Source organism: Hemibagrus wyckioides, linkage group LG22, assembly GCF_019097595.1.
Source record: "Hemibagrus wyckioides isolate EC202008001 linkage group LG22, SWU_Hwy_1.0, whole genome shotgun sequence".
NCBI lineage: Eukaryota > Metazoa > Chordata > Actinopteri > Siluriformes > Bagridae > Hemibagrus > Hemibagrus wyckioides.
This window is the reverse complement of record NC_080731.1, coordinates 6,190,403-6,478,760: the sequence shown is the minus strand read 5'-3', so window position 1 is coordinate 6,478,760 and position 288,358 is coordinate 6,190,403. Positions and strand designations below refer to the sequence as shown.

Sequence of the window (288,358 nt, the reverse complement as noted above, 5' to 3'; positions counted from 1 at the left end):
AAATTTTTACATTAAATGAGTGTGCATGTTATCATCCGACTCGCAGGAAAACCACACAGCAATTTTCAAGAGTTACTTCATTTGGGAAAGACAAGCCTCATAAGAAAACATCATAAGAGTCAATCCATCACTGCAAATCCACAGTCGGTTAGTTGACATAAACAGTGACATTTACATTGCACCAATAACTGATGGCACCAGAAGGGTTGCTAATCATAAACGTCCTGTCTTTCCATGGAGACCGCCTTCAAATCTTCCTCTGACGTCTCAGACTGTTAATCCCGAGCCCAGACAGACTCAGGAGTTCCAACCACAGCACAACATCATTTCAAAGTGTTCACTGTGGACATTTCATACATCTTGTAATATATTTGGTCATTTACTTGGATGATTCCATAACTGGGGTGTCATTTGTTTCCCACGGAAATGGCATTACCGTTATTTGAATTGAATATGTACTGTATGTGAAGTTTAATGATATTTCAAACACAGGTTCTTCACAACAATATTATAAATTCAGATAAATGTCTAAAAAAAAACATTAATAAAACATATTTAGACGTGTATAACTTTGCTTTATCCTCATATATAAGCAGCGAAATGTCAAGTAGGTTAAAAATATGAAATGGGTTCACATTATATTGCAATTTATTTATTAGTTTATTTATATATATTTTTTAAAAAATTAAGTGCTTTAAACATCCGAGTCATTTATTATACAGCTATTTATAAATATTATATAATATTATTAGTCTTATAACAGTATTTAGAAGTCACATTTTCAACAGAAAGGGGCATCATCCACACTTCCTGAAGATCATGGGAAGAGGTTCTATAAAAATCCTCTTTTCTATCAATGATAATGTGATATGGATGCGTAATTAGCATATTTACTAATTCTATGCTTAGAAAAAATATCAAATTTTTAACTCTCCTTTAGGAACAGGATGTTGTTGCATCATTTAAGATTTCAGAAGATCAGAGGAATAAAAAGATTTTATTTTTTTTTTTTCAGTGATCTTAATTTCCAAGCTACTCACATTATAGATGGAAACTATATTATATAAACTATATTATTTAAAAAATAAATAAATAAATACATTTCAGAATATTTTTGTGGATGTTATTTAACGAATAGCTACAAATTTTTCTGTATCTGAAAATTCTATGTAAAAGTTTGACCCTGTAACTTAATACATAATAATATGTACATAATAATCCAGTTTAAGTGTTGCAAAGGCACTAAGTGGTTCGAACGTTACCTTTCCCGAAATATGCAACTTATTTCTTTGAACAAATTACTTTTTTTCGAAGATATCCTTGGCACGAAATCCAAAAAGAGACCATTTATTCTCATCAGTATGTGCAAATGAGTATGTCTGTGTATGCTGGACTCATTACTCGCAGTTAAGAGGACATCTGGAAGCTGTGGGCTTTCAGTGACCCCTCCAGAGCAACGGATCTCAAAAAGTCCCACCCTCTCACTGAGCCTCTTTCTGTTTGCACGGAATACCAAAGCACCTTGTTCGATTGCACTCCATCTACCTCAATCCCTCGTCCTCAGCTCCTCGTCCTCATTCTCTCAGGCTGGCTTAAATCTATACTACAATGTCTTTGTTTGCTGTAGATGTTTATTTATAGGAGACTCAAAGATTCTATATCACATACATGCATGCCTTGAATTGTTATGAGAAGCTCTTCTTGCTATTGTCCCTGCCATTTTCTATCTCATCTTCTTTATATTCATGGCCTTCACCAGACACACTGCTCTGTACTTTCCTGTCATCGGCAGTTGTAACGTGGCTTCACTATTCCTAACTGTCATGTATTGTTGATATGAGGCTGTCAACACACTACACAAGTATCCCAACATCTTCAAAATATTCCCATTGCACTTTCGGGAGCATTGGTGATTAAAAGAGTTTTTGTTTTTTTTTTGTTTTTCTAAATCTGATTATCCAGGTCAAGAAGGGGGAGGGTGCAAACAACTGCTCCATGATGACGGAGTATAGGTCAGTCTTTAAATTTAGGCAGGAAAATATCTTTATTTTTTCTATTTAAAAAAAAAAGAAAAAGATATTTCTCTGCTTAGTTATATTTCATGACAAAGGAAAATTTGATGACTAAATTCATTTCCCTATCTCCACACTGATAAATGCTTAATTTAACAGCGTGACACAGATAAGAAATTGTATTGCACAGTTTAATGTTGAAAAGCATACGGGATGTCAAAAGCCCGTAATTTCAGCAGCATTACATAAAACAAGCTCATTCAAATTTCAGGAAAAGGTTCAGGAAAATTATACAATAGAGATAAAAATGTGAAAAATGCTCGGTCATCAGAATGCCTGGTGCTTTATCATGAAAAGCAATTTCCCTTTAAAAACAATGAAAATGTACCTTTTTGTATGCAGATAGACTCCACAAAGCGTGCCGTCTATTGTGAGGATTTTGCTGCTCGCTGATGATGATGATGAAAATTGACGCAGATGTCAGTGAGGACACCTGCTCAGGATAAAACCCGGTCTTGTCTTTTTAGTAGCTGTAGGCCGACAGGGTTGGCTTCCTGTCTCTGAAAATCAAGCCCAAACCTCAACCATGCATACGTGTATGAATAATAATATGCATGGATTCTATAATGTCAAGTCATAAATGTCTTTGCTATCCTAAATGTCAAAAGAAGTACCCTGAAGCAACAGCTTGGTTTACCTGGTCTAATATCTAAGAATCTGTCTGTCTGCACAGATTAGGAGCACAAGCAAATGTTCTGTACACATTCATCATACTGGGTGGCTGAGGAGAAAGACTTCTACGCAAATCTAAGGGGCTTACAGCATCCATCCAATGGTTTATTCTTGTCTGGATTGGTGCTGGGGGAGGGTGAGGAGGTTTCGTTCTCAAGATACCATGGCAAGCCATCTGTTTGGATGTTTCATCTTCACATCCTGGTTTGATTGACAGTTTTGTAATCCAGTCCTGGCTGCTTCTTCTCTGGGGTCCAGACATCCTGTTGACGCACAGTTCTTCACTTTAACATCTGATTCAATAAAACAAGGATAAAACCAGAAGATTGTCAATTTTGGTAATGATTTGTGATCTCTGTTGATTAGTATTTCATACTGGGTTACAGTCTTTCTGCCTATTTTTGCTTTTATGATTATCATTTTCTACCTAACGTAAAAAAAAATAAAAAATTCAGATAGGTGTTAATGCAAATTGATTCATTTTATCACTCGCAATGTGTTTTATTTTAGACTAGATGCCACATTAGGAACAGTGATTGCATGTGTAAATGAAGACAACTAATGGGCAGGTGCTGAAATCCTGTTTAAAGCCTGTTTAATTTATCTCTATATAAAAAATAATAATAAGTTTCTCCAGGTTATGGCTATGTTTTTCACAGCCTTTGTATCACAAACACACACACACACAATTAAAAATGCCCTTTGTAAAAGGGAGGAAGTCTCTTGAAGCCAATAGTGTGCTTATATTTGATCACATGACCTTTTCCCACCATTTCCCCCCACAAAATCTCAAAGAGCATTTGTGGCAGCCATATTTTTGGTCTCCTAAAACATTGTCCAGTTTCTTGTAGATAGTCTTAGGTAAGTTCTGAATTCATTTTTATCCATTATTAATGTTTTCATCAAATATTTATTTTGTTAATTGATAAAATACCTATGATGCTTCAAAGCAACAACAGGCAGCAGTGGGCTAAGGATGTTGTCCATGTTGTCATGCTTGTTTGTAACATGACACTGAGAGGTCAGTAAATCGACAATTATTGAGATTTCTGAGATTAACAATAATAACATTTTATGATATCTTTGTTGAACTGGATTTAATCAGTCACCCGGTCGTGATAGAAATACATCCATGTGAGCTTTAGACTAGAAAGCCGATGAAATGGTGGAAGATGTATGTCCCAATATTGTACTCATATCCAAACCTTCTCGATTCCCTTCTAGCACTGTCTCATACAAAATTACAGCTAAAGAAGTGGTATCGCTGACTGTTCTTTCATATGATGGATGTCATAATGGTGGAAGCTTGGCTGCTCTGCAGAACGGATTCCACTGGTGGCGGTGTCACAAAGAAGGAGCAACCCAGTTTATTAGATTTCACAACTGATCTCTGCAAAAAAAAGTTTACAACAAGAGGGTTGTGAGTTTGTGATAGGAAATTAAAATGGAATGGGGGAGATTTTTTTTTTAAATCAAAAAGGTGAAACTTTAATAAAATGTATTTTTCTACTACCACTATTGCAGGTTGTTGTCCCAAAGTAACATTTATCACGTGTCCAAAAAACTCCAAAACAAACAAACAAACAAAAAAACAGTTTATTCTGCAATATGATTACTAAAAAAAAAAAAAAAAAAGTGTGGCCACACCCACACTCAGTAAATCTTATGAACATGCTACACACTCTAAATACTTTTGTCTAAACTCTTTATTCCACATTTTATATTTTTGGACCGTTTTTGATTTTTGATTCCTGTCTTTAAACTGCATTATTCTTGACTGTATATTTATGCATACAGCACAGAATGTCTGGCCAATTTTACTTCATGCTTCTGAGCTTGCCACAGCTATTTAGAACTATCATCATATGGCAAACCTCACTGAAATAATAATTTCATCTAATTTACACAATCGCCACCAACAGGCCCACTAGCACATCGTGGTGTGTAGCTGACGGAACGAGTAAAACGGTGGTGTTTGTCTGTAATTGTAGTAAATCGGTGTCTATGTGCAGAGGCTATAATAACATTGGTGGTTGTCAGCATACATTTTCCTCATCCACCCATATTCATTATTTATTTCTTTAACAGCGGGTAGCATTGCCACTTCACAGCGCAAGGCTTTCAAATTCGATCCTAAAAGCTCGGGTTACTGTCTGAGTGGAGTTTGACATGTTCTCTGCTCTTTTTGCATGGGTTTCCTGTGAGTTCTCCAGTTTTCTTCCACAGTCCAGGAACATGATATCGGTTCGTTGGCTGATATAAATTTCCTCAATGTGAATATCTCATGCATTGAAATGAACTGGTATCCATTATTGCACAGGCTAGAAAAAAGAATGAATGGATTTATTCATTTCCTTACCAGTACCATTGTCTGTCCCTTGTCAATTATTATACAGTCGAACTTCAGCATATGAGTTTAATTCGTTCTGGAGGTGAGTTCTTAAGGTGGAAATATGTATTCCAAACGAATTTTTCCATAAGAAATAAGGTAAATGCAGATAATCTGTTCCAGTCACCCAAAAATATTACCAATATTACCAATATGAAGTGTGTGTAAACTGTATGGCTGCTTAAAAAGAACTGACCCAAGCCAAGCATTCCATGTCAAGGGTCCTCATAGTTAGTTGCCACCTAACTGGCAAAAAACACGCAAAACGCGCAAAAATCACGTTGCTTTTGAAAGCATAACGTTGGTATCATGGGTTGACTCTTTTGAAACAGCTTTTACTGACTGAAAAAAATGTGTAAAATTCTCGTAAACTCACTTCATTTGGATTTGCTTGGCTTTCCACTAACACAAACAACTTAGCAACTTAACCTGTGTTTGGTTCAGTTCTTTCGTACGACTAAAATTCTTCGTATTTCTATGAAAATTTCTAGCAAAATTTAAATACTTAAGGTGAAAATTCATAGGGAAGGGCATTCATATGCTGAGGTTCCACTGTACTGTACTGTCTTGCACTGTTTGCACTTTATGTAGTATATATAGTACTAGCTCTATGTGATGGTTTTGTTATAAAGCGCCACAGTCCTGGAGGAAATCTGGATGAAAATGACACTAAAAGCTTCTTGACTTCTTGACTCGAAGCTGCAGCGCCTCTCATCAGGCCTGAGTAATAGACGTCCAGTCTGCAATCTGCTACAGAGGACACAGCAGGTTTGGCATGGTTCCTCTCCAGCACACCTGTGGCTCCTCGCTGCAAGTAAAGGTCATGGTTCAGAGCTAATTCACCCGCTACCTGCTGCTCTCTCTGTCTTTCTGCCACTCCCTCTGGACTCACCAAACAACAGATGGGTACTCTGGGAGTTGGGAGGGTCATCATTTGCATTTGTCGAACTATACGGAGTGGAAATATGCCATAGCTGTGACTTCAAGGACGTTATTTACAGGTTCCATCTAAATCACATCTCTGGAGCTGTTCTGTGAAGTTGCGATAGGGGAAGTAGACAGGCTGTGGGGCTGTGTTCCAAGAGACGATAAACTAAATTATTTCTTTCACAGGGTTTTTTAGTTCTGCTTTTCTGAGATAAACCTGGAGCACACTAAACCTTTAGCAATGTGACAAAATAAAATATTTACACTTATTTTTTAGTTAAAGCTGAAGGCAAATATCAACGCATTACTCAATGTCTTACCCCCCAGATTTGCACGTCTTACTTTAATAATAATAAAACCTAAAGAGCTCACTGCCTCCATGCGCAGTTTTACTAGGCTAGGTTCCCAAGGTTCAGGTCAGGTAGGTTATTTAGCAAGCAGCCATCTGACAATCTGCCACAACAGATGGCTATTTGTAAAAATAAATAACCTGCTGTGTCCCCTCATCATGCTAGGGAGGAAAGTGGGAGGAAATGGCCACATGAAAATGTTATGCAATTTCCACCTTGCCCTATAAAAGCAAGTGAAGATTTAACTCAAGGTTTGGTATAGGTTTCTCGAAACGTACGCCCTAGTGTGACGGATAGCCCCAGTTTTATCTCTCAAACCCACACTCTCTCAGGATGAAGAAGGGAAATGGAGCTGTAAACACAAGTCAAAGTAAAGTCAAGAAAAGATACTTACAAGGCTTTGTGCATCTGCCATGTCTTCTATACGAATCATGACTCTTTTTCGTGTGTGTTCTTTATTTTGATCGATTTCAATTTTAGGTGGAATTCTGGAGTTTTTGATGGATTGGTTTTATAACAGCAAAGAAAATCAGCATAAAAATCTTATCACAAATATGTCGAAATCTTGAAAAATTCTTTTGTCAAATAAATATTGGAGGAAGGGACCCCAGACCTTGAAAAACATTTTAAGAGGCTTTGCTTTGTTAAACTGTATTTTCACAAGATGTAATACAGAGGGGATTTTTTTATGGATTTCCAAGCTATCATGTCTACATCTGAGCAGTCATAAGGGCACAAAGAGGAAGACCAGCCTATCTCTGAGGAAGTCTAGATTGCCAATTTAATGGTATGTTGCTTAGTAATAGATTTGGGACACAACCCTTCAGACAACCCTTCAGCTGTTATGTGGATAATTGACAGTTGAAGGATTTGGGGTTAGAGGCCAGAAATCTCCCAAACAGCTTTGATTTATAGTAACATTAATGTTATGAAATTCAGAGAAAAACAATTTCTCAGCAAGTGAAACTATCCTGAAATCGAATATAATATTATTCATTCAATTGTTCAATGCTTTTGCACATTATCTTATTCTATTATTCTTTTTACTAGAAATACATTGTGTCCCAAAAGTCTACATAGAGTAATTTACACTTTTTTAGCACTTTTTAATACTTAGTTATGTTATATACGTTATATACATTTTGTCAGATTTTAAGAATATCTTTGACAAAAGACAAACGTATTGAAATCATTGTAATGGCCGGATCAGGGACATGCTTGCGATGGACATGTGCAACTATGTGAAAAAAAACACCAGATGTGTTAACACACAGAGTTCATCATGAGTGGGAGAGATGACTCCATGTGTGTTTACATCATGAAGAGGATGTTTTGTAAATAAAGTTAGTTGCTAAAAAAATCTTTTGAGAGACGTTTTGAGAGAATCATTTAAGAGATCTTTTGAGAGAAAAATCTTAAAATTGAAACATTTTCTATAAACAAAATAAGACAATTTTAAGCCTGAAACTAGTAAAAAATGTCTAAAAGTTGGTTTAATAATTATATATTTGGTCTAACGTAAACTCATCATAGAAATGTATAGGTGAATTTCTACAATTTTTGAGTAAAGTAAAAAAGAAAATTTCAAAATAAATGTTTAAAATGTCATTTTATTTTTGCAAAAAAGACAGTTTTAGGCTTAAAACTATTAAAAATAAAAAAAACATATTTCATTATAAAAATAAAATGTATTAATGTATTATAAACTTGTTTGCTTGTTTGCAGACAGTGAGAAAACATGAAAAACTCAAACCCAGCAACACACTGCACCACAATAGATATCAGTACATAGTGGAAGCTTTGCCTTCACCCTTGGACCTGGAAACACTGTCACTGGTAGAAAAATAATGTTGTACTGTATCACGTTTTTTGAAGAAACTAGTCTTATTAGCAATGTAAATTGCTTAAAAATCAGTTGAAAGCTTACTGATGTTATTCAGCTGTTTGGAAATCCTTCGCTGTTTGATTGCATCCTGTAAGAATTAGTCAAATGAGCTAATGACATTCATTCATTCATTCACTCGTTTATAATAATAATAATAATAATACATTTTATTTATAGGCGCCTTTCTCAACACCCAAGGACACCTAACAATGTTTATCCATCCCAAATGAGCTAATGTGTTTCATTCATTCATTCATTCATCTATCCATCCCAAATGAGCGTCATCCATTCATCCCAAATAAGCGCCATTTATTCAATCATTTATTCCAAATGAGCTAATATGTGTCATTCATTGTCACATATACATTACAGCACAGTGAAATTCTTTCTTCACATATCCCAGCCTTGGAGGTTGGGGTCAGAGCAATTTGGCAGTGCTGGGGCAGGAACCCACGATCTTCTGGTCAACGACCCAGAGCCTTAACCACTTAAGCCACCACCACCCCAGTATGTTTGTTCATTCATTCATTCATTCATTCATTCATTCATTCATTCATTCATTCATTCATTCATTCATTCATTCATCCATCCATCCATCCATCCATCCATCCATCCCAAATGACTTAATGAGTGTCATTCATTCATTCCAAATAAGATAATATGTGCCATTCATTCATCTATCCCAACTGAGCTAATGTGTGTCATTCATTCATTCACTCATTCATTCATTCAGTCAAATGTTTTCAGTAAATGCTTCTGGTCAGGGTTGCAGTAGAAATGTATAGTATATGTATTTCGCATGAGCCCTGCAGCGGTATATTGTAGTGTATTTGCATTTTAATATCAACATTTACTGATATCATCTTTAATGAAAACACAAAAGTCAGAATGAAATCAAATCGACCCAGGTCACCTTTTTCTTCTTTTTTTCTTTTTAAAGCATGACGGTGGTCTTGGGATGGTGCCGATTCCTAGTTTCTGATCCGGCTTCTTTAATTAACAGCGATGACACGATGATAATAATTAATTCTATATATGTTTCCCAGTCTCTGCTATCAGTCTTCAATCAGTCCTTTATTCATTTACCCAAAGCCTATCAGCTCAGAGGAGCAGGGATGAAGTCTAATAACCTGCTATCAGTAATCCCCAGAGCGAGCTCCTTATCTGAGCCAGACCAGCTCATATTAACACATGGCCAAAAAAAAAAAAAAATCATTCAAAAAATGTATTGTATTTTGTTCTTGAAGTGTGCATCTACTCAAAACTCCTAATGTGCAGCACAGTGTATGTTTCTTCAATCAGTCACATATTTGTCTCGTTCTAAAGGTTCGACTTTTGTCCTATTCTGTAAACCGAGAAAAGCCGGGTATCGAATGAGAAGTCCGTGTCCTATATCGCTGCTGGAGTGTCTGGAAGTGAATGAATCAAGAGTGACAGGTGGAGTGAGCAAAGCCTACTTCATGAACATGAACCAACACCTAGAACGTGTTTATCTGCTGCGTGGTGGACTTGTAAATTGATTGAGGGTCATTAAGACCTGAAAGCTGACAGACAGAATGAGACAAAGAGACACTTTGTATTGGACCGTCCTCCTCCACAAGTCAAACATGCAGCCTGTTCTTCTTCCTACTCATGTTTTATCGTGATGAAAAGGAGGACAGGGAGTTCGATCGAGTCTCATTTCAGGCTTTCATTAAGATTCTGCCAGATCTAATTCTACAACTGTGTTGCAGGAAGGATAGCATAAACCTCGGCTTTATTATCCTGCTCTTTGTGAATGGCTTTTCTTTGTCTGAGGCTGAGGTTGACTTGGATCAGGCAAAAGCCTTTGTCTGAATTATGACACCTCGTATTTATTCATACTCATCTTATATTCAGGCTACCGTATTTCAACAGTAACTATCATTTCAGATGCGGCATTTTTTTTTTTAAATATATATTTTATCTGTTTTATTTCCACCGTGCAGCTAATGCCACTTTATTTCATTTGCTACTCTACTTTGCACAGTTATTTTCTATTTTTATTTGAAAGTGGAAATTTTTTATCACTTTATTTTATTTTATCTCTTTATTTTTTATCTTATTCTATATTCATTTTATTTCTTTGCATGGTTCTATTTTACATTTTTTAAACCCCCTTTTTTGACCTTATTTTATTTTATTTTTATTTTTATTTTTTAATAAAACACAAAAGGCATTTCACTGCATGTCGTACCATATATGATTATGTGACTAATAAAATTGAAATTTTATTAGAATTTTACTCCTTTATAACACCGCTGACATTTCTCTCCCTTTCTCTCTCTCTCCCTCTCTCCCTCCCCCCCCCTCTCTCTCTCTTCCCCTCTCTCTCCCTCTCTCTCTCTCTTCCCCTCTCTCTCCCTCTCCCTCCCCCCCCCCTCTCTCTCTCTTCCCCTCTCTCTCCCTCTCTCTCTCTTCCCCTCTCTCTCTTCCCCCCCTCTCTCTCTTTCTCTCTCTCTCTTCCCCCTCTCTCTCTCTCTTCCCCTCTCTCTCTCTCTTCCCCTCTCTCTCTCTCACTCCCCTGCTCTCTCTTCCCCTCTCTCTCTCTCTCTCTCTCTCTCTCTCTCTCTATCTCTCTCTTTCTCTCTTTTAATGGAGAATATGCGGTTATCATCTATTCCAGACACCTATTTTCTTTTTCTTTAATGCAGAACATATTTATGGGCTATAGTTATATGGTTCATGTTGTTAACACTGATTTATGTTTCTTTGCACATGGTGTAAATCAATATGAACAATTGATTACACTGTCAATTTATTAGGAACTCATTCATGTAGTTATCCAATCATGTGGCAGCAGCAAAACTGCTAAATGAATGAATGAATGAATAAATAAATAAATAAATCAGATACAGGTCCAGAGCTAATCAAACATCAGAATTGGTAATTTTGTGATCCCAGACTGGTTGATTTTAGTATTTCAGAAATACTGAAAAAATTTGTAGAGATTACACAAAGTGATGCCCAAATCTATCCAGCAAGCCTTGATGTTGATGTTGAACATTGATGTTGATCCTCTTAATGAGGTCAGAGGAAAATGGCCATACTGTTTTGAGCTGAGAGGCAGGTTGCTATGGTAACTCGAGTAACCACTCTTTACAACCGTGGTGAGCAGAAAAGCCTCTCAGAATGCTCACAATTCACTGCAATTAGGATGCTCACCTAATTTATGCCTAACAATAAACAGATATTTTTAAAGTGTTACAAAAAAGTAAAATCGTATAATTGAAGATTTCTTTAAGGAGAAGCATTTACGTCAGTAACACTCAAAAAGAAAGCAGTTCCTTTAGTTATTCCAAACCAGAGGATTTTAAAAGTAATTTTGTCTCATTAACTTTAACGGAGAAAGAGGTAAAAAAAAAAGTGAGCCTTTTTTTTTTTTTTTTATCACTGCTACAACATAAGGGATAATATGAACTGACTTCAGTTGTTCCACAATATTATATTTGTTGTTCTTTAATAAATAAAATGTGTAATTACGGGCTTCACAACACACCAACCTGTTGTTGATTAGTTTCCTATTATTCCTTACTTTTAAAAGCTTCTACGATTTTTCAGAACTGCTTTAACGTCCTTCGGTTAGTATTTTTCCTGGCAGCTTTTTTTAATGCGGTGGTAAAACTTTTGCGTACGATTCCACTCCAGTAATTTTTCACCAATGCAATGCCGATGGCATTTAACAGAGCAGAGCAGAGCAGATCTTAACAGGACGGCCTATTTCGCAGTCTCGATGGTGGATCCATGGCAATTTCATCTGTCTTTCATCTCGTAACAATTAATGTACTGTATCCATAGTAGTCAGTGAGACAGATAGAGAGACAGAGAGAGAGAGAAAGAGAACAAGAGAGAGACCAAGGTTCTTGTTGTTAACACTGATTTATGTTTCTCTGCACATGGTGTAAATCAATAAGAATAATTGATTATACTGTCACTTTATTAGGACCTTTTGCTCATTACGTAGCAAAATAGCAAGAAAAAAATTCATACAGATTCAGGTTTAGAGCTTCAGTTAATGTTCAAATCAAACATCTGAATAGGGAAAAACTGTGATCTCAGTCACTTTGACCATGGTATTGTTCTTGATTGTATTGGTATTGTTGGTTTTAGTATTTCAGAATTACACAAAAGTCTCTAGAGATTACACAAAATGATGCCCAGATCTATCTTGATGTTGATCCTGTTGATGAAGCCAGAGGAAAATGGCTATACTGTTTTGAGCTGAGAGGCAGGTTGCTATGGTAACTCAAATAATCACTCTCTTCAACCGTGGTGAGCAAAAAAGCATCTCAGAATGAGAACCATGAAAAGAGAGAAAGAAAAAAGGAAAGAGAGGGGACCAGGGTGTGAGGGATAGAAAGGTAATGCTCAGTTATAATGCCTCTGTTACGTGTCAGGTAACCTGTTCCATATGGAAGGCAGCCATGCTGAAAAGGACTCGACGGCATGTGGCATGTGTTTGGGATTGCTCAGGAAGCATGTAGACAGAATCCATTATTATTCAGTAGACTCCATTTATCATGGCAGGAAATGACCCTTATGTAAGGGTCCGGATGTCTGAACGTCTCTGCACATCCAGTCATGGAACACTTACTTTATTCCATGTGAATTTGTTCCATTTAATGTTTTCTGAAAATAATAATAAAGTTCAGGAAACCTCAGTCACTCTCAATCAAACAATTAATCAAAATATGACTGAAGAGCGACACATTTGAAATGCCACGATAAATAATCATTCGCTGATGACGTGAAAGCTTGTCCAACATCTGTTAAACTTCCTTCACCACTGCTTAGAAGTCAGATGGTTTTCTCATCAGCAGACAAGCAGAGAGAGAACAAACAAAGAGATTTTAGCCACCGAACTGAGAGCAGATTTCCCTAGAGGGATAGATCCTTTATCTGGGATTTCCTCTATGCAGAAGATAAATAGAAATATACCACAACCCTTTTTCCCAAGCTATTTTTCCCTTTCGTCCACCTGAAGAAGAGGATACCACATTTTCCTTTGATACAAATCACTCTTTCACTAGATCCTTTCCAAATAAAAGCAACAGGTGCTTACGTGGATGTCTGAAGAAATACTCTAAAACGTTTGCCATATGCATTATGACGTAAGCTGGAATCGAATCGTTTTTTACAGACGTGTATAAAAGATTGCATACAGTTAGAAGAACATGATGACATTTAATACCTTTTACTTCATGATTACACAATTCTGTTAGTTCATTGCTTGTTCTATTGTTGTTGTTTTTTTTTGTTTATTTGCTTGTTTTTTCACCACGTAACCAATAGGGGCACAAATTTTCACACTGTAACCACAATTAATATTTATTATATTGCTACCAGGATTAACCTTTTCTACCAGCACACTGGTATGAAATTGACCTTTCAGTCATTTTCAATCAGTATAAGCAAATGAATGGTTTTACATCAGCAAGTCTGATATAAAATGAGTCAGGACCCTGTTGGCCTTCAGTGTGAGGCGTGTGTTTTTACGCTCGGATGGATAATCTTGCACAGAAATTTTACTGGTTGATGATAAACACCTTCAAATTTTAGATTCTTATGAACAAACATTGAGAGCAGGAATGGGTTTGATGTCAGCATTTGCTTGGAAGATTGAACTTTTTGGGACTTTTCTATGAACTTATTGCCCCTAATTGTTAAATTGTTAAACCCCTGAATGTCTACCATCATATAAGCCATTAACCGCCACTGTGTAATGTGACCTGACAAAGAAATTCAATGCTGAACATGGACACAACAAAACAAGCTCAAATTCCATTTTTGGCCTCTGAAAAAAGAGCTAAATTCATTATGGTTTGTTTATTCATTCACTCATCTTCAGTAGCTGGTCAGGATCCTGGTGGATCCGAAACCTATCCTGGAAACACTGAGCATGACTTGGGAATACACCCTGAATGGGATTATCATAGAGTCTCATGCACCCACACACATTCAACCTAGAGATCATTTCCAATTCCAGTTTCCGCTCTAGGGACATTTCCAATCCATCTACCTGCATTTTGTAGGAGATATGAGGAAACCCAGAGAAACCCTGGACCAAACCCAAGCAGACATGAGCAGAACGTGTGAAACTCAGAGAGTGACCTGATCTTAGGATTGAACCAGACACCTTAAGGACTGTTTCAATCCAAAACTAGCCCTAAAATAAATCCAGATTATCCAGTCTGCCCACTCTTTCAAGTGCATCAACAATTTATAATCCACATCATATTTTCTTTCCACTTTTCTCCTACCATAAGGTCATTTAGACCGTGCAACATCTTGATCCGTCTAATCAGCACCCTTCTAAACTGCAGCCTGCTGTCAGGAGCTGTAGGCTTGAGGTAAGTGGAGATGTTAAGGCTCAATGGGGCCACTGTACTCTTAACCAGCAGCACACACACATGTGGAAACTGAAGCTCCCAGAGGACCACCACGCTGTGCTCACTTCCAGACTTCACACCTCGCTCTCTGCAAAGATCTTATCATTGTGTGACTTGGAAGCACCATGACACATTATAGAAGGTTTGTAATGACCACAAATGCCCTACGCATCTCTTATAAGACTTGTGTTGTGTAAATAGCTAAAGCTCTCCAATCACATTGATACAGGCTTTGTGTTCATTCCACTGAATTCAATTTAGAGGATTTTGGATGGAGCCCCCGTGCTGGACTGGTGACCTGTCCATGGTGTACCCTTGCCTTTCGCCCAATGTGCACTGGGATAGGCTCCAGCAGACCCCCGTGACCCTAAATAGGAATAAAGCGGGTATAGACAATGGATGGATGGATGGATTTTGGATGGTGAATGTTAGCTAGCTAGCCAGACTGCTCAAAATCTGGTTTTGACTGCTACTTAATAATTTGCAGCTCCTTTGTTTAGTGTTTTTTAGGAATAAAGTTATTAAAGCGCATCTTTTTCTTTTCTATTAGTTCATGCTTTCAGTCTTTGAAGTTCCAAGAATTAAAATTGACAGCGATTTTGTGAGAAATCTCATACCAGAAGTAGGAACAATATGTTACAGCACTTTTCTGTATCTTTAAGTATCTTTAACACAGGAATAAAAAAATACTACATATTCAAACACCATAAGGAGACTTTTAGCTTCAGACAGCTTCACGTCTAAACTAATCTAAACCTAACAGCTTACCTACCACTGTGACCTCTCTGTTGCTATGTACACTTTGTTTTTTACCAAAGAGGATTGTTCCGTGTCAGCTAGCTTTTAGCGTTATTCTGAGTCATCATGCTAGCTAAGATTTGAGAGGAATAAAGCTGTTGTTAGTTAGCCTTGGCTAATGTTTATATACATTCCTTGGTTCTTTCGTAAAACTAAACTCAGTGTGTTATTTAAAGCAGACATTTTCTTCTTCTGGGAATCTCTCGTACTTTTATTTTGAATAAATTGAAATTGAAATCCTTTACTAAATCAAGGGAATTTAAGGCTTTATACTTTTTATACTGCTTTAAACTGAGTGAAGAAGTTGGAGCTATACTTTAAAATTGTAGTCTAAAGATTTCTTTAAACAAGTGCATTTAAATACTTGAAAGTTTTACTGCTTTTCACACATCTGTTAAATAATATATTGCGTCTCCTTTTGGAATAATTGCATAATTGGGAAAATATTCTGTGGCTGCTTGCTAACTCATCTCTTATAACCAAGAAAAACACCAGTGTTAAGTAAAGCATCTAATCCAGCCTACCTTTTTTTAAGGAATGATGGTGTAGTTGGTAACATGTCTGCCTGCCACCTCCGTGGTTATAGGTTTGATTCTTGCCCTGTGTGGTGAATGTTCTTCCTGTGCTATCCAGGTTTCCTCCCAGTTTTCCAGTTTCCTTCCTCAGTCCAAAGACATGTGTTGTAGGCTGATTGGCATCTCCAAATTATCTGTAGTATGTGACTGTGTCCCTCTCACCTTGTGCCCCACCTTGGCAATGTATATAAACATTAGCCAAGGCTAGTTAACAACAGATTCATTCCTCTCAAATGTTAGCTAGCATGATGACTCGGAATAACGCTAATAGCTAGCTGACACTGAACAAACCACTTTGGTAAAAAACAAAGTGTACATAGCAACAGAGAGTTAACAGTGGTAGGTAGGCTGATAGGTGTTAAGGTTAGGATTTGTTTACACCTGAAGCTGTCCTATGCTAAAAGTCTCCTTATGGGTTTAGAAATGTATGATTCTAGAGAAATGTGTTTGAAAATGTAGTGAATGGGGGGTAGAGAATTTTTTTATTCCTTTTGAAATAAGTTAAAGAATACAGGAGTCTCCACTAGGATAGACTCCAGGTTGGCTGCAACCATGTGGAGGATAAGTCCTACAGATATCTGGATATTCTACACTGAAATAGGAAGGACTGTCTAATACTACTACTACTACTAGCACTGCTCGATTCGTCCCAACATCTCTCAGAGTAAGAGGTGAGTTCTCTGTTCCGGCACTGAGGTGGTGGAATGAACTTCCAAACAGCTGTCACTGACTTTCTTCAAACAATGAATGAAGACCTACCTCTTCCTGAAGCACTTCTACTAGCTCTTACATTCCTGTTTGTTTTATGTATTGTTGTATGTTGTACTACCAACACGGTTTGTAGGCTGATGGTATCCTAAGTCTGTGACCTATTGAGCTAGTGTTAATGTATTCATTGATAGAGACTTCAAAGCACTCTTGGATAAGAGCGTCTGCCAAATGCCAGAAATGTGAATGTAAATTTGTGTTCAGAGAGAAAAATAGCCAAAGCAGTTGTGCTATTTCTCATGGATGTGAATTAGCGTGTCAAACTTCTCTGAAGATTTGCTCACAAGATTTATTATTCTCTGTTCTGGAACCTAGGTGGTGGAATGAACTTCCTCTAGATGTCCAAACAGCCGAGACCCTGGCTGGGTTTTTGACTGATGGTATTCTTATTCCATGACTTAGTGAACTGGTATTACTGTATTGAAAAACTTCAAAGGCTCTTGTGTAAGTGGATAAGACCATTTGCCAAATGCCATAAATATAAAAATTCATTATCAATGGAAATCAATTGTCTTGACTGGAGCAAACACTCCTGAGTAATTTAGTTGTAATGTAGCAGAGCCATGAGACTACATTCAAATGAAAGCTAATTCCTTTCGACTCTTTCATAAACGAATATTCTTGCCAGCAAAATTTGAATTCGGTCCAATTTTATTTAAATACACATACACCGTGACAGAGCAGCTTTACAGAGATCTGGATGTAGAATTAATTCTCTAATGAGCCAACCAGAGGCAACGTGGAAAGGAAAATCTCTCTGAGACGACAAGGAGAAGAAACCTTGAGAGGAAACAGACCCAAAAGATCCACTTCTGGGTGACACCAGATTATAAATAATCAAACAACCGTATGATGTAGAAAGATGACCAGGACTAAGAGTGCTGGAACATGTCCTGGGATGAACTCAAAACAGTCTTTATGGGAACAGCAGTAGTTCTCAGGTCACAAATTACAGTCTGTATGTGATGATTTGCTGAAACAAGCGTGAGATTTCTTTCTTTTTTCTGGGGGGTAGGGTGTATAGTGCAAATCATTAGGAACCAGTACAGGCACTCGTTCATCAAGAATTTGAATGCTTCATGCCTAGACTTGGTATTCTACTCAGTATAATGTCCTTCATAAACACAGAAATGTTAATTTAGGCATCTATATGCACGGGATGAAGTCTTACATTTTTCAAGCTGTGCAAAAAAAAACAGTTTCGTTTGACATTTCCATTCAGCGATAAAACATAACATTCAGAAGCCTTGCACACTACAGGAGAACACTTTGTATTATTGGGTATTAAGATAAGCATCCCCGGAGGCACATGTGCGTCAGATAAACGTTTGCAGCCTCTGACATGAGCGATCTTGCCACCTAATTTAAAAAAAGCGGCGAATGGAGAGGGAATTTTGGTCACTCAACATGAAGTGTTACATGTATGCTGCCGTAAAAGCTTTTTTAAAGCTTTTTAATGTTTGTTTTTTTATAGTAAATTGAAGTGGAAGAGGGTTTAAGTGCTTCATAATGCCAGCCTCCAGATTGCAATAAAGCTCAAAGTACAAAGAAACCCTCAAACCAGATGGACCGACATGTCTCACACTTTCCAGGTGGAAAATATTATCAGGAGGTCTGTCCGTGTAACACTGCCAAGGACGAGCTGCGGCAAACGTGTTCGTTCCCACTGACAAGAAAAAGTTCTGAGTATATTTTACTAAGAAACATGACGTCAAGAAGATCTATTTAAGCAGTAGGTAGCTCGGCAGTTACAAAAAAATACCCTCTCCTACCTGCTGCGTGATAAAGGAAATGGGACTAAATTGGTGAGAACTGTGAAACGTGACCACTTTGATCTTCCAGAAGTGCACTAACATTAACAGTAACAGTAATGGAGTTTATGGCTCCTAATCAAGAAAATATTTAAAAATAGGGTTGTTATAACCGAAGCTCCACCTTCTTCCTCGTTAAATAAGGAATAAAACTTGACAGAGGGATGTAATCAACAACAGGTTACGCGGAAGGCAGAACGTCTCTTCCATCCTGAAGACTTTCTTGTGGCAGAAAACGCTGACTCTGGAGGCTCCTTAAATAAATCATTCACTTACAGAAATCACTGATTATACTCTTTGTTGTTATTATTAAATTAAGGCACATTTTTTTAACAGATATATTATTAGTCTTAGATCAGTCTTAGATTTTTACACTATGGAAACAATAACATATTAGAAAGAGCTAATAAATGTAAAGCTGTGAGTCAAACTACGTACATCTGACACTGTCACTGTCTGCTGCTATAGAAAACAAATCAACACCTTCTGACCAATCAGAATTGAGCGCTGTGGTATTGGTATAACTTCCCATCTTTCTCCTTCTCCACTAGTGATGTCTTCTATTTACATATTTGATTTATATCCCCATTCATTGCTAAACTAGCTTCATTGCTAGATTAGCAAAGCCTGCTAATTGTACCGACTGCATATGCTAACCTAGCTCATCCAATGAGTTCTTACTTACTTACTTACTTCCAAGCTTTATTTTTCGTTGTAATATCTCTATAAGCATTTACCGAGAGATCCTAGAATATAACACTAAATTTCATTTGTACATGTACTTTACACAATGACAGTAAAGTCCATCTAATCTAATCTAATCTATATAACAGGATAATATTAACAAAAGCTATAAGGTGTATATTTGTTTCCATATTTGCAGGTCAAACAAGCAATGGGAACTAATTTCAGGTAGGAATTAAAGTTGTAATTGGGGAACACTGAGTAAAAGTACAACTTCTAATCGGTTTCTTTCTCCACTAGTGATCTCAGATCCAGTCGTCTACCTGTGAATTCTCCAGACTTTGGCACTTCCACAATCACTCTCCAGTTAGCCGAGGGAATGGTCCGGACTCACGAACTAGACTTTGTGTTAAGTGTCCAATACAGAATGTGCAGAACACACAGAGAGGACAGTAACCAGACGAAGCCGTTTCTGCATAATTATGTATTGAACAAGCTCCAGGGAACGACCCAGTTTCAGTACGCTTCTCTGGTTCTCTGTAAGGCCCCCTATCTCAGAGCCTGACCTGTTCCCTAATCACCTCCAGCTCTGTGTTTAAAGGCACAACCTGCAGTAACTACTGCTGACGGCCATAAATCAGGAGTACAGCCTGATTCGTATGAAATACTGGAGCGGTTAAGCATGACCTGCTTAGAAAAAGAGACACAAAGACCCGTTTTTCATCTGATATTTCCAACTGAATCTAGTTTATAGTCAAGTCAGTGTGCATCCTATGCACTTTTGGTAATAAATTAATAATTGAGAACGTTTCAAAGCCATAAAGATTGCTCAAGAAGCATTTATTAGTGCTGAAGAGCCAGACCAGAGACTTCTACATAATTAGTCCTGCTTCTAATTCAGGCAGCGTGAATGGGACACAGGTGGAGTTCTTTCACTGATTGAGTCTCAGTCTGGATATAAAGACCGTGGCCACCTGTTTAGGAGACTTAAAAGCTTCAGTTGTTTTTTTGTTCCTCAACTCAAGCTAGCTCTCTGTGTCCCAGATGACTTACTGTACACTTGCACTATGCACTCTACTGTGTAGTGTATGAATTTTTAGAAGGGTACTATCGTCTCAAGTGGAACACTAACGAGTTTTTATTTAGCGGAAGTATAAGCCGTTTCCTGGTCGATGGCGAATGACATTTGAACACACCGAATTCAGCACCTCATCCAGCGTCACTGTCTGGTAGCTCCGCCCCTCTTTCATAGCATAAGCATATCTATGAGCATTGTATTCTACACCTCGAGAACACACTACTCACATTATTTATACTACACAGAGGCATAGAATAGTGCATAGGTATGCAATATGGAATGCACTTTATATCGTTCATGAGTCTACAGACTGTGCCATTCACGTTAGCGCGTTTGCGTGTGTTACTTGTAGTTTGCTGCTTATTGGAGTGTTTTTGGACAGCCACTAAGTACAACAAGCAGCCCACTACATGATTTCACATTTGTTGTTGGTTAATATACTTATTTTACATACAGGGCATATAACTAGCTTTATTGCCAGAATAGCAAAACATGCTAAGTGTAGCCCAGTGTTTGGATTTCACTCATAACTAGTTTCCAAAGAAGTGAGGAGAAAAAATCTCGCCGGTCATGCTTTTGTTGTCTCTGTCTCTTTGTTGATGTAATTCTAGTTCTGTTTTACACACGCATACACAGTAAACGAATAATCATCTGTCATTCCGTCACTTGATAGAGTGATGGAGGTTAAATATCTGTCGTTAGTTTAGACAATTCCTGGATTGTTGATTTTATACGTTGACTAACATCATGTGTAGTTTGACATGCTGTATAAACAACAAAAAAGCCCATTTTTGAGATAATAGATCACAGTGGTGGAAAACCGAACACTTCAACAACAGGAAAAGTCTTCACGGAAAGGTTGGTTGCTTGCTCATTGTTATCAGATGTGATATATACGATGCTACATTCCTGTTACAAGCTTCGCTTTCTTTACTCAGGATGGATCTGTGGATCGTGATGGTTCACAATCATATCCTTCTGTCTTTAATGTGAATGCCTCGTTTCTGGAAAGGTGCCACATGCACACAATTTCTAACCCAGTTCTTTTTCCAGTTGAGCTTGAATTGGTCAATTCTCCAAATATCACAGAAATCATCCATTTTCTCGCTCTCCTTCACTGACTTGTTTCAGGAAAAAGAAACATGAATTTCATTCCGAACGCCCTCATGCATGCACATGGCCACTTATTGGATATGTATCCGGATCAGATTTCTGTGTCCACACAGGATTGGAAAAAATCAGATCTGTGTCACATTAAGGCAGAAAATCTGATTTTTCTTTTGTAATGTTAATATAGTCAAAAATATGTGAGTTCATGTGAGTTGAGCAGAATTCTTATTACAAACCATTTGAAAGTGGCTCATATCTGATTTGAAAAGATCTTCATTTTTGTGTTCACACAGCTAAAAAAATCAATTGAGCACCGAAGCAAAAAAAAAAAAAAAAAATCCAATTTGGGTGACTGCAATATAAACAGGGTTTATTTATTTTTTTTAAGCTCTTTACCCTTTAAAGCAGAGTTATTCCTGCAAATGAAAGCCAATAATCTCCCAAGCCATCAAGATGCATTGCTGCTAATGTAATACTCTTACTTCTTATTGAAAGCAATTTGCAGTCATCACATCGTAATGAAAAAGTATGTCTCCATTTCCATTTACAAAGAAAGTTTTTGTTGGGGTAGAAAAACAGGAAGGGAAGTGAACGGCGTGGGCACACCATGGCTTGTTAGCAAGGGCAAAGATATCAGTAAGCGATGGAGGCAATCACAGACCACATGCTGAGCAGGGCATATGGAAAGCTTCAGACTCCAGGCTTTCGTCAAAATTAATCCATCATATGAATGGATTAGTGTGTGGGAGAGAATTGCGTGCGTGGGATCTGGATGTGAGGCGATGAGGGGGTTGGTGTAGCAGTTTGCTGTCTTTTCACAGCAGGCATCAACCGTGTTTAGATTCATCACAGCTCCCTTGGTGAGCAGCTTTAGCAGCGAGAGCATAACACACACATGCATACTTCATCATTTAATAAGGCAATTCATCATTGTTATCCAATAAAACAGCACATTGAGCCTCTTGTTTGATTAGACAAGTCTCTTGCTTCTTCATTTCAACACGTTTATCCATGGCCAGTTTCCCACCAGCGAACGCCTGGAAAACTGCTACAGTGTGTTCAGGAAAAGTGCGTGTAGTAGGAACGAGGGGGATATTTAATGGACAAAGCAGAAAAGACATTCATTACACACTGAGAGTGCGATTATAAATGGGAGACTTGGATAGTTCAAATCCTATTAGACACGGGTCGATAGACTGATAATTAGAGGGGTCATGTTTTTTTTTCCCCTCCCACGCCTGATGGGGCTTTGTGTCTGTCCTTGTCATTGTTCTGCAGATCTTACTGCCCTCTGCTGCACTGGCTGTGACATTAACCACTTTCTGGTCAAGGGTGTTGAAATACCCCCTTACCCCAAGTAAATATGTCTCAGCATTAGCTCATGTATAAAATAATCTGCTATATTTTGTTCAGTGCTGAAAGCTGTATCATATGTTAAACAATGCCAAAGGTTCCTTTGTTGGCACCAGATTTCAGAAACATAATTCATTCATCAATACATCAATATCCTTCTCAGTGGATCCTGCGCTTATCCCGGGAAAGTGTGCGGCAGGAATACAGCCTGGGTGACCATCACATGGTACCATAGACACTCACACATTCATGCAATTTATCTTATATGCTTTGGAAGGCAAGAGGAAACCAGACAAACTGTGGAGAAAATCCATTCCCATCCCATCCATTCTCTACACCACTTATCCTACGGAGACGTGAGGAACCTGGAGCCTATCCCAGGAGACTCAGGGCACAAAGAAGGGTACATTCTAAACAGAATGCCAGTCTATAACACTACAGAAAATTTAGAGATGCCAATCAGCCTACAATGCATGTCATTGAGCTGGGGGAGAAACCTGGAGAAAGCCTCTTGGAAAATCCAGAACATCACCCATTCTCTATACTGCTTATTCTACTGGGTGTGAAAAACAGAGAATCCAGAGAAAGCCCTTGATGCATAGGGAGAACATGCAAACTATACGTTCAAAGTGGAGGTGGAATTCGAACACCCAACTCTGGAGGCAAATCCAAAACTTTACACAGGCAATAACTCAAGCTGAGGATCGAACCATGGGGCAGTAATGATGTGCCAACATGTCATCTCTTTACAAACATTATCTCCAGATATTTTTCAATGACTCAGAGGAATGATTTATTTTTGGTGCACTTGTAAGGCATGTGCTGTGACCTTACTACATTTTAATCATCACAATGCCAAAGCTGTCCATGGCTGGCAGTCTGAGAGAGCATAATTGGTTCTCATTATTGGCATTACTCTCTCTTCCCTGTGGACCAGACTGACACTAGCCAGCAACAAGTATCTGTGTAGCTTATGTTTACAGAAAAAGGCATTTAATGCTCTCCTCCAGTCCTGTTTAGCATCCTATAACTTTGGATGAGGACCAATTTGAAATGATGGAGTGGTTTTTGGTTTCATGAAATAAAAGAAAGAATTGTTTCAGATACAAAATATGTTGATCTGGTAATATGTTTGTTTTAGATACAAAATATGTTGATCTGGTAATATGTTTGTTTTAGATACAAAATATGTTGATCTCCATAACTGGGTGCTGTTTGTGTCCCACTACTGCAAATATATATATACACATACATTTTAAACACAAATCCTTCACCACAACATTAATGCAAAAAATTGATCTACAGCACTTACATACATTGCCAATCCTGCTATAACTTCACTTTCACTTCACAAATCATATGATTTTTGCATTACTGTGTGAATCCGTTTAAAATCTAATACCTGAAACATCCTTTTCCATGAGACATCCATTACAGGTTATGAAAAACTGTACAATTTAGTGTCTTGCTACGTTCACTCATCCCCGAACACATTCACTTCACTTTTATGAAATATTTGGAATAGTAACAACAGGAAGTTGCATCACCCAAATTTTCTGAAGATCATGAGAAGTAAAAAAAAAAGTTCTCTCATTCTTCTTTACTTTGTTTTAAAGCAAAATGCAGTCAGAAATCTTGTAAAAAAAAAAACGATCAATTTTTGATCTCTGGAGAATAATATTGAAGAAACCAAATTATTCTCTACATTAAGTGTGGTTTATGCTGCAGTCCGGATGCACGTATGCAGGAGGGTAGTGTTGACAGTGTGGTTATGAGATTCAGCAGCAGGGAGGATGATTTATAAGGAGCTGGACATCCTGCTTTATACATCCGGCACTGATTGCAGTAGCAGAACTCACGAGGGAGACGATCCAGTCCCTGCTGAAGGTAGGAAGACACTCAGAGGTATATTTCAAGGCTTTTTTTTTTGTAGCTCTGTCTCTGTCATTCTGCCTGTGATTGGAAAATCAATTTGCACTCATTTGATTTCTTTAGATCCTATTGAGAAATGGAGCTGTCAGATACAATAGCCTTTAAAATGAGGTAAAATACTGTTGAAACTATACTTCTATTCTGTTTCATTTATGTGGTTCTGAAGACTTCAAATGAAATATAGATAAGCTTTATGTAATAAAAACTACCCTAATATCAGACAACTTCACTGCATGAAAGCTAGCTTCTTTTCTACTTATGATTGTTAGTTAATAGATGTTTGGCCATGAATATCTCACTCGAATCTTATTTTATTTAATTGGGAATCTGTTTAGCAAGTATATAGCTAGCTATGTATCCAGCCAGGTTGCTAGTTGTGTGTATGTTTGTGTCTATGACAAATACATTCACCTTAAATTGGCCTACTGTAGGAAGCCTTGAAACAACTTTGTATAATAAAAGTACAAAAAAGAAGCTAGCTCACACCGATCAGGCATAACATTATGACCACCTGCCTAATATTGTGTTGGTCCCCCTTTCACTACCAAAATAGCCCTGACCCATCATGCACGGTGTGTATTCTGAGACGTTTCTATCAGAACCAGAATTAACAACTTCATCACAGATCACACGGGCCAGCCTTCGACTTTGCCTTTCCATTAAGACTTAGCGCTGGAGCTCTGGTAAATTTAACATACACAGTTAACTGCCAAATTATCAGGCAATTAAATTCTCTCACCAGCACAAAAAGTAACATAAGTTTTCATTGAGTTTTGAAATTAAGTGAAATGAAAGGTTTTTATTTGCAAAATGGTCAATGCATAGACACTATTCCACTACAGCATGCTGACCGTGTTGCTATTTCAACCTCTGGGGTTTTATCCTGTGATTACAGAGGCAGTGGTGGGTATTATTGCTGAATAGTATACAGAGTCAGAATAAAAACGAAAACCAAAATGAAATTTAAAAAAGTCTTCAGGTTTAGGCCACGCCCACTTTAGGTTCTGAATACAGATACAGATATGGATAAGTGTATTAAACCAAGATAGCAAAAAAAGGTCTGGCCCAGATCTGGCCCACACAATGCACTTGCACCTGGCCCACATACCACAAAGAATGACGTCCTTTTGGTGGCCCATATCTGGTTTGCCAGAGGTGGGCCAAACATGGGCCGGCACAAGGCCAGGACTGGGCTACACCATATAAACCAAACCATAACCGGGCCACATCTGGCATGCCATCATATAAACAGTGCCATCACTGCCAGACCTGGTCCGCATCTGCTTGACATACCACTTGCCATGCCAGAACTCAGCCAGCAGTGCCAGATCTTAATGCCAGATCTGGCCCAGACCTGTCTGCAATGTGGGAAAGTTACAGTGGCAGTCATATGACCGTTGCACCACAGTACACTAAAGTCACAGGAAGATCAACTACACAGCAAAGTGAATGAAGTGAGTTTAAAAATCCTTATTGTTGACACACGGTAAAAATCGTTCATTCAGTCCCATGCAAGAGATTTGCAATGGGGAGTGCTTCTTAAAAAATACTGTGCTTTTTCCCTGCTTGATAATAAAGTGTGTGCATGGTGTGTGTGTGTGTGTGTGTTAAGGATCAACACCTGGGACACCAGTATACTCTGTTTGCAGCTGCTGCACTTATTCCAGCTTGGCTTTGTTCATATGGCTGAGGTCAGGGCTTCTCTAATGACATCACTGATCAGCTGATTGTCCATTTTCCATTATTCCAAATCAGGGACAAAGGATTCCCCCTCCACCGCTTCACTCACTTCGTTTTGTAGGATTTTCAGCAGGTGCTGTCCGAGGCGGGGGTCATTTTAGACCATAAATGGAACTTAAATGGATTACACCAAGTAAATGTACTACCCACCAATATAGAGTATCATTTTAGTACGTGAAGAAATATTTGTGGAGTTTATTCTAAAATAGATATGTACTTGAAATTCTATCCTTTTCTTTGCTACTTGTATTTTCAAGATATTATATTCTATCTGAAAATAATTTTATGCAAGTGTTTTTTTTTTTCCTTAAACCCACATTGATCTTATTAAAGTAGTTAAGACGTTCCTGTTTGCAGATATTATACTCTCTGGCATTTCCTTCTTTCAGCTTGTTTTTTTCTTATAAACAGCAACAAACGATAGAAGCAATGAATCCTCACACATTTTCAGAGTAAAACTTGCAGTCAGTACATTTGCTTTGGCTTTGGCTTGTTACTCGAGCCTGGAGAAATGCAACAATTCGGTACACTGTACACCTAGGGCTTGTTTTTTTCCATTCTTTAAAAATTACTTTTCCTTTTTTTTTTAAATCAGGATTATTTCTGTTCAGTAATTATCCATTTTATTGCAGCTTTCACATTTAACTTTATTCGTCTAGAGAGGAGCTAGGGCTTAGAGTAGCAGCACCGTAATAAATAGGGCAAGTTTGTTCTAGTCCATATTAAAAGTAATGCTATTAAGGTATTAGGGTGGTTTTTCTCACATCATCCTGCTCTTGAAGAAACCATGCATTAGTGAGTGTGCTGGAAAATGCATGCAGTGCCAAATGTATTCTTTGCTTCGAAGAATATCAGTAGTGTTCGATCACAGCTGCTGTATTTCTCTCTGTTGCAAGTCAGGGTGCAGAGAAAAAGATCCTGCAGGGAAGAAAAATGACATAACAGACAGAGGATATTGCTTTCACAGTCATTCATGCTATCAAAATAAATGTTACAATATGACAGTGTGTATATGATATGTTATTGAACAATCGAACTTGGGACATATAGGATATGCATTAATTTCTCTCCTCCACACACACATATTCTGACCAAATTGCTTTTCAGTCCTAGCTTTGATTGATTCTGTCCAATCAGCAGGCTGCTTATAAGTGAGCATTGAATTACACCGATCAGGCATAATATTATGAGCACTGACAGGTGAAGTGAATAACCCTGATGATCTCCTCATCATGTCACCTGTTAGTGGGTGGGATATATTAGGCAGCAAGTGAACATTTTGTCCTCAAAGTTGATGTGTTAGAAGCAGGAAAATGGACAAGCGTAAGGATTTGAGAGAGTTTGACGAAGGGCCAAATTGTGATGGCTAGACCACTGGATCAGAGCATCTCCAAAACTGCAGCTCTTGTGGGGTTACTGCAGTGGTCACTATCTATCAAAAGAATCCTTTAAGTCCTGTAAGGACCCCACTTTGCATCTTACAGGACTTTAAAGATCTGCTGCTAAAATCTTGGTGCCAGATATCCCTGCACACCTTCAGGGATCTAGTGGAGTCCATGCCTCGACAGGTCAGGGCTGTTTTGGCAGCAACAGGGGACTAACACAATATTAGGCAGGTGGTCATAATGTTATGCCTGATCTGATCGGTGTAAGTGCCAACTTTACTGGACCAGTGTTACACTTGTTCCTGAGTAGGGATTGTTTTTGTGTCATCTGGGTGCGAGAACTGTGCTCTAGCCGCAAACCCTAATTTACTTTGGTATCTCGAGGCCACAAAATAATTCACGGGTTCCACTCATGAGACAGCTACTTAGCCTGTGGCCTTAAATGTTTAAATCATTATTTTAATTTGTGGTCATGTTTTATTCAACGATAACCACCTTGTGACCTTAGCGGCTCTGTAGAAATCACCGTAGAGGCCAGGATTGAAAATATACCTTTAGGAATATTTCAAATTAACCGGCAAAGTAATATAATTGGTAAATGGAGGTAAAAAAAAAAATGGTCTGAAATTTACAAATAGCAGAGAGAAAACCAGGCAAAGGTAACAGAACTCCAAGATTTGGTGACACAAAACACACAACTTAATAAGTAAAGACAGGGAGGTGTGTTTGATTAACAAGACACAAGTGAACAGAGTGGCTCTGTCTTATGGCAGGCAAAGGCATCAAGCCAAATCTCAACAATGCCACAGTCACCCATGACCAAGAAATGTCCAACAGCACAAAACTGTCCATGGGCTTACTTGCTCTCTCCCTCACCTGTCAGTCACAGGGACACTATTCAACTGTGTGTGTCTTCCTCTAAGTGTGTTTAGTTGCCCTGTGAAATAGAAATGATGTTGCTTTATGTATCTTAGAAGAAGTAAGTATTAACCCTATTGGCAGCTGTCGTGATCGCTTTAAGCAAGCTAATGGGTGATAATGAAATCTGGAAAAAATGGGTTGAAAAAGGGATGGGAAGGTGCTAGGGATAATTATGGCACAAAAGGCTAAATTTTGGAAAGAAAATATATCCATTAATTGTTAGTCCAGGTGTTATTGTTGGTTTTGTATTGTATTGTATCATATTGTATTGTATTTGTCCTGTTCAGAGAGACTATTAACAAGTGAGCACATAAAATGGCACCAACTTGCTTGACAGGACAGGTTTGCAGCTCAGCAGTAACGCTAGATTTATCCAGGATCTGTGGGGAAAAATTTGTTAGAAAGTTCAGATATCGATCCTGTTTCTCCACTCAGCTACTAGCAGTGTCTCAAACCCCACAGAACCATTCCAACTGGAGCTAGAGTACTTTTTATTTAGTATGAGCGGCATGGTGTGGTACAACAGGTAATGCTTATGCCTTACAGCTTCAGGGTTATTAATATATACATATATAAAAATAAAAAAGGTTTCTGACACTGAATAACGGTTCAGTGTGAGCTGTAAGGTACTGACCGGCTCAGGATTAAGCCTCTAAAATCTGTTTAAATTGAATTATTGCAGGTCAGCTCTCCAGGAGGTTTGGAGGAGACTGTAATAAATGGTGATTAGGTTTTGAATAATAGCTCCAAGATGACTGCTTCCTTAAGGCTCCAAGCAAACCAGCCTTCAAACTTGGTAAGTGTTAAAAATGTTTTACGATTCCCGTCACCAAAGCCGCCTTTGCTGCTATTTCACAAAAAAAAGGAGGGGGGGGGGGCGACAGTAAAATGATTTCATCTGGAGAAGTCTTGCTTCGGATTTGACACAGTATAAAAGCACAGCACTCTGGGACTGTTAACAAAAGGTATCGAGGGACTGTGAATGTGACAAAGTGATGCCGTTGCATGATGGGATGCAGTGAAGGAATTGGGTGAAGGTTAATCAATAGTGTTTTCTGCTAGGGCTTAGGACTTGGCTTTCTGGGAGCAAATACAGATGGCAAACACGGTCTAATGAGGTCTCCTGCAGACGAACAATAACTCTACACTGAGCCACATTATATCCCAGACCAGAGTAATGTAGAGTTTTGAAAGCCAAAGCAATGAAAGAAGACACTGTTTGATGAACAGGCTTTAGACATGGGGGTACAGTAGAAGATATTAATTGGCAAAAAATAATTTTGTTAGCAGAAAAAAAGAAAGAAAATCACAGACATTAACACGTTCAACCTTCAAAAATGAAAGTTAAGGAAAAACAACCCAAAACATCCAAGCAATTGCACTCTGAAGAAGAAATTGGAGAAAGCCATTGTACCTAATGCATGATTTGCATCACCGTCTTTTGTTTTTATCACAGTCTGTTGGTGGTCATACAGCATCTGGTAGTAATCAAAAAGCATTTCAGTCTCTGGATTTCTGGGGAAAAATGGAAACTATTTCCACTGACTAAAGTAATGGGACCTCATGTAAGGTAATGGGACTCAGGTGTGCATCGCAGACAGTCAGAACATAACACGGTTTCATGAAACATGTCCTAGTCAACGTTAGATAAAATGATTTAACCTGAAAATCCATTTGCGGAAATATACTGGCGCCTATGCATTAATGGTCTGAGTGGTAATTAAGACGTTTAGTCTGCTGTCTGTGACGGAGCCTGGACCTGTTTTCATGGTTTACATTTATGGTTCATTTTATTATCAATTTTAAATACCATTATACCAAAATCTGATGGATATCTCGACTTGGACCTCTGTTTCCACATAGATTTGGAAACTCTGTGGCTTCAGCCGAGATTTAAAAAGAAATCTTCTTGCATATGGAAAGTGTTTGCTAACCACTGGCACACAATTTTGGGTTACAACATAAACAATATTTCCAAATGGTTTGAAAGTTGGTTTAGAGAAAAGAGCAATGAGTAATGTGCAGGTCTAGTGTAACAGTCTCAGGTTCAGGACATAGAAATGAGTTTAGGAATGTATAAATTTTGCTAACTAAATGAGCTTAATTCAATTTAATTTTATTTGTATAGCACTTTTACCAAAGGGCAGTCACACAGGAGCTTAACAGGAATAGATAAATTCAGCATAAAAATAATAAAGTTTAACATTTCAATTTATCCCAGAGGTAACGGTGGTGAGGACAAACTCAATGAGACGATGTGAAGAAGTAATTTGAGGAGAAACCAGAATGAAAAGGAAACCCATCCTCATCTGGGTCACACCTCAGAGTGAGATTATAAATCATTTCCTTATATAACTGAATATAGTCAAATGCAATTGTGTAACCAGGAGCTTTTTGAGTATGAGCATCAGCGTAATTTCTGAAGTTGTTATAGATTCATGATAAATTTAAAGCCATTAAATATTCTATGAGGGAGACCAGAGCGCAAAAGTGACTGCAGCAACAGCAGCCCAAAGCCACCACCATGGTCTCCACTGGCATTAGACTGGTGTTAATCTTTAATTCTGCAAGATTTAAAATTTCACTAGTGACTTTTCACAGCTAAAGAAGTCTTCTTTCACGGCAGGAGGTTGTTGCTATTACACCACGTTTACAACGTAGTTGTTGATATTAAACCGCATTTACTCACCCCTAGCTGTTTTAAACAAAATTCACCTTACAAAAGTAAGGAATAAAACACTTGGGAGTCTGCGGTGAAAATAATCTGCAGCAAGGTGGTGTGATGGAGTCTGCCTGAAGCACTTACATTTTTTTGTATTAAAGAAGTACATATTGTACGTTTCTGTGTGTTCATGGTTTTTACTATGTCTTGAAGTTTGAATGTGTCATTACTATAGAAACCATAACGTGTGGTTTGCATAGCTTATCATGTTACCAAGAAACCGCTCCATCCTGAAAACTTTCCCCATGTCTGAAGCTTTACAGCTCAGACACTGGAGATGAGATGTTAGATTCATCACCAGCATCTTCTGACCAATCCGAACTACGTTTTACATCCCTGGCACTTGGCAGACACTCTTATCCAGAGTGACTTACAATTTTTCCTCATTTTATACAACTGAGCATTTGAGGGTTAAGGGTCAGAGGCCCAGCTTGGTGGACCTGGGATTCAAACTCACAACCATCCAATCAGTAGTCCACTACCTTAACCGCTAAGCTACCACACCCCCCCTGAATGGGGCCTTCAACAATGATGTGGTTTAATTTTAAACTTTTAACTTTTTTAAAGACCTGATGGTTTGAATTTGATCGAATCCATGGATACTATCTTGCTCTGGAAATCTTGTTTTGTCTAAAAATGTTTGCTTTCCCATCAGAAAGCCCAGATCCCTAATCAGACATGCAACATTTATGAGTCATTCTGAAAACATTTAGAGAGACTAATTTTCTGTAACGGTGACCGAAAGTCCAAATCTCATGACTGCCGGAGAGGCGCTAGTGAGCAAAGCCCTTAACTTAGAACTGCCCCTCTTTGTGCTTGGACCCCTAATGGACTCAGAAATAAGATCTTCAGAATAAGTGACTTCTTAAGAATCATTATTCCATTTCCAAATCTCATCCACGAGAACATGTGAGAGATGACATCAGTGACTTATGTGTATTTATAAAGCTGTATCAAATCCATCATGCAAGTATTCAGAAGGAATTGCGTGACATAAACACCTCATTTTGTGATTGTCCAAAATAGGCAAAGTAATTCTCCAGGAGTATGTGGTTAATCATTCGGTTGCAATGTGCTTTCCATTTGTATACGACTCTGAGAAGTACACCATTAGCAGTGAGGGCTACAGACCCGAGTGAGGTCATTCCTTTCGTCACTCTCGGTGGAGCAGATACATTCATTCCCTTTAGAGTTCTCCGGCTACTGGAAGAAATGTGAGGGGGAAATCCATCACATCGCTCTGTGTTTGTCTTTCTGTGGAGTGTCATTCCAGCTTTAAAAAAAGACCAAGCATATGGCATGGGTCAGTGAACATGGTGTCAGTTATGAGGTCAGCAGGATGACTGAACACAGCAGGTTTTTTTTTTTAATTTCTTGGAATTACAACAACTAATACAGTAAACTAGCATCTTATTGTTCCCTAAAAAATCTATTATTATTATTATTATTATTATTATTATTATTATTATTATTATTATTATTATATTAAGTAAATACTGTATTTGTTATTCCATCACTTTTTTTTTACTTTTTCTTTCATGAATAATAAAAGTTTTGTTCTTGTTTTATCCCTTTCTACTATATGAATATAGATTTCCTTTGGTGTTTTTTGTTCATACCACAAATAAGTTAGAGTTTCACAGTGATGAAACTTTGATTCTACAAAGATTTAAGATGAAATTTCAAGAATTTTAAATAAAAAAAAAAACTCTTAAGTCATGATCCAGAACTTTGGAAGCAGGACCAACTGGTAGCCTAAAAAATAAATTAATTAAAAATAAATAAATAAATAAATAAATAATAATAATAAAAATAATAATAATAATAATAAAAATAATACAGTAAATATTTTTGCTTTCCACATTATTATTGTTGTAACTGTTTATTTATTTATTTATTTATTTATTTATTTTATTCATTCATTTATTTTTATTTTATTTTATTTTATTTTATTTTATTTATTTTAAAAATAATACAGTAAATATTTTTGCTTTCCACATTATTATTGTTGTAACTGTTTTTTTATTTATTTTATTTTATTTTATTTTATTTTATTTTATTTTATTTTATTTTATTTTATTTTATTTTATTCATTCATTTTTAATTTTATTCATTCATTTATTTTTATTTTATTCATTCATTTATTTTTATTTTATTTTATTTTTTTAAAACATATGTGGAACCAGGAACTACAGCACCACCAGCAATCATACGCAAAAAAAAAAAAAAAAACACATATAAATTGGAGGGTGGGGCTGATTTCTTTCTAGCCCAGAGTGTAGATTTACCCACTCTATTAGTAACAGTCATGTCAAGTGATTAAACAGATTGAAATGCCCAGTGAGGGCAATTTACTTGCGCTCACTTCATTGACATAGCCATAACACTTCATTAGTATTGATTGAGAAGGTAGATGTGAAATACAGTCCTGGGTGTAATAAACATATAAATGAGGTGGATTATTTTCTAAATCATTCTTTTTTTTCCCTTTTATTTTCTAAAAACCTCTTGAGGAAAAGCTAGAAATAAATAGAGCAAACGATGTACAAATGACATGAAGGAATAAACAGAGTTGTTAGATTTAGTGTTATTGGAATGAAAGTTACATGTTTACTGTTTAGCAGACTTGATTTAAGGGGAAAAAAGAAAAGAGGAATGATGTTGCTGATCTGACTTTTTATAACTGTGTGTGTGTGTGTGTGTGTGTAATAGTTTTATGCCTACTATATGCTATACGGCGCCCTAATCAGTCCCTCCAGGAGTTTTTTGTGATTGTTGCTTGATTTTGCTGTGTATATATATTTTTTTTCAATTTGTGATTCAACTTGGCGAGGTTTATTTTGCAAGCACAGGATTCTTACCAGTAAAGACACGAACATTATTATTTTCTATGATAGCTGCATTCATGTTTGATGCATGTGAAAGAGTGGGCTTTGGCTGAATGTGTGCTGTGATGACGACAACACCTCTTGGCCCAAATCTGCTGAAAATCTGGGATAATTAAAAAAATTGAAAGCTCCTTTGAATATCAGGGAGTTTACTCGATTTTGCATTCATTTCTGTGATCGCAAAATCTTGTAGGAACTGCATAATGGTTTTCTAACAGTATCAATGGTTACTGCTTTAGTCCTTCTATTCTACATCCTGACCAGCTGTCATGTCGCTGACCCATGTTCCCTAATGTGTATTTGTACAAAGCAACGCACCATGCCATTAGGTCTTAACGACACCTTTAGGTATGCTGCATTCTTCACCACTCTCCTACACTCTGTGCATCCCGGGGCCTGTGAATACATCAGCACTGCACAGATCAGTGACTGAACTGTCAATACTTCTCCACTTATGTCTTGGAAACAGCCACCGATTTGCTTTAATGTTATGCTTTCCACTCTTCAGGCAAACATGTCAAAAAAAAAGGCAAATAGTAGCATTGCACGAGTCATAACATGGCCAAACACTAGAAGAAACAGTATAGCCTTATGCCCAAGAATTCTCTGGGTTATTACAGCATGCTCCAGGAGGGCATGTTGAGTTCACCACATGTCAGAAATGTCCAGTTCTTTGCCTTTCTCTGTCTCTCTCTCTCTCTGCAGGATCATCACAAGACCTGTAGCATTTTTTCCTTCTCTGGATCCATCTGTTATAAAATAGTGTAACTGCCCAAATACTTCCACACCCACTGCTGTGCAGAAGTGCATCCTGCCAATAACTGTCATTATCTCTGCACTGAATGCTCACCCATGCAAAAGTACAGAAGAAATCTAGATTCCTGTGTTTTCCAAGCTGTAAATCTCTCTGCCGATGAGTAAAGAGGTATAATTATCTCACAGAAATGTGGTGGATGTACTACAACTACTGCCCATCTCGATTTGGAGTACTTATTTATCCCTCTTGTAAAACTGGCATATCCATTTGACATAAATTACCATGTTTATAATCAATTTTGCAAATATTTCTGAGGATTAAACAAATAAGTGGGCATATCAGAAAAGTTCACCATGCCAAAAAAAAGTTGCGTAGTAGATAGTTAACAGCTCTCATTCTCAGTCATATGAGAATCATCTTAGAGTCGTCTTAGAATCAAATAAGAGTTGTTTTAGAGTCATCTTAGGGTCATCTTGGCATCATCTTAGAGTCATCCTAGAATCATATGAGTCATTTTAGAGTTTTCCCAGAATCATCTTAGAGTCATCTTAGAATCATCTCAGAGTTGTCTTAAATTCATCTTACAGTCGTCTTAGAATCATCTTAGAGTTATCTTAGAATCGTCTTAGAGTCGTCTTAGAATCAAATAAGAGTCGTCTTAGAATCAAATAAGAGTCGTCTTAGAATCATCTTAGATTAATCTACAAATCATCTGAGTCATCCTAGAATCATATGAGTCATTTTAGAGTTTTCGCAGAATCATCTTAGAACTATCTTCTTAGAGTCATCTAAAAAGAGGAGTCTAAGATGGCTCTAAGAGTAAAAGATAGTAAAAGAGTAAAAAGACAACTCTGAAGACTCTAAGATGACTTAAAGATAACGCAAATGACAAAAAGATGACTCTAAAATGTCTCTAAGATAACTCTATGTCGTCTCTAAGACTCACTGGAGAGCAGCGTGCACAGTAATGGTCGAAACATTCACAAAACATGCTAATGGATGAAATGAAAATACCCTTATTACCTCCAGATTACTTTAAAGAATGCTTCTGTTTATGCGAGCCCATCTTCGGCATGAGACCAGTTCACGCTGATTTATGATGTGTGCAGGACATAATAATTTTCTTTAATTGCAGGTCTATTGTTAGAGGTTTTTCGTCATATAATCTGACATGGAGAACACGTTATCCCAGAGTTTATTGTAGCACCTGGTTTTATTCAGATCATGCCGTACAGTGTGACACCTAATAATGTTAACAGACTGCTGTAATCACACAGATAAAAGCCAGACACTAAACAATGTCATGCTTTCCATTCATCCTGTGGGTCATGTTTCTCCATTTTTGCCCTTACCCATCTCCTGAGACAAGGACCTTTCTGTACTTTTCTTTATTATATCTTCAGACCCATAGCAGAACCTATACTTTTTCTTTCTTCAAGGTGTGCTTGTTATTCCTGAGCTAACCCACTTTGTTACTTTGTCATGTTTTTCATTATCTTGTCAAGTGCCTCTGAAGCCAAGACATATGCCAGGCTTTAACTGTAAGCTTTATTTTTTTCCCTGACGAAGGACGGCCATTGAGACGGCACATGCTATTCTGTGATTTCACCCATAAAAGATCACAAACGCCAAACCGTGTCTCAGTCGACCGGCTGTGATTTGCGACAAAGCAGCAACATCTGTGTGGCAGTCTGCTCTTTGCAGCGTGAGCATCAAGCGGGCCCGCCATAAACCCAACCTTTAAGACATTTCCTAATGAAAGGCAAACTTGAACCCTTCCTCGGCTGATGGTTTCCTCACATCTACCAGGGCGCACGTGTGAAGTCGTCTGCAAATGTGGAAGACAGAAGCTTAGCACCATGTGTGTCCAAATGCTCGATCAGCGAGAATGTAGAGCCTTGAACGAAAACAGTAGCCTCTGACAAGAAAAACACGGCTGGTTACTACCTCAAAACCCATAGGAACCGCCGCCTCAGGAAAGGAAAATAAAGCCTGTGTGTCGAGGCAGCTGAAAGACATACACTCCTCCACATCTAAAGGATGCAAACCTTTCGAAAAGAGACTAATGTTCTTGAGGTTACAAAACCATGTTAGAACCACAGAATAATGGGTTTATTATAGATGCAGTAGAGTATGAGAACCTATTCCAAGCAGGATCTGATTCAGAGTTGATTACTTCAACACTCAAGAAGCGAAATCAGATGTTGGTTAAGCAACACTCGAGTCGTTGGATGGTTTTATTTCAGGCGTTTAACTTATCAAAAGAAAATAAATTGTCCTATAGATGGATCTCTGAAAGGCTGTAAAGGGCACATCTATAAAGCTCTGAGTGGCCTGGGTGAACTTTTCACGGTTCTGGAGAATGTCTGAGGAATGATTTGTGGTCCAACAGGCAGAATATTCTTTTTAGTCGTTTTCATGCTAACAAAGTGAAACATCGAAATGATATTTAAAGTGCTTTGTCAACATCACTGGAATAAACAAATCTCATAACCAAAACGCAAGACACATCAATAACTTGGAAAGTTTCAACAAGTTAGTTCTTGTGAAAATTCTTGTTTACATATTTGTTTTGCGTGTGCATGTAATGATTCCTGGAATATGGAACCTTCTTTGAAATCCTGCTGCAAAGAACCACCTTGAAAAACAAACCTAAGAACATTAAAGGTCCTGAATGTATCTTTTTTTTCCTCTTGTATAGTCTGTAATCTACCATCGTTGTAGCCAGACCTACTTATATGGAAATATTACATGCATTTCCTATGTTATAAAGTTTTCTTTCCACATATAACAACAGGAATAATATAATACATGCTCAACAAAGTGGGAACACACAACATCATTATGCAATCACACAACAACCAATTCTTCATGTGAGCAAATAAATAATGAATAAATCACATGTAACGGTCACGTATGAAAGTAAAAACACATGCACTACATGTGAAAGGTCTGCTACATGTGAGAAATGTGTGAAACACACCAAGTGACATGCCCATAAACCACTGGTGTAAACTTTACCAGTGAAGTACGTGTCACTTTTGTGTAAGGGGGCTGTAGTACATTAAAAAACCCCTTCTTTTGCAGAAGCACTTTTTTTGGTTAGCCATAAATCGTTTATGAAGCACCATACATCATGTTAAGTGCTTTTAGACAAGTGTGGGTTATCTGATACTCTTTAAAAAATGGTTAAGTTCTTATCTCTTTAACCCTTTTCACTAGTACACGGGCAGAATGGAAATCGACTTATGGGACATTTTCAATCAATATAAACAAATGAATTATTTCATCATCATAAGTCTGATATAAAATGAGTCAGGAGTCTCAGTGTGAGACGTGTGTTTTTCCCTCTGTTGGATAACCTTACACTGACATTTAGTGGTTGAAGATAACAGCATCAGATTTTAGATGCTTATGAACAAACACTCAGAGAACAGAAATGGCCTTGATGGCAACATTTGTGTGAAAAAATGAATACTTTTTGTCTTTTTGGAACTTCTTTTATGAAAATATTGCTTCTAGTAGGCTAGGGAAAAACAGCCCTGAGTGTCTACTTTCATATGAGCTTCATATTAAGCACCACTGTGGAGTGTGACATGACATAGAGATTCAATGCTGAACATTAACAGGGTCAGGGACAAAACAGGGTCACATTCCATTTTTGGCCTCATGGTAAAAAAAAAGAGTTAATGGGATTCAGTGAAAGCTGAGAGACTTTAACTATCTACAAAACATTTGAAGTTGTTTTGAACACAGTAGGGTTCAAAAGACAGTTTGAGGTCTTAGTGGTTAGCAGGTTTTGCCTCGTACCTCTAAGGATGAGGGTGACTCCATCCTATTTCTCCACCTCTGGTTTACTACCCCACTCCAAATACATGTATGTATGGTTGTGTGAGTGTATATGCAATTGTCCCCTGCAATGTACCGTTGTACCCCAAGTCCCATGGGATTGGCTCCTATGCTTGTAGGTAGTACAAGCAGTACAGAAAAGCTGTGGATGGATGGTATGTTAGGATGTAACTCAAAACGAATACATTGTCAGGATTAAACGGGTGTGCTTCAAGACCAGTTGGATAGAAATCACATGACATGAGCAGGAGTTTAAGCTTGCAGGACAAGCAAACTTTATGACCATGACCTTGTGGTGCTGTGTGATGTGTTTACTTAGTAAGCTCCTGGTCAGAGTCACAGTGGTATAAAGATTTTTAGCAGGGATTTTTGGAATTAGACTCAATTAAATGTATTACAAAATGATCATAGACAGGTATAAAAAAAACAGGCCTGACAAAATGTCTAGTTGATTTATTACTAAGCTGTAATTCACAGGCTATGCTGCCATTTTTACCTCCAGGTTTCTGTTGTTACTTTAAGCCATGCCCATTTCAGGGTTAAATCTAAATAGACATCCCTTTACAGCACCTTATTTTATATAAAGAAGTTAGATCCAGCTTACAAACGTAGTGTCTAAGAGTCATCCAGACACAAAGCAGAGAAAGCAGAGAAGCAAGACTTCCAAATTATTTTCTTGCAAATGTCCAAGCCACACATCCTCAATGATGACTTCAAATACACCACAGTCCTATTTGACTTTTCCACCATGTAAGCATACAATGTTTTTTTCTCTTTCAAATTATGCCTTTCCTTGAGCAAATCATATGAGATTTGTTGTAGCGTTTGGCACATCACGCTGTAGGTGACGCCAGATGGGAGTAAATGTCAAAAATGAGCTTTTTCCTCCCCTTTCAGTGGAAGAATTACTATAAACACATGCAGATTCTATACTTAGCTATATTCTGGACCAATCGTTTTAATAGATGCACCTTTGTGAAAGAAGAAAGGTATCTTTTTTTAAAACAAAATGAGTCATAAAATGATGTATCCCCATGACTCAGATCCAGTCATGGGGATACAGAATAAGGAAGGAATGCAAGGTTCTGCTTGAAGTTGAATAAAGTCACCAGTGTCAGCGAGGTCTGGACATGCAGTGGGTGTTTTATTGATGAGTAGCACTGTAGCAGCTCCAGGGTCTGAGGTTCGATCCTGAGATCCTTGAGCTTACTGTCTGTGATGAGTTTTGCATATTCTGCCAGTGTTCATGTGGGTTTCCTGTATCATCCAGGCTTTCCAGTTTCCTGCAGTGGACTACTGCCGCATTCTAGGGTGTTTCCAATTCATGTCCAGTGTTTTTAATAAAGGGTGAAATGATATATCTATAGTACCCTATAAGTGCTACAACCCAGAGTGCCTTAAAACCACCTGAGCAGTTAATTCACCTCAAGCCTTACTGAGCAATCCCATCAGACCCTGCTCTCTCCAAGAGCAATTTCCCCATCCACCAGTATCATTTAATGAGCCACTACCAGTTGGAACTCCTCTGCCTCCTTTGGTTTGTTTAAATATGTTGGGTAATTTGTTTGTGACCTATATGACCATGCTGGGGAACTGCAGCTTCTGATTAATCACATTTAGCACCTATGCTGTAGAAAAGTCTAGAAGGTTCTTCGGTTTGTTCCTTTACCCTAGAGAACTTCTTTAAAATAAATATCCTCCAACAGTGGTTCTCAGAGTGGGGTCTACCCCCGAGATCCATAAAGAACCGCTTGGGGGATTGCATGAAGCAATGTGTTTGAAAAGCTACGGTGGTGGAAAATACAACCCACCATTATCCAAGTTATTATATGTAATATTGAGTTCTTATAGTTATTAGAATCTTTGCCTGGCCCCTTGAATTGAATGGGTTTAATCCAAACCTCAAAAAAAAAAATACCTCACAGTAACTTAGTGGAAATTTAAGAAATAAAAAATATTATTCTACACATTTAGATAATGAGCCTTGTATTGAAGAGTTGAGTTGTTTTCATAAAATTAATCTGGGTCCATGAAATGTATTTTACAGTTTGCTGGCTAATGTTTAAGAACACCAGAGGAACCTTTTTTTGTGTTTGTACCAATGCTGTGTACTGTTTGTTCATTTTTTTATTCATTCATTTATTAATTTATTCATTCATTCATTCACACAGGCAGGCCTCTGGAACATCGGTATTGCCTGAGATTGGCTACTAGTTTTTATTCACAAATAGTCTGAAGACTAGACAGTCATGGAGCCAGAAACCAGATCTAAGTGGAACAAAATCTTAATATTTAAAAAAGAAATCAGAATGCAGGTGGGAAAATAACACAGTTATGCTTCCCGACTTTTGCTCCGGTTGCTACAGTGACATGTTAGATATCTATCATATTTGAGATATATAATTTCCCAAAACTACCTGAAAAAAAAAAAACAGCTTTTGATAGTTGATGTTGGCCCTTACTGCTGAGACAAACTGCACTCAGAAGAAGAGACATTCCACTCACTAGGACTGTGTGACTCACTGAAAGGTTCAAACCATGCTATTGGTTCCTATGTTTAACATTTTTTCCATCCTTTCCAGTTAGGCTCGTTCTGTGGGAGCCTGTTTTAATGGAACATGTGGATCCATAAAAGTGGACCCACATGAGACAGCAGAAAATGCAGCCAAAGTTACTTTCGGAGGATCCAAGACGTATTGCTTCTTAATGATTCTTACAGGAACGGATGTAATATAATCCCATAAAAGCTAAATCTCTAGTGTCAGTACTATGAGTGATGAGTACTATGAGTACTATATGAGATATTTGACCGTATCTGTTTGTCGTTATGGTTGTATTTACAGTCCAGTTTAATCTTATATTAGTTGAAATAGAAGTTTTTGATCATCGATGTTGCGAATGGTGACTATGTCTGATCGCATTGCTTTGTTTGCTTAGGGTGAATAATGCTGCCAGATCGCAAAGTCTGTCGTCCGTTAATTGCTGAGGATTTACCAGTAACCTAGACCACCGTGATGTAACTGATCCATTGGAAGCTGCAATACAACAAATTTCAACAGTACCAATGGGTTTGTGTCTCAGAGCCTCGCCATATATACCACAGGATAGCCCATGGGACCTGAGGGTGACCATAGAAATGAAATCAGTTCAGTGGAATGTGACGGATTTTGAGGGACACCACATGAAAGAGTTTCAGTTCTTTCCTCAAGAGTCAGCCTCCTACACTAATTACACTATTTCAGAAGCAAACCAAGAAACCATGACTACTAACCTACTTGTCTTCTTGGAACAAAACCAGCCTTAATGTCCAGCATTTATTTATATTAGTTAAACAGTGCAAAAGTTTGCACTCCCCTCAGTTTCTTTGGGGAAAATGGAGGACATTTACTTTTACCAAAGTTTACAGTTAATCTACCATTGAAATGAAATTCCAAAAAAACAGAAACAACAGAAGAATGGTTTTGAGGAAAAACACATTTTGCCAAGATTCTTTGGGTCTTGATTTGAAAAAGAAAGTCTTAAAATCTGCCCAGAAAATATGAAGACAGGATACATATAGAGAGCTCCATTAATATTTGGACATTGACAAATGTATTATTTCAGCTGTTTATCACAGAATGGTGCAGCTTTGAATTAAAAATGATCATGCATTTCTCTTGCTGAAACCAGACAACAAAATACCCCGAGATTAATCAGGAACTGCTGTATTAAAGTCACCTGGGGAAAATCCCAGCTTCTAATGTCTGTGAGGTTCCAGACTTCAGTGAGTCATCGACTGCAAAGGATTTGCAACCAAATATTTAAAAATCTCCATTAAATTTGGGGTGGTTTTAGTTTGCCCAATTATCCTCAGAATAGATGATTAAACTCAAATTAAAGTGTGCACTTTGAGCTCATTAATTCGATTAATTTATTGCGACAATAATATATAGTGGAATACAGGCTAAAATAAATAAAGAAAGATCATAACTTCTGCTCCAGTGTGTGATTGGTTCCACCAGGTTCTTTTCATTATTTCTTTCACATTAAATGTTCTTATTTATAACTTTTCTAATTGATTTTTCAAATGCTTTTTCATGATGTATAATGTAGTAAACATGACTATACTCAGTACAGCTATTATTAGATCTATTCAAATCCACTACGCATGAGATTTATGGCTAAATTGTTCAAAATGGCTAAAAAGCAACTTTCTTTTTTTGCCATTCCATTAGCCGATAGTTCATAAAGACCAGAAAAGGCAAAATACACAGATTTTCCACATGGCATATGTGAGCTCCTAGTTACAAACACATTAAAAACTATGATCAAAGGAATGGAAAAAGACAAGGGATAAAGAGTTTAGTCTCTCTCAGCATGGCGCCTTTCGCTTTGAGTACCAGCTCTCAGCAGGTAGATCCATTTGGCCTAAAACCACCTTCCTCTTACACAGTGCTCAAACATCTCTCACCAGGATCCATAAACTAAGCACACTTACCAGCAGGATCCTGCCACAATGACGCAAGGGAGCGAAACATTTTTACATGCAACTCAACAGTGAGGTAGATAAAATAGACTGTGCCAAGACAGAAGGAGATTTTGGGTCAGAGATTTTGGGCCACCCTTTGTGATGCAAGAGAGAGAAAGGTTTTACGTACAAACATACACACATTCAGACAAACAAACACGCAACGCAATCGAACGCTGAGTTTAATTAAATATATCAGACAGAAGTCAGAACGCCGTTCAGATACGAGAGCGAATCTTCACCTGTGGAAAGAACTATCATAAATCAACGCTGTTGTGTTACCAAGGGATCTAAAGCTGTTTACTTACAGAGAACCAGAGCCGAGGCTCAGCAGCCATCCTCAGGGCTAAGGGACTTATGGGAAATGGGAGCAAGAGGGAAGAATGAAAGCCTCTAGGAAACAGTTGGCCTAAAATGAGATCAGACTGCAGGAGAATGAGGAGAGAAATGAGTTTTACGAGTTTCTCTCGAGGGAGTAGAGGTACAGATGAAGAGAGGGTGTCCATTTGCAGTAGGAGATGTGTTGTGTTAGTATCACTTTTTTATATTAAGTAAGTGGAGTATTGCTTTTTTAAGGCTAAGGCAGAAACAAAATTTTAAAAAATGATTTTCACGTGTATCTAGGGCTCAATTTGAGACTGGGAGAATGCTAAAATTTTATACTACATGCAATATATACACCTCAGTATATATTTACATCAACCAAGGCACTGGATTTAGATTTGTCAGTGTACTCTGTTCATTTTTCTGTTTATATACTTCTTAATTTATTTTTCTTTCAGAGTGTTATGTGTAAATTGTCCTTGCTCTCTGAAAGTTATCACACTAAATTCTGTTGTATAAACAATGACAGTAAAGTACTTAATCTTACCTTTCCTAAAAATATTTTCCTTTCAAATGCCTTTTTAATTAATCATCATAACACACAATAACAAGTTGGAACTGATAAAGCAGACCTTTCATAATGCAATTATATCAGGAATGTGTGTGTGTGTGTGTTTGGCAAAAATTAGACTATTGTTTGAATAACCAGTTCAGCAGAGCTAGATTTTGGCATCCCTCAGGTCTGACTGGAGGGTCCGTCATTATTTAAAATGTCCCCTTCAAAATGATTTACAAACACTGACTGTAGGACCTGGATTTACTCCAGGGATACAGACTACTCTGTCTATGCTTTCTGTCACACTCTGCAAATATCTGGCTTGCATCTTCCCCAGAAATGGAGCTTCACACCTCTTGCCTCTTACCTTGTCTTATTTCCTCTCTTTGTTGCTGTTATGTCTCTCATTAATCTTCATATTGTCAAATGATCATATTCTTGTTTTTTAATCACCTACCTGACCCTGTAATCAAATTCATAAATGAGCATGGCCTCCAATCAAGTTTCTGGTATTATAACTAGACCTGATTCCCTCTCCTCACTCCTCTCCACTCTTCCTGCCTCCTCCTTCTCTTGCACTTCTTTGTCCTGACCTGCAACAACTGCCCTGCTGTGATAGAGAAGAGAGGAAACATTCTGGACCTGATCTTCTCTGTCTGGCTTTTTCGACAACTCATTCCCGTCTCCCACTTGTTGCAACCTCCACTCCATCTCTCCTTCCTCCCTAACTTCCAGCATCCTAATAACTCTACAGCCTGACACTTTTTCCTCTATACAACCTTTCTATACTCCTTCCTTCCTCACTTTCTTCATCGACTGACCTACTCTGCCCTGTATCCTCCAGACCAAGAAAGTGCCCTCACCCCCACGCCCTGCCTGTCAGATATACCAAGCAGCAACTGGTGAGACGTAACGGCATCAGAGCGAAAAAGTGGAGAAAATGAAAACTTGATTCTTATCTCATCTCATACTGCTTTCTTATACAGAAGTTCTTCTCTGAGGCCATGACATCCTTCTATATGGGAAAGATAGATGTATCTGCATCTGATCTATGCAAGCTTCTAACATTCTAACTATCTCCTTACATTTATGGCATTTATAGGAATAGCAGCTTGGCAGTGGTGGGATTTGAACTCATGACCTTCCACTAGTCCATCACTAGTCCAAAGTCTTTCTCAAAATCAATTCCTATGCATCTGTAGCACTCTTCCCTTTCTATCTCTTTATTACGTTTTCCCACAGCTTCTAAGATTCTTCTCCAACAATCCTACCCCCTCTCCATGAACCTAACCTGTCTGGATTTTTTAGCCGCCTCCACTCCTCCACAGAAAAGTTCATACCCCTATAGCAGCCAATCTATCATTGGTTTTGATCCTTCTTGACCTCTCAGCAGTCTACAACATGGTCAATCACAATACACTCCTGTCTATCCTCACAAATCCAAGAATTAGTAACCCAGCAGTGGTTTGCCTTCTACTGGGTTCAAGGTTATATCAAGTGACAAAGAAGAGATCCATATCACCTCCATGCTGACTCCAATGGTATCCCACAAGGCTCAGCACTTGGTATTTTTCCATTCTCAATCTATACACAAGCTCTTCCTCCATCAGAGTTTAGCTTCTCATGTATCCCTGTGTCAAGCTCTAGTGATCCCCCATGGGAACCATCTACCAATGCACGCAACTTTGGTTTAGATCTGGATAACCCACTATACTTCTCTGCTTATATTCCTGACTGACTCCATTGTGGAAGTTTCTCCTTTAGGAGGATCTGGCCATTTCTCTCCATGTAGGCCACTCAAGTGCATATTTAGTCCCTTATCATCTCATCACTGTGCTACTGCAGAGTCTTTCCTGGCAGCTCTTCCCCTGTGTTACATTCCACCCATGAAACTGATAAAGAATGCAGCTACACGACTTGTTTTCAATCTTCCAAAGTTTTCCCACTTCACCCATTGCTGTGATTTCTCCACTGGAGCTACCCACATCAAATTTAAAACACTGATGCTCATGTACAAAGCCAAAAAACAGACCAACTACCTGAAGGCACTTATAAAAACCATTCTCTGTACCATCTGCAAGAAATACAGGGATCAAGACTCTTCCCTGTACTGGCACCCATGCGGTGGAATAAACTTCCTCTGACTGTCTTCAAACAAAGACTTAAGGTCCACCTCTTCACTTGAAATTCACTTTTTCCATTGCTGTACTAATTTCTTGTTGTACTTACCATTTGTAGCTTAATGGTATTCTCAGACCCTGACTAACATGAGGATGTGTTTTTGATGGAGATCAAAACCAAAGCACATCTGTAAGTCACTGTGGATAAGGATGTCTGCTATATGCTAGTAAATATTTTTAAAACGGAACCTAACCTTTACTCTAAGCCTTGAAGTAATCATTTCTTCAGTACAGAAGGTTAAACACATCCCACATATACTACCCACTTACAAAGCCAAACTCTTAAAAAAAGGCTCCTCCTATCTATTGGATACACTTTGGGGTACACACAGAGAAACTCTGATAGAAGGATTGTCCCCATGTTAATCCATAGATTAGACACTGTCTGTGCTCTCTGATACAGGCCTGCAGATTTGCCCTGAAGAGAAAAAAAAAGGCATGCACCATAAGCCAGCTTAATATGAATACTAAAACCCTCCCGCTGTGGAGGTTATCTACCATATGACTCAGTCTCGCAGCTTGTGTCTGCAGCCAAATTTGGGAATAAATAGCATCTTTCCAAACAACACTTATTATATTAACGCCTGTGGTGAAATCTGATGGAATCTGATTTCTCACCAGAAACCGATTATATGTAACTAAAATCGGCATTTCAGCCTAAATGACATTACAGATGACTAATGTAGTAACCTTTTAATAAAGGGTTAGAGACTGAATAAATAGCCCCGGTCTCCCTTCCTACAACCATGAGGTAATATTTCACCTCTCACCCTCTAAAACTGCTACCTAAGCTTGTCAAAACTTGTCTGCTGCCACTTCCTGAGAACTTTCAGCAATATTCCCATGGGATAAAAGCAATGTTTCCAGAAGCGAGACAAAAGACCTGTTTTATTATAAACGTGTGTGGCATCTGGTTTTCAATTAACTAGACAGAGTATAATTAATGGGCGCTCAAATGTTTTCGAGTGTACTTAGGGAAATGACATCATTGTTACTGTATACTCTGGCTGACATTTTGTCTCGGTTTTCTCTTAGGTGATGTCAGACAAAGGCTACTGATTTCTTTGGAACTAATGTAGGCGGTAACTGATGTGAAATTTCCTATTTTAAAGCCTGCTGTTTATCTTCCACCCATAAAAATCGGCCTTTTTAATAAGACGAAAAATCTGAATGGAGATCTCACAGATGAACTGATTTGTTCCTTTGTACGAAATGAACGTCACATACTTGTGTTAATAGTTTGGCTTTATAGCTTTTTATGATTGATGATCAGGAAGTCAGAAGTATTTTAATCCCATCGATTTTTCAGCACATCTCTCTACCAACACATCTGCATATAACCTGTTCATTCATGACTGACATGTATGAGGTATAAGGGCAGCTGGATCAATCAGCATCCTGCCTCACAACATTCTGTTCTTTTCTCAGTCCAGGAAATCATTTGGAAAGACATCTTTAGAGGTGCAGTATAAAGATTCGGTGATAAAAAACATGGAAAACACTGGAATAACAGAGCTCTTACAGATGTGATCAGGGGACGGAGTTGAAATTGTCAGAAGACAAAGGCACAGGAAGCAGATTTACCGAAATGAATAAAATATCTTTATGTTTTGTTACGTCTCTCTATGAAGTGGGATTTTTCTTCTGACAAAGTCACACCAATTTTCTTTTGCAGACTTTCACGGCTTTTTAGTTGAAACGGTTTGAACGGAAGCAGGAAAAAAAAAAGTGCTGAGCTGGATAAAGTAAATCGAGCATGCTTCAGTGGACTCTGTGAAACCCATCAGCCCAGCGGAGGCCATTTTACTGAACTTCCTTTGGCTTTTCTTTTAGAGCAGTGTGTGTGTGTGTGTGTGTGTGTGAGAGAGAGAGAGAGAGAGAGAGAGAGCGCATGCAGCATCAGTGATGGAGAGGAAAATGGATACAATGCGTCACACTAGTGCCATCATGTGGTGACTGGAAAAAGAATTCAGCAGACTTTCATCACGGTGAGGTCAGAAAAGCATTTATTGAAGATGTCAGAGGATAAAACCATGGTAAAGGGAGAAAAGAATCACGTTACCTTTACACATCACTGCTAGTCGCAGGTCTTCACAAGTTTTCCAAAGTAAACTGCATTAGAAATGTTATGGCACTGCAAGACGGAGGTCTTACAAGGATATAAACCGGCAACACAATTTATTAAATGTACACAAAGTACAAGTACAAGTTCAGTTAGATCAGTAATCTAAGAAAGGACATTAGAGCTTTTGATTCAAATGTAAAAACATAAGAAAATACCGTCACTTCAGTATAGCGTATGAGAGTTAATTTACATTTAAACGGCTGCAGGTCGAAACTCCTGCATATGTAGTGTGTCTAGCAAAAGCCTAGCTTTCGGACTGAAAACAAAAAAATCCGACCCACCGTCCGGATGAACGCGCTAGATTACACTCAAACTATAGGAAGGTCACTTGTATAATTGCACAAGCTGAACTGTAATGTATGCATTACGACAAATAATGCGAGGTCAATTGAAAAAAAGGCAAAGTGTTATAGTGGAATATATGCTATTCGTCTAAAGAAAGCTTTAACGTTATAGAGATGACTCACGAACACGGCACATCTGCAGCATGCGGCGGTTGCTTAAGCTGGCGTGTAGAGAGAGAGAGACAGGGTGCTTCGTATGAGCTATACTACAGAGGCACGTCACCTATTTACAAAAGGGAAAGAAAAAAAAAGAAAGCGCTGAAATGTCACTGGGGCGAAACGAGCAAGCTAAAGAGAAAACCTCGACTGCCAAATTAATGTCGCGGTGAAAAAACCAGCAGATCTTTTTCGAAAAGACTTGTTTCCTCGTAAGATGACACGAAGTGGAGAACTTGCTAAAGCCCAAATAAAAAAAGAAAAGCGCCCGAACACATTTTTAAACCATCCCAACAGGAAATAGTACATATATAATTACTTAATAGAATCTATATTAGATATATAATTAATATTCATTATATGCACAGCGTACAGTCAGACAACTGTGTGCACCGTATAATAGTATATCTATTTATACTTAAATAAGCAATATAACACATTCACATTTATTACCATCATATACCGCAATTTCAACAGATAATAAAGTAAAAGCAATACAAATAAAATGTTGGTCTACAAAGTAAACCAATACTTTACAATATGTGTGTTTGGTTGTTTTGTTTTGTTTTGTTTTGTTTTCTTTATTGAAACATCTCGTGCACAGAGAGGTTTCAATGTCTGTCGGAACTGGTTTGAAAATAGGCTGGGTCTTAGGTGCTTCGGTAGCATGAAGGCATCTCTTTTTTTTTTTTGTCTGTTTGTTTTTTTGTTTGTTTTATAAAATAAAAATGAAATTAATAAATAAATAAAAAAAAAAGCATCTCAGATATCCATCTAGGAAAAGGATCAGAGCGGAAACCTCGTATGGAAGACGTACTGTATGCTGTAAGCCCTTAGGATGGAAGAGTCATGCACTGTAATAGGTGTAGCGATGCTCTCTTGTGGTTCCTAAAACAAAACAAAACAAAATAAAAACAAAACAAAAACATAAAACCCACACTACCGCTTCTCTTGAGGTGATCGCGTGTAGAAAACGAGGTCGGGCTATCTTTTATGGAACCTATTCGATCTTATGATGGCTTACAGGTGCTACAGGTAGGATTAGCAGTTGTAGTTACTAATTGATAATTAGTAGTCCTTTGCTTCCAGAGTTGTCCGCAGTACAAATGCGCGAATATTTGAGCCGACTTCTTCGTCCTGTTAGTGCGCCGTGGCGTTTAATGACAAAAATCAATGTTGAGAGCAATTTTTTTCCGTTTTTTCTTTTTTTTTTTCCTTTCACAAAGTCGCCTGGGACAACAGGAGCTGTGGTAACGAATGTAAATTCGTGACTTTTGTTGAATGCTTGCAATCTTTTTGAAACGATTTATGATTACCACTTACACGACACATAGCTCCTTTAACAACCACATGTTTCTAGTACGTTCACAAAGTGTAAAACCCATAGAGAACCTTTATAGTATAGCGACAAAACAGGAGTGACTAAAGAATAGTCCCCTTTCGGCTAATTCTAGTTAAAAGAGTACGTTATAGTTGGAGGGCCAATAATCACTTTTGCCCAAAGCAGCACAACATCAAGAGAACACTCAGAACGAGAAAACACCAAAGTACGATTCAACACCAGCCCTTTCACGCCACAAGAAAGCACGAGTTTCTGTCCTAGTCTACGTCTCCACTCAGATTAGGCTAAAAGCTGCCAGTTAGGGTGTTCGCATAAATCCCAGATGCCTTGCTGCCTTGCGCTTGGGATGATCCTATCTGTTCATAGTGAAATGATGGGCTACACTGAGGCATGAGAGGCAAAAAATTGGAGCGTTTAAACTAACACCGGTGTGTCACTATTTTTCGCTGACAGGGAGTTACGATGAAACTGCCTTCGCTTCTCAGGTTCAAGGTGCAAACCTGCACTTTTGCTAACTTGAATGTATCTTCCACAGATCCAACATGCAAACTAATACAGCAAAGAACACCAAAAAATGGTAAGGAAGGAAACAGAGACCTGCACATACACGTACCTCAAACACAAGCAGGGTCGGAAATAAACCCAAATTTTGCGCTTTCGGACTTTATGGAATTCGAGCAATGTTCACCACCACATACATAGAGGAGAGGCGAGAAGATGTAATACACTCAAGAGTGGTTAGATATTAGATTAAGCAAGATTAAGGAACTATATAGGAGCAAAAGAATTTGTTAGCATCATTCATTGTTATTGAAACTCCACGTCTGTCTATGCAAAAGAAACACGCAATTAGTTCAAACACCGTTAAAGTAAAAGCCAAGCCCCAAACACTGGCCACAGCACAAGCAAAGCTCCTGAAGGTGAAATGACTCCTATCCTGTGAGTAAAAGTCCTCTCTCAATCTCTAGAAAAGGCAGAAGTGCCAAAACGGGCACCGATAGTTACATTACAATCACTGCTGACAGCTATTCCCGCTAAGGGGAACAAGGAGAGAACTTTCCAACTATATTACAGCAAAACTGCACAAACTCCAGGCACAATTTGGGTTGGCAACATTAATGTAGAGCGATGCAAAGTAACACGGCCCTGGGAATGGGAGTCATTCAGGGGTGCGTAAGGCCCCCATCAGAGATCTGCTAGAGGTCTCAGGCCTCTGAAAGAACGGCACTGAAAACCGACCGCAGCAGGCTGGAGGAGTGCAAAGAGCTGCCTTACAGCCTTAAAGGCCAGTGAGGTCAACAATGGCCTTGATGAAGATGGTGTCGTCACGGATGTAGGAGTTCTTGGAGTCGAGCTTGGGGAGCGGGCAGAAGAGAGGGCAGCCGCTGGCGATGTTCATGTCGCTGACGGGTCTCTGGAACGACGAGGACGAGATGTCGGGCCGGAACGCGTCGATAATGTGCTCTCTGTTATTCTGGTCCAGCAGCATCAGGGTGACCTGCAAGTGTGGAATTGGACAGGTTTTAGTTGTTATAGCTCCATTCCCATTATGCAAAAATGTGCTTTATTACACTGACAATGCTTTAAGTCAAAACTAATATGTCTGTCTTTTGATGTCTTTAGAAAGAAGGACAATCCATCAGCCAGGGTTCTTTAGTCAGGCTTTTTAACTGGTCTTCTTCAACCAGGGTTCTTCAACCAGAGTTCTTCAACCAGGCTCCTTCATCTAGGGTTCTTCAACCACTCTTCAGCCAGGGTTCTTCAACCAGCATTCTTCAACTGGTCTTCTTCAACCAGAGTTCTTCAACCAGCATTCTTGAACCAGGGATCTTCAAACAGTCTTCCTCAACCAGAGTTCTTCAACCAGGCTTCTTCAACCAGCATTCTTCAATCAGGGATCTTCAAACAGTCTTCTTCAACCAGAGTTCTTCAACAAGGTTTCTTCAACCAGCATTCTTCAACCAGGCTTCTTCAACCGGTCTTCTTCAACCAGCATTCTTCATCCAGAGTCTTTAACTGGGCTTCTTCAACCAGCATCATATGGCCTCAGTTAGTCATACTTTTATAGCTATTACTTATTATTGTAAGTAATAACAAACTATAACTGAACAAAACATAACAAAAAGTGCGTTAAATTTTAAAAAGTAGTATGGTAAGGTGGTGATGGGTAAACCATGATGGGGTGTGCAGTTACAGGACGGTAATCAAACCGGGTGGGTGCGATGTGACCCATCATAATTCAGCCTTATGTAATAAATACTGTTATTACATGAACAAAACAGAAATGTTAACTGCAGTAACTTCACTGTGCCCAGATTTCACATTTGAGACACTTGTCAGATGAATGAGTGATAAGAAATACCTTCTGGTTAAAAGGCCACTTGAGCAAGGCATCACTGTGTCCCCTCATCACCACGAAGAACAGAGACAAGTGAGTGCCGCGTCCTGTTCCGTCCCCGTTCAGGTAGATGCGCAAACACATCTTGTAGCCGTACTTGCTTGTATAAAACGCTGCAAAACAGGCAGGAATGTATTTCAGCTTGTAGTCTAACCACAATACTAGTAAGATTTACTTGCAGTCTCCCATCTATACCAGGTGAGAACATGGCCGGGGCTCGTCCAGCTACAGCGTCTTGCCTCTTCTTGGCAAAGTCTGTGATCTTCCACACAAACACACCATCGTAGGTAGCAGCTGACATTTCTCTCATCTTGCTCTCCATCTCCACGATGGAGAGATCCCTCAGCCCCACCGTCCTCTCCAGCTGACGAACCTGAAGGCAGATTACAGAGGCAGACGTAAGTGGTGTACAGTCAAGTACTATGGAGAGTCACATACTACTGTGAAAGTTTAATGCCTTTGAAAGCTATCATGGTAAATGATTTGATTCTATAACTTAAAATCTTCCATGCTTTTATTGCTGCATTTATCTAGTCCAGCATTAAGCTAGTATTGTATTCTGCATACAGGAGAACTGAATTGTGACATAGAATGGTAGTTTGAGTGGAAAACTGCACAGCTAAAAATACACAGGGTCAGTTCATGTCCTCAAATTTTAGCCAAAGATTTTGGAGTGCTGTTTGGCCATTATTTTGCTGATGAAGGCAAGCAGCCAACAGACACAACAAAAGGTCATTTCTTTGTTAATACGTTTAGAGATTTCCCTGAGAATCATTATGAGGCAAAGTAAGAGTGGAAAATTGTAACAACATTTATGCATATTAATAGTTTTATATACAATAAACAGCTTTTGGACAAATGCATATCGCTTGTCTTTGACCCGTATTAATTAAGCACTCAACTTTTCAGTAGTTTCCTCGATTTTAAGTTCTTTTTTTCTCGAAGCACTTCATCACCTTGTTGTTGAGGATCTCTATCTTGTCCTGGTCGAGCCGATGCTGCCGGTTGTAAGCCTCCATGGTGGTGGCCGAGCGCTCCATCTCGCGATTCAGCACGCACACGATGTTCTCGAAGGTGCTGGCCTTCAGCTCGAGCTCCTGGCAGCGACGACTCAGCTCAGCCACCTTGGTCTTCTCACTGTGCAGCTGCAGCTCGAGGGCGGCGCCGACAGTGCTGGGCAGCGGGGTGAACGAGGTGGCCAGGGTGGGCACGGGTGGCACAGGAGGTGGAGGATTAGGCGCAGGCGCACACGGCACGCAGGGCCCCTGCACGGGAGCCCCAGCGCTCAGCTGGCCCAGTTTGACTTCCAGCTCGCACAGAGACTGCTGCAGCTCCTTGAGCTTGTGGCTGGCCAGCTCAAGGCCCTGCGGCTGCAGGCTCTCCACACTCACCTTGATGCCCATTATAAAGTGCAGCAGCAGATTCAGGTGCTCGTATGAGCATGCCCGCTCATGCTCGTGGATCTTCTCTTTCTCCACCTGCAATTGAGTGAGGATGACTCATGTTAGGACATTCTTAAGAGAGGTTTTTTCTTTTTCTTTGTGGAGAAAAAACTCATAGTTAGTCATACTAAGTTTCCAGGATTTTGATTTCCAACTTTCTTGCTAAACATTCTTGCTACAGTAAAACCCCGTTTATCGCAGGGGTTACATTCCAAAACCATCCGAGATAAAAGAAAATCCGTGATACACAGATGCAACCCCCAAATGCTTTTTTTTTAATTGTTTAAGCCGTAAATTACCCTTCCACACTCACAGGAAACACAGTGAGTACTGTATGTATGTATGTTCCTTGCCAGAAGCCATAGAAGGTGCAGAGTGTTTGGGCGAGATAATAGGGCTTACAGAAAAATCGTAAAATACAGCCTACACAGAACAAAACCAAACACTCGGGACAGTGACGCGAAATGGGATGGGGGAGAATTCTGCTTCCCTTTCCCCAACTGCACGCATAGCCAGCAGCCAATCACAACCGTGATTAAATGAATAGGGCATTCTGATTGGCCGGACTCGTTTCTCCAGCTGTACTGTATTTTGATTTTGAGCATCCGCGCACTGCGCTTTCCTAAACAATGCTATGCTGTACAGTATTTGATATATATTATTAAAATTTTACTTTATTTTAATTAATGTTTATATTTTGTAATTAATAATTATATTTTTTATTAATAAATTACCTTATTTAAACAAAAACAATTCACTATAAGGTTTGCGGATACCACGATATACCGGGAAAATCCGCAAAAAAAATTAGTTATGTTCCAAATAAAAATCTGCGATATACTGGGACCGCGATATATGAACCACAATACAGAGGGGGATTACTGTACTACACCATGAAAATGGAAAAGAAGAAATTTACCTGGAATAACACACATAATAAGTTCCAGGAGATTTGTAATGCCATTATTAGCCCTTATAAATATATATATATATATATATATATATATATATATATATATGTATAAATTTTATATAAATATAAATAACGAAATAGTAGAGCTTCTGCTTGAGGTGCATAGGTACAAAAAGACCCAAATAATTAAAATAAAATAAATAGAATAAAATAGAATAAAATATTGCACTGGTAGAATATACATGTTGCATGAGGTAGAACATTGCACCAGTAAAATACACATATTACACTGAGTGAAAATTGCCTAATATTTCACTGAGGTATTAGTGATATTGCACTGGTAGAACACTGAGTGGAAAAGTTGTGCTGGGAAGGGGGGTGGGGTTAGTGCATGTGTGTGTTCGGTGTGATTATAGCTCTGGGGAAAAAGCTATTCTTGAGTCTGTTTGTTCAGGTTTTGATGCACCTGTAGCGCCTACCGGAGGGCAGCAGGTTGAACAGGTGGGAACCAGGGTGCGAGTGGTCTTTTACAATGTTCTGAGCTCTGTTTAGGCAGCGGGAGCCGTAGAGGTCCTTCAGGGAGGGAAGGGGGCAGCCGATGATCCTCTGCGCTGTGTTAATTATTCTCTGTATTCCCTTCTTGTCTGCCTCAGTGCAGCAGCCATACCATACTGATATACAGTACGTCAGTAGGCTCTCCACTACAGAGTGGTAGAAGGTCTCCAGCAGCTTCTCCCTCAGATTGTTCTTCTTCAGTACTCTGAGGAAGTGAAGGCACTGCTGTGCCTTTTTGATGGTTGCTGTGGTGTTGGCAGACCATGTGAGATCTTCAGAGATGATGGTGCCAAGGAATTTAAATGTCTGAACCCTCTCAACACAATCTCCATTGATGTAGAGGGGAGCGGGGTCTGCCCTGTGCCTTCTGAAGTCAAGGATGATTTCCTTTGTTTTGGTGGTGTTCAGTGCCAGGTTGTTAGCTGAACACCACTTTGACAGTCTCAGGATCTCATCCTTATAGGCAGCCTCATCCCCCCTTGTAATCAGACCCACCACTGTGGTATAATCAGCAAACTTGATGATGGCATTCTGGTGATGGGCTGGGCGGCAATCGTGTGTGTACAGCAGGGAGTACAGCAATGGACTCAGCACACACCCCTGAGGGGAGCCGATGCTGAGCGTGTGGGTGGAGGAGAGGTGAGGACCAAGTTTAACAGTCTGAGGGCGGTCGGTCAGGAAGTCTCTGATCCATGCGCAGGTGAGTGAAGGGAGGCCCAGGTCTATCAGTTTATTGAAGAGGATGTCTGGTTTGATTGTGTTAAATGCTGAGCTGTAATCGATGAAAAGCATCCTCACATAGTTCTCCTGATGTTCCAGATGGCTCAGCGCATTATGAAGAGCTATGGCTATTGCGTCCTCAGTTGATCTTTTTGCTCTGTAAGCAAACTGATGTGCATCAAAGGTGGAGGGGAGGCAGGTCTTCAGATGCTGTAGGACCAGCCTCTCGAAGCACTTCATGATTACAGGAGTGAGGGCGATCGGGCGATAGCCGTTGAGGTGATCTGTGGCTGGTTTCTTAGGTATGGGGATAATTGTGGATGATTTCAGGCAGGATGGGATTGAGGCTTGTATCAGGGAAAGGTTGAAGAGGTTGGCGAGGACTCCTGAAAGCTGGTCAGCACACCCCTTGAGCACCTTCCCAGGAATGCCATCAGGGCCAGCAGCTTTCCGTGGGTTCACTGCTCTGAGCACTTGCCTCACTTCGTGCTCCTGGACAGTGAGTGGGGGGGTGCCAGGGCCTGGTGTGGGCTGAGGTGGTGTGGCTTTGTGCCGCTGTGGTGTGTTGAAGTGAGCAAAAAAACAGTTCAGCTCCTCTGCCAGTGAGGCTGAGCTGTTCCCAACTGCATCGCTGCTGCTTCTGAAGTTGGTTAAGTGCTGGAGTCCCTGCCATACCTGTCTTGGGTTGCCGTCCGTGAAGTGATCCTCTACCCTCCTTTTGTAATCCCTCTTTGCCTCCTTAATTCCTCTCTTCAAGTTGGCTCTGGAAGCACTGTAAAGAGCTCCATCACCTGACCTAAAGGCCACATCACGGTCTTTAAGGAGCTTGTGGACTTGTCTAGTCATCCAGGGTTTCTGGTTAGAAAAAACCTGGATGATTTTATTCACTGTGGCGTTGTCCATACAGTACTTGATGTAGGCCAGCACAGCATCAGTGTGAACAGCCAGGTCATGATGTTCGAAAACATCCCAGTCAGTGTGTGCGAAACAGTCCTGGAGCTGAGAAAGTGCGTCCTCAGGCCATGTAGTCACAGTCCTTGTGAGTGGTGGTGTTCTCCTTCTGAGACGGATATATGCTGGAGTAAGGAGCAGAGAGAGATGATCTGACTGGCCTAGGTGAGGGAGAGGGGTGGCTCTATATGCATGTTTGATGTTGGTGTACACATTATCAAGTGTGTTTTCCCCTCTGGTTGGGCAATTTAAATGCTGGAAGTGTGGGAGTACAGTTTTGAGTTCTGCCTGATTAAAATCTCCTGCTATGATGTGTACGCCGTCGGGGTGGGCTCGCTGCTGTTTATTTACGGCGTCTAGTAGGAGAGCGAGAGCTATATTAACTGTAGCGTCGGGTGGTATATAAACTGCAGTGACAATCACTACTGTTAGCTCTCTTGGTAAAAAGAACGGGCGGCATTTAACAACCATGAACTCTAGGTCTGGAGAGCAGTGGCTGTCTATGATTATACTGCTGTTTGACCAGTCATTGTGTACGTATATACATACACCCCCTCCTCTGCTCTTACCGGAGTCTTTGTTTCTATCCCAGCGGTGGAGAGTGCGGCCAGCTAGCTGCACTGCTGCGTCAGGGATTCGCGGGTGAAGCCAGGTCTCAGATATGATCATAATACAGCAGTTGTGGATGTAGCGATTCCTAGCAATATGTAGCTCCAATTCCTCCATTTTGTGAGCCATGGATCATTGGTGAGGAACATGCTTGGTAGCAGAGGCTTGTGTGGTTGTTTTCTAAGTCTCGCAAGAAGGCCGGCCCGGGAGCCCCGCTTTTGTTTCCTCGCCCCGACGCTGTCTGCGCCGTCTGCCAGGGCCGACAACAATCCAGGGGGATCCCGGTGGTCTGGCGATGTCCACTGGAATGTTGTGAGTGCGATGAAAGTCATGTGTGACTGCAATCTTGTGCTGAAATCCAATGTCCAGTAAGTCCTGTCGCTTCATAGAAGCAACAGATCAAAAACACACAAAAAAACAAACAAAAACGCACCAAAAGCGAGAGCCAGGAGCTGCTGCATCCGTACACGCCACAAGGAGAGAAGTGATACCGGAGGGATCCAAAGCAGGTCTCTTCAGTATAGGGATAACCCTTGCTTGCTTAAAGGCAGTTGGTACCTGTCCTGATGTTATGGATCCATTGATGACTGTGGTGATGAAGGGCAGGAGGTCAGGTCAGATGGTCTGGAACATTGTGGAAGGGATTGGATCCAGTGGGCAGGTGGTGGGATTGCAAGAGTGAATGATCTGAAAAACCTCTTCTACTGCTATGGTTGAGAGATGCTTCAGTGAAGGAGTAGCTGAGTCCAGGCTGAGTAATGTAAATGATGTTGGGGCGGACTTGAAGGTCTGGCAGATCTTCTCAATCTTCTCTGTGTAAAAAGTAGCAAAATCTTCAGCGGTCAGGGAGAATGGAGCAGGTGGAGTCGGAGGGTTGAGTAGTGCTGAGAAGATGTTGTGGAGCTTTCGGGGATCTTGTGCAGAAGCTTCACGCTTTTCCTTGTAGAAGGAAGTCTTGGCAGAAGTCACGTCTGAAGAGAATCTGGACAGAAGCATACGATAAGAGGTGAGATCTGCGTCCAGTCGAGATTTCTTCCACTTCCTCTTAGCTGTTCTTGGTTCTCTCCGATTGTTGCGAAGCACATCTGACAGCCAAGGAGCAGGACAAGAAGTCTTCCTGTGTTTAGTGGATAAAGGGCAGAGAAGATCCATGGTTGATGAAAGAGAGGAGAGAATAGTGTCTGTAGCCGAGTCTAGGGGTAAGGAGGAAAAGGAGTCATAGTCAGGAAGAGATGAAAGAGTGCAGGAAGCTACAGAGGAAGGAGAGATAGGGTGAAGGTTCCGGTGGATGAGAGAGGGATGTTGGGAGTTACGTTTGGGTAGGACAGGGAGAATGATAGTGAAGGATACCAAGTGATGATCTGAGATGTGAAGCGGGGTAGCAGTCATGTCTGTAGCTGGGGAAGGGCAGGTGAAGACCAAGTCCAGGACATTTCCTCCCTTGTGTGTTGGAGGGCAGCTGTTGAATGACAAGGAGAACGAATTCAGAAGAGTCAGAAGGCCAGAAGACTGAAGCTTGTCGGATGGGAGGTTGAAATCTCCAAGGACCGTCAGAGGGGTGCTATCAGAAGGGAAGGCGCTGACGAGTGTGTCCATTTCTTCCATGAAGTCTCCAAGGGTACCAGGAGGACGGTAGATGACAATGATGGATAGGTTGATTGGAGATGTAACTGAAACTGCATGGAATTCAAAAGAAGAGATGGTTAGATGAGACAAGGAGAGAGGTGTGAAACACCATCTCCCGGACAACAGCAGACCTGTGCCACCACCCCTGCCTGATTCTCGTGGTGAGTGAGAGAAAGCATAGGCAGAGGATAGAGCAGTCGGTGTAGCCATGTTTTGTGGTGATATCCAGGTCTCGGTTAGTGCCAGAAAATCAAAGGAGTAGTGGGAAGCTAAAGCTGAGATGAAATCAGCCTTCCTTACAGCAGACTGGCAGTTCCAGAGCCCACCTACCACCGCTGTTTGAGACTGAGACAACAGGGGAGGGTAGATGAGATTGCTGGAAACATGACCTTTGCTTCGTGGGTAATAATGCCTGCCTCTGTAAGAGGTAAGAACAGAGATGGGTTTGAGGCATGTCTGTGGTTTGGTGAAAGTGAGGTTAAGTGCGAGTTAAAAATATAACAGAACAAGAAAGTATGATACACACTTACTATTAACAGGTCTTGACCGGGCTACATGGAGAGCCTTCAAAATAAATGAGTAAGCCCTGCCCACAATTCACACCTTAAGGGTGACTGAAACTACTCTTGATTAATCACCTGAGACAACTAAGAAGCATAGACCAACACTAAAGGATCAACAAGCTATACAATATAACACAGTTCAAATAACTACAACCAACCAAGTTAAACAAATAGTACGCAAAAGTCAGAATCCTACCTTACCAGATGGAATAGATTCAAATGAAGAGCTAAAGCACATGATTATTTTCATATTCGAATAATCGGGCGATCACTGTTTCGATTAATCGATGAATCGGATAAAAACACATTTTTAAATACCTTTTTATTTTTATTTCAAATTGAATTTACACATTCGGTGTTGCAAATATGAACGTAAAACTTTACACTACCACAATGTTTTTCCAGCTTTTAAGCAGAAAACTTGTGACTTTTAAAACTTAAACCACAAACTGTTTGTGTTTCTTAAAGAGGCAGAACTACTAGACTTTATGATTCATTCAGTCTTCCAGAAATTTTGCATTGCATTATTTTTAATTGGTAACAAATACTCAATCATACCACAACCAACAAGCGCAACTGAACAGTGTGAGCCAGAAAGCACAGCCAGTTTTGCTCTGGACCATGCAGGGCTGTGGGCTTACTGGCATCTTCAAAGTAAAAAAAACGAATGAGTGTATTACTGATACGAGGGTACTCACAGACATGTCGCAGCCGACAACGTGAAATCTGCATGGGGTGCGGAATTTGGTACACAGCTTAATGTGATCCACATACTTACATCCACATAAAAGAGAAAAAGCATGAGCAACATATCAGTTCAGCAGCTACTAATAATTAATAATACAGTAATAATAACAATAATAACACGTTTATTCACCTTCTCTCTGGGAATTTTCTTCTTCGCACAACCTTCACAAATCATCGGGTATTTTGGACAAATCTCATCATGGGCCTAAAGATCAAGGCAGATATTGTTTTTTTCTTCTTCATCATGTGTAAACCTTTTGGCTTTGTGCCACAATCATCCTCACATTCATCCAATTAGTAAAAACTAGACAGTTCACCTTTATATTTTTAAAATGAAAAGGTTCTTTGCAGTATTTGCAGTTCAGAGTCCTCTCGGGGCATTCGCGCTCATTATGACGTTCGAGTTCATTGGCTCTCAGGAGCTCTTTGCAGGATGGACACGGGATGATCATAAAATCACACTGTCCCTCGTGTGTGGCCTGGAGGGGAAATAAACCCAAGTATGCAAAACCATGTGACACTGAATATGACATTCATCTGAACCTTTCACCCAAATGTTGTGCAAATGCTAAACAAATTTCCCAAATGTCAGTAGGATAGCACGTGAAGTGTTGCATCATTACGGAAATATTGTGAAGAGAGATAAAAGTGATGGGCAAAAGAGCGACAGCAGAGCACACAGTCTTATTCAATGATATGTCTTCACCACCATACTACACAGTTTTGGGAAATGTTCTAGTTAAAAGTGGAAGTGAAAGTTTACATTTTTGTGAAACTTTTTAGCCTGCTTATAACACTTTGACCCAAATTTAACCCCAGGTTTAACCCTTCAGCCGGTGGAACGGAAGTCGTCTTATCGGTCCTTTTCAATCAGTAGAAACGAAAGAATTATCACCGTACGTCTGATATAAAATGAGTTAGGACTCTGTTGGCTTTCAGTGCGAGGCGTGTGTTTTTCCCCTCTGTCAGATAACCTTACACAGAATTTTAGTGGTTGAAGATAAACACCTTCATATCTTAACTGCTTATGAACAAGCATCTCAGAGAGCAGGAATGGGTTACTTATTTACCCATGGGTTACTTATTTACTTATGAAACTATTGCTATTAATTTGCTATTATGAAATATTAAACTATCCGTTGTTGTTTGTTGCCCCTAGTAGGCTAAGTAAAAACAGAAAAACTACAAAATTCCTTATTTTGTAATTCTAAAGTGTCTAATTTCATATGAGTCATTAAGCACCACTGTACAAAGAAGTTCAATGCTGAACATAGACACAAAAAAGAGGTGAGAATTCCAATTTTTTGGCCTCGCTAAGCAAATTTAACACTGTGGTTAATCCTATGGGGTTTATTCATTTCCTTACCAAAGTCCCAAAAATATAGTTGACTTGTGAGACAAGGGTCGACTATTATGAGTGGGACAAAAGGAGGCCAGTGTGTCTCAGGGCTCAGTGCTCGCTGAGATGAAGTGCTTGTTTGTGATGCAGTTTGTGTTGATCACAAATATCTTTGTGTGCACACAATTCAAGCCACAGTCAGTCATCCTGTCATGTGAGCTCAGGTCAGTCATCCTCACACACTCTATTACAGAATATCGCATCTTTCTTCCACGTTTCCAAATATCTAACACTTCCATTTTGTTGAAATTTGTGTAAGGGATGCAGGAAATTCTCACCACCGCACCTCATATTCCTTGATGGTGCCTGTCCAGCTGCAACCTTCATTGATACAAACTGCTTCGAGGGCTTCAACTTCTCTTTTAGCAGCATTGTCAGGAAAAGCCTGTGGGATGTTCACAGATGTTGTGTTACTGAAAAAATCTAACAGGTTTTAGCTTAGTGGTGAAACACAATGATCATTTCAAATACAAGAAATGTTGTTCAAATGATAGACTGGACCCATGACGCAGTCTTAGGATCAGGAGAAAAGCTGCTCTTATGTAGTGTTTTATTCAACTTTCATACACATTACTGTTCATTTCTCAGTCTGAACAGGAATCTCAGAAAGGATGAATTATACAGATTTAGTTTACTTTAATTTCTCTGTGATATTTCATCATTTCATTTCATTCCAATGTCTGTACCGCTTATCCGATCTATACTCGGGTCACAGGGAGCCTCGGACCTCAGGAGTCATCGAGCATCAAGGCAGGATACACCCTGGACGGAGTGCCAACCCATCGCAGGGCACAATAACACAATTTAGAGAGTCCAATCAGCCTAGAAGCATGTCTTTGGGACATGTGGGAGGAAACCGGAGCACCCAGAGAAAATCCACCAAGCATGGCGAGAACCACACACACACACACACACACACAGTGAGCAGGAGCAAGACTCAAACCCAGGACGTTGGAGAGGTGTGAGGCAAACGTGCTAACCACTAAGCTAAGATTTGCTTGAGCACTGTCGGTTCTGTGGCCATTTCTTTAAATAGATATCTTTATAAATCCAGGCTCTCCAGAAACCCAGAATGTATTGATATTGATTGTATTGAAAATAGAGGGGGGGGCTGTTGCTTTCTCTTTACTGGAAAAAACCTTTATTAACTGCCTCAGCTGTTAGATTTCAACAGTAATGTGATTGAAGTTAACAGACTTCCTGGTCTCTCCTCAGTTTAGAAGAAGTCTCAAATTTCCTGTGTGCAAATCACAAGTACATGACTAACATGGCAGATAAGAGAGAAGGGATTAAAAGATATAAAAGTAGAAGAAGAGGAAGAAGAAGAAGCTGGAACACTCCTTTTTAATCAAACCAAAACTCTCATGGTTTTGGACTGTTGATAGAAGTCGTGTTTTTACAGGCTTGGCATTTTATCAAGCAGCATGATGAGGGAACCGCCTGCGAGGCTTTTTCAAGAAGATCTTCCCACACATGCTGAGAATTCTTTGGCTGATGTTCCTGATTTCTGAGTATAATAATAATAATATTTTTAATCATAATAATATTTTAAGAACGTCTACAGATCATAAAATATATTACACATGCATATTTTTATCTTAAATGTTTTTTTCTAATTAAAACTCTATAACTAAGACAGAAACTTCACTATTTATGGTTTAGAAACCAAATTTAAGCACAAATAAATAAAACCATATAACCTAACCATTATCTTGTTGATCTTTCGGCTGCTCACTGCGGGTGAGGGGTCACCACAGCAGACCAACTGGTCAACAACAACTTGGCACAGGTTTTGCCCTTCCTGACACAACCCTCCCATTTTTATCCGGGCTTGGGACCGGCACTGCATCCAATGGGTTTGGGTATTGGCTGGGAATCAAACCCAAGCCTTTCGCATAGTAGGTAAGAAACCTACCACCAATACCCTTATATAACCTAACCATTACAAATGTGTAAAATAAGTCAGTAATAAAGATTTTGTTTAATAGGTTGTTAATTATTAATAATGCTATTATTGTTGTTTGTAGTCCAGAAGAAGAAGAAGAAGAAGAAGAGGAGGAGGAGAAGGAGGAGGAACAACTGTGAATAACTAAAAACAATGCAAAAGGAGAATAAAATATTAATTTATTTTCTTGATTTTTGGACAATTATAGTCTGTTTATTTTATTTATTTTTTGTTTGTTTCATTTTGTAAATACATTTATTAATTTATCTATTTTTGACATTCAACAGGAATTTAAGTTTAAAGTATTAGTTTAAAAAAGCCAGATTTAATACCTCTATCTTCTGACAGTTAGGAAATTTATTTATTTATTTGTTTATTTATGGGGTAAATCACTGCACATCCATATTTGTCTTAAAGATAGATAGATAGATAGATAGATAGATAGATAGATAGATAGATAGATAGATAGATAGATAGATAGATAGATAGATAGATAGTTATTACATTATTTAAACATATAAAAATTAAGCCAGTGATTTAAAAAGCTATTTTTCTTGGGTTGTCATTGTTGTGATTATTATTATTATTGTTGTTATACTACTACTACTAACAATAACAATAATAATAATAATAATAATAATAATAATAATAATAATAATAATGATAATAATAATAATGATAATAATAATACAAAGCCAGATTAAAAAAGCATGCATTTGTTTGCTTATTTATTTATTTATTTATAGGGTAAATCACTGCACGCCCATATTTGTCTTAAAACTCTATAGATAGATAGATAGATAGATAGATAGATAGATAGATAGATAGATAGATAGATAGATAGATAGATATTAAATTATTTTAAACATATAAAAATATGCCAGTGATTTAAAAAGCTATTTTTCTTGGGTTGTCATTGTTGTGATTATTATTATTGTTGTTGTTATACTACTACTACTACTAACAATAATAATAATAATAATAATAATAATAATAAAAATAATAAAATAATAATAATAATAATAATAATAATAATAATAATAATAATAATGGTAATACAAAGCCAGATTAAACAAGCATTTATCTATCTATCTATCTATCTATCTATCTATCTATCTATCTATTTATTTATGTATTTATTTATTTATAGGGTAAATCACTGCACGTCCATATTTGTCTTAAAACTCTATAGATATATATATATATAGATAGATAGATAGATAGATAGATAGATAGATAGATAGATAGATAGATAGATAGATAGATAATTATTAAATTATTTTAAACATATAAAAATATGCCAGTCATTTAAAAAGCTATTTTTCTTGGGTTGTCATTGTTGTGATTATTATTACTGTTGTTGTTATACTACTACTACTACTACTACTACTACTAATAATAATAATAATAATAATAATAATAATACAAAGCCAGATTAAACAAGCATTTATTTATTTATCTACTTATTTATTTTTTTATTTATTTATGGGGTAAATCACTGCACGTCCATATTTGTCTCAAAAACTCTATTTCAGCATATTATATTAAAACAACTAAAACAAAAAGACGAGTGTCAGTGTGTATTGTTATAAATATTTTTTATATATATATATATATATATATATATATATGTAAAAATAAATATTTCACTGTGTGTGTGTGTGTGTCTGAGGCTTCACTTACACAGCCCTGTTTCAGAATGGATGTTGGCTCCTCAAATATATCTTCTTTTATACAGGCACTGCATTTTTGGGGACCAGAACTGAAAGAAAAACAAACAAACAAAAAATTAGAAATGTGTAAAGAGAAGATTTGTTGTAAAAATGGTGTTGCCCCCCCCCCCCATTCCAGGCGGAATAAATTGATCAGTCTCGATATCAAGTCTAATGTGCCTGGCAACAACAGCGCACAATGACTGTAACGGAACCGGAGCTAACTGAGCTAGCCCCCCAAAGCCCTGTTTTTCTTTTGTTCGTCTTCCGTCCAAAAAACACCCGTTTTACTGACAATGTCCTGCGAGGGGGAGAAAAACGTCAGATAAACGTCCCAGCTGTGTATATCAAGCCTTTATTAGGCGTGTCATGTGATAATATTAAAATATGATCAGATCGTAGGTAGGTGTGAGCTTATTGTACCTTCCCGTTAGCATGTTGCTCCATAGCACTGAGCGCTTACCTCACTGTTTTGTTAAAGCAGTATGAACAGAATCGGTGTCCGCACTGCGCCTGAAACGGCCTCCGCAGGATTTTCTGACAGATGTTACACAGATGTTTTTCTTCCAGCTTGTTGGCCAGGATTTTCCTCGGGAAGCCCGGCTTGTTGCCTTCCAGTGAAGACGGAGGGGACGGTTCCTGTGCAGCCATTATTATTCCCGAGCGAGCATGTGACCTGCCTAACGCCGAGCCGGGAAATGAAACCGAGCTCAGTACATTGGGTTGAGGTTGGGGGGGAAAAAAAGGCATCAGCTACATCAAACATCCATTATTTAATAGACCTAATGCTTAGTCATTACTGCATTATAACCTCTTAGGCATGACATTACCTCATGCTCACGTGCTTGGCTTTACTACAGAACATTCCCACATTACACAAATATGCAAAACAGCTTCCGTAAGCTTTTGGCTGAAAATTACCCGAACGTTACTTAAGCACACACAACGCGCTATATTCCCCTAACTGGTTTCCTTAAGACACTCTTCTCGTGTTTATTGGCATTTCAGAACAAAATCCCTACCATAATACGCTCCGACAAATTAAAATCCACGAAGCCTGAGCATCGCCACACCACCATCGCTACATCACTTATTCTCAAAGTCATCAAATACAGCCATATGGGTTTTTTTTTTTTTTTTTTTGTAAAGGCCAAATAAAAAAAAATAAAATAATAATAATAGTAATAATAAATTAAAAAAAAAAAAAAGTACGCGATGTGCTGTCTCTTGAGCTAGGAGTCGGTTCCGGTAAAAATAAAAAAATAAAAAATAAATAAAAAAGAGTCGGTTCTTCTATTCCACGTATTGAGAGTTCAGAGTCGAATGCGAAGCTTTGGGGAATCGAGTGTCGAATGCAATGTGAATCTTTCGAGTCATTTCCACAGAATCGAAAGTGGATTCGGTTACGAGCGAAAAAAACAAACAAAAACAATACAAAACAAGCTGTTTATTCTAGTGTAAATAACTCGAGCATTAATTTATCGCGGTGTTTTAGGGGATTTCATGGCTGTGTATTAACACCAAGAGATCATTAGTATATTCTCGGATTGGATTTACATATCATATGGCAAACCATCCCCCAGAAATAGTGTACTACAGCATAAAAGTGATTCAGATGAGCCCTTGTCATGGTTATTAACATCACGGCATTGTATAATTTGCTTAATTATGTATAATTGCTTTCCTTGTTTAGTTTTATAATCGAGAATCGAAACATTGTGTTGAATCAATTCTTAGAAGAACTCTTACCCAATAGCTGGAATTTGATTCAGAATCTGATTCAGGATCTGATTCAGAATCGATTTCTCTCGGGTTTTTACCAGTTGTGTTGATCTTAATTACAGCCGCTAGGCGGCGCTAAAAACACGAGAGCCGTTTACTTTGTTATTTGTTTTCATACTGGGTTTTTTTTTTAGCTTTTTATAATAAAAGCATGTATCATTCCCCCAATAAGTAAATATGTATTCATAACATGGATTATTTATGTTGTTCAGTACGTTTAACGAACACAATAAATATGATATATGACTTAGATAAAATAGGGATTACATAGTTTAATAATTTAATTTACATTTTTTCTCCTTTCTCTGTTTCTCTACTTTTGCAAAGCTGCTTTGAGACAATGTCCACTGTAAAAGGCGCTATACAAATAAACTGAACTAAACTGAATTGAACTTACACACGTCATATATCATATTTCAAAATCGTGTCTTTTTATTTATTTCTTTAATTTTATTTAATTTTGAAATATCGTCCCACCTGACCGGAAGTCAGTCCCACTATCGTGCTAGCGCTCCTATAATTCCGTCACCGAACCCAAAACTCAACACTTTCACTTAGTTGTTATACATAGCGAATGAAACTGTTTAAAAAACATAGCTTTTTGAATGTTTACCTTTTTATGCATTCTTTTTTCACCGGCGCAAAGATATACAGATTATTAAACTAGCTTGTTAAGTAAGGTTTCTTAGCCAAGTTAGCCGTTTTTTTCTATGCCCAGTTTAAATGGTTGCTGTTCGGAGAGGAAAACATCCACAACTCTGAGTATGTAAAACAAAAAAAATATTTAATATTCCACTTGTACAGTCAAAACAGCATCGTAGATAATCTTAAAGTACTTTTAATTAAACAAAGACTGACGTCTGATAAGGTATTTGTGCATCTTAGCTGGTTACCCATGGCTGTATTCTATATAGCGTCCCACTCCCTTAAACAGTGCACTTTATAGGGCACGAAGTAGTGTAGTGTGCAGTCTATCTAGTGCACTCCGTGTCTCGTGATGAGCTATTTGGGACGCGACTCTGGTGTCAGCCGAGTCTGGTTAGCGAGCTAGCTGCTTCACAGGGAGAAGACGGAGAAGGATTGTCTGAAAGCAGCGTTAATTAAAATCGATACTCGTGTTTCTGTTTCGTTTCTTTCGAAAGGTTAAAGGAAACAGATTCTCCAGCGAGCTTCTATAAAAATAAAAAAACAAAAAAAAAACAACAAGGTAAGCTGATAAAGAGTTTATTGTAGGTGGAAACAGGCTTGGCTTATTAGTCAGACATGCAACAGTTGACAGATATAAAGATATACATGCCTTCAGTTAGACACTGTGTAGGATCTCATCATGAGAGTGATTGTATTTCTCTTGTTGTTGTTTGTTTTTAAATAATATGTATATTGTTCTTGTTGTTTTGTTATTTCCCAGACTTTCAGAATTATTGACACCCCTCAAGAGAATGAGCGACAGGAATTAAATATATTCACAATTCTCACTCAGACAAACGTCTTTTTCTTCACTCCCAAAAATCACTTTTCTTTCCCTTAAAACTGTAGTAATTTCACAAACATTTACCTATGGGACCCAAAAAGCAATTTAATTATGGGGGGCGTTCTATTACGTTTGAAACCCTGTGTTTTTGAGGAAAGACATGTGGGGTTCCATTACTTTTGAAACCCTGTGTTTTTGAGGAAAGACACGTGGGGTTCCATTACTTTTGAAACCCTGTGTTTTTGAGGAAAGACATGTGGGGTTCCATTACTTTTGAAACCCTGTGCTTTTGAGGAAAGACATGTGGGGTTCCATTACTTTTGAAACCCTGTGTTTTTGAGGAAAGACACATGGGGTTCCATTACTTTTGAAACCCTGTGTTTTTGAGGAAAGACACGTGGGGTTCCATTACTTTTGAAACCCTGTGTTTTTGAGGAAAGACACGTGGGGTTCCATTACTTTTGAAACCCTGTGTTTTTGAGGAAAGACACGTGGGGTTCCATTACTTTTGAAACCCTGTGCTTTTGAGGAAAGACACGTGGGGTTCCATTACTTTTGAAACCCTGTGCTTTTGAGGAAAGACACGTGGGGTTCCATTACTTTTGAAACCCTGTGCTTTTGAGGAAAGACACGTGGGGTTCCATTACTTTTGAAACCCTGTGCTTTTGAGGAAAGACATGTGGGGTTCCATTACTTTTGAAACCCTGTGTTTTTGAGGAAAGACGTGGGGTTCCATTACTTTTGAAAAACCAGTGTTGAGGAGAGACACGTGGGGTTCCGTTACTTTTGAAACCCTGTGTTTTTGAGGAGACACGTGGGGTTCCATTACTTTTGAAACCCTGTGCTTTTGAGGAAAGACACGTGGGGTTCCATTACTTTTGAAACCCTGTGCTTTTGAGGAAAGACATGTGGGGTTCCATTACTTTTGAAACCCTGTGCTTTTGAGGAAAGACGTGGGGTTCCATTACTTTTGAAACCCTGTGCTTTTGAGGAGAGAAACGTGGGGTTCCATTACTTTTGAAACCCTGTGTTTTTGAGGAGACACGTGGGGTTCCATTACTTTTGAAACCCTGTGCTTTTGAGGAGACACGTGGGGTTCCATTACTTTTGAAACCCTGTGCTTTTGAGGAGAGACACGTGGGGTTCCATTACTTTTGAAACCTGTGCTTTTGAGGAGAGACACGTGGGGTTCCATTACTTTTGAAACCTGTGTTTTTGAGGAGAGACATGTGGGGTTCCATTACTTTTGAAAACCCAGTGTTGAGGAGAGACATGTGGGGTTCCATTACTTTTGAAACCTGTGTTTTTGAGGAGAGACATGTGGGGTTCCATTACTTTTGAAACCTGTGTTTTTGAGGAGAGACATGTGGGGTTCCATTACTTTTGAAACCTGTGGTTTTGGAAATGTGATTATTTTATATTTATATAAATTATAGGTGTGCGTATGCTTAAGCTTGTTGCTTAGTGTATGGTTTTAAATTTTTTAGAATTTTTAAGGCTGAAGGCATGTATAAAGTTGTCATGATTGGACTGTGCTTACTAACAGCTTATCTTGTGTCTTTTATCAAAAGGGCAGACGGTTATGGCCGATGAAAACACTCACCTTTGCTCAAACTGGTATAGATTTTCCGCTCCCCTGTTGTTCCTATACAGTTTTTTGTACATACTCTACAGTTCACCCTTCCTGTTTTTTTTTTTTATGATTTTCTTGTCTTCCTGTGCAGCAAACATGACATTCCTGAAGCCAACTTCACCACGCACGAGATCCACTGTCGACGTAATATCGCCCTGTGTGACGTGTGCCAGGAGCCCGTTCCCCGATCTGACCTGCTACAACATAAAGAGCAGGAGCATTCACAGGTTTCCTTAATACACCACCACCACTGTGGCTATGAAAGCAGGAGATTTAAAATCATATTATATATGCATAACATCTAGGACAGCATACTTAAATCCTTAACTCTGTGTTGTTTCATGTAGCACCACGGTCCTGGAGTTTTATATGGTATTAAAGCATGCTTTGGGTTGTTTCATATGTTAAGTTAACGAATAAGATGGGTTGTAATAACAGAAAGTAGGTTAATGTAATATAACTTCATATGTTGTCACTTATTTTTGTCTCACGTTCTTTTAAAAAACTTCATTCCACTTTGTCTACTCCCATCTGACCAGAATAATATTCCAAAACATATTACAGAATTCCACAGTATTTAGCATATTCCTCACGAGTCAGGCTGCAAAGTGTGATTTAAAGGTGTAGTTAGTCATGTTTAAACATTTACCTAAACCTGGAATAATCATTTACTTATATGATTTTCAAATGACCCTATAAAGTCTTGCTATGTCACAATCTACTGGATCTGGCTAGTTTCTTCACTTTAGGAGTCTGTTGAAAATTCTTCCAGCCCTGAAATATGCTCCACCCATATTTTCGAGACATTCACTGTTTTTGTTGTAATTTGCATCAGAGACACAGCTAAACATCACAAAGAGCTCCTTTAAGAAAGAATGTTGTAATTAGTTTGCATATTGTTGTTGGTTTTTTCCCCCTCTCTCAGGAACAATGCAAATGTGGTCTGAAGATTGAGAAGAGGCTCCTGGAAACCCATCAGGTGTTGCATTTTTGACTCATCTGTGCATGAATATTATACCAGTCATTTTGGAATTTCTAGTACAGTGGAACCTTGGCATACGAGTGCCTACGAATTTTCGCCTTAAGAATTGAAATTTTGCAAGAAATTTGTATCGGCTTAGGAAGCATTTTTGGCATACGAACGATTTTGTATGTCAAAACTTGTTTTCGTCAGTGGAAAGCCAACCAAAGCAAGTTTCCGAATTTTACGGGGGTTTTTTTTTCCAGTCAGTAAAAGAGTCAACCCACGATACCAACGTTGCGTTCGACATCCTTTCAAAATATACGTGATTTTTTGCATGTTTTTTTGTTGACAGATTGGTGGCATAGGAGGTCTGTTTTATTTTTAGCCCAAGCTTTGTGGCACGATTTCCTGTGAGGACCCTTGACATGGAAAGCTTGGCTTGGGTCACTTCTTTGTAAGCAGCCACACAGTTTACATACGCTTCATATTGGTAATATTGAACAGAGTATCTGCATTTACATTATTTCTTATAGGAAAATTTGATTCACGATAGAAATTTTCGCCTTATGAACTCACGTCCAGAACGATTTAAATTCATATGCTGAGGTTTCACTGTATCTTGAAATTCCCTGTAGTTCGATGATCACAGACTTAGTCAGTGACGTCTACAGTCTCATGTAGACTTGCTTCATGTTGACTGCCTCTGTGGCAGTGTCAGTGATGTTCACACAGAGTTGTGTTTGCAGAGTTCTGAATGCAGCCAGCGTCTGGTCCCGTGTCAGTACTGCGAGCTGGAGCTGGTCTTCAGCCAAGCCGTAGAGCATGAAGATTACTGCGGGACTCGCACCGAGCCCTGCCCCGTGTGCAAGTGCAACGTCATGCTGAGGGAGAAAGCCATCCATCCAGCCCTGTGTGGGAGCCTCACACCTCCCCAGGAAAGGAGGATGATCTCCCAGTCTCCGGGAGCATGGTTCGAGACACCGTCCATCCACAACCTGTTGAGGGGACAAGAAAGGAGCATTAATAATAACAGCAGTGCTGGGTTAACAGAGCGCAGAGGCCCACCACGGCCACTAGAGAGCAGACTGCACAACAGCACTAGAGGAGCAGTGGGAAGTGGGGCAGGAAGGAACATGGCACAGAGAAACAATGAATTTTCTCACTGTAAGTACAAGAACGGTTACATGCTGTTAATTTAATGCACAAAATCTACATTGGGGTTGAGAAAAAGAATTACATGAATTACATCCTGATATTGTGATAACGGTATTTATACGGAAGCACTGTTGAATTCTCTGATCAGATTGTTCATGGTCTTTAAGCTTTGAGCATATTTCAGGCTGACGCGCTCATTCTAATGTAGTATTGTTGTATTTGTAATTTTAAAGTACAGTAATAAAGATATTTGAAAAAGTCGACATCACACACTCCTGCATTGTGCACAAGTGCTGAAACCTTGTATAAATGATATTTTAACAAAATACTGTAACTCTATAGCAAACCTATGTATTGTGTATCACCAAAAAGCTTTTATGTATTATGTTATAATATTTTTAATCACCAATTTCACAGTTTACGGTATTTGAATATGATTGTTTCCTCAGTGCTAGATCAGGATGCAGAGCTGGAAAACAACAACAACAGCCTGCTGTGGCCTCTGAGCCAGCTGCCAGACTCTGACTCCTCCGGCCTGGACTACCTGCTCGCCCTGAGTCTGCAGAGTGATGGAGATCCAGAGGAGCCAGACGTTCATCAGGGTTTGTGGACCGACGTCTGGGATCGACGTTTAGGCAGAGCACCTGCCCCAGGCACCTTCAGCTCCCAGATCTCTTCTGCCAACAATAACAACACTCCAGCTAGCACTAACACACCCTCCGAGATCATGCTCCCCTGTGAGTTCTGCGAAGAGCTCTTTCCAGAAGAAGACCTCATTTTACATCAGGTCAGACTCGAGTCTTTGATAACAGACTGTGGCAAATAGCTGCAGGATTTATTTAACAGGCAAATGAAATAAATTAGTTAAAAAGAAACCTTACATGACATTTATAACCTTGTAAATGGTGAGCATTACTTTTAAGTCCACATGACAGCAGAAAAAATGGTGATAAACGGAACAAACAAAAACATTTCGTCAGTGGTTTTAAACATCAGATACAAAATGTTAAAAGGTTTCTTTAAATGATTTGTTCATTTTATAGAATCATGTTAATAATAGGACATTGGAATTCTTGGGTGAGCGAAGAATGCAAAAAAGTTGAACGTATTTTTATTAGAATCTGTATGATAACAAGTTTGAACTAAAATCTATTATTTAAAAAAAAAAAAAAATATATATATATATATATATATATATATATATATATATATATATATATTTATTTATTTATTTTTTAACAATATTTACATAAACACTCAAATTTTCAACACAAGCAATACTTATCTTCATTCTAATAAAAATCATTCTTATGAGCCACATTTTTAAATATTATTTCCCTTCAATATATACGTGCCAAAATTATTGACACCTCTTACAATTATTTATATTTCATTTGCTTTAAAATACACATTCACTGACTTTTAGTTTCTTGTATGTTATTGTTCCCCAGACGGGTTGCAGCCCCGCCTCTGCCATCGCCTCATTTAGCAAGCAGCCTTCATCTCTGTACCCGGAAGAGCCTTTTACTGAAGATGACATCATCACTCCCCGCACGCCGAGTCCACCCAACCTCCCCCAATCAGTCTCGCCTCTTTCCTACAGCCCTCCTTCAAGCCCAATAGGGGGTGATGTGCTCATTCCCTGTGAATTCTGTGGAGTTACGCTAGAGGAAAATGTCGTATTTCACCATCAGGTATCATGTACATTTTATATATAAAACTATATTTGACGCTAGAAAAAGTGTATACAGGTCTCTACATGTTTTTTCAGTCTTCATGCTATCTGTTAATTGACATTTAGGATAAGTGTGACCTTCGTCCTGCCACGGCTTTTCAACCAGATGGAGCATCGCAATCTCCTTGGAAACCCATCCACTCTACCAATGAGAGGTGTGGGAGGAGTTCTCCAGATAGACAAAGGAGAGTGAAACACCAGGGTGAGGCACTACTACTCATGCTTTCTCATCTATAGCATTGCACAAGGCACATTTTTGCCCCGAGGACATTCACTCAAAGGGTTCAGCTTGTGTTGCCAAGCTTCATATCTGTTTACAGAACAGTTGTGACTCATGTATACAGTACATATGATCCAAGCTTTAAACTATGTGTTTGTTTAAAAGTTACTGTCACCTTACATGCCATTCAGTTTGTCATTCACACGAGCACAAAAACTCACTCAAGACATAAAAAGGAATGACTTTTACAAGCTTGAAATATTGTGAGTATAAGTGAGCAGCTTCAAATGAATGTCCTCATTCCTTTAAAAAATAACTAATTTAATAACTAAAATAACTAATAAAAATTAACTTTATTCCTTTAAAAAAACAACTAATTCAACTTTGCTAGGAATTATATAAAATAAATGCATACATTATTTATATATATATATATATATATATATATATATATATACATGTATACATAGGAGAGGTTATGTGTAGAATTACGTAATTAATCTATGGCAGGGGTCGCAAGGAGTAGCTCGTCTAAAGTTTTATAGAATATGTACAGAATTATTAAAATCAAATTAACCCTTTCGAGTGTACCGCAATCTGACTGCCTAGACAAATCATACTCCTCCACACGTGCACGCACCTCACACAGTTTAATCCAGCCGTTCATCAATCGATTTCACACACAGCTAGCACCAAAACCGTACATGGAAGTGTTGTATAAACTTAAATCTATAAGCACAAATTGAAGTAGTTTGGATAAAGGATAAAGAAAACACACAGCAGATCCATTCAACTTGGAAGCTGCTGGAGATTCGACAGCGTTAGGAATAAAGCTTCGATGCTGCCAAAGCAAAAGCGCTGAATGCATCTGTCCTGCTGCAGGAAGATACAGGAGTGAGCGGTAGATATTCCTTATTAGTGCAGTTGATACTTCATAGTAAAGTAGTGTTTAATTTTTTTTTCCACGAATACCATAAAAATACTATTATTTAATCATATAAAGTCCAATATAATTTCAGGTCTCTGTTTTTGAAATGAATATTACCTTCAGTATAAAAGAGTCTTTTTCAGTCTTGCTGAGGTCATCAGGGTATGTGCCAAGGGACAATTTGTTGATAAATAGAACAAGAATCTATGTGAATGAAAAGTACACAAAAAATAGCTTATTCAGCTGGTATGGTTTATGGTATTAAGCTATGTAAATAGATGTTACTAATAATATAACGTGAGTAGCTCTTGGCCACCTTAATATTGTCAAAGTAGCTCTCAGAGGAAAAAAGGTCAGAGACCCCTGATGTATGGTCTGTATGGAAACATGTAATCTAACGGTACATCTTTTACAGACTGCACCTATTTTATCTCTTTTTATCTATTTGTTTTGCTCCATGCAGCAGATCCTGCTGAGGATTTCCTCATGCCAACTCTTCATAGCTGGCAGAGCTGCAAGTTTCCTATGGATTCACGGAAGCCGCCTGCCTTCAGAAGTCTTTCCAACTCTGGCAAGAACACCAATGCAGAGCTGCAAGGAAAGAGCAGGGGTCCGTGGGGAAAAGACACAGACACTCACTCATCTCACTTAGATCCTTTCAGCGGAGGCTTCAATTCCAGCATTGCAGGAGCTTCTGGGTAAGTACAAATGATTTGAGATGAGGACAAACGTTAGGCTGTCTGGGTTTTCTAAAGGTTCAGGTTTTGTGGTTAATCGTTTCAGAGGAACTCTTTTTTTTTTTTTTTTTTTTTTTTTTTTGAGTTGGGAAATTGTCACAGCAGCAGTGTTCATAAATTTTGTTGGGAAAATATTATACAAGTGAAAATATTACACTATTATTACATCATAAAAATGGGAGAGGTTACTTTATGCAAATGAAGGCCATGTGATAACTAGGAGGATTGATGTAGTTTTGCATATTCATAGAATAATGAAGGTATTAGTGTAGAAACAAAACCATCAAACAAGCGGTTCCATCTAAAACAGTCTAAAGTTCATTTTAAAAGTAAGTTTATGGGTCTGGTTTAATGAAACCACCCAAACGTACGGAAACATTTCTACATATTCGAACTCTTCACCTTTTACCTACCGAAATATTTTCCCTCACTATAGACATGATTGTAGATCTCTAGTATTTATTTCCTGACAGGCCTCAATTCAGAGACCAAGCAGAGGGTCGACGCTGCCAAAAGAACACGGTATTGTCTAAGGTACTGTTTTAAACCGAGCCAGAATAAATAAATTATAAACAAATGTTTTACTGAAGTATTTTTGATGTGCTCATTCTGAATTATTATTGTTTAAGAGCTGATGTTTTAGGAAATTCCTTAGATAAAAATTCTTGTACATAGTTGTGTATTAATTATAAGTGCCATAAAGTGTATTAAAGTTAATTCAAGGTGGACTATTCCTTTAAAAACGAATATCATATTTGATTGTTTACGTATCGGTATATTGTTGATACTCTATAATAAGTAAAATGTCTGATTCCACATCCAGGCTCCCAAGAAGCAGAACACAGAAAAAGAAAAGGAGGAAGAATAGGAGGAAGTGTCTGTTTATCTATTCATTGTGGAAGAGAGATGGCTCCAATTAATTCCTGTTGAAATGCAGTTTGTGTGTGTGTGTGTGTGTGTGTATACGCGTGTGTACTGTGGAGCGACGGTGTGTATACTGTATGTTTTTGTGTCTGTGTCCAAAAATGTTTTATAGTTTCTTCTTCTAAACTACTTGCTTTTGTTGCACTACATTTAAAGTGTCCTTTGGGATTTTCTTTCTGTGTTTCTGTATGTATGTTCTCTCAGTATTTTTGATATATCTTTCAGCTCCTTTAATATTTTAAAGTTCACCAGGACTTGAAGGACGTTATAGCTTTTTATATTTTCTTAAAATCTACTTAAAATACATGTGACAATACTTTCACATTATGCTAAATTCTGTTCCTTATTTTGCATATTACTTATTACATTATGTTTTCAGGATCAATCCAAGCTGAGGCAATCGACTTATGTGAACTTTTCATATTCCTATGGGAAATGGCATATAGATATAATAAAAGCCTCCATCCTAGTTTGTCATGTTTTTGTGTAACTGTATGAATAGAGATGGACAGAGCCTGTTTTTATTTTTTTATCTTAAATTTTGATCTGATTTTGGTTATCACTGATACGGATACTGATCTTAGTAATGAAACTGACTTTCTGGTGTTTTTGTGATGCAGAAAGTGCTTTAAGATTATGTGTGTACTATATTATATGCACAGTCTGTCCTGTCAATGGACACTGCACATTCCTGGTTTAAAATATTCAGGGCAACAATCCCAGAGCCTTAACCACTTGAGCTGCCACTGTAGTTTCAGATGGATTCATTAACAGAAAATGCACTTACATGCATCATTCATAGTCCTGTCGCAAAGGATTTACCTAGAAATTCACCCAAATACTCTAAACTCGGTTTAATCCAACGACATCACGCTCTACCTAAAACTAGATCAGCTACATGGGAACAGGCAGGAGCTGCAGCCAATCAAGGTACACTGAATAAAGAAAGTATTCAGGACTGTTTTGGCTTGAACAGATAAGGCATTTGTTCAGTAATTTGAAGAGAATCGAGTGAATAATCTGCATTGTTTTAGCTCATGGGTGCATATGAACAGGGTTTGATTGATGAATTGTGTATTTTTGTATTTCAAATAACTTTAAGGTTGATAAGGCAGCTTGTTTACTCTACATGTGAGAAATTATTGAGCAAATTTTCTGTATCTTTCAATTGAAAAGAAAGAATGCATTAGGTAGGTTATATTCCTTGTTTAGACACTGTTAAATGTTAAATATGCATATATTTTATATATATATATATGGGTCGCTCTCAGGAGCTCAGTGAATTCCAGCGTGGAACTGTGATAGAATGCCACCTGTGCAACAAATCCAGTCGTGAAATTTCCTCGCTCCTAAATATTCCACAGTCAACTGTCAGCTGTATTATAAGAACGTGGAAGTGTTTGGGAACGACAGCAACTCAGCCACGAAGTGGTAGGCCACGTAAACTGACGGAGCGGGGTCAGCGGATGCTGAGGCGCATAGTGCGAAGAGGTCGCCAACTTTCTGCAGAGTCAATCGCTACAGAACTCCAAACTTCATGTGGCCTTCAGATTAGCTCAAGAACAGTGCGCAGAGAGCTTCATGGAATGGGTTTCCATGGCCGAGCAGCTGCATCCAAGCCATACATCACCAAGTGCAATGCAAAGCGTCGGATGCAGTGGTGTAAAGCACGACGCCACTGGACTCTAGAGCAGTGGAGACGCGTTCTCTGGAGTGACGAATCGCACTTCTCCATCTGGAAATCTGATGGACGAGTCTGGGTTTGGCGGTTGCCAGGAGAACGGTACTTGTCTGACTGCATTGTGCCAAGTGTAAAGTTTGGTGGAGGGGGGATTATGGTGTGGGGTTGTTTTTCAGGAGCTGGGCTTGGCCCCTTAGTTCCAGTGAAAGGAACTCTGAATGCTTCAGCATACCAAGACATTTTGGACAATTCCATGCTCCCAACTTTGTGGGAACAGTTTGGAGCTGGCCCCTTCCTCTTCCAACATGACTGTGCACCAGTGCACAAAGCAAGGTCCATAAAGACATGGATGACAGAGTCTGGTTTGGATGAACTTGACTGGCCTGCACAGAGTCCTGCCTCAACCCGATAGAACACCTTTGGGATGAATTAGAGCGGAGACTGAGAGCCAGGCCTTCTCGTCCAACATCAGTGTGTGACCTCACAAATGCGCTTCTGGAAGAATGGTCAAAAATTCCCATAAACACACTCCTAAACCTTGTGGACAGCCTTCCCAGAAGAGTTGAAGCTGTTATAGCTGCAAAGGGTGGACCGACGTCATATTGAACCCTATGGATTAAGAATGGGATATCACTTAAGTTCATATGCGAGTCAAGGCAGGTGAGCGAATACTTTTGGAATATATATAGTGTGTATGTATATATATATATATGTATATATATATATATATGTATGTATATATATGTATGTATATATATGTATGTATATATATGTATGTATATATATGTATGTATATATATGTATGTATATATATGTATGTATATATATACATACACTACTCAAAAAGTTAAGGATATTTGGCTTTTGGGTGAAATTTATGGAAAATGTAAAAAGTTCACGCTACAGTGATATATCATGCAAGTAGGGCATTTAAGTAGAAGCATGCAATGGTGATTTCCTCATCTCAAACAATTTAATGAAATAAAAGCCAACAACAGTGGTAGGTATACCGCAACAAAAAATATCAATGTCTCAATAATTTGTCATGTGCCCTTGACCACGACGTCTCATGCTGTTCACGAGTCGACTTATTGTCTTCTAGGCATGGCATTCCACTCTTCTTGAAGGGCGGCCCTCAGGTCATTGAGGTTCTGGGGTGCAGGGTTATGAGCCTTGACTCCGCCGATCCCATAGGTTTTCTATGGGATTCAGGTCTGGAGAAAGTGCAGGCCACTCCATGAGGTACCCCGGCCTCTAGCAGCTGTTCCCTAATGATGCGACCTCGATGAGCTGGAGCATTGTCGTCCATGAAGATGAAATTAGGCCTGTGTTGTTCATGCAGGGGCACAATGACTGGATTAATGTTATTCAGGTAGTATTGGCTTGTCACTGTACCATTCACAAGATGTAGGGCAGTTCTGTATTGAGTAGACACACCTGCCCAGACTGTAACACCACCACAACAGTGGCTGATGCATAGCGCTATCTTCTATGCCTTTCTGTGACTCTTCCAGTCTCTCTGTATCTCTGTCGCAACCTGCTGATGACACTCTGTGACACTCTAAGCTCAGTGGCCACTTCCCTCTGAGAACATCCTGTTTGAAGCCTCGCAATGGCGAGGTACTGTTGATCAGTTGTTAGGTGTGGTCTTGGTCTCATGATGTGAAAATGTGAACAGCATGATGAAGAGGACTGTTTAAATACCAATTCTAATTGAACCAGAAAATTTATTGGTCGATTCATGGATCAAACACCAGTTTTGAATTTTGCCATTAAGCACCTTGTTAGAGAACAGCCAGTTATGCAAAAAGTACTGAAACACTGAACAGTTGGACGTGTGCATTCAAAAGTGTAGAGAAGGTCAAATTAAGTTCACCTGGAAAGGTTATAGTGCATTTTAGGTGCATCCTGAAATGTCACCTGAAATTTTTTTTTTGTTTTCTGTAAATCCAAAAATAGAACGTAAAGCTATTTTATCACAGGAAAGAAACAATAGTGGTGTTGACTTGCCTTTTAGCATGTAACACTATTCTAAACCTGAGCAGATATCTTAAACGGCACAAATACTTTGTATCCCAAACCATGTTCTAACCAATAAAATTATCCACATGTTGTAGAAGGCCACATCTAACTCAACTGTAGCATTGCAATACTCTTTTAAGTGATGATATTCATAGAAATGATGCACTGGACTGTAAATTAGCATTCAGCTGTAGAGGTGAACACGTCATTCAGCTTGTTTATGCGTCAAGCATGTAAGAGCCATGAAAAGTAATCTGAGTGGTGCAATGGGTTCAGAACTCCAGGCCCAGAGCTGCTAAACACTGTGAGCTATTAACATTCACGTAATCAATATATTTACTCTCCTGTCGTCTGCTTGCACTGTCTGTTAATGATTACACCCCTGATTCAGACTAGGGCTAAAAAAATACATAGGGTAGACTTGGCTTGTGGCTATACACACGTAACGAAGCAAGACGATACAAAAGTTTGGGAAAGACCCCTAGATCTGGGTGAGTTGTGTTTGCATTTTTTGTTTAGACAGCTGGATAGAATCTAGGGAAGTGAGAATATGAGTAAATGTGTTGAAACCTGTGAGCAAGAGAAAAAAAAATTACATCATCTTGTGAAATTTGCTGTTCAATTTTAAATCTCTTAGCCATGGTTTGTGTGTCCTTGCTATAAAAATAGATTTGTTTTGAAACTTTTTTATAAGACAGATTTCGTACGATGACATGATATTTATTTATTTAATCAATCTCCTCAGAAGTGTCATGGCGCCGAGTGTCCTGTGTGTGTTGTGGAGTTGCTTGTCCTTAGCATTAATTTACACCAGCGTACACGGAGCTCTACAACAACATTCCGACTCTGATGACCGCATAAATCACATGAAAGCACTGAGCGAGTTGAACAATGATTTTGCTTTCCGTCTGTACAAAAGCATCGCGTCTGGTGCTCAGTCCCAGAACGTGTTCTTCTCTCCACTGAGCGTGTCCACGGCTCTGGCTGCAGTGTCTTTAGGAGCAGGTGGTGAGACTCATCAACAGCTTCTCAGTGGCCTCGGATTTAACAGTTCCATCTTCACCAGTGAGGAGATGCACCAAGCCTTCCTCGATCTCCTCCAGAACTTCAATCAGAGGACAGGGGTAGATCTGAACGTGGGAACTGCTCTCTACGTCAACGAGACCTTTAAACCTCATCCAGAATTTCTGGAGAATCTTAAGAGTTTCTATCTTTCCGAAGGCTTTTCTGTCAATTTCGACAAGCACAAAGAAACCGCCAAACAGATCAACAAATATGTCAGTAAAAAGACGCAGGGCAAAATTAAGAAGTTTATCAAAGCCTTGGATTCACGTACCATCATGTATCTTCTCAGCTATATATATTTTAAGGGTAAGCTGATTTAATATGGTGAGTTTTATTCATTTCATGGTCCTTCAATAATGCATACTTTTGTTTTCTATAACAACACTTCCCAATTTTCCTGAAGGAAAATGGTCCATCCCATTTAATCCCCAAAATACTAGAAAGTCGGAATTTCAAGTGGATACAGAAACGACTGTTCCAGTTGAAATGATGTACGAGAAGAATACTTTTTACAGCTACTTTGATGTAGAACTCTCCACCATTGTTGTTCGTCTGGATTATAATGACTCATTCTCCATGATACTGGCTCTACCAGTATCTAATGATCTCAGTGTCCTTGAAGAGGCTTTGCACCCACACCTTATAGCCAACTGGGACAGACAAATGAGGAGAAGGTTTGTTGGATTTGTAAAAGTTCAAAACTGTTTTTTAATGTATCATTGGTGCATTTAGAAAATATTCATTTATTTGCATAATTTTATCCTCTTCTTCTTTCAGCTTTTCCCTACAGCGAATCATCTCTCTCCACCTATCCCTATCTTCTGCATCCTCAACACTTACACCCACTAGCTTCATATCCTCATTTATTCCATTCATATACCTCCTCTTTGGCCTTCCTCTTTGCCTCCTGACTGGCAGCTCCATGTCCAACATTCTCCTACCTATATACTCACTCTCCCTCCTCTGAACATGTCCAAACCATCTTAATCTGGCCTCCCTAACTTTGTCTATAGTAACTATACTATTAATCCAATGTCCTGGGTGTGCTTGAGCAATTTATTCGGACAATTGTTATTATTATTATTTATTTATTTAGGGGTTTTTTTGTGGGCTGAGAGTGTGGCCTTTTTGAGCTGTCATATGCATATTTACTGAAGAGTGGGTTGTCTTGAAATCTGACATTTTACCATTAAGGTCTGATTCTTGGAGTGCTATAGAAGAAAAAATATATTCGTTTAATGATTAATACAACTTCTCTTTCTGCAGAAAATATGCGATCTTCCTTCCTAAGCTGTCCCTAAAAACTTCCTATTGCCTGATCAACATTCTGAGTCGAATTGGAATGAAGGATATGTTCACAGAGAAAGCTAACTTCACTGGGATTACTGATGAACCAGTATACATCTCTGAGGTAAGGAAGCTAACTGCCATCTGCAGATAAATGAGATAAGTGACAGATCTATGTCATGCTGCAGGCAATTCAACATAATGTAGGTAGTTGTTGTTACTTAATCTAGAGCCTCTACCCAATCATCACTTTTATTAAAAAATTTAAAGTTTTTAAATGATCATGTTTACTGATCTTTATCATTGTCCCTAGGCTGTGCATAAAGCCACATTAGATGTGGACGAAGCTGGAGCCACTGCAACAGCTGTGACTACAATGCATTTTGGCGCACGTTCTGGGCCACCATCTCTGTACTTTAACAAACCGTTCCTTATGTTTATCACTGACCAGGAAACAAAGAACATCTTGTTTATGGGGAAAATTGTCAATCCAGCAAATTCTGAGATAAGTGAATAATAATAAAGTTTTTAAAGCTATAAAATGAGACTTAGGAGCGTATTTTTGTAGATATTTCTGTTGCATGTTATTCCCGCACATATTCATCCTAATACTTTTTGAGACTTGATTAAGCTTGAGCTGCTTATAGTGCAGATTCTGTCCAAACAGGGTTCAGAAGATCGCAGTTTCTGTTAACAGTATAATGACTAACATGTTTCAGTTAAAATCTTAAATTTTCTATTGAAATACATTGATAGAATATCTGCCAGTTTTAATGATGTCACAGTGCACTTCACAGCTGACCAATCGGCAGCTCTGCATTAAAGCCACATTCACAGTGTCACTTAGATGTGTCTTGTGCAGTGGCCTTTCATGCTTCTAACAACGTTTTGTAGAATTATACATGGATCAAAAGAGTAAGCTATCCCAGCGTTCACATTTCTGCTGTAAATAAATGCAAACTGATCAAATGTTTTCTTCAGATTATTGTCATGTGAGGCTTCTAGAGAAAAATCCACTAGAGTAGAAGAGGTGGGATCTCATCTGTTGCTGGGTCTGATTATTATCATTATCCTGAGATATACCCTAAGGCCAGCAGCAAAGGCAGTGCAAAACCATGTTCCACGTGCTTTAATTGCAGAGAACTACTTTAATCCTAAATCCATTTTAGTTATTTGGCATGACGCATGTATATCCATGAAATGCCTAGTTAGCTCTCAGTATTAGTTAACTCCATTACTAAAACATGTCTAGATGACAGGGACGCTGGAGTGCAGGGAACAACTGGCTGCAGCATTAAGAAGAAGCCTTGTCACATACACATTAATTCTTCCTTCACACATTCCAACTTCTGGAGGTTGTGGTCAAACCACAGGGTCAGCCATGATACAGCACCCGTGGAGCAGAGAGGGTTCAGGTCCTTGCTCAGGGGCCAAGCAGTGGCATATTAAACCCCCAATCTTCCAATCAACAACCCAGAGCCTTAACCACTTGAGCTACCACAGGGCAGATTCAGCAAATGAGTTGAGTTGGTGACACTTCTGACACCCATTCCGATGTGCTAGTCAGAAGGTTGATGTAAGTCATGAAGTTGAAATACGCATTTAAGCTTAGACTGCTCCCATTTCTGGTTTTGGTAATAGGACAGCAGTGTAATAAGGTAGCATCATGTTTTTTTTTCAGGCTTGAGAAGTCTGTTAGGAAACGTGGAAGAGTAATTGAAGTAAGTAAAATGAAGTGAGCTTCTTCTTCTTTTTTTTTTTGCTACATAACCCTTGAAACCTGGTAGGTGTACAGTATACCTTACTGTCATTTATATGCATTCAAAATGAAAACTAGGTTTAGAATTGCAAAATAATCAATACTGTATGTGTTTGGGTCCACTGCTGAGTGTCTGTTTAAAAGCAGTCAATGATTATGAAGAATTTAGGAAAATCATAAAATAAACAGGGTAAAGGTTGGTGTCTATGCACATTTAACAAAGAACAGCACTTGTACATCTTCAACATTCAACAACGCTACGAGACGTTGCAGAAGGTGGTTTCAGTTTTTTTTTTGGCTCTTTCTGATCCTCAAATATGAACACCTTCGCCACCTTATTTGATTTTGCATTTTCACTAACATATGTCTCCCTAGCAAAAACTATGGGAGGGACTTTTTGGTGTTTTGGAGGAAATTATAAAATTGGGTATGGAGATGACAGAAATGATGATAGAAACTATGTAAATAACTAGAAACTACTTGGGAAATTCTGATGGTTGCCAACCAGGTTGAGCATACTTCACTCAAACCTGACATTCTGAAGACGTTCTGTTGTCCTTGACCAGTTGGGAGAATTTGTAGTTGTTTTGAACATGAACAGCATGACAGAAGTTGTCAATGTGCAGATTCCAGCCATAGAAACCCCCAACTTAAAGTATCATGGCATGGAGTGTCCAGAGTTTGTGGTGTTGCCTTTCCTTATATACAGTATATTATATATATATATATATATATATATATATTGTTATATGTTCTCTATGTTTAGCTCTATGTTTGTCTGCATCACCTGTACTTTGTTTTTGTTCTGTGTAGCACCTCTGGCCTAGGAAGAACGTTGTTTCATTTCACCGTGTACTGCATCAGCTATATATGGTTGAAGTGAGAATAAAGCTCCTTTGACTTTGATTAACAGTACACCTTGAGTTATTGTTTAAATAACAACACATCATGAAGTCTTTTACATAATGCATGCTACAACTAACTGGTTAATACTGGTGAACCTGGTGGTGGAGAAAAGCGTGCTGTCTGATCAGGCAATATCCTGTGCAGCGGAGATTAAAGTTATTGTAGAAAAAAAAAACAGCTCTTAACAAAAGGTGTAAAATATAATCCCTACCTTATACTAAATCTACACATGCCTTTTATATTAATCACAAAGGTACAAAATGTTGTTCATTTAGTAGATCAGACCAGAAACTGTCTTAGAATTCTTGGTCCCTAGCAGGTTATGCTGTGATTTGTTCCTGTTGGCCAAAACAGAAATTGTTTTTTGTTTAATGACACAAACAGAAGCAAACAAATCCAAAACAATAATCCAGAGAGAAGAGTAGAGAAACAGGCAATGGGTCGAAACTGTACGTCAGAAATATCAGGCAAACAAATCTGAAAACGTGTAGCAAAAATCAGAGTCGAGAATGAATAAAAAAATTCCTTTAAAAGGTACCATGGTGCATACCATAGTCTTCAGAGACTTTCTGAAACTGGATCCATTCAGGATCCGGTCAAGACTCTGTGGAAGGCCCAAGTGCAAACCTGCCCAAGAAGACAAATATTTATTTGTGTATAAGTGTCCTCCTTGAGAAACATACGCCTCACTGCTCCTGAATTGGCTGTATTATTGAAAAATCAAGAGAGGAACCAGTGTGCAGAGACACTGTGTGTAGGAGAATCAGATCAGGTGGCCCTTATGGGCAGAACTACCAAGAAAAACCATTACTAAGGTTGGCAAATTGGAAGAAGAATTTGCAGTGGGCCAAACTTACAGAGATTACCAAAGATTGGCTAGTGTTGCTGTGATTGACAGGGGAAAGAGAATATGTCATCCAACTCAGAGATCACAGCCAGTTTGGCTCTCTGGATGGTTGTGGTATCCTTGAGAGTTGAACCTGCAATTCACATTTTGGATCAGGATTCAAACTACTGATCTTCTGACGCTTTTCTACTGCATTACTTGAGTGACCATGTGAGTGAGAGTGTTGCTCTTTCTCTATGCAAGTGACCTTTTTTTTTCTATAAATTATCCCTAAACCTGGTAGATAGGCCTCCTGGTGGTGCAGCGGCAGGATCCCATGCTCTCATTGCCATGGCTCAGGGTTGATTCCTGGGCAGGGAGCTAACCCAGACACTGAACTCTCTGTGCCGGTCCCAAGCCTGGTTAAAATGGGAGGTTTGCAAAAAAAAAAAAACTGGGCCAAATCAAAACATGCAGATAAAATGATCTGCAGTGACGACCCTGAACAGGGAGCAGCTGAAAGAACAACAACAACAACATCCTTAAACCTGATATATGTTGAGCAGTATAATCTATGTGTATTCAATATTAAAACTAGGTTTAGAATTACAAAACGCTGATGTGAACTCAACCTTCAAATAATCAATATGTGTGTATGTCCACTGCTTAGTGTCTGTTTAAAAGCAGTTAATGATTAAGAAGGATTTAGGATAATCATAAAATAAACAAAAGGTTGTTGTCTATGCACATTTAACAAAGAGCAACACTTGTACATCTTCAGAATTCAACAACGCTACGAGACTTTGCAGATGTGGTTACAGTTGGGTGAGGTTTATTTAATTTATTTTTTATTTTTCTATTTCCATGTGTGTGTTTATGTGCAAAATTCATGACATAATTAAAATTTATTCACAAAAAGGTCTATTTATAATTAATTTTTATGTGCAAATATTGTGCAATGGCTTGCAAAATTAAAATGTTAATGCAAAGTATATTTAACATTTATATATATATATATATATATAATTTTTTTTTTACATTTTTTAATATTTTTAATTTTTTAAATTCACCTGATTGTACCAATTTAAAAATAAATAAATAAATAAGAGCAGCCCTCTCATTTGTTATTGCACTTTTTCATCCTCAAAGACATGCATTTTCACTGATGTATGTCCGCCAATCAAAAACTATGGGAGGGACTTCTAGGTGTTTTGGAGAAAATTATAAATTTGGGTGTAGAGATGACAGAAATGATGATAGAAACTATTTAAATATCTAGAAACTACTTGGGAAATTCTGATGGTTGCCAACCAGGTTGAGCATACTTCATTCAAACCTGACATTCTGAAGACGTTCTGTCTTCCTTGACCAGTAGGATCTAGGACTAGTAGAATTTTTAGCTGTTTTGAACATGTTTTGAACAAAAGTTGTCATTGTGCAGATTTCAGCCATAGAAACCCACAACTGAAAGAGCTGTAGTTTATAATTTTGCTAAAATATAGAGTTATAGTTAAAGTTTATATGAAATATTAGGAAGCTTAACTGCGTTGTACATCTTGCTAATCCTTAATTGCATTGTCCATATGATCTGTTATTTGTTATCTTCTTAGAAGTATCATGGCGTGGAGTGTCCAGAATTTGTGGTGTTACCTTTCCTTGCTGTTACTTTTCACCAGCATACACGGAAACACAGAAAACAAAATAGAAGCCCTGAACGAGGTGAACAGTGATTTTGCTTTCCGTCTGTACAAAAGCATCGCGTCTGGTGCTCAGTCCCAGAACGTGTTCTTCTCTCCACTGAGCGTGTCCACGGCTCTGGCTGCACTGTCTTTAGGAGCAGGTGGTGAGACTCATCGACAGCTTCTCAGTGGCCTCGGATTCAACAGTTCCGTCATCACCAGCGAGGAGATGCACCAAGCCTTCCTCGATCTCCTCCAGAACTTCAATCAGAGGACAGGGGTAGACCTGAACGTGGGCACTGCTCTCTACGTCAACGAGACCTTTAAACCTCATCCAGAATTTCTGGAGAATCTTAAGCGTTTTTATCTTTCTGAAGGCTTCGCTGTTGATTTTAAAAAGACCACAGAGACCTCTGATCAAATCAACAAATATGTCAGTGAAAAGACGCACGGAAAAATCAGCAAGTTTATTGAAAAATTGGATCCACACACCATCATGTATCTGCTCAGCTATATATATTTTAAAGGTAAGCTCATTTAGTGATAAGTCATGGTCTCTCAATGGGCAATAACCTCAGAGCTTTTTTTTCCCTCAAGGTAAATGGTCCATCCCATTTAACCCCAGAATGACTCGAAAGGATGAATTCCATGTGGATAAAGAGACAACCGTTCCAGTTCAAATGATGTATCTGAGGGATGACTTTTACATCTACAGTGATCTTGAACTATCTGTCAGTGTTATTCGTTTGAATTACAATGATTCATTCTCCATGATACTGGCTCTGCCCCTTAATAATATTACACTTTTGGAAGAGGCTTTGCATCCACACCACATCAACAAGTGGCAAAAATTGATGTCAGAACGGTAATTCTGAATTTATCGCATTTTACCAAGTACAGATAAATTTAGTGTAACTGTCTATGTTGAGGCAAACCATACAGGGATTTTATTTATGATATTTTCTTATTTGATTTATATATATATATTTTCTTCTCTTATATCTTATATAATAATAAGAATCCTGACTTATCATCAGCATATCATGCATATCATCAGCATCATCATATGTAGAGTGCAAAATTTAAGAATTAATATTCTTTGAGATTCTGTATTTATTGAAGACAAATCAACTGTTTATGTAATATCTATATTAGGTATGTTAATAACCCATCATGATTAAGTACTGTCATAGTAAGTATACTATAGAAAAGCAAATAAATGAATGAATGACTGAATTAATGTATGAATAAATTAATGAATGAATTTATAAATTCGCACATAAAATGTTTCCATCTGACCATTATCTAACTCCAAACTAATATTATTGGCTCGAACTAGGTTAATCTTAAAAACTACAGGATTAGTTTATTAACTACACCTGCATTTCTCTTTCTCCAGTATGTGTGGCATCTTTCTTCCTAAACTGTCCCTAAAAACCTCATATTCTCTGAAGAGCATTCTGTCTGAAATGGGATTTATAGATATGTTTACAGCTAAAGCTGACTTCTCTGGGATTTCTGATGAAAACTTGTTAGTTTCTGAGGTAAGAAAACAACTTGGTACAAAGTGGATTTGGAACCACAGCCAGTAAATATAAAGATTAGGCTCACTACCCTGCATAAAAAAGATGATTTAATCATACAGTACATGCAGTTAATTGGTGATTTGTCCTTTTTTGTCCACAGGCTGTACATAAAGCCACTCTAGATGTAGATGAAGCTGGAACCACAGCAATAGCAGTGACGGGAATAGGCTTCGTAGGCTTTTCTGGAAGAATTTTTGAAGTGCTGAAGTTTGACCGGCCATTTATGTTCTTTATAGTTGACCAAAAAACAAAGAATGTCCTTTTTATGGGGAAAATTGTGAATCCAGCAAATTCTGAGGTCCATCAATAATAAACAAAAAGAAAAATGTGTCTTTCCATACTCAACATACAGGGTAGACGTGATGAAGATTAGGAATGTTATGAGATGAGATGGGGTGGTGTGTGTTGGTATGGGGTCCTGACTGCAAAATAAATAAATAAACCCCACATAAACCGAAGCATATCAAATGTTTTCACTGGATTAATAAAATCTTAAAAATTAAAATTAAATTAACGTCAGTGAAAACAATGGAAATATTAACTGAATTTTATTGTAATTTAATAATTTCTTTTAACTCTTTACACATTTATTTAGACCTTCAACGTACTGGTTGCTTTTAAAGCACAATTTATCCAACTGAAATCATCAGTGTAGAAAAAGCGATCAAGAATCATGTCAATTCCTCATTCGTCTCATTCTACACAGTGTAATTAGCGCTATAACTATCTTATAACTGTGTGTGAGTAAATATGGATAAACCATCGGACTAGAGGATGAACGCTTAATGGCTCTACTTCACTGAAATGTTTTAATATGATGCAGCAAAGAAAAGTATAAAACCAGACACCCGCTTTTGAACTCCATGTGTTATTTGAAAATAATTGAATGAGGTAAGTTTCACTAAACTGCTATTGTGAACTGGCTTTAAAACTTAGAAATATTGCTTTTTTACACAATAGTTACTTCTGGTTAATTTATTAGCAAGATACATAGCTTTAGTTGTGTATATTGTGCATGTCCAGCTCAAAGGAGGGACTGAAACTTTACACAAAATGCGTTTTAAAATTGAATATCGGCATGGCATATTTTATTATTTACATAATGCATGCTACAACTAACTGGTTAGCACTGGTGAGCCTGGTGGTGGAGAAAAGTGTTCTGTCTGATCAGGAAATATCCACAGGGGATTAAAGTTATTCTAGAAAAAAAACAGCTCTCATTTAAACGTCTAAAATATAATCCCTACCTTATACTAAATCCACACATGTCCTGTATATTAATCACAAAATTGTTCATTTAGTAGATCTGTTTTAAGATTTTTGGTCCTTAGCAGGTTATGTTTGTGGTTTGTTTGTGTTGTCCAGCAAAAAAGCAGTTTGTTGTGTATTATGTAAAGCTGCAGTAGTCTAACTTGCTCTATATTAAGCTTCAGTAATGTAAATCTTTACATATACACTGGCAAGAAAAAGTTTGCAAACACCATGTCACTACTGTATGTTTAATTTCAATTCAGTTTAGTTAGAGCACTTTTAACAATGGACATTGTCTCAAAGAAGCTTTATTGAAGTATAGAAACATAGAAAAAATGATGAAGGTTAAAGTTAAGTTACTATTTATTCCTAACATTTATCCCTAATGAGCAAGCCTGAGGCAAAATAGACGAGGAAAATCTCCCTGAGATGACATGAGGAAGAAACCTTGAGAGGAATCAGGCTCAGAAGGGAACCTTATCCTCATTTGGGTGACACTGGACAGTAAATAATGTAAATGTAAATATTGTCCTGAGGAACTAATAGATCAATGTAGTTTCTGAGTTCATTATTGACTTTGTACTAACTCCTTCCTGCCAAAAGCTGACTGAAGCAACAGCAGTTCAAAAACAGCATGATAGTCTCCAAGTGGCAAACAAACCTGAAAACACGTAGCAAAAATCAGAGTCAAGAATGGATACAAACAGAGGTCATACACAAGGCAAACTGTAACAAAGAAATGGCTTGATATGGACACAAAGAAACAATACTTTGCACTGAAGTTAGCATGCATGCTTGTTTAAATGTAATAGAAACCTGGAAGTAACCAACCCTGGAAGTGGCTCAATACTCGGGCAAGGGTTCCCCCTGTCAGTCATGTGAGGGCATAGTCGTTTCGGATATTACAGAGCCCCCCTCTCCAAAAACACCTCCAGGTGTTCTTCGGTGAGGTCGGCCATGGGGTCTGGGTGCAGGTCTGTCTGTGTGTGAGTTGTGAAACTCATCGATTAATCCCGCATTGACCCAGGAATGTTTTTCGGGGCCATACCCCTTCCAGTCCACCAGGTATTGCAGTATTCCTCACTGATGTCTGGAGTCGAGGAGGAAGTGCACTATTTAAGCTGGGGCAGCTTCAATCTCTAGTTGAGGAGTGGCTTGGAGGCTGTGCTTTCTTGTTTGGGTGGGAGGTGCGCTGGTTTGAGGAGGGAGACATGAAATGTCAGGGATATGGGGTAGGAGGGTGGTAGTTGAAGCTGGTCAGGGTTAATCTGCCTAGTAGTCAGAAAAGGTCCAATGTAGCCGGGGCTTAGTATGCGGCAGGGAATCTTGAGTTTGATATTGGGTGTGGAGAACCATACTCTTTGAGCAACTTGAGGGTGTGACTGTCTGCTCTGATCTGTGTGGAGTCAATGGATAGCTCTCTGAAGACATACATGGGCGCTCTCACGGATGGTATGGGTGTGATGATTCCAGTCTTTCACAACTGGGATGTCAGAGGAAAAGGAGGGTTGGAGGGTTGGTAACCCAAGACACACTGAAAGGGTGGGTCATATTTGTCCCGGATATTCCAGTTAGAACCAAAAATGGCCAAACAAAAACAGACTTCCTTAGAATCTCACCGATATATACTTGTCTTGAAAAGGAAAGCTATTCTCTACAGGATTTAGCCAAGAAATTAAATATTTCTTTCAAAGGTATATGGTGTACACCATAGTCTCCAAAGACATGCTGCAACTGGATCCATTCAGGACAGAAGATGCAGTGGAAGGCTCAAGTGCAAACCTGCCCAAGAAGACAAATACTTATAAGTGTCCTCCTTGAGAAACAGATGCCTCACTGCTCCTGAATTGGCTGCATCATTGAAAAATCAAGAGAGAAACCAGTGTGCAGAGACACTATGTGAAGGAGACTCAGATCATGTGGCCTCATGGGCAGAGCTGCCAGGAAAAAACCCTACTAAGTTTGGCAATTCAGTAGAAAAGTTTGCAGTGGGCCAAGATTTTATTTTTTTTTGCTACCTGCTGTTTATGCTGTCACAGGGTTTGCTGCACTGGTTGCTGCTCTGGTTCCTGGTGGTCCAGTGGCAGGATCCCATGCTCTCATTGCCACAGCTTGGGACTGGCACTTAACTCTTCAGTGGCTGGGTTAGCTCCCTGCCCAGGAACTAACCCAGCCACTGAAGAGTTAAGTGCCAGTCCCAAGCCCGGATAAAATGGGAGGGTTGCATCAGGAAAGGCACCCGGCAAAAACCTGTGCCAAATCGAAACATGCAGATAAAACGATCCACTGTGGCGACCCTGAACAGGGAGCAGCTGAAAGAACAAAAACAACAACATCCTTAAACCTGGTAAATGTCGAGCAGTGTATACCTTACTATAATCTATGTGTATTCAAAATAATAACTAGGTTTAGAATTGCAAAACGCTGATGTGAACTCAACCTTCAAATAATCAATATGTGTGTATGTCCACTGCTTAGTGTCTGTTTAAAAGCAGTTAATGATTAAGAAGGATTTAGGATAATCATAAAATAAACAGGGTAAAGGTTGTTGTCTATACACATTTAGCTAAGAGCAACACTTGTACATCTTCAGCATTCAACAACGCTACGAGGCTTTGCAGAAGGTGGTTACAGTTGGGTGAGGTTTATTTATTATTATTTCTCTGTGTGTGTTTGTGTGCAAAATTCATGACATAATTCAAATTTATTCACAAAATGTTATAAATATTATTCATTTTTATGTTCAATGGCTTGCAAAATAAAAATGCTAATGCTAAGTATATTTAACAGTTTATACTCTGAATATTATTTAATATTTTACATTTTTTAAATTTACCTGATTCTGACATATTATAAATGTAAGTGCAGTCCTCTCATTTGTTATTGCACTTTCAATTTTTTCACTGATGTATGTCTGCCAATCAAAAACTATGGGAGGGACTTTTAGGTGTTTTGAAGGAAATTATAAAATTGGGTATGGAGATGACAGAAATGAACTATTTAAATAACTAGAAACTAATTGGGAAATTCTGATGGTTGCCAACCAGGTTGAGCATACTTCATTCAAACCTGACATTCTGAAGACGTTCTGTCTTCCTTGACCAGTTGGGAGAATTTTTAGTTGTTTTGAGCATGAACAGCATGACAGAAGTTGTCATTGTGCAGATTTCAGCCATAGAAACCCCCAACTGAAAGAGCTGTAGATTATTAATTTAGATCTAATATATACTTATAGTTAAAGTTGATATAAAAATATTAGGAAGCTCAACTGCTTTGTACCGCTTGCTAATCAATCCTTGTTACTTTTTATCTTCTTAGAAGTATCATGGCGTGGAGTGTCCAGAATTTGTGGTGTTACCTTTCCTTGCTGTTACTTTTCACCAGCATACACGGAAACACAGAAAACAAAATAGAAGCCCTGAACGAGGTGAACAGTGATTTTGCTTTCCGTCTGTACAAAAGCATCGCGTCTGGTGCTCAGTCCCAGAACGTGTTCTTCTCTCCACTGAGCGTGTCCACGGCTCTGGCTGCACTGTCTTTAGGAGCAGGTGGTGAGACTCATCAACAGCTTCTCAGTGGCCTCGGATTTAACAGTTCCATCTTCACCAGTGAGGAGATGCACCAAGCCTTCCTCGATCTCCTCCAGAACTTCAATCAGAGGACAGGGGTAGACCTGAACGTGGGCACTGCTCTCTACGTCAACGAGACCTTTAAACCTCATCCAGAATTTCTGGAGAATCTTAAGCGTTTTTATCTTTCTGAAGGCTTCGCTGTTGATTTTAAAAAGACCACAGAGACCTCTGATCAAATCAACAAATATGTCAGTGAAAAGACGCACGGAAAAATCAGCAAGTTTATTGAAAAATTGGATCCACACACCATCATGTATCTGCTCAGCTATATATATTTTAAAGGTAAGCTCATTTAGTGATAAGTCATGGTCTCTCAATGGGCAATAACCTCAGAGCTTTTTTTTTTTTTTTTTTTTTTTACCCAAGGTAAATGGTCCATCCCATTTGATCCCAAAAGGACTCAAGAGGATCAATTCCATGTGAATGAAAAAACAACCGTTCCAGTTCAAATGATGTTTGTGATGGATGATTTTGACATCTACCATGATCATCAACTATCTGTCAGAGTCCTTCGTTTAAATTACAACGATTCATTCTCCATGATACTGGCTCTGCCTCTTAATAATATTGCACCTTTGGAAGAGGCTTTGCATCCATACCACATCAACAAGTGGCAAAAATGGATGTCTAAACGGTAATTCTGAATTTATGGCATTTTACCAAGTTTAGTTTAACTTTTCTATCTTGAGGCAAACCATGCAAGGATTTTATTCATGATATTTTATTCGTTGATCTATGTAATAATATATAATATGATAATATAATAATATAATATAATATAATAATATTAATATGAATCCTGACCAGCCATTCATCATCTTATGAAGAGTGCTAAATTTTAGAACGAATATTTATTCAGAATTAATAACAACCCATTATGAAAATGTACTCAGTTATAGTAATTATGCTACTTATATATTGTCTACTATTATGCTGCGTTTTTATTATAATGTAAACAATGAATGAATTTAAAAATTCTAACAAAAAAAGGTTTCCATCTTACATTTACATTTACGCCATTTCACCCTTATCCAAAGCGACAATAAGAAGTGTTTATCTCTATCACTTAACACTGGTTATCACACTGGTTAACATTAACACTGGTTCAATCGGTCACAGACTTAGGATACCATCAGCCTACAGATTGTGTTTGGAGGAATTTTTAAAAAAAAATCTGACCATTATCTAACTCTAAACTAATATAATTGGCTAAGATTATTTATGTCAATCTTAAATTAGTTTATTAACTACGCCTGGGTTTTTCTTTCTCCAGTGAGTGTGGCATCTACCTCCCTAAACTGTCCCTAAAAACCTCATATTCTCTGAAGAGCATTCTGCCTGACATGGGATTTATGGATATGTTTACAGCTAAAGCTAACTTCTCTGGCATTTCTGATGAAAACTTGTTAGTTTCTGAGGTAAGAAAACAACTTGGTACAAAATGGTGATGTAAGTGAGAAACACAGCCAGTAAATATGAACATTAGGCTCACTACCCTGCATAAAAATTCGTGCAGTATTTACATTTAATCATACAGTATATTTAATTAATTGGTGATTTGTCCTTTTTTTGTCCACAGGCTGTACATAAAGCCACTTTAGATGTGGACGAAGCTGGAACCAAAGCAACAGCAGTGACGGGAATAGGCCTCATGCCCCTATCTGGAAGAATTTTTGAAGTGCTGAAGTTTGATCGGCCATTTATGATCTTTATAGTTGATCAAAAAACAAAGAATGTCCTCTTTATGGGGAAAATTGTAAATCCAGCAAATTCTGAGGTCAATCAGTAATAAACAAAAAGAAAAATGTCTTTTCTTATTTTGTGTATAGGGCTGGCCTAATAGAAGAAAGGTTAGGGATGGGATGGAGTGGGAAAAAAAAATCTGTTTATTTTATTAGCTTAATAAATTTTTGCAAGGTACACTAATACTGTATGTAATATCCACGTATTTACTTGATTATTTACATAATTCATTAGCACAATCCCATTAGTAATATTAAGGTATTCATATCTAGTCATGGTCGCATTTAGGTAAAAAGAGGTTGTAGGTAATTGCAAAGGTTGTGATGTCAGTGAAAACAATGGAAGCAGTAACATAATTATATTAATTCATTACTTCTAACTCTTTATAAACTTATTTAGACAAATTGAAAAACGAATCAAAATCACCTGCTATTGAACTCCATCTAATTTATAAATAAATAAATAAATAAATAAATAAATAAAGTGATGTAAATTATCATGCACTGGCTTTAAAACATACTAGGCTAATTTTGTTTGCTAATGCACATTTAGACTAGCACGCAGTAGCTAACATATTATGGTTAGGCAGCACATCAAATGCCACCTATTTATAAATATTAGTTAACTTATTTACACTATAGTCCCTTTTGGTTCATTTATTAGGAAGATACATAGATTTAGTCGTGTATATTGTGCATGTCCAGCTCAAAGGAGGGACAGAAACTTTTCACAAAATGCATTTTAAAATGAAATATCAGCACAGATGTAAATAGCTATGCTCTCATGCACAGCCATACTGATATTCAGTACACCATGTATTACTGTTTAACACTTTTATTCATCTTTTTATTCTTTACATAACGCATGCTACAACTCGCTGGTCAGTGCTGGTGAACTCGGTGGTGGGCACAGGGGGCGGTGAAGTTATTCTAGGACGGCTAAAATACAGTCCCTACCAAATACTAAATCTACACATTAATCACAAAGGCACAAAATTGTGTTCATTTAGAAGATCAGAACAGAAACTGGTTTAAGATTCTTGTTCCTAAGCAGGTTATGTTTGTGGTTTATTCCTGTTGGCCAGCAGATGGCAGTGAGTTTACACTTTTATTTAAAAATAAACTCATTGCATCAGCTGTTTGTTGTGTATTATGTAAAGCTGCAGTAGGCTACCTTGCTCTTTATTAAGCTTCAGTAGTGAACGTCTTTGCATATACCTCATAAATGCATTGGCTGTGGAGTTTAGCTGTAAATTTATTGTGGTCAGCAAGATTAAGTGTAGGTGATTATTTTAGCCACGCTGTCCATTGTTTTTCTGTTCTGCTTATCCTACAGAGTGAACCTGAAGGCTTTCCAAGAAGACTCGGGGCACAAGGCTGGAATTGCAGAGCACAATCTCACACACGCTCGAACCCCCAACCCCAGAAATGCAAGGTAAACATGCTAAACACTATGCCAACTTCATGAATCTACTCATACATTACCTACTCCTGGGACCAAATTTTATTTTTAAAAATACACACAAATGTCACAGGAGTTTGATATAATATAAATATTTATTTATTCCTCTTTATATAATATCCTATCTTTACATGCATGATAAACAATTTCATTAGGTGAAAAAGAGTTCAGTATATTCAAGACCAACATACACAGCGAGACGTGTACGGGAAGGATTTTATTTTATGCAGCTTTCCTTAATGTATATCAACCTACTCGGTTGATTACAGAGAGTAGGCTGTAGTTGTTGGGAAGCGGGGTTTTTTTTGTTTTTGTTTTATTTTTAATATTTTTTTATATTTAGAGCTGTCCTTTACTGAACACTGTGTAATAGCTTCTACTGAAACTTCCAGGGGACATGTTTAAAAAGGCTTCTTTAAAAGAAGGGGCAGATCATGTTTTCTTTTTTTTATCTGCAGGATTAAAAATGAGAAAACCTACTGCAGGACGAAGCCATTTTGATAGATGGACGCTCCAGGTCCGTCACGGGGCATATTTACGAGCTGAAAGGAGATACGGGTTAACTAAGGTCTTGCTACTGTTGGCAGTTTTCCTGAGAACCAGCAGCAAAGAGCGAATACTTCAACCGAGCACACCATCAAATCGCCAGGCGCAAGGCGAGGTCTACTGCAGAGATGACAGGGGTTTGTACAAATACAGCAAACTGAGCAGGCAGGCCTCAAGTCTTCTCTATACACAGCTGCAGTTATATACAACAGGGCACATCACAGATCGGTCAGCGGTCAGCTCACATTCAATACATAATTGCCAGTTTTCACAGTTGCTGTGTCAGTTTTCTCCGATTTGTTTGGACCAAAACTCAAATGGTACATTTCAGCAGGGCACGTAAGTACGCTTAGGGTCATGAAGCAGTGTTGAAAATGCATACAGACTCCCTTTTGTCATTCCATAGCTTCGGCTCATGCATAGTAAGACCAATACAGACTATACAAAGGCTACATTATATCATTTAGGCTTATTCATATGTGCACAATTATGAAAATATTAAAACCACAACTAGAGTTTTAGAAAATACCATCACTGACTCTACTTTGGTAGAAAGGAACATCATGACGTCTATAAATCATATAGTGTGGCTTGTCGGTACATACAGTAAAATCAGGTGTGGTGTGAGCAGACAGCCGGTTGTATTTTACAATCTAGCTCTTGAAATCCAATGACGATTTTTGATATGTTTTTAAGCATCAAGTAATTTTATGCTCGAGCTCAGTTCCCATTGCACAGTATTCACAATATTGTACAAATAAAAAGGCAGATCCGATGGCTGAGTAGTGACCTGATATTGGACCTGAGCTCTGGGATCATATGCATGAAGAATCTCCAGTCCTCATCAGGGAACTTTCACCTTTTTTTTTTTTTTTTTTTTTTTTTGTTTGCACTGCTTTTCTTTTTTTTTGCTTCCTGTTCATGCTGTGTCTGGGCTAGCCGCACTCTTCCCATGATTGGCTAGTGTTGGTGTGATTGACAGGGGAGAGAGAGTATGCCATCCATCACAGAGGTCACAGCCAGTTTGTCTCTCTGGATGGTTGTGGTATTCTTGGGAGCCGAACCTGCAGTTCACACTCTGGATCAAGATTCTGATCTTTTGGCGCTTTTCTTCTGCACCCACAACCTTCTGATCAGCAGTCCAGAGTCCTGATCATTGAGCCACGACTGTTTTTAATTAATTTAACCAATTAATATACACCATGTACTCATCTTCAGCACGTGCTTGGTTAGGATATTGGTGGATCTGGGGTCCATCCCAGGAACACTAGATGCAAAGCGGGGATTAATTCTGTAAAGTACATGCATTCACACCTAAGGGTAATTTAGTGTATCCAATCCATCTAATAGAATGTTTTTGGGAGGTAGGAAAGGAGAATATTTGAAACTCCACAAAGTAACCCAAGCTCAGGATCGAACCAGGGACCACCAAGCAGCAACACTACCAGCTGCTCATATGCTTTTTTTTTTTTTTTTTGCATAACAGAATATAAGAAACTTTGATATGAGCCCAGAGCTGGTGCCAATAAACCCAACCAAGCACTTGGAGGGCACTGACAAAATCATGAACGTGCAAAGTATAAAGCCTTCCTGCTTAAGTAAGGCTTCCTTTTAAAAATCCCGGGTGAGAGATCGGATGCTAGAAGCTTCGTTTTGCCATGAAAGAAAGCAGTGTGGAAAACAGGAACTGACATGCGCTGACGTGTTTTATACTGATGCGTGCATATACTGTAAAGGCCATGGTACACCGCTAACTTCTGAACGTGGACAATTTCAGCAAGGCTAGGGATAGCAGAAACTCATGTGCAAAAGTTTTAAATATGAGATACATCATTACGATTTTCGAAAATAAATAAATCATTACAAATAAATAAATCAAACAAAAACAAACTTCTTCAAATCGATGCCAGCGTATCGTTCCTCCGGGGTGTGAGTATTCGAGGAAATGCTCAATCCATGAGGGAGAGTGTACACATGTGTATGTTTAAAGGCAAATCATTTGTTTAGGCAGATATGTTAACTCATTTCCAGTTTTCTACACACGCAATGTAACAGTCAATAACTGAACAACGGAGGGAGCGGAAAGTTGAAAACAGAAAGCGACTAGGAACACCAGAGCTGCCCTTGTTGACCCTTGTGCAGTCGATTCCACGCAGTCCAAATCCTCTTCTCCTCTTTCAATTTCCCAGCTGCCTTCCTCTTCTTCATGGCGTCTAAGTGATGGATCACAGATGGTATTTGACTTCGGTGCAAGATTTGTGGATGTGTATTGAATGTGATCGCGCATTGACAGTCCAGGTTCAGTTGTAGCTTTTTTGCAGGTCAAGGTGAAGATGAAGGGTGGAGTCGTCAAATAGAGGGTTCTTCACCTCCATCTCGCCAGTCTAAAGAGTGAGAGAGAGGGGTTCAGGCACCAGACACAACATAAACAACACTGATACACACTGGATATAACACTGTAGGTGGCACATAATACCCTTGATTCTGACCTACTTGGAATTGCCCTATGTTAGACCCCCTGGTAGATCTCTCTCTATACACACACACACACACACACACACAAACACACTGAACTGCTGCTTACTGGGGCGAGTCCAGGGCATTCGTACACAGTGAAGTCTCCATCCTCATTCTCCTCATCCGAGGTAGCTGCTGATTCAGGGATCTTGGGTTCATCTCTTTGTCTGGATACAAGGAACAACAACTTATTATTATTAATATTATTACTAGTAGTAGTGTTACTAGTTCAAGGAAGCAGTGGAGGATTTATCAAGCACCGAATAGAACAGAAGCAGCCAAAAATACCATTAAGGATATGATTAGATATGATAAATATAAGGTAGTGCAGCTGGTCTGGTGATGTAGAGCTACTCACTTAAGTGACAACATCTGCTGTTTCTGGTGCTGATAATGGTACATCTGAGCGCTCTGGGCCAGGTTTTTATCTCCAGACTAAAACAGAAATGACAGTATGAACACAACAAATATGTCCAAATGTGCCGAGTATATTTATGTGCGTGAGTGTGCATTTTTCACTCACAGCTGCACTGTCGTAAGAGTGGGGGCTCATCACCCCGAAGGCCGGGTAGTCCACTTTCTGTGCCAGACGAGTTCCTCTCTGCATCCTGTCACAGGAAACACAACATAAGCAGCTCATTCAGTTGGACATGTTCAATTACAGTTCCGACTGATCTAATCAGTCACGCTTGGCTCCGAAAAACAAGCGACGCAGTTTGTGATGTTCAGTTTGTTTGTGAACACTGCACATGCGAGTCAGGATTAAGGTCTTACCTCACCCAGCACACTCCAACCAAAACCAGCGCCACTGAAGCCACCATAAGACACACTCCTGCTGTAACTGAGGGAGAGAAAGAGCACAAGAGAGACAGAAATCGTCCACTGGTTAATTATATGCAAAAACAACCTTATAATATAATACTTAATGCATGATTAGTGAGAGAGGAAGCACTTGTTTTAATTCATCAGCATATTTGAGCTCACATAATGATATGAGGATAAATCTAAGTCTGTCTTATTACACATCAAAAACCCTCTAGATCCTGCCCACCAATATATTTATACATATGGCACCCAACTTTAGCCTTATATACGTCTAATTTACTTGAAACATGCCTTAATTTATGTTGTTATAAAATATGTGATAACAAGGAAGCATTCAGGAGACTACGGTTGTCCAAGATATGGACACATAAAGTACACATGATTCTTTTCAGAAGCCTCACAAATAAAACCATGGGAGATTCAACTGAAGAAAGATATTTCTCATTTTTGTCTTAATGCACTGTTGTTCCCAAATGTTGCTTTTCCTTGAGGAAGATGTTTAGACTATCATAAGAATGACACAAATCCAAACTCAGGAAGAACAATCCTACTAACATCACATAGTAAAGAGTTTGAAAAATTCAACCGTAAGCTAAATGTGCAAACTATCATGAGAACGTTTTCCTACCCTCACACCATTACAATAAAGTGTACACATAAGGCATACCGATATAAGAGTGGTCCTCAGATGGGTAGGGCACAATCAGCGGGGCGCTCTGCATGGCTGATATCAGAGGATTGATGGTGTTGGGACTGGAGCTGGTGGCACTGGAGCTGGTGGTAGTGGACGATGTGGTGAGAGTGTGTGTTACGGGCTGTCGTGCCGCGTCATAGCTGGGTGAGGATTCCACTCTGTGGTGACTTCTTGGCCATGCAGAGTCATCTTTGAGATGAGGGGCAGCCTGAGAGGGCGCTGAAGAGCAACACAAAGGTGTTATAGCTAACTCTTTAATGCTCCCAACCCAGTGGATTCGGTTCCATTGGTTAAAATCACAACCCGTCATTTTATTATAGTTATTAAAAGTTATTATATTTACTGTTAAGCTCTTAGCATTATTTACCGTGTTTTAATGGTCGCTTGAATTGAATGAATGTCATCCAAACCTCATTAGCTCAAAAAATCCTCTTTTTTAGTAGTAAAAATAGCTGTAATATTTTTCCCATTTAAAGAACAAGGCTAATACTGAAAAACTTTTTTTTTTTTAATAAATAAGCCTATCCTGAAGGGTCTGTGGAATTAATTCCCCAGTTAGATTACCTGTATTAAATTATATAAATAAGGTATCAATTCTACTGCACTTCTATTATACCATAGCTATAATATATCTATTAAGCAAGTGTGTGATATCTCTTTAAGGCACTCTGAAGAGTTCATGATTAAAAAAGTGGTGTTGCTGCTGCATTAGTTAATAATATGTGTTAGTTATTAATCATTATCATTAGTTAATGTGTTAGTCTATTAGTTAATAATAGTTATAATAAAATGTGTTACCTGTGTGTTTCATCTCAGACTCTCTGTGTTTGGTTATGATAGAAGAGAGGAAGTCGATCTCTTCATCTAGCTCAGGACGCATATCCACTTCTTCTGTACATAAGAGAGAAAAGGGTTTTATTTGTTAAATACCTCTGTAAGCTTTGTGTGTAATATGTTATCACAGGCGTTATTAGTGCTTTGCATTCCAAAATTTCCTCTATGCTCTGGCATTTTATACATGATGAGAGCCAGGATTATAGGAAGCCTGGGATTATTTACAAACGAAATGCAGGTGCAGTATTAGCTTTATAAGATGTTGGATTTAAAAGGTTTTATATATGTTAATGTTATAAATAGTAGGTTACAGTGGAACCTCTGGAAATGAATTTGATTAGTTCTGGAGGCGAGTTCTTAAGGTGAAAATTTGTATTGCGAAACAATGCGAAATGCAGATAATCCAACCGAGAATATTAGCAATACGAAGCATATGTAAACTCTATGGCTGCGAACAAAGATCTGACCCAAGCCAAGCATTCCATGTCAAGGGTCCTCACAGGAAGTCATGCCACCAAGCTTGGGGCTAAAAATAGAACAGATCACCCACGCCACCAATCTGTCAACAAAAAAACCTGCAAAAAAAATCACGTAGCTTTTGGACGCATTCCCGAAGGCAACATTGGTGTCGTGGGTTGACTCTTTAGCTTTCACTGACTGAAAAAACGTTCGGTAAATTCGTAAACTCGCTTCGGTTGGCTCCCAGACGTACATGCAACTTAGCCAGCATCCAGTTCGTTCGTATGCTGAAAATGCCTTGTATGCCGATGCAAATATCTTGCAAAATTTTGATTCTTAAGGCGAAAATTCATAAGGGAGGGCATTCGTATGCCAAGGTATTTGAATGCCACTAAATATATCAGAGGATTTCTAAACAGCAAAATTGTTAATTGCTTAAAGTAAGCTGTACCTGCATGGACCAACTAATTTATTAAGGTGTGTTGGAGGATTAACACAATGGATTAATAAAAGTTTCAATATATTCATTTCAAGGAAACAGAGAGATTTGTTTTAGAAAGTTACAGTTGTATAAGTATTCACACCCCTAAAGTAATAGTCTGTTGAAGCAACTTTTGATTTTATTCCAGTCTATCAACATGGCACTTCTTGCCTTGACAATATTTTCCCAGTTTTTTTGTTGCAAAAACATTTGAGATCCATTATCTAGTTAGTTCTGACATGATTTAACCTCTTAAAATTTTTTTTAGCATCACAAAAACCTACCATTTTAAGAAGGATGTGTAGACTTTTTATAACCATAGTAGGTTTTTTAACAAACCACACTTTCCAAACGTAACAGCGACAAATCTGGGTATATATTGACGTAGTGAGGACATGTCCCCAGTTTAAGTTACACTCATGGACACCGTTGGAAGGAATAATGATTAGCTGAAGTGCTTCACTGCCATGGAAACAATAGGAAGAAGGAAAAAAACCTAGACAGGATTTAATATGTGGAGAGCTTAGAGCTTGAAAGAGGGAATAAATGAAATGCTGTGTGTGTATGTGTGTGTGTTATGAGCTGATGTATGCATTGTGTGTGTGTGTGTGTGTTATGAGCTGATGTATGCATTGTGTGTGTGTGTGTGTGTATGTGTGTGTGTCGTGTTTGTGGGTGGGTGGGTGGATAAGGCAGCATGCCAGCCCCGCAGTGCTACTCTGTCTACGTGAGAGTTGGGTATTGTGGGAGGAGCCTCATCAAAGTCATGAATGAAAACCGTCACCATGGCAACTGATGGACAGGGGAATAAATACAAACCAGTGATGCAGCATGCAGACTGAAGGATTTAAAACAATGGCAGGCTATGAGAAACCCAAGGTCTTAAGGTGTGTCCCAAATCACATACCAGTGCACTATTCTACATCATGTATAATATACATAGTGTGTGTGGTTTGTGTTCACACTGAAAATTCCAGCAAGACGTTCAACCAAAAAAAAAAATGAAGTGTGATCTCAATGATCACAGCTTTGCTTATCTAGCAAGAAGAAGAAGAAGGGCGGGGCTTCCAGCAATGATGCTGAATGGGAAAAGTTTCAAGATGGCAGACGACATGAACCAGAAACAGGACACTGACTAGCATAATATGAATGTTTGTGTTTGCAGTATCTAGCTAAATTCAATTCATTCTTATTCGTAAAATGCCTTTAATGATGATCATTGTCACAGAGCAGCTTTACAGAAATGTCTAAATTCAGGATATACATTTTTAATTTATAAATCTATCCCTAATGAGAAAGCCCGTGGTGATGGTGGTAAGAAAATACTCGCTGAGACGATAGGAGGAAGAAACCTTGACTCAAAACATCACCTTCATCTGGGTGACACCAGGGAGTGAGATTATAAATCATTTCTGTTCTATAACTGTGTACTATATGGTCAAAAAAATGCAGCTGCATATCCTAGAGATTCATTCTAGTTTAATATCAACTGGAGTTCTAAACTGATCGTAGTATTCGTAGTCCAATGCCATCTTCATGGTCTAACTGGTTGCATCCACAGTAATCTCATGTATTCATTACATTATGTTAGCGATGTCTTCTTGGTCAAGTCAGTTAGGTTTCTGGGCAACCAAAAACATGAGACTGGGCAACACATTAGTGCTTTCACTTGTGCTGTGTGCTAGCTAATGGCTTTATATTTTCCGTCTATTGTCCACTTAAGTGTAAGAGCATAATACAATTTAATCAGTTTTGCTCAAACAGGAAAGAAACGGGAATCAGAGATTAGGATTTGTTGATAACTTTGTACGGCGAACAAACAAAGCAAGGAAAAATAGCAAATTTGGTTTAGAAGTTATATAATCTTATTATGAATCCAAAAGATTTCACTGTAATTAGATCTTATCTTTGTGAATTGCAATTTTAAAACGAAACTGTCTTCCAAGATAGCTTTTCTCTTTTCACAGGTTTTTATTTGCTCTTTATTTTAAGATGAATTCCCAAATGATGTTTTTTTTCCTAATGACTTTTCTCAATGACATTTTTTTTCAGAATGAGAAAGCTTTTGAGTCAGTGAAGGATACTGGTAGATCTTTGCAAAAGATCATCTTAGGGAGTGATGAGAGAGTAGTGTGAAGTTAACATAGAAGACTACATTAAAATGCAGAATATTTTAATGCAAAATTCTCCATCTGCATCATGTGCTGTTTCACACTAAGCTACACCATCAACGCTAACGCCTTTCGATGAAAAGCATTGAACTCTGGCTCTTGAGCTGATTTACATGCCAGAACAATCACTGAATGTGTCTGAGGATCCGGCCATCGATCCTCGATGTGAGAGAATCTTAACTGATTTCACAAAATGGAGAGAATACCAGACGGACTCAGAGATGGAGACGGATGCACTGCCGAATATTTACTGCTGCACTGTTTATTAGCTCTGCCTGCTGTTTCGCATTGATCACGATCTCTCTAATTCACATGGTTACGGACAAACCCCAGCTTCTCTTCCACCTGAGCTTGATTAGAGCGGAGAGCTGTGTTTTATTTATTCATCATTACATTTTTTTTTTTTTTTTTAGATATGCAGTCGTATGATGAAAGAGAGCAAGGGTTTAATACCCAGCATGTTTGGATGAAAGCGATTTCCTTCTGAATTGCTCAGCGCTGCAGAGCCAAGCACAGAGAGCTATGTTTGATTTATTCCTCCTCTCTCTCACGTCTCCTGTTGCATCGTGAACACTGTGTGGGTGAGAGAGGAGGAGGAAGAGGAGGAAGGGAAGGAGGAGGAAACGATGCGAGACGAGGCAAGAGCGAGGAAGACTCAACAAACGAGAGAGACATATGGAACGTAAGAAAGGAAAATGCTATGTTTGAACGCTGATGACAAGCAGTATGACAAGAGTGGGATTCGATGCTGATTCTCCACTCGAAATACAGAGAGCAAATTACTGACCCCAGAACTATTGGCCCCCCAATCATCATCATCTCTTCTCTGAGTCATTGCATTCTCTCCAAAATCCCAGCTAAATTGCTCCTAATACCAGCGTGTACTTCAGACATGCAATCACGCAGGCTGGACAATGAGAAATGAAATTGGTGTTAGTGAGACATCCCAATTTTTCCTAAAGTGGAGGCTCGGATGTCTGCGCAGCTGCTTAGCTCGATACAGCGTTTAAGCCACAGAAAAAATGAGTCAGATCTAAAAGCATGCGGTTACAATAATGACAGTGACTATTGGACATGACTGAGACGTGGCTCATCAAGAGGATAACGGTAATAAAGATGATGATGATGATGATGATGATGATGATGCTGGTAATGACAAACTCACTCATGTTTTACAGGAAAATTCTGTAAAAGTTGGAATTTGTTCCAGAAGATCATCCATGACGCTGTTTGAATTCTTGATTCTGATTGGTCAGAAGGTTTTGATTCATTTTGTGGCTTTGACACACTAAAATGGGGTTTTCACAGTACTGTCATAGAAGAACTGTTTTTGGTTTCCCAGTGAACTTTTCACTAAATGGTTCTTCAATGATTTCATTTTTTTCCTAGTGTCATAACGAACATTTTTATAGCCTAAGGAACCTTTTTCCACTACAAAGAGACCGTCACACAAAGGAAATGTTACGTGGCTTCATTGAACCATACACCGTGACAAAACAACATTTACCTGTAGTTCCAGCGACAAGGTTTCTATCAACGTGTTCAGTGTAACGTTACTAATGTATAACAACAGCAAATTTTGGACGAATTCTCCAGTGTCACCGATTTGTATTAGTCAAAGGGAATTCTTTATGGTTTCTCAATAACACAATAAGCTGCTTTATCCTTTCTTAGTAAACTTTAAGAAAGAAAACAGAGAGATTAGTGTGGGAACGATCACAGGACATTCCACAACATGTTGTTCATTATTATATGAAAGAATGCTTAGTAGCTAGATTTTTTTTTGCTGTTGCACAGAACATATTGCACGTATTACACTAATTGCACAGATCTGCACTTTATTCTCCACAGCATTACTGTTCTGCGGCTGATCCATATTCATATATTTATTTATATATTTTCTATATTTTTCTTGTATAGATAATTCTATTTCTATTTTTTATTGTTACTATTTTTATTTTATTATTTTTGTTTATTTCTATTCTATTGTAACTATTTTTTATTCTATTTTTTTTCTTCTTCAATTTCTTAGGTCATGGACAGTCAACATGCATTTCACTACATCTTGTACTGTGTATTTTTTATGTGTATAACAAATAAAATTTGAATTTCAGTCATTGTTGACAAATTGATGCGCTATAAGGGGAATAAAACACTTTGCTGTTTTTGGAAAATAACCAATTATAGTAACTACGTTTCCTGTCTGACTGCAGGCTCAAGTATTTTATTTATAACAGCATGGCTCCAAGTGATTTATTCTTCACTTATGCATTCTGAATGCATTTAAAGACTAAGCAGGTTATGGTTTTATTATATCTGGACAGACTGCTTCTGTAAGATGATCAACAGAGTCGAATCCTCTATCTTCTTTCTGGTCACTGATATGGCTTAGACATATCTATTTGTGGTAACAGTTTGTAGCACATTAATGCAAGTAAACTTCTCCCAGTGGGTTTATCCATTCCTGAGACACGAAATTAAAAAGCAAGGCCATAAAATGACCCGGATAAGGTGAAAACCCGAGTAAAAACACACTGATGTGGACAGTTACTTACTGATGTGGTTCCGTCTCCTGACCACACACTTCCCTCTCTTGTTCTCGACGAGCGGAGACAGGCAGGGGCCGCAGTGAGACGAGCCAGGCTGGCAAAAATGGCGGCCTTCACGGGCACAGTCCAGGCTACGGGGGCACTGACCCACTGCTAACACACAGACACACAAAAATCCATATAAGTATAGTATTTAGCTGTCAGTCAATGTAGCAAAACAACAACGAGACAAACTGCTTAGTATCTTAAGTAGGAGAAGATTATACGGCCTATTTATTATGCAATAAAAAGAGACAAGAAAAATCAATTGACTTTATTGAGTAGCTGTGCGTTTACTACATCTGTTCTGTGATGCAACACATTTTTTACAGCTTCTCAAACATCGTTCCCGTAAGTCTGAAGAAAATAAACATCGACTGTATGCTGCTATGACTGTAAATGACCAAACACTTTACGTCACCATGATTAATAAACAAAAAAGTCCCAAGGAACAAATGCATGATGTAGCAAGTTAGCTCACTACTTGTGTAGCAAAATATAAAATATTACACTTAGATCAGACTGCGCTAGTACAATGCAAAGCAGCTGTTTGGTTAAAGAAAGGTCTTATTTTCAGTTTAACACAATTCAGGAGCAGATGGAAACATGAAAACAAGCCAGCTGTGTGCTGTGTAGTGCATCAATAATTAAAGTTGTTTGCACTAACTGTTCAGAACATGTTCTTTTAATTGTTTTAGGTTTTGTTTAGAATGCAGACTGGCTTTTAAGATATTTTAAAGCTACAGTAAGCGACATTCCTAATCCTTTCTCCACACGGGTTTCGGCAGAGTTTTACAGTCAACTGCCATCTCCCTCTCAAAAAACATTTCAGTAGCTCGAATAAATCAATGGCTTCTTTACATCTAGGTGTGAAGGAGTGTGTGAGGTTGTGTGTATAGACTGGTTTCTCATCCAGGGTGTATTCCCACAAAAATGTTCCTGGGATAGGTTCGGACTCCACCACAGTACAGTTCATTTAACTTAATTTAATTTAACTTAAGGTGTTTTAAAATGTATTTTTTTACATTTAGTAATACAGTAAAATAAACAATTAAAATACTACAAATTATTAAAAACATAGAGATACGTAGATTTTTTTAGTTAATTAATTTGTCCAGTATTTTCCATTTTTCCATATTTTCTTATTTAACCAATATTCAACCATCTACTTTAATATATATTAATAAATATTATATATATATATATATATATATATATATATATATATATATATATATATATATATATATATATATATATATATAATTACATTTAGAAATATAATAAAATAAATAATTACAAATAAACAAAACATACAAAAATAAAACAGGAGTTTTTAAATAAATATTTTAACTGAATATTTTCCATTTTTCTGGGTTATTTATCCAGAATTCATCCATCTACTGTAATATAACATGAGCATTCATTATTAGCTCACATCTACTAAGTTTTTTGTTCAAAAACCAAGGAGGGCTTTCGCAACCTACTATATATTACTATCACTGATTCACTGCTAGGTGACTTCATGAAGAGAAACAAACCCAAACTTATCTCCACAAGGAAGATATAAATACGTTCACACATGTTGTTATTATAAGGTCGAGGTTGTTCTTCAGTCCCCGGTAAACTTTTCCGGTAAATACTATCTTTCTGAAGGACACACCGAGGCCCTGAGTCATCTTCGCATCAAAGCAGCGATCTGTAACAGCGGTCAGGGTGATGTCACCTCGCCACCGTGCCCCGTGTGTGAACAGGTGGGAGTGCAGATAACACAGCAGGCCAGGGCGAATAAACACCCTCTGATGAAATACCATGTCTTAGGGACAGAATCACAGAGTCTCCACGCTGGGCAAGTGGGAGGGAGAGATCTGCCAACAACCAGCTGGCGTGCGATCTCCGAGCCACGAGCTGAGTGTTTTTCTTACACTTCTTCACCGAGCAAAACATCTAACCAAGGCGGTGCACGCAGTGTGGAGGAGTGTGTGAAAGTTGAACATGCAGTAAACGCTGCTGCTTGCATGCAGAGCGAAGCACATAATTAGCATTAGCCCGATCTGTCGATATTAACCCTTGACTTGCACCTGCGAACGGCTTTCACCTCCAGTGCCTTGGCTGCGGTTGCCATAACGACTGCCATGGCAACTGAGAGCGTGTGACATCATCAGGTGTGAGTCACCAGGGTGCAGATGTTTTTTGGGACAGATTAAACAAGGAGAGAAAATCTCCCCCCCCCCCTTTTTTTTTTAGTTTCGTAACGAAGAAACATCTAGCTTCTGTCTAGACGTTAACAATAACATAGAAAATACAGCTTTATTTTAATTTTCGTCTTCATCTTTGTCAGTTATAATTCTTATGGCTGAGAACACAAGAATACTTATGTTTTTATTAAATATTATATGCGCTATGTGAGTTATTGCAAAGGCCCATTCAGAGTAAAACAGCTGAACTATGTGGCAGTCAATTATCAGGCACACAATAAAATATTCAGGATGTACAAGCTAAGCAGAGGTGGCACCGATGTCTTTAAATATATACCTTAATACCTGATACCTTAAATATATATTTACGTTACAGAACAAAATCAACAAAAGTCCTCTTTAGGCTTTACCGACAAATTAAAAAATGAGCTGTGGAAATCAAAACCAAATTACCACAAATATAAAGCTAATACCTGCGTGTACTGTTAAACCATCTCAAAATAATGTCAGCTTAACTAATAAATCATTTTCTTTAATGCTAAAGAGCTACAAGCTAACTACTGGGCCAGCTCTATAGCTGTTTATTTCACTACTTCAGTGGAAAATGCATAGCTAACGTGCTTCAGTGCTAGCTTGCGTATTTATTGTTCTGCTAACACCTAGCTGTAGTGTCCTATTTTTTAAAGGACTAAAACATTTTCCACAATACTCAAGGGTCAATCATTTACCTCAGGAACACTGACATCATCACCTCAGCTCGTGAGCTAAAGCTTTCATCATTGCTAAGTGAAGCAGTGTCCAGCACTGTTGACAGAGACTTAGCAACACGAGAATTCAAGCTAATTAAGGGATATAAATTCCACATGGAAGAATTCCTTCACAACTCTAAATGCTTAGATTAGTAGCTGTGAAACTGTGCAGTGTTTCTATGCATAATTTTCGATATTCCATCATTTTTATTAACTGTCGAGGCAGTAAAAATCTGGCCATTGATAATTAGCATCATTTAACTGGCATTAGATAAGCTAAGGTAATATTTATAGGAATAATACTACTTCATACTTAATAGTTATAGTGAGAATGATGAACTTTACACAAGAATGCGAAATTCTTCTAGTGAATAAAAAGAAGTGTATAAATGTTTATACATCTCCCAAGATTCATGCCAGCATTGGTGCAGATATGGCTACACTTTTATCTGGATTTTTCTTTTTTAACCTGCACTGTAATGCTAAATAAGGGATCTAATGTAACTTCCTGTTGACATAGCAGGTCGGACGAATGAAGGTGACAGTTGCTAAGCCTAACACTCAGTTCCACACATGCAGCCAGCCACCCACACACACACACACACACACACATTAGCTCCAGAAAAGGACAGATGAGCCAGAAACGGTCTCTGCCTGGCCAAGGTTCAGTCGAAACTCAAGGTGACCTAACAATGGTGGTCACAGCATGCACATTATCCGAGTCAGAGCCAAGAGCCATTTGTGAGATTTTCTCGAGTATTCACTGTTACACAATAATACAGAGTATGGACTTTCCACTTGTTCTGATTAGATACCAGGTCTTAGGTTGACAGTTTGGTAGACATGTTTAGCCTGTTTCACAGCGAATGAAAGTGCTAATCAAAAACCACTGACAAGTTGTTTCTAGAAAATAAAACAATTTATTGATGTACCTGGAAAATACAGGCAGGGTCAGTATGTGTATGTGTCCATATAGATATTTCATTTTCTGTAAGTGAATATAGTCACATACACTATATTGCCAAAAGTATTCGCTCACCCATCCAAATAATCAGAATCAGGTGTTCCAATCACTTCCATGTCCACAGGTGTATAAAATCAAGCACCTAGGCATGCAGACTGTTTTTACAAACATTTGTGAAAGAATGGGTCGCTCTCAGGAGCTCAGTGAATTCCAGCGTGGAACTGTGATAGGATGCCACCTGTGCAACAAATCCAGTCGTGAAATTTCCTCGCTCCTAAATATTCCACAGTCAACTGTCAGCTGTATTATAAGAACGTGGAAGTGTTTGGGAACGACAGCAACTCAGCCACGAAGTGGTAGGCCACGTAAACTGACGGAGCGGGGTCAGTGGATGCTGAGGCGCATAGTGCGAAGAGGTCACCAACTTCAATCGCTACAGACCTCCAAACTTCATGTGGCCTTCAGATTAGCTCAAGAACAGTGCGCAGAGAGCTCCATGGAATGGGTTTCCATGGCCGAGCAGCTGCATCCAAGCCATACATCACCAAGTGCAATGCAAAGCGTCGGATGCAGTGGTGTAAAGCACGCCGCCACTGGACTCTAGAGCAGTGGAGACGCGTTCTCTGGAGTGACGAATCGCGCTTCTCCATCTGGCAATCTGATGGACGAGTCTGGGTTTGGCGGTTGCCAGGAGAACGGTACTTGTCTGACTGCATTGTGCCAAATGTAAAGTTTGGTGGAGGGGGGATTATGGTGTGGGGTTGTTTTTCAGGAGCTGGGCTTGGCCCCTTAGTTCCAGTGAAAGGAACTCTGAATGCTTCAGCATACCAAGACATTTTGGACAATTCCATGCTCCCAACTTTGTGGGAACAGTTTGGAGCTGGCCCCTTCCTCTTCCAACATGACTGTGCACCAGTGACCAAAGCAAGGTCCATAAAGACATGGATGACAGAGTCTGGTGTGGATGAACTTGACTGGCCTGCACAGAGTCCTGACCTCAACCCGATAGAACACCTTTGGGATGAATTAGAGCGGAGACTGAGAGCCAGGCCTTCTCGTCCAACATCAGTGTGTGACCTCACAAATGCGCTTCTGGAAGAATGGTCAAAAATTCCCATAAACACACTCCTAAACCTTATGGACAGCCTTCCCAGAAGAGTTGAAGCTGTCATAGCTGCAAAGGGTGGACCGACGTCATATTGAACCCTATGGATTAGGAATGGGATGTCACTTAAGTTCATATGCGAGTCAAGGCAGGTGAGCGAATACTTTTGGCAATATAGTGTAGTTCAACCCCTACATTTGGCTAAGCGGTATTACCATCAGTTCTACCAATTTAACTACTTCACATCATCTTTTGGTCATACTGGACCAAACTGAATTTTTTATATCCTGTCATATCCTGTGTCCATGTATAGCAACACTAGCTATATTATTCATAAAATTGCTTACATACACCAAATGTTTGTGGACACCTGACGATCACACTCATGTGTTTTCCCATTCCAGATTTGGTCCCTCTTTTCTGTTATAAGCTGCACTCTTATGGGAAGGCTTTCCACTAGATGTTGGATTATGGCTGTGGGAATTTGTGATCATTCAGCTACAAGTGAGATGTTAAGGTCTGGGGTTGAGTCAGAGTCAGGGACACTCTAGTTCTTCTTTCAAACCTTCTCAAACCATGTCTTCATGGAGCTCGCTTAGTGCTCAGAGACATCGTCATGCTGGAACAGTGCTTGAGCCGCTTATTTCCAGTGAAGCTAAACTGTTATTCTACAGCACACAAAGTCAACAACAGTTTAAGAAAGACTGCGATGTATGTGATGGTCAGGCTTCCAAAAACCTTGAGCCGTGAAGTGTACCTTATGTATATCTGAGGTAAAAGCAATATTCTCTAGATGGCACACCAGAGCCAAAAACTCTTTATCTGACAGGGTAGCAATTTCATAGTTATTTCGCAAAATGATGATAAACACATCATTGAGGTCTGTTAGTTTCCCCTTAAATGTTCTGGTGTCAGTGTGATTGTTATCACAAAATAAAAGAAAAGTGCTCTGAAGATACACAAATCAGGCTTTCCGGTAGTTTCGAAGGCTACGTGAGAGCGGTTTATTAAATTTCAAACACTAAACATAATGGGTTAATATTGGCTAATATCTGCATTACGACAGTTCTCTCTTTTGTACCACTAACACAGCGTGCCAAATGAATGCAGAATAAAACGTGGCTACCATCTTGTGTAGTTCAAAGCAAGAATAAACCTGACCTTTAAGGAGCAGAGGGAGGAGAAAGAATGGACTTTCTGTTCCCTTGAGTCATTCTTACTTCACGTTGTCCACCCATTCATTCTGATCTACTCACATGGGATCTGCACTTATTTTCCACAAGATACAAGTGACCTCCTCTGATCAAAGGAAAAGGAATGATCTCCTCTACAACTGACTCGATCCAAAGCCTTATATTTATGTAGCTTATTTTCTGCATTAGGTTTTGGGAAGGAATGAAAGATCACGGCATGTCTACATACCAAAAGAGGATGAATAAATAAATCTTGAATAAGGAAGAAACAATCCCATCTATTCTTATCAGCTGTTTATTACTGTTGAGTCACTTTCTACAGATGTGGAATTTTATCAAAATAAGGCTACGCAATAGAGACGAATGTTTAGAGGCATATGACAGAACACAAATGGTTTATGGGAACAAATGTGTTTAATAAAGAGAGGGGAAAAGTTTTAAAATAAAGCCAGGAAAGGAAAATGCAGTATTTCTTTCATAGTGTTTTGATTCACAGAATGCCAAAAATGTCATGGTTTAATATAAAACAGAATCATGCGCTTTGATGGTACAATCAATATCTTAATTACGCTAAGAGAAATTATGTCTGAAAAATAAATGAGTGCATCACGTCATAGCTCACTATAAATCACTGCTATTTCAGTAATGGGAAATGAGCGATGAATCACAATGTGGGTCAGTGTATAAAAGCTAATCCTCTTGGTGTAGAATACCTGTCACCTATCTAATTAACTGTAGTCTATTCCAATGAAGCCAGTAATCATCAGTCGAGACAGTATTTGTGTTAAAGGGTCTATAAATCCCTGTAGGCTGAGTGTACATACTCATCCTCCAAATTTCTTCCAGAGAAGAGAAAAAGAACATCTAATAAAAATTCACGAGCCTAAAATAGCAAGCCCAGAGCAGGAGCTGTCACCAGGAATACCGATCAACGTGAAAAATAGAGAGGCTAACTATTTCAGTCTCGTCATCCGCTCATATTTGCGTCTGCTTCCTGATCCGCTCGGTATTTTGCGATGCACGAACCCATTTATCTTGTTAATCACTACAGGAGTGAATAGCCTGTCAGGTTTCCAATTTAGCCAGGAGCTGACTTTGTCAAGTGCCTCCTTATAAAGAAACGGATCTGGAAATAAAGGCTTCTGAATTCAAATACGACCTGACTTTTGCCACCAGGATGTCTGCTTATGATTGATTACTGTCTGGAAAGATGCAGCAGCCTAGCACTGACAGGCTGTGTACATGTACATGGGCACAAATCACCTCCAGAAAGGCGCTGTTACTTATTCAAACCCTATATGAGTAAATATTGTAATAGTGTAATATATAATAGAGTGCAAAAGTATTAAAATATATTGCACAAACTGTCTTGTTTTTAAACACATATTTATTTCACGCTCATACAGAATGGATCATTACCTGTGAGAGGAATCTTATTTACAGAGCACAAGCTGTCTGTCAGACATTCTCCTTCATTATAGTCAATTTAAAAATGTGAGAGAAGACATCTACAAGGAATGGGAAAAGACCAAACTAGCTTTTTGGGATGATTCTTTGATTTCATACTGTCCATCACTTACGAGTGCTCCAGTACTGCAGGTGGCACTACAGGAAAAAACCTTCTTATAAATAAACCGGCTCGGCCACGCCTCTTTCATAACAACCAATCATATGCATGGTCGTATAGCGTGTTCGTCCAGCTGCCATTTGCACGATCAGGTGATATAACATACTATGATATAATATAGTGCATGGAAACAAGCCGAATTTCGCCTCCGCATAAAGAATGCTGAGGATTTAAGATGGAAAGATGAGTCATGACAACCCATTATCGCTCGGCAGACCCTTTAATCTTCCTAAGATTTGTGGGGGGGGGAATGAAATAAACGCATGAATCATTACAGAAAAGAAAAGCGAAAATTCATCAAGATGAATTCTGAAGGTGAGGTACTATTACATGATCTCTCTACATATAAACGTCACCAAAAATATCACCCAGTAAACGACAAATGCTTTGCATCTCGCTTACCATGCTCAGGAAATATATTTATATAAAAGACAATACTGTGAAATGTAATTACTTCTACATGTTAATGTAAAAAAGATTTTCCCAGGTATGTACTTTAAATATGTTGTGCAGAATTATTGGCACCCCTCATGTAAAAATTTATAAGTTGATTTACTTCAGTGAGTAATAAAATGGAAATCCTGATATGACACTTTCCTGTAAATATACCCTTAATCTCCTTGTGAAATCTGTGATGCAATGCAAAATGCTACGCAAATGTTCAAAAAAAAAAAAACATACATAAAAACAACAAGCAAAAACCCAACAGCAGCAGCATTTTGCTTGAACATCAAAGACAGTGACAGAAAAATAATGGTGCAAAATCACAGCCAGCATCATAATGACTTGCATAATGTGTAGAAAAAAAACAGAACGAGCAAGAGAGAGAGAGAGAGAGAGAGAGAGAACTTGAGAGTGTTTGAGATGATTCATTTGCATCAAGCATCACATGAGTGGCAGCTGTAACCTTTTCACAGAAATGCTGCATCTCAGTCAGTGTCGCACTTTTGTCTCATTTCAATAGAGAACTAACAGCCTTGTGACTAAAGTGGAAATCAAACGGCGTAAACATTTTCTCTCTGAGTAAACAGTTCTCTTTCTGTACTGTATAGGTGAAATGATCTTCACGGCTCATGTGCACATAAGGAATTAAAGCATGATGGGATTAAAATAAAAATCAATAGTGTGATATGCAGCATGCTTATTTTCCAGTAACACAATGTCCCACAAGCACTATCCCACAATTTTCCATTTTCCACGCCTGCTTCTAGTCACATTTAAGGTCCTTTAAACAAGGTTAGTTCCTATTATCACTTAGCTATAGCAGCTACACACCGTAATTTCTTTACCAGCATCTGCTGCCTCACAAAACGTGTCATGTAAAGAGAGAAGACTTTCCTTTGGTTGTACTACTGACTTACTGACTGTTACAAAGCGCTGATGCTGATCAGTCTTTCCCTAAATGTTAAATAAAGGTGTCCTTCTTTTATAAATAGCAACCAATCTGATTCAAGTCCCTACAAATAAGCCGTTAATATAGAAACAATAAGGTACATTACATTTGAGTTACACAGAGAAGAAAATGAATCAGTCTGACCAATCAGAATTGAGAATTTAATATACAGACTAAATATATAGCAACTCAGTGGAATAATACTTCGGGGGAAAAATAAGAAGGACAGACAAAAGAAAAAAGAAAGATAATCGCATGCATGTACGGAGCTTACAGTCTAACCTTGACACTGAGGCTTGGCACAGCCTAAATGCCACCATCTCTTTTAAAGAAGCTTACAGGTGGATTATCACACACAGAGCAGCCGAGCAGAGGAAACGTATACAGGGTTCATCACATAAGTGCAGCGTAACGGATACAGGAAGCCAGTTTCAAGGGGTTTTTTTTTCTTTGTATCTTCTTTGGGTTGCAAAAATAGCCTCATTCCACATGACATGTGAGCTTGTATCCCACAGAGGGAAGATTTCTCCGGGTTTTGATTACATGCCTTCAGCTTTGAGTCAGGTTTTCCTTCAGAAAATGAGGGTTTAATTAATCCTTGACCCTAAATGCTGCCTTATATCCTTGCCTTCATCACAACTTATTCAGCGACCATACAGATTGATTGTACAGCAGCTGTTATGGTGAATAATTATGACTTTTCTATATGCATATCCTCATATACAGGAGTAGAAGGAAAAATAAATACAATATTCATATGCCAATTGTGATTGTGATTTTATTATTTTTAATGTTGACCAGATTGAGTTACTTAATACTTTACTTTTAAGGATAACATCCAAACATCTTCCAGACATCTTGGAATATCCCTCTATCCATCCGTTTTCTGTACCACATCCTACACAGGGTCACAGAGAGCCTATCCCAGGGGACTTGGGCGGAAGGCTGGGGATACCCTGGATGGGGTGCCAACTCATCACAGGACACAATCACACATACACACAGTCACAAAATATAGAGATGTCACATGTTTTTTGGACTGGGGGAGGAAACACTCAAAGCGCTTCAAGAACATGCCACATAAGGGCAGAGGCAGGAAGCGAATCATGAGACCTGAAGGAGCAAGGCAAACATTCTAAATACTAAACAACCATACAGCCTAGTTTAAGGGATATGACAAAAGAAATTGACATCTAAGGGAAGTCGTAGCTCAGATCAGAAGTCCAAATCCTATCACTTGGCCCTAAAGCAAGGCCCTTAACACTCAACTGCTTAGTTGTATAAACTAAGATGTAGGTAAGTTGCACTGGATAAAGGTCTCTGCCAGATGCTATAAATGAGGGGAAAAAAAGGTCTATAACACTGACTCGTTTTCACATCATTTCATGTTTAATCTTAAGTATTGCAACATGACATGAATTCAGTGTGAGTGTCAACACATCAGAGAAATAAATGGGTTATTGTGTAAAGTGTAATGACACCAAAACGAAAAAGCTTTTCATGAAGCTAGCATGAGATGAACCATGCTCCTGCAGTAGCTTGCTTATTAGGGTTACATTTCCCTTATATCCTGAATTTATGTATTGATGTAAAGCTCATTTGTGACCATTTCCATTGTTTAAAAATTGAATTGAATTGAACAGTGCTATTAGTAACTTCTGAATCATTCGTGTGGCAGCAAATGCGGTATTTCACGTTAACCGCATTGTAACTAGCTAGGAAGAACAAAATCATGAAAATTAAATAGGTAAACGGATGATTGAGGAAATGTGCAGCGTATGTTTCTAAAGCCACTAAAGCAAAAAAACCTAGTGCATCTTACACTACCTTGATCACTTAAAATCCTTCATCTTTTAAGCTACAGGAGATATCCAAAATTATACCGGCTAGGTTTCATCTCCCTCAGCAAAATCAATACCAAAACCCTCCACCCCCTCAATCCAACCAAATGATATGAGATCGATATCTTCTTGTGGTTGCATATAACGTCCTCTGACATAAAAACGGTGTAAAGTGGTTATCCAAACCTGGCCCAATCACTAACTTCACAGCTTTCTTATAGAGGCGGCAACTATCATCTATCAGCCCTCTGCACAATGGTTCATCTCACACGGCGGTTCGAATTGGCAGCTGATGAAAGTGGATCAGTCTATTTATCAGTATTCCACGCATTTTATTCTGCAGCCTCCAGATTATAGAGCTCCTGCTTTGATCGTGACCTGCTTTCCGTGCTGCTGGGATTAATTCGCAGCAGTCATGAACTGAAACTAGGACAATGTTTTGAGCACCTAACATATAACCACTGATAGCTTTTCAGTCAGTGTCAGGTGTTGCGACCTTAGAAAATGAAAACCAGCAGGGATTTCTAATTTCCTGTTCTTGTGGACCTAAGAAGAATTGCCATCACAAAGCGGCATGAGGATTTAGCAAGCTCACGTGATTCACAGGCACTGGGGAGAATATTGTGTACATTCTTCTGGCCACAAGCTTCAGGATCTTAACCTTGCAATTTGATGTTAAGGGTTTTAATAAAGTGACTGATATGGTAATGATTTGCCGAGACACACTCTTTATGGGTATATTGGTGAAGACTGGTCAGAACATCTGTACTGATGTTGCTGTATTTTCTCTAATTGTCACAGTTTCATCAGTGAATTAAGCAGACACGGAGCAAATCACAGACAAAGCACAGAAAATACAATCTATCAGTTGTTGTTGCATGCTAACAATGAGTTAAATAAAGATCTCCTGATAGGGAAGTCAACATGGTGGTAGAGAGAACGTCCTCTCAGGACCTGCGCCATGGAAACGCAAACACTGCTGAGTTCTGATTATCAGCGGCAGTGTAAGAGACGATAAGACTGAATTAGCTGATTACACAAACGATGATAACAGCAGATGTAAAATAAATGTCAGTAGAAGTCATTCCTCGGTAGAATGTAGAAGTGTATCCGTGTGCTTCAGTGGTGCATAGCTGATGGGTGACTGCATGTAATGTGCATTCTGGTGCTATCTCCAGAGCATGCCTGAGTGACAGAGAGAACGTGGTGCTGAAGAGTGGCTCGCTTTCGTCGGGCAACCTGCTTCTATTTGGTTAAAAGATTAAAAGAGCAACACTGCGGGGTGTTTGCTGGATGCTGGATGGTTATAGGGTTGTGTTATCATGTTCTCAGGAGACAATTTAATCCGGTATGTATCACTGGACGGATAACAGGAAGTGCAAATTATAACAATATTGCTTTGAGTTCTGAGAAACTGTAGGAATTGATATTAAAGTGATATACTGAAAGCAATATAGTGTGTGTGTGTGCGTGTGTGTGTGTGTGTGTGTGAGTGTGTGCACACGCACGTGTTAACCATAATGGTCGCTATGGGTTTTTGGTGATGACAGATCAGAGGGTCCATATCTCCCACGCTTGCGTCACACACGACTTGATAATCAGTTTTCCCCCTGGCCAGATGGATCCGGCCTGCACACACTTGTCCTAACATGTCCATACAATCTAATTTAAACTAATGGTTCAGAAAAGCAGGGAGAGGAGATGGCAGATCTTAAAGATAGGACTTGTCTATGTAGCACATGATGTACAATAACAGGTATCCTGTAGATCAGACTAGTATAGGTGAGACAACACGTATCTCAAAGAGAGAACTAGCGGTCTATATAACACAGCGTGTAACTTACAGACAGGACTTGCTGTATCAATTTGTAACTTAAACTAGTCTTATTTAACACAAGGTGCAGACTTCTATGTAACACAACCTGCATCGAAGAGACAAGACTGGCAGGAGTCTATGTGACTTAGGTATCTTATGGTAGTGTGGTGAGCTATAGAACACAACAGTAGCCTGTGTAACACAACATCTGTCTGACAGATATGCAGTAACATAACAACATATACTGTAGGAGTTGGAGTGGCCAATGTATCACAGCATGTATCCCCAATACAGGATTCACAGTAACTACTGTATGTAACACAACATGTATCTCATTAGCCTATGTAAAACGGCATGAATCTTACAGACAGTGTGTGCAGTAAATTGTGTAACAACAACAACAGCTAGGACTTGCAGTATCTAAAATATGAGATTTACAGTAGGCTATATATCACAACACATACATTATAGCTAGATTTTTCAGTAGCTTATGCAAAACACCATGTATTCAACAGATAGCATGTAACAGAGTAGCTATGTAACACAACATGTATCTCAAAGACAGGATTCACTGTAACTATGTAACACGACATGTATCTAAAAGACAGGATTCACAGTAACTATGTAACACGACATGTATCTAAAAGACAGGATTCACAGTAACTATGTAACACAATATTTAGCACTTGCAGTAGCCATATGCATCACAACATGGATCCAAACTATAAGATTTACAGTAGCCTATATATCACAACACGTATATTACAGACAGATTTCTCAGTAAAACCACCGCAGATAAGATTCACAGTACACGACATGTATCTTAAAGACAGAATTTACAGTAACATGGACCTCATACAGAAGACATGCCGTGGTCTATGCAGCACATGTATGGATAGAGTATAGCACAAGGGAGCACTTAATAATTGCACTTCACAGAACAATGACAGCACATGCAACATTTCCCAAGAAATCTGACATTACACAACACAAACGTCCCGCGACATTAGTTGCGCTTAACTAGGATGAAATCATGTTTTACCTGCCATAGTGGTGCTGATGGTGATGGTGGCTAGAAGAAGAAGCGCGGCCCACACTCTTCTCTCTTCTCCTCTCCTGGATGAAGGCATCCCTCTAGAAGTAGCGCAGAGAGCTCTGAAGGCTTTAGGGGTTTTAACGGCTTTAGCATCCCCCCCTCCGTCCCGAGGAGGAGGAATAAAAACGGAGACACGCGCTCTTTCGATGTCCACAGACGTGTGCGATCAGTTCAGCATCTCCGCAAATGATGCTCAGCTCGTGTTGTTCGTCAGCCCTCCTCCTCCTCCTCCTCCTCCTGCTGCTGGTGGTGGTGCTGCTGCTGCTGTTTTTTTCCACCTGCGCGGCAGCGGCGGATCCCTCTGCGGGGAAAAACCTCCTGCTCCTACGTCACAGCTTGAGCCACGTCACATCACCCAGGGGCCGCGTCCTAAACACCAGCAGCCCTACCTTCAAGTGCACTATCAAGGTATAAACAATGCCTCCTAATCCACGTGGTTTAGTGTAATAAACGATTGTTTGGGATTTAGCCCTTTACTTCCATAGGGATGTCTTCATCCAGAAGAACGCTACACGTAAATATATGTTTAAATATAACAGGGACAAAATATATACACTACCAGTCAAATGTCTGGACACACCTTCTAATTCCATGGTCTTTCCTGATGTTTATTTCTTTCTACACTGTAAAACAATGCTGAAGGCGGCCGAAATACACAATAATGCCTTTTGAACAGTTGATATTGAGATATGTCTGCTACTGATGCTCTGTAAAGCCTTCATAACGCCTCTAATCTGAGGTGCTGTTAATTGGTGATTTCTGAGGCTGGTCACTCTAAATGAACTTCTCCTCTGCAGCAGAGGTCAGTTTTGGTCTTGCTTTACTGGGATGGTCTTCATGTGAGCCAGTTTCATCATGGTGCTTGGTGGGTTTTGCAAACGCACTTGACAATACTGTTCTTGCAAGAACTATTCCAGAACACCTGACCTTCGTGTCTTAAAATAACAACTGACTGTTGTTTTTTGTTGTCATTACATATGGATTACTGAAGTCCATGTGTGTTATTTCATAGTTTTGAAATCTCCAGTATTGTTCTAGAATGTAGAAAATAAATCCCTAAACAAAAAACACTGAATTAAATGGTGTGTCCAAACTTTTGACTGGTAGTGTATATATATATATATATATATATATGTAAAACAAATATTAGATACACACATCAGATTTACACAGTTATAATTATGACAGTCTATTGGTGTTTGCAGGGATATCATTTCTGTGCTGTTTATTATACACACCGTTTACTTTAATAGGAACCTGCACCACTGTTCATTAGTAAGATTATCCAAAATTAGCCATAACATGAAATACTGTAGCTGTACAGGTGAAGAAAGTTTCAGTGTTACAGTAAAACCTTATTTTATTCATTCATTCATTTAGTCATTTATTCATTCTCTCTCTCTCTCTCTCTCTCTCTCTAAACACACACACACAATGGTCTAACATCTAAACTGAATCTAACATCCAGTGAGCAGCAGTTCTGTGGGTGAAAACAACGTTTTGATGAGAGCTTTCATATAAAAATGAATGACTAGAGAGATTCGCACTAACAGGAAGTTTAGGGTTAATTGCATTAACCGTTATTTACATACATGATGAGCAGATCTTGAGGAAGATGGGCTAGACTTGGGCAAGAACAGGAATCTGAGGCTACTGTGGGAACAGGTTCATCAAAGCACTGCCTGCTGTTTTTCCAATCTTCTACGATCTCATGTGTTAGGCTAGTCTATGGCAATAAATAAATACATTAATATCTTTGCATCTGTTGTTAGTTTGACTCTAAGGGCCAAGCTGCTACTGCTGGGCCCTTGAGCAAGGCCCTTAACCCACAATGGCTCAGCTGTATAAAAATGAGATAATTTGTAAGCCACTCCGGATAAGCATGTCTGCAAAATGCTATAAATATATGTCAGTAGCTTTATGCTGGATTTGGAAAGTTTGTACTTTTGTAACCCTACACATTTCTGTTTGCATTTAAGCATCAAAAAAAAGGAAGAAGAAACTAACACTGGAGGAAATGAATGGAACAGCTGGATATTAGGTCAATAGTAACGGACTGTGACAATAATAATGACCAGAAGATACAATGTCAAATCTAATTGATTTATTGTAGATCATTTTCAATGAAACAAAGAAGGCAATGAAGTGCATCAGATAATAAATAAACATTTTGAACAATAGGTTGATGCAATAATTACATATTTGCCCATTTAACAATTTTGACTGTCATTTCAGTTTGAAAGCCAAAGCCCCCAGGTAACACTTGCAGGTTTCCTATTACTACAGTTTATTCTTATAATGTATAATGTTTCTGGTCGAATCATACCCATCTCCAGTTACCACAGCATGAATAACAGCCAGTGTGAAAGTCTTACAGGACCAGACACGTGCTACATACGACAATCGACAGTAATGAAATTTAGTTTGAGTATAAAGAAAGATAATTGTTTAACTTAATGCTGAATAAGGTTTTCTTTTTAATATCTAACCATATAGAAGTACAGGACATCTCTGGATATTCACAAAGAAATTATATAGCAGGCCCAACAGAAGTAAAACTATATAAAAAGGACTAGCAAAAATAAAATTCAGTGTTTTCAGTTTGGGTCTAAGAAAGACTTGTATTAAAAAAAAAAGGGGGGGGGTGGAATAAAATTGCATACGATTATAAGGCATGGAGTCAGTTATACAGGGTTAAGCAGTCTTATTGGTGAAAGCATCCCATTTCTCAGCTTTTTGCAACAGCACAATATTCAGCAAATGATATTTGTGACACATTTGTGTATTTTTATACGTATATATGTCAGAGCCCATCTGAGTGACAGCAATACAAATATGTGAAAAAAATAAAAATAAAGTGAAATGTGAAATAGGTAAGATCTGATTTTTTTTTTTTTTTTTTTAAAGAATCAAAAACAGACTCTTAGCTGTAAAGGAAGTGTGAGAGATGTTTTCTGTGTAAACAAACCAACCACCGTAAAAAAACAAAAAAAAAAAAAAAAAAAAACCCTCATCTGTAAAACTATCACTTCTGTGAGCAGTGGGCTGGTGTTTCTAGCATTTTCCATAAAAAAAAAACAAAAAAACAAACAAACAATTGTTTAATTAGTGCGGTCTATGTCTGCGTTGTCAGTGTGTCAGCTCCTTTCTCAGCATCCTCGCCTCCCTTTTCAGAGTCACTGTGTTTCTCTTGTCCCACCTCCATCGTTGCCGTGGCAGCTTGCAGCTCTTCCTCCTCGGCTGTCTCATTGGCTGGAGACTGGAAGCCGCTGTCTGTGTCGGTGTTGTGCTGCTGAGGTTCCGTGTGCGAGTCTGAAGAGTTCTCTACAGCATCCGTTTGCTCTTCTTGCTTGGGTTTCGTGATGGTTTCTTGATCTTTTGCAGGTTCCTCTGTGCTTGACGGTGCAGTTTGGTCCTCCAGGTTTACAGGCGGTGCCTCTTTTGGAAGGGCACTATTTGCTTCTGCTTTAGCGCTGATGGTTTCCTCAGTTTTCCCCGGAGCAGTTCCATCTGGACTTTGCTCCCCATCTTCTCCTTGGACTGCGTCCTCGATCTGCTGGATTGCGCTCTCTATGGCCAGCTTGCTCTCAGAGTCCTGTGGAGACTTTAATGCAGGTTCCTTTTTGTCAAGTTTTGGTGCAGTACCATTAGGTAAATCAGGTGCCGTTTCCTTAGACGATGACCCACTGACCTCCTCTTTGACAGGTACTGCCTTTTCAGATACAGAAGAGGACTGTGCGTCAGAATCTCCCTCACCCTGTTCTTCAGGGATGTCGTGAACGCTGGGAACCTCCAAGCAGGACTCATTGGGTAGTGTCGCGTTGTGTCCGTCCACCTGGATCATGGAGACCACTTGTTTCATCCTGCGTCTCTTCTGGGCTGCTGAATCTCCTTCATGCTCTCCATCCACTTCCTGTTTTTCTCCATACTCTCCCGCCCAGTCGATGGACGGGTTATCACCCAGCAGGTGGAGGTTGGGGTCGCTGTTGGTCAGCACAATGCTGTCCCTGTACAGGTTGTGTTTTCTCTGAACGGCAGCCTCCTTCACAGCTGGAAAGTAAAAGTAAGAGTTAGAAAATCTGAAGAATCTTGCTGATGTCTGGTAATAATTTGTCCCACAAACCAGGATTCAAGCATCTACTAGAGAGTCTGGTGGTTTTTCCCCCCTCACCAAATGATGACTACTTTGAATCACATCCGAACAACCAGCTACCTTTTCCTCTGACCCATCAGCAATTTATCATCATTTGTGTTTCTTAAAAACATTTTTAAAACACTTATAAACTCTGGTTCCTGTTTATAAACCAAAAAATATTTAATACATTTTAAAGACTGGTTGCCATTATTCTTTTCCAATTTCTGATTTAAAATCAATGCAACTATTGGTAGTGGTTTTCGAGAAGAAAAAAAAAAAGTTCAATAATCAGCCCTGCAACTGCGACAATCTGAAGTAGATACCAAAAAGAAAAAGCTCACTTTGGCAGAGAGGGTTTAACCATGATACTCCATTTAGCACTGATAATAGTGTATAAAGTGTGTTTCTTTTTTCTAGGTTTTTGGCTTGGTGTAAGGACTCACCAGAACAAAACAAATTCTCTCTACAATGAACATCTACTGAGCTAGCAAACGATTCCTGTTCATTGATTCTAAGAACAATGGAAATTACAACAGACTAACAGCACAAATTCTAGCACTAGGTAATACGTCAATATATCAAATCAAGTAACAGCAGGATAAATTAATTCAGTACAAGCTTTTCTGAAAATACCAGTACTATCATTTATACTTTTCCAAAAACAAGCAGCACGGTAGCTTAGTGGTTAGCACTGTTGCCTCACAGCAAGAAGGTCCTGGGTTCGAGTCCCAGGGTCGAACAGGCCTTTCTGGAAATTACAACAGACTAACACCTTTCTGTGTGGAGTTTGCATGTTCTCCCCGTACCTGTGTGGGTTTACTCCGGTTTCCTCCCACAGTCCAAAAACATGTACACTGGGTTGATTGGTAATTCTAAATTGCCCATAGGAGTGAGTGTGAGTGTGTGTGGCTGTCTGTCTATATGTGTGGCCCTGTGATGGACAGGCGACCTGTCCAGGGTGTACCCCTGCCTTTCGCCCAATGTGTGCTGGGATAGGCTCCAGCAGATCCCCCTAACCCTAATTAGGAATAACCGGGTATAGACAATGGATGGGTGTTCAAGAACAGCTGACAGAGTAGTTCTTTGCACAAACTGTCCATTATTCAGCAATTCATGTTAAATGAAAAAACAATGTTTTTATAAGAGTATACATATATTTTCTCTTATACTTATATTTCTCTTATAACACTGTCAAATTCTCGAGTCTGATTGGTCAGAAGGTGCTGATTAATTTTCTATTACAGATTCACAGACTGGCTGTAGGGTTTAATTTAATGCACCCATTGTAATAAATTATCATTTCTATAGTAACTCCACATTCACAGGGACTCGTGTGGTCGACACACCACATAAAGAGTAAACAGTTATTTATTTATTTATTTAAAGGCCCAATCCAACCAAGTGTTTTTGTACATGTTTGGTTTATTTAGTTTGAGTGTGACTTTAGAGTCATGTCTCACCCATCATGATGTCCTTCATGACTGTCTGAAGCACCACCTCCTCGAAGATGCTCTCGACCAGGATGAAACGAGAAAAATCCTCAAAGATCAGCTCCTGGAAACGAGGCAGGTCCTACAGACAGACGTTAGACTAATTTTTAGACTAATGCAATAAAATGTGTGTGTAGAGAACGTATTAAGTAAGAGTGTGTGTGTGTTCTTACAGCAGAGCAGGATGGAGAGAGCTGTTTCAGCATGTAGGGGATAAAGATCTGCAGTAGAGCCTCTCTGAAGAACCTCTTACGCACAGTGCTGCTGTCATAGTCATATTTCTGTAGAGAGAGTGGAAAGAAAACAAATATTAAAATGAAATATTCTGAGAAATGATGATGTCCAGAATTGTTGGCACCCTTAAAAAAAAAACTACTACTAAAAATATTTTATTCAAACTGATTTTTCTCTGAAAACCGGCAAAAATGATTTGTACCAAAAAAATAAATACATACATTATGGTTGATAGATATTTGGACACTGATCAAGATGTTATTTTTCAGTACATCAAAGCTGAAATTAAATAATGAGCATGTTAAAAGAGAATGAGAATATTAAATCGACTGCAAAATTAACTCTGATGTACTGTAATTGCCAAAGCTATTGTTGTTGTTTATTTTAAATCTGTCTATGTCCCAATATTTATTGACTTAACTAAATTTTAAAAAAACATCCTAAAAACACTCTGTGCTCTCATTATGTTATCACTCTACTAAGAATGTTTTACTCTATTATGCATTTAGTATTTTCTCTGAATAGAGGCACATTTATTTGTACTTGGAATATATTAAAAGTAACTTTTAAAAATGAGAACAAAATGTAGAAACTACCAGCAGAGGGAGAGACTCAGTGCTGCAATAATCTTGCTAGGGGAGGATTTACATAAATTTTACGGGTGCTAGTCATTTTGAAACCAGCGTTTTGATGGAAAATATGTACCATAAAAATGAGAAAATCTTTAAAACATAAAATAACATACATAAATAAAATCATGTCAACTATAACCATCATACGTGATTGATTTTTTTTAAATAAAATGTGCCAATAATTTTAAAATTGTGACAAGCTGATATCCTCATTAAATGCACCTTGATGACACGGTCCTGGCACCGCTGGATGGTTTTGCAGAGATCTTCCTCCTCATGACCCTCCAGATTCTGATGGAGCAGCTGCTCGAACGTGTACACGGCATCATCCATTTGCTGAAACAAACAAAAAACGATGAAGAGAGGACACGCCCATGACCTACCTGGAGGACAAGTTATTATGTAATAAACTGTGAAGGATTAAATAAATGAGCTGTAAGAGATTAGGGTTTAAATTATTGTTTGTTATAATTTGAGCTTTGATGCATCACTTCATATTAAATTATGAGATAATCATAGCAAATTTTTTAATAAGTTAAATTCACAGCTGCATTTCAGTCCATATTTTAATTGCAACAACATTTTTTGTCCAACATATTCTTTATTTCTTTCTTTTTCTGCAAATCTTGCTTTATAATTTACTGCTTTTTTGAATATTGAAACCATAAACCTGAAATCTGGCTGATGATCCACTATATATATATATAATTTGCATGAATCGGAGTTTAGGATAAAAACTGAACCCAAGATTAATCACGTTTCACACGGTCTTAATTTCTGAGCAACACGCCTTTAATTCGATACAAAGCACTTCACACGTTAACCAACAGGGGGCGCCCTCGCACAACGCTTGCAACACTTGGGCTTCTTGTGAGAAACTTGTGATCCAGCGCAGATAAAAATACACTCTGCATGTTCAGTCTTGTGTCTCCACTCCCTTTCTCCAACACCACGCTCTTTAAAAAACCTTCTCCCTGTTACTTCTTCAGGGCATTTTACACATACAGCATAAAGGAAATAAATCAGATAAGAATCAAGAATCTCCTGTTATTACGGCTGGTTGTTCTATCTAAATCGATTACGGGTCCACTACAGTAGAAATGTGCAGGAAATTCAGGACTGTGCTGAATTCAACGATTTACAACATACATGTTGCAGTCAGACATGTTCAGGGCTGTGATGAAACTCCAGAGAATGAATCACTTCATGACATGATGTTAGAAGACAAGAAAATAATCCACAAACAACAATTTTCTCATCAACAGAAAATCTGCTTCATTCCTGTTACACTAAAGCAATTTATCATGCTTTTTTTTTTTTAAATCCATCTATAGTTACACAGTTGATGCTATAGAAAGTCCACAAAACAACTTAGTTCCTGTTCCCACTTACAACAATCAATTACAACACTTATAGACTCTGGTTCCCTTTATTTCTTTTTCCTTTCATTTCAAAGATAATGGGACAAAAAACGACAAGAAATAGGAAAGTCATGTTACGAAGTGCTGAAACTGGAGACAACCGATCAAGTCCTTGTGCGATTTGTTTCTATAGTAACAGTGATTACTGCCCGAGATTCTGTTGTAGACAACTAATCAACACCTTCGGACCAATCGGATTTTGAGAAATCGGCGATGCCAAGTTAAAACGTTTCTTAAAAAGGTCCTTCACATAAGCAAAAATGGGAAATTATTTGTTTAACCAACGTATCTAAGTTAAAATGACAGACATTAGAACCAAATGTGGATCCTTGCATGGAGCTTTGCATAGCTGCTTACTGTAGCACTTCAGACTACGGGAAATAGAGTAGAGTCTGTGTTTATAATTTAACCAAAAATTAAACTAAAAAACTAAAAAAAAAGAAAAAAAAAGAAAGCTACAGTAGGGAAAATTACAACCCACTACTAAATTGGTTATATTTATGTTTTAATAGTTGTTATTCTGTTTGATTAGTCCCTCGTGTCCAAATGGATTTAATCCAAACCTCTGGCTTATAAATAATGTCAACTTGGATCTAATGTGTTCTGCGAGAGGAAAGATCAGGTTTCATTATTTATTCCAGATTATATTAAACACATTTCTATAATGTTTATGAAATAATGAAATAAATAAATCCGTACTAAGTTGTTTAATGGGAATTATTTTTCATTTAGTTTCAGTGGTGGTGGAGAAACACATTTGCACCTCACATTCTTCCGTTTCTCTCCGCAAGAACATAACCAAAGTACAAAGCAAATAAAACACAGCAGATTATATCCCACCGGACAATTTATAACCATCTACAAGTCATGAAACGAATTCAGTCTTTCAGAGAAATGACCTAAAATGATCACATACTCAAAATAGCTTAAATTCAGTGCTGATTAATTATGGATTTTTGGTCCCCATGCTGCTCCGCATGGATAAGTGCATTTTTCCCATGAAGCTGTCACTACCGGAAACAGGGTGAGACTCACCTCTCTCATGAGGATCTGGGCTCTCTGGACGAACACGGACGGACTGGTGACGTCAAAGCGCTGCTGCAGGCCCTCCAGACTCAGCTGCTCCACCTTCTCATAGCAGCACTGCATCTTCACCGGGTGGTAGGCCAGCATGGAGATCTTCTCCATATACTGCAGAGAAAAACAACATCTAACTGACAGATCAGCTCAAATATACAGCTTTTTTTTGGGGGGGGGGGGGGGGTGTAAAAGAAGGAGGATTAATTAATCAAGAATTAATACTCATTTATTATATCATCCTAGTCTGTTAAAAATACCTCTTCTTGTCAACTAAAAGTGTCATTAATAAAATCCGGTTACAAGCCGTTGATTAATAGCAGCACTGAGGCTTTCTGTAAGGAGACAGATCATGAATATTTATGGAAGGAGTCTCCAGTGTCAGTAATTTTTCCATCATAGTAAAGTCTTTATGTCCTGTAACAGACTTTGTGCTTCGTTTATAGCTGCTATAACAGAGGAGATAACTAGTGTTGTCTCTTTGAACTAAATTGCACAACACTGTTTTGCTGAAACAACTAAGTAATAAAATAATAATGTAATAATAACTTGCATTTCTGGCATTTGTCACATGCCCTTATCCAAAGAGATTTACATTGATCTCATTTATACAACTGAGCAAATGAGGGTTAAGGGCCATGCTCAAGGGGGTCCAGCATTGGCAGCTTGGTGGTCCTTTTCACCTATTTTAACACCTTAACCATGGAGTTACCACTTCCCTTCAAAATTGTAATCACTGGAAAATTGCTGTAGTGCAAGAGGAATAAAACACTTGCTGAAAATAATCAGCTTTGGGGTAGTATCAGTGACTCTGCTTTGCTCCATGTTATGCCCTTTCTGCCCAAAGAATAGAACAGAAAATCAAAAATGTTGTATTAAAATGCCCATCATCATCATCTCTCTCACCTCTCCAAGCTTCTCTTTGTTGCCGCCGTTCAGCAGGTTCTTGCTCATTTCCACCAGCTCTCTGAAGAAAACATCTCGCACCTCAAAGAAGCCTCGGCTGGTGGGTTCCATCAGGGCTTCCAGGATGGAGCCGATATACGGCTCGATGCTCACCTTCAGGAGCTTCTCAGCCTTGGGCACCACCAGAGCTAAAATTCAGCATAGAGGAAAAGGGAAAGGAAAGTTCAAATCTCCACCAGAAAAGGACAAAAATGTAATGGATGCCTGTCTATCTCGCCTAAAATCTGTCACAAATCCCAAATATCAATATACTTGCTTTAACAATGCAGAAAACGATGCCTTAGCATCTCAAATACAGTCAACTTCCTATTACAATAAAGCACACTGTATACTGTGTGAGCTATTTCTATTTTCAAAGCAAAATAATCTGCCAGTAGAATCAGAAATGTTTAAAAGCATCTAAAATCAGACTAAATCTTGCCTCATTAATAATAAAAATTTGAAAATAAGAAATATTAAATAAATTTAAAATATATTAAAATAAATTTGCTCTTAAGATAGGATTTTTGCCTGTTACATCAGCTTTCATCTTTTAAAATAAATGATTATGTATATAATAATTTATCATTTACTTCCCCATAATATAATTAAACAACACATAATATAAACAACACAATTATTATTATTATTATTATTATTATTATTAGTTGAGTCCAGTCAAAGATTCCTCTAGAAATATCCTGAATATCAAATATTTCTTATGAGAAGATTATAACAAAATAAAATAGGGTATTAATCCTATATTTAATAATATTTAATGATGGTATTTAACCCCTTGAAACATGACTATATCTCATATTATAATATAAACACTTGCATGTGTTGTGGGAAATTAGAGAGGCGAATATGAATTGAATGAATTAAAGATCAACCCAAACAAGTATTTGACTTTTGGAGGGAAAATTATTGCCTAATATCCGGACTGAACTACGACACCTTCACCTCTGTGGAACTCGTCCTGTAACTGTGTAGGCAGCCGTTATTGGTATTGTAAAACCTGGGACTCGAGCCAATACCTTTGAAATGACACCGTTATCTTAACCCTGATCACACGATGACCTTAGACGTGCCTTTTTTTAACGTAATATAGGGGAGTAATGACTCAAATCAAACTCAACATCAGAGTTAACATCACTATACCATGACGAGACAAGAGAACCTCAACAAGGACAACCACCCAAAAGATATCACCCCTCTGGTTTGCTCAATAAGGATCTAAATCTCCATCCAGATTTCTGTAAAGATGTTTCAAAACCTTTTAATTTGTGTCCAGTGTGTCCAAGCAGGCTTTATTTTTCACTGGTTCTCTGAATGACCCATGTACTAAAAAGTACACTACATAACACCAAGTTCTTAAGTCTAATAAAAAGCTCTAAACAGGACCAGTCCTTCTCACTGGTGTGGTGCTTGTCAACTTCTACACGTTGTATCCATAAAACCAAACTCTTCCCCCTCCTGCAGTCTGAAGAAAAGTACTAAAGCATTCACAACCAGACTGTGTAACAGTTTCTTACCCCACATGCCGCCAGGCTCCTTTAATACCCATGGACTGGACTAGACACACGTTTGTCACATATCTAATCTATCTATCTTACCTAATCAGTAGGTAAACTTCACTTAAAGATGCCCGTTTCTCCGTTTCTATGACTACTGGTTTTGTTTCTTCCCATAAACCACAGAAACGTGACCTCATAACTACTCGTGGAATGTAGTTATTCAGCTAGGGTTTCATTTGCATGCTGTAAAAATGTGGGTTAGTAGGCCAAATAAAAAAAGGAGTAAGGAGTAAATAACGAGCTATTTCAGTACCTCTGACTTTATTGGTCACATGCTCCTTAGAGGTGATGATCTGGTCCATGTCGGTGCGTATGGAAGCCTCCAGAGGGGGACGTCCTGCCTCACAGCGCTGCACTATGGCCTCGTACTGAGGCTGTGTTTGACTCTGAACCAGACTGTATACGGCATCGGCGATCTGATCACACACACACACACCCCATTAGAGCACTGCAAAACCATCCATTCTAATAGTGCTGCTAATTTCACTTCATTGTTTAATTACCAGCGTCCAGTTCTTCTGCCTTTCCTGCATCTTTCCCTTCAGACGTGGACTAATTTGGTCTCTCAGCTCAGGAAGCAGCTTCTCCATCACCAAGTTAGCCAAGATCTAGAAAAAAAAAGAAGCACAATAAGGTTCAGCTACTCATAGCTACATCCTTTCATTTATCAACATGTCGGTTGGAGGCAAGTGCTAAAAAGGTAGCATGATGCAAAAATAGGAGCTGGAATCTTCCCGTAATTGTTAATTAAGGGAATTGGTCATTCATTCATTCTTTACAACCGTGCTGAGCAGAAAAGCATCTCAGAATAGACAACACATCCAACCTCGAGATGGATCAGCTGAAATTCTGAAAAATATCACCTGGTCTTGTTCCAACCCCTCCACTCCTATAATATATAGGTTTATATTATTGAAATGTATATACGTTTACAAGAACCCTCTTTGTTTACAATCTTCTTATTTTTGCACAATGTACTGTAGCTACATATACAGAATGTACACTGGTCAGCGTTGTTCTGTGTATGTGTCCTGTAGTGTTTTGTATTGTATTCTTTTGTTTTGCACTATGGTCCTGGAGAAACGCCGTTTCATCTCACCATGTACTGTGTCCGTTATATATGGTTGAAATGACATTAAAAGCTTCTTGACTTGACTTTTTGTAGCTACAGGAAATGCTCTGATGGTCTGACCTACAGCCTTGAAGAAAGCTCTAGAAGCTAAATGCAAGGGTTTGAGATATCCAGATGAAGTCAAGGAGCTGTGATGATTCATTCCCGTCATGTTATAAGCCTCTCAGACAGCATGTCTGGGTGTTTCAGGCGTACTACTAACCACAGGCTACAGCCACAGGGATAACAGCTCTTTACTGTGTGCTGCTTTACTAATTCAGCACATGCTACAAACAAATATTTAACGTTATGCAACTGAACAGAAATTCAAGACCACACCTTTACTCCTCCCTGTATACTAACATCCACCTGCATATCTTTTTTTCAAATCGCATCTCCTAATGTCCATATTTTCTAATGTTTAATCTTTCATTTTGTAGGAAGACGCTATTAACGTGTGTTAGGAATGAATAGATGCACATATAAGGGAAAGAAAAACAAAATAATTGTTTATTTTTCTATGATAACACGTCCTATAATGTTTTGCGCATTATACTTTTCATCTGTTACATCATCCTATGTATATCCTATATATATATATATATATATATATATATATATATATATATATATATATATATATATATATATATATATATATATATATATATCTCTTGTAATCTGAAGCAGTCCCTGGCAAAAGAATTTCTTTCGATGTTCTCTCTTATCTTACCTTGTAGCAGGCTACATTTATGGAAAATAAAATCAACCCCTTCTTTATGTAACCCGATTCAAGGATTCAGCAGCATTGTGGTATAAACTAATCACTCTAACTCAAACAGGTCACCTTGCTGCTCATGATGTCCCTGGTGCAGTCACAGAACAGGAACAAACATGCCTCCAGGCTGTTAGGACACTGCGTAATGCTGCGCTGGACACTCCTTTCCAGAAAATAACGTCCCACACAGCCACAACACACCACAAACTGAAAACAGCTGCTTCAAACAGGTTCATAAGACCAAGATGATGATGGATATATTAATATCCTTCATTCATTTATCCTGAGTTTATCCTGTGAGCTCACAGCATAGCCCAATTATATAAGTGCTCATTTAGACCATGGGATCTCAAATCAGAGGCAGATTACAAAGAAACATCATTTAAGGCTTGAAATGAATAAGAAAAAAAAAAAAATACAGAAATTGTGTAGGCTCTGGAGATGGTGGCAGTGGTAATTCAGCTTTATCTTAATGTTATCGATCCACCGTTTATTTTATATTTGCAGTAACAAGCAATAACAAAGTTTCACCAGATCAACGAGTAAAGCTTCTTTCATAATAAATAACACAGTGTTTCAGGGTGCTTCGAGTCACACCATCCTGTTGTTCATCATTTTTTTCCTACAAAAGCACATTCCCTAGACTTCTATTCTTGACTTTGCCTAAAAGCTATTTTATTTAAAAAGAAGCGACTGGACAATTTAGACCAATCGATAACAGTCACACTGGTGTTTTTCCATGAACAGCTAATAATAATAAATAAATAATAAAACACTCTCTCATTTAAACATTTCACACCGCCACGAGTGTTTTCACCTTTCACACACAAATGCACATTTGACCATGGGGCCGACCCTGATGGAAAAGAGCCTGCAGGGATCTCGGTCTCTCTTTCACCCACTAAAAAAACCACGCAGCATATCGAAAATGGAATCCTTGCACAATAAGAGGAAATGAGCTCAGAAGCAGCCAAGTCGGTTATAAATAACGTTTAAAAAGTTATTAAACTTAAAGTATGCGATGAAGCATTAGGTCAGTGGGGAAAAGAAAACTCTAAACGATTCAACTTAACTTTCACTTCCCCTCACAGAGCTGATCACATGGTGTATACAGGAAACCTATCAACCCAGGTCATTCTTGATGAACGGCGAGCCACGCCTTTTTAAATAATATACACCGGGCTTGACGCAAAGCTCTGTGAAACGTCTGCGCTGCTTGAAGTGACTCATTAGAAGCTGTAATGACATTTGTTCGTAAGCTATTATGAACTGATTTATGGCAGTCTGAGTGAAGTGACCTCCGCTTACCCTTCCGTCTGACGGAAACACAGACACGGCGGAGTATAAATGGGCAGAACGTGCATTCAGGACAGTGCTTTTCTGTGAAAATACAGCGAAGCATGTCATCTGCTCTGAGTGTGTGTGTTGGTGTGTGTGTGTACGCTCTGATAAACCAAGGCCTGAACTTCAAAACACAAGTATAAAACTGATTACCTGGACAATGATTCGGTTAAAATGCGCTCTCTTAAATGCCCTGTAATAACCCATAACAAGCCAGTTAGTTAAGCGCTTTAATATACAATTTAGCATCTTTTTTTTTGTACTTTCTGTATACATTTTGTATACACAGAATATATTTCACTCGCATTTCTTTCTCTTGTAATCTGAAGCAGTCACTGGCAAAACAATTTCCTAGAGGATTATCTTATACAGTAAGGAAAACTAACTAGTATGTGGTTTCGCTGGAGGAAATCGAAAGAATCGAGTAGCCACAGCTCTTATCTTTCGATCGCACATATTGCCACCAAAGACGCATTAACAGCGAGAAGACTTTGTTCAAATACTGCTGAACTTTATCTCGTGAATAAGGATAAAAAAACAAACAGACGGGATGTGACATGTGCTCGTCTCGTCACTACCAGTTTGTCACCTGACACGGAATATTTCACAATGCTTTGCTGAAGCAATAAACAACTTGAAATAATTAGAGAAAAAAAAATTAAAGAAGGATGTAATATAAGAACAGGATACCGGTTCAGACAGGAGAAAGGCGCCGGAATGTTCTAATCTAATGATAAAATGAATAAAGCAAAAGAGAACTGCACATGAAAATGACTGAATGAAACCGACGTGAGGGTGTGTATGTTACCTGGGGAGGTTCACCACACATCATGTCCCAGGTCCCGTACTGACCGTTGGCCTGGCGGTAGAGTCGCACTGCGTCTGTAAACGCCGGGGTCTGAACCTTACATTCCTCCGACAGGCCTGAGGAAGAAACGGAGAAATTAACAGGGTCAGAATGAGATCATTGAGACCATCATCACCACCATTACTTTACTGAAATAAAGTCTAGTCTACTATGCAGTGTCCTATTATTACAGAGTCATGACTAAAATAATACAGGCGCAATAACTATAAAATACGTCTATGTAGTATCTATATGATGGACAATAAAATTAAAAAAGGCTTCCACAAAGATTCTTTAAAAAGTTTAATGGTGCTTTCACACACTCTGCCTTTTCCTTCCTCAACCACCAGTGCATGTTTTACATTTATGACCAGTGGGCACCTGCTTTTTTCCCCTTTTATTTATTTATTTGTTTGTATCCCTTTTTGGGTCACAACTTTTTCTAAAAGTACAGTAACATCAATCTCTTTTTTTTTTTTTTTGCCTTGGCCTTGAGTCAGTCAACAAGATGTGGAGAGCAACAAACAAGAAGGAACAAATTCCAGTGAATACAGTAAATGAGTCAACATGTTGAAATAAAAAAATATTTCTTTGCCAATATTGCAATGCTGCCATATAGAGATTGATTAAAGAAAACAGTTAGCATGGTTTACAGGGGAACTATTTACAGACTGTAAACTGTATTAATTAAAATAAAATAAAATAAAAAACTGTAATGAATGAAATGAAATGAATGGAAGTCATAGCATAGTCATGTCACCCGAAAATGTTAAAAATAAAAATAAAAAGACAATGAATAAAATAAACAAACACATAAACAAACACAAACAAACACAAATAAATAAATACACAAAAAATAAATACACAAATAAAAACATAAATAAATAAATAAATAAAAAAATAAATACACAAAAAATAAATACACAAATAAAAACATACATACATACATAAATAAATAAATAAATAAATAAATAAATAAATAAATAAATAAATAAACAAACAAAATAAATAAATACACAAATAAAAACATACATAAATAAATAAATAAATAAGTCTAAAAGTAACAACTTTTTGGTGATGTTCACTGATACAGCAGTCATGTTTAAGTCAAACAAGTAGCTCATATTTTTAGCACATGATACATTCTTCCCCCCAAGGGATGCTCTGAGCATTATTTCTCCCGCAGAATAGCAGAAATGATTGCTGGTAACAAGTAGACCCTAGATTACTAAAAGGAACTTTCTGTTTAATGAGGCTCACCCATGATGCACTTGAGGATACAGAAACTCACAGATCATAACTTCTTCTGAACAGGTGCAGTTTCACACAGTGGGTGTATCTTCAGTAGCAAAAATAAAACAGACCCCAGGGGATTCTTTCAGCTGTGTCTCTCCTAAAATCCCCTTTTATGTAGAATGCAAGGTTTGGTTTTCAATGTAAAAGCCAGCTAGGGAACCTTTAAGGACCCTTATTATTATTGTTGTTGTAGTAGTATTTATTTATTTTTAATTTATTTTTACATCCCTACATTACATTCTTGCAAATAAAGCTTCTTTGCATTGAGTTAGTAGGTGGAGTAAGCTTTCTACGATCAAAAAGCATCCCTGGGGAAACCTTTTATTCTAACTGCTCCTATGTAGTGCCTAGGGAATAGTGAGAAGGGCGCTGTTTCAAAACACACTGTGGTTCAGTTCCCAAAAATGACCTAAATAGGGAAGTAAGAGTGATGGTATATGCGCACATGTATTGGTGTGAATAAATGAAAGTAAAACTCTCGCACTCGATCGTGTGTACACACACACACACACACACACACACACACACACACACAAACAAATACAAACACACACACACACGCCTACATACACACTCACACCCACACACTTGCACAAGCACATAAATGCATGCCCACACACACAACCAAACACACACACACACACACACACACCCACACACACACTTACACAAAAACCCAAACTCACACACAAGCACTTACACACATACAACCAAACACACACTGACTTACACACACATGCACACAAAACCAAAAGCACACACAAATAATTACACACATACACACAAAACCAAACACACACACACAACCAAAAGCACTTACACACACACAAGCCCGTCCACACAGAACCAAACACACACACACATACACATGCACACGCACACTACATGGCATGACCACAGGACATTCCAGTTGTGGGAACCGCTGCCTCTGTGGCTGCCATGTGGAATTATCAGCTAAACTCAGTCACGCTTCTAGATGCAAATTCAGCCTTCATTGGAGGATTGAGGGATTGAGAAATAACAGCCAGATGTTGATTATTGTTTTCAACTGCTTTGGTATATTGATGGTTACGGCAAATATATATCCATAATTAAAATACCAGTTCATATATGTGTGTGTGAGTGACTTGTGACAAAGAGGGGAAGTAAGTTGGAAGTGGGCTGGGTGTGGGGCCTGGAGGAGTGCAGACAGGAAGCACACAAACATGCAGTTGTGCTGTGCTTATATATGTGTGTGTGTGTGTGTGTGTGTGTGTGTATGTGTGTGTGTGTGTGTGTGTGCGTGCGCATTCATGCATGGTAGTTGGGTATATCCCAGAACATGGGTGGAGAAGAAAGCAAGGCTCTATTTCAGGGGTATTCATGTAAAATTTGTGTAGTAACACTTATGCTTCTAAAATTACAATTATGTAGCAAACACAACTGAAGACCTACAACATTTACCTTAGCTTACAGTTAAATTATGGTTATAAATATGAATATACGTGTATGCAAAATAATCATTTCATTTTGTAGCACTGTATAGTGTACAGACATGCATTCATGTTAAATATTCTTTTTGGCTTTTGAAAACAAATCATGCTGCCAGCTCAATCATCAGAAAAATAAAATAAAATAAAATTTAAAAAAATTTTTTTTACATGAAATTAAAAACACAAGAGAAAATTTAATTAAATTAAAAAAAGTAAATAAATTTAAATTAAATAAAATTCAAAAATCACAAGAAATTTTAAATAAACATATTTTAATTAAATTAAAATAAAATTAAAAAACGTTCCTGTCCTGATCCAATATCTGTGGTCTAATGATCTGCCTTCAGCTAAATAAATTCAATGAGGGTTTGTCATAAGCAGGAGTAAAAATCATTATGATATTACAGGAAATGACAAGACAAATAAAAATAATTATTTTTTTTATTTTTACATTTCATCAAGTTGAAAATCTAATAATAAAGATGTAAATATTATATTATATATATATATATATATATATATATATATATATATATATATATATATATATATATATATATATATATATATATATATAAAAAAAACACACTATATTGCCAAAAGTATTCGCTCACCTGCCTTGACTCACATATGAACTTAAGTGACATCCCATTCCTAATCCATAGGGTTCAATATGACGTCGGTCCACCCTTTGCAGCTATGACAGCTTCAACTCTTCTGGGAAGGCTGTCCACAAGGTTTAGGAGTGTGTTTATGGGAATTTTTGACCATTCTTCCAGAAGCGCATTTGTGAGGTCACACACTGATGTTGGACGAGAAGGCCTGGCTCTCAGTCTCCGCTCTAATTCATCCCAAAGGTGTTCTATCGGGTTGAGGTCAGGACTCTGTGCAGGCCAGTCAAGTTCATCCACACCAGACTCTGTCATCCATGTCTTTATGGACCTTGCTTTGTGCACTGGTGCACAGTCATGTTGGAAGAGGAAGGGGCCAGCTCCAAACTGTTCCCACAAAGTTGGGAGCATGGAATTGTCCAAAATGTCTTGGTATGCTGAAGCATTCAGAGTTCCTTTCACTGGAACTAAGGGGCCAAGCCCAGCTCCTGAAAAACAACCCCACACCATAATCCCCCCTCCACCAAACTTTACACTTGGCACAATGCAGTCAGACAAGTACCGTTCTCCTGGCAACCGCCAAACCCAGACTCGTCCATCAGATTGCCAGATGGAGAAGCGCGATTCGTCCCTCCAGAGAACGCGTCTCCACTGCTCTAGAGTCCAGTGGCGGCGTGCTTTACACCACTGCATCCGACGCTTTGCATTGCACTTGGTGATGTATGGCTTGGATGCAGCTGCTCGGCCATGGAAACCCATTCCATGAAGCTCTCTGCGCACTGTTCTTGAGCTAATCTGAAGGCCACATGAAGTTTGGAGGTCTGTAGTGATTGACTCTGCAGAAAGTTGGCGACCTCTTTGCACTATGCGCCTCAGCATCCGCTGACCCCGCTCCGTCAGTTTACGTGGCCTACCACTTCGTGGCTGAGTTGCTGTCGTTCCCAAACACTTCCATGTTCTTATAATACAGCTGACAGTTGACTGTGGAATATTTAGGAGCGAGGAAATTTCACGACTGGATTTGTTGCACAGGTGGCATCCTATCACAGTTCCACGCTGGAATTCACTGAGCTCCTGAGAGCGACCCATTCTTTCACAAATGTTTGTAAAAACAGTCTGCATGCCTAGGTGCTTGATTTTATACACCTGTGGCCATGGAAGTGATTGGAACACCTGATTCTGATTATTTGGATGGGTGAGAGAATACTTTTGGCAATATAGTGTAATATATATAAATATATATATTAAACTTAATGTAAAGTAATTAATTATGTGTTTATTACAAAAGTTTCACTTCATGTTAGCATACACAAGCCAAATAATATAAATTGACATCAATATACGCCAATGGATAAATCACCAGGTGTGTCTGTGTTACAGTATATTTACACAGTGACCTGCATTACTGGGACCATATCTGGAGCCTAGTCCACCACTTGCAGCCTAACCAGTGCTCTACTGCATACACCAGTCTGTTTATTATGCACACAGTGTAGAAAATTGTACAAAACTCAGGTCATTGTGACATTAAAAACATCGTAATAAAATATCATCCACGCTTTACTCTGTGTATTCTCTCTCTCTTCGTACACGGTTCACGGCATGGGTGCTATTCAGACCGTTTCTTCTACACGTGTAATCAGTTCCTGTTAGTCTCAAAGCAAATTCCTGTCACTGTGTTTTCAAAGCAAATTCCTGCTACTAAGGACGGATATTAGCCCATTTGATCCCACCCGCCACAAATGTGAACGGAAGGTTATAAAGTCTATATAAGGAGTCTGTATTTAGGAAAAACTTGCTCCCGATAAGGTTCGAGGTGGATCTGGAGAGTAACCTGTGTGAGGTAAGGACCACTGGGCGTGAAGCGGAAATACATGACGCATGTAATTTAGAGCAATTTAGAGTAGCCTGTCCACTTAACAGGACGTTTTCCGGAAACATCAGCAGAAAGAAATCGGAGGAAAACCACAAAAGAACATGTGAAACAGGATCAAACCCTGAACCATGGAGCTGTCAGGAAGCAATGCAGCTCACTGCACCATTCAGTTCACTGAACTATATTGGTTTCATATCATTTTGGTGGTCAGATGACCATGACCTGTACCTGCCAGAGCTGTGAAAGGAAATTACTCAACCATGTTGTAATCCGGATTGTAAAGCAGATACAGCTACTGTATTCAGTGTGTATAATCGTCAAAGGTATATGAATGTTAGAGAAATTGAGAGGCTCGGATTTCTCACAGCGAAAGGAAATGCAGCTAAATAATCCTGTTTATTTTTCACTGTTATACGAGACGTAATTCTCTTTGAATATCCATTTCTAATTATACAATGAGAAACATACTATACAAGCTACTGACTTTAAACTACTGAGTCTGATTGACGAGCTGACGTTTTGTCATCATAAACTTTAGAGAAAAATAGGAACAAAAGGATTTTAATCAGAAGAATAATAACATTCCTACTTTATTGTGCATAACCTACATGCAAGATTTACTTCAACCTCATCATGGCTTTATCTTGATGTGTCCCAGCTGTGGGGTCAAGACAAAAACATGCTGAATTACTCACGACTGCAGCTTGACACAGAGCCTGGGAAATTAATTGCCCTCACATACCAGATTTTACTGAACCCAGTGTAGACTGACTGCATCTTGAGCAGAGAAGTTATGTAAAATATAACTGTAAAGTGCACACACACACACACACACACTCATATGTACATATTCACACACAAACACACATGTACACAGATGTTAACACACACATACATATACACCTGCGCACACACGCACATACACACATATACTCATACATACACACACACACATATACACTTGTACACAGATGTTAACACGTGCACACACTCGTATGTACATACACACAAACTCGTATGTACATACTCTCTCTCACAAACACACAAACACTCACATGCACACATGTACACACACTCCTATACACACACACACTCATACACACACACACACACTCTCAGACTCATATACACACACACACACACACACACACACACACTCATACATGTACATACTCTTTGTCACAGACAGACACACACAGACATGATCAAGCTGCTAAATGACAACCGGAGCCTGTTGTTTTCGACATTTCTGGTCAACTGTCCCTAGCTAAGTTGAGACATAAGACAACCTGGAATTCTCAAATCCGATTGGTTTAGAAGGCATTTTCTATAACATCAAACCACATGCTTATATCAATGCACTAGTTCAAATACGTCACATTTCTATTGTAACAACCTACATAGATTTTAAAAGTGTGTGTGATCTCTGAGACTGTAAAACTTCCTCCGAGACGTTTATTTAACATCTTTAAGACGTCTCCAGTTTTGCTCCAGTGTTCAGTGCTGCTTAACGGTCAGAAATAAAGCTGTTCCTTTAAGTTTTCCACCAGTCTTTGAGACAGACAATTTTCTCTATAACATTTTTAGTGTTTTTTTTTTTTTTTTAACTTCAACAAAGAGAAAAGAGAAGTCGATGACAGAAACGATTGTTTAGAGGTGCTGTAACATAAGGGATAACAGGAACGAACTTGTATCGGAACAGCATTATATGCAACCATAACTGCTTCAAAAACAGTGTCATTTTCAGTGTCAAAATCGGAAAAAAAAGCTTCATTTCAGTCCACATCACACCACCATGCGTTATTTATTATCCAGTAACTGTGTGCTTACTTCTTCCTCATCCCTCAACTGAGCTCATCACAGTCAAACTAAAGTCTTGTGCTCGACTTAAAGAATCCTCGGAGATCCTTCTCCGATATCCCTCCCTCCAATTTGCCGGCATATTTCTGAAACCCAGATGCATTCCAGCAATAACACGACCCCTTGTTCGGTTCAGAAGAGCCGCTGAGAAAGTGGAGCCCGGGCCAGCCGTGCTGCAGGAATGACCGATACGGCCACATTCCTCCGCGTGTACTTCATGTATTGCGTTACATGTCGCATTCGGGTGTTTAAACAGACCGGCAGATTTTCACACAGACCTGCATAACTCACTCAACCCACTCTTGACTCACACTTTCAGTTTCCTCCCATTAAAATTCCCAGAAAATTCTCATTTATCATCTTTAAAGACTTACTACCACTTCCCAGGAGCTTCTATTAAAATCCGGGCCACTCATCACAGCTGTGGAAATATGCAACATTTTTTTTCCTGCATTTTATCATTATCACAGCCTGCCAGGATGATTTTACTGCTCAATTACATTGAGATATTGAGAACGTTACGTTTGTGTCACGCAGCATATACCTTCAAAAAGCTTTTAATTCACCCATCAATTCAATTCAGTTGTCCCTTGATGAACGTCAAGAAATGCATTAAAGCCATATGTTCAACATTTTTAGGTTGACTTTTTATTAATAACTCAATCATATAATTTAATATTAAAAAATGTAGGGGTATTAAAAATATAGGGCTCTGGTGTTTCATTTAGCCGATGGAATGAAAATCAGTATAAACAAATGAATGTCCTGGCTGTAAGTCTGATATAAAATAAGTCAGGCGAGACGTGAGTTTTTAAGATAAACACCTTTTGCACAGGTAAGAATTCATTTTACCTTCGACACGAGTGTATAATGCAGCGCTAATGCTAATATAAGGTGTGTCCGTTGCTCAAAATATAGTAGGCTTAATACAAAAACTAACACAGTAAAGTAAGACATTTGGACTGACTTTTTAATTCGCCGAGCATCAACACTGCTCAACACTGTACTGTACAACCTGAGCAGAGGTCATAGAATTCACACAAGCAACATAATTCAATGTAACTAGAGAACGTAACTATGGCTTAACCTCCAGCAAGTGCCTACGAGAGGAAAAAGGAAGTGGACATCGCTGGGTGAGATCGTCATAATTACGTGTCTGTCGTACAAAACAACTCAAAACGTTGCTATGGAGATGAGCTAAAAACAACAGCCAAGAAAAAAAAAAAAACCCCAAAAACTTCTGTTGTGTTGGCAAAGAGTAAACCACTAGATCTGAATTATAGGGCTTTGCCTCAATTTTGCCTGAACACGTTGCATCAAGTGTGTGCTGTGGAGCTGCAAGCTTTAAGGAATAGCAGAGAGGAAGAGAAAAGAGACTTTATAGCAACTTCAGTAAAGTGTGCCAAGTGCAGGCTGTGTGTGTGTGTGTGTGTGTGTGTGTGTGTGTGTGTAGGTGTACACGTCAGAGTCAGGCACGAGTTACTAAACAGAGACAGAAATTTGAGATCTTTCCTTTCAAGATTAGGTGCTTTACATCTTTCCAATGGATCTTAAGCCTCTTTCACAAAAGCATGTAAGAATCCAGCCGTAATGCATCAGAGTATGAAATCCATGCAAGATCCACGCAGAGACTCAGAGGATGTCAGGATGACTGCTGTATCATCTTTTGGATTCAAATATTGCAGTGAGAAGCCTAAACAGGAAGAAGCCTTAAGTCATTAAAAGATAGAATAGAAAGGAGTGGGGGAAAAAAAGAGAAAAGGTCTGAGAAATTGAGATCTGACTTCAGGCCTTTTTTGGGAAAATGCGTCCTTCAAATAAATAAATAAATAAAAGTGCATACATGCACACACACACACACAGAGAAACACACACACAGATAGAGAAGCACAGACACACAGAAACATATAGAGAAACACACAGAGAAATACATAGACACACACACACACACAGAGAAACACAGACACAGAAACATACAGGGAAACACAGAGAAATACATATACACACAGACTCAGAGAGAGAGCGAGAGAGAGAGAGAGAGAGAGAGAGACAAACATACTGAAACACACAGAGAAATACACACAAACACACACACAAACACAGACAGACATACAGAGAAACACACAGACACACACACACACCCAGCCAGCATGCATGCATTCCCTTCTCTGTGGCCTCCCACCCAAACAGAATGAAGGAATCTGAACTCCAGCAGAGAAACAGCGTGGGGAAAAAATCAGCTCTTGAATTTATAGCGCAGTAAGACACAAAGGCCAGCGCTTGTATTTTCTCTTACGTTGTTACAATTCCCTGAAAAACACATGCTGTAAAGGTTAATAAGGCTGATACACTGCCTGATGATCAGCTTATACTGCAAAGCTCAGCTCTGATAGCTTCAGTAGTGGAGCTATTAGATTTTAGATTTAATCCTAAATTCTAATATCACTGACTCTGTGATGCGACTCTAATCTACATCGTGACTGAACAAACGGCACAGTTAACAATGTCGAGTCACATGCATTATATCACGAGGTTTGAATGATGCCATAATAAGAATGATGTGGGTAAAAACCACACACACATAACGTACAAACAAAAACACACACACACAACAAAACACACACAACACAGAGATACAAAACATGCAAACATACAATGTCTTCTCTACCCTGGTTTCAAAGATCTTTAAATAAATAAATAAACAAACAGGAGTAATTGCTGAATGTAACCAAGTATGATTGAAATGTGTTAAAATAAGTACAGATGGGCCGTATTATTATATTATAAAAAGTACAATTAATTCAATATGTTGCTGATTGGATTAGTGTAAAATATTATATTATTATTTATTTATTTAATATATTTATTATCAAGTAAAAACAATTCCCAGTTTTATTTTTTCAAAAAAAAAAAAAAAAAAAATTATATATTAATTTTATACCATTTAAATAGTTTATAATAATGAACTGTGCTAACGTGTTGTGGTACGTTAGCTAAAAAGGCAAAACGACAACCCTAAACCTGTCAGGAAATCCCCAAGTAAAAGTTCTAAATAAATGAAATGTGGGAAAAGATATTCAGACGTACGGTTGACAAGTGTGGGCTTGTTTATGTGGTATGACGGAGTTAAGCAGAAAAAACCGCCGTCAGTCAGCACACTGACAGAGCAGGAGGCAATTCAGAAAAGTGTCTCAGTAACAATAACAAGACTTACAACACAGTGGGCCAAGATTCCCCAAACACCATGTGCTGACAAGATAAAATGATCACTTTCGCAAGCGGAAAGACAGAGTGACCGAGAGAGAGAGAGAGAGAGAGAGAGAGCACGAGCGAGAGAGAGAGAAATGATGACCTTTGTAGTCTAAACACTGTAATGGTTCCATTTTCCATAGATCTCAATCATTCTGGCTTAACAAAATGCTGACTGCCTAAAAGCAAATATTATTTCTCATATAATCTTCATTTGATTTGTTAGGTGTTTAACAAATAACTTTACAAACTCAATCTTAACCAAATCATTCCATCTATCTTTATTTCATCCTTAGTCTACAGTCTCTCTGGATTTTCTGAGGCCCCGCCCACCAAGCAGTTATTCCGTATTTAACAACATTATTTCTTTTATATATTATGAGAATACTTACATCATAAACTGTTAACTTTAAGCGTCCTTAATGTCTCTTATTCAGAGTTGACAGGATATTAACACACAAAGGCCCCGAATAGAGCTAAATGTGTAACTGATTTACTGTTTATATATTAGAAAAACTACATTAATGAGAGTTTAACAAAAACTATGCTGTATATATACATATATATACACACACATATACATTTTATATATATATATATATATATATATATATATATATATATATATATATATATATATATATATATATACACACACATACACACACACACACACAGTCCAGTTTATTATCCAGTCAGGCAATCATGAAGCAGGAGAGATTAGCATTACATACAGTCATGCAGAAACATGTCAAGAGCTTCTTCTTATTAAACATCAGAATGAGGGAAAATAAAACATGTGATCTCAGGGACTCTGACCGTTGTCTAGTTTTGGTGGTTGTTAAATATTTACATTTCTGGCATTTGGCAGCCCTTATCCAAAGCGATTTAGATTTTATCTCATTTTATACAACAGAGCAATTGAAGGTTAAAGGCCTTGAATGAAATGAAACAGCCTTTATTTGTCACATATACATTACTGCACAGTGAAATTCTTTCTTCGCATATCCCATCCTTGGAGGTTGGGGTCAGAGCGCAGGGTCAGCCATGATACGGCGCCCCTGGAGCAGAGAGGGTTAATCTTGCTTTTTTGGTTAATCTTGGTTGAACCTTGCTATTCAAACTCACAACCTTCCAACCACTAGGCTACCACATCCTCCATTTCAGTAACTGCTGAGGTCCTGGGATTTTCAAGGAGTCTGTAGGGTTTACACAGAATGGTGCAATTCTAAAATAAAACATCCAGTGAAACCGCTTGCTAATAAAAGTGAGGTCAGAGAAGAATGGCCAGACTGGTTTGACAGGACAGGAAATTAAAAGGAACTCCAAAAAAACACTGTGGGCAGTTTGTAAAAATGTCACCTGTCCAGTTTCAGTGAGCCCGTGCCCACTTTTCCTAGCTGACAGGACTGGAACTTGTTGTGGTCTTCTGCTATTGAATGCTGTTGATGTATGTTGTGCATACTGAGATGCTTTTCTGCTCAGCACAGTTGTAAAAGGTGATTATTAGATTTACTGCCAGCTCAAAACTGTCTAATCTCCTCTGACGTCCCCAGAACTGGTGCTTACTGGATGTTTCTGAGATATTCAGACCAGCCTGTCTGGCACCAGCAACCATGCCATGGTCAAAGTCACATTCCCCCCCCCCCCCCACTGTGATGTTTCATATGAAAAACTCTGTAGGATTTTTTGTATTGCTCTGCTGCCACATGATTGCCCCATTACATAAATGCTAGAATGAGTTCCTAATAAAGCCTATGAGGAGTGTAGAGTCATAGTTTAGGGTATAAAAGGTGTCAGATTCACTTTATATTTAAAAGCAAAACATTTCATAATGTAATGTTAGTATAACAAATGACATTTTAGAGGTGACAATACAAAAAAGCTCCAATTCCTGCATGCTTAGAGTATTTGATGATATCATAATCATCCTCATTATTTCTCTCTCTCTCTCTGCCTTGAGCTACAGAATTCTTTCTATTCTCCAGCATGTGAAAGGAATGTTTTTTACTGTATGCAGAGCTCTGATCACATTTCCCTGCTGTCATAAAGCTCCTGTGGCCTGTAACATAATCCAGCATCATCACCGTAATCAATTGTCTGCCCTATTTGATTAATTTTCATAGCTGTAAAGGGGCAGGATGAAATGTGACAAGCAGTCAAGAGGTCTTTACACATGGGATTCACAGAGGACTCAAATCTGGGTATGTAGACACATGAATGAAGAGGTCTCCACTGTTTTTTCCCCCTCAGTGACTCACCGTTGTTGGTATGACGGACGCAATCCTGAAACACAGCGTGCCACTTCTCCTGCTCTTTCTCCGTGGCTGCACAGAAGTAGTGATGGCGTCCGTACGGGTGCCACAGGATAACCGGGTACTGAGTGGCACATTTCAGGAAGGGAGAACTGCTTACTTTGGCTTTTACATCTTGGGGGGAAACACAAAGAAACATGAAATAAATGAATGAAAATCTCCAACAAGATGTGTAACGAAACCCCATTACAACAGCTTCAGCCAGAGTAGAAGGAGTCAAGGGCCACATTCCAATACGATTACCTACTACATTACCTGGACTTCACTTACTCACTATTTCTTCTCCCAGTTACCTCACTAGCAATTTTCAGCTTTCTTCACTCAAGTCACTTTACCTTGGTCACTAGTAGGGGTTCCTATCTTGAGTATACTATCAGTTTCCCTACTAGTGCCTGGTTAACACAGACAGCAACATTGCTAGCAAGCAGGCACAGATTGTTAAGGGAATTTTCTTTCTCTCCAGTGCCTTACCAGGAAGGCTGGTGTCCAGGAGCTCCAGGTACTTCTCCATTGACTTCAGCACTTTGAAACCAGCACAGTTGATGCTTCCTTTGGGATGAAGGCCTCGATCATGGGCCTGGATACAAATAAAACCAAATAAATAAATTATTATTATATATATAGTTGCATAAAAAATTACTTGTGGTTTAATTATGCACAGAAAATGAGGGGACTTTGAAATACATAAAAGATATATAATCATTTATTTTATTCAAATAAATTAAACACAATCAGGTGAGTCAATTACATGAAGTCAGGCATTTAAGCTTTATCAACATCAAGGAGTCTTCGTCTAATGTTTGATGGGATCTGAGACCCGAGACCGCTTCTAAGTACAAAATCTTTCCATATCCCCCAGGATCCTTTGCAGACTCAGCTCACCCCACAGCTTCTTCAATAAGGTTTAGGTTATACAGTGAGGAGGCTTGGAGCAGCCTTGTCAAAAGTTTTTTGTGATTTTTGCGTGGATTTGTACTTTCTGAATGACTGTTTTGATGGATGATGTAAACACGACCCACTTCTTGGCTGAAGGAGACATATTTTTATTTAATCTCCTGATACTTCATGGAGCCTTTGAAAGAGCAATAACCTAACACCACATTTAACAATGGGGATTAGGTTCTTTCCAGTATAATCATCCTTCTTTTTATATTTAATCCTCCAGCATTTTTGTTTGTTTCCAAAAAGCTTTACTTGAAATATCTAGAAAGTCTAGGCACTTATTAGAAGAAGGAGAAGACTTTTATTTTTGTCAGATATAAAATACAGCACAGTGAAATTCTTTCTTCGCATATCCCAGCTTAGGAAGTTGGGGTCAGAGCACAGGGTCAGCCATGAAGCAGCACACCTGGAACAAAGATGGTTAAGGGCCCTGCTCAAAGGCCCAATGCTGGCAGCCTGCTGGTACGGCAGCTTGAACCCTGACCTTACCATCAGCAACCCAGAGCCTTAACCACTTGAGCTACTACCGCCAGTTTGCAATTAGATCAAAGAGGCTTCTTCAGGCTTCATTTCACCTCCCAAATGTTGTATTATTTTGGCATGAATTGTAGATGTGGAGATATGTTGACTCCAAAAACGTCTCTAACCCTCATCCTGCCTCAGGATTGCTGATTAGGGCTAAATATAAATTTAAATAAATTTTGTGATTTCTATTTTTTATATTTCTGTAAAGATGCTTTGAGACAATGTTCATTGTTAAAGCAATATACAAATATAATTGAACTGAACTGAAAAATGGTTTCCTCTCCAACTAAGCTCCTTATTGTGGACAAGGGCAAAAATACACTTTTCATTACAGATCCCTTACCACACAGATCCTTTAAACTTCAGCATAACTTTTGCCTCTTTTCATTTGTGCATTTTCTTATCCAGTGGTGTCCAATCTTATCCACCAAGGGCCGCTGTGGGCGCAGGTTTTCATTCCAGTCAATCAGGAGCCACACCTGATTCCACCGGTATTAAATCAGTTTATCTTGGCTTACAGTAGACTCAGGTGTGGCTTCTGCTTGGTCGGAGTAAAACCCTGCACCCACACCGTCCCTTTTTCCCGGATAAGATTGGACACTTCTGCTCTAAACAAATTTGTCCTCTGTGTCACCTCATATTCACTCCCAAGTGACACAGGAACCCATGGACAAGTGTTGCTGAATGCTCCGATTTTAAAACATGCCCTTTATTTTATTTTTTTCCTAAAATGTTTACAGGTGAATATATATTTATATTGTTATAATATATTTACATCAGAAAAGATTTTTCAGTTTAAGAAAAGGTCTGGACATTTTCATGACCATCTCTACCAAGGGGGCCAATAATTCTGGAAAGGACTGTCTAGAACGAGACAATAAGCAATGTTATTGTGGTTCCTGTGCTCTTTTGTTTATGCCGTGTTCTTTTACAGAGGAGGAAATGACAGGGTAGACCAGGTGACTTTGTGAGCACTGATACACTGTAATAATGAACGCTGAAGTCACACAATGCAATGTTTACAGAAGTGAATTAAAACATTGCTACAGCGGGATGAGCTGGAGTTGGTTCCTTGTTGGCTTAGCCGGTTGCTCAACAAACGAAATGATTGAATTAGCGTCGTGTAACGTTACACTGCTGCATCCGGGATGACTATGACATAAATAAACCGGGGTTTTCAGGAAAAAAAAAAAGACTTAAAGGTCTTTTGTTTTTTTGGCATCCTTGTATGACCCTTCAGCCAACAATGGTGCATGATTTTATACTAGACTTAATAAAACGCCAGTTGCAACAGGAAAAGATTGATAGATGGGCGTTTACACACACTACAAAGACGGAGACATTTCACAATTTTTAACCTGATAATAATAAAAGAACAAATTAAATCTAATACATTATGTTGTTGGGCCATTTATTTATTTTGCTGCCATAATTCGAGTCCACTTATCTCTTTAGTCCAACACCAAATCTTCTTACAGATCACTTTTATTCTGCTACTAAAACTTTTCTCTCCTGATGGGATGATGGGTGTGGTCTCTTCCACAATGACTCCACCCCCGAACACAGAGCGCATAGACTCACAGAAAGCATCAAATTTATGTTTTGTCCTTTATACTGACCAATTGTCAACCCAATGCTAGACAGCACTCACAACCACCATCATTAAAATTCCAAATTTTACATCGCTCCAGAACAGGTCCAGAGACTTGAAGCATCTACTGAAGCACTTCTCACAGCTCATGGTTATCACACTATCCCATTGTCCCCTGTGTGTATATATGTGGACTGTATATTCAATTCAGTGATCGTCCCAGTTTGTAAATTGTCCTCCCACCCACCTACATGCAGATTACCTGTTTGTTTTCGTAGAAGCTGATCCTGTACGAATCTGGGACGAAGAGGAAGCGATTCCGCCATTTTTTGCTTTCCTCAATGTACTGAAGCAGCATCCCGGAGAAGATTGACTTGTTTTCTAGAGGCACCTGGAGACATTGCATGAGAAAAGATGAGAGAAAATTCCAGTCTTCCTGATCTACCTCTTTATTATTAACTTCAGAAAGCATTATATACAAACAGTAACCCTTTTGTTTTCTCCTAATTATAACTGTACACTGGAACATTTGCACTGGGTGAACTTTAGGCCCGGGTGTGTTTACGTAAATGTGCAACCATCCACTGACGGTTTCTTTCATCCAATCATGTGACTAGCACTCATGCACTCTCACACTCATTGGCTCAAATGCACAAACATTCATGGAGTAAAGTACCTTCAATAGGAATACATTACATTTATAGGCAAATTCCATTTCAAAAACTATCCATGCTAATTAATTTCTTTATTACATTTTTGAACATTACTAAAATACACAACATATCTGCTCTCTTAGCCAAGGAGAAGCCATTAACGTGCAAAACATACACAACCTGGACATGTTGGAGCAATCCCGATCCCACCCTATAACTTTAGTCTGAAGAGAAGACATGGTATTGACCATCACCAGGGAATTGTCGATGGACCAAGAGTTTGGATTCTGACTTGTGTTTAACTGAAAGTGCTAGCCTATAGAGCAGAGGTCATCGTCTGGCACACTGGGGGTTTGGTGGCAAAGTAAAAATTTGTCCAAAGTTCAGCAACTTTAGTTTTCTAAACTTGAACCAGCTTGACTTCTTTTGGAGCAGATCCTTTATTGTGGCGATGTGGTTTATTCGGTCACAAGTATTTATGTAAATTATTTGGTTTAACAGACCAGAGAATAGCTAGTGGTGTTACCTCAAGATTTTCATAGCTTTTTCTTTTTTCATGTTAATGAGTCTCGATTAGCAAACTGACGACACGGCTTGTTTAAAGAAAAGTCGAGAGATGAAAACAACGTTCAGTGCCAAAGACAAACACAAAACAGATGCGTCTTTCTGTTCATGCTATTAACCTTACCTTTGAGTTGTGTTATTTATTAAAAGCAATAAATAATCATTAACGGTAAAATGTTGGAACCAGTTTGTCATGTTAGTTGAGTTATCTGAGGCTTTTTAAGAAAGGAATTGGGCAATTTTTAATTTGTGCTAAACTATTGATAAGATATCCATATATCCTTTCATCCATTTGCTATAGTGTTTATCATACGCAAGGTCACAAGGAGCCTGAAGTCTATTAACTGTGGACACAAGGCGGGGGACATGCTGGACGGGGGGCAAACCTATCGCAGTACACAATCACACACACTACAGACAATTTAGCGATGCTAAGGGGAGGGAACCAGAGAACCCCGAGGAAACCCCTGAAGCCCAGAAAGAACCTGCAAATTCCACACACACACACAGGGCAGGTGCAGGAATTTAACCCTCTACCCTTTAAACCTGTTTTGGTTATCTGCTAAATTAGTTAGATAGCTAGCTTATCATCCGATTCTGCAGCAGATTTCATTAGATCATTCGCTGAGCCCATACACATTAAGCGCTGAAACATTTACAGCAACACATTTAATCCTGGTGTGCTGTCGATAAAGAAAGCCAGGCAGCTAAAACTTTGCATAGATGCATTTCAGGATTTTTCCTGGCTTAATAAAAGGAGCGCACTTAACAAGTCATGACAAATTGAAAAGTAGGATTAGAGAAGCTGGAGCTGTTACCTTGCGGTGCAGGAGCTGAGGCTGAGGTCCTCCTCCTCCCTCCACGTCATAGCGAACCTTGTTAAAAAGCGCCACGGCATACTGCTGCTCGTAGAGACGCCCGAACTCGCCCAGGACTTCGCTTGTTTTCGCTGCACAAAAACACACACAGACAAAATTGTAAAGGACGGAATTTCCATCTTAACACGCCATCAGCTTTCTGAAGAACTGTGCAGATAAAAATAAAATTGAAATAATGTTTTACTAAAAACAACTGACCAGTAGGTTTAGGTCATCCAGAAAGAGTTAAAGATTAACATCGACTCACACTGTGCTTTTTGTATTTTATCAAAAAGAGCAGTTTGCACTGCTTGAGCTTCACGGCTCAGGGCGCTCGCATGTGTGCGTCACTGTGCCAACACTGGAGTCGGCATTGGGAACCGTTCCAGCTCTTTATTAACCTGTTTGTGTTCCTGCAAAAGGCCCAGATTCACATGGGAGACGTTCCAAATCTGCGTGGAGCTCGTCACTCTTAAAAGGGTGTAGGCTCTGGTGGGGGTGCAGGGAGGGGGAGAGGGAACATTCCTGCCCGTTTGTTTAAAATGCTTTCAGCAAGAGAGGAGCATGATGAATGCAGGACAGAGAGGAGAGAGAAAACAGAGCAGGAATCTGTATGCATGCGGTTGTGGGGGGGGTCTGTAGGATAGGATCTGATAAAAGGTCACCAGGGTCACATTTTGTACTCTGACTATTCTAGTATGTAGTAGTAAACTCTTAGTCACGCCCGGAACTACGAGACGGCAAATTGGTGAAATTACGAGACACCCATGATGAACCGAGTCCGTCTCCCCTAAAGAGATAAGTGGACTCAAATTATGGCTGCAAAATAAATAAATAAATGCCCTCCACATCAGAAGGCATTAACCCTAATTGCCTTCCTTTACACGGATTTGCCTTTTATCTTCCAGTTGTAAAATATGTCTCCATCTTTGTGTTGTTGATTTTTTTTTAACTGTAAACACCCATCTATCAAACTTTTCCTGTTGCAACTGGTGTCTAGGATTTTCTCGGCATGATCATACAGCAACACTGCGAGACATTTGCATAACCCATAGCGCTCCTGAATGCATGATTCTGATTGGTGGATACGTGTTGATGCATTTTTCTATAACAGCAGCTCAAAATAAACTGACCGGTGGTGACCGGTGTTCTCTGTTAGGAGAAGTTCATTCAATAATTTTTGGAAAGATTCTTCGCGGTCAGCGTCAGTCTGAGGTACATACGGGTTCCTGTGTTGCATGATATGCTGCTGTTTGCATCTGATTAACTAGAACAGGGGTAGGCAAGTTCGGTCCTAGAGAGCCATAATCCTGCAGAGCTCAGCTCCAACCCTAATCAAACACACCTGAACAAGCTAATCAAGGTCTTCAGGATTACTAAGGCTACAGGCAGGTGAGTTTTTTTTTCAGGGCTGGAGCTGAAATCTGCAGGACTGCGGCTCTCTACGACCGAACTTGCCTACCCCTGAACTAGAAAAATCCTTTAGAATTGTTATAATCCACAGAAACTAGCGTCACGACTAGGATGTTCAACGTCAAACATAACTATTAAAAGTAAAACAGGTTGTTCTTGTGCAAAATGCTGTGGTACAAAAGAAATAAAATCACTTTAGAATATTTGACAGTCACTGATTATTTTACGATAGTATCACAACCTATTGTGTGCATGTGTTTTATTACTTCGGCAATATCCTGAAGACTCAACTGTTATGGTAAACACGCCTCACTTTTTACCATCAAAGCTTCTTTCTCTTTATTCAGAGACTAATCCCCAAAGAGACATAAAGCTAAGAGACACATGAGAGAAATTCCACCTGCTCGGAAACTCATCACTCTGAAATAATGAAATGTTTCACGGACATGAGAAGTGCATGTGTGCAAGCCATCATACTTTCTCCGTGAGGGTGGAGTGTATAATTAAGTGCACTGTGAAACCCATAAGAGGCCAGTGAAAGTGGCAAAACTGTCCGTCTCTTCAGTTCAGTGGATACTCCAGGGCATTTAGAATAAATATCAAAATACAGCATGTCTATAATGTACAACAGAGGAAAGATACTCGTCAAATATCCAGTACCAAGAAAGCATGAACCAGAACAGAACAAGTAAACAACAAGTCCCTGAACTCTACCAGAACTTAAAGGTTTAGTCCAAGGGCGTCCAAACTTATCCGACACCTGAGAGTGGCTTCTGATTGGTTGGAACGAAACCCTGCACCCACACTGCTGGACCTTTCTGGATAACTCCTGTTTTAGTCTAAAATCCCAACTTTGATTCTCAGTCAAAGTTTTCTGTACTGACTGATTTTTTTGTTTCCTCCTACACAGAGAGCAGGAGGACGAAGAGAATTTCACTAAAATATCGCTATTGTGTTTCAGCACCACTTCCCAAAACTGTACAAATATGATACATCAGTGATAATTTACTATAACTACATAAAATAGACAATGGGTCTATAGACAATAGCCAAAAAATAAAGCCTTGAGTAAACACATATTCAGTTTTTATGCTGATTAAAAAAGCTGACTTTTAACAAGAAACAGTTACTAAGTCTTGGCCAGGACATGACTTCATTACTCTGGTCCCTTACATTCGATCAACTTGGTCAAGACTTAAAATCTTATGCATTTGTGTTACTAAGTTGTGGCATTGACTTAATGATATCATTCTTTTGTGTTCCTAAGTAATTGCTATGACTTAATTGTCTCTCTCCTCCTACTTAATGCTCTCATTTTTATGCCTTATACATGAATTATTAAGTCATGGCCATGTTACATATAAATATATAAATAAATAAACAAATAAATAAGTAAGTAAGTAAGTATGGATGTCACAAGGCTTGATACATAATGTACAATTGTTAATGCTTTGAAATTTTACCAGTTTCGAAAAATACTAAAAAGACTGAATGGGTAAAAGCTTCTTCGAATAGAAGTCTCAAACTTTCAATATATAAGATCTTACATTTTGAAAAAAAAAGGCTGGCAATATTAATATGTCTTAAATATTAAACAGCTTTTTATTGTTAGAACGTTATAATAAAAACATTAGGTTTTTGTAAGAATTTCCCTATAAGAGTCTGGAAATGGTTCCTTAAGCCATATATGGCATTAGGTTCATGCAGAGAGTATGTGTGTGTGTGTGTGTGTGTGTGTGTGTCTTGAAGTGGGAGAGAGGTATCTAAAAGGATAACTCAGTCATGGTTCATGGTGATCACACAGGATGTTTGCGTGAAATGTCTGCTCGGTGTGTTAACCATCGCGCTGCAAATCCCACACAAAACGGCTTGCTCTGTCTACTTAAGGCGAGAACGGGGCTACACTAATGAAATCTCGTCACCTTAGATAAATGTAAGACAAATACCGGAGTGTTGTCAAACAGCTTTCCCATGTACAGAGCCAAACGTCTCCAAACCTCTCCATCAGGTTCTCTGAGCCCCGAGCTGTGTGACTGTTGGCTGAGAATGAAACCAGGCCTCAGTGATTTAGACAGTTCTTTAAAACAGTCAGTTCTCTGATAGTGTTGCTTTTATAGAGGATGATTGAGAGCGTCACTGACAGCACTAGTCAAACATTCAGGAACACAGAAAAACCCGGGACACAAGGCCTAGGACTCGGTGCAGGAGTTCATCCTGCATCTTTTTCTGTTTCTCATGCCAAGTGGATCATCTCTCTTTTCAAAAAAGGTTTCTGCATAAAATAAATCAGAGGTTCCCTTTTGGGATAAGTCTCAAAGTAGATCTAGTTAAAGATGCAACCCTATAATAGTTTCTTTCTTTTAGAAAAGGTCTCAAGTAGAACCACTTTGGAATACTGAGAACCCTCACAACCGAGTTTTCCTTTCTGAGAACATTCCAACTAATATGCTAAGAATCCAATTAGGATTTAGTTTAAGTAGAAACCCTTTACAAGTGTGAGAACCCTTGAAAAGGTTCATTTTTTTTAATAAATTGTCAGGGTGCAGTTAATTTAGAGGCAATACTTGCATGTGTTATTCTTTATATATTCATTTGTCTTCATTTTCATAAAGGGTGCCAATATTTACAGAGGGCGCTGCATTTATTCCGTATGGTGAATACAAAATAGGGCTTGAGTTATAAAAGTACTGGAGGACAATAAACAGTATTACAAAGCATTCATGTGAAGGGCCTCGGGAATGGGAGAGCCCAAAAGAGTGTGTGTGTGTGTGTGTCACAAAGTGACTTAGATTCATGTGATATTTTGGTTACTCACTGACACACTTTCTGCCTTCCTAACACTATCCAGTGCTAACAAGGACCATTTCCAGCACAGGAAGTGATTCAAGTGATCTTTTAACAACAAAAGGTGAATCTAAACACAAACAGATCCTCTCTGTGTTCATCTGCATTTGTTCCCAGATCCCACACACACACACCTCCTCGTCTTGCGCAATTTATACAAATGTTATGAAAATAGAATAATCATCCCAACTGAGACTGTAATAACCTACGCACCATTTGGAGCACTGTGCTGGCCCACCCACCCTGCACGTAGATCTACTCTCATACTCTCAGCAAGAACAGGCATTTCTCATGCCAGTTACATTTAGTCCTGTACACAAAAATGGTTGAAATGTTTAATTCCTCGGGGTTGGCTGATTATACGTATAGACCAGCGATTGGGTCAAATGTGTAAACATGACACGGGTCACATTTTTTCCCCATTTAAAACCAAGACTTTTTATACTACTGTAGTCCTAAGAAAAGCTGAACAGGCAACTTTCTACCATTAGTGAGTTTGTTTTAAATAAATAAATAAATAAATAAATAAATAAATAAATAAATAAATAAATAACAGCCTAGAGACAGATATAGAGACTGATGCCGGTGACACTCCTGCAGTCAATAAGGCTCATTAATCAACACTGTTCCCTACTACCCATCACCGATCACCAATATTCTCAATAATCAATCACTAACCAACCCTGTGCCCAATGACCAATCACTGAACAGAACTGTTCCCAACAACCCATCACTGATCACTATTGTTCATAATGCCCAATAACTGATTACCATTGTTTTCCGAGTGACCAATCACTGAATAGCATTCCTCCCAACAACCAATCACGGATCACCACATTGTTCACAACAACCAATCACAGATCACCATTGTTCCTAATGACCAATCAATGAATAGAATTACCCAACAACCAGCTCACAATTACTCCCAATAACTAATCACCATTGTTCCCAACAACCAAATTAAAAATCTCAATAACTAATCCCCACTGTCACTATTACTTCCAGTAACTAATCACCATTGTTCTTGACAACCGAACACTCCTCACTATTACTTCCAATAACTAATCACCATTGTTCCCCAAGACCAATTGTTTACCATTGTTCCTAATGGTCCATTACTAATCACCACTGGGAATATAATGGAGATGTTTATTATAGCCATTAAAAATATTTTTAATGGCTAAGAACGATATTTTCAGAAGTATTCTCTAATGAGTCTGTGGATCCTGTAGAATGACTGCAGTCAGCAAACTGAGCGTCCATGTGCTGTTTAATTCATTTTCAAGCTTGAGCTCAGCTCTCTGCGCAAGCAGGAAATCCCAAATGGAGTTTCAGGCTTTAACCAAAGCATCTGTAGGTTAGCCCCAGACCCCTAGCACCCCACCACGATAATTTTTTTTTTACAGAAATGCAGAAAAATGATAGATCAGCACGTGTGGAGGATTTCCAGTTAACTGCTAGTAACCAGATAGCATAATCAATCGAATTACGATTAAAATTACCTCTTGTTTTAAAGCACAGAAACGGCCAGCCAGCAATGGGGCAACCATTTTAGCACTGACAAACTGAAGCTAACACCAAATTCCACACAGGAAATAAAATCTCCTGATCATTCTTCTCTTTCAGGAGCCGGTGCTTATCAGCTGCTTAATGGTGGCCTTGTTTTGTCCGGATGCTTGCTTATTAATTTGCTGAGCTCCACACATGTGCTAATTGTCCTGAGAGCCTCATCAGTGCTGACTCCACTGCTGAGCACAAGCTTGACCTCACCACGGAAACTTCTGTACACAATACGCTGACATACATCAATGAAGATGCTATCTGAGGTAGACATGGCATGGTTGGTTCCCGTTTCTTCTACTCGTGATCCTCCTTCTTGGTTTAGAGGCTACATTTCTTTCGACATTCCAGCTCAATGATTTCTACAGCATGTCATTTTTGAGTGATTTCCAGTCAGCCCTGTGGGTGACTAAGAATTTGCTCACTGGACAAAAATGAACAAAACACGGCAATTTTCCTACATTTTGAGGGCCATACAGATAAAAGTGACTATGGGGGAGGGGATGATCTCGTCGCAACATGGTGTTGCATAAGATGTCCAACATTTAGCAAGCACTATGCGCACGCAGAGACGGTCTGCTTCATGAAGCAACACACCCCCTCCCCGCTAGTGCCTCGCGAAAAACATTTGGCCTTGGGGCAAACATGCTACTGTGGTATTTCCTGTCCGAGCTCTGCCTTACTTTTGACCTGTGACCTTTTAAAGCTGCATATGGAGGTAAATTCCAGCCTAACAAGCTCCAAATTAGATTCGGCCTAATCTCGGAGTAATGAGTGCTTTGTGTAAAATAAAAAAAAAAAATACTGAAAGCTCTTGGGTAACTACACAGGAAGTGTTAGTCAGCTTCTATTCCTTTCCTTCTCGGGAAAATGACCTCGTTGTCTAAGCTAACAGATGATGGGCAGAATAAGTATTTATTGCAGCGTATTCTTAGATTTTGTGGTGTGAACGAATACTGAAGAAAACACTGTAAATGTTCGGCATATTCCCAACGTTCTGGACCATATCCAGTCATATCAAGGACAGGAAGTGGCTTCTGAACCTGCATCCCAACAAACCCCCACTTCTGTTTCCATTTATAAAGGCAAAAAATGGGCCAAAAAATACGTTTTCATAATTTCCTTCTTTTCCAGAATTATCCAAGGGTGGTTGGTGTCAAAACTTTTTAACTTTATGAGACGCTTATGGTCTCCATTTACATTCATTCATTCACTCACAGATATTGCAATGCACTCATTGTATATTGCCTCGAACCTCATTAAGTCTCATAAACTGCATACTTATGTGGTTTCTGACAACATATTTCATACTGTTATCAGTAAAACTGGACAAAAGTCTGAGTTTTAGCAGGAATTATGGAAGTTGGAATGGACTTTCTTTTTCAGAACATAGTTTGGCATTGTTCTCAGATTCAGATAGTTCCAAACTGGGGCAAAACTCGACACAGTTGGACATAATAATTCAGGGTCAGGGTACATGGTACATACAGACACTCTACATGAAATGGAACCTCCATCTATCTCAGGCATCTCAGACACACCCATTTTCTCAACTGCTCACAAGTAGGGTCAACTTTGAGCCATTTGGATGTTTTCTGAACAGTGGGAAAGGGAACCTTTGTAAGAATGATCAGAAAATCAACATGGAAAAGGGAAAATTGTGCAAAAAATCCACAGAGAGAATAACCTGAGCTCAGAATCAAACTTTAGAGCAGTGAGACCACATCATTACCTGCTGTGCACCCTTTGAATAATAGCATTGTTCCAAATGGATTGGAAGCAAACTAAACACCCTGGCTGCTCGGCTACATTCTGGACAAACTTGTAGATGGAAATTGCGTTTTTGGCAGAACCTTTAAAGTCAGCGTCTGGAGTATATCCAAACGACCCCTGTAAGTTCGAGTGATTCACTATCCAGACACACTCCTCACTCAGTGGTAAATCCACAAATTCCTGAGATGCCATCTTAAATATACGTTTATATACTCCATCCTCTTTACTCATTCCTTCCTAAAAGCCTCCTGAGATCAAAACCCATGCAGAGACTGCTAAAGCTGAAAATAATATCTGCAACTGGATCTGTAATTCATTAATACCACCACCGAATTCGCAAGCAAAGTATAAGGTATAAGTATAAGTATAAGCACTACATATTAATATTCTTTGGAGGACATTAGTAAACCTTTGATCAGACATGGTTAAAAATTGACCTTCATGGGTGCTGTGATTCATAAAACACCCACAGATCTGGATTAGTTTAGATTGGATAGTAAAACTTTTAGATTTATTTGCATAATACAGCAGTCTGTAAAGACCACACAATAATGCATGATTATAATGCTGCATGAGCAATACATTAGCCACCCCTGGAAACCTCATTATAGCAACCAGAGTTTGAGGAACTGTGGCTCCAGCTGCTCAGGTGACTCATACAATCCCGTGGTTAAAAAAAAATGAGCTGAAAAAGGCTGCAACACAATCTTTGGGGAATAAATGGAAATTCTATTAAACTCTATTTCCAGTACTTTTTTTTTTCTTAAGGAAGGAGCAACAGCGCGCCACGTCGCCGCATAGAAAAGCGCCGCACCAACACCGCGTCCCAATCGGATCCACACTCCCTGTACACTAGGTTTTTACACCAAAAACAAGAGTCAAAGTAGTGCACTTTGTGTTGAGCTCATTTTGGCATTCAGTGTTTCACAAAAATGTAAATCTATCAAAGGTGATCCACAATTTCACCCCGAAACGCAGAGTCGCATTTGCGCATCGTGTTGGTTTTGTTGCTTTAAACCTAAGCTTCTGATCAGATCTGTAAAGAAATCCTCACCTGCAATGATCTCGCGTTTGCCTTCATCCAGGTGGCTTGAGATCAAATCCCCCATGGCGACCAAATCAGCGATATATCCAGTCGCTTTAGTTTCAGGGAAAAAAAACCAACAACAACAACTTTTAAGACTTTTTCCCCCTGCGATGAAACACAAAGTCGGTCGCTTACGCTGAAAACCAGAGAGAGGAGAAGCGATGAAGTGAGTCACAAGGAACCAAAGCTCAGTTCATCATGAAGCTCGTATGTGACACACCCTCAACTCTGATTGATGGGGGTTTATTAAGGCCCTGCCTTTCTTAGGACCAGCGCTTGTGGCCAAGGTGGAGTTCTAATGTGAGAGAGTGTGTGTATTTTTGTGTGTGTGTGTGTGTGTGTGTGTGTGAGTGAGTATATTTAACCCCACCCTTTAATCACGGGTGTGGCTTCGGTTTCGTCCTAAACATAACAGAATTCGGACGCGTTCATAAAGTACAGCACAGACATCTCACACTTATCGATGCGTAAAGTACAGGATACGCGCGTAAAGTCCAATAAAAAAAAGTTGACCAGATATGAACTTGTGACGTAACGCGTAGTGACGTAACGAGGCGAGGGTTCAGTTATTCACACAGGTTTTAAGGAACTAATCCATGCTTGACAATTAAATGTACAAAAAATATCACTCAATATTTCCTCCTCCTACAAACACGCCTGCGCACCAACACCGCACATAACGTTCTGCAATAGACTTGTTCCACAAGTGGAAAAATAATAGTAGGCCTAATAACGTAATCCATGTTATTATTGACAAGTTTTGACACCAAGCTGGCGAACGTTGCCAAATACTTGCTAAACACACGAAATAGACTACACGTGGGAGCTTAGTGAAGCTGTAAAGGCTAAAATGTAAATTTGGCTCCATCTGGTGGTTGTAGTGAGAAATTGACTATTAAAATGTAACGTTTTCGTTTAGGCATAACATTATGGCCACCTGCTCATATATTGTGTTGATCCCCCTTTTACAGCCCTGACACGTCGAGGTATGGACTTCACTAGATCCCTGAAAATGTGCTGTGGTATCTGGCACCAAGATGTTAGCAGCAGATCCATTAAGTCCTGTAAGTTGCGAGGTGGGGCCTCCATGGATTGGACTAGTTTGTTCAGAACGTTCCACAGATGCTTGATTGGATTGAGATTTGGGGAATTTGGAGGCCAAGTCAACACCTCTAACCCGTTGTTGTGCTCATCAAACCATTCCTGAACCATTTTTGCTTTGTGGCACGGCGCATTATCCTGCTGAAAGAGGCCAAAGCTATCAGGGAATACCGTTTCCATGAATTTGTGTGCATGGTCTGCAACAGTGCTTAGGTAGGTGGTACATGTCGAAGTATCGTCTACATGGATGGCAAGACCCAAGGATTCCCGGCAGAACATTGCAAAAGCATGACACTGCCTCCGCCGACTTGCCTTTTTCCCATAGTGCATCCTGGTGCCATGTGCCATGTCCCAGGTAAGCAATGCACACGCGCCTGGCCAGCCACGTGATATAAAAGAAAATGCGATTCATCAGACAAAGCCACCTTCTTCCATTGTTCTGTGGTCCAGTTCTGATGCTCATGTGCCCATTGTTGGTGCTTTCAGGGGTGCACAGTGGTCAATATGGGCACCCTGATTCGTGTGCACTTATGCCGCCCCATATGCAACAAACTGCTCTGCACTGTGTATTCTGACCCCTTTCTATCAGAACCAGCATTAACTTCTTCAGCAGTTTGAGCAACAGTAGCTCGTCTGGATCGGATCACACGGGTCAGCCTTTGCTCCCCACGTGCATCAATGAGCCTTGACCACCCATGACCCTGTCACCGGTTCACCACTGTTCCTTCCTTGGACCACTTTTGATAGATACTGACCACTGCAGACCGGGAACACCCCACAAGAGCTGCAGTTTTGGAGATGCTCTGATCCAGTGGTCTAGCCATCACAATTTAGCCCTTCATCAAACTCACTCAAATCCTTACGCTTGTCCATTTTTCCTGCTTCTAACATCAACTTTGAGGACAAAATGTTCACTTGCTGCATAATATATCCCACCCACTAACAGGTGCCATGATGAGGAGATCATCAGTGTTATTCACTTCATTCAAGGAGTTTTATCAAGGCATTTCCTTTCTTAGGACCAGTGTTTATGGCCAAGTTGGAGAGAGAAAGAAAGAGACAGGCAGACAGAGACAGAGTGTCTGTTTAACCCACCCTTTAGTCTCAGATGCTTTGGTTTCATCCTAAACATAAGTTCACAGGGAACTGGTATCCATCCAAATTTTAGTGACAGTGTACTTTTAACCGGAAACAGAGCTTAAACTTTTGATAAAATTCCGACTTTCGCTACCTGTTTATTGGGGACCAAAGATTGTGGTTGTGTAACCATATAATGTGTAATACATGTTGGCTTCCCTGTTGTTGTGTTATTATCTATATATTTTAACTTAGTATGTTGTACAGTTTGAGACCTCTGGCATTCCAACAGTGCAATTTCATTAGATGCATAATTATATAATAGAAAGCGTAATAAATTAAAAAAGGCTGCTGATGTGGTTCATACATTTCAACTATGCACTTTGTCAAACAATTACAAGGTTTATTATTTTTTTATCTTTGTCATACACATACCTGTCTATGCTATTACTGTCATAAAAAAATCATTATATAATAGTTTGAGCACACCTATGATTTGCTTGGTAGCCACACCTACTCTCAGAGCTGTAGTAAAGAAATTCAACACATTCTCACCAAGCAGAAATGAGAATGCAGTGCTGTGATATAATTATGTTTATTTGGGAGGTTAACAGAGACAAATTCAGTCGTATATCCTATATCCACTATTCAAGAACGAGTAGTCAGTGTAGGTGAGACATCAAATCTTCATATGCAGCCTTAATATGGCTGATGCTTTATTGGCTCCCAGTTTCCTAGAATGTATCCATGTTTGGAAATAATAAGATTATTATTTGCTGTAGTGTTTCCATACTGAATGATGATTGGGTGAGTAAGTGTGTGTATCTGGTGCCCTGTGATGGACTGACATTACACCCAGGTTATTTCCTTGCCTCACAGCCAGTGTTCCTGACTTAGGCTTGAGATTCAACATGACCCTGAACAGGATAAAATGGTTACTAATAGTGAGTGAGAGATGATGATGATGATGATGACAACTGTACTACTGCTACTATATTATTGCATTGTACCACTGCTACTATTTTATTATTATTATTATTATTTCTTCACCTTCCTCTTCTTCTTTTCTACTTCTTCTTCTTCTTCTTCTTCTTCTTGTATGTATGACTGCTGCACTTTGACTGGTTGGCACTTTTAAATTTCATTGTAAATGCAAATGGTACAATGACAATAAAACTTCGATTCTTTGATTATTTCTTCACCTTCCTCTTCTTCTTCTTTTCGGCTTCTTCTTTCTTCTTCTTCTTTGTTTTATTCTTCTTATTCCTCATCTTCTTCTTCTTCTTCTCCTTCTTCTTCTTCTTCTTCTTATTATTATTATTATCATTATTTTTATATGATTAGAAAGAGTTTGACTGTTTGACTTTCTTGGAGTACAAACCCTGGATTTTGCTGCTAGAAAATAGGAATTAAATCATAAATAGGGATTGACCCTAACTGGACAAGCAATTTACATCTGTTCACAATTACTTTCTTATAAACCAAGAGACAACATGATGATGATGATGAGGATGAGGATGATAATGATGATTGTTTTATTGTTATTGGTTATTGGTGTTGGTGCAGAATGCTATTGCACCTTAACAGAAGATTGGTGAAGAGCTTGGATTCTGATAAGGATTACACACAGAGAGAGAGATCGCGCGCGCGCAAGAGATAGAGAGAGAGAGAGAGAGAGAGAGAGAGAGAGGACTAGTCGCACTGTGGATCATGGCTCCTCTCGGGCTAAAAGCGATTGTCGGAGAAAGTAAGTCTGTTTGAAATCAATCAAGGTTTATTTTTATAAATAGTTTAAGTTGTTAATGGTGTTGCACATCATTGTGTTTGTGAAGCTGTAGTGGATTAGGAATAGTGTTCTATGCGTTTCTGCGCCAACAAATGATGAAAGAATAAATACCGGGGGACAGACTGTCCTAAAAACAACACGCACTGGATTTATATTGTATAGATTACTATCTCACGTGGCAATAATGAAGACTAAAATGTCATATTAATTGATTTTAAAAAAATAATAATTTGCATTTATTGCGCAATACGCATCAACACTATTCTGATGTACTGAACGAAAAAGTTGTGTGCTTTATGGTTCATGTCATTATTAATGCTGTTATAATATAGTTTAATAATAAATTTGCGTTTCCTTGTCCAGCTGATAAAGCGGATGTTCACTCGCAGTAATCCGCGTGTTCTGTTGCCAGATTGTTAACTTTTCGCCCTTTATATTAAATCACGTTATGTTTGGGAGGGAAAAAAAATATTACTTGCAATCTTTGTAGTTTCCAGGACATGAGATTCCATATGAAAATGCACAGTTTGGTTCATTGAAAACATTTGGTTTAGTCTTGAAAGAGTAGCTCCAATCTGGCAACTTTATGCCTGGGATTAGGAAAAAGCTCGGCTGCTTTTTGTTAGAGTACAAACCCTGGGTAGAGCTGCTGGACAGTAGGAATAGCATTATAAATAGGAAATAAATAAGTGTTTGAGTTTGACCCTGACTGGACATGCATTTACATCAGCAGTGTGGTACTTACCTAGAAACCCGGAGACAACATGATTTGGGGCAAATACGCAGTTATTCACTGGACACCTTAAGACACTTTAAGTCTTTTTAAAAGATAAAGTTCACATTTCCATTTGGCATTTATTTATTAATGAAACAGAGACCAAGACCTTGCCGTTTTTCTGAAACAAGGTCACTTCCTGTCACAACTAATTACTTTTAACAAAATAAAATTCAACATTCCTCGTATTTTATTTATTTTATTAATCTTAATTTATTAATATTTACTTTATTAATACCAGGGTCGTTTCCTCCTCGTGCAAAAATGTTCACTTTGCAAAGGCGATTAGACACGGGACGGGTTTCTCGGGGGCGCGCAGCAAGAGGCGAGGCGCGAGGACGCGCGCCTTGCTAGATAGTTCCTGGACTCAGGCACAACATTAAAGCTTTGTGTTTGGAGAAAGATTTTGTTATACTCTTAACATGTTTGCTAACATTACCGACCTTTTCGACGACAATGGGGAAATAATTTATACCCTAGAAAAAAACCCCTGCTTTTTGTAGTCTTTGTCTTGTCACAAAACCAAAAGTGTTTGTATAAGATCACAAACCTATTCATTGGAGTAACAGTTAAGGATGTCATTTAGTCTTTGTAAATCATAACAATGAATTAAAACATTAACTTTTAATAAGCCATGCACCATTAAATCTACAAAAAGAATTGCTAACTCTACAATAAAACTATACAAAGAGCTAAATTTATTACAAAAATCAGAGAACTTACTTTTCTTCTTTCTGGAATATTCACAACATTTAGATGACGCAACTTCCTGTCAAACCATGTGAAATGTGAAACATTGCAAATATTTCATAGGAGGTGAATGTGCTCAAGGTAACAGGATTCTGTGGATGTTGTCATCACCTCATTATAACCATGACACTCTGACAACGGGTCTGAGGAAGAGACAGACATAAGAAACCAAAGCTGTTCTTCAAAGCTGTTGTAGAGGTTGATTATTTAACAGTAACAGCACACACACAAATGTGTTATTTCTCTTATGCCACAGCAATTTGCATATATATATATATATATATGTATATGTATGTATGTATATATATATGACTGTTATAGAATATCAATAAGCAGCTTCTGACCAATCAGAATCAAGCATTTAATATCCCTGTCATACAACGTTTATTATTATTATTATTATTATTATTATTATTATTATTATTATTATTATTATTATTATTAATGGCTGATTAATTCCTTATTGGTGTCTAGTCAAAACCCAGAAAGACCCCCTTGGGTTCATAAAGAATTACAACATTCTTATGATCTGAGTTCCTCAGGCACTTCATTAAAATATTTAAATAGCTGTAAGTTCATCATCCCCAAAGACAAATAATGACCCTATTAAAAATGTCAGACTTGCCTAGATTGTTCTCTAACAATTGGAATGTAGCCTGTGGGATAAGATAAGATGGGGAGCCATTATATCATTACATGCTTTGCCAATATTTAAGCAATCATAAATCATTTTGTTAATCTGCTATGTTTATTTATTTATTTTACAATTCAACTAATTGTACACTGGATCATAAAGGGCATCTATCAACCTGAAGGCTTGTTCATAAGGAAAGTGCAGTCCGTAGTGTGAAATGTAACAGCTCAGATTATACAAGGCTTTTTTTTTTAATATGGATAACCTAAATGGGTCCTTTAGCTTCTGATGTCGGTTCTACCCAGAAAGCACCAGTGGAAATCTGTATTCATGCAGCATGTTAACTGTGCTTACTTTTGTGTTTGTGCATCAATATTATCTGCACAGCCACGATAATACAGTTCCTAGAAGTAAACAATATTTCAAATCGTAGCAGAAATGGAGAGAGAAGGAAAAAAAAAGACAGAGAGAGAGAGAGAGAGAGAGAGAGAGAGAGCACTGAAATAACAGACAACTAGGCAAGAGGATTGGAAAGAGATTAGGGCAGTGATTGCTGTGTCTCTCACAGTGAACTAGATACGATTATTTCTTTAAAATGACCTTATCTAGGGGAGGAACAGTGACTTAACAGGTTAACAGGTTTGCCTTATGACTCTAACCTGTGCATCTGGAGGTTACATGTTCTCCCTGTGCTTTGGGAGTTTCGTTTCTGGGTCAGAAGATATGCATTGTAGGCTGATTAGCATCTCTAATCTCCCCGTAGTGTGTGAATGGGTGTGTGTGTGTGTTTATGCCCAAGGGATATGCTCCAGGCTCCCTGTGACCCTGTGAAGGACAAACAGTACAGAAAATGGATGGTTGGATGACGTGATGTATTTGAAGCATTGTAACGGCATACAGAAACGCCACTACAATGACCTTATTACGCATTCCAACACAATGCCCTAAAATGCAATGTACCATCCCTAATTGTTGGCCATGTCTCCAACATGACATTGCATCCCACATTATTTGACTGTAAATGGAAAATGAAGTGGTTAATGAGCTTAGTATCGAATCATAGTCCATCCGTAGGCATTAGGAATAAGTAGCTGTACATGAATATAAAGCTTGATGATGTACAAACGCAATCAATGGCAAGACACTGAAGTATATGAGATAATTAATTAAATACTCATCCAATAAGAATCCTTAATGAGTCACGGCTGATTAGTGGATGTTCAATTCAGTTTTATGTGTATAGCAATTTTAACAGTGGACATTGCCTCAAAGCAGCTTTACAGAACATAAGAAACAAAAAGTTCAATTTTAATATTGCATTGTATTTATCCATAATGACCATGCCTGAGGCGACTGTGACAGGGAAAAATGATGATAATGTGCATTTTATTAGATGTACCAAAACACAAGGTTATGGTAGGTATTATGTGTATGTCTGGCTAAAGAGATAATCTACATTTATCCTGGGAGAGTGTGTCTAAAAACCTTAACGCTGTCAGGAAGGCTATTCCGAGCTAAATAGGAAAACGCTGTACCACCTTCAGTGGACTTTGAACTACTAGAAGTCCAGAGTTTTGTGATCTCAAAGAGCGTGACGGATCGTAACGTGTTAGATACGTAGGAGCTAAACCATTAAAGCCTTGTAAAGTACAGTAAGTAGCAACCGTTTGTAATCGATTCTAAACTTATCCAGTGCATGGATGATAGAATTGGGATTATATGATCACATTTTCTTGACCTGGTACGAAATCTGCCGGCTGCATTCTGGACTAAATGTAGCTTGTTTACTGAAGATGTAGATCACCTAGTAATGCATTACAGTAGTCCATTCTGGAGGAGGTCATGAACGCATGAACTAGCTTTTCTGCATCAGATACAGATAAAATGTTTCTTAGCTTGGCCAGGCTGTTTTTGTTTTTTTCTCTGTTTCTTTCACTGTGAAGCTAGTAGTGGTGCACTTAATAAGCATGGATTACATACAGTTTACAGTGAGCTCCACAATTATTGACACTCTTTCGGAAAGTGAATACGCAAAATAAATAGCATATGTAGCTAGTAACATTTTAACTTCCTGGCAGATGAAACCCTGCAACATGCCGATAGTGAGATGTCTGACCTAAGAACCCTTTTTTTTTTTTTACCAGAAAACCCGATTTTAATAACCTTGCCGCCCATGATTTTACAATAACTTTTAAAAATCAATTAATTTGAGGAAATTTGTATTTGGTTTAAGTTTTATGGGTTCTTCTTTCTTGATATGTTCCAATATTTCTGTACTTGACTTTATTCTGCTATAGTTCAAGACAACAGCATACTGTATGGACCTTCTGCATCTTTCCTTATTCTTTCTGCTGGGCTAATCACATTTATTATCGAATAGCAGAAATCATTTCAGCTTTAAAAATAATTTTAGTCATTATATGTAAGTATTCACCATAGAAACAGTCTGGAAATCAGTCCCACTTCAGACTCTGTTCTGCCTCACAGCTGCATGTGATTTCACACGCTGCAAGTGTGAACCTGACTGTGTGTGTGTGTGTGTGTGTGTGTCAATATGTGCAAGTGTGAGACACTTAACACACACTGATATATTTAGAGTGTGGCTGACATGCCCTCGTCATCACCCACTTTCCAAATTACAGCAGAGCTGAACATCAAATATAAACTCTTCAAAAATCTCATAAAAATGTAATATTTATAATATTTGCCTTTAGTGCAACAAATAAGATATTAATATGATGCACCATGATAAATATATTTATAGTTTTCTATAACTAGTATGTCCATTCTTCCTTTTCCTTCAACCTCTTTTATATCCTGTTTACAGCCTTCAGCGATATGTATAAAACCTACACACAATATTTTCTCACCTCATACAGAATGTTGTTTCGTTACGTGTTAAATTAAAACACAATTTACACTCAAAATGTAGTCCATTTTTCTTGTAAATCTCTTTTTATTCGGATAGATAACACGTTACCTGCGTCCTCAGATCTGTGCTTTCCTCTTGCAGAGATTATGAACGACGTCATCAAAAAGGTGAAAACTAAAGGAGAATGGAAGGTAAATTTCCTCCTCAAGGGCTGATGGGAATAAAGAATAAATTGTCAAGATTTTGTTCGGCTCATGTAATGTGTCACTTGCAGTGCATTTGTTATGCGCTGAACAGTGAAAAGCCAGTCTGCATTGTCATGAGCTGTGTGTGGTGTACGTTCTACCTTAGGTGCTGGTGGTAGACAAACTGAGCATGAGAATGGTGTCTTCTTGCTGTAAAATGACAGATATTATGTCTGAAGGAATCACAAGTAAGTTCAAGCAGATAGACTTGATGGTCACCTACGGCTATTTATTTATTTATTTATTTATTTATTTATTTATTTATTTATTTCAGATGCGCTCACAAGACCTATTTACATTTCAGAGTAAGGAATAAAACATTTGGAGCGTGCTTTTATTGTAAACATGTGACTGTACATCCCCCAAATTTAACTCTCAAGTTACATTTACATTTCTGGCATTTGGCAGAGAACATATCTGGAACGAAGCAATTGAGGGCCTTGCTCAGGGGCCCAGCTTGGTGGACAACCTTGTGATCAGTAGTCCAACACCTTCACCAATAAGTTTCCACTAGCAGCACATCCTGAAGTGTTTTATTCCTCTTATACCACAGCAAATTCCCAAAGCTGGGAAGATTATAGGTTATATAGGGGTTTTTAGCCTTAGCTTATGTATCTGCCATACAAGTTTATAATCTGACACAACAACAAATATGACATAAGCAAAGAAATATAAACCTGTGATTTTGCTGCTATAAAAAATGAACCAACACCTTGTTGACCAATCAGATTTAAGCAACAGCACTGTGGTATAAATACATTGAAACAAAACTGTAATAGGTGTCAATAAAAATGTAGTATTTTTTTTTAATTTTGTACTTTAAACTAAAAAAGCAAGACTCCTTGGTCCCCATTTATATACACTGCGAACATTTGTTGTCTACAAAGACAATAAGACGCAATAAAAACGCACACAGACACATAAACACACACTTGCAGTATTTCTGGCACACTAATTTACACCCTATTCCTGGTTGTGATATTAAATATATTTTTGCCCTTTTTCTTCCTCAGTTGTTGAGGACATCACTAAACGGCGTGAACCCCTTCCTACAATGGAGGCCATTTATCTTTTAACCCCATCGGATGAGGTTGTTACCACCAGTTTCATCATCTTGTACTAGTCCATAATAAAAAGGCAGTGATTTATGTTTATTTATGATGATTTTCTCAGAAAACTAAACAGTTGCATCAATTCCTTCTGCTGTTGTATAATAATGATCTGGGTAGACAAGAAAGAGTTTTTTAAGACTGCACTTAACCCCAGGTTTTTGTTCTAAACCTAGCCTTTAACCCTGTGTAGAGGATGTAAATGTAACAGCTAGATGCTTAGCAACAAAACAAGAGACAAGAGGTTATATAAAGTGGTAGCATGCTCAATTTATCTATCCATGGCTGATGACATCACAAATATGCAAATAAGTACACTATATTGCCAAAAGTTTTGAAACACTGAATTCAGGGCTTGGGCTTGACCCCTTAGTTCCAGTGACAAGAACTGTTGATGCTTCAGCTTCATACCAAGACATTTTGGACAAGTTCATGATCCCAACTTTGTGGGAACAGTTTGGGGATGACCCCTGGAGGAACTTGACTGGCCAGCTGCAAAGGGCGGGCCAACTTCATGTTACATTCATGTGCAGGTAGGCAGACGTCCAAATTTTTTTGCACATGAATGTAACATGAAGTTGGCCCGCCCTTTTCAGCTGGCCAGTCAAGTTCCTCCACACCAAACTTGCTTTGTTCACTGGTGTGTGCAGTCATGTTGGAACAGGAAGGGGTCATCCCCAAACTGTTCCCACAAAGTTGGGAGCATGAAATTGTCCAAAATGTCTTGGTATGAAGCTGAAGCATTAAGAGTTCCTTTCACTGGAACTAAGGGCCCGAGCCCAACCCCTGAATTCAGTGTTTCAAAACTTTTGGCAATATAGTGTACTTATTTGCATATTTGTGATGTCATCAGCCATGGATTTGGAGAAATTTCCAAAACTTTTGGCAATATAGCGTACTGTAACCCAGGGTTTAGGAATGTATAGTGTGAAATGTCAAATTATAAATATCTAGGATTAATTGTTAACCCGGTGTAATGTATGATCAGTGTGAAACATGAAACAAAATAACCCAGGATTCTGTTTTAAGCCCTAAACTGTATGAGGAAATAAAATAAAAGATCCTGTCTATATTAACATTCTGCTTTATAACAAAGAATATACCAAAGGGTGACAAATTAAAGGGAAAAAAACCCAGTTGCAATTAAGCAAATAAAAGTGCATCATGCTCAATTATTATCAGGGTTTCATTCACACAGGTGTTTCAATAAGAAGAGTAATTAGTGAGATCTGCATTTAGAGCTATGGGAAAGACTGGGAGCTGGTCTGGAAATTGTTGTGTTTGACCACAGAGCTATTAAGTGTGAAGAACAACACGTTCTTCAGATGAGATCAGACTGTCAACAGCTCTACAGAGGGATATTATTATCAGGCTTCAGTGCTTAAACCTGTCATTACTAAGCCTAATGTACATGCTTATAGAGATGTGGAAAAAGTGATCTAGTCAGATGAGTCATTTTTCACAAATGGGTGTGTACACCAAAAGAACCATATAACTGTACACCTAATTTCTTGAGGATGACTCCACCCTAATACAAGGAACATGAGGCCTCAATGAATAGCTTAAAGAGGATGAAAAAGATCTAGCTTGTAGTTGATGACCTACAGTACTCTCAGAGCAAAGTTCCAGACAGAGCTCTCGACTATTTTAATCAAAATACTAAAATATGTTTTGGATGAATGTGAACATTTCTTTTACAAAGAATTCCCCAACACTGTACAATTTATTTCTTTATTTGACTGTTTGTTTATACAGTCTGTGGAGGGACTCATTAATGATTTCAGAGATCCCCGTTCCCCGGCATACAGAGGAGCTCATGTCTTCTTCACAGATGGTAAGTCTCTGAAACGACTGATATCTCTTATGTCTGTAAGTGTTACAGTTTCAAAAAATTCTTTTTCCCAGAGGCCAAAAAATTTTATGGAATTTGGGCTTTAAAAAATGATTCGTTTTTTTTTTCCCCACACAAATGTTCAAAGTAAATGTTGATATCAAACACATTTCTGCTCTCTGAGATGCCCCAAGTGCTTGCATAGATAAACATCTCACCCTGAGTTCTGAAAAACATCTCACCCTGAGTTCTGAAAAACATCTCACCTTGACTTCTGAAAAACATCTCACCCTAAGTGTTGAAAAACATCTCACCCTGAGTTCTGAAAAACATCTCACCCTGACTTCTGAAAAACATCTCACCTTGACTTCTGAAAAACATCTCACCCTAAGTGTTGAAAAACATCTCACCTTGACTTCTGAAAAACATCTCACCTTGACTTCTGAAAAACATCTCACCCTGAGTCCTGAAAAACATCTCACCTTGACTTCTGAAAAACATCTCACCCTAAGTGTTGAAAAACATCTCACCCTGAGTTCTGAAAAACATCTCACCCTAAGTGTTGAAAAACATCTCACCCTGAGTCCTGAAAAACATCTCACCCTGACTTCTGAAAAACATCTCACCCTGAGTCCTGAAAAACATCTCACCCTAAGTGTTGAAAAACATCTCACCCTGAGTTCTGAAAAACATCTCACCCTGAGTCCTGAAAAACATCTCACCTTGACTTCTGAAAAACATCTCACCCTAAGTGTTGAAAAACATCTCACCCTGAGTTCTGAAAAACATCTCACCCTGACTTCTGAAAAACATCTCACCTTGACTTCTGAAAAACATCTCACCCTAAGTGTTGAAAAACATCTCACCTTGACTTCTGAAAAACATCTCACCCTGAGTCCTGAAAAACATCTCACCTTGACTTCTGAAAAACATCTCACCCTAAGTGTTGAAAAACATCTCACCCTGAGTCCTGAAAAACATCTCACCTTGACTTCTGAAAAACATCTCACCCTGAGTTCTGAAAAACATCTCACCCTAAGTATTGAAAAACATCTCACCCTGAGTCTTGAAAAACATCTCACCCTGAGTCCTGAAAAACATCTCACCCTGACTTCTGAAAAACATCTCACCCTAAGTGTTGAAAAACATCTCACCCTGAGTTCTGAAAAACATCTCACCCTGAGTTCTGAAAAACATCTCACCCTGAGTTCTGAAAAACATCTCACTCTAAGTGTTGAAAAACATCTCACTCTAAGTGTTGAAAAACATCTCACTCTAAGTGTTGAAAAACATCTCACTCTAAGTGTTGAAAAACATCTCACCCTGACTTCTGAAAAACATCTCACCTTGACTTCTGAAAAACATCTCACCCTGAGTTCTGAAAAACATCTCACCCTGAGTTCTGAAAAACATCTCACCCTGAGTTCTGAAAAACATCTCACCCTGAGTCCTGAAAAACATCTCACCCTGAGTTCTGAAAAACATCTCACCCTGAGTTCTGAAAAACATCTCACCCTGAGTTCTGAAAAACATCTCACCCTGAGTTCTGAAAAACATCTCACCTTGACTTCTGATAAACATCTCACCTTGACTTCTGAAAAACATCTCACCTTGACTTCTGAAAAACATCTCACCTTGACTTCTGATAAACATCTCACCTTGACTTCTGATAAACATCTCACCTTGACTTCTGAAAAACATCTCACCTTGACTTCTGATAAACATCTCACCTTGACTTCTGAAAAACATCTCACCCTGAGTTCTGAAAAACATCTCACCTTGACTTCTGATAAACATCTCACCTTGACCTCTGATAAACATCTCACCTTGACTTCTGAAAAACATCTCACCTTGACTTCTGAAAAACATCTCACCTTGACTTCTGAAAAACATCTCACCCTGAGTTCTGAAAAACATCTCACCCTAAGTCCTGAAAAACATCTCACCCTAAGTTCTGAAAAACATCTCACCCTAAGTCCTGAAAAACATCTCACCCTAAGTCCTGAAAAACATCTCACCCTGAGTTCTGAAAAACATCTCACCCTGACTCCTGATTCATTTAAAACTATTAGTTTGTTCATTTTACCAGTTGTTTGTGCCTCACTTCCAAGTTGAGTTAAAAAAAAATACATGAAGGTCACATGATCAAGCAGTCAGAATAAACCCCACAAGCTACACTGACTGATATTTACCACCAAATGTGGCTTCTAATGCAGCTTTGATTGTACCTCGCATTTCTGGAAGGAGATACGACCGTGCTTGAAAGAAATATAAAGTAAACTGAAGAGTTAAAGAGCCATTTAATTTTTTCAACAGTTCTAAAAACTTGAGGAAGAATGTGTGAAAGAAAGAGATGTTGGTAGAAAAAAAGAAAGGAAAGAAAGAAAAGTAGTAGCAGGAAGGAAGGAAGAATGGAAGGAAGGAACAAATGTGAAAGCTGAAGAAGGAAATGGTGCCTGGAATAAAAGAGGAAAGGATAAAGAAAGGGAAGAATGAATGGAAATAATTGATTGGAAGGTTGAAAGAGATTGAAGGAAGGAAGGAAGGTTGAGAGGAACAAAGGAAAGGTTGAAGAAAATTTGGAAAGAAATGGATATATGGGAAAGTAGAAATAGAAAGAAAGAAAGAAAGAAAGAAAGAAAGAAAGACCACAGAATCACAGCTGAAATCACTGTAGATTAGCTTTTTAAGGAATAATACAGCATTTGTTCTAGAAAGCACCAGCAAGTTTGAGGATGATTTTTTTTATTCTCCATTTTTTAAACAGATTTCTTATGTCCATTTTTCCAGCGGTTCCAGACTCGTTGTTCAGCCTCCTCACCAAATCCCGAGCAGCCAAAGTGATAAAGACTCTGACTGAGATTAACGTCGCCTTCCTGCCCTATGAGTCACAGGTTAGTGTCTGCACAGTGTGAATGGAGGAGCTCTGATCTCCTGATGGAATATTCCAGATGGCTCTTCTTCAATCCTCTACTGTCATCCTCCATAATAAATCCTGCGACTAGCTGCAGTAACCGGCCCTAACTCATCCCTAATCCTGCAGCCCATTGGCTAAAATCCTGTCATCAACACAGCCAGTGAAAGACTGTTTAGATGTGGGACAGATTGGGGTCATGTGACTTGGGATGGGTCAGATTATTCCACACAGAAGGGGTTTACTGAACATGCTTTAATCTACTACTTTACAGGATTAGGTTGTACTTGTCCAAACCTGATGACCCAAAGAGCAATAATGTCTAGTCCTAGAGGGGTACTGGGGGTTAAACTACAATATATTTACACAGTCTAAACTGAAGTATATATATGCACATAAATACACACACAAACATATGTATAGAGAGAGAGAGAGAGAGAGAGTGAGTGAGTGAGAGAGGGAGTTTTGCAAGAAAAAAGCTGTTAACATGTCTATGCTAAACGGTACAGGAGAGAACATTTCCTATCTAAAATATGTGAGATGGGTGAAGAGGACAAGGATCTAGGAGAAGAGTTCCAAACACCTCCATAACTGTCAGTCATTTAAGATGCTCATGTTAATTGCCTCATCTGTCGTTTTTATCTGAGAGAATAGAAGGCTGCTCTTTTGGTTTGTTTTTTAAAGGGATAATTCAAGGCATTGTATTCCAAAGTTTCTTCGCAAAATGCGTAAATTCTTGTAGGTGAGCTAGTCTGGTAGTACATACACCACTATTCCATACAAAATATTGTAAGATTCCTTATACAGTGGATTTAATTTAATCCGTTTTGGATTAAGGATTAAGGCGAAAATTTGTATTGCGATATGAATTTTCCTATAAGAAATAATGTAAATGCAGATAATCTGTTCTAGCCACCCAATATATTACCAATATTCTCAATACGAAGCGTATGGAAACTGTATGGCTGCTTACAAAGAATTGACCCAAGCCATGCATTCCATGTTAAGGGTCCTCACAGGAAGTCGTGCCACCAAGCTCGGGCTAAAAATAGAACAGACCTCCCATGCCACCAATCTGTCAACAAAAAAAAAAAACGCACCAAAAATCACCTAGCTTATGAACGCATGCTGAAGGCCTAAGAAGACCTAAACATGAAAACAAAAGCTATTCGCAATGCAGAAAGCATATGATGTAATGCTCCAACCGCCAAAGAGAGAAAAAACACAGAACTTAATTTGGACGATTAAACAGACTACAAAAAAAAACAATTGAGAACAATCCAAAAAGGAAAAGAAGAAAAAGTTCAAGCAATGTGAATGAGTTCCCTCTGGTGGTCTGGGAGGAGTTGTTCATGGTGGCTGTGACACTCGGTCAATAGTCTTTAGATAAAGACACCTCAAATACTATTATATGATACTTTAATACTAAGTAAGTACACAGATTTGTTAGTAGTTAATAGCAGTGAGGCAAGTGCAAAGATTTTGTACAACTTTCTCACTTAGTCTCTATGCATTGGTTCTTATACAAATATTTTCCTATTGTCGAACAGTAAAGTGTTTAAGGTTGTGTTTCACAGTCATTTTAAATTCATTCAGTAGTTAACTCTAATATATATATATATACAGTCAGTATGATTGCTCTGTTTAACATTGAAATCATTTACTGATAGAATTCATGTAAATTTTGTGTGTGTGGTTCTCTAGGTGTTCTCTGTGGACAGAGTCAATGTCTTTCAGGACTTTTACAGCCCATTTAAGGCAGATGTAAAAAAACAGATGCTGGAGCGCTTGGCAGAGCAGATCGCCACCCTCTGTGCTACCCTGAAAGAATATCCAGCAGTCAGATACAGAGGGTAAGAACACACACACACACACACACACACACGTTTGTCTTAATATCCTTGTGAGGCCCATTCACTACAATTATCTAATTAATGATATGCTACACTTAAATATAAGCCTAATCTTAATGTCAGTACACAGAAGGTAACCTTTTGTATCTCTCTCTATTTTTTTTAACAAGCTGTTTTTCTCACAGAGACCAGCCAAATGTCCCCACAAGGTCAAAAATGTCACATACCCTTTCCAGTACCTATAGAACAATAACACAGTAACGTATTCTGGCTAAAGCCATAATTTATTACTACAACAGGAGAACGCTTATCTGGAACTTCTACCATCAAATCCGAATAACAGAGTAATGTGATAATAGTTTTCTTATAATAAAACACCACAAAGTCTTACACAAGGGAATTTATCACCAGTTCTAAAGATCATACATCATCACGGTTAATGTTGTATCCACAAACTAGGTCACTCCTGTTATCACTTGCTGCCTGTAATGGTAGATTTTTTTGTTTCTATGATGGTTCTGATGGTAGATCTGATGGTAAATACAGTAAGCTACTCATGAAAGAAGGCCAGCGACGTATGTTACAGTATGCGTTGGACATTATGTGCCAAGAAGCAGGCTAATCGTGTCTGCTAGCTAACTGTTACATTCAGAAAATCTAAACTGGGTTCAGTTAGTACAAGTTTCTGTTTTCACCCAGATTCATCCAGTGTTTGTGTGTGTGTGTGTGTATGTGTGTGTTTCAGAGAGTATAAAGACAATGCCATTCTGGCTCAGATGCTGCAGGACAAACTGGATGGCTACAAAGCTGATGATCCCACCATGGGTGAGGTGAGTCAGGGAAATTAAAAGAGCCATTACCCAAACCCCCTGAACAAATTCCTCTGACATTATGCAAATAACTCTGAAACAAAGCAAGTCAGTTCAATCCTATCTCTCATCTTTTTATCTCTCAGGGACCGGATAAGGCTCGCTCTCAGCTGCTGATTCTGGACAGAGGATTCGATCCAGTCTCGCCACTGTTACACGAGCTCACCTTCCAGGCCATGGCCTATGACCTGCTTCCCATCGAGAATGATGTCTACAAGTAAACTCTCATCATTATAAAGTCACCTATAATGCTTGAAGCCCATGTCATTTGTTGTTCTTAGTAAGAAATTAGGCAAAATTAGTACGTTTGTGTGTCTGAATCAGATACGAGACAACTGGAATAGGAGACACTCGTATGAAGGAGGTGTTGCTGGATGAGGATGATGACCTGTGGGTCACGCTCAGGCACAAACACATCGCTGAAGTCTCTACGTAAGTCTGAGTGCCAGTTCATGAACGCAGGGTAGGAATAAATAATGCGCCCGTGTTATAATCTCTTTAATGACCAATTTCTTTAGACTAACTAATAAAAGCCAGCTGAGAGTCAACAACATATAATCATCCAGCATACAGTTGAGTAGATTTAGACTGTGTTTGAACCAGTTTCCACTCACCATTGTGTTGTGTTCAATATTATTGACCAGGGTTGCCAGGTTTTATTACAATTTTTAGTCCATCTTCAGTCAATCTTAAAAACCACACAAAAGACATGATGCTAGCACAAATGATTTGGATTTTCATCTTGTCAATATCTTATGGTAGAAATCATTCTAGACCTCACACACACACCTTGTCTGCACCTACACTTTGCCTTAGATTTTGATTTAATTGCTTATTTGCGATAAAACAAGATCCCGGTGCTGGAGTATTTTTAAACTAGCTGTTTGGCTTGGAACTGGCAATCCTTTTGTTAACTTCATGGAGCAGCGTGACTCCTCTTTTGTTAGCATTTTATTGTAGTTCTCATGTTTGACCACTAGGTGCAATGATAATGCTGTGGAAGCTAAACAAGCACGTCAGCGAAAACATCCATTTAGCTATCAGATGTTTTTAAAATCATTGGATACTTAAAAGAGGCAATTAGTATATGAATGAAGACTTTATGACCATGATAATTCGTTGAATAACTGAAACCTGGAGGATGTTGTGGAGAAACCCCCCCATGGATATATCACCTAAGCTCATTGTTACTCTTTATTTCCTCCTCACAGGGCTGTGACAAAATCGCTAAAGGAATTCTCTTCTAGTAAAAAGATGAACACAGGAGAGAAGGTGCACCAGCTACTTTTTCTTATACGTCTACAGTAACGCTTATTTTCGGATGCTACACTTTGCTTAACTTTTTTTCTGCACGTTATAGACCACCCTAAAGGAGCTGAGCCAGATGCTGAAGAAGATGCCGCAGTACCAGAAAGAGCTGAGCAAGGTAGAGCTTAGAATGTTTTGTAAGTATGTATTTAAAGTACTCAGGTGAGATTGTCTACTAAAGCAAAGGTGAAAGTCGTTAGTGTTTCCATGTGGCACAACCCACAGCAACAGAAAGTGAGCAGAAGTGCAGAACCTCAGGATGAATCAGACAGGTTTGATCTTCTGTCTTTTCTTTACAGTATTCTACTCACCTGCACTTGGCAGAGGACTGTATGAAGCACTACCAGGGCACAGTGGACAAACTCTGCCGTGTGGAGCAGGTGAGCCCCACACACACACACACACACACACACACACACAATTTCACAAAGCACATTTCCACCACAGGATCATTTTCACAAGCTTAGGAATATTAGGATTTTCATCATAGCAACCATGGCTGAATTTATTTCCTGGAACATAATTTAGGATCTGTTCATTTATTTATTTATTTATTTGCAACAAAACATCACAAACTTGTCAAATGCAAACTTCATAGCATTTCAGTAATGAAAGCGAATGTACTCGGCAGGGGGGAAAAAACGTTTATCTAACAACCAATTACTAGAGGCCATTTTTATATTTATGGTCAAAGCAGAGCTTCTGAATGGTTTTCATTTTTTAAAATTGCAAAGAAAAAAATCTAAGTGTTTTAAGTACATGCTAGTGTATATGCATGGCATGACAGAAAAAGGCAAAAAAAAGTGCTTTATGTATGTGAAAATCTATTTTCTGTGTGTTGCTGAAATTTCAAGGACATTTAATGATTAATGGAATTTCTTTCTTTTATTTTTTCTTTCTATTTATCTCTGAAAGGACATGGCCATGGGTGCAGATGCAGAAGGAGAGAAGCTCAAAGACCCCATGAGAGCGATAGTGCCCATCCTCCTGGACTCCAACGTCACCATCTTTGACAAGATCCGCATCATTCTACTCTACATCTTCCTCAAAAATGGTTCGAGTTCTTTTTCCAGCCTGAAAAAACTTATTTCCTGTGTGAATGACCTGAGCATCAATCACATGTTGTTGTTCCTGGTGATACCTTGTGGTAGCTTTTCATCGTTTCTGTATGTGTTAGGTGTAACTGAGGAGAACCTCTGTAAACTTCTTCAGCATGCACAGATCCCTCCAGAGGACAGTGACATCATCTCCAACATGGCTCATATGGGAGTGCCCATCATCTCAGAAGTGAGTTTGTCCCACTCTGTTCTAGGTTTATTAAACACAAAGGTGGAATTCCACATCTACAGGTCCACATCCAGCTACGACACAGCATTTCTTTTTCATAAACACTTTCTCTACATACCTTCTTAATTGCAGAATCATCTCTGAAACATCTCTGACTGGCAGGTTTCCATGTCAACCTGTAAAATGTTCAGCAGTTTGTTGCCATGGAGAAGCATGTACCTAATTGTTGTGTAGTATCTGTGTATAATCCCTACAAAGATGATCCACATGGATTTACTAAGAAATGAAATCTCCCTTACCTACGTTTTCTAACACGAAATCACAGTTAGCCATTGTGCTCACGTGAATGAAACTAAATAACAAGATGTCGTAAAATAATCCAAAACTAATCACTAAAGTTAGTTAGCCTATATTTGCTTGCTTTACAACTGAGCACACAGCTGTAATTGGAGTATGCTAGCTGAACCTAATTAGCCAGCTAACCATCCATCCATCCACCCCTCCCTCCTTTTATTGATCCATTTATGTATCCATCCATCCATTCATCCATCCATTCTCTCATCCATTTGTCCATTCACCCATCCTCTCATCCATCTATCCATTCACCCAATCCATCCATCCATCCATCTAACCATCCATCTAACCATCCATCCATCCATCCACCCCTCCATACAATCTCTACACCGTTTATTGTTTATCTTACTGGGTTGTGAGGAACCTGGAGCCTATCCCAGAAGATTCAGGTACAAGGCAGTGTAAACCCTGCCAGTCCATCGCAGGCCACAATCACACATACACTCACACACTAAGGTCAATTTAGAAATGCCAGTCAGCCTCCAATGCATGTCTTTGGACTGGGGGAGGAAACTGGAGTACCTGGAAGAAACCCCCAAGACATGCAAACTCCACACACACACACACACACACACACACACACACACACACACACACACACACACACACACTGGTGCTAAGGGCATGCAAAGGTACTGAGATCATTGTATCTCTATCTATCTATCTATCTATCTATCTATTTGATTGATTTGATTTTTGTAGCAATCCACAACACGAAAGAAGAAAGCTGATCGTAAGGAACGAATCAGCGAGCAGACCTACCAGCTCTCCAGATGGACTCCTCTGGTGAAAGACATCATGGAGGTACAGCTTCTGCAGGTTCTGCAGCCTCACACATCTCTTCTTTCCATTCCCATGTTTCAACTTGTTCCTGTTCAATCATTATTACAGGATGCCATCGAAGACAAACTGGATCCAAAACAATATCCATACATCTCTACACGTACAGCCTCGTGCAAAACCACAACGGCTACCAGGTGAGATTAAAGTACACACATGTATACATACACACAAGCACAGAACACACACTTGTTCTTGTTCCTGATGCTTTCTTCCTCTCACTGCAGTGCACGGTATGGAAACTGGCACAAGAATAAAAGTCCAGGAGAAATGCGAACAGGTCCTCGGGTCATCGTTTTCATCATCGGGGGCGTGACCTACAGCGAAATGCGCTGCGCCTACGAGGTGACGCAGGCCAACGGCAAATGGGAGGCTCTTATTGGTGAGAACGGTTGTGGAGTGAATGTGACACCTGTATGCTCTCTGAACATAAAATGTCAAGAACGGCCGCTAAAGAAAATAGCAATGAGAAAATGCTGTTCTTTTCCGTGACCTCGTTTAACACCAGATCATTTCAAGTATTTCTCAAGTGCTTATATATCTGCTTTTACTGCATGCATACGGCATAAAAGCTCTGTTTTTGAAGGAGTAAAGGGAAAAAGATAAGAGTGAGTCTCTTGGCAGGAGAAGCATTGTTGTGGCTGGAGCAGAGGTTTTCTGGAGAACAATTCATTTTTACTGTGTGGCGAGAAATTTTTATAGCGGCTATAGACAGTCGTTCCCTCGTCCGTCGTTCCTGTAATGAAGGTGAAGCAGCACCAGTTCAGTTTAACAGCGCAGCCACTATATGAAACAGACACACTCTTTTCTCTTACAGTAATAAAAATTAAGCATCATGCAACGTTTCTTTCTTTTCAGGTTCTACACACGCAATCACCCCTAATAAATACTTGAAGGACCTGCAGCACCCGGACTTCCTGGACCCTAACGCAGCTCCGGAGGACCAGGTCACTGCTGAAGACTGAAACACTTCATGTCTATTTCTCAGGAGTGGAATCCCTAGATCCTTTATTAGCCCTTATCCACTGGCATGGTGCTGGTGTGTCATTTTGTCCATAAAAAAAAAAAAGCACAAGATGATTTTTTTTTTCTTTCCTTACCATTTTCCAGTCATTCTTTTAAAGGTGAGAAAGCCAATATGGGGTCAGAAGGCAATGCAGCTTTGTATTTGCACTGATTTGTGGCAGAGACCCACTCAGCTAGCCAGTTTTAAGCTAGGTGTAATAGATGATGTGTAGTTTTATTATCCCACAGGCAGGCAGGAAGTTTAAGATCAAAGTCAGTGAGGGTCAAACATCGTAAAAAAAAAAGGCACAGACAACTTATAGGACTTAAATAAAAAGTCAAAAACAGCATAATAAGATTTGTTCATTATCAGGGGCAGAATGCAAAACTGAGCAGTGTGAGATTGGAAACAGGTGAGTAATGCTCAGTAGCGTACACATCTAAGGGTACGCAGTTCTGGCATACCTGCTACCTCCGGTGTCAGCTTGATGTCATAAGAACTGTCGCTACTTTGCAAGAACCCAAACGTATAACATGACTGTTCGTACTTGTTCTTCATGCGATTAGGCACGAGTAATGGAACTGAATCAAGAAAAATATGGGAAATGATATGGCAATGATATATAATGGTATAACCTGATAGCTCTGTTTAGTAATCAGGTATAGCTAATATTATCATTTGTAGCACATATATAACTTGTAAATGATCCTTAGAAACGCCGTCACTATCAGTTGAAAGACAGAAGACAGAGCACAGAGGAAGATGGATTCTAAATTATAAAGCCTGAACTCATACAGCCTACGCTCTTTATTTTAATACTCAAGTTTGTTTCTGTGATTACAGATCAAATGGAACACGGCGTAGTATGATAATACATATTATGTGATAAGTAATGTATTTCTTTTTTCGGCAAGTAATCCATAAGAAGTAATATAGTAGTTCTGTGGAGTGATATTTCACATATTACAACACTCTCGGTGTGAAAATACATTCTACTGTTGCCTCACAGCAAGAAGGTCCTGGGTTCGAATCCCGGGTTCGAACAGGCAGGAGCCTTTCTATGTGGAGCTTGCATGTTCTCCCTGGGTACTCCGGTTTCCTCCCACAGTCCAAAAACATGTACATTAGGTTGATTGGTGATTCTAAATTGCCCATAGGAGTGAGTGAGTGTGAGTGTGTGTCTATATGTGTGGCCCTGTGATGGACTGGTGACCTGTCCAGGTTGTACCCCTGCCTTTCGCCCAATGTGTGCTGGAATAGGCTCCAGCAGATCCCCGTGACCCTAATAAGTACATGTACATTTCTGTAATTGTCACAATTAATCATGAAACCAGGGCCATTGCGTTTCCATCAGTGAGTAAACTATGGATATCATGTCATAATGTCACCATTTTAGATGTCTAGAGTAAATAGACTTGCCATTGCCATCGTATCAGTGGTGTTGCATTCTGGGTAGTGTAGTCCATTGCGGCACTTGACTGCAGGCTGTAGAGTATGTTTTGAAAAAAATGTTAGCAACAGCACAGTGAGTGAAGTGTGATGAAATGTATTCATCTCCTCAAAAACTGTCGAGTCAGTGTTATAGATTAACAAGAGAATATATATCTGCGTGTTTATTTATCTAAGGCAAATACTTGTATATATAGTAGATGAGTGTCCTAGTGATGTAATGCCATTCCCTGATCTCAGGGTTGATGAGTTTTCCTAGCTGGAGGTAAAAAAAAAAAAAAAAAAAAAATCCCAAGAAGTTTAGTTCAACACAGCGTTCATCCCAATGCAACACTTTCAACACATATTCAGGCAGCATTGTGTTTAATATAAGAAATGGAAATCAAAAAAGCCAACTCATTCATTGTGGATTTTCTTCTAAACAGTGAACAAACTCCAGCACGATGCCACTGGAAAAGAGGTATAAATATATCCAACCCATAGACTTCCTTCCTTCTGGAGACATAAATAAAATAAAAATAAAATTCATTCATGTTCATAGAAATGTACTACAGTCATTCCAGTTTAGAACAAAATAGTGATTGTTCACAGCTTGTGTAGTTTTTTTCTTCCCCCTGAAGTTTACATTCAGTCATTTATTAGATGGATTATTAGATCCATCATTTATGGATATATAGATGTGTCTGTGAGATTTATTAAAAGTGTCTGTGTATAAAAAAAGGCAAGCTGGACAGTTTAGTTGTGCCACTCGAAGTTTTTCATCCAGTTACATAACTCGTCACGCAGGGTGAATCGACACTACCTCCACTTTTATCTCAAAATAACAATTCAGCTAAATATATATGAGTGTGATGAGGTGAGCAATCGTACAGCAGTAGATGAGTAACATGAAAAGATAGAGGTGTCAAATTATATAATTGAAATTATAGTTTTAAATTAAAATGGTGGGTTTTGGGGCCACTACATGATCCAGAATATGAAGAAAATGTGAATTATTCAAATGAAATTATTAGCAAAGATTCGAATTTATTGAGAAATTATTCGGATTATTCAGTCTTTAATTAATTAATTAATTTGCATTGTGTTTCTATTGTGTGTCGATTATTAATATTCTCTGATAGTGTTTGTTGAAAGTTTGTTTATTTTGATCTGCTTTCCCTTTTGTTACTATTGTCCCAAAAATATGGAAAAAATAAATTATGACTTAATTGTTAATTCAATTAAGAATTATTATATGTACACAAAGGCTGTAAGAATAATATCTTCCGGCAGAAATAATAATAATTAGTGCGGTTCTGATGTCTAATAAAAAGGTGTGTGTATCTGTGTGGATATGTTTTTAGTCATTTGTGAACAGTAAATGTCCCAATATTGATTAAAATAAACTATGAATGAAATGTATTATTTTCAGAAATGACAAGGAATAAGTAGATTTTTGTTCGGAAAAATTGGAAAATGATTTCTTCTTGGGTATTAAGATGGATTAGGGTTAAATTACGATTAGAATTAAGATTTAGGCTTGAGTTAGGGTTGGGGTTTTTTTTGTTGTTGTTGTAAATATTAGGCTATGATTGAGTAAGGGAAGGATAGGATTATGGGTGTTTATAGTTTTAGGTTTGGTTAGATTTGTCCTAGAGCTGTGATTGGGATTGAATTAGGATATGTTGAGGGTTTAGGACTGGGTGTTTGGGTAGGGGTTGGGCTACAGATTAGGGCTTGGGCTTGCTTACAGTAAGCTTGGGATATATGTGGTCTGGGTTTAGGGTTAGACATCAGTTAAAACACATTAGTCTCTCTCTCTCTGTCTCTCTCTCTCTCTCTCCTGCAGGGGGTCTTTCACATTTTGTGCAGGAGTAAATAGTGCATTATGGGTCTGTCAGTCCTGCTGATGAGAGAAGAGAGGTACAGCCATGAAGCGGTCAGGACTGGCCAGTGTCCAACCATCTGTCCACATCTCTCTCTCTCTCTCTCTCTCTCTCTGTGTGTGTGTGTGTATATGTGTGTGTGTGTGTGAAACAAGTGTTGTGTATTTGCTCTTACCAACATGTAGACACAAGGGGGCGCCAAAAAACAATCCAGACCTGAACAGAAACATTTGGGATCCAACTCTTACTCACTCACTAATTCTGAGCAAGTGCTTTATCCAGGTCAGGGTCAGGGTGGATCTGGAGTCCATCCACGTGAAGTGTGTGGATTTATAATAATAATAATAATAATAATAATAATAAATCCAATGTAGATCACTAAACCTCAGTTGATTAGGTATTAAATCCTTTAATTCATGTTTGCAAAGTGCCATAATTCATGAACATTTCAAGCAACGGTAGAATATTGAATCTAACTGCACACTTATTACTGCGTTGCCAGATCGGAAACTAAAGCCTAATATTCTGAAAGCCAAACCGGTTAGAATATCACCTACATCCCACAAACAGCGCTGTGCACTGAATTAACTATTTACTCACCTTCTTGAGTCAAAGTTTGAGTCAAACATTGCAAAAAAAAAAAAAAAAAAAGAAACATGAGATCATCTAGTTAACAGATTGCACAGTGTGCCTGATGAGACAATTCTACTCTATTAGATAATGTTTTAATTACACCCATGAACCAGGAACATTGTTCCGGTAAAGCTATTGAATAAGGATATCATAACACCCATGATATCAACCCTGTAAATACAAAAGACATGATTAAGGTCATTAAATCTGATAGAGAGAGAGAGAGAGAGAGAGAGAGAGGGAAAGCTTCAATAATGTTCTGCATGTTTATATAGGGCTATTTGGGGGATGTGACATGCATTTATATCAACAAAATTATATCATTATTCTAAGAGAATTATATATCTGATGTCAAAAATATTGATATAAACATCTATATCCTAAACATCCTTCTAAATAATCATCTCGTCACAAATCGTTCTAAAAATAGATCTTGTCATTATTCTGAGCAGCATGGCAAAGCCTTTGAGGCTAATCAATGATTGTTAGAGATAAACAAGAGCACAGACTAGATAAGGGTAAGAGGAGAATCACACTAAAAATGTTTTCTCTTATGATCACTCTTTTCTGGTGAATGAACAGCCCATATGTTTGCCTGATATCTATGCACTGCCAAAAATATTATTTGGAAATTAAAATGGAAGATGTATACAAGCTAATAGAGCACCGCCAGGGCTTTTTACTGTTTTGCAGTTGGCTTGTTTTCTTACTGAAGTTGTTACCTCATGACCAAAGGCTATAAAATGTCCCCATTATGTCCCATTCACCAGCTCGCCAAACTATACTAGCCTTATTGTTCTCCACTAAGTCTCAGAACATGGTTTCTTATAGGAATAAGGTTTCTTATGTTGCTTGAAAACATATCCTGATAGTGCACCTCCCAGATAATCTCCCAGATTAACACACAGCACTCAGAAATATTGGCCATAGTGCTGCTACGCACTAGGACACTGTTCTCTGTTGAGGATGAGAATCACTCAAACTCACCACTATGAGTTGTGATGAAGTAATATTAAACTCTGGTTAATATAAATGGGGAAATCCTGTACCCAGTGGGCTAGCCTGTCTCTACACAGTCCTCACTGGACACAAGGGCTAGCCTGGGAACATTCATCATCAAGACCAGATATGTTGATTAGTAGCATCACTGTGCATCAATATCTTTGGCACTATTTCACACATCACACACCCTTCTGATGCTGTTTCCCCAGTTTTGTATGCAATAGATCTAGAAAGTTCTTTATTTCAGAGCTATATCTGGACCAGAAATAAGCTCCGCCCCCTGTGCAGGCAGGATTTCTTATAACCTGCAACTCATCATATGTATTCTTACCGCATGGTCGAAAGATAAAGGTCTGATGATGTTGACAAAATGCTCCTTTTATGTATCTAGAGCAGGACAAATGAATCACTTCTGAGTATTAGGTCATGATGTGTGATTTGGGCATCAGATTAGTTGCTGGAGCTGCATGAGAAATGATTTTCGATCTAACAGTCTTCTTCAGCTTTTCTTAAGCCTAGCTTTGTTTTGCCAAACAGACAGCAGCATCCAAAGTGCTATAAACTCCCCATCATTATTTAAAATATGGGACAGAGAGCGAAATGAGGGCAAGCCACCAGCCACCCATATTGCTCATACTCAGACAAAGTGGATTTTAAGCACTATCCATTAGCTCTCTCCATCTATCTCTGGCCTGCGCTGGGATGTCCTTGAGCATGGGGCAGAGACAAGTCATTTCGAGCTTTCATTTTCCTGCTGCTTCACGAGATGGATTTTAATAATCAACCTGAAACCTCAGCACTTGTCTCATTATCATATCCTACCTCATAAACATGCACAAATCCCGGATGCCTGGTGGGACACAAATACAGAATGAAAGCAAAGCAGGACCTCATTTCTGTGACCCTGAATAAAGTCTGGTTAATAAGCAGGCAATGTGATTGGGTAAGATGAAGAACATTTCTCACATGTGGGACTCCAGCTTGGCCAAATCCTCCTTTATATGTCCTTGCTGTCCGCCTGTGTCCAAGTTCATTAAGGTGCAATGTCTGCTTCTCTTTATGTAATGTTTCTGTCACCTTTTATAGAGCAACATTAAAGTCGGCGATCAGGAAGTCAATGTAGTCCTTTTCTTTGGTCTTAAAGGCCTCGGCAATGACACGTGCAGCATCTCGATGCTCCATGCCTTTGAGAGACATGCCGTTAACCTCCAGGATCACCTGGCCTACCCGCAACTGCCCACATAGATGAGCCGAGCCCCCTTTCTAAGAGAGAGAGAGAGAGAGAGAGAGGGAGAAATTACTTTAAATACTTTTAAAAGAATTTTTAATAGACATTTTTTAAGATTTATTTTAAAGCGTTCCATTTTATATTTGAAAATTTCAACTAAATTATTTGAAATATATTTTACAAATATTTTACTATCTATAAGTCTATTATTATTATAATTATTATTATTACTATCATATATTTTCCATCTCATCTTATTTATTTATTTAGTTTGTTAGTTAAATTCAAAATATTTTTTAAAATTTTATTTCTCTTGTTATTTTACAGTACTCACATTTTGTTTTACATTTTATTCTATTAAATTTTTTTTATTTCTAAAAACGTATATTTACATATGCATTACAACTGGATGCACTGTTTGAAATGACAATTAACACCCTGAATTTTATTGAACTGGACAGTGAAATGAAAATGAGCTACACCATGCACGTTTTCTTTTCTTTCTTTCTTTTTTTTTTTTTTTAAAGAAAAGGACAGACTGGACAGTTCTTCAAAATTTTGCACAAGAGGGGAGAAAACTGTGTGCCTGATGTGGCACTTTGTATTGAGAAGTCATTAGGCAGCCTTGTGTCAAAGCAGACGAACTGCTCCAATCTGCTACAGAGAGACGGAGAGAGAGAGAGAGAGAGAGAGAGAGAGAGAGAGAGAGATGTGGACAGATGGTTGGACACTGGCCAGTCCTGACAGCTTCATCAGCACTCATTAGCTGAGCAGGACTGAGAGCTAGACCCATAATGCACTATTTACTCCTGCACAAAATGTAGAAGACCCCCAAACTGCAGCCAGAAACCCGTCAAATGTCCTACAGAATCAGAAAACGAAGATTGTTGCCACTTATTCTGTTAGATCATTTGTTCAGCATTGAAAAGCCATGGTGTTTAACTGTTTTTCCTAGAGGCCAAAAATTGAATTTGCTCCTGGTTTGTTGTGTCCATGTTCAGCATTGAATTTCTTTGTCATGTCTCATTCCACAGTGGTGGTTAATGTCTCATATCACCTGACTCATCTGTGCTGTGATTGCATTTATAGCGTTTCTGTTCTTACCTAGCATAAAAGGGACAGATGACTAATAGAAAAGTTCCAGAAAAAAGAAAAATGGTCAGTGTTTTCCACACAAATGTCCAAAGTAATTTTTGATATTAAACCCATTCCTTCTCTCCAAGCCCCAAGTGCTTGGTCATAAGCATCTACAATTTAAAGGCATTTTCTTCAACCACTAAAATTCTAAATGTAAACTAATCCAACAGAGGGAAAAAACACACATCTCACACTGAAACCCAACACAATGAGAGAAAATCTCATTTGTTTGTACTGATGGAAAATGTCTGATAATGCAGTCTTACTTGACTATAAATTCACTGTCACCAATGTCACCAAAAGGGGAAGCTGTGTTTTGTCCATCACATGCCAACACCTGTCATTGCACCTGACCTCCAGCCTTCATCATACAGGCGTTGAGCTCACAAGCAGGGCGAATAAGCTCATCTGTGGACTCCACTCCAAGGCCTAGCTCTATAGGGCTTAGCTGTGGTAACCCTCATCTTGTCCGAGACTATGCCATTCATTAGGGTCACTTTATATCTTATATCTATTTCCCGAACATTAAGCTCCCAGTGATGTAACCCTGAGGTTCAACAAAGTACACAACCTCCTTGACCATGACAAAGTCTTGATTCACAGTGACGATAAGGAAATTGGGAAGATTTCGATCTACAACAACCATTCCAGCAAACATAAACCCTTTAACCTGAACCGGCTGCGCTCTACAGATAGAGGATCAGCAATAATCAGGTCATACAGAGAAATTGATGTACTGAGGTCATCATTAAATGATATTAATTATACAGAGATGTCATTATTGTGGCTCACCGACCTATCTACATAAAGCCCTTCATGAGCACTGACACAACCTCTGCATTAGCATTTATAAAGACTTACTCTAACAGACATGATCGGTCATAAGATTTGTATTTTTGTTTCCAGTTGAAGATGATTTAGCAAACAAATGACAGACTTTCGGCGAGATAAGCCTGTGTTGTGACCTTTTCCGACACACTGCAATGAATTAGATTTTCACGTCAGTGTCTTCCCGATCTGCCAAGGTACAAGAAAAACTGCGAAACTTCTAGACATGTTGAACTGCTCATTTTTCTAATTGACCTCTCCTGGCAGGCTACGTTACATCATCACCATTATGTTCACTCTGAAATACCAGAAGTGCACTGCACTGAGCTCTGAAGTCAGATCCCATAATGTTCTAACAGACGGTAGCCATGAGAATGCCAGAGCACTATCTTATAAAAGTAACATCTGTCACTCGGCTCTTGAATTTAAAGTCAGCTGATGCTTTTTGGAATGAAAATGAGTTCTCAAATCTGATTGGTCAGAAGGTTATTGTTATATTACTGCCTTCACTCTAATATGGTCATTATGGTTTTCTGTAGTAACAGCTTTTGTATAGTAGACAAGCCACATAACCTAAGGCCCAAAATTTAATAAGCAAACTTTAAAATGTGTTTTTAATTAACCATGGAAAATGTTTAATCAGCCATATGAGGGTTTCCGAAAGGAGAAGTTTATCATTTATGGAAGGAGTCTCCAGTGTCAGAACAAGAAAATCAAGGAAAAACCGTTCCACAATATAAAATGTAACAATAAACAGAAAAAATACAACGTCCTTCTTCATAACCAAATATTATGCTGGAAATTAATATAGGAATAATAACTTTGCACTGAGCCACATTACACAACCCTGTCACATTATTTTCCTATAACACTACCACTTGTGTGTTTTATTCCTTAATGGTTATGTAAACGAAGAAGACTTAGTTTCGACTCTGTTGTGATAATGTGGACTCAGTTGCATTGCCAATGATCTCACTAAACCTCAAGTCAACAATTAGTTTTGACAAACAGTGAAGAAGCTGATAAAAATTTCTCAGTAAAAGTGCAATCATTCTCACCGTGAAGACAAGGACGCAGTTTACAGCCTTGCCCTCCACTGCTCAATCAAGTGTGACCTTATCACTGAACACCCTGTGAGCAGTCACTAGGGTCGGACAGATATCAGCATTTCATAGCTACTGTCCCGAAATGAGCAATTTAATCCACCAGGGTTTCGACAGAACAAGTGTGTGCCTTGTCTCAAAATGTTAGGGTGCTGCACCCTGAACCTGAGGGCACATGTACAGCAGAACACAAGTGCAGAAAAACAACGTGTAGTTTATTTCAGAGTGATTCAATAATCATCGATAATACTACCCCTGAATACGGGTTGAATCCAGGAAGTCATACAAGATAGGTCAGGAAACAAGTAGCAATGCTCAGAAATGCACCCTACTTTGCAACAAGACAGACACCAGAAGGTGTCAAGACGTGTCAGTGAAACAAAGATGCTCGTAGCAGGAAATCACAACAAATTATTAGAGGAGAGAATGATTGTAGCCCACCTACAACATAGCCCACCTCTGTCCATCAAAATGACACTAGCTAATTATTAGGCATATGTAAGATTGCGTATGAGGAAGAGGGCAGATCAAGCTTTCCTACAAGTGTGTTACATGGTTCTGTGACGCAGCATATGCTTGGCTAGCTTCACGTGTCTCAGAAGAAGCATGTGCTGGCCTTCACCTTCCTCCTGTAGATGATTGTGGAGCGCTGATATGTGGCTGGGAATGAGTAGGTGACCAAAAATGGAAAACAAACATGAGAAGTGATCAGCACCAACGAGAGGACTTTATAACACCTATTCACACCTAGGAGCAATTTAGTCACACTATATGGCCAAAGGCATGTGGATGCCTGACCATCATGTGATACTTCTCCAAACTGTTGCAGCACATTATTATATAGGATGTATTTATATGCTGTAGCTTTCAGATTTCTCTTCCCTGGAATGAAGAGGCCCAACCTGTTCAAGCAAAACAATGTTTCTGGAACACAAAGCAAGATCCATTAAGACATGGAACTTGTGTGTCTTGCACGAAGCCCTGACTCTGACTCAACCCCACTAACACATTTAGGTGGAACTGAAATGTTGACTGCCTGCCAGTCCTCCTTACTCATCATCAGTGTTTGATCTCACTAATGCTTTTGTAGCTGAATGAACACAAATCCCCAAAGCCTTGCTCCAAAATCTAGTAAAAAGCCTTCCCAGAAGAGTGGAGATAATTAGAACAGTAAAGGAGGCTAAATCTGGAATGGGACTTTCAAGAAGCACCTATGACTGGGATGGTCAGGTGTCTACATACTTTTGGCCAGCTTGTATTTGTCTAGGCCTTTAAATCCTGCCAGACTTAAGGCCAGTCTTGTTCGAGCACAGTCCTTCAGGAGGTTTCACTGACTGGATTCCATTACATTCACACTTATCTGTGACATGTTGGCCCTGGTGGAATCACTTGGCTCTGTAGTGACCTTGGCTAGTGTAATAGTGGGTTTGTAGCACCCACTGATTTTGGGGGGGAAGTAAAAATTGGGCAATTCATGATTTTGGGATATTCCACTAGTTTTTGGTTGACCTGTGTAGTCTCTCGTCCATTCTTCGGTCAAGTAAAATGTGTATATAAGTTGCAATCTGACATTTAAGTAGGGAAAGAATAACTTTTGCATTACATTACATTACATTACATTTCTGGCATTTAGCAAGTCAGGAGTCAAGAAGCTTTTATTGTCATTTCAACTATATATACCTGACGCAGTACATAGCGAGATGAAACATCGTTTCTCCAGGACCATGGTGCTACATGAAACAACAAAATGCTAAGCACCAAGTTGTCCTAACTACATAAAGTGCATCATGTGCAACCTAGTGCAAAGACAAAAAGACAATACAAAACAAACCCCAACAGGACAGATACACCAAATACACAAAATAGCACTGAGCAGTGTACGTGTTGTATATTATGTTATACAGTACAGCGTGCAAAAATAAGAGAAGTCTTGTAAACATATACACGTCTGTAATAGCAGCAATTGGTGGCAGTTTGAAATGTGTGCAAAAACACCAACCCTTATCCAGAATGGCTTATATTTTTACCTCATTTTATACAACTAAGCAATTGAAGGTAAAGGGCTTGCTCAGCGGTCCAGCAGTGGCAGCTTGGTGGACCTGGGATTTGAACTCACAGCTTTCCAACACCTTAACCACGAAGCTACCCACAGCCCCCATTTGCAAGTTTGCAAGTGGGAGTTTTGTAGGTCAGAGCAAACCTGATATTACACACATTGTGTTGGGCAGCTGGACTACTAATCAATGTGAGCAGATCTGACCCACACTGGAAAGCAGTTTTCAGCCATACAATAGTTGAAAGACTGAAGTGGCTGCACCCCATGTGGGGTATCTTAAGCTCACGATCAAACTAGGGACCCTGGAGCTGTGAGAAGGCAGTACTCTCTACTTCAGCTAATATTTGCATTTTATTAATGAAGTACATCACCAGCAGCAGGAGTTTCACTGCTACCACCACAATCTTTCAAAGCTTGAACAATCCTACTGTACCTTTAACTTCATGGCCCCAGACGTTTCGCATATGTTCGAGACAAATTTCCCACAATGTTGCCGTGGTCAATTTTGACATGCGACATAAGTGGGTGAATGAGAGTCTCTAACAAGCAGCATTACATTTCTGTGCTGTGTTCTAATCAGGAAAATGGCATCATGAGAGCTTGTCGATTGGGTTTAGCACTACACTCGGCTCTGATGAAACTCACAGCAATCAAAGAACAGATTAATTGTAATGCTAATCTTTTTATTTATTTATTTTATATGTGGCACATTAAAGTTGAAGACAGTGGTATAAAAGGGTTTCTTTCAACTCAACTTAGTTAATAATAATAATAATAATAATAATAATAATAATAATAATAATAATAATAATAATAATAATAATAATAATAAAATATTTATAAAACTATACAAATAAAACCATCTTGAAAATGGTTAAATGGTTTTAAAATGTTTTAAATAAAAATTATTACAATTAAATATTTATGAAAAAAGTACATGAAATAATCAAATAACTTTTAAGAACATGAATAATTCAGTTCACCAAGTAAAGGACCGTTGCCATTTTTATTTTATTGTCATTTTTGCAGTTTCAAATAAATACATCTACATTTTTTTATGTAAAGCCCTTATACTCACTTCAAATCTAAATTTTCATACAAGTGATATGGCATTTAAGAAACCATCTTGTCTTGTGGATGTCCACAAAAACTGTCATTTTTTTAATTAATCAAAATTGTTACCATTGGTTAATTGCTGTGGTATATGAGATATACAACAGGCATAACATTATGACCACTGAGAGGTGAAGTGAATAAGACTGATGATCTTATCATGGCACCTGTTAGTGGGTGGGATATATTAGGCAGCAAGTGAACATTTTGTCCTCAATGTTGATGTGTTAGAAGCAGGAAAAAGGAAAAATGGACAAGCGTAAGGATTTGAGCGAGTTTGATGAAGGGCCAAATTGTGATGGCTAGACCACTGGATCAGAGCATCTCCAAAACTGCAGCTCTTGTGGAGTGTTCCCGGTCTGCAGTGGTCAGTATCTATCAAAAGTATCCTTTAAGTCTTGTATCTGTTGCTAACATCTTGGTGCCAGATACCACAGCACACCTTCAGGGATCTAGTGGAGTCCATGCCTCGACGGGTCAGGGCTGTTTTGGCAGCAAAAGGGAGACCAACTCAATATTAGGCAGGTGGTTATAATGTTATGGCTGATCAGTGTATGTTTTCTTATTCCTTATGTATAGTCCATTTCCAATTTATTTATTGACTCAGGGACACTATCTATGTTTCAAATTACAACAGAGAAAAAATTCAAATCTGCAACCCACCATCCCCTCTCTCTGTTTCTCTCTCTCTCTCTCTCTCTCTCTCTCTCTCTCTCTCACACACACACACACACACAAACAAACAAACAAATCAGTCCCTGATTTCAAAATAATTCATATTTTACCACCAGGGATAACTGGTATAAATATGATAACAGACCCCCCTCTAGCTATTACCTCTGTATTACAAAGATAAAATAAGACATCGGTATAATGCTTCACTTTTGGCAGATTATTTGCTGTTACCAAAAGTCTAATGGTGGCTTATTTTATTAAATTATTCATATTTTAAAAAAATACATATAAAACCAAGTGCAGGCGCACCTCCAAAACACACAGCATGCTATGTGCTAAGTGAGGCTGGGTCTGATTTCTGTCTAGCCCAGACTGTAGCTTATTAGTAACGCTTGTATCAGATAATTACACAGAGCGAAACACCCCCAGTATACCAATCTGGGTTGATATTTTTCAGCTTGATTCACTGACACATTCACAACACGTCATCAAGGCAGTCGTGGGTTTGCAAAACATGATGGCGCTGGATTATTTACTCCCTCTTGCTTTTTCCTCATCCTTTTCTGAATGCCTTTGGAAGAGACACTATATGTTTAAGAACACATAAGAAAGTCCAAGACTAATCATTAAAAAGTAACAAAGTAAAACATAAAACTGAAGGGTTACTGCTTTTCTGCCATGTTTTATATGAGCAGGAAACACGGCACGAAGTCAATAAAGCATTATGGAATTAAAAGTTTAGCAGCTAACAGGTTATCTGTTTAAAAGCTTATGGAATAGTTTGCTCCACATCATTCCTATGATCCCATCCTGGCCTCTTATGATATAATGCATTACTCAGCCCAAATAATTAATTGCCCTAATTGCCCTAAAAATAGATATTAGATTTTAGCCTCCCATCTAATATCTAATAATACCCATTTCATACAAAATCATGCAAATCATCATCACCATATCCCCAATAGTGAAAAAAAAGAGACTGCAGGCAGAAGACTATTACTTCAGAGGTCAAAGAAGTAAAGTTAATACTAAAGCAGTTAAAATCCCGTAGCACAAATGATCTGTAGGCTATTAATCGCATGACTAATTGGCTAACAGGCAGTTATACGAGCAATGCTGTTCCACTGACCCGCAGCTTAAGTGTCCACCAGAAAATTGCTTTTTAAGAGGACCTTAATGTCTAATAGCGCCGTTCCGGCTGAGTTCGGCCGTCTGATGGTTGGTTAAACAGACGCTTCAGACTCGTTATTGCTGTCTTAGAATTTGGGAGTTAAAAATGGTCTCGGCTTTCGTTTAACACGTATTATTCATGCTTAAAAAAATAAATAAAAAATAAGTGAAAAAAATTATTAAACTAAAATAAATAGTTAATAGTTAAAAAAAATCCCTTAGATATGGCAATATTCAATTCAATTAAATTTTATGTGTATAGCACTTTGTTAACAGAATTATAATTAATTTTAAAATTATATTTATGTTTATCCTAACAAGCAAGCCTGAGGCAACAGTGGTAAGGAAAAACTCCCTGTGTCAAGGTTATGCTTGGACAATTCCCTGCCGGAAAATTTGGGGGCGTTCCAGCAGTGTGTGTATCTTGTGCCATGTGTTTTCGTTTATGTTCTGTACTCAGGTGTCTTTGCCCCACCCTACCACCTCTGCACACCCACTCCTTATGCCACTTTCTTTAACCTCCCTATATATACCTGCTGTCTTGTGTTTGATTTTTGCCGAGTCCTTGTCTTTGCCTCCTGTTTTCATGGTTTGTTTGTTATTTTTGTAGTGCAAAATCCCCGGTTTGTTATGCTACTCCTGCATTTGGGTCTGGATTTTGTACCCCCAAGAGGCACCTGTTTTCTTGAGAAAGAAACCTTGAGACATGGGAAGCATCCTCATCTGGGTGACACCTGAGACTGAGATTATAAATAATGTCCTTTCTACAGCTGTATATACAATCAATTTAGTCTGGACACCACTCACAGTTTTCACATGTAGGTTTATTTGACCATGTCATCGGTGATGCTGATACACACCTGTATAGTCGCAATGCGTGGAAGAGGCTGTCTAGTGTTAGCGCCACCTTCCACAGCGATCCCAAGCGTATTAGTACTCTTGGACACCCGTACCAACGTAGGCCGAGACTGCACCGACTGTAACAAGCAGACAGAGGAAAAAGACATGAATACAGACTAGAACAAATAATAAAAGTTTCCTCAAACACCACAACAGTGTGTCCATGGGAGCTTTGACATTTGATAGAGCTATTACTTTTAAGTTTTTGGAAATTATGAGAACAGTGATTCTTTCTCCACTGTACTAATTGCTAGACCTTTTGACACATGGAAATCATTAATCATCAAATTTTCCATCTCTGTTTGGCTTTAATTCCCATTATAAAATCTCATTTAATGTATTATTATGAGACTGGGTTAGTGCAGAAGATAATGTAGTGTCTGAAACTAACAGATTTATAACCTTGGTGTCTTGATTTATTTGATAAAAGTCTGCAACTTTTTCTCAATTTCCAGGTCTGGAATGTCTTGAATGTGTGTGTGTATATATATATATATATATATATATATATATATATATATATATATACACACATATATATATATACACACGATCAGCCATTGCTCCGTGGTCCACTTCTGATGCTCACATGCCCATTGTTGCCGCTTTCGGCGGTGCACAGGGGTCAGCACAGGCACCCTGACTGGTTTCTGACACCTCTCTATCAGAACCAGCATTAAATTCTTAGGCAATTTGAGTAACAGTAGCTCGTCTGTTGGATCGGATCACACGGGCCAGCCTTCACTCCCCACGTGCATCAATGAGTCTTGGCCATCCATGACCCTGTCACCGGTTCACCACTGTTCCTTCCTTGGACCACTTTTGATAGATACTGACCACTGCAGACCGGGAACACCCCACAAGAAAACTGCACAAGCTGCAGTTTTGGAGATGCTCTGATCCAATTGTCTAGCCATCACAATTTGTCCCTTGTCAAACTCGCTCAAATCCTTGTCCATTTTTCCTGTTTCTAACACATCAACTTTGAGGACAAAATATTCACTTGCTGCCCAATATATCCCACCCACTAACAGGTGCCATGATGAGGAGATCATCAGTGTTATTCACTTCACCTGTCACTGCTCATAATGTTATGCCTGATAGGTGTGTGTGTGTGTGTTTATTCCTAGCTAGCTAAGTAGCTTATCAGACAAAGAAACACTGTTAAACTGGACACTTTTTCTACATTCAACAACAGATACTGTCCCAAAGCTGCAATTTCTGAGATGATATGAGGTAGAAATCTTGAAGGAATCAGACACAAGGAAACTCATGCCCCTTTGGCTGACACCAAATGAATAATATTTAGAGTACATAATTATAAATATAGTATCTAATATATATTTAGAGTACTGGACAGTTTACAGTTATTTCACTGTTGATTACTATTTATATTTATTTATATATATATATATATATATATATATATATATATATATATATATATATATATATATATATATATATATATATATATATATATATATATATAAACTTATAAATCGTTATTGTTCTCCTAAATGTGTTCTATAACATTAAACTCTATGAAGTGTGCATGCAGTATATTGTGAATAAGAGGCCTGGGATGCAGGCAGGATGTTTTTATGATAAGATCAACAGTTGTTAGATACAAATCTACAGTATCCATGTGAGATTTATCCACTAAAGCAGGGCATATCGTGGTCCCGGTATATCGCGGATTTTTATTTGGAACATAACAGTTTTTTTTTGCGGATTTTCCCGGTATATCGCGGTATCTGCAAACCTTATAATAATAATAAAAATATTATTATTAATTACAAAATATATACATTAATTAAAAATAAAGTAAAATGTTAATAATATATCAAATACTGTACAGCGTAGGAAAGCGTTTTTCAGTCTTCACTATCACTTATATCTCTGGTCCTCACCTGGTGATTAGGTGCTCTCTCTGCCCCCTGCGGCTCTCCTGACGCATTCTGGGATCCAGCTTTACTAGGACGAGGACTGCTGTCCTTACACATTCCCCCTGCCTCTGCTATGTCCACGCCACTGTCCTCACTCAGGGTCTGTCCACTGTCTGAGAGCTGGGATAGTGTAGCTCCTGACAACACACACACACATTAGCACACAGAGATAACACTATAGCTGTACCTCCAATGAAAGCTTACAAAACCGCTTAAAACACCTACAGCTTCAGAGAAATAAAAGTGCAGGCACACATAACACACCCACACGTCAATGGATACAGTCACACATGCATAAACACCCATGAATCAATGCACCAAAGGTACTCGCATATGTTTTTTATAGTACATTCACACTGTCTTCTGATATTTTGACTCCAAAGGCCAAAAAATTGCCCCTTTTGTTTTTTCATCACATATGTTCACAATGAAGGTTCTTATACAACTGTAAAATATTACGAACAATTTTCATTTCAGCAATTAAATATATAATAATAATAGGGAGGCCGACATCACCGAAAAATAATCCAGGTATAGTTTAAAATCTGTAAGTATGGGAAAAATGAATATGTTTGTGTGATTTTCTTCTGACCTCGTGGTTGGATCCGCAACTTCTCGTCTGCGGTCTCCTCCTCGGGGTTGAGTCTGAGGCGATGACTCATGCTGGGGCTCATATCAGGTGCTGAAATGGTGACCTCTGGTTTTTCCGGGCTGCATGGTGGTGGTGCAGGTATACGCAGCGAGGGCGAGAGGGACGGAGAAGAACGAGCAGAGCCACTGGGGGTCGGGGTGGCAGCTCGCGAGCGGCCTGCAGATTCCGGATGTGGTGGCAACACGGCTACCTGCTTGCTCATCAGAAACTGGACGAGGTCTTTGCCTGGAGATGCAGTTGAGGGTCCGGAACGGTGCAGGGAACATGGAGAGCAGCGATGGAGGGAGCAGGGAGGAGGAGAGCGATGGGAGACACAGGGGGAGGAGCTGTGGTGGACAGTGCATGGGGAAGTGTGAGCTGAGCAGGATGGGCGGATGTGCGGGTCGGTGTGGTTAAGAGCGTGATTTTCCTGGTGCATCCTGCAGGGGGGTGTAAAGAGCAGGCTGGTTTGGCACAGTTTAGACGTGGGGCGTTTGAGCTGGATCTTCGGACTTCCGTGTCCAGGCGGAGGTGGGGGTCTGAAATTAGGTGGAGACTCGATACGAGATTGCACTTCATCCTGAAATGGTAGCGAAAATAAGAGAAAAAGTGCGATATTCATATTCTTATTCTGGAATTAAAAGAATCTTCCACATTGCAGACAAAGGGACTTGTCACACCAAGCAGGGTTTATTGGTCAATCAGCAAACTCTGATCTCAGTTTTATGTTACTCTGGATTTCTGCTTTCTGACTGTAGCTAACTGTTACCATGGTAACATGGTCCTGCACATGTAATCTGCTCTGGGGTTCAAATTCAGGATCAAAAGTTGCTTGGCTTTTCTTGATTACTTTTTATATCAGAGATACAATCTTGTACATTCGCCACCTTCTGTGGTGTGATATTGCAAATTCCACTCACAGATGTTGCTCTCGCTGTTTCTCAATCATAAGTTGTTTTTTTTTTCCCTTCAAGCGGATTGAAACATATTCCCGGTGATGCTGAGAATCTCAGTACACATGCACCTAGTCAACTACGCTGGCTGTACAAAGGCACATGTTCAGAATAGTCTGTAGCCTAAATTATATTTACTGTACAGACTAATGATCAGTAATAAAGTAACAGTTGTTTATCAAAGGCTTGCTGATGTTGTAATCTGTAATCCGGAGTGATTTGTGTTAGAAATTACAACTTGCATTTCATCCACCGGTGCTGAAGGTATTTTTCGTGACTGTACAGGTATAATGACACACAGGAACATTACAGTTACACAGCGGGGTATAAAACACATATAACCCATACTCAAAGCCAGTGCATTTCACACCTTGGCCTTCACTGGTGTCCTTCCTGAATTAATCCACCTCTATAGCATCATTATAATGCCACGGCAATAGATACTAATCAACCGTTAAATAGAAAAGTAAAAAAGAAATTAGTCTACAGTATTTCACACCTCACAAGGAATAGTCAGTTTTATTTTTTGCTACTCAAAAAAGACATTCTTGATGCCGTATGCAGCAAACTGCAATCTCCAGAGAACGCAGCATCCGAAATGAGATGTAGCAAATATAAAAACACTGTATATGGACAGTTCGCTGCCTCTGACTACTCCAATTATCCAATCAAAGGACAGGAAATAGCTGACGTAATCGTATGCCTGCTAGATGGCCTCAGTGATGCCAACTCGAAATCTGATTGGTTGAGGTAACAATTTCATTGCCACTTATTTTAAGCTATGGGCGCCTGCACTATTGATTCTGAAGGCCTTAAGGCAGATTTCTTTCACCCTGGCAACACTTGATCAATCATAATTGGATAAATACTCTTATCATAAATATACACTACTGGAAGCAGCGCAAACAAGAGAACAGCTATGGAATGTAGAGAATAGACTATTGGAAATAACTGAATACACATTCATGGAAACTATATTAAATATATTAAAGTGCAAGTCAGTGATTCAAATCACTGCTGTTTAGGCCAGCAGAGAAGACCTTGCTGACCCTGATGGGCCACCACTGCTCAAAGCTAACTTCTTGTAGAGGGACTGTTAACCCTATAGCAGAAACCATACTGTGCATACAGTCTCCTCTGAAAGCACTACAAGTATTCTTTAGTTTTTGCTACTAACCCAAACGTCTTCACTGTAAAGCAAAAACAGATGAATTGGCCAGCACAGGACAGCAACCAGCATTTCTAATTACTTTCTGAACTTATCAGGAACAATCAAATTATCAGTGAAGTATTCAACTCAACACTTAGTTGTAGTTCTACTACATATGTAATTTATCCATCTACCCATCCATCCATCTATCACTCCATTCATCCCTCTATCCATCCCTCCATCCATCCATCCACTACACTGCTTATCCTACAGTGTCACAGGTATCTGGAGCCTATAGATGAAGACTGGGGACACAATTTAGAGTTCAACCAGGACAGGATGCCTGTCTGTTGCAGCATATATATTTTACCTCACATAGTATATTTTTTACTTCATTGTTAGCTCTGTAAAAAAAATAAGGACACTGGTTGTCCTTGGTGCAAAGATTGTAAGTGACGTCTTTATTGCAGTATCGCAGTCTGTAGAAGTACCTTGAGTTCACTGAACCCCGGACACAAAAAATAAACCAAATACTATTTATAAAACTACACACTGGCCTGTGACAGAAGTGACAGTGATTGTCCAGTTGGTTAAAGAATATTGCACAAAATAGAAATTGATAGGAAATTAGAGGAACTAGATGAAATGTAGTAGAGAAGTGTACATTTCAGTATAGATCAAGGTTGTTTAGGATCTTTGTGGCTGCTCTGAGTTTAGCAGTCCTTGTTTTCAGTCTCTATCACTTCCCAGAGGGACGAAGACTGTATGCATGGTGTGAGGGGTCCCATGCATCATAAACTGATAGATCATATTCCACATTAATGGTCTCCATTTACCTTGACAGAAAGCAATGCTGCATCCTTTAGATCGGAAAATATTACTAATGCGAGTCAGGAGAAAGTGGGCGGAGCTTCCACAGGATCAGTTAATAGAGAGTTCAAAACTTTTGCACTACTGTCAATCGTTCTAGATTAATATTGTTGACTGAGCTCACTGTTTTTAATTGGGGGCAAAAATAAAACTTTTTGTATAATATTCAATGATAACAATGATTACTAGTGTATTAGTTCTAATATTATACTGCATTTTTGCAAGTCCTGCATCAATAGGAAGTAACAAGGAACCTGTTTTTATACTTATAATAAAATCACTGGCTTTAATGTAAATGCTGTCAATCAACTCATTCACTCAGAATCACAAGGGGTTTCTGAGTAAGAGATTGCTGCTAAGCCTACTTTATGTCTATAGCTGTGCCACAGATTGCATTAAGTGTGCACATGAGCATAGTTTTGAAGCCTAAAATGAGAAATGGGACACCCTACATCCTCACACACCTCACAGACATGCGCAAAGTAGTACCATGACGCTGCAAGTGTGCCGTTCGGGTACAGGGAAGCCTGGCCTAAAATACACTATATTGCCAAAAGTTTTGGGACACCGCTCCAAATCACTGAATTCAGGTGTTGCTTTTCAGGGGTTGGGCTTGGCCCCTTAGTTCCAGTGAAAGGAACTCTTAAGGTTTCAGCTTCATACCAAGACATTTTGGACAAGTTCATGCTCCCAACTTTGTGGGAACAGTTTGGGGATGACTCCTTCCTGTTCCAACATGATTGCACACCAGTGCACATAAAGACATGGATGAGTGAGTTTGGTGTGGAGGAACTTCACAGAGTCCTGACCTCAACCTCATAAAACATCTTTGGGATGAATTAGAGTGGAGACTGTGAGCCAGACCTTCTTGTCTCTGCTCTAATTCATCCCAAAGTTGTTCTATGGGGTTGTGGTCAGGACTCTGTGAAGTTCCTTCACACCAAACTCACTCATCCATGTCTTTATGGACCTTGCTTTGTGCACTGGTGTGCAGTCATGTTGGAACAGGAAGGGGTCATCCCCAAACTGTTCTCACAAAGTTGGGAGCATGAAATTGTCCAGAATGTCTTGGTATAACGCTGAAGCATTAAGATTTCCTTTCACTGGAACGAAGGGGCCGAGCCCAACCCCTGAATTCAATGATTTGGAGGGGTGTCCCAAAACTTTTGCCAATATAGTGTATGACAGATATGTTTTTGTTTACAGTGTCCACTGTGGACTGGGACAGCCATCACACACTCTCCCACAGAGCTGTTGCAGCTCGACGCTGCTAACCTGTCTCATGCACCGACTCATGACCGGCACGTTAAACGGAAAACATAATTACAGAAGTACACGTTAGACCATAGGGAAACCATCCTGACATTTCCGAGGTTGATATTTCATTTCAAAATGTCACCATGTTATGAAATGAACTCACAACGTGCTGCTGTCTGGTATCTGTAATATTGCTATGCTTATGGTGTTACAACTACAAGTGCATAACTTAAATAAATCCTGAAAAAACGTAGAGGAAACTAAGACCTTCGTTGTACTTTATTGGGAATACTTTTAGAGCACAAGTCTGTACTGGGATTAGTTGGACAGAATGCATCTGAGGTATGTTTTTTATCAAGTGTTACTTTCTTTTAAATTCTAACAGTGTAATAATTATATTGTTTAAGGTGAGGTGGAAAAAGCAGGTACTAAGCACCCAGTGATCACCTCAGCTGGCTCTGTCAGGCATAATGGCTTTTAGTGACAGTAAGGCTTCTCTCTCTCTCTCTTTCTCTCTCTCTCTCACTCTCTCATACTGTACTCACCAAAGCTATTTCCGGTAGGGAGTTAAAAGCCCCCGCAGGTCCTGCCTCCACGCTTCCATCCATCCTGCACTCATTCTGCAAAAGCACATATCATTTGCGTCTTCCTACGAACAATTCAGCTCCACCGCTACAACATCAGTCTCAGATAATTCTATCCGCACTTACATTTGGCATTCTTACATCACTAATCACAAATCTGCAACAGCATCTACTGCAATAGCAACTAGCCCCAAAATCACCAGAAAATACCCCAAACCCTGCTGTTTTGTTGGCGAGCTGGAAAAGGTGAGCATCAAGAATAAGGAGTCGTTAGTGTAATTACCTGATATTCATGTGGAAAGACTTTACAACCCAGGATAATGACTCCGACAATCAGGCAGCAAGAACACGCGACATGATTATCGGAGTCCAAATAAAGCACACAGGACAATTTCCTTTACAAATTTAATGAACCACATGAATAGCTCAGTTAATTCATACTCGAGAAAGTTCAAGCCCATTTGATTCTTCTATGTGCTCCAATTCTGCGTCTCAAATACTGTACAGTAAAAGCCCCGAAGTTTCCGGACAGTGCATCAGGGCTGTTAGAGAATCCAGAGCATGACACCTCTGACATGTTAGAAAGCAAACCAATCAGAATAAAGGGCAAAACTATCTAGAGGATTTATCCACTACATAGTGACAGACAGATGGGACACACACACACACACACACACACACACAACTACACACACACACATATACACACAAACACAGAACTACACACATATATACACAAACACACACACACAGACACATACAGTCACACACATACACACAAACAGTCTCACACACACACAAACAAACACAGACACACACAATCACACACATACAAACAGACACGCAATCACACACATAAACACAAACACATACAAACAGACACACACACAAATGCACAAACAGACACACAAACAAACATACAAACACAGACAGAAACCCACACACACATATACACAAGCACACATAAACACACACAAACAGACCCACACACAGACAGTCACACACACACACACATACACACAGACACACATACAGACAGTCACACACACACACACACAAACAGACCCACACACAGACAGTCACACACATACACACACAGACACACATACAGACAGTCACACACACATACAAACAGACCCACACACAGACAGTCACACACATACACATAAACACACACAAACAGACACATGCAATCACACACATACAAACACACACACACATATTGACATACACAATCACACACACACAAACAGACACATGCAATCACACACATACAAACACACACACACATATTGACATACACAATCACACACACACAAACAGACACATGCAATCACACACATACAAACACACACACATATTGACATACACAATCACACACACACAAACAGACACATGCAATCACACACATACAAACACACACACATATTGACATACACAATCACACACACACAAACAGACACATGCAATCACACACATACAAACACACACACATATTGACATACACAATCACACACACACAAACAGACACATGCAATCACACACATACAAACACACACACACACACACACTTGCCTTAGCATAGCCCATTGCTGAAGCAGCCAGCTGGCAGGTGGGGAGGACATGACTCTCAGGATGAGGGCTACAGATGGGCTTGGTGTGATGCAGCAGACTCAGGCCTCCATGTCTCATCCTCCACGCCTCCATCTCATGGTGAACGACCTGACCATCAAAACGCTCCAGATCCTGAGGAGCAATAAGAGCACGCACCTCTGCCAGCAAGGTAAGCTGGAGAGTACACAAAAAAACACCAGTTACACACAAAATCACAAGCCATCAAACAACACAATGTTTTTTTAAGCAAAATTTATCCACAAAGGAAGACATCGTGTTTTTTAGCACCAGTCTCATTCCATGTTACATCCTTTAGCAATGCTTTTAGCATTTCTTTCCTCTTGTATTGCTAGCTCTTGCTAATATTAGTGTACTAGATTTCAGATGGTTCCTGGTTTAAGAAAAGCAGTGGTCTTGGTACTGCACACAAATTTGAACACACACACACACAATCACACAAACAAACACAGAGACACACATACAAACACACACATACACAAACACAGACACACACAATCACACAAATACACACAACCATAGACACACAAACACACACAAACGCACAAACAGACACAAAAGGAACAAACACACACACAAACTAACAAGCACAGACATACACATATACACGCAAAAACACACATATATACACACAAACAGACACACAATCACACAAGCAAACACAGACACACACACAATTATAAACAAGAACAGACACACACACACACACACAAAAACACTGACACTTGTACACACAAACAAAGGCACACACACATAGAGCGAACACACACACACACACAAACAAACAAACACAGGCACACAAACTGTATTGCTAGCTCTTGCTAATATCAGTGTACTTGATTGCAAATGGTTCCTGAATGAAGAACATCAGTTCTCCTGGTACTGCTCACAAATTTCTGCTAACTAGCTGTGTTAAATTAGCTTGTGTACTTCAACAGTAATTTCTAGAAATGGATAAATCTGAAAAATATGATATCAATATCACAAATATGAACACCAATGCCTGTTAGCATTTTTACACATACAACTTGACTGAAGGCACTTCTAAGTCCAAAATATTTACTGAATCTCTAATGTAACCCAGGTGTACTGAAGGTTGAACAGAACTACTGGGTTGTCCATAAGAATAACTTCACTGCATGCTTCTTAATGAGACGGTCTATATGTCATTAGTGTGCAAATGCTGCCAGAAAAAAAAGCTGGGTAGTAAATTTAAATTAAAGTTGAATCCATAGTATAGATGTTCATTCATCCATACCTCCATTATCCATCTATCTATTCCAGGGCACAAGGTGGTGAACACTATGGACAGGGTGCCAATGCATCACATACACACACACACACACACACACACCCCCATATGGTCAATTTAGAGATCCCAAACAGCCTATAATGCATATCTTTGGACTGGGGGAAGAAACTGGAGGAATCCTTGAAGAACACACCTGGATGGAGGTGAGAACCCTGAAGGTGTGAGGCAAACATGCTAACTACTAAGCCACCTTGCCCCTGGTGTTCATTCAACAGTCATTGCCTTATCAGCAAAGTTAGAAATTGTGTAAACTAACAGATTAGTGTAGGCACTGAAACAATAGCTTATAAATACTAAAACTTTAAGACTTCCAGGACTAAAATGCACAATGTACTCGTTCATCATCCTCACTAGTCATAAACTCAGAGCTATTTCTGGCACAGTTTCCGTGTCATGTTTCATGCAGCACTGAATCCAGACCCTCCCTCCCGAATTTGTTGTCTCTAGATGAACCTTGGCGTGTGTGTTGAAGAGCTCGAACAGGGCCATGGCGAGAGGCTCTACACCGATGTGGCCACTCTGGTACTCCTGGATGTAGTAGGTCATGGTCTGTCGCTCTGCCTCAGTCAGCAGCAGATAGGCCTGCTCATCCAAAGAACTCCGAGCCCCCATAAGTCCCGGGGCCAGAGCCGGAGACATCAGGGCCTTACAACACACAAGAAGCAAAGACATGTCAAAACAGGCAGAGGTTCTTTAGTTGAACTATCCATGAGGGAATGAGCCAATAGTTGCACCATGATACCATGCAATCATAAGAAAATAAAGGGGTGCAGTGGTGGCTCAGAAGTCAAGGCTTTGGGCAAATGGCTGGAAAATTCTGATGTTCTTCTGGTACTGCTACTGTTGGGCCTTTGAGGAAGACCTGTAACCTTGACCTAAAGTAACCTCTGCTCACTTCAAGTCAAACAAGTAACTGCTAAAAACAGAGAATGGAGGAAACGGAGCACTTTATACAAATTTATACAAATCCATGCTTGTGGCCATCACTGATGTGTAAACAAGGGTTGGAGGATGATTTTTGTTTTTTTGGAGAGTGGTTTTTGTTATCTGCTGAAGAATTCTGGATTCTGATTGGACAGAAATTGTTGATTCATTTTCTATAGCAACAGCAGTTCAAGCTCTAAGGTTTATAAAAATATCCTTGTTATAATAATTGCATATATATGTAGAGAGAGAGAGAGAGATAGATAGATAGATAGATAGATAGATAGATAGATAGATAGATAGATAGATAGATAGATAGATAGATAGATAGATAGATAGATAATATTTATATAAGGAGCCTCCATTCTTAGGGCTTTACAACAGTCTGAAGTAAAGCTGTAACTAAGTTTAAAGTCTTGGGAAAGACTTCGTTTGTTTGCTTTGTTTGTCTCTTGGTAGAATGACAAGCTTTCCATAAACAAAGATTTATGAATTTACTAACTTCAAGACAGAGAAAAAGAAGCTAGCGACATTATGACTGTTTACAGCTGCTATAACATAAGTGATAACAGGAACCACTTTGTTTCAAGTGATCCATTTTCTGTGATTGATTTGTTGCTTATAAAGTTTTATACATGATTCCCCTTGTCAGAGACTGTGATGAGGCTCTCGGCAACTTCATCTTGATACGCTGAGTCACTATAATGGTATAATGTTTACCTGAAGTATATCTGATCGAACAGCTGCTTCAGTGAAATGAAGTGTGTGTTCAGGTCAGTGTGTGGGCTTGAGTAAAAACACAGCAAACCGATCCTGAACCTGGTGTATGGCCAGACTTCTGAGGTCTCTCCACTCAACCAGAGCTAATATTAAGTACCACACGCCCTGGGGAATGAAAGGGCTCTATGAGTCACTCAGTGGCACTTATTCACTCGCTCACTTCCTCTGCTTCTGTGTGTCATTAACCCAATGTCCGCTGCCTCTGCAGAAAAACTCGCATCTCCTTCCTTCTCCTCTTTGACATTCTCCTTAATCAGAAGTACATTAGAACCAGCCGCAGGCTGAGACGCAGAGAGAAAGAGAGAGAGAGAGAGAGAGAGAGAAAGCTTTCACATTCTCTGGCTCTGTATGTCTCCTAGTGTTGCTGTTATTAGAAAAAGCAAGGGGGAGCAATTTATACTATTTTTAGCGACAAAAGCAGAGAAAGGACTTGTACCTGGAAAACATCACACATCAAATTACATCTAAAGAAATAAAACTGCAACCGGAAAAGATTGGATTGAACATTTTTTTCTGAATTAAATAGCCTACCCCCATAGCCTTGCCCTCCAGAACCTATTCCCTGGAACACAATCACTCTTCAAGGTAAAATGCCTTTTTAATATTTCTAACATTAACATCCTTTTAATTTCATTTTCTCCTAATTCAATTTGAAGAATCCTTTTTAAAAACATGATGGAAAAAAGTACAAAGGGCTGACAGAGAAGGGTACTGCTTTAACACAGCTGACTGAAATCCCTCCTCGCATCAATTCTCCAGCGAAACGGCACCCGATCCAGACGTCACCGCTCAGCTGGAATGAAGGCTAAGTACGGTCTAATAACCCATCTTCTGTCATTCAGTGCGCCGAACATTCTGGTGTAATCCGACAGCAGATGTGATCTGACCGCAGGCCCGTCACAGCCCTGTCTCACGGGGGTCGTTCTTCGCACTCCAAACTATAAATGTATAAATGAATGGTGCTATGATAAACGCAAAGTCAATCCTGACACTCATAACACACGCCGGGGGGGGGGGGGGTTGGATCTGTGAAATGTATATGCTGCTCAAGGGTAAAGCTCTAAACTAGGAGGAGTTTTCACTACCTCTATTGTGAAATCAATACATTATAAGCTTTGGCACACTGCATCTGTTCTTGTAAGGCTCTGAGCCAAGTCACTGTTAAGGCAATGCAATTTTCACTGTGTGAGTTTTGCACAGTTTTAAAATTAAATATTTCTGGTGAATATTTAATATTAAAAATAGATTTGTAAAAGTCCTTATACTGTTAAAATGTAATGAAAAATATAGTATTAAAATGTTCATATATATATATATATATATATATATACACTATATTGCCAAAAGTATTCGCTCACCTGCCTTGACTCGCATATGAACTTAAGTGACATCCCATTCCTAATCCATAGGGTTCAATATGACGTCGGTCCACCCTTTGCAGCTATAACAGCTTCAACTCTTCTGGGAAGGCTGTCCACAAGGTTTAGGAGTGTGTTTATGGGAATTTTTGACCATTCTTCCAGAAGTGCATTTGTGAGGTCACACACTGATGTTGGACGAGAAGGCCTGGCTCTCAGTCTCCGCTCTAATTCATCCCAAAGGTGTTCTATTGGGTTGAGGTCAGGACTCTGTGCAGGCCAGTCAAGTTCATCCACACCAGACTCTGTCATCCATGTCTTTATGGACCTTGCTTTGGTCACTGGTGCACAGTCATGTTGGAAGAGGAAGGGGCCAGCTCCAAACTGTTCCCACAAAGTTGGGAGCATGGAATTGTCCAAAATGTCTTGGTATGCTGAAGCATTCAGAGTTCCTTTCACTGGAACTAAGGGGCCAAGCCCAGCTCCTGAAAAACAACCCCACACCATAATCCCCCCTCCACCAAACTTTACACTTGGCACAATGCAGTCAGACAAGTACCGTTCTCCTGGCAACCGCCAAACCCAGACTCGTCCATCAGATTGCCAGATGGAGAAGCGCGATTCGTCACTCCAGAGAACGCGTCTCCACTGCTCTAGAGTCCAGTGGCGGTGCTTTACACCACTGCATCCGACGCTTTGCATTGCACTTGGTGATGTATGGCTTGGATGCAGCTGCTCGGCCATGGAAACCCATTCCATGAAGCTCTCTGCGCACTGTTCTTGAGCTAATCTGAAGGCCACATGAAGTTTGGAGGTCTGTAGCGATTGACTCTGCAGAAAGTTGGCGACCTCTTTGCACTATGCGCCTCAGCGTCCGCTGACCCCGCTCCGTCAGTTTACGTGGCCTACCACTTCGTGGCTGAGTTGCTGTCGTTCCCAAACACTTCCACGTTCTTATAATACAGCTGACAGTTGACTGTGGAATATTTAGGAGCGAGGAAATTTCACGACTGGATTTGTTGCACAGGTGGCATCCTATCACAGTTCCACGCTGGAATTCACTGAGCTCCTGAGAGCGACCCATTCTTTCACAAATGTTTGTAAAAACAGTCTGCATGCCTAGGTGCTTGATTTTATACACCTGTGGCCATGGAAGATTGGAACACCTGATTCTGATTATTTGGATGGGTGAGCGAATACTTTTGGCAATATAGTGTATATATATATATATATATATATATATATATATATATATATATATATATATATATATATATATATATATATATATATTGGGTTTTTATTTTTAGAAATTATTAAAATTCTATATTTCAATTTAATTTCTATTTTATTACCCATAGTTATGTTTTTTTTTCCTCATCATCCTTGCATCTTGCAATATAAATATCACTTACAATTTTATCTAAAAAAAAAAAAAAAATCTTTTTTAAAGAATAATACAGTGGATTGCATAAATATTTACCACGCTGACTTTTCCACATATTTTTATTATATTTTTATTATTTTATGGGATAATGATTCTATACAAACACTCTAGCTCATACTATTGAAGAAATCAATATTGCTTGCAAAATTGCTGACGGTTAAAAAAACACACAGAAGTAAATGTGTGATTGCATAAGTATTTGCCCCCCGTTGGTGTGAAACACCTGCATATGGTCAAGAAAGGATGAGCAGCATGTGAAATACTCAAACCATACTAACAAATAAATCATATTTTCTTCACCTTTAAACAAACAAATTGCTTGTTCTGCATCTGCGTTGTGGTTCTACATATTTTGTTGAATACAGCTGCATGAATGACAAGGTGTTCCTATTAAAGTGGCAATTGTAAAGGTCAAAGGAGGTTTATAGATCATTTAAGAGCCATATATATAAGTCTAAAAACAGTTTGACTTCTTTTGCCTAGAGGTTGATGGATCGTAAGGGTTTTAACTGCTCAGTGATACCTTCGCACTCTTGCCATTACTGTGTATCAAGGTTCAATGACAGACTCTGCACACTCACTCTATCCTAATAAAAGAGCTCCATGGGCCCAGGTCCCAAAGGGTTGGGGTGTGCGGGGGCCGTACGGAGAGCGGGGGGCTGATTTACGGGGCTATACTCTCCAAGGTTACTCCGGCTCTAATGCAATCTGTGGCTTGGCAGCCAGAGCGGAAAAAAAAAGACTAAAGACTTCAGATACCAAAACTTTCACTCCACTTTTACCTCCTTTATTTCTCCACCAAGCTCTTATAGCCTTTTTTGAGTCCAGCCTTCAGGGTCCAGAAAGCTGCTGACACATCAGTACTCCACCACTGCAGAGGCAGTGGCACCTCCTGCAGCGGAGCTTTAACCCATGCAGGAGCACCACTAGAACACTGCACTGTACATGGTCAGATTTAAACCAACGACGCTCTCTGGCTGTTTTAGAACGGATCACTGGTTTTATTTTACACCACATCTGATAATAAGAGTTACATTAAATCACCCCATAGCTATTGAGAGTGTAATTCTAGAAAACATACAGTGTGTGATGCTGTGTGGATGAGGAAGCTTCACTGATTCAAAAACCTGATAAATTTGCAGAAAGATCCAGAATGACACAATATTACAGAAAATAACGTTTAGGGTATAATTACATAAGCAAATAGTGTTTATAGTATAACTATATAAGTAAATCATGTTTATAAATATGTAAGTAAATATCATTTATAGTATACTATGTAAGTAAATAGTGTTTAAACTATAAGTATATAAGTAAATAGTGTTTATAGTATATAGTATGTAAGTAATGAGTACAGAAGCAAACAATTATTTATGAAGATAAAAATTAATGATAAAGATTGCAGTTAGGTCAACATGCCAAAAAAATATAAATAAAAATAAAAATCACAAAACAAAACATTTCAGTCCTTCCACTCTCCCTTCATTCCTCCACCCCTTCCTTCCTCCACCCCTTCCTTCCTTCCTTCCTTCCTTCCTTCCTAACCACCCCCTCCCTCCCTCCTTCCTTCCTTCCTGACCCCCTTTATTCCCTCCCTTCCTTCCTTTCCTTTCATGCTTCCTTCCTTCCTTCCTTCCTTCCAGATCCCCCTTATTCCTTCCATCCCTCCCTCCCTCCCTCCCTCCTCTTCCTTCCTCCCTTCCTTCCTTCCTTCCTTCCTTCCTTCCTACCCCCCTCCCTCCTTCCTTCCTTCTTCCCTCCCTTTCCTTCCTTCCTTCTTTTCCGCTTCATCCTTTCTACACTTTTTCTTCCTTCAATTTCCTCTTCACATCCTCATTGTTTCCTCTTTTCTTCCTTTTATTTTGCTATCTATTGCCTCCCATTTGAATTCTCCCCTTTTCATTTTCTCTCTTCGTCCTTTGTATTTCTTCCCTTCTAAATTTTATTCCATTTCATTCTGCCTTTATTTTCCTTTCTTTCTTCCTCATTCCTTTTACCTTCCCTTTCACCGTTCCAGTCTTCACTCCTGTTTAGTCGAGGCTAATTCCCACCTGCTAGCTGAGACTGCACCAGTGCATGGCAGCTACCAATCTGGGAGTGTGAAAGCGTATGCCTGGAGCCACTACATCTTTTCAGACTGCTATTACAATGTCATACAGGCGACCGGTTATACCCTCTCGGACCTGTAGCCAGGGAAAGCTGTGGCTTTGTATAACTAGGATAAAACCTCACAATACAAGTGGAGTTTGAGTTACAATAAATCTTGAAATTGAAAATATAGAAAGAGCGAAACAGTTAGCTATAAGTTAGTTATTGCTGTAGACAATTAGGCAAAACTTTTTATTCCTTATTGATAAATAGATTCGAAAGAAAGGACAGTAAAGAAAATAAAGGAAGAATTCAGCAGGATTAAAGGAAGTGAGAAAGTCTGCTCTGAAATATTTCCAGCTGTTGAAGGTGATACTTCACCCTTTTCCTTCACTGACCTCTGTGTTGATTACTGACAAATTAGTTTCTGTCAATTATAGCAAACGTCTATTAATATAACAGGCAATAAATGAGAATATCTGAACATGTTTTTCTCTTTATTTTCATCTTTATTAGATGTTAATTCCCAGTTTTGTTTCTCTTTGTTTGTTAAACCGGTTCTGGGAATATTACGGCATTTCCCAGTTCGATGGCAGATGACGTCAAATGCACGTTTGACACTGCTAGCTTTAACAGTGAATTGTTAAAATGTTAAAAAAAAAAAATGAATCGCACAACAACGGCTAATTTAAAAGATATCATTAAGGTGTAATATCCACAAGAGTGTCATGGGTCATCAATTTTTTTTGTTCTTATCTAGTGTCAGTGGTTGGTAGCCCCGCCCCTTTTCTGCAGCACTGAGTTCATGAAGTGTCCAACATTCCACACTTATGGATGAATAAGTGCATCATCCGGATACTTAAAGTGTACTTGTTCTCAATTTTGGTTCTCTACGTTCATGGAATATTAAGTAGGACGCAGGAATACATCCTGGACATGACATCAGTGCATCATAACAAATCACAATATCAGTGCTGATGTGTGTAAATCATCTCAGGAGGAACACAGAGCATTTTTTGAATATTTTACGAATTAAGGTGTGTGTGTGTGTGTGTGTCCTTGGTGTTACATATTACAGAATTTGCGTCTTACCTTTCCTGCGCTTCCTGCACCAGCATCTCCTGACACACTGCAGGGAAGAGAAATATTGTCAGCTTATTGCCATGAGGCACTGATTGATATCATGATGCCAATTAATGTCTCACCGAGGTAAAGCGCAATGTTGCAATCATAAAACAATTGCTATGCGTCTGAAATATTCCTAGACAACAGTCTGCTGTCTGCCTCGGGCGTTGCAGCGCATAAGTGGAACGGAGCGTGGCACTCGAAGCCACCTTGGATATCTAGAGGAGCACTTTGGAAATGAGCACCTCCTGGGGTTCTCAATCAACCTGACTCCATTAGGATAGGAGGAGAGCTGGAGGGAGAGAGTCGAGAGTGCCGGCAGCTTGCGATCTATAACCGTGCACTACACACTCACACACACTCATAGAGACACACAATCACGCATATGACGTGTATGTGTTTTTGTGTGCAGTGAGTCATTCAACAACAGCGTCTAAAACCAACTCAAAAAGCAGCCACAGCTATTCTGAGGTGCTTCGTTTTCATACAAAAGAGCAACAGCAGGCACTGACCCAGATTTCATTTTATATTCAACAACTTGGCTTTAACTGAATGTCGGGGAAACTTGGGAATATATTTTAGCTTAAAATGTCATGGTTGTGTGATCTCTTTATAAATTCCCAGCCTCAAATTCAGAAATCGGACCAGTGACTGACATCAGATTTTTTTTTTTTGTTATTCAAAAAGGGGAATAAGGAATTGCTACAGGAAGTGGAATTTTTTTCCTCCCACTTTTACTTGAAAGAGAGACTGAAACACAGTACTAATAACTGTTAATAAGTCCATAAAGAATGATCTGTAACAGTAATTATTATTATTATTATTATTATTATTATTATTGCTGTTATTTATTTATTTATTTATTTATTTATTTATTTAATCATTGCAATTATTATTATTGTTGTTGTTGTTGCTGGTATTTATTTATTTATTTATTTATTTAATCATTGCAATTATTATTATTATTATTATTATTATTATTATTATTATTATTATTAAACATTTGTCTTTTGTTATTTAACAGTAAATGATTCACACGTCAATGCAGAATATTTGATACTCACTGCTACACTTAGACACTGGGCTACTGCAATATTATCAGGTACCAGATAAGGCTTAGCTACAGGGAATGAATGTTATTGTGATGAGGATTTAATCTGTAGTTATTATTAAAGAGCCATAGTTTGGGAGCGGGAGAAATTCAAGGCTCAGTAATTACTGCATAAGACTCGATAATTACTGCAAAGATAATAAAGAAAAGAAACTCCCGCTAATGTATTTAACATCTGAGCATTTAACTACCAGGTCTTAGTAGATAATAGGAATAGGATAAGAGTTAATGAAGAACAACTCATTCATTCCTGATTAGTTCCTGTATAGTGACCTAAGAGTTGCGCTTTAAAGAGTCACTGTCCTTACGACTGTATAAGCTGGATGTGTGATATTTATCTGTGCTGGGAAAAAGAACAGAAAATCACTGTTGACGCTGTGTATTCCACCATCTATTCTATGAATTTTTTTTACATTTTTTCAGTAAGATTTCATTTACTAAACAGAAGTATGAGCCATTTCCCAGTTCGATGGCAGATGATGACACATGCATGTAATGCAATGCCGCTAGCCTCAGAAAGATTCGGTGAATATTAAAAATGTTCAAACAATTAAACAATTTAAAAGACATCTGTAAGATTTAATGTCCACAAGAGTGCCGTCGGTCATCTTATTTTTTCATTATAATGTTCGTTCTAATCTAGCATCAGTGGTTGGTAGCCCCGCCCCTTTTCTGCTAGGTAAGCAAAGCACTGAGAGCCCAACATTCCACACTTGGTTTTTTTACGGATGAATAAGTGCATCATCTGGATACTTAAAGTCCACAATTATCAGTGTGAACATACAGCTCACACTGTTTTTACTACACTGTGAAGTAGAATAGTGCGTACGTATGCGATTTGGGTCGCCCCAGTAAAGCTTTACTTTAAGACAGCGTGTCTAGTCTTATCCGTAAAGGACTGGTGTGGGTGCAGGTTTTCCATCCAACTGAGCAGAAGCCACACCTCCAGGTGTCAGGCACTATATATTGTTTAATTTACGATGCATTAACTGTTAACTAATAATAACAAAATACTCCATCTGAAACAGTAGTCCTATCATTAACAGGATATTGTATATTATGGTAGCTCAATTGGTTAAGGCTCTTTGTTGTTGATCAGAAGATCAGGGTTCAAGCCCCAGCATTGCCAGGCTGCCACCGTTAGGCCCTTGAGCATGGTCCTCAACCTTCCCCTGCTCCAGGGGCGCTGTATCATGGCTGACCCTGCGCTCTGACCCCAAGGATAGAATATGCGAAGAAAGAATTTCACTGTGCAGTAATGTATATGTGACATATAAAGGCTACTTAACTTGATGGTGTATAAAATGATGCTCTGTTGTAATCTAACATACACTACAGATGTGGTTCAGAAAGCACTTATGTACACTTTGACGTAACTACCACAACTTTACCATGTGATTGTTCTGGATCTTTTCCAGAATTGAAAAGAGATACAGCATGAAAAGAACAAGTAAATAATTAGTGAGAAAAGCAGCAGAAGATCCTGATCGGCTCACCTCAGGGCAGCGCTGGCCGAGCTCTCTGCGATTTGCAGGCTTGAGATCCACTTGGTCTCGTCCACTACGGTGCGAGCATGAGGAAGTCGTCCGACGTCCTTTACGGTCATCAGCATGTGGCGCGAGCTCTTGAGGATCTGCACAGCCTCATCGTGGGCAATGCTGCGGAAACTCAGCCCGTTCACCTCCAGAATCTGATCTCCAACCTGCAGCCCAGGAAACAGAAAACAGGAAGTGATTTTAACGAAATCGCTAAAGTTGGTAAGAAAGACATTTCAGGATTCGTATTCCTCCACTCGTCAGCGGTCAGCACATACGATTCTACTTCCTAGTTCGTTACTGCAGTAGAGTTAGTGACTTCATCAGCAGATACACCAAACAATTTTTTTTACTTGAATGTAACTGCTTGTCGGATGAAGATGAAAAGAAAGAAGGGAAGCAGAAATTAAAGGCGATGTACAGGTCATTTACAGACGCCTTTATCCAGAAAGACTTACATTCATCTTATTTATACAACCAGTATACTAACCAGTTGCTCAAGGGTTCAAAAGTAGCAGCTTGGTGGCTTTAGGATTTCATTCACAACCTTCTCATCAGTGGTCCAATGTCTTGAGCTAGTACTTCCCTATAGCTACACTCAGTTTATAGACCATCAGCTCATTGGCTAGCTACAGCTGAGAACACAAGTTTATGCTGAACCTGCAAAATATTAATAATTTATAATAAGAAATAAGAGGGATCTGAAATGAAAAATAAGATCTTTAAATAAAATAATAATAATATACTGTATGTAAACATCTTATTCAGGGATGTGTAAATAAAAAACAAACAAACTACATTTTATCTTATTTCTTTCAAATTATTAACATTTTGCCGATTTAGCAAAGGGATGTAAACGTATGACATCAGCTGTAGCTAGCCAATAAGATGATGGTCTACAAACTGAGGGGAAATAGTAACTCATCGGTTAAGATGTTGAAGAAGGTTGTGAGTTCAAGTCATAAAACTGCCACTTTTGGGCCCTTGAGTTGTATAAATAAGGTAAATGTATGTAAATGAAATAAAGACGTCTAGAAATGTAGCTTCTGCTGTGTCTATATCCACTATCACATCAAAAAACAAACAGATAATTTATCCATTTGGTGTCTGAAATGTCACCTACGAAATTATTATAGTCTTGTTTATCGAACTGTTGTATAAAAGCAATATTGCACTTGTGGTAATGTTTATACGAGCATCGCCACAGCGTAGGCACAGAGCCACAGCTAATCATAAATGTAAAATTGATTGTTTTACATCAAGAAATAAATATAAATATCGAGTAACTGATTATGTGGGAATTAAACTGATTGTGTGATAACTGATATGTGGTCAGAAGGTGCTGATATTATTCATCAGCTTTTGACCAATCAGAATTGAACAGAAGTGTGATATAATGATGAAATAAATTTTCCTTCACATTTAAAAATATATATTTTTTGCTATCATTCACAAATACATGTACTGTAAATGGGTGTTCAGGAGAAAAGTCACTTTGATTATAATAAGAAATGCGCACGTCTCTTCTTATTGTTTCGCGTGTTTCTGTCCAATCAGAGAGTGCCATTCCGTTTTCAATAAGATTCGCATTAAAGCAGGCTGACCTTTAACCACGACGCATTACAGGTTCCCGAGTTTGCTTTTAGAAATCGATCTCATGGCATGTTATGGAGTGTTACTTTATAACACATCAGCGAAACACATTCGAGCAACTATCACACAATCAATGCACCTCTAACCGAGTGCTGCATCCAGAAAATGAGGCTCAAGTGGAAAAGTTATCGATTCGATAAACAGTGAGAGAATGTCGCTCGGCCCGCAATGCAGCTTCCTGCAAGGAACCTATAAGCAGCCTGATAATCCAGTATCGGAGAGCAGTTTGTATAGCCGTAATCAGCTCTCGGTCTCTCGGCTCTGCGTCTAACCCTGTGAGGACACGGAGACCGCTTCAGGGAGCTGACGCTGCCTTCCCACCGGATCAGCCAATCACGAGCCGCGCACAAAAGAGCCCGATCTCTCAGGCTTAATGAAATGCAAGCTGCTAAAACAGCAAACGCTGGAGATGTTCTAACAGGTCAATAGGGAAATCAATGTAAAGAGAAGACTCCGTGAAATCTTCTTACAGGCGGAGGACGGCAGTCAATAGGCCCAGATGGTGTTCATTTCATAGATATTGAACAAATTCAATAGTTCTGACGTTTCCAATTAAAGATTCTTGGAATTTCCTTGGCGGAATAAGAGATAACGTCAAAGTGTCCTTATAAAGTAAAAGCTTATACCGTGGTTGCTTAGCAACAGCTCATTTGTTTTTGTCAGGCTTATAGCTGGATGAGATGATCTAGCAAAGGTATATCACACTGCACTGAAGTCTATAAATCATTCCTTTCTGTGTCATTAATATTAATAATTCAACTATAAGACATTTTAAAAGTATTGGGTAAAATGTTAAAAAATAAACCACACATTCAGCTCATTTAAAAGACATTTCTAAGGCGTCTTGTACACCCGAGTGTTGTAGGCCATATTGAATAGCCCCGCCCCTTTTAAGCTATGTAAATAAAGCATGCAGTGCATGAAGCGTCCAAAACTCCATGTTCGGTGTATAGGGTTGAATAAGCGCATCATCCGAGTACTTAAAGTGCACTTCCCCTTCTTGTTGGAACGCACCACTCACGTTATTTATACTCCATTATCATATAATACATTATTTATAGTGCACAAGATAATATCTTATATCACATTTGCACTGTTGTGTCATTAATATTCCTGTGGAACATCAGTCTTGACATTTTCGTAAATGATTAAACCTTTTATGTTGGGTTTAATTTCGCTGAAAGTAAAAATGCTTGAAAATATATTTTGATTTACAGCTGGGTGACATCACATTATATCACTATATATTAACTATAAACTAGATTATATTAACTTTGTGACTTATTCTGATGAGTATCCAGAATATCGCCTGAACTTCTGATTATTATCTAATTCATTTTCTCTTTTCATCCTTTTATTTGTACATTTTTGGTCAATTTAATTTCTCATAACATCATTCGTCTGTTTCCTAAATGCTTTGTTACGTTTTTTTTTTTTTGTTGATAGATTGGTGGCGTGGGCGGTCTATTCTATTTTTAGCCCCAAGCTTGGTGGCACGACTTCCTGTGAGGACCCTTGACATGGAATGCTTGGCTTGGGTCAGTTCTTTGTAAGCAGTCATACAGTTTCCATACGCTTCGTAACGGATTATCCGCGTTTACATTATTTCTTATAGGAAAATCCGTATCGCAATAGAAATTTTCACCTTCAGAACGAATTAAATTCGTACACCGAAGGTTCCACTGTATTTCTGAAAAACCATTGAGACAATGTCGAGTGTTAAAGGCGCTATACAAATAAATTGATCTGAATTGTATAGATATATAAAAACCTTAGATGGCTAGTTTATTGCTAATGCTACTACCCCAATATTATCTGCTGCTGTTGCTCTGCTGTAAATGAATTCAGCTAGAGCAGAACAGAACCTCTGTAAGCACTGTAGCTGGAAAAGCTGGACAAGTAGCTTTATTATGAACTTCACAGAGGTGAGGGATGATGTTACAAACATGGCAGATTCCCACTTAGATACCAAAGGCACCATGAATACAGCATGACATGATGGGACAAAGTGTGAAAGGTGACTGTTCTGAACATTAGTAAGGATATGCCAGGGGTCTGTACACTTAATTCCACATGTTTAATCAGTCCACGTTGGTCCCATCTCTTCTCCAAGCCCTTAAACAAGCACTAATTTGCTAGATCCCAGGATTATAGTGTTTGTACTGCTGTACTCACTCATGTCTCTCTCTAACAGAGATTCTGCTGGATTCTTAAGTACTCCTAGATACTAACGTACAATAGGATACGTTTCTGAAGCCGCTTCCGAAGCACTTCTGTAAGGCGTAAAAAATGTGTTTGTGCAGTTTAGATGGCAGATCTTTTTTCTTTCTTTGTTGAACTTGAAAATCAATAATCACATGGAGTGATGGGATGTATCTTTTATTTTTAACAGCCGGTTGTCCCTGTCAGCGCCGGGACAGAAAGAGAGAAGACTTATTTTTTTGTCGCTGCTGGCTGAGGATAAGTGAATTGAGAATTCTACGGTGTGAGATCGTGTTGGGGGTTGGAGCCAAGGCAAAACATTGTACATGAACACATATTTTCTGAATTGCTCTCACTTTTTGGACTAGTCTTTAGCATGCACAAAAGTGTGTCCATTTGGGTTCTAGAATCCTAAGGTTCTTTACTTAGCCCATGGATCCTTTAAAAGGTTCTATAGCAACAAGAAAGAGCATTTTGGGAACAAAGAGGTCTTCAGGCTACACTTAAATTTATGCATTTATATTATTCTGCTATTCAATTCAATTCAATTCAATATATTTCTATAGTGCTTTTAACAATGGAAACTGTCCCAAAGCAGCTTAACAGAAATATAAATACATGCAATAAAAGTTATAAAGTTTAAAATTAAATTACAGTGGAACCTCGGCATACAAATTTAATTCGTTCTGGAGGCGAGTTCTTAAGGTGAAAGTTTGTTTCCATTTAAATATTTCTTCAAGTATCAAACCCCTCTCTGAGATGCATCTAAAATTTGAAGGTGTTTATATATATATATATATATATATATATACTCTGAAAAAAATATATTTTTTTAACTATTTAACCACTAAAATAACCAATATTCTAAATCTTTAACCAATAAATCCGCAATATATTCATAAAATCCTAAATACGTTTAAAGAAAAAAAAAAAAGTTATTTTTTTCCACACAAATCTTTCTATCTTCAAGTAAAAGGTGATATCAAACCCATTTCTGCTCTCTGAGACACATCTAAAATTTGGTGCAAGATAAAATTATTTATTCATTTATTTATTTGTTAATTAAACAGAGTACTGGTAAGTTTTATATTATTATTCTATATACATCCTATAAAGAAGGTTCCATATAGAAGCTTTTCTTCTAAGAGCGTAGAATTTTATGAAAGTCTAGGATGGACGGATGAATGGATGGACGGATGGATAGATGGCACGGACATTTAGTAAAGGTCAATATTACTTTCATATCGAGTTGGTTAAATAATTGCCAGGTGTCAATGGGGTTTGGGATGGATTCAGGAAGCGAGCAGAATGAATGGGGAATTATCAAAGAGAGGACAAATCATCTATCGTTTTTTACACCGGGGTGGTTACTGCCTCGCTTTTATTTTCCTCTTTGTTCTGCCCTGTGCAGAGAGAAGACCGGGAGGGAGATTAGATATCGATGCATGCATGTTTGTTCTCCTTTTTTGTGTTAATGCAGAGGACTCAGCAGAGGAAGCGAGCTGTAATAAGTTGATGTACAGTACAGAAGAATGAGAAGAAAAAAATGAAAGACAGCATGTGATTTAATACTCCCAGTATCTCAGAGATCATTGTTGTCAAGCTTCTTTCATCTTTATTCTTTTTTATATGGAATGGATTCCTGCATTATCTTTACACATCTATACACAGTGCACGCCTTTCCCTGGTAAGGGTCGATTGCTCTTTTCTTAATCTCTGTGCTATTTCCACTACTCACTCTTGCGTCTCTAAATCCCTTTTTGCTTTGAAAAGTGGAGCGTCTGCTTAGGACCAACCCTCAAGGACTCACTCTCTTTCTTAGTCGCTCTCTTCTCCACAATAGCACTAACCTGATTCAAGGCAAGGCTCGGCTATCTGGTGGAGATCTACAGCACTACTCTATTTTTCCCCCCTCAGTGTTCTCCAGCTGGTCATAAAACACACAGGAAAACAAACTGTACTATTATACCACACCGGAGAGCACTCACACACACATGAAAAAAAAAAGGTCCTCCGCCTCAGCAGCAGCCCGACATCCATCTCAAGGTCGGTCCAGACGGCAGCGGCGGCGTCTGACTGATAAACATGTCTACCCAGACGCGGCTGCGGTCATATCCAGCCGTGCCGTGATGGGGCCAGACGTTAATTAGACCCAGCATAGAGCCCTGCAGATGGGACAAACACTTGCGCATCAGTCAAGATAAGTTCCTCTGAAGTTCATACACGGATGGAGAAAGAGCGGAGCTGTCAACTATCGTCTGGGGTCAATTCATTTAACCTGACTTTCTCCATCAGTTCTCCATCACACCTGAGATGTGTCTTCTTCATTTGATCTAGTTTTATTCAGCGCTGGTTCTCATATATTGATGAACAAACTTAAACTTTAACGCAAGGCTGGGGCAAGAAAAGTAAACACAGCCATGCTTTAGATTTATAAGTAATGCAGCTTTCCTTCACAAGCTTTCCATTCAACTGTCAGACATAACAGATTTTTGTTCAGTGGGAGAAAAAAAAAATCAATACATTTTTCTTTCTTTCTTTCTTTCTTTCTCTTTCTGACCTGTAATTTCAAGCTTGTAACCAAACAGTTCAGGTACATCTGTGCTGCAGTTCTCTCTCAAGTAGAACTTATGCACACGATTCGAACCTGCTTGGTTAGAAGTTGTTGAATAATTTTCCATGACAGAAGTGCTGACAGGAGTCAAAGATTAAGGCACTGGTTCTAATATGTTGAGATGTAAATCCTGCATTTGCATTTCTGCCATATTGCCATGCTGCTATACATTTGTAACAAACATATATGTTATTAGATACCTGGTTTTCTCAAGTTGGCACATCACATTTCATTTTGTTTTCGTTGCACATGTTTTTTTTTGTCCTGTCTTGTGTTGTTTTTTGTACTTCTGTACTGTTTCTGCACCATCTTGTCTTTGCACTGTTTGCAATTTATGTAGCTAGGACAAATGTCTGTCCTTAGCTCTGTGTTTTTGTTCTGTTTGTAATTAGAAATGAAATAGAAATAGCCTTTATTTGTCGCATATACATTACTGCACAGTGAAATTCTTTCTTCACATATCCCATCCTTGGAGGTTGGGGTCAGAGTGCAGGGTCAGCCATGATACAGCACCCCTGGAGCAGAGAGGGTTAAGGGCCTTGCTCAAGGGCCCAACAGTGGCAACTTGGCAGTGCTGGGGCTTGAACCCCCGATCAACAACCCAGAGCCTTAACCACTCAAGCCACCACCGCCGCTAATTATATGTTGTTTATATAGCACCAGGGTCCTGGAGAGATGATGTTTCATTTCACTATGTACATATAGCATCAGCTATATGGGATTGAAATGACAATAAAAGCTTCTTGACTTGACTTGATTTGGCAGACGTCCTTATCCAACTTACAATTTATTTCATTTTATACAAGTGAGGGTTAAGGGCCTTGCTCAGGGGCCCAGCAGTGGCAGCTTGGGGGACCTGAGATTCAAACTCAGAACCTTCTGATCACCCCTTTAACCACTAAGCTAGCACATCCCATAAACCTCATAATAGACATATTAAAAAAACATATTATTTAACAAATAACCTGAATAATTTGTATATAGTTTGGTATAAGCGCTGACATGTAAGCTTTCTGTCAGGAAACAGCAACATTTATATTTTTAACTTTATGGAAGGAGTCTCCAGTGTCAGCTCTTCTGGCAACAAATAGAAAGTTTTCCGTCTGAGGAAAGGGAAAGTCTGGTGATTTCAGTGAAGGCTAAATGAGATGAGTGCATTTCAGACTTTTTATTGCGAAATTGCACATTTTTATTACTGAGAGTTTTATGTTATTGCCAGTTGTTATTTTTAATTTTGTGCCATTTGGAGACATTTTGTGGCATTTGCACATGTTCTTTTGTGCTGGATTTTTTTTTTTTTGTCTTTTTTGTGCCATGTTTTTTTGTGCCATCTTTTAGCTATTTCAGGAGGCTGTCTGCTTTTTTATGCTTTGTGCCATTTCTAGAGGCATTGTGTCATTAGGAGAGGTTTTTTGCCATTTGGAAATGTTTTTACCTCTGTTCAGAGAGCCTTGGACAAAAGTTTAGTGGTTGAAGATATATATATATATATATATATATATACACTGCATTTCATTGTGAACCTAATATACATATATATATATTTATATCATCATATATATATAAAATAAATATTGTTTTTGGTGGTTTTGGATCTTTTTTCAAATTGTGACAGATGAAGTGTATAACACTGATGATCTCCTCATCATGGGACCTGTTAGTGGGTGGGATATATTAGGATATTAGGCAGCAAGTGAACATTTTGTCCTCAGAGTTGATGTGTTAGAAGCAGGAAAAATGGACAAGAGTAAGGATTTGAGCGAGTTTGACCAAGGGCCAAATTGTGATGGCTAGACCACTGGATCAGAGCATCTCCAAAACTGCAGCTCTTGTGGGGTGTTCCTGGTTTTGGATATTTTCTCAGATATTATCCCAGTAGGCTAGGGTAAAAACAGAAAAACAGAAAGACTTATGAAAAACTACAATTTCCTTAAACCCTGAGTGTCTCCTTTCATACTCTGGAGCTGTGCCATGACAAAGAAATACAATATTAAATACACAAACCCACAAAACACCCACAAGATGGAAATTCAATATTTTGGCCTCGGGTAACAAAAAGTTAATCAAATACAAACAGCAAAAACTATTGTGCAAAAATCATCTTGGGTATCTTATTTCTTTCGCACGATTTTTCTTATAGGTGTTCATTTTGTGGCATCTGAGAATAAATAAATAAACATATTTACATTTCCGCTAAAAAATTACACAGATTGTCAGTAAAAAGCAACTTATAATTTTTTTTTTTTAAATACATAATGAAGGCTGTGGGGTTTTGCGTGCAAAATAACGAAGAAAGTTCGAACAAATTCCCGAGAAAAACTATGATAGATTTTCCAATATAAAATGAAACCTACCAGTTTCTTTCCTTTTAAAACCAAGACCACTATTAAAAAAAGAGCTGTCACACCAAATACTTTGTTTAATTACTATGTACTGCTTTATAAAATAATTTTTTGTTTAATTTAATTATTATTAAATGCATCTTTGCTTTACATCATCTCTCAGAAAGACTTGTGTTGTACTTTAAATCCAATATTTAATGAATATATATTAAATTGATCTGCGTCTATGACCTTTATTATGACCTTTCTCCACCTAGGGTACAAATCACGTCCAACAAAGTCTCGGTATGTGACGTGTGTGTGTGTGTGTGTGTGTGTATTCTAGCAGTGCAGACACATTGATAAAATGCTGGTTATCGACCCGGGAGCTTCACATTCCCACTGGGAGGGCAAAGCCAATCAGATAGCTGTCTCAATTCTCACACAAATAAAGTAACAGCAAAAAGAAACACCTCCACACAGTCAGGTAGATCGTTATTACTACCAATCTGCTTTATGGGACAACGTCACTGTGTCCAGCACCCCACTAAAAGCATTACTCACAACTGGCCAAGAGGGAAAGATTTACGCCGCCTCTAAAGGAGGCAGTTTGTAATTCTGAGCTCCCTGCTGGCTGCAAGGCGAGTAACTAAAAACATCCGGCTTTTTCCCAATACTCTTCACAGCACCTCTTCGACTTGTCAATCCCAAATCCTTAGGCTCCTAAACTGAAACTCGATAAAAGCCCAGCGCCGAGCAATTCAAAATATAAAATAAGGGTGTATATATTTTTTTCCTTTTTGTATTCGTTGAGAGCTTGATGTAAAACTTGAAACGTCAGTTGTTTATTTCATCTTGAACAATTTGCAAGAACTTTTATAAACACAAATACCTTTGATTTTGTCAGATTTTGGCCTGGTTTGATGCAGCACAGGTGAAGAGGAGTCATTGTACCTCAGATCATTTTCTACTATTCTATCCATCCACGGTTATTTTTAACGTGGAATATCTGCAAAACAAGATACTACCTGTTATTACTTATGTAAAAGTGGCTACAAACTGTCTGTAAGGGATGTTGAGATGGAGCCATGCGCAGAACAAACAATAGTAAAGGTATCCAAAAATGTTAGACAAAGGCAGAGTCTGTAAATCAAATCAAATCAAATCAAAAGCAAAAATCCAGTAAGCAAAGAACAGGTCATACACACTGGCAAAATGAAAGAAGAAATACAAGGCTTGGTACGTAGATAATACTAATGATATTTCGCGAAGGTATGTTTGGTGTGAGTGTGTTTATACACTGATCAGGCATAACATTATGAGCAGTGAGAGGTGACGTGAATAACACTGATGATCTCCTCATCATGGCACCTGTTAGTGGGTGGGATATATTACACAGCAAGTGAACATTTTGTCCTCAATGTTGATGTTAGAAACAGGAAAAATGGAAAAGCGTAAGGAATTGTGATGGCTAGACCACTGGATCAGAGCATCTCCAAAACTGCAGCTCTTGTGGGGTGTTCCCGGTCTGCAGTGGTCAGTATCTATCAAAAGTGGACCAAGGAAGGAACAGTGGTGAACCGGCGACAGGAGTGATGGGCGGTCAAGGCTCACTGATGCACGTGGGGAGCGAAGGGTGTCAGAACACACAGTGAATGACGGGTCAGGTCAGCAAAAGAGGGAGCAACACAATGTTAGGCAGGTGGTCATAATGTTATGCCTGATCAGTGTATGTCCATAATTCCAGAAGTGAACCCAGTGAACCAGAAGTCTAGTATTCAAGTGAGTTCCCTCCACTGGGTGGGAGGAGGCATTGTGGGTGCATTTGTGTCACCGTCGCTCTGTCGGCATCCTACTTAGACAAAAAAAGAGCAGCTTGTGACAACGTCCTCTGCTTTAGCTTTCACTGTCACAAAGCACCAACACTAGAAGAGCTCCTCCCAAAAACATTTAATAACCATCCCCTCACATGACACAATTTTTTTCAAATCCATTTACATGCATCATAAAAGTCCCTGTGAATGAATGACTTCTAGCTACACCTATTGTCAGAACTGATCTTACAGACAATTAATCAACACCTTTTGACTAATCGGAAAAGGAGGCTGTGAGGAAATATGCGCCAAGACACGTGCAGTGTCAGCTGAGGCAGCTTTAACGAAACAGATCCAAATCGATCCAAAGCAAACAATCTAAACTGGCAGGCATCTAAAGTCAGGGTCAAAATACAGGCACAGGTCCAGGTGATCTGCAAACAGCTCAATATGGGGAGGGCAATAATGCAAAATATAGGACATGGAAACTAGAACAAACCAGAGGATCATAAACATGAAAAGTTTGGTGAATGAAAGTGTCTTTTAAAGTCTGTGGTGTGTGTGTGTACTGATCAGGTATAACATTATGAGCACTGAGAGGTGAAGTGAATACGACTGATGATCTCCTCATCATGGCACCTGTTAGTGGGTGGGATATATTAGGCAGCAAGTGAACATTTTGTCCTCAAAGTTGATGTGTTAGAAGCAGGAAAAATGGACAAGCATAAAGATTTGAGCGAGTTTGATGAAGGGCCAAATTGTGATGGCAGATAGACGGCTGGATCAGAGCATCTCCAAAACTGCAGCTCTTGTGGGGTGTTCCCGGTCTGCAGTGGTCAGTATCTATCAAAAGTGGTCCAAGGAAAGAACAGTGATGAACCGGTGACAGGGTCATGGACGGCCAAGGCTCATTGACGCACGTGGGGAGAGAAGGCTGGCCCGTGTGATCCGGTCCAACAGACGAGCTACTGTTGATCAAACTGCTGAAGAAGTTAATGCTGGTTCTGATAGAAAGGTGTCAGAACACACAGTGCATGATGGGTCAGGGCTGTTTAGGCAGCAAAAGGGGGACCAACACAATATTAGGCAGGTGGTCATAATGTTATGCCTGATTGGTGTATGTTTGTGTGTGGTGAACACCGGTATTTTCAATCAGAAGCTCAGTGCCTCAGGAGGTAAGTGTGTGTTCTGGGCAGTGTAGTCCATGGCGGCCATGTTTGTAGGATGTGGTGCTTACTGGGATGTGGAGAGTTTGGATTGTTGTGCTGTGGTATTCTTTATTACTCTTATCTCTGTTTCAGCTCATGTGGAAGTGTTGTTGTAATGAACAACTACATACCTCCGACAATTTTTCTCCTAGATTTTGTTCACCTCACCATTGGCCAGCTGCTTTACACTGCTGCTGATGCTGCATCACAGGGCAGTGTAACAGCATGGTATCTAACCTCTGTCAAATACCTGATCTCACAGACATGCATGATTGGCTAGTGTCACTATGACTGAAAGAGGAGAGAGAGAGAGAGAGAGAGAGAGAGAGAGAAAGATAACATCCCTCCCACCTATACACCGTGGCCAATTTTTCTCTCTTGGCTCTCGGCCATAGATGGTTGTAAAATCACTGGGATTCGATACGACTGGCACTTTTCAGTCACGCCACTCTGGAGCTGGACCTCTACTATTCTTTGCAGATAAACTGTGAAGCAGAGCTAGCTTTTAATCTATTCCATTTAATTTCATCTTTCTAATTATTTAGACTGATTATTTACATGAGATTTTTTTTGGCCGCAGTGTGGATGGAAGTGAATTCTGTAGGACGATTGGTGACCACTAGTCCAGGATAGGAGTATTAAAAGTACAACGTGCAGCTTTAAGAGAAGACAGAGAGAGAGAGAGAGAGAGAGAGAGAGAGAGCAGTTTGTAGGACAGGCTTATAATGAATAGCCCTAGGAACTACAGTATGCAAATAAAGGAAAGTGGATTATGTTTGCTCTTACTGCACTGCAAAAGCCTTGTAGTCTGTATTAGTGAGATTGTGCAGGACTTGTGTAAGAGTGTGTGTGTGTGTATTCTGGATACGTATTTCTTTGTTGATGTATGAGGCCATGCCTTCTGTACATGACTCCGCATTCTGTATCACTCAATTTCTATGACTTCAGCTTCCAAATCTCAGCTGGAAAATTTTCTTTAGTACAATATTACTTCCTTTCTGTCTATTATATATATTTTAAAAAGCGACCTTGGGTATATGATATGCGCTGTATAAACTGAATGGAAGAATAAATAAAGAAAGAAACAAATAAACAGATCGAATCTCTCCTTGTGACCTTGCGCATCATCACACAGCTCAGTTCCACCATTTTAAAAATAAATTCTGCTTTTTTTTATTGTTACGCTGGAGTTTGTTTTGTTTTTTTGTCAGCTCCCCTGTGACTTTCCCAAATCAGAACAATCCCACTAAAGCCTCTTTTGTTTCAAAATAGCATTCAAATGAAAACAGCAGCAGCTGTTCATTAATATTTTCATAGTAGCACAAAGACCTGGAGAATGCTGATGTCTGTTTCCAGACCTGAGAGACGTGCTTCGGCATTAGCAAAAAAAAAAAAAAAATAGAGTTAAAATTTTAGCTGTCTTTCACAACACAAGCAGATACAGCTTCAGGCCCCGAAACCGTATTTACAGGAAGTGTAAGGTAGAGAATGAGGAAAGAGAAAATAGAAATGTAAGCATTCTTACATCGTATTTGCTGCTCCAACGTTTCATCTCTAATGAGCTGATTATTCCATGGAACAGACCGGCTCATGAAATGACACAGTGGTTCACAATGAGAAGGGAATTACATCCTCCAACAGCCAGCAAAGCAGTAGCACAGACACTCTGAGAAACACTTTCAGATAAAATAACAAGAAAGTTTATTGTTGGGAAAAAGATTAATCTAGCTCTTTTAGGGTTATTTTTTCCCCTCTTGGGCTGTCAAACAAGCATTTTTGTGAACCATAAAGTATTCATTAAATATTCTCCATTCATAATATTGAGTATTATAAAAGATTTAAAAAGAGCCCATATGGGCTTAACTTCAATTCCCATCTCTTTTGCCTTTGTATTCGATCATCTTTTGTTTTTTTCTCCCAAATTTGAAGGCCAAAATCTTTGGAGTAGAGACGTTGTCATATATCAAGATGTTTTCTGTATTGAATCACACTTATGTTGGATTTATTCCGTTTTGTTCTTGGACTCGTCTCAAGTCTTGGGCGTTCGCCTCACTTGGCTGAGAGTTGTAAAAATAACATGCATTGTTATTTTATATGCACAAGGATCGACAAGAAGTAATTTCTCCTTTTAGAAATCAGACAAAGCATTGGCTCAATGCATGAATCCAACTAGCTGAAGTAAAGGCTTGGATTCAAAAAGGATTTAATGGTCTTTTAGACTTGATCTTGCATCATCCTTGCTTTCAGTAGGACTTGATCTTGACTTCTAACCATCCATCTACTCGTCCATCAAGCTATCCAGCTAACATCCATCTTTCTCGCCACATAACCATACATCTAACTATCTACTAATTTCATCCATCCATACATCTAGCCAATCTTCCAACCCTCTGTCTGTCATTCCAACCATTCATCCATTAATCTGTCTATCTAACCATCAACCATCTGTCAATCCATCTATATGGAACATCCTTTCATATATCCATCTATCTATTTGTTCATACATCTGTGTGTCAGTTTCTCTATCCTTTCATTCATATGTCCATCTAACAATCCATCCATCCATCCATCCATCCATCCACCCACCCACCCATCAAACAAGCCATCCATCTAATCTATTTATTCATCTAATCATCCATTATTCCATCCATTCACCTGTCCTGCTAAACTTTGTAGTAGTTCAGTGTTCTTCAGTTTGTCTCCCAACTGCAATCTTTAAAAGTCTATGCAGAACCCTACAGCAGATGGTTTCATTACTCCAAAGACAACCTACAAACCACTAACCATCCAAATGGTGGTTAACATTGTTCCTGTTTCTCTAAGTGTTGTATTTCTAAAGATTTTTGGGTGTGTCCTCCTGGGTGAAAACATACAGAGCCAGGATCCTATAACTATCCAAAAAAACCTCCGACGAACCTCTTTTTTTCTTTGATTGAAGCCCACTATAGACTTTCTGAGGGATTCATTAACGGTGTTCTGTGGAATCATACTGTAGATCAGAGGATGTCCCTTTTTCGGTACTGTTTCACATAATTTAGCATAATTAAATAAAAATCCTGCACGTTTCTAACCCCAAATAAAGGTGTCCTAGCTTAAATGGTTAACACTGACATGCATGACTAGCAAGGAATATTCACACATCTGGATTAAGTGCTTGTTCTCAGTTTTGAAGGCTATAGCACCAAGCACTCCACCACATTAGCCAAATACAGTATGTCAAAAATAAATCCTGATTCATCCAAGGTAATGTGGTGAATACATTTTTTTTTTGTCATCAAATCAAGGCCATACAAACATTTCTGCTTTCCTTCTTGTAACCCTCCAAACTAAGCTGACCATTTTTCTAATTAGCTAATGGCTTGTATATACTGAATTAAATGCGGCCTCAGCTCTGCAGTGCTTTCTGGTTTCGAGATCTGGAGGTCTGTACTCCGATACCTCAGGTCTTTTTCTCTCATTCAGTAAGCAAGACCCTATTTTGTAAAGCAGTTCATGTCCAGCAATGCCCTAAGGCTGCTCAAAACCTTGCCTCACTCTGACTTTTACAATAATCAGCAAACTGACAGAGGCCAGTGCATCCTTACTACCATCACTCTAGCTTCCTGAATTCAGCGTAGCTTCTTTTTTATGACTGTTGTGGTGGTATTCGAGTATAAACTTTCAATTCATCAAAGCACAAAAATATACTCTTAGAGTGGTTCTCTTCCCATGTCAAAGAAAGAAAGACATAACAAGGGTATGTGTATACCATGTATCGCAACAGTAAAGATTGTAGCTGTTGCTCCAAGTAGTGGGAGTAATAATGCATCAATAACACTGTGTGGCTGTTTGTTTTACTTCAGCTTTATTTTTAATGTTTACTTTTCTCTTACATACTGTAAATAACATTGGATTAAATATAACATAAGCTATTATTAATACCTGATTGATTACATTCAGTAACTGCCATATTTTGTTGCCGGGTTTTACCTTTAAACCTCCACACTCCGCTGCTGATCCGTTGTCCACTCCGGCTATATAAATGCCGAGGGAATATTCCGCTCCTCCACGTATCATCAGCCCCAGCGGACGTCCGTCGTCCAAGGATACAGTGACCTGGAGGGACGAATGCATACAAAAAGACTCGAACAATTTTTACAAATCTCTACCCAATCCGTCATGCTGTATTAGCAAGAGTTATTAAGGATCTTTTCTGACCTCCACTCAGCATGCTCTCCATCTGTTACTACATCAATAAATCTACTCCTCCATCCAACTACCTCCATCTAACTAACTATCCAACAATCCATCCATGGGTTTGTCGAACCTACCATCCTTCTATTAATCTGTCCATCCAAACAACCATCTAAACATATATTTATCCATTTATATAGCACATCTAACCATCTGCTCATCCCATCCAGCTATCATTCAAACATTCATCCATCTAACGGATTATCCACCCATCTGTCTGCCAATTCAACCATTTATCCATCTATCTATTTATAAAAAACATCCATTCATGTGTTCATCTAACTCTTCCATCCATCCATTTACTCTTCCATCAAGCTATCCAGCTAACATCCATCTTTCTCTCCACCTAACCAACTACCCAGTCATCCATCTTACCATCCATCTATCCATCTAGATCAGGGGTAGGCAAGTTCGGTCCTAGAGAGCCGCAGTCCTGCAGATTTAAAAAAAAAAAACAAAAAAAAAAACTCACCTGCCTGTAGCCTTAGTAATCCTGAAGACCTTGATTAGCTTGTTCAGGTGTGTTTGATTAGGGTTGGAGCTGAACTCTGCAGGATTGCCGAACTTGCCTACCCCTGATCTAGATCTAGATCTAAACTATCTATCCAACCATCCTTCCCACCATCTAGCTATTGGAACATTCATCCATCGTCTATTCCCACTTTATGCCTAATTAGGGTCACGGGGGTCTGCTGGAGCCTATCCCAGCGCACATTGGGAAAAAGGCAGGGGTACAACCTGGACAGATCACCAGTCCATCGCAGGGCCACATATAGACAGACAACCACACACACTCACTCCTATGGGCAATTTAGAATCAACCTAATGTACATGTTTTTGGACTGTGGGAGGAAACCAGAGTAAACCCACGCAGGCACAGGGAGAACATGCAAACTCCACACAGAAAGGCCCCCTGCCTGTTCAAACCCGGGATTCGGACCCAGGACCTTCTTGCTGTGAGGCAACAGTGCTAACCACTAAGCCACCATGCTGCCCCTATTGGAACATCCATTCATATATCTATTTAACCATCTATTCATCCATCTGTCTGTTAATCCAACTATCCCTATATATAGAACATCCATTTAACAGTCCATCCATCCATCCATCCATCCATTCACACATCAACCAAGTCATCTATCTAACCAGCCATCTGTTTATCCATCTATCAAACATCCATCAATATATCCATCCATCCATCCATCCATCCATCCAGCTAAACCTCCATTCCCCTTAGCCTCCATCCCTCTAACCATCTATCTGTCTCTCCTTTTACCTGTCTGTCTGTCCTACTATCCAACCATCTACCATGGGTGTAAAAAGTTACCTGTTTAAATTGCTTTTGTATTGCATAAGTTTTTGTGACAAAAAGTAAAGCAAATACATTAAAAAGTAATTTAGGTCAGCTCTTTCCAACTTTAAAGATTTAAAGATGTTAAAGCATCTTTTGCATGTACTATAGCACACCATCTTTATCTTTATTTGGCAATTTATTATACTCTTCACTGCGAAAATGCTCTTATAAAATGTTCTGGACCATGCATTAGATGTCCTGGAGCTCCAGTCCCAGCTGAAGAGAAGCAGCCCCACAGCATGATGCTGCCACCATGCCGCTTCACCATGGGTACTATACAGTGTTCTTAAGGTGATAAGCTCTCTTGCTCTCTTTGTGCCTTTTATGCTTGGATGTTTTTTAAATAGGGAAAGTTCTCCCGTATAAAACCATACTGCCATGCAGCCCAGTCACTTGAAGAATACAACAGACTGCTGTCACATGCATGGTGTGACCAGTTCTTGACATTGTCAGGCATTCCTGTGGCTGTATTCATGCTGCTGTAGGTTTCTTAACAACTATTGGTTTATAAATTCTTTTCTGATCAGAGATTACGTAAACACTTTGCAAGCTGTGTTGTGGACCATGGCTCCAGCAGAGAGAGAAAACAAAGAAGTTGTCAAGCAAATACTAGAGAAACATCTCATCTTTAATTGAGTAAAAACATCCGAATGTCTTCAGTGATGACAAACGCATAGTAATATAAAAACTGTTTGAACATGAAGTTAATTTTGAGCTCTATCTATCTATCTATCTATCTATCTATCTATCTATCTATCTATCTATCTATCTATCTATCTATCTATCTATCTATCTATCTATCTATCTATCCCCACCTCTCTCTCTGTCTATATTGCCCTCTTTCTATCCACCAGCTCCTCTATCTATCTATCTATCTATCTATCTATCTATCTATCTATCTATCTATCTATCTATCTATCTATCTATCTATCTATCCCCACCTCTCTCTCTGTCTATATCGCCCTCTTTCTATCCACCAGCCCCTCTATCTATCTATCTATCTATCTATCTATCTATCTATCTATCTATCTATCTATCTATCTATCTATCTATCTATCCCTACCTCTCTCTCTGTCTATATCTCCCTCTTTCTATCCACCAGCCCCTCTATCTATCTATCTATCTATCTATCTATCTATCTATCTATCTATCTATCTATCTATCTATCTATCTATCTATCTATCTATCCCCACCTCCTGATAATTGATAATGGATGATTATGCTTTGTCATGACATTTTAGCTCTGCACCAAAAAATCTCAGAAACCTGAGCCATTTTATTCTTCATAAACGAGTCAAGCTGTCTGAGTCAAACTCTTTAGCCTTTAAACCTCTGTAAAGCATTTTGAGAGTTCTGTCCAAAATGTTATTACAGTACACTTATTAGCTGGCAGTGACACCAGAGAACAAATACCAGGTAATTTAAGATCTTAATAATTTCTAAAGTCCCTGTAAAGTCCTTCAAAAGTCTAAACAGCTTAAATCACAAACATCTTGAGATGCAGGTGCAATGTTCGTATGATAAATGACTATAGATCTGTCTGGTTCTGATGGGGAAATAAATCACGCTGACAGACAGAAACGATTGTTGCCTGGACTGGACCTAGACTCATATCACTCAACTCTCTTTGGGCAAAAACAACATATCATGCACTGCTCTGAAATGTCTCTCCTGCTAGCCATGAACGCCTGCTTCTAAACAGAGCACATGGCTGTCATTTTTAATTAGGATTGTCTCCAATCATCAAAAGAGTTCAGGGGAAAAAAAAACATCTTGTAGAGAGGATCCAGTAATTTGTTTCGCTCCTGCCCTTCTCAAGAACAGTGCTGGAAGCAAGCGTTCGTGTTTAGGTTCAAATCCGAGTCGTGCGCAAGGCAGAGTTGAGATTGACAGGAGGGTTGAAGGAGGGTGAAAGACGGAGAGAGGAAAGGCAAGAGTTCAGAGCTGATAGACTAAAAGAGCAACGTGGTATGAAAGTGAGAGCGTGAGAGAAATGGAAAAGAAATAAAAAATATCAGAGAGCACATTTTCGATTAACAGAAAGAGTTAAGGCAGGAGTTGCTGACTGGCGAAAAGTAATTCAGTGCAAAATGTGCCTATTTTCCTCAACATGAATTAATTCGATCCCATTTCAGATTCCGGAAGTACCGTTTATATGAAACCTAAACATCTCAATCTGGTTTAAATATTCCATTAAGTCGCATTAAATAACAAAACTTCTACACAAAAAGTAAGATAAAGAAACGGAGCAAGATATTTTTGAATCCGACTGAGAAAATAGTCAGATTTAAGCGTGTGCACAGCTAATTTTTCTCTACTACTTTCTCGACACTACCTGTCTCAATCTGATCGAAATTTCATTCGGATCGAGCTCGACTGTATCGTCTGAGATATTTACTCAAAGGCTTTTCAATCCGATCAAGCAATCAGTCTGATTACTGACAATCTAATTATTTTGTACGCAACTGTACTGTGTAGCAATTCCTCAGCTATCCAATTTTATTCAATTTATCCAATCACATTGGAAAGATTTATCCTACGGCAGCTCATTGGATCAGAGGTTAGCTAAAAGTCATTAGAGACTAGCTAGAGACATTGGCTTTCACAGATTGCAACTGATTTATCATTTTCACTTTGAATGAATAGACAAAGACGTTTGTGCCTCATCAATTCAGTGTCCATGACTCTATAGGTATGAAGTAATATTTAATAGTAAAGCACTACAAGGCAACTGTTGTCACCATTCTTTCCTGAAATAGGAGCTTATACCAGACACATGAATGATCTATTTCAGGTAAAAACAAAAATAATAATAATAATAATAATAATAATAAGCCTCACACTAACCCTTCTCTCCGCCCCCAGTGGTGGGGCGTGTCCACGTCGCTGGCTGTTAAAGTGTCGTCCGCCTGGAGTATGCTGCTCCAGCAGGTCAGGGGGCGGAGAGATGCTTCTGCCCAGAGGGTCCACCCACGTGTACACATGATTGGTCACATAACCTCCAGGGATCCGCCCCATAGAACACACTGATAAGCAAAGCTTCTTACATCCCTTCAGCACCTGTCGAGGAGGAAGAGAAGGATGAAATAAAATGAATAGAGGTATGTTTCTGAGAGATGCCAATTAATGAGGCCTTATCATTTCATTCCACATCTGGAGTTAATGTCTCGCTGTTTATGCAGATATCATTAATCACAGCACTTAGCCTGCGTGTTAATTTAATCCATCAGTGCGCACACAGGCAAAGCCAGTCAGATAAATAATTACTGCTCTTCATCACACTTTAATTTCAATAAATGTTAATATCATTGTGAACGTCATTTATAATTCATAAATTATAATATCATTCAGCGTTGTGAATTCATACTTACTCTGTACAGAAGCCCTGTAGACCAAATAAACTCTCAGAGCTACGCCATCCTGCTCTCCTCACCTTTAATACGATAGCTTTATAGGGACCGGCGGAGTTTTATTCATGCTAGGCTGTGTATATAGACGCTACCTCGATGCTTTGTGGATGAAGTTCATAAGAGTCTGGCGCGTCTGCTTTTACAGAGGGATGGGGCTTTTATTGACTCGGAGCGTTTGAGCGAGTGAGAAGGTGAATGCCAAAAAAAAAAGACAGGAACAGAAGAAAAGGGTGCAATGAGTCAGAGGTACATGTATCAATAGCACAAAGACTGTCTGGAACACTGTGGAGCCTCTTGTTAAGACTCTGTTCTACCTGACTGATTGACACTGACACGGTTATGAATACACGGAGAAGTAAGCGGCTGTAAGATCACAGAAGCAGAAGAGGCTCGATTTTATATAGAAAACTGTACGGATGATACAGCGCTGAATTGCTTTCACACTCACATACACTATTATATGCTGCTATAGTAGTAATAATAATACACCATCCACTGTATTGGGAACACATGTACACCTGCTCATTCATACGATTATCATATCAGTCAATCATGTGGCATTGGATAGATATATAAAGCCAGAGCTTCAGTTCATGTTCACATCACACATCAGAATGACTCTGGAATGATTGTCAGTGCAAGATATTTCATAAAAGGCTGATCCGGGATTTTTCATACAAACAGAATTTATAAAGTATGAGACAACTGACGAGGGTCAGTTCTGTAGACGGAAGCCATTGTCGATTAGAGAGGACAGAGAACTCATAACTCAATTAATCGTGGTGAGCAGAAAAGCATCTCAGCTTTGTTTTGTTGATTATTATTGTTGGTGGTGGTGGTGGTGGTAGTGCAGTGGTGGGCCGTCAGGGCCAGCAAGGCCTTCTCTGCTGGCCTAAACAGCAGTGATCTGAATATTTTAATATATTTAATATATTTTTCCAGGAATGTGTACAAAATTATTCCCAATAGTCTATTCTCTACATTTCCTAGCTGTTCTCTTGGTTGCGCTGCTTCCAGTAGTGTATATTTATGATAAGAATATTTATCCAATCATATTTCAGCCAGTTGGTACCATCATGTGTCGCCAGAGTGAAAATCCACCTTAAGACCTTCAGAATCAATAGTACAGCCGCCCGTAGCTTAAAATAAGTGGCAATGAAATTGTTACATTAACCAATCAGACTTCGAGTTGGTGTCACTGGGGCCATCTAGCAGGCATACGATTACGTCAGCAAGTTCCTGTCCTTTGACTGGATAGTTGGAGTAGTCAGAGGCAGCGAACCGCACATATACAGTGTTTCTACATTCGCTGTGTCTCATTTCGGATTCTGCGTCCTCCGGAGATTGCAGTTTGCTGCATACGGCATCAAGAATGTCTTTTTTGAGAAACGTAACCGTAATAAAATGGACTATTCCTTGTGAGGTGTGAAATACTGTAGACTAATTTCTTTTTTACTTTGTTATTTAATGGTTGATTAGTATCTATTGCTGTGGCGTCCAGGGGAGAGTCTAGAATTTTCATTTAAGGTGGGCTCAGCCTCAGCCTCCAATGAGGGTATAATAGTAAAAAATAAATAAAATAAATTAAAGGTTTGATAAAGGTTTACCCCTAACACAGTAGGATGGTAAACTTATTGCAGCATTCCACTGTATTACATAGATGTGTCTAACGTACTGAAAAAGCCAAATACGAGTCTTCCAGATCACACACACAGACACACACACACACACACACGTCCTCTGATCCTCGCTCTGCTACGCCGCGGTCTGCGGATTGAAGAACGCGCTGAAAGAAGGGGAGGAGCTGAAGTCTGCCGCCATTTTCATATGAAATTTAAAGAGGACTAAGGCAATCACCAATTTGTGTACAGTTTATGGAGAATCACAGAATTTTAGGAGGGCTGAGTAGAAAAGGGCCTAACGACACCCATGGTGGCATCATAAGGAGGGTATAGAGGTGGATTAATTCAGGAAGGACACCAGTGATGGCCTAGGTGTGAAATGCACGGCCCGTCGCTGTGGTAGTGGTGTCATGGTTGTTTGTGTTGTTATTAATGTTGTTGGTGGTGATGCTGTAATTATTGTTGTTGTTGGTTGTGGTGGTATTATTATTACTATTCTCGTTTTTGGTGGTAGTGGTTGTGGTGATGTTATTATCCTTGTTGTTGGTGGTGGTGGTGGTGGTGATGCTATTATTATTCTTGTTGGTGGTTGTGGTGGTGATATTCTTGTTCTTGTTGGTGATGCTGTTATTATTCTTGTTGTTGGTGGTGATGGTTGTGGTGGTGGTGGTGTTATTACTGTTGTTGGTGGTGGGGTTGGTTGTGGTATATAATTATTCTTGTTCTTGTTGGTGGTGGTGATATTAATATTCTTGTTTTTGTTGGTGGTGGTGGATGTGGCAGTGGTGATGTTATTATTTTTGTTGGTGGGGGTGGTCGTGGTTCTGGTGTTATAATTATTCTTGTTCTTGTTGGTGGTGGTGGTGACATTAATATTCTTGTTCTTGTTGGTGGTGTTATTATTATTATTCTTGTTCTTGTTGGTGGTGGTGGATGTGGCGGTGGTGATATTTTTGCTGGTGGGGGTGGTCGTGGTTGTGGTGTAATTATAATTCTTGTTGGTTTTGGTGGTAATGCTGTTATTATATGATATGTGGTTTGTTGTGCTGGTGGTGATGTTAGTGGTGGTGTTATTAGTCTTGTTGTTGGTGGTGGTGATAATGATATTCTTATTGTTGTCATTGGTGGTGGTGGCAGTGGTGGTGATGTTCTTATTATTCTTGTTGTTGTTGGTGGTCGTGGTAATATTATTATTCTTGTTGTTGTTGTAGGTGGTGGTGTTGGTTGTAGCGCTGGTTGTGGTGGTGATGTTGGTGGTGTTGGTTGTGGTGCTGGTTGTGGTGGTGTTGTTGTGGTTGGTGGTGGTGGTGTAGGTTGTTGTGGTGGTATTGTTTGTGGCACCTGTCATGGTGGTGCTGTAGTTGGTGGTGGTGTAGTGTTGTCGTTTATGCATTATAAACTGTATATACTGTATAAAATAAAATAAAAGACTAACTGTCCCTTTTAGACATTCTGAAATGTCCCCAGAACACCATGTAAACTTGTCTATAGGGTATCAAAAAGAAAGCTGTTTTATAAAGCCAGATCAAATTGACCTCATGAGTGGCCTAGCTGCACAAAGTGACTGTCGTGAAGCTTCTAGATATTCTTCCTCCAGTAGCCAATCTCTCTAACCATAGCTTTGCACGAGTCTCTATATAAAGCCCAGGGTTCGTGTAGACCAACATTTCAAGATATGAGATGAATCCAATAACCTTAACGCTCAGATTACAGATAAAACCCTAAGACTCCAGAAGCATATGGCAACAGACTTGATGAAGAGTGAAGTGTGTGAGTCAGTACTTGCATCAGAGACCAGGTTATTTCCATATATAAATACCACATTCCATAAATAAAGCCCGCCTTTCTTTGGTAAATACCATCTGACATCCTGAACAGAATAACTTCCCTGATTACGGTGCTCTGTGCGTGGCTTGTGTTTAAAAATTAACATAGTGACATGACAGAAGCAGAATTTTCTTAAAAACTCTAGTGGACACCTACCGAGAGCCACCTGTCAGATTTATCCATTTACCCCCCAGGGCTAAGACACCAGTCACGCACAGAATGACAGAGGAAGTGACAGAAAGATAGTGAGAGACGAGCAGAGGGAGACATCTAAAGAGAAATATTTCAATGTTTTGACAGGCCTTCAATGAATAATCCATAAGCCTATGGGCTCGTCTTGTCAGGAAAAGATTGCAAAGCAGATGTCTTCATGTGTGAACACAGCAGCAATGCAACCCTGTGTGAAGTCTCTAACAAACCAAACTCCAATCAATTTGTAGTATCATCCAGGGCAGGTTTCAAAGAAGTACTTGCAAAAAAATACCGGTAAAAATCCTACATGTGCATTACACAGAGCTGGTGCTGTGTGTGTTTGTAATAACTATGCATGACATATAACCTGTTACACCACAGTGAGGCTGAAATATCAAATCGTACGATGTTGATTCATTTACTACACCAGCAGGACTGTAGTTCAGGCTGTAACATAAATGACAGCTTTACATTAGTGTACTACTTCTAATATGTCCCTGTTACCATAGTAACAGCTCATTGACAGTCTAATAATAAGGCTAAGGCTAATAAATAGATTATAAAACATGGACAGGTTTGTCGTAAGAAGGTTTTATTGAAGTGTCAGCACTTTAATAATAAATTTAATAAATCTCCCGAAATTATTATCAGGCCACTTCCTAATTTCTTAGTTATACAACAAGCTGCATTTTTTTTTATCATATTAACTCCAAAAGAGGCTGGTGAACAGTTTACAGCTACTAAAACAGGAACTAACGCATCTTTGTGAGGTTCCATTACAGTAAATGTAACTACAAACTGTATTTCTTGTTTCTAATAAATAAATAAACAACCAAGAATCACTGTTCTCTAAGCGAATTGATCATTTCAGCATTCATATACCAGTACAGCCCTTTGTGTGATTTTTCTTCTTCATACAACAGCACTGTTGAATTTGATCTGATTTGTCAGAAAGTGTTCACTCATTTCCGATAACAGCACGGCTCTGACGCTCGCTCCCGCAAATCACAGGTCTATATTAAACCTGTTCCAGCGACAGCATGCATGTCATTCCTCTGCCAGCATTGCATGTGATATTTGGCCCAAAAGAAAATGCCAGCAGTGACACATCTGTGCCACACTAAAAATTTTTAAGTTTTGCTCACTGGCCCCTAGCTGCAAACATAACTCTGATCGGTCAGGTGATTAACTGCCCAAAAATATGACCAATATTCCCAATACGAAGCGTATGTAAACTATATGGCTGCTTACAAAGAACTGACCCAAGCCAAGCATTCCATGTCAAGGCTCCTGACAGGAAGTCGTGCCACCAAGGTTGACCACCAACACCACCAATCTGTCAACAAAAGAAACCACACAGCTTTTGAACGCATGTCGAAGGAAACGTTGGTATCATGTGTTGACCCTTTGCTTTGGTTGGCTTCATCGGGCTCCCCCTGACTCCAACAACTTTTGAACGGCTCCCGGACGTACGTGCAACTTAGCCGGCGTTCGTTTCATTTCGTTCGTCTGCCAAAAATGCTTCGTATGCCGATATAAATTTCACTTCTTAAGGCAAAAATTCGTAAGGGAGAGCATTCAAAAATGCTTCCTATGCCAATGTTCCGCTGTATACACAAAATAAACAGTGGGAACAGTGGTTGTCCTCAGGACCAACAATGTAACACACACCACAATATAAGACAACACAAACCCTCTACTACATGAAGTGTGTATATTATGAGTAAAACACGAGAGAGCTCTAGATCAGTCAAGAATCTTTAAGCCTCAGGAAGAGACAGCATGTCCAGACAAAAAGAGCAGAGGCAGCTCAGGGGGCTTCATTCTGTCGACGTGGCTGTTACGTGCCTGCTGGTTTACACGTGAAGCTGTGAACTTGAAGGAAGGAAGGAAGGAAGGCAGGAAGGAAGGCAGGAAGGAAGGCAGGAAGGCAGGAAGGAAGGCAGGAAGGAAGGCAGGAAGGAAGGAAGGAAGGAAGGAAGGAAGGAAAGAAAGGAAGGAAACTAAGGAGAAGGAAGGAAGGAAGGAAGGAAGGAAGGAAGGAAGGAAGGAAGGAAGGAAGGAAGGAAGGAAGGAAGGAAGGAAGGAAGGAAGGAAGGAAGGAAGGAAGGAAGGAAGAAAGAAAGAAAGAAAGAAAGAAAGAAAGAAAGAAAGAAAGAAAGAAAGAAAGAAAGAAAGAAAGAAAGAAAGAAAGAAAGAAAGAAAGAAAGAAAGAAAGAAAGAAAGAAAGAAAGGAAAGGAAAGGAAAGGAAAGGAAAGGAAAGGCCAGTGCAGCAGTGATGCAAGTCTGAAATGACTTACTCATGTAGGAAACATATCCAAGGCCAGCTGTCTGATAATATTGCCCTCTTCAAGTCTCGGCTTTTTTACTTAGTTATTCAGCTTATAGCATTTTATTCACTTTCTATGATGAATTATTCACTAACAACAGTCAAACTAACGGGAAAGGAAAAGTCTGGATTCCCAGACTGGTTCCGAAAATTTAAGTTAAAGCCATCGGTTAAAATAACCCCAATCAATGATCTTTAATGTCTTTTAAAAATGAATGGAAATAGTAAAGAGAATTGAAATACTGAGAATCCAAGAATGTGATACTATTTTTGAGAAGCCGGACATAACGTAGTCTGCAAAAAGAAAACATCGGACTGAGTGAATTTAAAACACAAAGAAATCAACAGGATTCACAGGATTTCAGGGCCGGTAAAGGAAGCAGATTTTGCAGGTTAAAGCCAGCTGTATTGCTGTTCTGTTTAAGCACAAGTCAGATTTGTTCATGTTTGCACTCTGTCGCTACTTTTGTGATCATAAATGAACCTGTTTTTGTAGAAAAATGTGCACCCCTTTACCTTTACCCATTACCGAACACCCCTGCTTAGCACAGACACATGATTAAAAAAAAATCCTATTTCCTTTTCAGGTGCCGTTTTTTTTTATAGCTGATTTTGTGGATCTATTTTTGTCTGTTCAACATGAATAGGTGAGTTAAAAATAAAGTACAACAGGCTATAAAATCGCAAAAAAAATATAACATATAGGCTATAAAACATATAGGCTATAAAAATACAAAATAAAGGCTATAAAACCACTACTAAATACCACATATAGGCTATAAAAGTGGCACATAGGATGGGTTGGGTATTTAAGAAACTGCTGAACTCCTGGGATTTTTTCATAAACCAGTCTCTAGGTTTTATGCCAGTAAATAAAAGATCTTTCGGACTTTAGGGCTCCTCAAATCATCACTCTTTACACCCATGGTGTGCAGAAAAGCATCTCCAAATTCACAATTTATTGACTTTTTCGGCAGATGGATGACAAATAGCAGAAATCCTTATTAGGTTTGTTAGGCTATAGTAAGCACAGGCTTACCAAAACTAGACTGTATCCTTGTCTGGAGAATCTTGATTTCTGCACAGGCACACTGCTTGTAGAAGTCAGATTTTGGTGTCAACAGCATGAATCTATAAAGATGGGTCAACAGTTCCAGCTGGTGGAGGTGGTTTAATGATGTGGAGGATGTTTTCGGACCTGCCTGATCCGTCCAGACGCTCTATCCCTGGTTGGAGTCTCGTCGTTTGGTGGTGTTCACTGCTGCTGGATATAGATCCGGACTTAGCGGACTGTCGTGTATAGAACCACTCGGAGACTATCACGCCGTCTTTGAGTATATAAGTCTATAATGAACTCAGAAATTATGCTGACCTATTAGATCCTCAGGAGCTCTTGGGTGCACGGTTGCATGTGACTGTAAACGACGTTATTCACATTTATATTATTTACATATTTAGGTTCCCTTCTGAGTCTGGTTCCTCTCATGGTTTCTTCCTCATATCATCTCAGGGAGGTTTTCCTCACCAACGTGGCCTCAGGCATCTCATTAGGGATAAACTTTAAACTTTATCATTTTTTCAATGCTTCTAATGCTTCTGTAAAGCTGCTTTGAGACAATGTCCAATGTTAAAAGCGCTATACAAATAAATTGAAAATATAAAATTCTTGGCATCTCTTGGGTCTCTTTACACCAATCAATCATCCCTTTATTTCCACACTCTGCCCATCATATAACGGGTTTGGTGTACTTCAATGTCCTCACCAGTCGCCAGATCTGAATCGAATAGATTCAAAGAACATTAGATCAATGATATCTGCACTAATTTTTGGAATCCATGCCATGAACAATAAAGCTTTCGTTAAGGAAAATTAACCCAGATGTGGCTACTACCCAGATGTGGCACACACAAGCTTCTATTTTGACCAGATGTGAGATACTATGAAGACGTGCGTGACAATTATTTTTTATAGTCTTTATAGTAGGAAACTCTGCCAAGCAGACTGCAGCACAGCTGGACACCTCTGTGGCATTATGTCTACTCATCCTGTGTATTCTCCACAGCTTAACATCCTTTCATCTCTGTATTAAACCTGACATATAGTTTTTGGACTGTTGGCATTCAAGATCAGACGTACACACTTGTATCTACATCGATCAGGCATAACATTATGACCACCTGCCTAATATTGTGTTGATCCCCCTTTCGCTGCCAAAACAGCCCTGATCCATCAAGGCATGGACTCCACTAGATCCCTGAAGGTGTGCTGTGCTATCTGGCACCAAGATGTTAACAGCACATCCTTTAAGCTGCAAGGTGGGGCCTCTAGGGGATACTTTTGATAGATACTGACCACTGCAGACCGGGAACATCCCACAAGAGCTGCAGTTTTGGAGATGCTCTGATCCAGTGGTCTAGCCATCACAATTTGTCCCTTCGTCAAACTCGCTCAAATCCTTACGCTTGTCCATTTTTCCTGCTTCTAACACATCAACTCTGAGGACGAAATGTTCACTTGCTGCCTAATATATCCCACCCACTAACAGGTGCCATGATGAGGAGATCATCAGTGTTATTCACTTCACCTGGCAGTGGTCATAATGTTATGCCTGATCGGTGTATGTTTTGAACACTAAAATATCTAGCTAGTAAAAATTTGCCTGTCTGCTGGATATTTCAACCACAATAAAAGAAAATCTGTAAAAATAAAATAAAAATATTCAGGTGTACCGTATGTTATTACAGAAATGCCACTTGGTCCATCCCAGCAAGAATATACATACATAAATGCATGTGTATTCTTCAATTTATTATTTTTTTCTATAGATCTAATGGGTATTTTAGTGTTCTGTCTGTTGACACATGAATCTGCGCAAGTCATAAAAAGACAACATAAAAACTGAACCACGTTAGGTTTCTTCGTGTACCGAAGCAGGCCGGATCCCATAAACATATATAACCACCACATGCTCATGCTGTAACAATCATACTCATGCCAAAGTGGAATTGGATTTTTATTAACCCCTCCAGAATTTTTATTATGTTCATTACTACGAATCTCGTTTCTGCTGCATGGCTGCATCAATCCGGAGCCAAATGCGAAGCGTGTGACGAGCGGCCTGACACCGCCGTGCGCTTCAACGTGCTCAAAGGAACCCTGTGCCAGAAAATCAGTTGATGGGATTTTATTTTACTTGTTTCAGCAAAATCATAATTGAACACGAGCTTCACTGAGCTGCATCCTCTGCATATAATGCATTTTATATCAGGAATCAACTGAAGCCTGAGAGACGTTTTCGGTGATGGACCACATGCAGTCATTTTAAGACAATAAGCCAGTTTTCCATTTGGCATTCCTGAATCGTCAAGCTGCTCCTGTCCTCTTGCCCCTGAGCAGAAGAGTGAATGCATCTGGAACAATCCGCACTAACCTTATGCGCACTACACCCCCTGTAGACCACAGACCCAGAAACACGGTTTAACATGCAAGAGGAGAGAAAAAGTAGGTCTGGTTTGCTCCTACTCAAGACATATATACACCTGTACCATGTCCTCAGCAGAAGGTTCACAACTAATATGACTCCACAGCACACTTGTGGAGGCTTCGCTTGGCTTTTCATCGACACAACAGCTGGGAGAACTATCACGGTACATAAAGCCTCTGATGCAAACAATTTTATTTGTATAGCGCTTTAAACAACGGATGCTGTCTCAAAGCAGCTTTATAGAGCATAAGAAATATAGTAAAGATTAATATTAGACTCATAAGGTATTTATCCCTAATGAGTAAGACTGAGGCGAGGAAAAAGTCCCTGAGATGATATGAAGAAGAAACCTTGAGAGGGACCAGACTCAAAAGGGAACCTCATCCTCATTTGGGTGACAGTGGAGAGTGTGAATTATGAATAATGTCCTTTCTACAGGGATGTGGTAGCTTAGTGGGTAAGGTGGTAGTTTATTGATCGTAAGGTCATGAGGTCCACCAAGCTGCCAATGCTGGGCCCTTGAGCAAGGCCCTTAATCCTCAATTGCTCAGTTATATTAAATTAAATAAACTGTAAGTCGCTCTGGATAAAGGAGTATGCCAAATGCCAGATATCTATGTTAATGTCTACAGTCATATACAGTCAGGAGGAGCGGTGTAACCAGGAGCTCCTGAGCAACTCATGACATCTGAGTTATAGAATGTCATTATAATAACACCAACTCCTCCATGCCGAAGCCTTCAGATACTCAATGATGGAGATACAGCATATGTAGAATGTTATTGTGTGTATTGATTAGGAAGTTGTTGTCCTCAAAGTCCACATCTTGTCTCCGAAATCTTCATGAAGCGGAATCCAAACGGAGCTGGCACAGTCTCTAAATCCCTCGGGATATTCGCAGGGTTGGCCTCTTCTCACTGAAGGTCCAAAATCTTCATGAAGCGGAACACGACTGGAGCTGTGTGGGTCTCTAGATGCCTCGGGGTGGGTCGAAAAAGGGAAGCAAGTGGAGAGGAAACAAGACAAATTCCTCCAAATGAACAGTGACTTGTGTTAATATACCTACAACCCGTAATCAAGGGACACACTTAAATTTAAAGGTCTCACATAACAGATACGTTTTTCCGTTTCTCTTTGCTAATAAGGAACAAAATATGCTTCCTTTATGTTTTTGTACATCCAAAAATGTCGCAATAATTTGTATGTCCTGTGTAGCATTCGGTCACACAATTTTCAATTCCAAGAGTATTGTGAAATAACAATAATAAAAATAAAATAAAAAACTCACTTGGGTAATATTTGAGAATTCCTCTCTAGTTTTATCTGAGTTACTAATTAATCTAGTTTACTGCAATACTGTTTAAATATGCAGAATCACTGAGTACACCTCTGTCGTCATGGAAACCGACAACAATGCAGACGGAACTGTTCTTTCACACCAAGTCGCTATTACTGCAATTAGGAAACGGAACACCGGTGAGCTTTGTGAAATGTACACCGATCAGATAAACTAAATCTTTCCTCAATGGTGAACCTTTAGAGAGTTCCAAATGCGATTCAGGGAATGAGAGAGAGAGAGAGAGAGAGAGAGAGAGAGCGAACAGAAACGAGAGAGAGAGAAAGAGAGAACAAAGACGTGAGAGAGAGAGGGAGAGAGACAGAGAGAGAGAGACAGAGAGAGAGCGAACACAAATGAGAGAGAGAGAAAGAGAGAAGAAAGACGTGAGAGAGAGAGGGAGAGAGAAGAAAGACATGAGAGAGAGAGGGAGAGAGACAGAGAGAGAGCGTACACAAATGAGAGAGAGAGAAAGAGAGAAGAAAGACGTGAGAGAGAGAGAGACAGAGAGAAAGAGAGAGACAGAGAGAAGAAAGACATGAGAGAGAGAGGGAGAGAGAGAGAGAGAGAGAGAGCGAACACAAATGAGAGAGAGAGAAAGAGAGAGAGACAGAGAGAGAGCGAACACAAATGAGAGAGAGAGAGAGAGGGAGAGAGAGAGAGAGCAAACACAAATGAGAGAGAGAGAGAAGAAAGACGTGAGAGAGAGAGACAGAGAGAAAGAGAGAGACAGAGAGAAGAAAGACATGAGAGAGAGAGGGAGAGAGAGAGAGAGAGCGAACACAAATGAGAGAGAGAGAAAGAGAGAGAGAGACAGAGAGAGAGAGAGGGAGAGAGACAGAGAGAGAGACAGAGAGAGAGCGAACACAAATGAGAGAGAGAGAAAGAGAGAAGAAAGACGTGAGAGAGAGAGAAAGAGACAAAATATACTGTATTTCTTGTGGAAAATGTTTCATCATATCCTTCAATCCTGTACTCTGATATTAATAAAGATGACAGACCTTCTTTCTTTCTTTCTTTCTGTCTGTCTGTCTGTCTGTCTGTCTGTCTGTCTGTCAAATGATTAAAGGCAGGTCTAAATGATTCTAAATGATACATTTTTCTGTTTTGTTCCCATTTTTCCTGCCGCAAAGAACAAAACCAAAAACAATAGCATGTTCTTCTTCTTTTATTTGTGATCATTAATACATGATTAAAATAACTCTTGATGTTCATTATTCAAAATCTTTCTAAAAATGAAAATTGAATGAATCCAGTGACCTCTGGAGCAGCCAATCTTCATCCTGTAGTCATGGATATCGTCAAGAAACTTCATCAATGCTACCTGTAGGTGACGGCCAATACGAGAGAATGCGAGCTTGTTAACACGTCTTCCCTCACCCCTTGCCAGACATCATCTCTGCATCGCTTATACTCAGATCTTGTGAGACAGAATATCAACAGATTCCAGCCTGCTATGTGTGTGAATGGTTGCAAATATGTTACATAACCGCCTGCTCGGGTACAGCGTAACATTCTGTCAGGAGCGGAAAAAGAAAGAAAGAGTAGCCGGTCTAAAATATATATCGCTGTCCTGCATTCCTTTCTTGTCCTCCGTTGTCTCTTAATCCAGTCTTGTTTTCTCGAGTGTTTCTCTAGTTTGCATTTTGTTCTTTCTTCCTCCGTGGAGAGAGCTTGTGGATGGCACGGTGTGCTGAGCACAGGGCTGCGGAATGCTGTGGCCTTTTCTAAAATGAAAGCACTCCAGATCAGAATGCATGCCTTCAGGGACCGAGCAGGAAGAGATGACAAGCTGGAGTGGAGTACATGATTCACAGCTATGAAAAGAAACTACAAATAAAGCTTTGAACCTCCTGAGCTGCAGAATGAATCATGTGGCTTATAAATTGGTATTTATACCGGATACGTAACGCATTATATTAATCCCATATCGGACCATTTAAATGTCAGTCTTGATTAATGCTCTAAGTAAAATAATGGACCGACAGGAATATTAAATCAGCGCTGTGTTCTTATCTAAATTGTGAATTCTTTTAAAAATAAATTTAAGACTTTATTTGTCTGATTAAATGTAAAAGCAAGCCGTGTATGAGCATAGTGCTGTGGATTCCTGTGTCGTTAAGGGGACAGATGTTACTATGGCAAAAAGTGGTTTAATTATCCATCCATCCATCCACTTTAATCCTAATTAGGGTCATGGAGATCTGCTGGAGCCTATCCCAGCACACATTGGGTGAAAGACAGGGCTACACCCTGGACAGGTCGCCAGTCCATCACAGGGCCACACATATAGACAGACCACTCACACTCACACTCACTCCTATGGGCAATTTAGAATTACCAATCAACCTAATGTGCATGTTTGTGGACTGTGGGAGGAAACCGGAGTACCCGGAGTAAACCCACGCAGGTACAGGGAGAACATGCAAACTCCACACAGAAAGGCCCCCTGCCTGTTCGAACCCAGGATTCGAACCCAAGACCTAAATAAAAAAATTAATAAATAAATCAATCATTCAATCAATCAATCCAATCAAATCGGATATTTCTCCTTTAACCAATATTTACTCTTTAATTTGAAAAAAGATATCTGTTTTATCTCTAGAACAATGCAGTCTTGACCGGCAGCAGGCTCACACCCCCCTCCTTCCCCAACACCCTGCTAAAACAGTACGTAACTACAGAGTCGTGATACTATACTCCAGATACAGAAACCCAACTGACTTTAATCCTGATTAATCTTGCGGTGATAAAATAAATTCAACTGTTTACACAGATCGGAAAAATGGCTCTGCGTTCCGCCGACATGATGGGAAAGGGTGAAAAAAGCGAGTGTGTTTAATAATATTAGATTCTAATGTTATATGATTCGATCGGAATGTTATAGAAATCTGTAGAAATAGCCAGTTGGCTGATAGAACTTGTAACAAAAGTGTAATCCTGTGCAATGTGTAAGATGTGAGTTTCTAGCACACAGCATTTTGATTAAATGATTAATTGATGAGGCAAATTAAGGAAGGACTGTACTAGGCTTCCTGGTGGTCCTGTGGCAGGATCCGCCCTAGCCCGGGTTCGATTCCTGGGCAGGGAGCAAACTCAGCCACTGAAGAGTTAACTCTCAGCCCGAATAAAATGGGAGGGTTGCGTCAGGAAGGGCATCCGGCGAAAAAAACTGTGCCAAATCGAAACATGCGCTGTGGCGACCCCGAGCAGGAAGCAGCCACAAGAACAACAAGGAAGGACTGTACTGATGAATTGTTTCAGTTAAACAGTGCTGAACTAGCATTAACGAGCCTAATGTGTGCCGGCAAAACCAGTTCCTCACATCGTTATACCACCACCACCACCACCAGCTTGACCGGTTGACCCAAGGCAGGTCGATTTTGTGAACGCTGAATGTTTTTTTGTTTTAGTTTTTGCTCATTATTCTCCGTAAACTCAACAGATTAATGTGTGTGAAAACCCAAGAGATCTGCAGTTTTGGAAATATTCAAACCAGCCCATCTGGCACTAACAAGCATGCCACGCTCAAGGTCACTAAGATCACAGGTTTTTTTTTTTCCTCCATTCGGATGTGTGTTTCGAACTAAGCTCTAGCCCTGTATCTGCACTCTTTTCTACACTGCACGTGATTAGTCAGGGAGATTACATCACAACACAAGACTCTTGTGGGTGTGTACGCGATGTGAACCTATGTGCTGGTGTGTTAGAAAGGTTCAAATTTTAACTCTACTATTTATAGGGGGCACTGAGTGATCGATTTACTGTGAAGTGAAGCGTTGAATAGAAGCATTCCAGATGAAAATATTCACAGTAGCTATTACTGGCTATAACCTGATAAAGTTTGAAAAACAGACCGACCTAGATTTATAAGAAGGGAAAAAAAATCTGCTCTATTCATCATTACAGAGCAAAGGTTTGGAATTCCCATGCACTTGTCTAGGTTTTTTAAAGAAAACCAGAGTCCCAGTCCACAGGGCCACTAGGACAGATCGAGGACAAGATAGATAGATAGATAGACAGAGAGAGAGAGAGAGAGAGAGAGAGAGAGAGAGAGAGAGAGATTTATACTCTGTCAGAGAGAGCAAGAGAGAGAGTGGGAATGAGAGAGAGAGGTAGAGAGAGATTGGTACTCTGTGTCCAATCTACTCTCAGTGAAAGCAAGAGTGAGAGAGAGGGAGAAAGAGTACAAGAAAGAGAAAGAGAGACAGAGAGATTGGTACTCTGTGTCAGAGAGAAAGATGAGTGCCAGTCTTCTATAAATGCACTGCTGCATTTCAGCCCCACACAGCCTCTCTTGTGGAGTGTACCTAAACCGAGATCTCCTGGGTGTTTTTGTGAGCATGTGTGTGTGTGAGTGTGTACGAGTGTGTGAGTGTGGTCTAAAAGAGTGTGTGGGAGTTGTTTTGCATGTGTAGAAGGTAAATGGCAGAGTTCATTCCTATGCTGAAGGTGGAAAGGATGAGGACGGGCTGCTGATGGGGAGAGAAGGGCCTCAAGGCTTCACACATTTTTATCCCCATGTTACCCTGCTAAGACACACACACACACACACAATATTACTATCCTAATGAGGACCTTCTGTTAACATTATTATTATTATTAATGCAGCTAATCAGTGTTATGCCTATCCTAAGAGTCACAACCAAAAATACATCATAGTTATATATTATATTTGAGACAAATAAAATAAAATAAAATAAAATAAAATAAAATAAAATAAAATAATTTAATTTAATTTAATTTAATTTAATTTAATTTAATTTAATTTAATTTAATTTAAATTCTACTGTCAGACTATTTCACCACTCATGGTCTTGTCTCCCAATATTTCTCCACTATGATTTCACATTAGGTTTTTTTTTTTTTTTCCCCACACAAATATGTAGGCTACTTGAGGCATGTAGTAACCTGAGCTCAGAGTTATATATAAAAGTTAAAGCAATATTATCAAGCTATTAAATCAATAATATAATGCGAATATGTCCATAGTAACCTATTTGGTAAAATCTGGATGATAATAATATATCATGTTATGATGTGACGTATATGATTTAAATAAAATACTTATTAATATTAGAATGAATAATATAGATAATATATTTTGAAAAGAGATTTTGAAAGTCTCTGGAGTTGTACTGGAGTAATATACACCATTTTCCCCAAAATATGTTTCCTCATCTGGTGTCATGATGGTGGTGGAGAGGCTTCTGTCTAAGACAGGTGTCTAATCAGGAGTGTGGGTGCACTGAAGCAGGATCTTGGCTTTCAGTAGACTCAGGTGTGGCTTCTGCTTGGTTGGAAAGAAAACCTGCACTCACACTGGTCCTTTGCGGAGCGACTGGACATCCCTGATCTATTCATTCAGCTTGTGATCTGATTAAAAAAAAAAAAAAAAAAGATATGGAGACTACTTTTCTCCTCACTGTGAAATGATCTGCTCCACATACTTGTGTTTATGTTCGCTGCCCCTGAGCTAGTTAGCAAGACTCGTTATGCTACTACAGATGTGTTTGAATTATTCGAAATGAAAACATTTTAGCTGTTCGGTTCAGTGACATTAAAAATCCACCAGCCAAATAGGCTGAGGACATCATGAAATGGTTGTTTTGATATTCGTACCGAAAGTAATGCAGAGTTGTGGGAGATTTGTAGAAACAAAGGTCCAAAGGCGTGGAGCTAAATCTGATCCTTAAGCTTAACCATTAAAACTAAACCTTGCAAGACTGAAAACATCAAACACACTAATCCAGCCTGGGAACACACTCCTCCCACTGGACATTTGGCTCTGCCCAGGTAGAAGGAACTGGATCATGACTCCATCATGACTGTTTGTTCTGTAGCTGTGGAGTGATTTGAGCAATGATAGAGTGAGTGCAGTATAAAACACAACAGTCTCTCTCTCTCTCTCTCTCTCTCTCTCAGTTTCAGTAATTACTTTATCGTGGTCAGTGGATCCAGAATCTATCCCAGGAACATTTAGCAGGAGACGGGAATACAGACTTTACCGGAAATCCACGAGAGCATGGAGAGAAATTCTGTACAGACCATAACCTGAGCTCAGGCTTTGAACCTTCGAACTTATGCTAGCCATAACCATGCTGTTTAACCTTCTCATATTAGCAGCATAAAAGTCATATTTTATTATTCATCAATTAGTTCCATCAATGCCTAATTACATGCTCCTGTTCTCCAAAATGTGCCCCATGCTGTGTATATCTCTGGCACAGCGAATAAGCAGGTCACCACGCTCCAAATTCTACCACTGAAAAAAAAAAAAAAACTTGGTGACTTCAGCACTTTACTGCATTAAAAGTAAAAAAGTTCGATTCCAAACCCCACACCAGTGTCGGATGTTTTATACTAAACGAGGTCAGCGTTTTATAAAGTGCATCTTTTAGACCTTTTTGCTTTGCCTTTCAAAAAGTGTCACCAAATTACAAGTTTCTCCTTGATCTGTTTCGAGGAGGCATGCAGACTCTTCATAAATCGGAAAAGGAGGCATCGCTTTACTTTAGCTAAGGTATATGTAGTGTTAAATGGGATTCCGCTCCGGGCAGGCAGAGAGGACTGATCGCTGCGCTCTAGAGAGGACAGGTAAATTAGCTGTCACTTTTAATCTGTGAAGAGATAGGCTGCTCTCCTTTGCTTTGCTTTCGTTCTTGCTCTCCTACCCGGATTCGCTTTTCATTCCATCCTTCTTTGGCCTTGGACTGTACCTTCGGTGTTCCTCACTGTCACTCATTTGTCTCCCGGGTTCTTTATAGAAACAGACAAGTCTATGGTACAAAGTCAGAAATAGAAACTACTGTCTGGTAAATGCTTGTTCCTACTCTGTTAATCTGTAACACCTTGGTAAGTACATTCAGGTCAAGAATTATTGGCACCCTTTCAGAAAAATGGGCATAAAAATGTAAATAGCAAATACATACATACATTCTGTTTTGAAAGCAAGAAATCCAGTTACATGACTTCCAGATAAACACACCTGGATGCCTGAGAATCTTCACAGGCACATATGTACAAGCATACATTATATATACAGTATATATACAGTATATATATATATATATATATATATATATATATATATATATATATATATACATACAGTATGTATATATATATATATATATATATATATATATATATATATATATATATATATATATATATATATATATATATATATATATATATATTCACACACACACACATTATATATATATATATATTATATATATATATATATATATATATATATATATATATATATATATATATATATATATATATATATATATCGTTTTACATCTATTATTTGACTAGTATTTTGCTGAAAACACAATTCAGTCACAAATGTCACCAATTCTGGAGTTATTACGTGATTAAGCCAATATACTAAATGTCTGAATTGTTGTGCTCGAACCACAAATGTTATTTCCAAACTCTAGACAGGATCTAACTCCTCAATTCATAGGACAGCACAGGAACACAGCTGACCATTACAGAAAACATCTCTATATCGAAAGGGCTCCATTAGCACAGTTAGCCTCTTTGAATCCTGGACTTGAAGGAGACTCAGGCACAAAACTTTACTCTGTGACCTGTTCTTCATTGATTAGGGTCAATCAACATGTCAAGGTTATCAAATACTGCATATGGATTCATCACCATCACCATCATCATCCTTATCAGTAATCACCTGAGCTTGTCTCTTCAGCGTTCAGCTTTAATTTGAATGTCTAATGATTGAACTGTACTTATCAATTCAGCTATAATGTATAATATAATTGCATTATAATAATGTACATTCTTTCAGATTACCATAAAACCCCTAAAATATAAAAGCCTAATTTATGCATTACAATCAGATTACAATTATTCATAGTATGCTGAAACAGAAGAAGCTAAATGTGTGGTGAGCTGGGAAATCCTTAACAGGGTGAGATTTTGACAGTTTTGAAAACTTTCCATAGTATATCTAAAGCACTGACCCCAACACCTGCTCTTCACAAGCTGTAGATTTTCACTGGAGCTATTTTTGGGGCTGTAAATATCCAACCAACTAACCTGAAACAAAGAAACTAGCCCAGTCTACTGAATAACAACATAATTAATCGCCTTATACTCAAACCCTGATTTTCGAACTAACAACATGCCGGATATTTAAGCTTCCATCATGAAAAAACTATAGATAGATATACTAGCTTAGTGCTAGAGTACCAGCATCAGCTGTAGACTGCATGTGTGTGCATTAGCACTGACATTTTTTGTTTTGTGTTATATCACAATTATATTATTAATTTTCATCATGACAGATGGAAAGTACCAAACTGGTTGGTCCAATATATATATTATATATATATATATATATATATATATATATATATATATATATATATAAACAGATAGAAAAGCTCACACTCGAGGAAAAAATAAAACAGTGTTAGGAGTAGAATTGTAAATATTATTATTATTATTCAGTTTGATTTGAATCGTACAGCGCTTTTAAGAATGTCTATTGTTAAAATGGGCTATACAAATAAAACTGAATTGAATTAGGCTCAAAACATACAATAACTTAATAAACACATTGATATTGAGGATAACTTTAATGCATCTTTGAAAAGCTATGCATGTTACAGGGCTAGAAATAATTCAGAAAATTACAAACTGCGGCTTTAACATCGTTCCTCATGTTCCCTTACCACAAGAGATCAAAACTGAACCCCGAGGATCGAAATAAAGAGGAAGATTTGCCAAATTGTGTGTGTTCTATGCTAAATACTAGGCCACTGACCCAGAAACAGTGTGACAAAAATGGCAACGATGTCCTCCATAAACATTTTCACCTTAAACATGTCGATGGGTTCCTTAGTAGCAAAAGAATTCAAACCCAAAACATTACCAGAGATTCTTGAATGGAAAATTCCAGATCAATACTTGCAAAATCTCAACCTCACAGCCTTGGCTCAGGTTGTGTGTTCTTAGTAAGCACCGGGATGGACTAGAAGATATGGAAATGTGTACAAGAGGGAGGCAGAGACGGAGAAACGTTGAGTTGATATTCTGAATGAGTACTAGGCGAGCTATACGGCTGATCTCCGGGGATGACAGGAGACCGAAAAAAGCAGCGAAGGCACAAAACAAGCTCGCAAGTTATCTAGACTGCCATTAAGTTTCACGGCAGAGTTAGAACGATGCCGTTTATCTCTCCGTTCTGGAAAAAAAAGGGCGACGAGACGTGCTCAGACATTCAAATGATCCCTGCCAACAAGCCATTACATGCTCCAGGCGAAATTAATTACAGATAAATTAGAAGCAGATAAAGATTCCAAGTGTGAGGGTTTAACGGTTTGATGGAATGCAGAAAAGTGTCTGGAAAGAAGATCCTTACACATGTGTGTGTGTGTCTTGAAAATTATACACACTGTGGTTTCCCATGAAAGGAAAAAAAAAATCGTTTGGGATCAGATTTGGGTCTCATCTGTGATTTTGGCATGTTCTTGCTGAAATCTGGCAACCTTGTATGACAATATACTTCATGCATCTTGCAGACTGTAACAGGAAACACACCTGATTATGAGACTACATCGCATCCCTACATATTTTATTCTCCTAATATCACAGTAAAAGTCATTAATCGTGTGCTTAGTACATCTCTAAATCACTTTTCCGATATAAATGTTGACATATGAATGAAGTTCTCTAAGAAAAAAAAATGTTTGAGACCAGATTCGGGTCTTTTCTATACTGTAGTTCTTGCATGTTCTACTTAAACTGGAAACTTTGCTGAAATCTGGCAACCCTGATTAACGATATTCTGCATGTACACTATATTGCCAAAAGTATTCGCTCACCTGCCTTGACTCGCATATGAACTTAAGTGACATCCCATTCCTAATCCATAGGGTTCAATATGACGTCGGTCCACCCTTTGCAGCTATAACAGCTTCAACTCTTCTGGGAAGGCTGTCCACAAGGTTTAGGAGTGTGTTTATGGGAATTTTTGACCATTCTTCCAGAAGCGCATTTGTGAGGTCACACACTGATGTTGGACGAGAAGGCCTGGCTCTCAGTCTCCGCTCTAATTCATCCCAAAGGTGTTCTATCGGGTTGAGGTCAGGACTCTGTGCAGGCCAGTCAAGTTCATCCACACCAGACTCTGTCATCCATGTCTTTATGGACCTTGCTTTGTGCACTGCTGCACAGTCATGTTGGAAGAGGAAGGGGCCAGCTCCAAACTGTTCCCACAAAGTTGGGAGCATGGAATTGTCCAAAATGTCTTGGTATGCTGAAGCATTCAGAGTTCCTTTCACTGGAACTAAGGGGCCAAGCCCAGCTCCTGAAAAACAACCCCACACCATAATCCCCCCTCCACCAAACTTTACACTTGGCACAATGCACTCAGACAAGTACCGTTCTCCTGGCAACCGCCAAACCCAGACTCGTCCATCAGATTGCCAGATGGAGAAGCGCGATTCGTCACTCCAGAGAACGCGTCTCCAGTGCTCTAGAGTCCAGTGGCGGCGTGCTTTACACCACTGCATCCGACGCTTTGCATTGCACTTGGTGATGTATGGCTTGGATGCAGCTGCTCGGCCATGGAAACCCATTCCATGAAGCTCTCTGCGCACTGTTCTTGAGCTAATCTGAAGGCCACATGAAGTTTGGAGGTCTGTAGTGATTGACTCTGCAGAAAGTTGGCGACCTCTTCACACTATGCGCCTCAGCATCCGCTGACCCCGCTCCGTCAGTTTACGTGGCCTACCACTTCGTGGCTGAGTTGCTGTCGTTCCCAAACACTTCCACGTTCTTATAATACAGCTGACAGTTGACTGTGGAATATTTAGGAGCGAGGAAATTTCACGACTGGATTTGTTGCACAGGTGGCATCCTATCACAGTTCCACGCTGGAATTCACTGAGCTCCTGAGAGCGACCCATTCTTTCACAAATGTTTGTAAAAACAGTCTGCATGCCTAGGTGCTTGATTTTATACACCTGTGGCCATGGAAGTGATTGGAACACCTGATTCTGATTATTTGGATGGGTGAGCGAATACTTTTGGCAATATAGTGCATGTTGTAGACTGTGACAGGAAACACACCTGATGTTGGACAAATTTACATCTATAAGGGAAAAATGTGAATTGTATGCATTTGCTGCTGTATTTTCTTCCAACAGAGGTTTTTAACACTGATGTCTGTGACCTAGTGACCCAGTACCAATGTATTCATCGATACTGTTCATTCAACTTCGAAGCACTTCTGTTAGCCGCTCTGGATAAGAACGTCTGCCAAACACCGTAAATGTAAAAGTAAATATAGTACAATCAAGCGGTAGCTATGAAGCAATGTATTTATTCATAAATAGATAAAAACCTCTGCATGATGAGACTACATCGCATACCAAAGTATTTTATTCTCCTAATATCTTTAAATCACTTTTTTCAACATAACCGTTGACATAACTTTTCCGAAAGATGAAGTTACCTAAAAAAAAATGTTTGGGCTCATATTCAGGTCTTTTCTGTTGTTTTTGCATGTTCTACTTAGACCAGGAAACTTTGTTGAAATCTGGCAACCCTGATTAACGATATGCATCAAATTTACATCTATAGGGAAAAAATAAAATGTAATGTCTATGCATTTATTGCTGTATTTCCATCTAAAAGAGGTTTTAAGACAGATGTTCTACAACTAAGATGTCTAAGACTAGATGTTCTGTGTCTGTGACCGTATCGATGTATTCATTTTTTTTTACACGCTCTGGATAAGAACGTCTGCCAAAAGCCATAAATGTAAACGTAAATATAGTATAGACAAGCGGTAGCTACTGTATGAAGCAATGTGTTCATTCATAAATAAATAAAAACCTCTGCATTATGAGACTACATCGCATCCCTCAATATTTTATTCTCCTAATATCACAGTGAAAGTCTTTAATCGTGTGCTTAAATCACTTTTCTGTAGTTCTTGCATGTTCTACTTAAACTGGAAACTTTGCTGAAATCTGGCAACCCTGATTAACGATATTCTGCATGCACCTTGCAGACTGTGACAGGAAACACACCTGATGTTGGACAAATATACATCTATAAAGAAAAATGTGAAGTCTATATATTTTATTGCTGCACTTTCTTCCAACAGAGGTTTTCAGACTGATGTCTGTGACCTAGTGAAGCAGGATTGATGTATTCACTGATAGAAAACTCTGGATAAGAACGTCTGCCAAACGCCGTAAATGTAAACGTAAATATTGCGGTATAGTCTCTCGAAGCTATGTCGCAATCTATTTATTCATAAATAAATAAATAAAAACCTCTGGATTATGATACTATATCACATCCCTCAGTATTTTATTCTCCAGGAATCACAGTAAAAGTCATTAATCGTGTGCTTAGTACATCTCTAAATCACTTTTTCCGACATAAACGTTGACATAACTTTTCAGAATTAAGTTCTCTGAACCCGGCCCCTTGCTGAAAAATTATTTCGGACTTTAATCTAAATTTATATTACTAAGCCCGAGAGGGATCGTAACCTTGTAGGCTGTGTTGCTTCGGTAAATGGTTTCTTCAGCTAAGCCAATGTTATTTAATAATTTCTTTATAAGTAAAAAAAAAAAAGGGCTTTTTACTAGAAAACTATAATTCGCTTCTACACGGTGATTATCGATATAAAAGCTAGGAGTGAGACTGAAGGCATCTTAACAGAACATCTGCTCATTTCAGCACAGCCATAAACACAATCATGTTGTGTTTCGGGGGTTTTAATAATTAACCAACGCACAACGCAAGCCACCCAGAAAACAAGCTCTTTACACGACTTAAGCCGAGCTCCAGGAATGACAGAAAGGCACCTCCAATGTCCATGTATGCACCGTAGCTTAAAAAGCATGCCTGCTTAATTAAACGCTGTAATGAATTATTTAGGTCCTGATGAGAAACAGAATAGAGGCGATGAATAACTGAGCAGAGCGGTTCCCACCAAGAGCAATGCTCGACACCTCTATTAGCTTAGCGTGGCGAGCCAATTAGCCAGAAACAATTAGACCTCGAGGCACTGGGGTAGGTGGTGGACAAGCTTCAACCTTCATCTTTACAGCTGCAATAGTTTTCAACTCGGATTCAATTAGGGAGGGTTCGATAAGCAAGTCCGTATTAGCATCTGCTCATGCTACTAAATTGATGCCGATAAAATTACAAAGGGGACACCATAAAAGTTATAGTATTAAGCTAGCTCTTTTGTTAAGGGGTAACATTTGACCACTGAAACATAAGCTCATTACCTTATTTCACTTGTATCCTTCATTATACAGAAGTGTAGTAGCTAACCACTAAGCTAGCTAGTCGTTTATGCTGTTTATGTTTAGCTAAACAATTGACTGTCCAAATCTTGTAACACTGGCCAGCTAGCTACCTAATAAGTATCAAATACTATTTGATAACCTCTTAGGTTCGGAATTTCATACAATGTTTGTCTTATGCACTTCTCAGGCTAGCTTCAGTTAAGAAGCTTACACTGCTTAGCTAGCCGAAGGATTATAAAATTATTCAGTTTAATCCTGGACATATGTAAAATGGCACAATGTGGTACTCTGTGCACTCAAAGTAATCAGCTACTAAATACTCTGACGAAGAAAAGAGGCTCTTTCCTGCCTGCTGTTGTTTAGCAGCTAATCCTAGTGCTAACATGATTGAGAGCAGTGGAATTGTAGCAGTGTGTGTATATGGAATAACAAAAATAAAGCAACCAACCTATGACTAACCCTAATAAACATGTGTTTCAAGCGGAAAACAAAGGCGCTGAGAATGAAAAGCCAGCTCTTAATATACATTAGGCTAAGTCTGGTTAGGTAGCTATAAACAGAGCTAAGCTTGAGCTAAGTAGCACACAAATGCGGGAATAGGTTTTCAGTGAGCGAAAAGAAAACGTGCTACATCCCCGAGGCTTGTGAATAACGTACCCAGGGTTTGTATGCGAGTTTACAAATTGGTGTTTTTCATTGAAAGCGTGATTAATTTCTGTTAAAGGTGTTTTTTTGTGAATAGTGTGAGCCAAGCTATTAGTAATGACTTGCATTAGCAACAAAGCATTTTGGTAATCGACGTAATTCTCTACAGCATTAGAGCTGTCCTGCTTTGTGAAGGCTGAGGAGTGAGTTCGGACTGTGCGGTGGTGAGATTGGCATTACTCACACACACACACACACATATACTGAGAAGTATACTGTATCTCTCTCTCTCTCACACACACACACAGAAGTATACTGTATCTCTCTCTCTCTCACACACACACAAACACACACTGAGAAGTGTATCTCTCAACCTTTGTCTCTCTTTTCTCTCTCTCTCTCTCTCTCTCTCACACACACACACACTGAGAAGTGTATCTCTCAACCTTTGTCTCTCTTTTCTCTCTCTCTCTCACACACACACACACACACTGAGAAGTGTATCTCTCACCCTTTGTCTCACTTTTCTCTCTCTCTCTCTCTCCCTCAAACACACACACACACACTGAGAAGTGTACTGAACTGTATACACACACACAAACACACATGGCAACAGTGCCAGTAGAAGTGTGTGTGTGTGTGAGTGAGAGAGAGAAAGAGAGAGAGAGAAATACAGAGAGCGAGAGAGAGAGAAAGAGAGAGAGAGAGATACACTTCTTAGTAATGTCAATTCAATGTTCGAAAACAAGAACACTGCTCCCAGCCCACACACACAAGAAAAAAACGACAGAGAGACAGAGCGAGAAGGGATGAGATGCCTATCATTATTTCCCTCTTGAACACCTTACTATCTCTGACCGTTATGTAATCACGCTCTGCTTTAAGCTCACACCAATATCTAACATTAAACACAACACAAGCACAGATTCCACCGTAGATAGAAGGAAATAAATAGCGAGAGTCGGGTGGCTCTTCCCGGTGAGCTCATCTGAGAGGGTCGCCCTGGGACAAGCTTTAGTCGCCTCTTTCATCGTCTCAGAAGTCACTGACTAGTGTAGGAATCTAGCTAACTAGCAACATAACCGCTAACCTCACAGCTTATCATTCAGGTATTTATAGCCCAGGTGCAAGCTTATTTCCAGGAGATTAGTGTGTATACATATCCTCACTGACCACTTTATTAGGAACACCTTCTCACTCATGCAGTTATGCAATTCAGCAATGATGTGGCAGCAGTGCAGTGCATACGTTCATGCAGAAAAAAAGAAGAAACGTGATCCTCAAAGCTCTTATCACTACCCGCACTGCACCATACGCTCTCAGATCCTCCTGCACCGTTCAGGGTACGAGGCAGGTAAGCATCGAGACTGTTCTGGCACTTAGGTACTGCAATGAATTTCCCTTAGTTTTCCAAACAGCTGAGACACTGGCAGTGTTTAATTGACGTATGAAGACCTGAAACACTTAAACTAGCGCTCGTTTTATTAAACAAGCACAAAAAGGGTTCTTGCTTTAGATGCTACAGAGTTTTTAGACTGATGGTATTCTTAGTCTTTGATCAAGTGAACCAGTATCGATGTATTCTTTGATAAAAGCTTCAAAAGCACTTCAGTCTGGATTAGAGCATCTGCCAAATACTGTAAATGTAATTGTAAATCATAGTCTTTGACCCTGGCATGGTTGTTGGTGTCGGTTTGAATATTTCAAACAAATACAGAAAATAGACATATTTTCCAATCTTTAACCTGGTAAAGATTCCTGTTTTTTGATGACAGGAGTGGAAGCTGATGTTGTAGCCCATTCCCTTCAATGTTTACAGCATTAGGCAGACACCCTTATCCAGAGTGACTGACATTGATCTCATTTATACATCTGAGTAATTGAGGGATAATGGGTTTGCCCAGAGGCCCAGTAGTGGTAGCTTGGTGGACCTGGGATTTGAACTCACAACCTTCCAATCAGTTCCCAGCTACCGCTTCCCCAAGGTTCATGTTGTGGGTTCCGTGATGCTTTTCTGCTCAGAGTGGCTGTAAAGACTGATTACTGTCATGTTTTCCTGTCATTATAAAGAAGTCTGGAGGTTCTCTCTCATCAGCCAGGTGGTTCTACCTGAAGAATTAGCTTTCAAAGGATACCTGTGTCTTTTGCACCAATCTGAATAAACTGTAAAGACACAGGAGATCAGAAGTTTCTGAAATCCTCAAACATCTGACACTGACAAGGTCATCTCCACCACTCATCCCCTGAATAGTCATCATTTCCGTTAAGATGTTATTCAGGGCTTGGTTATTTAGATGTGTTAGTCCTACTGGGGGGGAAAAATGTTTCCATGTAATAGCATTGAGTGTAATTTCTCAGATTGGTACATAAATCTGCTCATGTTCTACTTCAGCATCAATTCACACAAACATCACTGTGAGCGTATCCTGCAGGCAGTATCTCCAAAAAAAAAAAAAAAAATCATCTTTCTCTGTGCTTTCACTCTCCTCACTTCGGCTAGCTGGCTGGATCCATTAACAGAAGGAGCTGTTACACTGAGCTGCCTGCTGTAGCACACTTAAGGTGTTTTTTCTTTCTTCTTTTCATTCTTTTCTGGGCATTACGCTGTAACCAGCAGAGGATTAAAATGAATACCTGGCATGTTCGTCATTAATGCTGCAGACTGTAGACTTAGGCCACTTGTGAGTGTTTCCATTAGTCATCAGGATCTGGGCATCCAACCTAGATATGTCAAGCCTCTTTATCAGACCACTGTGCAGTTCATAATATAAAATATATATATGATCTGATATTCATTTACCTTTTGGGAACATTACAATCTTTGAGGAAATTCTAGATAAACAGAAACAAACTTCCAAGCTTGCTGCGAAAGCATGATGAATTAGAGGTTTTGTCTGGATTGTTTGATTTTGGAAAGCGTTACACATATACACACTACCATTCAATCAGATGTGATAAACCTGATTGCCAGACAGTGCGTTTCCCTTTCACTGTGTTTCATAACCGTATTTTCGATTCATACTCACTTCATATTTTCCAATACCTAAAAGAATACACTTCATATTTCTACCTTTAAGACCTTGAATTAGTTCCATTTAACAACTACATGCTTTCTATACACTGAATATAGGCTTATATTTTCTAAGCTAGGTGGCACGGTGGCTCAGGCGTAGTGCATACGTATGCAAAACCAACAGGTCATTATATAATCTCAACCGTAAAGCCACGTTGGCCAATCAGAAGCCTGAGACGCCGACTTCACAAGCAGTGTTGCCAGATTTGGCGCGTTTCCGCCCAATTGGGCTTCTTTTGGTCACGTCTCACCGGGAAAAATTCATTGGGCGGGTTGATAAAATCTGGGCTGGTTTTTTGATGCAACTGGCAGGTTTTCATTTTTGACTATAAAGATGATATTTTCTATTCAAACAAATAAATAAAGTGTAATATGTAATGTTGACATTTTAATTATATGGTTCAGTTTAGCCAGTAAGGTTCAGGAGAGTCCTGTCCAGTCTTGATTAGTGGGTTGTTGTTTTTTTTTTTTAATTGGCGGGTTTTAAGCTGTAGTTGGGCTGGAAATCTTTAGTCCAATCTGGCAACCTTGTTCACAAGCCAAAAATCTCCGGTTTCGGTGTCTACACGATAACACTGCGAAGTTTTTGAAAAACTTCACCCTGGCAGGAGTTTTCAAAAATGTTTCATGTTTCATTCAGTGACCGGATGCTGCGTTTGCGTGTGGACGAATGGCCTAACCGCATAAAAAAAGCTTAGTGGTTAGCACATTCGCCTCACACCTCCAGCGTCCTGAGTTCGAGTCTCGCTCCCGCTCGCTGTGTGTGTGTGTGTGTGTAGAGTTTGCATGTTCTCCCCGTGCTTGGTGGGTTTCCTCCCACAGTCCAAAGACATGCTTCTAGGCTGACTGGAGTCTCTAAATTGCCCGTAGTGTGTGATTGCATGAGTGAATGTGTGTGTGTGCCCTCCAATGGGTTGGCACTCAATGCCTGATAATGCCTGGCACAGGCTCCCCGAGGATAGATCGGATAAGCGGTACAGACAATGAAATGGGGGAAAAGAAAGAAATTTTCTAAGCTGTTCGTAACAATTGGCTGACTCGATTCGTTTAACCCCTTTTACCAGTAACAGAAATCGACTTATGGGACATTTTCAATCAGTATAAAGAAATGAATGATTTTCTGGCTGTAAGTTTGATATAAGATGAGCCAGGACTCCTGGTGGCTTTCAGTGTGAGACATGTGCTTTTCCCTCTGTTGGATAACCTTGCACTGAATCTTAGTGGTTGAAGATAAACACTTTCAAATTGTAAATTCTTATGAACAAGCACTTGGGGCATCTCGGAGAGCTGGAATGGGTTTGATATCAACATTTACTTTGAAGACAGAAACTTTTTGGAATATGTATAGCCCTAGTAGGCAAGGTAAAAACAGCAACACTTATGGAAGACTACAAATTCTCCCAGAAGCTTTTATATGAGCCATTAGCCACCACTGTGGTGTCTGACATTACAAAGAAATTCATGGATACAACCAAAACAGGCACCAATTCCATTTTTTTTTTAATTCTGGGAAAAAGAAAGACTTTAAATAAAACCTTCCACTAAACATGACCAGTTGAATCAGAGCCAAAAAGCTCTACTTGTTTCCTAATTTGGTCAAAAAGAGCTCTGATTTGTCTAAATGCTTGTGTGTAAATTTTAGACACAGATCTCAGTGCTTCTGTTTTAGCAGAAGCATTCTGCGTGAAGTGTAGGAGCAGAGATGATTCATTTTTATTACTGCTCTCTGTGTAACTGCTCTTCTTGTTTCTTTAAGGTCATCCTGCAAACTCTTTTCATCCTTTATCAATTTAGATGAAATAATTCAGTTGAATTCATTACAATCACAAGTTCCGATGTTTGATGTGAGCATTATCTGACCTGTATCTGTATGCCTGCTGCCACGTGAGGGGCTGATTAGATAACTGTTCCTAATAAAGTGGACGTTGAGTGTGACTTGCAGTTATTATACACCCATAGAGTCTGAGGGCAAGGACCAGGCTTTTCAAGCCCCCTCTGAGGTTGGTGTATGCTCCTTTGGATCTTGTTTTAGAGCTCACGTCTTACAAACACTTACTCTCAAGGCAACGGCCCGTTTTAATTCAATTATCTAATGATCTGAAATTAGGCGTGAAAACAGAGGGAAAAGCCAGAAAATTTTCAAAGACAGGGAGAAAGAGCTGCCAAACAGCCTGTGGCAGAACATTGGGTCATCAGGTGGCCAAGATGAAGAAAATATCGATTGTTGTCCTGTGTAAGTCTCCGAACCTCGAACTCATACCTAGTGTCTCCCCTTATGGCTATGATACAAACAGCTCTTGTTTTTAACAAGCTCTCTAGAGGAAATCTTTACAGAATTGAGGAGGAAAAGTGGACCTGCTGGTCACTACCGAACCTTCAACCATGTTGTGTGGACTCCAGAATGATAAGGCTCGACCCAGTATAATGGGAGGGTTTTATGCACTGTGTCCATGGTGAGGAATGAAGAGAAGATCCTGTTTTTTTCCTCTGCTCTCTGCATCTCTTTTTTTTTTCTGCACACACACATGCTCTTTTTGGGAAATGTTTTCAGCTGCTGCACTGATTAAGCTTTCCAGGAAGGAAAACAAATACAGAAAGGCACATGGGTGGAGGGACAGTGAGGAGGGACTGAAGGGAGGAAAATGCGAATGCGGTCGTGCATCAAAAAGCAGGAACTTGTGAGTCAAACTGTACACAGTATTTTTATGGTGCCAGTGGTGAAGCAGCAATAATCTGCTGGAAATATAACCAGAAAGGGCTGCGTTTTCCATCCATGAGCATAGTTTGCTGTTAGAACGCAGATGTATTTGATGTATTAATGATGTGGTTAGTTCATTTTTCAAGTAGCTTTTTACCTTTTAGACTTCAGCTCAAGATAAAATCTAACTAATGCTGTAATTGTAAAAGAAATGGGGCAACTGAAAGGTCTATTAACAAGATACACTATACTACCAAAAGTTTTGGGACACCCCTCCAAATCATTGAATTTACAGTAGGTGTTGTTTCAGGGGTTGGGCTTAGTTCCAGTGAAAGGAACTCTTAATGCTTCAGCTTCATACCAAGACATTTTGGACAATTTTATGCTCCCAGCTTTGTGGGAACAGTTTGGAGATGGTTCCTTCCTGTTCCAACATGACTGCATACCAGTGTACAAAGCACATTTTAGAGGTCAGACACTGATGTTGGATGAGAAGGCCTGGCTCGCAGTCTCCGTTCTAATTCATCCCAAAGGTGTTTTATCAGGTTGAGGTCAGGACTCTGTGAGGTTCCTACACACCATACTCACTCATCCATGTCTTTATTGACCTTGCTTTGTGCGCTGGTGAACAGTCATGTCGGAACAGGAAGGAGCTATCCACCAAACAAAGCATTAAGAGTTCCTTTCACTGGAACTAAGGGGCCGAGCCCAACCCCTGAAAAACCAACACATGATTTCAATGATATGGAGGAGTGTCCCAAAACTTTTGGCAATATGCTATAGGTCTACATTTATAAGTAGTTCTTGCAATACTTCTGATCTGCTAGCTTTTCTCACACTCATTCATTTACCACCTCTCATTTCTTCACTACCTTTCAGAAGCCCCTTGTAGTACAAACACTATTTTCCTACTGTCAGATGAAGCCTTATAAATATTCCTTTTTCTTTCCGTTTTCATTTTCTTTCACTTTTTCTGCATATAGTTACAGCTGGACAAGTTACTCTGTACATGTCACACTTCTACTTGTACTCTCTGGGTCATCCCCAGCAATTACAAACCTTTCCGTTTAACAGCATTAACCAATTCTGAGAAATTGAAAAGGGGAGATATTTTATCCATCACACACTTTCTCTGTAACAGATTTCATTTAAATCAATCAGTAGGAATGATCATGTGTTGTTTTTGTGTGTTTGTGCATTAATTTCATTCATATTGACATTTATATCCATAGGGAAATTAAAATAATGCTTAACTATATTACCTTCATTAAAGCAATTGAATAGATGGATGCTCAGTATTGTATTGGTGCAAGCCATACGAATGCTTTATTTATACCACAGCCCTGCTGAATGCTCAGATCTGATTGGTTGAAAAGTGTTGATTCATTTTTTCTGCAACAGCTGTCCTGAGTGTTGTGCCCCTGCAAGAAAAATGATATTAATGCACTCTATTTAGTACGTTAATGTTTCTATAGCAACCGCTCATTCACAAGGACTTGAATGGCAGAAGCTCCACGTAATGCAAGGTTAATAATAAAATGTGTTTTTATTCAACAAAAAATGCTGGATATGGTGCAGCTTTCTGCAAAAAAAAAAAAAATTAATAGTCTATAACTCGTTTGGTCAGTAAATATTCTGTCCATTCAGAGAGAGTTTGTGCTTTCTGGTTTCTTTCTAACATGAAAAGTTGCTTTTTTCTCTTATTAGCTTTGAGAGAGAGAGAGAGAGAGAGAGAGAGAGAGAGAGAGAGAGATGTGGGGGCAGGAACGAGTGCTTATGGCTGCTATAACTAACTTGTTTCACAGCTGTTCCACAACATTAAACAAAGCTATGAATGGATTAAAGAATATCATAACAAACCATTCGTTAATAAATAAATAGATGTAATCGTTGGCAAATGGCTGTGGTATAAAAGTAATAAAACACTTCAAGATGCTCTGTTATTAGAAAATAACTCAATGTTTGAATGTTAATGATGTCGCACCACCCTGACCGTGATTATTTTCCTATTACAGCATGTCACATTGTTTTATTCCTCACACGTCACAAGAAAGATGCCCCAGAGCACCGAAAGGTTTAGAAAATTGCCCTGTGTGTACACGCCAAAACAGAACTCCACAAAATAGTCATTTTTGCCATCTTACACTGTATCACATTCATACACACACACACCCCTCTGACCTTTACTGCCTCTCCATGGGTGACCCGGTCAAACACCACGTCATTGACTCTAATGATCTGGTCTCCCACGCGGAGTCCCTCTCTTTCCGCCGAGGAGCCCGGTTCTACCAGAGACACGTAGATCCCCACTCCGTGCTCTGCGCCGCCGCGGATGCTGAACCCGAGGCCCTCGTGGCTCTTGGTGCGTTTCAGGGTCACGTGACGGGTATCGTCGTGCGCTGTCCCTTCAGCCGCGGTGCTGAAATCCACCGCGCCTGCGAAGTGCACTGAGGGCGCGCGCGCGTGGGCGCTCGGAACGCCGCCTGCGTGATTTACTTCTCCGGGGCGGTACGTGTCCACGGCAGACGTAGGCGGTTCTGTTTTCAAGTACAGGCCCTCGGACGTGTACTGGTCGAACAGCAGCTGGTCTGCGCGGGGGAGCACGAGGCGCAGCATGGGTAGAAGTTGGCGTTTGCCGGGCGTGTCGAGGATTACTTTAAGCGTCTGCACCAGGTCGTAGACGTTGCGCTTGGCGTGGTACACGCTTAGGCAGTGGGCGAACTGCTCGCGTTCGGTGTCGCTGAGCAACACGTGCAGAGAGTCGTGCAGCCGCTGGACGTTAACGGAGAGAGAGCGACCGCCCGAGCTCATGGAGTTCGCCCGCGACTTGAGCGACACGCGCTCCAGCTCCGAGCTCATCGCGTGCTTGCGTGCGCTCGTGCGTCTAAAGCAACCACCTATTCACTATATAGTGCACTAGTGTGAGACTTTTCATGTCTGTTGCAAATATCTGGCGCAGTCCTAAAGTCCCACGATGCTCTGTAGAAGCTCAGTGTCCGAACGGTATAGCTTAATGGATGCAAAGCACCCAGAGTGCACTTTGCAGTGTGTAGGGAATAGGAAGTAGGATGCCATTTCGGACACAATGCGGAACACAAGCACACTGAGACCTCCATATACAGTGATCCGTCATACTGCGCTTCATTTCTTCTTTGTTTAGTGTGTTTTGAACAGTTTTGTAATATATTATATCAACAGCAACAAAAAAAAACCTAGATCAACACTTTCCCCTTACAGCTTGGAACCGAGTATTAAAGAGATCTATCACTCATTTATAACACAATATAGTCTAAGAATATTCTGATCACCAAATGAGATTAACTGTAAGTATGCGGTTATTTAGTAAACAAGTTGAGTCAATATTAGGCACCGGCACCGACAAAAACTGGAACTGATCGCTTTATATTAAGTATCATTTATTTAAAATCTCTAATGGTTCTCCTTAAGTGTGTCCAGATCGAGTAAAGCACTCACATCTCACACATCTGCTCTCTAATCGCTATAATGAATTGCGGTACTCTAAAAAGACCTAGTCGCAAATTTAGTCGGGGGAAAAAAAAAACATTAAAACAGTCAAAACGCCTACTCGTAATTATGTAGCATAATAAAGCAGTCATATGCGTTGACATATCTTAAATACACACACATATTTCTACACGAACTGAAGCGTGTAACTTTGTGTGAATGTAAAGGTTACTCACTTGACAATAGGTGCCTTTACGCACAACTTTCCCTAGAGTATTTAAAGCACTTTAGCAGCACAATAAACTCTACTTTTTCTTAACGTTCATTATATAAGATGGATGTAAAGGGAAATGTGAAAAAAAAAGAAAAAAAAGAAAACAGAAATCCTGTTAGAATCATCTCAGAGTCTGTGCCAGAATAAAACCAAGTTCGTGCAAGACCTCCAAGTTGGAATGCAGATCATTTCAGTCCCGATGTTACTGAGATGCAGTGATGTAAAAGAGCCTCGGGTGCGCGGGGAACAACTTTCCTATCCCGTGTGTTCGGTACCGGAGATCGCGCACACGCCGCACTACTTCTGCCCATAAGATGCTGGAGCAGCGGCTCGCACGGACCAGCGAGCTCTCCACAGGAAATGACGCAGACGGCGCGCGCGACTACGTCGCCTAGCGACGAACAACACTGTGCTAGAGTTTTGAGCGAAAAATGAAAAAATTAATAAATAAATGAACGGAACCGAATACGTCTGTGGCCGTGTCCCAAATGACGCTCTGCTCCCTATTCAAGTGCACTGCGTAGTGTGTGAGATAATGGCTTCAGCGCGTTGCCTTGCTCCGTTTCTGTCACACAGTGAGCCGTTTGGGATTTAACCCGAGTTATTTTTAGTCCTCAAGGTTTACTTCAGGAATGACGCGAATCAGGTCTTAAATGGCCTCATTTGGGGGATTTAGTGACATGTCACACGTTGTCACCGACAGATGATAAATAAATGATATAAAAACGGACTCGTTAGAGCTTCCACGGGTGTATAAAAAGGGAAAGAGGGACGCGTAATGAAGGGAAAGACTCAGAACCAGTATAATTGTACGGATATCAGAAACTGTGGAAGAACTATTCACATCATAACTGCATTTCTAAACCCTTTTTGGATTGGATTCGTTCATCAGAGGGATATCTGTGATCAATATTACGTGATAAAACATTCACACATCCTTACAAGTGTTTAACATCGATGAGAGTTATGATAGATGTGCTACGAGACTAAATAGAGCAAAAAGCAGCATTTACTCATCTTTTTCTCCCAACATCTACATCGAACATGTTAATTATATTGACGACTGCTAAGTTTAAAACATTAGATATACAGATCAGGCATAACATTATGAGCACTGAGAGGTGAAGTGAATAAGACTGATGATCTCCTCATCATGGCACCTGTTAGTGGGTGGGATATATTAGGCAGCAAGTCAACATTTTGTCCTCAAAGTTGATGTTAGAAGCAGGAAAAATGGACAAGTGTAAGGATTTGAGCGAGTTTGACAAGGGACAAATTGTGATGGCTAGACCACTGGATCAGAGCATCTCCAAAACTGCAGCTCTTGTGGGGTGTTCCCGGTCTGCAGTGGTCAGTATCTATCAAAAGTGCTCCAAGGAAGGAACAGTGGTGAACCGGCAACAGGTTCATGGACGGGCCAAGGCTCACTGATGCACGTGGGGAGTGAAGGCTGGCCCGTGTGATCCGATCCAACAGATGAGCTACTGTTGCTCAAACTGCTGAAGAAGTTAATGCTGGTTCTGATAGAAAGGTCTCAGAATACTCAGTGCATGACGGGTCAGGGCAGCAAAAGGGGGACCAATATATAAATATTAGGGAGGTGGTCATAATGTTGGACAGAAATAAAACCCCAAAGTAGGAACTTTAAAATAGGAACTTTCCCCAGGACCATATGTAATTGTAATCATATTCAAATACGGCTTTGCAACAATCAGATGAGATCCTGCTGCTGAACCACCAGGAGAACTGTGAAATCTTTAAAATATACCCAAAAACTAAATCTTTTTAAAGAACGGAAACAGTTTTGGTAAAATATTGACGAGAACAAAATATCAGTCCTTATCCTTTTAAACCACAGTCCTTCTGTGGATCATCATATTCAGTTAAACAGACATGAAATCTCAGCTGGACCGAGTGCAAATGTTTAGAAATGGCTTTACTGGCAGAGAGTATTTTGTTAGCACTAGTACATTAATATTTGAAAAACCTGACATTTGCTTTGTTTTACCTCGTGGCCCACTCTGATTTTCTTCGTATTTAAGTCTCCCATTGACAGTGTTACTGAACCACCGGTTTTTCTCTTTAGAAACATTGCCAAAGTCAGGCCTTATGTCACACTGAATGATGCCAAGAGAAGTTGACTCACGCTTTAATTCTCTTTCACAGGGACTGGTGCATGCTGTTCACTGGCTCACACAAAAAGGGCAGAAACAAATCACAGCTCGTACAGAATGTAAGACCGAGCATGAATACAAACACCTTTCTGGCTGTACCTTTTATTATTTTTTTTTACTTATTATATTCTCGAAACTAGTTCATGTAAGGAATAAAAGCCTTGAGGGTGTGCTCTTATAGGAAAATAATCAAAGGCAGGGTGGTGTGATGCAGCCTATTACAAATTCTTCTTATAGCACAGCAGTTTGTTTGTTTTTTTTATTATAATAAAGAATGATATGTGGTTACGTTTAATGCTGTGTAAATGTCCATGAAACTAGTTCCTGTTATCGCTTGAGCTGTAGAGGCTATAAACAGTCACCTCTCTTGTTTCTTCTGTCTGTCTCTCTCGAAGTTAATAAGGCAAAAATCCACCCTGTTGTTTTACAGCCCACCAAGACTCAAGTTACAAAGCGATGACATTGAAGACTCCTTCCAAAAAATGCTGAACAAATACCCTCCTCGCCGAAACCCTCGAAAAGTTTATTTAATCTGTTTGTGTATGTGCAGCATCAGCTATACAAGTCTCTAAAAGATGTTACTATACAAGCAATAATGTACTGCATTAATATATGGCTGAATTACTGTCAGAGCTGCTGATATAGCTGATTAATCAACGCTTTTTCACCAATTTCAGCAGCGGTGCGGTTTGATATAAATGAATCTCAGTGAGGAATAAGCCAAACTTTATAGCTTCCTGCAGAAGTCTTTCGGAAAATGACTCCAGTATGAAACAATAGGACTCTTTTATTGTTGCAAAGATGAATTCTCACTACAGGAGGGTGTATCGGTGTAAGATGGGGGTGACTTTGGTACATTTTCCCCAGAGGTGCTGTCTAAATAGCATACAAAACTCTGAAATGTGTTGTGCAAGTGTATTATAGTGAGTCATAATGTCCACAAAAAAATAAAAAAACACATCCACATCAACATAGAAATTCTCCTGTGTGTGAACGAGCAAAGCCAAGAGAAAGGGAAGGTAGCACTTGTCAATTATTTTACTGCCAATGTTGCTTCGGTTCATCATCTGTCAATCACCTTGAAGGGATTCAGCCTGGCCCTGTGGCTAGTCGATGTGTTGACAGACTCCAGTTGTATAACAGCAGCTCCGTGTCCCCTTAAGCTCATAAAGAAGCATAAGCATAAGCCGAGGCCTTCAGCAGACGTCTACATGCAGTCACATGCTTTCCCTTGGACTATTTATACACACGGATTTATACTCGCACATTTGTTGTGACGGATGAAGCTTTTCTAAATTCACATGTCCAGCTTGGTTTTTTCTTTACTCTGTGCAGCTCTCTTCTCTATCTCATCATGTCTTGGCTCGTCAATTCAGGGTCTTTTGAGATGATGCCATTAGGAGCTGCACTCATCCTTCGTCCGCAATTACTGTCTTCAGTACCAGGTCACATGTACGGAAATTAATGGACGATTAATGGACCTGAATAATCGTGAAGGTTATGTAGTACAGGAGGGTATATCAAGGTTTAGCTGTCTTCAAATCCGTGTGCGTGTGTGTGTGTGTGTGTGTAATTAAGCTGAAGGCTTTCAATGCACACTCCACATCACAGCCTTTATGTTGCAAGTGGCCTAAAATAAAATAAAAACATTCGACATACACCGACATCTGGACCAAAACCGGGCGCACCAACGCTTCTGAGCCGTTCATTCAATTTTTCATTAAAGTCACCTTGCTACAAAAGACAAATTTGCGACCAAAATCAGCAGCTCAGGGCTCACGTGATCAACAGGAGCACTTTCCCAAAATGGCACACTTGTATTCAGGCACTGTGTCAAGCATTTGTGAAACCCTACAGAGTTCCTGAGGCCGTAATGTGTCCCACTTCTCATTTCGTGGCTTAAAACGGAGCTCACGAGCGCCCTCTATGAACGCCTCGGCCAGAATCAATGCTGAGACGCTCCAGTTTTTAGTTCTATTGTCTTTACTATTTACACGAACACCAGAAGAAAAGGATGGGGTTTTTTTCTTTTTACAATTCCACTCATACCCCTTTTATGTGCACTGATTCTGACAGGTAACACACTAGCAGTCAGTATCAGTCTCTACCTTGTGATATGTGCTAGAAACAATCACAGGGCTAGATGCATGGATGGGGTCACTGAGGGCAGAGATTTGCTGGAATTGCAAATGTAATTGGTCAAATGGTGTTGATTGTAAAACAAATCTTGTTAAGAAAGCCCTTTCATATGAATGTTTCTGTAAGGAGGAGTTATTTAACATTGACGGAAGGAGTCTCCAGGGTCAACACACTGGAACAGGTTTCAAGCCATCAACAAACTGTTAATGAGAGAGGACAAAGCTAAGCTGATGATGTTTGTAGCTACTATAACATACAAGATAACAGGAACTAACGTGTATTGCAAAAGTGCCACAACCTTAAGCATAACTATAAAAAAAATAATGAACAGTGGAACCTCAGCATGTGAATTTAATTCGTTCTGGAGGTGAGTTCTTAAGGCAAATATTTGTACTGCAACACAAATTTCTCCCATAAGAAATAAAGTAAATGCAGATAATCCGTTCCAGCCACCCATAAATATTACCAATATACCCAATACGAAGCGTATGTAAACTGTATGGCTGCTAACAAAGAACTGACCCATACCAAGCATTCCATGTGAAGGCTCCTCACAGGAAGTCGTGCCACCAAGCTTGGGGCTAAAAAATAGAACAGAACACCCACACCACCAATCTGTAAACAAAAGAAATGTTTGAAAAATCATTCATTTTTGAAATGATTCGTATGCCGATGCACGTTTCTTGCAAAATTTCAATTCTGAAGGCGAAAATTCATAAGGGAGGGCATTCGTATGCTGAGGTTCCACTGTATAATGTTCCTTAATAAATTATGATGCAAGACCCTAGAAATATTAAATGGTTTTTTTGGATAATAAGCAAATTATGGGTGGTAGCATCCCTCCCCTTTATCAGCACACACTTGTATTTTATTGGTATTAATTCAGTATTAGGCAGCAATACAGAGAAGAAAAAATGTCAAATAGTTGCCCAAACTGAATATTATAATATTAATATTACTTAAATCTATAGCCTGTGGACTACTTAGCTGATTTGATATCCATAACAGAGAAACAAAACAGCAAGAAGTTTAATCCACCTACTAATCTTCCACCTTTTCTCGCAACACAGCCTTCATCATGAATCCCACCCATCCAGGTGCAATGCAATCAGCAGCAGGATTGCGAGAGCATTTCAGGGAGTTGGAGAGGAGTTGAAGCATGACAATGAGGTGGTGTAAACACATTTTTCAAATATGGCAGAATCACAGCATAACCTCAGAGAAGGTATTTGTAGCATTCCCATTCCGGACCGCTGCAATCTCGCCTCTGCCACATTACACTGGCGCTATTTTGGACATACTGGTTCATCTCGACATTAAATCACGTCTGTCCTTGTACTGAAGAAAAGGTATACGGAGTCGGTCAGACTTAAGAAATAATAATACGAACAGTTTACATGTAAATAATATTTTTCTTATGAAGATTTCTTAAATAGATTGAAGTGGTCTTTATTTGTCACATATACATTACTATACAGTGACATTCTTGCTTCGCATAGCCCATACATGGGGGTTGGGGTCAGCCATGATGCAGCACCCCTGGAGCAGGGTGGGCTGGGGGTCTTGCTCAAGGGGCCAGCGATGGCAGCTTGAACCCCGATCTTCCAATCAACGACCAAGAGCCTAAACCACTTGAACTACCACTGCCCCCTGAATGCCACTGATGGAAACTTTAACTATACTATTAAATGTAGGTGTTTATAGGCACTTCACACTCAATTTGTTAGATTACTGCAGGGATAATGTGTCTGTGGCAAAACACCAGCATTCTGGGTTTGAGGCTCGGCTCAGGATAAAGCTTGGTGTTTGATTTTACACAATCAAATCATGTACTCAATACAATCACATGAAACCGATGTACGCATTTAAATTAAGTCATTTTCTACCTGCAGTAGTTTGCACCCAAGCTGTGTAACGAAAACCAATAGTCTAATATATTCGACCGTGCACGACCAAACGCGTAAATATCCGTAAATACTGCTTGTTCGCTGCATTTTCCCCCCTTTACAATCAATGAAAATGGTTCCAAGCCTAAGACTCTCTTCAGTGCTCTAATAAAACTCCATTAGCCTCCTTCTGGCACAGTTTGTACTCCTGCCAGTCTCTTTCTTAGCTTAATCAAAGATAAAAATCAGCAAGCCATTGACAGCCTCTCCTTCACTTGACAACGGTTATAACCTCTATAGATCACCTGACAAATTCACGAAAGCTTTTTTTTTTTTTCAAATTGAGGCATCTTTATCTCTAACTCTGTATTGTCTGGAGTGATGAATCCTGCTTCCATTTCTCTCCAAGAATCATCTCGTTAATATTTTTCCCTTTGTTTTCATGTCTGTTCCACCGCTTTATGAGAGAATCATCGAACCTATTCCTAATGCTAAGTGATATGGAGTGACTGGTACAAGCTTCAGTTGCTAATAAGAACATATATATATATATATATATATATATATATATATATATATATATATATATATATATATATATATATATATATATATATATATATATATATATATATATATATAAATTCCCTTTACACTGGTGAAGCCACCATTAAATGTGTTCTTATGATCTTTATCAGACCCTGAACATTTGTATGGTGCTGTAAACCATCCAGATTTCAAACATGTCTATTGAGCACGCATTATTTTGCTGTCATTGGCCACAAAGAGTTCCTCAGGTATCAGTACATGGTCCATTATTGTTTATAGGATACCCTTGGAATATTCTATATCTTGTCACAATTTTCTGTACTTTTAACACCTATGAATAAACTGCATTTTCTGAAAACCACACTACTCATTACTCACTGGCACCAGGTCATCAGATAACAATAATGTGAGTGACCATCAATCACTAAAATCTAAATCCACAGCCTTCCTCTTTAATTTCAGGCTAGTTATGACACTCACTTAATGTTTTACCTGCTTTATCCAGGTCAGGGTTGCATGATGGACCTGGAGCCTATCCAGTGGGAATGAATTAGGAATACACCATGGTACAGCATACACACACACACACACACACACACTCTCACAACTATGGGCAATTTATTGTAGCCAACTGACCAACCAGCATGTTTTTTCGGAGAGAGGAGGAAACTCATTTATTAACTGTCATTTCATTTATTAACTGTCAGTAAAGCTGAAAACTCAGAATCTCTTCCATAATAAACATTAGCCATACTAGCATTGTCCTACAAACCTCCTCCCTTGATACAGTCCTGTACATACACATGGACTTGCTTGGTTCGTACTTTAAATTATCCAGTATGGGAGGCTGGACATTTAGTTATTTAAAAGGTGGATTATTTTTATAAGATGTGTAAAAATGTATTAAGTGGCTAAGGAAAGCTAGTCCAGAAAGCTTGTTTGAGTAATCCACTTCCTTTCAGGCATTTTACACAACTATATGTGCCACTACATGAAAAAGAGCAGGAATCATTCAAATACGAATCTTCAGCTAACCTTTAGAGACCTATTCAGGAAAATAACACAAATCTCACCTAATGCACTTTTAATGACTAAACTTTGGAACTTTCTCCATCCTGGGACTACTTTCTCCCTAAGGCTCTTATGTATTTTCTGCTGTTTCCATAATTTTCGTAATTTTAGTAAGGCTGTAGTCAAGAACACCATTGTCAAGTCCAAGATTAGGATTATAGCCATGTTCATAGGTCAAGGCCAGAATCAAAAGAAATCCAAAGAAAAATGAAACTGTCAAGATTGAGATTGAAAACCATCAAAAAACCAATCATTTTTGAAGCCTTTACTCTCGGCTTTGAATGAACTACAGAATCATTCTGGACAATAACTTATAATTGACTTATAATTGGGTTTTCACTAAAAGACGCCCCAAACTTTCTTTTTAAATGAAAATCCGGAATCCAGACCTTTTTTTTAACAAGACCAATGCCCAAGACTGAGACAATCCTACATATAAATGGTGATAAATCCTAGACCGAACACATCTTGAGATGTGTATAGCCTTACAGCCATATTTATTTTGGTGTTTTGTAATTTTTCCATTCACATATAAAGCTGGATATCTATCCTTTCTTCAAAGGGACCCTGACTTTGAGAAAAGTCCACAGATATGTTGAATATGTAAAACGCATGACTGCAATAATCGCAGTGTCTGTGTGTGTGTGTGTGTGTGTGTGTGTGTGTGTATGGAGCCTTATCTCATGCTAAAATTCATTCTCACACTTTTGGCTTCAAAGTCCATACTCTTCTCCTTTACCCCTTAGCACAGGGTTTGCTCAGGGCCATAGCCTGTTCTTATTGGACTCATACAGAGAAGGAGTAGAGGAAACATCAGTGCAGGAGAGAGTGTGAGGGGAATAGGTTAGTTTGCAAGATAAATAACAGACAAAGTAAGGACAGGAAAAAGAGAGCACATACTGCATACCCAATCCACAGCACAGTCTTTTGTTCATTTTGAATACAAAATAAAACATTTTTTTATTTGGTCCACTGTCTGTATCATACTAAAGCAAACCGAGTGTATAGTAGAACTTTAGCATAAGAATTGAATTCGTTCCGGAGGTGAAAATTATTAAAAGTATTGCAGATTGCAAATTTTCCCATAAGAAATAACGTAAATGCAGATAATCCGTTCGAGCCACCCAAAAATATCACCGATATTCCCAATACGAAGCGTATGGAAACTGTACGGCTGCGTACAA

The 288,358-nt window shown here is 39.1% G+C and overlaps 8 protein-coding genes across 19 annotated transcripts; 4 read left to right on the top strand and 4 right to left on the bottom strand.

The window, feature by feature from the left end:
* Positions 1-48,629: 48,629 nt before the first annotated feature.
* Positions 48,630-67,919, bottom strand: traf2a (Tnf receptor-associated factor 2a). The gene is made up of 10 exons (XM_058374884.1): positions 66,651-67,919; positions 66,159-66,237; positions 62,817-62,915; positions 61,449-61,610; positions 61,262-61,336; positions 61,083-61,157; positions 53,962-54,483; positions 53,201-53,378; positions 52,970-53,118; positions 48,630-52,105 (listed from the first exon to the last, which is right to left on the bottom strand). Exons 1-10 carry the CDS (start codon positions 66,935-66,937, stop codon positions 51,887-51,889), a joined length of 1,845 nt encoding a protein of 614 aa, XP_058230867.1. The 5' UTR covers positions 66,938-67,919; the 3' UTR covers positions 48,630-51,886.
* A 530-nt stretch (positions 67,920-68,449) lies between these two features.
* On the top strand, positions 68,450-78,215 carry trafd1 (TRAF-type zinc finger domain containing 1). 4 transcript variants are annotated; one of them, XM_058375538.1, is made up of 12 exons: positions 68,451-68,731; positions 69,112-69,176; positions 71,012-71,057; positions 71,165-71,300; positions 71,999-72,052; positions 72,784-73,201; positions 73,642-73,979; positions 74,644-74,886; positions 74,994-75,129; positions 76,539-76,773; positions 77,286-77,346; positions 77,636-78,212. In XM_058375538.1, the coding sequence occupies exons 3-12, from the start codon at positions 71,023-71,025 to the stop codon at positions 77,678-77,680; spliced, it is 1,701 nt and encodes a 566-aa protein (XP_058231521.1). In that variant the 5' UTR covers positions 68,451-68,731; positions 69,112-69,176; positions 71,012-71,022; the 3' UTR covers positions 77,681-78,212. The 4 variants fall into 4 exon arrangements, with proteins under 4 accessions (XP_058231520.1, XP_058231519.1, XP_058231521.1 ...); XM_058375537.1 differs by lacking the exon at positions 69,112-69,176 and having other exon boundaries at positions 68,450-68,731; positions 76,542-76,773; positions 77,636-78,215; XM_058375536.1 differs by lacking the exon at positions 69,112-69,176 and having other exon boundaries at positions 68,450-68,731; positions 77,636-78,213.
* Positions 78,216-81,773: 3,558 nt separating this feature from the next.
* LOC131343748 (uncharacterized) lies at positions 81,774-97,237 on the top strand. The gene is made up of 12 exons (XM_058375667.1): positions 81,774-81,930; positions 82,185-82,810; positions 82,908-83,178; positions 83,771-83,915; positions 84,105-84,304; positions 88,959-89,394; positions 90,648-90,719; positions 94,316-94,431; positions 95,117-95,712; positions 95,797-96,064; positions 96,704-96,848; positions 97,010-97,237. The coding sequence occupies exons 2-12, from the start codon at positions 82,192-82,194 to the stop codon at positions 97,217-97,219; spliced, it is 3,078 nt and encodes a 1,025-aa protein (XP_058231650.1). The 5' UTR covers positions 81,774-81,930; positions 82,185-82,191; the 3' UTR covers positions 97,220-97,237.
* On the top strand, positions 86,383-90,996 carry LOC131343435 (serine protease inhibitor A3M-like). 2 transcript variants are annotated; one of them, XM_058375114.1, is made up of 6 exons: positions 86,383-86,400; positions 88,064-88,107; positions 88,893-89,488; positions 89,559-89,826; positions 90,361-90,505; positions 90,648-90,994. In XM_058375114.1, the coding sequence occupies exons 3-6, from the start codon at positions 88,900-88,902 to the stop codon at positions 90,855-90,857; spliced, it is 1,212 nt and encodes a 403-aa protein (XP_058231097.1). In that variant the 5' UTR covers positions 86,383-86,400; positions 88,064-88,107; positions 88,893-88,899; the 3' UTR covers positions 90,858-90,994. The 2 variants fall into 2 exon arrangements, with proteins under 2 accessions (XP_058231097.1, XP_058231096.1); XM_058375113.1 differs by lacking the exon at positions 86,383-86,400 and having other exon boundaries at positions 88,069-88,102; positions 90,648-90,996.
* Positions 97,238-98,710: 1,473 nt separating the features above from the next.
* npdc1b (neural proliferation, differentiation and control, 1b) lies at positions 98,711-124,019 on the bottom strand. Of its 3 annotated transcripts, none has more exons than XM_058375116.1 (9): positions 123,678-124,019; positions 109,717-109,863; positions 104,015-104,104; positions 103,190-103,435; positions 102,472-102,538; positions 102,221-102,305; positions 102,056-102,132; positions 101,765-101,864; positions 98,711-101,564 (listed from the first exon to the last, which is right to left on the bottom strand). In XM_058375116.1, exons 1-9 carry the CDS (start codon positions 123,763-123,765, stop codon positions 101,481-101,483), a joined length of 984 nt encoding a protein of 327 aa, XP_058231099.1. In that variant the 5' UTR covers positions 123,766-124,019; the 3' UTR covers positions 98,711-101,480. The 3 variants fall into 3 exon arrangements, with proteins under 3 accessions (XP_058231099.1, XP_058231100.1, XP_058231098.1); XM_058375117.1 differs by having other exon boundaries at positions 104,015-104,107; positions 109,717-109,860; positions 123,678-124,018; XM_058375115.1 differs by having other exon boundaries at positions 104,015-104,107; positions 123,678-124,017.
* Positions 124,020-125,820: 1,801 nt separating this feature from the next.
* niban2b (niban apoptosis regulator 2b) lies at positions 125,821-166,111 on the bottom strand. Its single transcript, XM_058375008.1, has 14 exons — positions 165,775-166,111; positions 157,092-157,222; positions 155,319-155,447; positions 152,470-152,575; positions 151,945-152,112; positions 139,281-139,396; positions 135,746-135,850; positions 135,496-135,658; positions 133,627-133,814; positions 132,679-132,834; positions 130,445-130,558; positions 129,530-129,637; positions 129,327-129,438; positions 125,821-127,781 (listed from the first exon to the last, which is right to left on the bottom strand). Exons 1-14 carry the CDS (start codon positions 165,827-165,829, stop codon positions 126,847-126,849), a joined length of 2,586 nt encoding a protein of 861 aa, XP_058230991.1. The 5' UTR covers positions 165,830-166,111; the 3' UTR covers positions 125,821-126,846.
* A 3,543-nt stretch (positions 166,112-169,654) lies between these two features.
* On the top strand, positions 169,655-191,224 carry stxbp1b (syntaxin binding protein 1b). Of its 3 annotated transcripts, XM_058375571.1 has the most exons (19): positions 169,673-169,732; positions 174,944-174,993; positions 175,154-175,235; positions 176,061-176,137; positions 177,912-177,990; positions 180,778-180,881; positions 182,606-182,754; positions 183,500-183,584; positions 183,710-183,840; positions 183,948-184,055; positions 184,835-184,895; positions 184,984-185,049; positions 185,231-185,311; positions 185,847-185,985; positions 186,109-186,218; positions 187,275-187,376; positions 187,464-187,549; positions 187,640-187,794; positions 188,271-191,224. In XM_058375571.1, exons 1-19 carry the CDS (start codon positions 169,696-169,698, stop codon positions 188,375-188,377), a joined length of 1,809 nt encoding a protein of 602 aa, XP_058231554.1. In that variant the 5' UTR covers positions 169,673-169,695; the 3' UTR covers positions 188,378-191,224. The 3 variants fall into 3 exon arrangements, with proteins under 3 accessions (XP_058231557.1, XP_058231554.1, XP_058231555.1); XM_058375574.1 differs by lacking the exon at positions 175,154-175,235 and having other exon boundaries at positions 169,655-169,732; XM_058375572.1 differs by lacking the exons at positions 174,944-174,993; positions 175,154-175,235 and having other exon boundaries at positions 169,678-169,732.
* Positions 191,225-192,110: 886 nt separating this feature from the next.
* Positions 192,111-279,757, bottom strand: whrnb (whirlin b). 4 transcript variants are annotated; one of them, XM_058375567.1, is made up of 12 exons: positions 277,798-279,755; positions 244,530-244,742; positions 240,065-240,190; positions 224,245-224,450; positions 221,605-221,641; positions 214,369-214,560; positions 212,547-212,759; positions 210,933-211,007; positions 206,119-206,737; positions 205,491-205,663; positions 203,538-203,654; positions 192,112-194,630 (listed from the first exon to the last, which is right to left on the bottom strand). In XM_058375567.1, exons 1-12 carry the CDS (start codon positions 278,473-278,475, stop codon positions 194,448-194,450), a joined length of 2,832 nt encoding a protein of 943 aa, XP_058231550.1. In that variant the 5' UTR covers positions 278,476-279,755; the 3' UTR covers positions 192,112-194,447. The 4 variants fall into 4 exon arrangements, with proteins under 4 accessions (XP_058231552.1, XP_058231550.1, XP_058231551.1 ...); XM_058375570.1 differs by lacking the exon at positions 192,112-194,630 and adding an exon at positions 201,834-202,078 and having other exon boundaries at positions 277,798-279,757; XM_058375569.1 differs by lacking the exon at positions 240,065-240,190 and having other exon boundaries at positions 192,111-194,630; positions 277,798-279,756.
* Between the last annotated feature and the right edge of the window lie 8,601 nt (positions 279,758-288,358).

Coding starts and splice junctions, on each gene's coding strand:
- traf2a (XM_058374884.1), bottom strand. CDS start 66,937: ATGCCTTTTTTTCCCCCCCAACCTCAACCCAATGTACTGAGCTCGGTT. Junction 66,238..66,650: donor TGCTTTAACAAAACAGTGAG/GTAAGCGCTCAG, acceptor TTTTTCTTTCAG/TTCTGGTCCCCAAAAATGCA. Junction 61,337..61,448: donor TTCATTTTAAAAATATAAAG/GTGAACTGTCTA, acceptor CTTGATCTTTAG/GCCCATGATGAGATTTGTCC.
- trafd1 (XM_058375536.1), top strand. CDS start 68,680: ATGCCCAGTTTAAATGGTTGCTGTTCGGAGAGGAAAACATCCACAACT. Junction 68,732..71,011: donor GAAAACATCCACAACTCTGA/GTATGTAAAACA, acceptor TTTTATCAAAAG/GGCAGACGGTTATGGCCGAT. Junction 71,058..71,164: donor ACTCACCTTTGCTCAAACTG/GTATAGATTTTC, acceptor CTTCCTGTGCAG/CAAACATGACATTCCTGAAG.
- LOC131343748 (XM_058375667.1), top strand. CDS start 82,192: ATGGCGCCGAGTGTCCTGTGTGTGTTGTGGAGTTGCTTGTCCTTAGCA. Junction 84,305..88,958: donor GCAAATTCTGAGATAAGTGA/ATAATAATAAAG, acceptor ACTTTTCACCAG/CATACACGGAAACACAGAAA. Junction 95,713..95,796: donor CAGCTATATATATTTTAAAG/GTAAGCTCATTT, acceptor TTTTTACCCAAG/GTAAATGGTCCATCCCATTT.
- LOC131343435 (XM_058375113.1), top strand. Junction 89,827..90,360: donor CAAAAATTGATGTCAGAACG/GTAATTCTGAAT, acceptor CTCTTTCTCCAG/TATGTGTGGCATCTTTCTTC. Junction 90,506..90,647: donor AAAACTTGTTAGTTTCTGAG/GTAAGAAAACAA, acceptor TTTTGTCCACAG/GCTGTACATAAAGCCACTCT.
- npdc1b (XM_058375115.1), bottom strand. CDS start 123,765: ATGCCTTCATCCAGGAGAGGAGAAGAGAGAAGAGTGTGGGCCGCGCTT. Junction 102,306..102,471: donor GTTGGAGTGTGCTGGGTGAG/GTAAGACCTTAA, acceptor TTCCTGTGACAG/GATGCAGAGAGGAACTCGTC. Junction 101,565..101,764: donor AATGCCCTGGACTCGCCCCA/GTAAGCAGCAGT, acceptor CTCACTCTTTAG/ACTGGCGAGATGGAGGTGAA.
- niban2b (XM_058375008.1), bottom strand. CDS start 165,829: ATGGGGGATTTGATCTCAAGCCACCTGGATGAAGGCAAACGCGAGATC. Junction 139,397..151,944: donor CGTCCGTCATACCAACAACG/GTGAGTCACTGA, acceptor TTTCTTCCTCAG/GCCTGTCGGAGGAATGTAAG. Junction 129,638..130,444: donor GCCAGGACCGTGTCATCAAG/GTGCATTTAATG, acceptor CTCTCTCTACAG/AAATATGACTATGACAGCAG.
- stxbp1b (XM_058375571.1), top strand. CDS start 169,696: ATGGCTCCTCTCGGGCTAAAAGCGATTGTCGGAGAAA. Junction 176,138..177,911: donor TTTTAACCCCATCGGATGAG/GTTGTTACCACC, acceptor TTGTTTATACAG/TCTGTGGAGGGACTCATTAA. Junction 185,050..185,230: donor ACCAGAAAGAGCTGAGCAAG/GTAGAGCTTAGA, acceptor TTTTCTTTACAG/TATTCTACTCACCTGCACTT.
- whrnb (XM_058375567.1), bottom strand. CDS start 278,475: ATGAGCTCGGAGCTGGAGCGCGTGTCGCTCAAGTCGCGGGCGAACTCC. Junction 224,451..240,064: donor CGGAGTGTGGAGGTTTAAAG/GTAAAACCCGGC, acceptor CCTGGGCTGCAG/GTTGGAGATCAGATTCTGGA. Junction 203,655..205,490: donor AGAGAGCACCTAATCACCAG/GTGAGGACCAGA, acceptor TGCTTGTTACAG/TCGGTGCAGTCTCGGCCTAC.